The following is a 288,358-nucleotide window of genomic DNA, read 5'->3' as shown; positions in this document are numbered from 1 at the left end:
GTTCGCCCCGTTCGCCACATGGCGATGGCAAATTAAAACTCCTTCGCGTCGCCCACCATTTCATACGCACGCGCAATGAAGACGTTCCTTCTCGGCCGCCGTGGCCCGAGGAACGATGATTGACCGTCGTCGACTTCTCGTCCGAGGTGGGGGGGCCATAAAAAGAAAGTGATCCTTCCGCGGGCCCTTCGCTTAATGCCGTAACGGCGACGGCGACGACGGCGAGGATCGGCAGGATGTAACGGAGTCAAACGTCGTCGTGACTCGCGCGGTCGCGCCGTGCGGCATGCGGCGAAAGGGCCGACTGAAGAAAAACCGCCTCACTACCATCGGGAGAAGCATAAAACGGGGTGGTGGGCCCGAGATGGGTCAGAAGAAAAGCGCGCCTCGACGCGCAGAAAAAGTTGGCCATCGAACGCCGTGCCGGGTTGAAACGGTAAAATCCACTTTTACAATTCATAAAACAACTATTGGGCTCCGGTTCCGTTCCGGGCAGCGTAGGGTGCCGCTTGCCTGCCCCGGTGCGAATCACGCACCCGGGCCCGCCAGCCGGCCGCACTCGATCTGCAAGCGAACCCGGGCGCATTTCGAACCGGGCTGACCACCAACGCGCCCCCGCTCAAGGCCGGGAAGCCAGCACTAGGGATCGATATTATCGGTCTCCCCTCTCCCCGACGGCCCACAACCTTTCAGGAGGTCGCCGCTTTGGGTTCCGATTGTGCCAGATTTGAATGTTATTTTTAGCAAAACAATTCCATCGCCACCGGTTCCGTGGGAGGAAGCCGAGCCTGGGACCCGCGGTGTGCAAAGTGCACATCGGAGTGCATGATGCAGGTTTTTGTGGAATTTGTGCCACCGATTGGAGTGGCGGCTGCGGTGTGGGTGCTTCGATCCCACTCCGAACATGCCAAGGGTCTCCTACTGCGCTGGTTTCATCGATCGAAGATCGAATCCGATCGCTGCGCCGCGGGACGACGATAAGCCTGGTGGGCCGTCGGTCACCGAGAGATGAAAAACAAAAATGGAAAGGTACGATGCACTTTTCCGAAGCCGCCAAAGGACCACCGAACGACACCTTTCGAATCGTTTTCGCTTTTTATCGACGCAACAAAGCGTACGCACCGTTGAATTACCGGTTTCAGCGGGTTCCGACGGGTTCGACTGTCATTAGATTCTCCTCCGACCGCTTGATGGATTGTCGGTAATGTGGGTTTGTTTTTTACTCGACTGCGAACAAATTTCTCAACATCTCCTTTCAACACTGCCAGTTACCGTGGCTCGTCACCCTTTTTGGGGAGCAACCTTAAGCAAAGTGGTCCTTAGCAACCTTAGGCAAATTACCAACATCGAAGGGGAATTTCAATCACTGTAAAAATAATTGCTTTTAACGTATTCTTACAGAACACATTACATTTTATTCATTCATTTATTTGTTTGTTTGTTTTAGTACTTCTTGTTTTCTTCGAAACAACATCGAAATGCAAACTTTAATTTAAGTATCTTCTTTTTTATTGCATTTCCCAACAGCTCACTAACAAAACGAAGAACTCAAACTTGTTTACTCAATCCCTATTCCTATTTTAATCCAGTCCACTTATTACGTTTTATTTATTATCCTTCTTCACCTTTCATTAATTATGGCTTGAGGCAAATTTTGCGCAATTAAACATTAGAACTAACCGATAACAAATAGTGTACCGATTGGTCGTAATGATCTGTTCGACAGCAACGCATGAGCTGCGGCGAAAATCAAGAGCTTCTCGTGTGGTGTTCGCATGATAAAGCGCGTCGCATGTACGCGCCACATTAGCAACATCTGTGCGCTTGTGCCCCGAATGGGTTGGTCCGTAAAAACCGTAAACCCATCGGGAGGGTTCGTGCACCACGGGACAGCGTCGACCACCCGTCGATAGCATAAAAACGTACACACATTCACTCGGTGCAATATTTCCCATTAAATTTGCACCATTTTTCATCCTAATTACATTCATTACCGCGAGCGCACACAAGCATATGCTGCGGCGTCGGGGAAACCATCGATGCACCCGGATTGCGGATGGCCACATCGATCGATCGGTCGGTCGAGTATCGGCCGGGCCCTACTTCAATAAGGACGCCCACCAACTCCAGCGTGGATGTCGAGGCTGAGGGCGTGAGGGTTGAACCGAAATCGAGGCCACCTGCAGCGGGGCCAAGAGAAGAACCGTTGGGTTTGGGAAGGTGTTGTTTAAATTTATGACATCACACCCCACATTCCGCCCGCGGGTGGTGGCTTCCGGTGGCAGGTAAACATATGCTCTACAAAAATGCGTTATGCGATCCTCATGTTTGATGCACACGCCCTGCACGCCGCGCGGCCACGGTGCTTCGTAATTATGCGCTGCGGGTGCAAGTGGGACAAAACCGCCACCACGGAACGGGGTGGCCCGTTGGCGCTGGGAAAACGTGCCAGCATAAACATGATCGCCGGGGTATCGCATATGCCGGTTTTGGCATGCGACCGTCGGCTCGTGTCATCGGGCGTATGTTGGGGGGCCGCAAACGCATCCATCAGCCGCCAACACACAGCAAGACCTTGGCTGAGGGGGACAGACAGATGCAATCCATCCATTAGCCCACCACCTGACGAGTTCCATTTAATGGTAAAACAATCTTAATCTTGCCGCTGCTCGTGAAGAACAATGTTTTCCCAGCGTTGTTTGCCTAATTCTTGGCCTGGTTCTTCGCCAACAACCTCCTTCCGGTAATGTCGATACGGTTTGTGTGTTTTGCTCTACATCCACTTTTACGGTCGAAGAATGCATTTTGTGTATTTGTTAATCGACTTTTTGAAATATTCTATGTATGCGATGTTTTCGATGTATTTGATCGATGAACGGTTTGACGTATAATTTTGAAAATTTAGCAAATCTTAAATTCAACGAAATAGCAAGTGTTTTAAAACTTTATTCTTAAAGATCGAAGGGCGCAAGGGCGTCACCGGACAGGATTTGACGCTCCCATTCACCCCGGCCGGTTGGGCGTAAACAGGAGATTAGCTCACGGATCGAAATGTAACGGCCGGCGGTCGCAGGAAGCGCACGAGAATATGGCGCACCCTGGCAAACAGTGTGTAATTGAAAAATAAATCTTTTATGGACAACTTAATGAAGCACATTATCGGCGTAATAGATAACAGTGGGCCAGGTTCATGTATGTTTGTTTTTTTTGCGAAGTAGGAGCCTCCACGGCAAAAGTAATTATTGGACGATTTCCTTCATAAAAGTGGCACTTCCTGCCAGTCCGTGCCCTTTAATGGCACACTTCAAACCGATCTAATTAACGTTTATGCGGGGTGCGTACATTTAATGCTCGCACAGTGCTGGCCGATCTTTTTTCGCTGGCTCTGCCGTGCATCATTTGCGGATGGTATTGACTATCATTAGTCATTGATGGGTGTCGTGTACTTCCGTGAATGTAACTTCGACCTGAAACTCAGCTAATGATCGCTCTGTCACTTCCTGTTTCCTTTGCAGCACACCCTAACCGGACACAGCGGAAAGGTGCTGGCGGCTAAGTTTCTCGGTTCCACCTTCCTCGTTACCGGCAGCCACGATAGGACGCTAAAAATTTGGGACCTCAAAAATCGATCTTGTAAGTAGTAGCTCCGGCCCCCTCAGTGATAACATGTTCTAAGTACCTTCTTTCGGTTTGCAGGCACCGAAACCAAGTTTGCCGGCTCGAGTTGCAACGACCTAGTCACGACGGACAGTCTCTCCTTCATCAGCGGTCACGTCGACAAGAAGATACGCTTCTGGGACGTCCGGACGGCGGACTGTACGGCCAACGAGATTCCACTGCCGGGCAAAATTACCTCACTCGATCTGTCGAAAGACGGCAAGTTCCTGCTGTGCTGTGTGCGGGACGACACGATCAATCTGCTCGATCTACGCCAGAACCGCATCGTCCGGTTATTCCGGTGAGTGGGCGTTTGAGCAGACCCAGGAGCAGGAGAGCACTCCTTTAACACTGTGACTCCGTATCGTCCGTTTCAGACATGACAACTTCAAAGTGGGATGCGATTGGTCCCGCGTGGCGCTCAGTCCGTCCGGCACCCGGATTGCGGCCGGTTCGGCTGATGGATCCGTCTACATCTGGAACATCAACGGTCCACTCGAAACGGTGCTGAAGGATCCAAAGTAAGCATTCTTTCGCTAGTTCAATGCCGCCCGTTCCTTCTTTCGTTTGTAGTTTATGCTGTCTTCCGTCCGGATCCGTTTCATGTTCCTGCTCCATGTTCCGCATGCTCCTCATGCTTTCTTTTAATTTCATCCCATTCATGATACCACCCCTATCACGCACACGCACCGCGAGGACTGACCGGAATTGGTTTTTTCACAGTGGAAGCGCTGCCGCTGTGACCGCCGTCAGCTGGCACCCGTTCAGCTCCACCCTGGCGTCGGTGGATCGGGCCAAAAAGTGTACGATTTGGTCGAACGCTTAGCCCGGCCGCCGACCCTGCGATGTCTGGTCGCCGCCACGACTTCCGCCGTCACCCGGACCACCATTACCATCACCACGGCCAACGCCACCAGTCACCATCCTCATCTCTCGTGCGCCGTTGTTGCGGAGACTGCTGTTAATGTTTGTGTCACTCGCTGCGTAGCGAAGTGGTATCCCCGTCGTGGAAGGACTTTTTCGGGGCCATTTGCGGCCCCAGCGCTCGGGTTACGTCGCGAAGTGTTGTTTCTTTACGGCTTAAGTCTTTTTTTTACTCATTCAAATATGTAAGCACAATGGCCTTTTTGCCGATTGCGGATCGTGCTGGCGGCTACCGACGCGGCCGCCACCGCCGGACACACCGGTCCGTGGTGTTGTCCTTTTCGTGGAGACATTTTTGCATTAATAAAAACAAGTTCAAATTGAAGGGATGTGGTAATTGAATGCTTTTTTAAATTTTTATCATTTGCTTTTACATGCTTATAACATTTCTTTCAAAAATAGGTTAACAACGGTATTCGCTCTCTGAGCGTGTAAAGTCTTCCTGTTCCAACTTTGCGTTTAGTGATACCCTGGGATTGGCAGCAGTTCGACATTATTCGTTCACAGTTTAGCCAGCTCCGTGTCCACCGATGGTTCACGAACCAAATGGCGAACCTTATCGAAGGCCGGGTGCTGCTTATCGCGCATTAGCTTAAAGATAATGTTTTCGCTTGTCGACACGAAGCATCCGTACTGCTGCAGACGCTCGAGGGCCAGCTTGCGGTCGTCCTGCGTACGCGACAGTGAACAGTCGGCCGCCACGTGCACCGCGTATCCCTGGTTCAACAAATCCATGGCCGTTTGCTCGAGACATATGTGCGATTCTAGGCCGAACAGTACCACGGTTTCGGGACCATCGCGACCATACAGCTCTTCTATACGGCGCTGAACATCGGGAATCATCATACTGAAGAGCGTCTTCGGGAATACACCTTTGGCGTGCGAAATGTCGAGTTCCTTCACAATGCGGCCCAGCTTCTCCGGGTAGTGTTCCGTCACGATCAGTGGCACATCGAGGATTTTACCGGCTTGCAACTGAAAAGAACGATCCGCTCATTTGGTGATACCGTCCCCAGCATGCTACTCACCAATTTGCTCGTGTTCTTGACCACAGAATCAAACATCTTCATCCCCGGGCGGAATTTGTCCTGTAGATCACACAGCATAAACAACGTTTTCTTTACGTCCAGATAGCCAAGTTTCGTCAGCTGGCGTGCCATTTTGCGGTCCTTAATATTGTTAAAACTAATAAATGCAACAATCCTTTGAAACGATGAACCAAACCTCAGGTTGAACAGATAAAATAATCAAAACAACCCGTGCAAGAAATTTCGTTTGACAGCTGCGGTTTGGTCGTTTTTTTTGTAGCCATCGCTTCCCGACAATATTATTATTCGCCCGTGCCAGTCAGCTGGTGCCGCCTGTTTTCGCCCGCCGATATCCTCGAAGCGCAGCGGAGCTAGAACGCCTGCAAAAAGCAAGGAACAGATTAGTGGTACATTACCGTTACAATTGCATCACTTCGCGATGCATAATTTGGTGGATAAAGCATTTAAATTTTGAATTTGTACCAATGTTGTGCCGATGATTGTGGAGCTTTCGGGCGAAAGCTCACCCTGTTTGACAGCTAACGATTCCGTCGGTGTGCCATCGACTTTGCCGTTCGACCGCGATGTCGACAAAGCGTAGCCATTTTAGAGAGAAAGCAGAGGGAAGGAAAAAAAGAGACTGCCGTTTGACAGTCCTGCCACATACAACCACAAAGCATCTCGTCGTCGAGAGCGATAAATAAATACGAAAATTCCCTGTGCTATCGTGCGGCCCGCGAGCCAAAACTGTGTTCCGTGTGTGGCGGACGGTGCGGACAATGCGTGACGTGTGGAGTGACCCCGTTCGATGCGGCGGAAGTGCGTGAAAAATGCAGTGGAAATGTGCGGAAAATGCGCCCTGGTATTGAGCGCCATCAGAAGCAGTGCCAGTAGAAGAAGAGGCACTGGTTCTTTCCCTTCGGTCGGTGGCACCATCGCTACCACTACCACTGCCGTCGGCACAATAATCACCACTACCACCACCTGCTACTGCTGCTGCTACTACTAAGCCCACTATTGGCCGTTCGTTCCGTCGCCTATGTTGCCGTTGTCTTCTTCTTGTTCCTCGTGCTGCTGGCTGGCGCTACCTGTCAACAGTGTTTCACCGAGTCCTGTGCTCGTCGTCACTGTGGCAACCGTGAATTTTGAGCCTGAAAACTGAGCCGCCCGATCCCGTCCCGGTTGTCACGCGGGTGCTAAACAATTCCTGTGGGATAACGGCACACCAGCGCGATCTCCGGTGTCTCAGCTCACGCAGCGTGCGAGAAAGAATCGGCGGTGAAAGAGGATAGTGAGCAGGTGAGCTCGTTCGGAGCCGCCTTGGCGCACCGTGTGCTAGATGAGGCCGTGTTGCCGCGGCCGCGTCGCGTGTCGCGTGTTTTCGTGTGCCCTGTGATTACGTGTTCCCGTGTGCCCGTGTGTGTTTTTTCTATTGTTGTGTCCCGAGTGTCGCTCTCCGCACGCGCGCGCCACCAACGGGGTCGCCACCAACGCCAATGAATCGTCGGCAATCATTGGACAAGCCAGGTGAGCAGCAAGGTGAAAATCTTTTAAGTTTTATATTTTGTTCTACTTCTCAACCCCTTCCTTCCCTGTCCCATCTCTTGCGTCGTATTTTAATTGCATCGGGCTTCCTGGAGAGAGTGGAGAGTATGAGTGCGCGTGTGTGTGCGTGTTTTGATAAAAACGGTGGTTCTTGAATGGTGAATCGGTTCCTGCCGCTTCCGTGAATCGCGGTTCGAAAAGTGCAGTGCCTCGTGTATACGTGTGCGCGTGTGTTGGCAGTCGGTACGTGATTCCTAATGTCGCGCACTCATTGTTGCGAATCGGCGTGAGCAGCGAGGTGAGAAAGTGAACAGTGAAACCGTGAGACGCGTGTCTGGCGAGCGTGCTCACTCGCCGCCGCAGCTGTGCCGTAAAATCGGCGACTCACGCGTGAGACACGCATATAAGTGTCAACGCAACCAATTCCATTCCTAGCGAGATGATTTTTCGGTACAAAAAAGGTTTCCGTAACAGAAAGAACCCTTCCGCGGTCATTGTTTGTGCCGAGTGATGCCGCTAAAACGGTGGGTTCATTGCAGTTCAGTAAGTAGCAAACCCTTCACGTTTTGTAGGTGGGCTTTCTCACGCAGCCAGCAAAGGAAAACAGTAGCGCAAGTGGTCACTGCTCTAATCGCGACGCCAGCGCAAGAAAAACGCAGCTCACAGGCTCTCGCTGCATAGCTTTGCGAGTGTGTGCGTGAGTGCAGAAGATTCTCAGCGAACCACCGCCAGCGGGATGGATATGGGCCGATGCGAAAGTGTTGCCCGATGAAAGAGCGTGTAGAGCGAATCAGCGTTTTGGCCGATATGCGCGCGTGTGCGTGGTTTCGTGTATGTTGCTGCGTGGTTCAGATTGCTTGACTACCGCGCTCCACCGTCCCGTTGCCCCGTTTTCCTCCTTCTTAAGTTCTTCGTCACTCGTGTTGATGTTTCGCACCATGCTTTGGCGGTGAGAATGAGAAAACAGACAATCTTCGGTGAGCCGTTTGGGGGCAGCGCATGCTGCGATTTGATGACAAAAGCCCCAACCACACGCAAGATGAGCCCTTGTTTGCTGGGCCTAAGACAAGTTGGACGACCGCAACATGAAGCTTCCACGATGGTGTGCGTGACGGCGGCTCCGCCAGGAAAACAAAATCAATCAGGCCCTAAACTATGCTCTTCTTCTAACTTCACGCACACACAAAGCAACCCGCGGCCAAGGCGCCCGAAGCATGGTTATGCTGCTGTGTGCGACCTGTACGGCATGCGAATACAGGAGCAAAACGAAACTCCGACAAACCTGTGGTGTGGCCCGGCGCGGTCGACTGTTGCCCAGTGAGCAGAGGAAATCCCTTGCGACGTTGACGTTGATCATGTTTTGTCTCGTAAGGGTCGTGGGAAAATGGTTTTTGTTTCGTTTCGCGCTGCGGCCCGCCGCCGTAGCGTATACGCTTTGTGAATGTGTGTGCGCGCGCCTGGAAGCCGTCGTTATGCTTTTGGTTTCATTTCACTACCGTCCGTATTTCCGGTTGTCGTAAGTGGGCTTGTTGTTTTATGTCCCCTACGTCCGTCGCTTTATCGTGGCAATTTATCAGACCCGCGCCCCCTGATGGCCACAGGGGGGCTTTTCTGGGCATACGCATCCCCGTTGGCACAGCAGCTGAAAAGGGGCACGTTTTGTTTCTCTTCAACCCGATCGGAGGTAGTCGAAATGAAACGAAGTGAGCCGCGCCGGACCCTCTCTCACGTCTCACGCCTGTGCGGGGCGCCATCGCTCACCAAAAACCACCACCAAAGAACGTCCCGTTTCCAGGACGAAATACCGAAAAATCACTCCATGGTAGTGGTGATGCAATCAGCGCACATGCAGCGCCAACCAGTCGAATCCTTTACGCACTCACACACGCGAAGGGGTGCGCGCGAAAAGGATACGCGCGCTCGGTGGCCGTTGCGTGAGCACCGTTTTTGCTCGCCCATCATTCTGCTCACTTTCTCGCTTCTCGCGCGCACACGTGCACAATCGCGTCGCCGAAAAGCGATCGATTGTTGTAACAATGAAGTGCCGCGAGACGAACGAATGCATCGTCTAGAAAAAAAAAGACCTGTTGTTTTGCACACGCCTGACGAGCGATTGACTTTTTACTAGCGTTTCAGGGTTGCCACTACGAAAATCCTGTGCCCGTCCTGCGTCTATGGCCGCCGGTGGTCGCGGCGGCGTGCTCGCTCACGCGCCCGTTTCGATAGGTTATAGTGACGTCAATCATGTCGCGAAAAAGAAACCTACCGGCCACAGGTCATCCCACGCGGAATGCAGTTCGGGTGGGTTTTCTTTTTTCTCGACCACCCGACTCCGATGGCCGCTAAATGCGGTACGTGCGCGCGCGCGCCATATTACGAAATGTCGAAGAAATTGAAGCGAAAAGAATAAAGAAAAATGAAAAACACGCACGAAATTAGAATTTGTCACTTTTCACCTCTCTCATCGGTCATCGTCGCCGTGATCGCCGCCGCGGGCGCGTGGAGGAGGCGATGGTGCTGTTTCGGGGTCACGCTTCGTTGTGTGTGTCCCGCGAATGTTGGCCCGCCGCCGTATGATGGGAAAAATCAAGCCACACACAATTCACGAACGCCACGCCGCGGTTCTGTGGCAAGGAAAAAGGTGGCCACACTTCTTGTTGGCGAGTGGTTTCAAACGATTGACCGCCCCAGAGCCAGCCAGAGATTCGACAGTGGCCACCGTGCGATAATCCTGCGATATTGTCCGCCGCCAGGCGCAGGGAATTTGTTACATTTTTTGAAAATGCTAAAAATATGCTTGTCGCCAAACGTCGTGTGCCGTCTCGACCATTGATGCAAAATGTCGCGACAACTACCACGGGTGCATGTTGAAATCAGAAGCGTGCGATGTGCAAATTCCTATTCGTAAGACGATATTCGCGCAACCGTCACATGGTTGTTTCTTTCACTTTTCGACTGGCCGCCTCAAGTTCAATGGCTGCGAAGACGGATCATGCCAGCTGCGTATGCGTTTATGTCCGTGTGCGTGGAAGTCACACTTCGGAACCGAGTTTTTCCCTTTTTCCAAGAAACAGCTGCAAAGCTAAATATTTAGATATCATTTTACATTGCCCATAAACAACGCCGCGGTTCGGCGAATCGCGTATGCGCCGGCCAGTTGGTGGACTGTTATTGCAACGAAATTGGTCTCTGCTTAATCTCCCGATCGAAACAATTCAACGTCTTATTTATACTCACCAATTGTATTTATGTATAACAGAGAAATAATAACAGTTTGTTTTCATCAATATCGTGTTATCGGTTAAAAGATCTGTCCACGCACTCAATCGAGGTCAGGTTGTGGGTAGTGTACAGCGCCAATTTCTATTTCTGACACAAAAATAATGAACAAAAGGATCAGACATGAACTTATTTTAAACAAAAAAACGATTTAGTTCGGACGGAGATGGTTAGAGCGTGCGAAAGGAGCAAATTCGCCACAAAAAATATGACGGAAAAACATCGGAACTGATGACCGCAGCCATACCGGTCGAGGCCATTCGAAGTCAGGAACGTTGCGTGTAGCGGTCTTTTTATCAACGAATCAACTTCCGATTGCTGTAAGGGGTTGTAAAAACTGTTGTGGGGTGCTTGTAAACATAATTCACCCGCCAAAAGGTGCGGTAGACCTTTTTTGGCATCATTACACTCGATATGCCGGTCGATGCAGACGGTGGGAAGACCCTTCGCAGACGCAAACCGGAGCGTCCGGTTGCCGGCACCGAACAGCTGTTTTTCGCGTGTTTCTGACAACACTCGGAGAGGGACTCGGACCGAGCGGAATCCCCACTCGAGGTGAACTCACCGGGTACGAGAAGTTATAGCTCGAATCTCCACCGAACCAGCAGCAAGTGGCCGCTGGTAGCATTTAGATGAATGTCCAGGGAACTTTGGAATGAATTATTGAAGCCTGTTTCGTAGAGAGATCTGGATGTTATCCCGCAATCTTACTGGCAAAGGGGCGATTGAAGGGACCTGTGGTTCGTGACCCAACACTGACACTGAGGGGACACTTAACGGCACGGCGAGCACGCAATCGTACGAAGACGTCACGTGACTAGCTGTAATCCCACTCGCGGTACATTAACCTTTTTCCGGGAAGTCACATCCTAATGGTGACGGCACCGGGTCTGCAGCCAGACCCAGACCCGTAACCCCAGATAACGGTGGGCCCATCACGGACCGTGAGTGGAGGCGCGAACACAGGAGGAAACCTTCGCTAAGCCGTGATAATGAAAATTTCCGGAAACTCTGTCTCTCTCTGGCTCCCCTTCGGTCCGCCAGCGGAACCCCTGAGTTGGCCGGCGGCGGCTTGTCAGTCGTTGTAACCTTGAGTGGCCCCGTGGGCAGAAGGGAAGAAACTGTGCGGACGTAAGAAAGTCAGGACGAAGAAGTTGCAAAAGTGATAAAAATCTCTGACCTACATACCTACCTGCCCGCCGGCGGCTTTTGAGCGCACCGCGTGTGCTGCTCCTGGATCCTGCGCCGGCGGCCGCTGGTTCCTGGCGGGCGTGCCACCGTGTGCCGTACCTCTTCGTGGTGTTCGTGTCCGTGGCCCATATAGTACTCCGTTGTTCGCCGTTTACGGCGATGATGACGTGCTGTGGGCCGCCGATGATCGCGCTTCATTCATGATTTCTCGCCTGACTGAACCAAGCGTCGGCTCGCACACGGGGGCCCGTCTGTACTCCAGTCCGTTTTTGCTGCCGGCCCAGCATTGGGGCGTTATCGGCCGACAGGGAAGCAGGCAGAAAAAATAGGCCGCTTGACATAAGAATTCGCGTTCGTCCTTTTTAGTCCGCGCCCCGTGGGTTCCTTTTATCTTCCCCGTCGTGGTTGGTGGAAAGCTTCCTCGTTCCCGGTACGGCTCCGGGATACTTCATTCCTCCGTAAGAGCGTCCCACTGTTCAGGCCAGGTGCGTCGAGAGTAGCGGCGCCTCTAACATTTATTTCCCAACTTCAGGAACAAAGTTCCGTGCGGGATAAACCGCCGCGCGTGGAGTGTCTTATCCGCTGTCTGCGGAGCGTTCGAGTCGATACTTTAAAATAGACTTGACGTTCAAAGACGGCCACCATTAGTTTTATCGAGCCGCCATTAACCACCGACCATCGGGCGTGTTCTGACTCACGCTTCGGTTTGTCCGGTTTTCTCACTGGTTGCTGGCTTTCTACCAGCTGCCCGCCGTGGGGGGTTACTACATTTCGATGCTACGGGTCGCCCCGAAAAAACGAAAGCGCTGTCTGGCGCTGGTGGCCGACCGACCGCGCGCAGCATTCCGGTTTTTGCACGCTAAACGTCCAACATAAACATAGACCCACCGCCGTCGTCGTCGTCGTTGGTTGTGGCCACTTGTTGTTGGGGATTCCAGAGAGCCGCCAGTCAGTAGTGACTGCGACCGTAGCATGTGTGCGTGGTTGATATATTTATAGTTCCGGAACGCGAGTCAGCGGGCGAATCGGTTGCAAACTACTTTCACTCGGAAATCAGAGACATTAGTGAGGTGTTTATTTTTTGTTGCTGCTGAGTTGAGTATCTTTATCTATCTCTCTCGCTTAACGCCAGCCATTGGCCGCGCCATGCTGCGAAAAGGTTTCACGAAGGAAGGATGGCGGCTTTACATCACGCCTTCTCCGGTGATCACGATCGGAGGCGAAAAGGAAAGTTTGATTTGGTTTTTTGGCGGTCGGTGACGGTGATGATGTAGCCGACCGGTTATACATTTATTTTTTAATCTTCCCGACGACGACGACGACGACAACGACAACTTGTTTGTGATCGCAACGCAAAGCTGCACGGGAAACGTCCATTAACAAACCCAACTTCGCCACCGATTTCGAAGAGTTGTAAGTTGATGATAATGACAAAAATCCCACCAGAGGCCGCCGGGGTGCGAATAATTGCGTAAACTAATTACCCGCAGAATCGCATTCGGCACACATCGTCGAGTGATCATCTCCATCGCCGGTTGCAGGCGTGCGCGCCAAGGGGTCGTTCCGATTTAACAATCCGTGAAATGGTCACATAATTCACCCAATTTGGCCGCTCATTTGCCGTCCGGGTGGTGGTACCGGAAGCGCGCGCAGCGGGCTCTAGGGTCGCGGGTGTCCTGGGCCACGGGGTGGCAAGGCGTGACAATTTAATTATGTACGGTGTTATCGAAACTAAACGCTTCACTTCTCTCGCGACGTGATTTTAGTGCGTTAATGGTTTGTTATCATCCCGTTCGAGTGGTTTTGAAAGTTTAATGATGATGATGATGCTGCCGCTGCTGCTCGGGCCACGGCCCGCACCACTTTCGCTGATAATTGATTATCCATATGTCGGTTTCCGGCGGGCCAACACAACCAAAGCGCCATGAATGGGAACTTTCGAACGCAAACTTCATTAGAGATAACTAAGAACGACAACGAGTAGGGTAAGTTCCGCACCTGCTCTGACGTGTTTACGGTTAAGTAAATCCCAGTCCCAGGAAGAGGAACTTGCTTTACACTTTCCGTGCTTCTAGGACGATGCTGGCGACCTGTTGCACTCACGCACCTGCGACCAGAAGTTGATCAGCAAAAACGGAATTAGTTCGAGAATCGATGGCCAGCCACCCAGCACGAGCCGATAATTTAATAAACTATCTTACATATCGTGCCGGGAACGGCATCGCAAAAGTGAAGATGTTCCGAGTTGACTGGTTGCCGTACGAGACCGGTTCGTGTATAAGATGTGGTTATCGATAAGAAGATGCTCATCGTCTTCCATCCTCCAACAGGCTTCTTACGACAGGCGAGGCAGACGAGTCTACAGAGGCCCACCCGTCCGATTTATGACAGTTGAGCTTCGATCAACTTTAATGCCAGTGGTACGTGATTTTATGATGTTTCCATGTTGTGCACATTACGTTCGCTCCGTTCGAATCGAATCTGATGATACGGTGGCACCGGCAAGGTGCGAGTGTAACGTATCTCCAACGAGCGAAGGCTTCCTGGCGTATCCGTTTTATCGCTCCGTGCGCTACTACCAATCACGGGCTAATGTGTGTCGGCCGCACCTCGGACGTAGTTCGGTTGACTAAAAACGGGCCGATTTTACTGACCGACGGTGGCGGTGGCACCGGCTCTTCGATTGATGGTGTTGGAAAATTAGATTTAAATTGATTGCTGGCACACCGAGAAGAGGCCAAGGTGGTTGGCACCCATTGCCGATTCGACCGACCGTTGGTGGCGCCCGGTTAAAGGCGAACTATGATGTGCCTGTGAAATTCTTCACGAGGTCGACGACGACGACGACGACGTCAACGAGATGGCCACTGGTGGCACGTGATTTGTAGAAATTGAATTATTAGCATGAAATGATTGGATTGGCGTGTGCGTATGTTTAAACCTTGTGTGGGCTGGCGGCTCGGTCCTTGTGTTCTTGACAGTGTTCCGGCCCAGCGTACATTTCATCAAACCAATCTGCGGCGACGTAATCGCTCGGGGGGATCGTCTCTCGTACGATGCACAGCTCCGCCCCGTCTTGTGTGTGAAAAGTTGATGGTCCTCACAACAAGCGCCCTAATATCGCCATCGATAATGGGATGTGCAGCATAAGCCCGGAGTATGTTGTTTTGCCGTCGTCGATGATCGGAGATAAATCGTGCACGATAAGGGAGAGGACAGCAGGAGTAGGAAGGCTCCAAACCGGGCCACCACCATCTTCTAACAGGAGCTCGGCGGGAGATCGCTGACAATCCATCGCCATCGGAAGCGACCCACCGGAGTGTAAACATCGCACTGATGTTCCTGGTGTTGCTTGGTGCTCCTTTGTCTCGAAGGTTCCGGCCGTGATGGCCGCCGACGGGTCCGAGGCTGGAAATCATTAATTGCGCATGTATGCCATGTAGTGTGTCGATTTCATGTTGGACGGCAACCAAGGCAACCACCGATAGCGCCACCCGGGCAGTCCTGTTTGCTGGCCGCTTACCCGGGGCTGGTCGGCTTCCGGGAAGGGATAGAAATTTCCATTACAAATACATCGTCCATCGCCGGTCCATCCACCGGTACGACATCGGCATGGCAATCGGTAGCTCGGTCCCCGGATTGCGCGGATGCAAAATGCAACCTTCTTTCGTGTTTCTCGAGCCGATTCGCCGGCGAGCGCCCGCGTCGTGTACCTTGCATCAATAATAATTTCTAGCCCACAGCTCCTTGCCCAGCGCCCAGGAACCGGAAGGAGAAGGATACGAATATACGTTGAACGAGCGGTGAGATTTCGCCGCACGAAAAAGGACCATTGAACCTGGCCAGTGCAGTGCGTCCTGCCAAGCAAAATATCGCGCATTTTTCCCATAAATTATCGTGCAACGAGCTTTTAATTAATGTCGAATGTAAATAAGAAGTGTTCTGCTCTGTGTGGCCTTTAATCGACGAAATGTCTGAACTCATTTCATAACGAAACCACACAACGGACGAGCGAGGATTGCGGTCGCATTGATTGGGTGGTCCGGAATCGGAAGTGCAATTAAACAGGGAAACAGGGTTCTATTCCGTGCCAAAAGAGATAGGTCCCCCACCGAACCCGGTACGGTCGAAATGAGCGGAATTCGATGCGATTGATTATGAATCGGATGTTTACTTGCCGGCGATGGACGGTTTTTTTTCGGTTCGCCTCTTCCCCGAGCCGCAATGACACAGCGCAAATGACTCTTGCGCGCATGCATAATGCTAGTAATTATCAATTATTGAGTGTTGCGGCATTGGGCCGCGGTGGCACACCCAGCGACTGAATATGTATATGAATTACGTTCGCCAAACATGATTTATTATTACGACCTCTTTTGCCCGGGACAGTCCCGGGACTGGTTGCTGCCGTGCCACGCCAGAAGGTTAAAAAGTTTGATGGTCTGTGAATTTTTGGTGCCCGTTTTTGTCCCTCGAAACCACTTGCCCCACCTACCTACCTACCTGCCTTATGGCCCCAAAGTAAAATTGATGCACACGATCGATAATTGCATAATGTGTGCATTCCGTGGTACGGATTTGCTGGGGGCCGCTGACTGGTGGCCCCAGCGGCACACCGAATATTTATGGGTGCTTTTTTAAATAATGCAAAGTTATGCTCCTTTTTTCTCCCTGGCCTTGCTGCAGATCGGACCACAGGCCGCTGCTCATCCTTTGGCTTGGCCTGTCTTGTGTGTAATATGATTGTCAAATTAATAAACGATGATAAGTCCTTCATAATAAAATAACACCGGGACGCACAGGTAATGGCGTGAAGAGTGAACCCCGGATCGGAACCCCTTCAACGGGGAAAGTGCGCGCGAATTCGCGTAAACTTTCCCCACGTGTGCTTCGCGAAAATGCCAGCACTACTCCCAAAGGGCCGTTGGGTCGTCCCCTCACTGTACCACCCGATCGGGAACCGACCATTTTTCGGAATTAAAATTAATAACCCTCTTTTTCGGTTGGCGGTTGGTTGTGGTGTTTTACACACCGCACCACCGCCCGGCGGGGATCGTCTCGGATGGCGCCCGAACCGGGCGGGCGGCGTTTATTGAATATTTTCTCGCTTTATTTTTCTGCCAGGCCGATGAAACCCGAGCAACTCGCGGGCACTTCCGGCGGAGGAATATTAATCGCCCGCCGTCGCGCTGGCTTGACGGCGGCGGCGATGGCAGACGTTACCGTTGTCCGTTACACGCGAAACACGACCCGTGGCCGGCGAAAATGTCTCTGTGTGTTTCTGGATGCGCTCCATTATGCATGTGTGTGCAGCCAGGAGCCAGAAGCACGGGAGGATTATGGTACGCGACCGAGCGACCACTTCATCATTGGGTGTCATTTCATGGCTTTCATCGGCGCTCTCCATTTCGGTGTCCTTTCGAGGGGGCCGGTGCAAAATCCCAACAAAATGTAAAGCAAAATCGCTGTCCGCCCGGACGGGTCACATCGGTGGCGCTCATCGATTATTTTCCCGAAAACCATCATCAACCAGGCGCCTCCATCACACGGACGGGCATCTGACATCTGAGTTTACGACTCACGGTCGAGGCAATGGGCCGTGCCAAACGCGTTTGTGTCTGGAACGCGGGCTTCGGTGACGTGTTCGCTGGTGTGGAAAACATGCACACCCCACCCGCGACGTTGTCCGGCGGTGGCGGCAATTGGCTCGAAAATAATTATCATCGATGGCAACATTGCAGATCAAAGCGAATGACCGACCGACCCGGCCCTGATGGTCCGTTGTGACCGTAGGCTAAGGTGTGATATAGAGTAAACGGTGGTTCGGGATAGTTCAACCCTTAAAACAACTTACGGCAAATCGGGAAGCCAAATGGAGCTTACGAAAGCCCTCGGAGATATACCATTTGGATCCGGAATGGAATTATGCTTCGGTTGCACCATCGCCCATTTTAATGTGCTTTTCATAGAAGAAATCAGAAATGACGTGATGGGAAAAGCAAACGAGACATGTCTAGCGATTAAAAAAAGGGTGCACAAAAAGGACGATTTCTCAGTTATTTGCAGTAGCTTCGGACGCCCCGGACTGCGCCGTGGAAGGTAACCAACCAACACATAATAAATCCCGCCGTCCGTATCTGGCTTTTATCGAGCCCTTTCAGGGCGCTGCACAGATTCCGTGTGTCCGCCACCATCGTCATCATCGCCATCATCATCATCGTCATCGTCACACTCTGGCGTGCGAGGTGGCTGCGAGTCTATCAAACGCAAACACTCTCCAGATCGAGATTAGAGGTTTGTTATTGCTGTGCCGGCCAGGGCCTGGGCCGGGTCCTGTAACCGAAAACCACCGTCCCAGATGAAACCGTCGTCCTCGCCGACGACGACGACGACTACGACATTCTGTGTAGCGTTTCTGGCTGTTTTGCATATCTCCTCAATCACGGCGCTGGCTGGCCGCCGTTATTTCGTATCCTTGCCCACCACGAAACGACCTGAAGAGACGCATATCTTGGCAGGACCATCGGAAATAGCCGCCCGCCTGCGCCCCCGTTGATGGCAAAATAACTGATGGGTGCGCAAATCCTATTACCACCTCGACTGTGCGCGTCAGGACGAGTCTACACGACGTCAAAAAAAAATCACAATTGTGAATTTCGTCTGGCGACGGAAAGAAGATCAGAAAAAAGAGGCAGAATGTTGTTCTCCTCGTGCCAGCACCGGTGCCATCAGACGCGCTGGACAGAAAAGTTAACCCAGAGGAAACAGGACCCAACCAGAAGGAGCCTCCGTTGCTGAGAGTGGAGAAAAGCCTTTGGATTTTACAGAAAATTCCCAAACCGACGGATCCATGGCGGTAGGTGGCGTGTATGGCGTGGGTTTGTTTATGCTATGCCGAGACGCCGAGGTGAGCCTTTGACGCGCTGCCATCTTGTTGCCGTTCCGGCGGTCCGTGTTTTGCTCCACAACTCCATGAGGCCACCATGGTGACCTCTTCCGAGCGCTTTTGGGTCGCTCATTTGTTTGTTCCACAAAAGTCTGGTGCAAGCCAAAGGACTCGAATCCATCTCGAAGCAAGGAACGTCCGGGTTAAGGGCTTGTAGAGGAAATTTTCCCTATACACCGACTCTAGCGAAGACAGCAACACCAGCATCTCAATTTTCGGTCACCGGTCATCGGCTGTCCATGCAGCGATAAATCTGCCGCAAGGATGATGCGTCTGTTGAGACTGAAGGTGAACAGAGAGAGAAATAGAGAGAGCGATAGAGAAAGTGGGTGCGTTAACAGCGTAGCCGTTCCGAGATAGTAACCCAACGAATAATGGAGTCATAGGTCCTGGAGGGTGCTTAAAAAACAAATGGAGATTCTAGGATAAACCCTGCAAAATTCCGAGATAGAAAGTGAGAGACAGAGAGAGAATTTAGAAAAAGAGAAAGAGAGAGTCAGGGGTGAGAACTGACTTTTCTGACACTTTCAAATACCGTCACGGGCGTACTCTAGAGCGGGAGAGCTTCCTGTTCCGGAATGACTTTCCCGAGCGGCGAGGGTCCTAGCCTCGCTCGCTTCGCTGTTTGTCTACGTGGTTCCGGTGGATGGGTGGCGGTGAATTGATTTAGCTTGACTCGGCTCGGGTGTTCGTTCTCAGCCCACCGAAAGAACGATGCCTGGTGAACGTTGGCCGTTGTTTGGCGTATAAGTTGCTCAAGTTGCCTTCCCACCGGTAGCCTGCATACGTTTACATTGGCGCGGGGGACAGGGTTTTCGGCCAGCGGAGCACGTTCGATTGGTCGGCGAAGCAGAAGCTTTTCGGTGTGCATGTGTGAAGATTTTTCATCCGTTTTGTTTTTCCGATTTCCCCCCCGAAAAATCCAGCCAAGGTTAGAGGTTACCTTTGGTGGTAAAAGAACCGCTTTTACACGGTCCCGGGGTCGGTATCTTCTCGGGGCCGCGTGTCAGTCGCCTCGGGCACCGGTCTTCAATCGTCAGATCTTCGACCGTCAGAATCTGTTTTTGTGGCCAACCGTCCGGGGGAGGGTTTGATGCTCCCGGGCGATCCTATCGCCAGATGTGTGTGCATCGTTTATGTTGTTCGTCAGGTGGAGGTACGGTCATAGGTCGACGGTACTCCGCCAGGACTCGGACAGCACAAGATGGCGCTACTGTGCTGGGCTGCCGTTAGTGTTATTCTACCGCGACCGGAGGTTGCTGTTAGTTACGCCAGGCCCATGATCAATAGAAAAGCGTGCACACCACCCCCCCGAGGGAGGAGCCCTCAGGTGGGGCAAACAATAGGTGAAAATCGTATTTTCTACCACCGACTAGAGACAACAATCGTGACCGACAATTTGCATACGGATGGCTGCGAACCGCGCTGTGGAGTGTGAAGCTCTCCGAAATGGAGACCGTTGGCGCGGGCTCTTGAGACGCGAAATCAGTGACAAAAGACACACCAGCGTTCTCCAAACACGACGCCCCGCGGCGGTGTGATTTACCCTGCCCAAAAAGGAAATTCCCATGCATCGCCGCTCTCTCTGGGAGGCGCCGGAGATCGGTTGGATTGATAGTAAATCGGCTGACAATACCCATCAATCGAGTGTTTAAGGCGCGCACCGTTCGATGGTGTTCCGCTCTTTGTCGGCCGCGGCCGCTTATATCCTTTCGCGTTGAATCCTGTACCGCCTGTGGCGCTGCATTTTGGATGCTTTTTCTGCGGCAGGCCGAGGTCGTCGTGTAGCGGACCTCGAGGACCTCGTCACGCCTCCCGGGAGTCCCTGATAGACGGGAAAAAATAGGCAAGGACCACCACTACAAAACCCAGCCGGAAAACATTCGAGACCCATGTTTTGTGTTCCGTCGATTTGTTCCGGACTCCGCTCCTGCTCCTTCCCTGCCCGTGTCCGTCTTCGGTGTGCAACTATTTGCGCCCAATCGCTGCGGCTGCTGACGATTGAAGGCTGACGACACGTCATCGAGAAGCGCGCGTGATGTGGAATAAAATTTTGATTGATTTTCCCGTGGCGGCGGTGGCAGCAATTGCTTTTATTTCCCAACTCTCGTTTTCCCGTTTCGTGCCAAATTTGGTGCTCCTGCTTGTGCCGCGAGTGCCGGTTCCGGTTTCCGGCTGTGTCGACGACAGGGCGACGACCTCACGGAACCGGGCTCCGAACTTAGCCAGTAACGAAATGCGCCACCGTGCCGCGGGATCTGTTTCGCGAATGGCGTTTTTTTTTGTGCCATTTTGGTCACTTTTGGTGCTCGCGAGGAATATTTCGAGCCGATTATGGCCACCGATGAAGGTGGGGTTCCTATCGCCGTGGCGCAACGATCGGTTGAACCGAACCTTGTAAATACGATGGGTTTTAATAACGGAATTGCGTTGTTGTGAGCTTAATTTTCAATTTAATAAAATCGTTCATGCATTTCGAAATAGTAACGCAGCAAAACCCACCAAATGATGATGAGATGAAGATGAAAAATTATGTCTTAATTTTTCAACATTCAAGTGCCAATTTTCGACTAATGTCGAATGTCCGATGTTCGTCGTACGTTGATTGTTGATGCGTCTAACATGTTGATGCTAACGAACAGATTGGTTTTATTATTTAAGCTCATTGTTGGTCGGAATGAAGTTTGCAGATTGCAGGCTGGCCACTCGTAATTTTGATTAGCATTAATCTGTTCATGGTTTTAGTGCCAGCAATAAAAGTGCAAACAACAGCTCACAAACAGATACACATGTTTCACGGCGCAAGTATCTCATTCACGGCCAGCAATTACTTCAGAACCGGCTCATGGTGCCATTTTTGTGAATCATAAAACGGTGACATCTGTCCCTCGGTGGACACCACTTACCGTTCGTTGGGGGTATCCTTTCACACCACGGTTGGAGTGCAGTGTTTACAGGTTCGAATCAATCCACTCCGAGCCACTAGTTTCATCCTTGACCTTCGGCACCCGAGCGGAGCTGTGTAATTTGGTTGTTGATTTGTGTTTGGTGCATTGTAGCGCCACAGCATAAAAAAGAATCCATTTAAATCCGTACCACTCATTAAATGGTAATTATAGTAAAACAGAGAGGGCACGCACCTAGAGACAAGGACGGAGGCCGGGCGCTACAAAAATCGCACCATTAAATCCCTGTGTCTCTCTGTATCACATCGATCCGTGCCAGTGGCTGGCGTTCGTGTCCCATGTTTCGGCGCAGAGCTTAACCTCATCACAATTATCGGCCGGGGGCCGTCTCTCGTCGTCGTCGCCGTTGTCGGCTGTCCTGTGGCCGGTCTGCGGACGCCAATGTGTGTACTTACGAGTGCGTTCTCGCAGTAAAATTATATCCCTTCCGGTGGTGGGACGGGGTGACTGCCCCTCTCTGGTGGTGCCGCGGTGCGTGCACGGAATGGGATCACATTAATCGTGCCGACGCTCAAGAGGGAAAGCCCCACCCTGGTCGGGTGAGCTTAGAATGCAACACCCGGCGGCACGACAACGGCAGACAGCAACTTCTTGGGCGTGCGCCGTTAATTAGCAAACGAGTCGACGAATGTCATGCGTTGATTGTCATTAGCGGGGCCGCAAAAGCCGGGTCCTGGCGGGTTCCGGCGGGTTCCGGTGGGTTTCTACAGCAACGGAGAGAATACAAACATTGCCTGGTTCGAAAGAGTTTCCAAAAATGCCTACATCGTTCGCCCGGTTTGTGTGCAACAATGCCAGATGCCAGAGAGGACAAATAAGTGCATTCCACTGACTGATGGCCACTTCCGGCCACCGTCCGACAGCTTCATTTATTCCGAGCCAAGCCACTCCGACGGCCGGCGGGAGCCTAACTTTACGCAACTCGAAATGGGCTATCAAATGGGCTTACGTGGTGTCCTTAGTCCCTAATCGCACCGGACCCGCAAGATAAGCCGACACCGTGCAGTGCATCAGCTCCGCAGATTATCACCTAAACACCCCGTCACACACGGCCTTGTGACGATGATGATTGGAGTACTTTTTCCTGTCGATTGAGAGAGAGAGAGCGAAAGAGAGAGTGGCCACCTAAATCAGGAGGTGGCCACACCGAAACTACCTGCCAGATCACAGGGCCGGCCCGTCGGCAGAGAACCGGCGCGATCCGATGGGCCAGGGCCAGTCAAGTGAATTGATTGCTGTAGTAGCGATTAAAATAACAATTACTCTTGCCGGGGAGACTCGACGGAGCCCCGGCCCAGCAGTGCAGTCCGGCGCCGGTCGAAACAGAGTCCACCCGGAATGACACCACCGTCACCGGCATTTCGCGCACGGCGTATATTGTTCGAAACCCGCCGCCACACACGGTGGCCATTGTTTATGGACAGTTAATTTCGTTTACTTTAACGCGTCGCCCAGTGCGCCAGGACCTCCGCAGGGCCAACGGAACGCATAATTGATTGATCAAATGTACCGAAACAACAGAGCCAAAGAGCCGGCCGGCATCTGGGGACCACCGAACACAGTCCTTTCGCTGCCGTCCGCGTTCGATTACGTCGATTAGGATACGGGCCGACGTGTGCCCCCTGTGTTTGGGGATAGACGTTAATCCGGAGCATTGCTGTGGCGATTTAATCATGTTTTCTTATGCAATCACAATGGGGCCGGCTCGCTCCAGGGTGTCCTTTCGGAGCCACCCCCCCCCGTTGGCGGACACCATTAACTGGGAACCTTTCGGCTCCACCACAATCACCGTGGCGCGCGAAAGCTTTCTGAAGGAGCCGCTTCCTGAGCGAAGAGGGATCCCTGTTTAAGTCAGGTTAGTTGCCGCAGACAATGGACGACATCAAATCATCCTCCCAGAACTCCTGGCTACTGGCGTGCACACGCGGTTCACCGGATTTATGATGGTGGGAAGTAAGGGCAAAGTTCAAAGACGTTGCCGGTCGCGTTCTTCGCCGCGCCAACATGAGGGAATCAATTTGTGGAAAGTAGTTTTCCGCCTGACTGGGTCGCACAAAGTTCTTCTATTGGCTCGCTGCAAATATGTGCAGCCCCACGCTTATGGGTGCATGCTACTGGCGCGCGCAGTTTCATTGTGTTTTGCCCGTCGAGCTGAGATGATAAAAAATGAGTTTGTCTTTGTTGATTACATTTGTTTCCCGTTTGGTGGTGGTGTTGGTGGGCCCTCTCCCAACTGAGGATGATGTTTTTTCTCTCCTCTTGTCACAATTAACACGCAGCGGTAGCGTTCCCGGCATACGCTGGTTACCACACGACGCTAGGTCCTGAATTTCATTACACATAATCCCGTTTTTTTTTTTTGGCCAGCCCGCTGCAAGTTTGCCCATAACATTACGCTTTCCATCCCAGCCCGACGATCCCAACGATTTCGGGCGGGAGCTTTATTCCCGGGCTCCCCGGGAGCTGTGTGTGTTTGCTGTATTTAATGAAAGTTGAATCTTTCTCTCTTTTAACAGTCATTATATTCCATCAGGCGGCTGCCCCCTTTTTTGCAGGTAGCTGGCCTCCAAATCCTGGCCTGGCTCACGATCGGTGGAAAAACTCTTTTCCATCACGACACCCGTCCCACACAGTTGGGGGCTATTCATTAGGTTTTACTTTTTCCGGCGCTTTTTCCCATGCGCCACATTTGTCGCCATGTCGCCCCCGTCCCGCGGAACTCCCGCTCGCTCGCTCGCTAGCCGCGCTCTATTCACTGCCACCGATGACAAAGGTCGCGGAAAGTGCTTTCGCGCGCTCTATTGATTTATAATATCAAAGGACAGGTTTTTATTCTCGCTCTCATGGTGGTGGGTACGGATTTCGACGGTTGTTCCGCCGCCGATTAGCAGCGACGCAGCGAAATCCTGTGCGCAGCGAAAGGACACCGCGCGAAAGGAATATAATTAAAATATTTCAAAACACAACGCTTTTTGTGTTTGGGGAAAAGGAAAAAAACTCGGGAAAACAGCGCACACATTTTTCACAACACAAAATTGCTGAAACGAACGACACCCGGATCCGGTGCAATTGCGCCACGCCGCCCAATATCGGCTGGAAAAGGCTGGGAGAGAGACGTACCTCATCAAAAGCGCGTAAAACGCTAACATCGAGTAAGCGCGAGCGACAGAGACGGAAAAGGTGGAAAATGAAACAGAGAGAGAGAGAGAGAGAGAGAGAACGGGGTGATAGCTTATCGATTTTGTTAATTTCAAGCGGTGGGCCGCAGTGGCCAGCACGTCGCGCCCCACCACCACGACATGCTGACTAGTTTCCGGGGCCACCGCGCGCAAAACGGCGCACTAATGAAGGCTCACAGAGAGCGAGCGAGAGAGAGAGAGAGAGAGAGAGGGTCGTCCGGCACAGGACATACACAGCACTACACCACCAACACACCAACACTAATCGGGCTTGGCGCTTGGGAGGACACACTCAGAACCGCGGACTTCCGGTCCACTCCGGGTGCTTAGCTAGCTGGTGGGGTGCGCCCAGTGTGTCGTGCTTGCCTCTCGCTCGCACACTGGGCGCACTCCGCCCAGCTTGACTGCGAAGGACTTGTCGAGTCCGACAGCAGCAGCAGGTCCTTACCGCCGCCGTGGTGTCAGAGAGCGATGAGAATGTAAATAGCGTGGCAACAGTGATTTGTTTCCACCGTGTGCGGGTGGCCTCCGCTACTCCCACTGGCCTCATTCTGTCACCACCGTCCTTCCGCGTGGCCCCGTTCCCCGTGGCCACCGGTGTGCCTTCGAGTGTGAGCAACAGCGCCGCGCGTAGTTGGACCACTTTCTTGGTTCTCGTCTGCCGCGCAGGGGTGCCACCGTTTGTTACTTTTTCCTGTCTTTGGTCGTGCCATTTTTGCGCCCCAAAATCAATGCTCTGGTGGTGCTGCGACGAAGTAGTTGTTTGGTAGTAAAACTCCTCGTCGACTGTTTCTTGTTTGCGTCGGATTGGGGAATCCGACGAGGCGCCACGACAGAGACCGAGCGCCATTGCAGTTGCATAAATTATACTATCAAACGATCGGTCGCGGTGGTTGGTGGCCTCTGCGCTAATGCTCTGGCCGAGAGGCCAGGATGCTCGATGCCTTTTTCCGCCCGACCCGACGGATAAATGGCGTTGGACGCAGCGTCGTCGTCACCGCGCTCCACATTGCGCGGTGCATCGTAATCAATCTTACTTTACCAAACATCACGTACAGACCGGACGGAACCGAGATTTCTCCGCGTCTTTTGCGCGTTTGGAACGCGCGGAGCACGATTTGGTTATTTTTGCCTTGTTTTGTGCTTGCAACAATATTTTTGCTCCCTTTTCAGATGCACCCGGTTTTCCGGGAATTTTCCCGGAACCCCCCACCCCAGCGGAGAAAGGAGTAAAAAATCAATTTTCCGCCGTCGGTGGTCGGTGTTGTGATCAAAGCAGCATTCAGCGCCATCCCATTGACCATCCCGATCCCCGTGGGTGGGTTGGTGGAAAATCGTTTATTGGATTGGAATCGAGGCGGGGACGAAAAACAAACGCAACAAATTGAGAACCAAAAGGATATCGGGGACAATATGTGTGTGCGCTGGCCTAGCCGGTCAACAACTCGGGCCCCGGTCGGGTGGGGCCGCCACAAGGACAATTAAATTTCCTTCACTCGATCCGAAACGATATCGATTCGCCCCCAAAAAAGACCGCTCCGCGCGGCTCCGTCCGGTATGTGTGTGGCTGTGTCTGTGTGGTTTATTCTTTGATTTTCGTGCTCCGCAACAAAAAAAAAAGGGAAGCAGATCGACAAACTCTGAGCCAACAACGAGAGAAAACGGAGAGAACGGAGGGCGACTTCTCGGGCGAAAAAAAAAAACGGTGAGCGGTGCTGTGTGTGATGGAATGAAACCCAGTAATGAATCCTTTCACTACATCCATCCTCTTTTTTTTTGTAGGACGAGAAAATGACGCAAACTCCTCCACGGCCACAGAGCAGAAGAGATGCTCACTCGGCGCTGTGCTGATCGACTAAATTGGATTGAAGAGAGAGAGAGAGAGAGAGAGCGCTCTGTTGGTGCCGAACTATCGGGTGCATGATTTACAGGACAAAGATATCGGATCCCTTTCCTTGGCGTGGCGTGGAAATCGATTCCTTCCGAAACTCAACAAGAGTCTCGTTTCGTTCTCATCGCACGAACACAAAAATAATGCCTGCAGCCTGAACACACGCGATACGGCGGCCACTGCCGTCGCCACCGCGAAGGATACGAGATCCTTTCGAGCCATCACACATACTCACGCACACACGTGCGCGCGGGATAGAGTCGAATCTCCTGCGGAATCATTGGCGGCCGACGATACAAAGGAGAGCAACACCACCAAGTGCACACGCTCCTCGAAGGACATGTTGTCTTCACCGTGCCTCATGCACTCGGAAGAAGGAGAAAGAGAGAGGGAGAGAGCACAAAGGACGCTAGTTCGTCCCGTTCCGTGCCACGGATGGCGCATATGGTGTCACGGGCGCGAGAGAGATTGTTTGGCGTTGCTGCTGCGCGCACACGGAACAGAGACAACGATTTCCCGGACAACAGGCCGCACCGCGGAATGGAAGGCAAGGCACAGAGCGCGCACATGTTACCACAGGATGTTGTCCTCGCCGTACCGCCGTCACCCGCTCACACTCGCGCTCTCCTCTCCCGCCCGTGGCGGCCCTCGGACAGGTTTAAATTAGAATCGGCATCGATACTCGGAGGAAACGCGCAAAGGAGCAGCTTCTGTTGCTGTAATTTGGCCGTGTGCGTGTTTTCCATTTTGGGCGCGTGTGCGTAATGCTCTCGGTCGCTGTGTGTGCGTTGGATGCTGCAAAGGAAATGGGGCTGCTGCGTGGTGCTCTCTCTCGCCGTGGTGCCATCGTGGAAGACAAGCATATCGCGAACGAGACACGGTACTCGAAGTCGCAGTTTTCGGGGAATCACAATCGCGCGCGCTTGCTGCTGTCCCTTTTTTGGTGGAGGGTCCTAGAAAAGTAGTGAAATAGTTAAACCGTGGAATCCGATGGTGGAAAATTAGTAATAGTGCGTTATCGGAAAACTTCAGAAGTCGATTTTCTTGAAACGGCTGAAACGGTCCTCCGAAGAAAGCTAATCTCGGATACCACGTGCGCGAATGCTGACGGCGAAATTGTGAGGCAAACGTTTGTGGAAAGGAAAGCACTTTTGGATATCACAATTGGCAGAGAAAATGCGTAGGATTTGTTTTCCAACGAAATTCGTGTATTGCCCCAAGTCCCAAGATATTGCGCGACAAAAGAGATTAGTCGCTTCCTTGAGTCGCTTCCGAGTGCAAATTAAGAAGAGAATGAGAGGACACCTGTGTATCGGTGTGTGTGCAAGAAAGAGAGAGAGAGAGAGAGAGAGTTCGGGAGAGAACTCATTAATCAATGAGAATGGGAATTTGTGAAAATTTAAATAAAATATGCGCCGAACGCCACCGTGTGCCGTCTGCCGAAGGGCGGTCCAGCTTTTGTCCGTGCGAATCGCGTGCCATATTATCAAAACAAACAATTTGCCCGTTTTGTTGCGCAATTGCCTACGACTGGGTTCTGGTGCTAAATTCTTGATACCCTCGCGGCCCACCTCGTCCTCGTCCTGCGGTTGTTTCATGCTTAGAGATTGATCCTTTCGTTGTTTAGTGAAAAAAAAGGAGAGAGCGAGTGAGAGAGAGAGAGAGAGAAAAAGAGAGAGCGAGAGCAAAGTTAATGTAAAAGTTGGGGCGGCGTCAACGCCTGCTGCTGTTGCTGCTGCTGCTGCATAAGGCGGAAGTGCAGGTTGTGATCCGCCGACGCCGGAAACAATACGCACACGCGGCCTGGGCCGGATGGCAGCGCCCACGTTTCGTGCATATTTATCGGGATGCCATTTTTTCAATGTTGCTCCGTGCTCCTGTGGTGAGCGATAGACGCTGCGTTGTACGCCAGCCGATGTTATGGCATCCAGGAGGAAAAGTGTGTGGGACGCTTTTGTAACCGAACGGCACCGCGAACCGGGCGAGAAAGAGAGCGAGCAGGAGTGAGTGAACGCGATGGTCGGCCGATGATGCTTTTGGATTTGGTTCCCGAATACAGAAGTCGCACCCGGCGGAGGCATCCGGAGAGCAGCAGACGGCGGCGCACTTCACAACAGCATCCCGGAACAGAATCCGACACCGGAAGCGGAGCGGGGCAATGGGGTGGTGGCGTGGTGTGTGATGTAAAGATCGCGTGCGTGACAAAGGGCCCAACGGAAATTTGAGCGTGTTAGGGTGAAAATTCTCTTACTCTCTGTACGAGAGGACACCCACCCGAGACCGAGCGGGAGAGCGAACAGAGAGGTCCTGCCGCGTGGGGGGGCCGCACGGTCACAACAACAACACACGGCGGGGACGCGCGTGGAATGCGCATTCGAATGTTTTGCTTCCGGTGAGAGTGTTTTCTACTTCTTTTACGCCGCAGCCTTACCGAGCGGCCGGCCACCATCGGTTGTAATTATCCTTTTTATCACTCTCCTCTCACTTTTGCCGACTTTGGCGAGCGAAGCGAAACGAGAGATAAGCGGTGAGAGCATTTTCCGTGACTTTTCCTATCCGGTCCACGGTGACGACGCTCTTGTAACGCCACTACACCGGATTTACCTTCGCTCGACGGCGACGGGCTCGGGACTTCGTTCTCGATGCTGAACCCGTCAAGACGCGCGCGTTCTGCCGTCCGTCGTCGTGTCCGTTTGCAGGCTGTTGAGTTTAGATTTTTCGTTCCTCAATCCTTCGCCTCAATCGCGGTACGGTACACTTGACTGTCGGATATGGTGCCGCCTGCTATGGCCCCGGTCAGCACCGAGCGATACCTGCGCCACCGGGACACGGACGGGTTCACGCGGTTTCAAACGATAAAGCGATGTCGTGTCGCTCTCGAGTGGCCTAAATGCCCACTTTTTTGTGTCCACGATTTCAACCACAAAGTAGTGCCGCCGCCGCTTGGCCGGGGAGATATGGCTTGCATTTTTTGTGTTCTAAAAATAAAATAGACGGTTTATGCTGATAATAAGAAGTGTGAGCTCTCGGAGGAGTGAGTGGGTTGCCGCCAATGGACCAAGTGAGTGCAAAAAAGGGGGCCGTGTCACCACAACGTTCGAAACGAAACAATCGTCCAACGGCCCCTGGCCGACCAGTGACTGTGCTATTTATTGCAAAATAAGACAAAAACCGAACCGAAAAAGACCATTGCGATGCGTCACACTGCGTGTCTCACGCTAGACGACCTGTGTGTGTGGCATGGTGAGGCAGCAACAGTGATAGCCGTCAATTAGGCGCAAAACGGTTCAATTGGCCTACCGCAAAGACTGTGCAAAATGTGGCCAAATCGCGTGAGCGCGTGGTCAACTGTCACCGTATCCACTGGCGTCGTGCGATATGTGGGCCAGAACGTTACTAGCGTGAGAGCGGATGGCGCTGCAAACAAAGGATTTTTTTAGCCCTTCCTGAGGTCCCGGAAAAACGGATCTTTTTTTTCTCTTGTTTTTCTTCTCCGCCATTCACGTTTCGTGCGCGACACCGAAGAGCGCGTGACTCTCTCTCACGCCCAGGCACGAAGGCGCGCGCTCTCCTTGCAGGGAGCAATTCTCGCTGGCTTTTGGCCAGTGTTAACAATAATGAACCAAACGGTCACAATCGCAAGATGATACGGTGATAGCGCGGCCCCACACCGGAACAGCATTTCAAAAACGGATATGCTCTTGATTAGCCGAAGGGCGAACGAGCGAGAAGCGATTGCTTCATCTCTAGAAGGCGCTGCTAGTGGCTGACAACTCACTCCTCCGTCCAACGGGTTCTCTCGCTTTCGCTTATATTGTTGCTGTTGCTTGTGAAGTGCATTGGATGTTGAGTCCGATATTTTTCTTCTTACCGCTGTCACGGCTTACTACTCTCCCGGCGCTTTGCTGTCGAAAGGTGCATTTGAAGCAGTTGCCACAACTACAGGTGAAGTGCTGTGCGCACCAAAAAGTTGCATACACTCAACGGCACCTCGACAGCAACAGTTCTTGGGGATGTGCTTCTTTTCTGTTCAAACCATTTTCCTGTTATTTGTGTCGCCCCGAGTACCTCTCGTATGTCCTTGCTACCGGGCGACACACCGGACACTTGTCTACTCGACTCTCGAGCTCACTGTGATTGGCTTCTGATGTCGTGAAACGCGCTTTCTTGCTTCCGCTTTCCAGTGCCAATGTGATGCTGACGTGTGTTGATAAAAAGTGTTCAGTTGTCCTCAGTTAGTGTTAATGCTAGTGTGATGCATATTATTAGTGTTGCGAGTGATCAGACGTGCGTGTTTTTGCAATGAATCAGAGGCAGTGCGAATTATCACCGACGTTTGGTGGCGGCACGCAGCCGATGGTGGTGCACCACCTGGTAATGCACAACAGCGAGTGGCACGTCTCGTGAGCTCTCTCGGAAAAGCAAGTGGTGCAAACAGTCACAGTGAGCAAAATGTGAGTGAGTGAGTGAGTCGCATGTGCTTTCGTACGAAGAAAATAGTAGAACTGCCTTTCGGTGCGCATCTTTCCTTCGCGGTGTGGTGAGGTGTTTGTTCCTGGAAGCCGTCTTTCGATCGCAATGAAAAGATGATATTCGGTAAAGCTCGCCGTTGCCCTTCGATCCGTCAATTCGATCCCTAATGGCTCGTGGGATCGTAATCCCTGTTTTTCCCTCACTCGTCCTTCGTCCTTTTCGTACCATACGTTCGTTCAGATGAACCAATACCGATCCGTTTGCTAACCGGTTTCTGCATTTCTGTACGGCACGCAGGTATTTTGTCTCCTCCGGGTCCATTTCTAACACCGAGCCCATCGCCGTCGATTCCAGCGAGCCCTCGGCTGCAACCGTCACCATCACAGTCACCGTTCTCGCAACAGGACATTCTGTTGGTGACTAACAGCACCATCGGTAATGTGACTCAGGAGCAAGTGAGTATCCAAAGTTTTTGGCCGGTTTTGGGCGGCGAGCACGCGTAACTAAATGCGCATCTTTTACGCCCCAGGATCGCAAGACGGGTATAGTGGGACGACGCCAGTCATTCAGCCAACAGCAGTCAAGCGCCACCCTCCAGCAACAGCATCAAGTGTTGAGCAACAGCGCCAGCCCCAATGCCGGAACCGTGGTGTACCGTCCAAGTCCGACGCAGTCCCCTGCCGGTGCCACGACGTTCAGCATCTCCACCACGCCTGGCAATGAGTTCAACACGACACTAGTCGGTTCGAATAACATTTCGCTCAATAAGGTAAGTTACGGGACCGTCCAGGCCGTGCGCTTTTGTGGTATTCGGGGGTAACTTTGTGCCGTTTTCGCATCCCCAACAGAAGGGCCGTAAATCGTCCACGGTCAGTGGGATCCAACAGCAACAGAACCACCTTCACCATCAGTCACATGCAGGCCATGGACATGGAACATTGCCCGCCGCCAGTAGCCCGAAAGCGGCGAAAAAAGGAATGCAACAGTCGTCGCAGCATCAGCACCATCACCACCAGCACCACACGTCGTTCGTTGGCAGTCCCATTGCAAGCCCGAGTCCGATCGCGAGCCCGAACGGTCCGATACTGGTCGCGACCGGCAGTACCGTTGGCGGCGGCAACGGTGTCGGCGGTGGTGGCGCTGGCACCATCATCGTGGGAAGTGCGAGCAATCCCGGTGCTAACAATCCCGGTGCTCCGGCCCAACTGAGGCCACCGACACCGCAGCCTATCATACAGCAGGTAAATGAAGATGAGGATCACCACCGAAGAGTGCCAACTGATGATCGTCCACTAACTTCTTTCCTTTCTGCTCTCTGTGCTTCGTTTCTATGCTCCCTGATCGGCACCGCCACTAGTATCCTGTCATGAGCACCGGAAACCAGATAGTGCAAATATTTCAAGGTTCTCAGTTCATTACACAATCGCAACCTACGACCACGGTACAGCAGCTTGCAGTACATCAGCAACAGCATCAACAGCACCAACAACATCTGCAACAGCAACAAAGTGGTGGTCGACAGACGGCAACGATCGTGTCCCAGGCAAATGCTCAACAACAGCAGCACCTGAGCCAAACGACCGCTCAACAACAGCATATCCCGCTGCAAACGCTCCAGGCGCAACAGCTGCAAACGCTTCAGCAGCACCAACCTCACTCGCAGCAACAGTTTGTGCAGCACCAAATCATCACGGCCGTCCCCTCGGTCGCCCAAAGTGTTTTACCATCGTCGACGGCGACCGTCACTTCCAGCGGATTGGTGATTAGTTCCGCCGGCATTGCTTCGAATGCTCTCCAAACGTCACCCGGTGGCACACCGACGAGCGCTTCTGGAGGCGGCCTCAAGCTTCACGGCAAAGGGCCACAGCAAATCCTGCCTAAACCGCTCACATCGTCCGTTTCGCCAACGACGTTTCACGCGGCTCCCCAGCAAGTATTTGTCTCGAGCTACAGCACCGCACCAGTTCATTCGCTGGGTGGCGCTGGTATCGTGACGAAAGCGATCGTCTCGCAACCCAAAACCGCCACATCCGTCTCGCTCCCGACGGTCGTATCGCACATCGCCGGGCAGCAGATATCGCAAGCGCCGGGAGCAACTTTCACGACCACCGCCCAACCACAGCAGGTGGTGAGCGCCGTTGGGCAAGGTACGGCCGGTGGGCAGCCGACGGGCCAGATGGTGACCACAGCGACACCGCCATCCACGGGCCAGCCGGGTGGAGCGGCGCAGGCAACGGCAGCGGCGGCTCAGAATGGTTCCATCATCCTGCCAACGGGTAACCTAAACGCACAACCATTGCTCCTCAACCAGATGCCGGTGTTGGTGCAGCAAAACACCCCGCAGGGGGTCCAACTAATCCTGCGACCTCCCACGCCCCAACTGGCCACCCCAAGCCTCGTGATTCATAACACACGGCCCCAGCAGCTGCAGCAGCCGCAACCGCAGCAAGTGCTCCGGATACTGAATACGAACGGCACGATGCAATTGGCAACTGCACCGACGTTTATCGTGTCGTCACAGGGTAATCTGGTGCCACAGAATTTGTCCGGTCTGAAGACGAACGGAGGCGTTGCGGGACTTACGGCTGCTCAGTTACAGCAGCTACAGAGTCAACCCCGTCAGCCGCAACAACTGACGGCCATCAACCAGCACCTGCTGAGTCAGGGTGTGGCGCAACTGCACGGTAACCTACAGCTGAACGGCAACCTCGCCCAGATCCAAATGTCCAACGGATTGAACGGACAGCTGCTGACAACCGCCTCCCTGCCGGCGCCGTTCCAACAGGCGCAGGTCGGTGGGTTCAGTTTGCCGAATCAAAACATCAACCTTAACCAGCTGGGCGGCGTTAACCTGCAATTGGCGACGGGCCCGGGTGGTACCACGTTTGTCTCGACATCACCGAGCAACGCGGGTGCCGCAAGTGGTCAGAATTCCAGCACAACCGGTGATTTAGTCGTAAGCGGACAAAGCATTCAATTCACCGGGTCCGGCCCGGGGAACACCATCACTGTGAATGCCCAGGGTCAGCCTCAACAGCAGCCAACGGCGGGTCAGCAAATATTGACCGCACCCACCACGCTCGATGGACACTCGATGCAGACGACACAGTTGATACCGACGGCCGATGCACTGAGGGGCACCTCCATCCTCACTACCGCTTCCGGTCAGCAGGTGATCATGACGGATAGCGGAACAAAGAGTCAACAGCAGCACCAGCCGTTGGCGCAAGCGCCCCATCTGTACAACCCTGTCTCATCCAACACCCTCCAGCAGCCCACGGTGTCTCCCGTATCCGTTCAACAGCCCCAGCAACCGTCCTTGGGTGTCACGCGAATCGAGGTGGAGAAACCGAAAAAGGAACGGCGCAATAAAAAGAAGCTGAAACCAGTTCAACAGCAACAACAGCCCCCCGTAGCGACAGCGACACCAATGATCGTGCAACAAACTGTGCCAATCACCAGCCAAGCTGCGATCGTCAGCAGTACGTCCGGATCCACGATTGCAACTTCCGGGGACCAGCGTCTTGCTTCGCCAGTCTCGCCACCACGGTCGTCCACTTCGCCGTACGCTAACACGCACACCTCGACGGGGAAACTGGATCTGGCGAATCTGATGAAGATCTCCGGCATCGGCATCGAGGATGACGATTTTATGGACACCGACGAACCACCGCCGTTGGTGGCACCGGCTCCTACCAGCATCATGCCCGGTGCCGGCGACTATTCTGCCTCGAACATTGTGATACAACATGCCAGCGATACGACCAGTGCTACGAACGTTAGGAAGGATCTGATGTCTCCGCCGCCAGCACCATCACTACCGCCACCGGCACCGGTGGTTGCGGCGCAGATCCACGTTCAACCGCAAACCGCAGGACCGCAAACTCAAAACAATTCCGACATTATGATCACAATTCCGAGCGGAATCGGGAGCGCAGGTGCTGGCGCGGCGGGGAACATGGAATTTCCTTACACCATTTCCATTCCCGGCCTGGAGGGAACGCTGAATGCAACGCGAGCACAGAAAACTTCTTCTTTGACAGCCACCGGCAACAGTTCCACCTCCGACCAGCCTTCGTTCATGATCACGATCGATCCTTCGAACGATCCCAGCTCCGGTCAAGCGTCGTACACCGTGTCGCTGCCGCGTTTTGGCGCGGGCTCGAGCGAGGAGTCGAAGATTGTCAACGTGGCCACCGTTGCACCGACTGCTAGCGTGCAAACTTCGAGTGCCTCCGCCGTTTCAACATTGGCCGCCCAATCGCACAACAATACGATCTGTGTAAACAGCTTAATGAACAATGTGCTCAACAACACGCAGGTAACGCCGACGCTGCAGAGTCAAATCAACGAAATCCAAAATCAGTTGATTGCCGAAACACAGCCACATCTTGTCAGTGGCGCGACGACAGCGTCACACGGTGTCGCATCCAATGTAGCAGTAACAGGCGGCTCCGTGCATACCGCTTCGCTAACGGCAACGACTGTTGCACCGCCGGCGTCTATTGTGATTTCACCGACCAGCGGGAATAAGCTCTCGGTTGTCTCGTCGAAAAAGAAGTCGAACACCGGCGGTGGAACAGGTGTGGTGAGTGTGAACGCCGGAAAGAAAAATGGCAAAAAGTTGGAGAAAACGTTTGAAACGATCGGCACAACCGGGGCCGTTCCGACGCAGATTGGTAATATACAAATATCGCAGATCGATGCCACCGCAAGCAGCAAGCCGACCAAAGGTGGAACCATCAATAACCAAATACAGATCACGCCCATCATCGACAGTAAAGTGGTGGCATCGCAAGGCAACGTCGGCAACTCCAATCCTCAGCTCATCAGCAGCACAGTAGGTGGCCAGTACACGCAATCGGCCCCACCGCTGCAGCCAACGATCACAATTCAGAGCAGCCCATTGCAACCGGCACAGCCGCAGCACAAAAACATGATGGCCCCTATGGGCGGCAATGGTGGAAACCATCTTCAACAACAATCCATTCCAACATCTTCGGTCCAATCGTCATCGGCGATGGGCGGTGGGGTTAATAGTGTCGTATTCACGACCCAGCAACAGCCAACGGTAGTCGTGCCTTCGACGCCAACCGTGCAACTCCATCAGCCTTCCATCACGGCAACACCGACAGGGGCCACCCTGGTGGCAGCGCCCCAACCTCCCCAGGTGCAGGCCACATCAGCCCAGGGCATACTTTCGCAGTTGACGGGAGCCCTGAGCCTGTCGCTGGCGGAGAATGGCCATCTAATACTGAAGCACGATGTCAATCAGCCACAAACGACGGAGTCGCAAATGATCCTGCAGGCGATACTGTCCGGTGCGCTCGGAAACATTACACTCGTGAATGAACCTTCCAAACCTCCGGCCAGCGCTAATGCGGCCACAATCGCTCCGATCCAACCGGTCCAACACCAACAGGCACACGCTTCGGTTGTTCAGCCACAATCATCGGTTGCAACGCAGCAAAGTGGACATCAGCTTGTTCTAACGGCGCCAGTCCCACCATCATCCCACGGCAAAACAGTGGCCACCGTCAGTGGACAACAGCAGAAGCCACCAGCAGCAACGACGACCACCGTAACCGTTCAAGCCACGCACCAACAACAGTTGCAACATCAGCAACAACTTCAGCTACAACAGCAGCAACAACAGCAACAGTTACAACAACAACAACAACAGCAGCAACAGCAGCATTTGCAACAACTTCATCAACAGCAACAGTTACAGCAACAACAGCAGCTGCAGCAACAACAACAGTTTATACAACAACATAGTAATGCTACAATGCTCCCAGTATACACGTCGCAGTCTCAAATAACAACAGCTGGGCAGCAGACGATGGTGCAGTCATCGGGGGGTCAAGCGAATGTGGTCTCATCGCATCCAGCGACAGCGCAGCATCAACCGATGGCACAAGCACTGAAAGAGGTACGCAAAACTGAAACGGTACTCGCACCGTCGCTCGTAAGTCAACAGCAAATTACACAACCACCACCGTCTCATTCCCTTCAGCAATCGGGTCCAGTGCAGCAACAACCAGTACCAACGACAGTGGTGGTGAATCCGAATACACCGAAGCTTGTGGAGCTGCCGAAAGTTGGGGCGAACCAGCAGCTGTTTTCGATGAACACGCTCACGAATCAAATAACGCAGCTTAGCCCTGGCCAAACCACGGCAGCCCTTGGTCCAATGGAGCGCGTGCTTATCGTTCCGACCGGCATCAACGCTCAACAGTTGGCCCAGTGTTTGATGCAAGGACAGATTCACTTCAACAACATTGGCCAAGTGACGCAGTCCAGCGAACCCAGACCAACCCCGACGCTGTCCCAATCGCAACCACCAGCACTGTTAACGTCATCGGCATCATCGGCGGCCACGAAAGGAGCTTCCGCAACGATGCAACACCAAGTTCAGTCCGTCAAGAATCACCAGCAGCTTATCAACCCCACCGGAGCGATAGCCGGCCCGAAAGTGATGGTTCACAATAGCGTTAGCATTACGGCGACCAACAATAGCACGACGACTGCATCGGTTGTGAAAGAAAAACCGAAGAGAAATCGCTCAAAAAAGCAGGATAAAGTTCTACCGACGTCTGTAGTGACAGCTCCGAAGGCCGCCGTCGTAAAGGTGAACTCGGTTTCAAGTGGGCTTCCACCGAGCGTCGTGCTGCAGCCGGGTCAACACGCGCAGCCAATCCTGGCGGAGGATGGCACGAAGATTGGCACTAAAATTGTGGGCACCGTGAACCCGAACAACTTCGTTACGAACCATCAGCAACATTCGACTCAACATCATCTCCCCGCAATAAACACGACCACAAGCTCGACACCCTCGCAGCCACTCGTTGCCCAGGTGCACCCTCAGCAGCACCAGATCAACAAAAAACCTGTCCTAACTCCCACGATCACGAAAGGATCAACAACGGTGACGGCAATCAGTGGAACGCCAGGTGGCGCCGGTGGGGTAGGAGGCATCATGAACAACGTGAGTGCTTCAGCGACACTGAAGAAGGTACGCACCAACACGCACCTGCAACACAGCCATCAGACGTCGATATCCTCACAGCAGCAGCAGCCGATGCCGCCACTGGTGAGCGTTAATTCAGCCATTCCGAGCACACCGTCGACCGTGACCGGAACGCCGACCGTAGTGCCGCGTGTTCAAACCATTCAACTGACACCCCAGAAACAGCAACATCTGAAAAACGTTCAGCAGCAAATTCAGCAGCTGTCGACAAAGTTGCAGAACAAAAATTTGCTCTCGTCCCTCATGATACCGGCCGAGTTCGATCCATCGAATCCGATCCATAGTAAGCCACTTCCGACGATCAAAAACATCCAGACAATGACGGACAGTGAAATCTACCAGGCGCTTCACCGACTGTTTATGGAGCAGCAGAAGATTCTGTCAAGCGGAAAGATCATCCCCACGTTGCCGGCTAGTCACGCGTTTGCCTCCTCGCAGCCTCCACCTCCACCAACACCAATCGTGGAGCTAAAGCAGCCGCAGCAGGCCATCATATCGCCCATCACAGTGACACCGACCAATGCTCCTCATACACCGACGGTAGTGGGAAAGCAGCATCATGAGCTGCTGTTGCCGATCTCATCGTCCGCTGCTCAGCATTCGTCGATGTCGATCACGATCACAACCAGCACCGTGCCGATCCAGGCCGTAGGTGGGAGTAAGATCGCCGGAGGTGTCGGTACAGGTGCAGTGCACGCTGCTAGTAAACAAACAACTACGATCATTCCGATCACCTCGAGCAATCTGCAACCTCCACCACCACCTGTTTCAATCCATCAGCAGTTGCAGACGGGAAAACCACCTCTCGCTACGCTCAGCAGCACCCCCGTCATTAACAACAACACCAACATACCTAACCTGAAGCTTCATTCCACGGCCGGTAACACGATCGTTCAGCAGCAGCAACATCAACACCATCTGGTTGTGAATAGTAAGAGCATTGCACTTCCGTCTGCGGGAGCTACTGCAGCCTCAGGTCAACCGCAACCGACCACAACCGTCGTTATGCCACCATTGCACACGCTGGTTCCGCAAACCCCAGCTTCGCACACGGGCACCGTACCGATGATGAGCGTCAACAAATTGGACCCTAGCGGCACGGGATCTGCGGCGCTAGTGAACCATCCACAGCTCGTACATCAGCTTCCTCCGACGCCTCCTCCAACTGCCACATCACTCCTTTCGGCACACAATCGCTCAAACACACCCGTTCCTCCGCCACTCGTAGCTACGGCACTGCCTGCGGGAAGTCAGCTGAAGACGCTTACCAGCGGCTCCACAGGCGGCGCAACGGGTTCATCGATCGTGATCGTTGGAGGATCGCATGCCATTCTAAGCGGATCGACGCAAATGTTGGCGCAAACAGCGGTGAGACTGCAGCAACAGCAACAACAACAACTTCAGCAACAACAACAAAATATTAGTGGCCTGGTGCTGTCCTCGTCAGCGGTCACTGCGTCGTGTCCTTTAACGGCGACCAATGCTTCGATCACCGTCACCACTACAGCCTCGTCCTCTTCGTCTGTGATACCACCGCCACCGCTTGTAACGACCACCAACAACTACGCCAACAGCAATAGTAACAGTCATCCTATGTCGCTAACTCCATCTTTGGTGCCGACTGTTGTTGTTACTGCAGGAGTTGTTGCTCCAGCAACGCCCGTTGCAACCACGACGACAACAACGGTTGCAGCTACGGTCCCGACAACGACAACCACCGCCAATGCTCTCTCATCGGCGGTTGTTGCAGCTTCCGCTCTCTGCAACTCCTCGAACGGACCACCGGCGGTAATTATTGCAGCACCGGCGGGAACGTCACCGTCCACACCGATGACCTACATCACAACCAACGTTCCGAACAGTCCCGCCGTCAAAGTACCCCGTGCAAGTTTGTGAGTGTGATATTCCTTTTTTGCTTTCGCTCTTTTCGGCATCACGTTTCATCCCAGATCGTGCTCGTAACGGGTCACGAGGGACGACGAAGGCAGATGGCGTTAAGCGAGAGCCTCTTACTAACATCTTGTCCTTTCTTGTTCGTGTTGCCGATGTTGTATAGATTCGAGATACAGATACAGAAGGATCAGGATGCTTGCACCAAGCCGGATACCAACACACCGTTCGGCAGCAAGCAGGATGCGATCAAGCGGCTTATCCGATACCATTGCATGTACGAGGAGAAGTGCGAGGAAAATGAGGAGGAAGAGCTACAGTTCGAGACGACGGCCGAATGGTTTCCGGAAGCCTATCGCACCATGATGAACCGCTACCGACGGTTGATGATCAACGAATCGATGGTTAGCGGACACCGTTCACTGTCTGTTCAGCACGGTATAAACTAATGTGGTTGCCCTTTTTCCATTTGCAGCGCGAAGTGCGTACATCAGAACTGATGCTGGTGAACAAATTGTTCAAGGCTGACATTACCCAGGAGATTGAAGAGATTCAGGACCAGCTGCGTGACAACGACGAATCAACAACCAACGCGGACGATGTGATTTTTGTTTCATCGTCTGATGAAGATAAACCGAAACAGGATGCCGAAAGTCCGGCGCCGCTCATGCCGCTCACGTTGCAGGATGTGGCCGATGACGGTGGTGTAGCGCAGAACAAGGAACTGCCCACGACGGTTGTTGCCGGTCATTTCGCCCATTCGGCGGGAAGCTCAGTGATCACAAGCTTGGAATCGTCTCGGAAGATCAAGACAAAAGAAGAAGGTGCCAACGAAACGGTAGTATCGGTAGTTAAAGGCCAATCGATGACGATGTTCGGTAGCCAGTCTGCGATCACCGGGAGCGAACTGTTCCAAAGCGCATACGAACACTCGGTTAACAACTGCTCTTCGATGCTTCAGTCCGTTCAATCGAACATCGTTAAGACACAAGCAGTTACGATGCTGCGTGGCGTGACATCGTGTGAAAACTTCAGGAAAGACCCTCCGCCCATACTGGACAGCTTCGATGATATCGAAAGTGAAATCAAACCGAGCTTCATAATGAAAAAATGTGACTCTGGCAGTGGTGAAGGAGAACTTGCCGACGACAGAAAAGGTGACATAGTGGGTTCATATCACCACGACCAGGTCGTTCTCTCCGCTACACCACCAACGTTGCGTTATTTCAATCAAATGCAGTCCAATTCCGCGCCCAAAGAACCCCACGGCATGATGATAGTTTCCAAAGAAACGAAACAGATGTCTGGAAATTTGCCAGCAACGTCGTCGTCTGTCGTCGTTCCTCCACTAACATCGGTCGCGACAACGCACGCCTCAGCCGGGTTGCGCACGAGCGTGGTGTCCACTGTGGAACATCATGACGCATCAGCGTACGACGACTGGATGTGCTTCCCGAAAGATCTCAATTACTTCACCACAGCGGACGGTGATGGAAAGAAAACGCCCGAAGAAGAGATACACGAAATGTTCAATTCGACCGACTCAAAGCTGGACCAACTGTTCAGCAGCAGCGTGGACGATAAGCAACAATCGACTGGTTCCTCACGTCTCGACTCACCTTTGGCCGATTTCTTCAGCGTCCACCACCAACAGCAACAGTCAATGCAGAGGCAGTTGGCGACGGACGGATCAGGCGGTGGTAGCTGTGTGGTTTCTTCGAAAGTATCCGAAAGCCGTCTCGATACTCTGTTCAACTGTGGACCATCGTTGAATCGGACCGGTGATAACTCTTCCGAGAGCGGTGGGGGTCCGATCGGAAAAGCGGATGAATTGATGGACCGCCACTGGACTTCGTCCGTGTTTCGTACAGCAGAAGATTCATCTACCACGCCGCTCGGCGATGGTGGTGGTGCCAACTTTCTGCATAAAACGACCAACAGTTTCGACCTGTTACACCACCAACAGCCAGCCAGCATCGGTAGTAGTGCGAATGTGACCCACAAACGCCATTGGTCGGCCACGACCAGCAGCAGCAGCACGTCGTCTAGTTTGCTGTTTGCGACGCACCCCGAAAATGACGGGCTTACGGGAGCTGATCAGACCAAACGACCGTGTCTCTCCGGTAGCCGTGCTGAAGAGCAGCAGCTCCATAGCAACGCCGGCGGCGTTGCAGTAACTGTTCCCGGCGATGGTGACAAGCACGTCGATCATCGATGGTTGATGGAGTGTTCGGGAAGTAACGACAGTAACTCGGAAATAGTGCCCCCGAATCGCCACCATCATGCGACAGTTGCCGGCTCGAACAGTTCCTCCACGACGACGACGACGTCAGGTAACGATCATATTCTTCTTAACAACAATCGTAGTAACCCCGGTGCTGGTAGAGGCATTGATGGTGTTGGTGATCTAGATAGCGTTCGCTGTGGCGCTACACGGGGAATGCCTGCTGATGGAAGAGCTACCAATGCCGGCGCGGTCATTATCGGCGACGGTGGTGATGGTGGTTCCGCGGATCCGAACAATCGTTGCCTCGGCACTGGACGGCACCCGAATGAAATTTCGACTAACATCAACACGCTCCGTAGCTCGAATAACAATAACTGTAGTAATAACAACAGCAACACCCATAGCAACCATAGCCACCACCACCAGCAGCAGCATCATCATCACGGGCCAGTGTCGAAGCGCACTTCCTGGAACGGCGACATTTTGCTGGCGTCGACAACGGAGGATGTTGAGCATCATCATCGACACGTGCTCGATATGCTCGATACTAATCTTAGCCTAAGCCTAAACAACCTTAACAGTATCTGTAACGACACGAGCCTGCTCGACAACAGTGGCGATCCGACGGACGTGCAACATCATCACGACCAACAGCAGCATCTACAGCAACAGCAGCTATTGCTTCATCACCAAACGGAACAGCATCAGGAAGAAGGTCATCTTCTTCACAGCCAGCTACACAATCACGACCATCATCACCACCACCAACACCACCACCACCATCAGCATGCTCATCAGCTCCATCATAATCACAATCATCACATGCCTGGATTGGTAGGAAAGACCAAAAGTTGTTACGGACATGCGGCTGATTTGATGACGGACGGTGGTGGTGCTGCTGCTATCGGTGGCGGTACTGATCCGACAACGGGCAGCGTCGACACGGCAAAACTAATCCTTGGCGGTGGTTGTAGTAGCGTTAGTGGTGAAGTAATTAGAATTGGTGCTAGCGTTGATTGCGCACAGCAACAACAACAACAACAACATCAGCAACACGACAACAACGGCCATGCCAAAATCAACTATCTCGATCGTGAACTTCTAGGCTTGGATTCGGTATCAGATGATGCGTCTGGCCGTGCACCAGTCATCAACGTACATCATGGAAGCATGCTCAAAGATGGCGACGGAATTTCCGAAACATTCCCCGATCACCGTCAGCAACAAGAGCAGCAGCAACATCATCACCAGCAGCAGCACCAACAAACGCTGGTCGATCTGCAACATCTGAACCATCAGCTGGCGTTCGACGCGCTGGGTGGAGCCAACTTCGATGAGGACATCAACCGCCAGGTGCAGAACGCAATCGACAGCATACTGAACCTGCAGAGCAACGAAACGGATGCCGCCGCCCTACACTACTCGCTCGATCACTCCTTCCTGCCCGACAGTCCGCTCAACAGTCTAACGTCCACCAGTTCCATGGCCAGCGGTTGCCCACCCACGTCCGGGATGGGTGGAAACATTCACACACTGCCGGAGGAGCTGCAGGGTCACCATCAGGTGATGCAAAATCAGCACCACCGCCAGCAGTCGTCGATAGCGGCCGTCCAGCAGGTAGGTCTCGGTAAGCGCAAGTATCCAAACGATTGCCCCTCGCCGATGATCGGTATTTCGCCGGACGATGGCAGTCCGATGGGTCCCGGCAGTAGTGGAAGCAGCAACAGCAGCAACAGCACCATCAGTAGCTTGAGCAGTGTTAACAGTGCCAGCGTTAGCAGCAGTACCAGTAGCACCAGTGGAACGAGCCTTCTCGGGAACGCCATGGTAAACCATCACTTTGGCGCACCGGACGTGGATCCGATGAAGGCGATCATCAAATCATGACAACTTTCCCTCGGAATTGGTGGTGGTCCGATGATGGAAGGAGATAGCAGAAGCGTAGCACTACCTGTAGTCTTGTTGTCGCCGGCTGCTGGGGCGATGGGAGCTACGTCTCACACCGTAGTGTCCATGCCGGGCACGGCGACCAAAGTGTAAAACGAAACACGACACGATTGTGAGCATAACTGGTGGAGTTATTCCACTCACGATAATACTTATTATTATTTCGATATTTTAGTGCTCGAAAAAAACCGAAGAAAAGGAAGATTTTATTTATATCTGTTGTCGCCTCTTTTGTTACTTATAAAACATTTGACCAGAGAGCAAAAATGTATGATGTAGGAGCACTTTTGCTTCTTGTGATTTTAGCTCAAACATTTTCCTACGATTTTAATTGTAAAAGTTAAAAAACAAATTTCAATGGCGCAGCGTTTTTTGTCGTCCACCGCGACTCCATTGTCCTTTCAATTGCTCTTACTTGTTGCAATGTAATATGCGTAGCACTGTATCGCATCAGTCCGTTCTTCACAAGGAGGAAACATCGTTTGGCTTGTTTGGCTAGTTAGCCTTTAAACGAATTATGTGACAATAACAAACCTCTCTTCAGCGTGAGCTAAACTAGAGTGTACTCGTTTCCTCCTTTATTTTTGTAATTCGTTTTTGGAATAGGAAGTTTATTTGAAGGAAAGGCACATAAAAACACGCACAAAATAAAACTATATGTTTCAATACGGTGGACACATTTAAACGAGGCCAGACGCCACTTATTTAGAATGCTTCCGTGGTGAAAGCAGCCCTTGTACTCGATCAAATATCGTTCAACGCATAAGAACTTTTTCTTATTTGAGCTTTTAGTTTATCGGCTTGGCTCCTCGTTTACAGTATGATAGGTTTTAACATTTTCCCGCTACCTGGTTTTTGTTGTACCAATCATTTTCATTTTTCGACATTACCCTGTTCGACGATCTCATAAAATGTTTATCGTGGAGTAAAGCAGAGACACTAGACTTTTCACGGTGAAAGGGCAACGGCAGTGATTGATTGGTTGTTCCACTGCAACGTACGTTCGGATTTTTCGCATGCAAATGGAAATGGCGTGCAAACGATTCGGAGATGAGCTACCGGCATGAAGATTAATGACCGATAATAAATCGGTACAACACGCGCGAGAAGATGCGGCACAAGAAAAGCGCTAGAGTGCATAAACGAATGTAGTACTTGTGGCGATGGTAGCGACTTAAGGAGGTAAGCTAATTTAGCTAAGACAAAACAAAGCAAAAAAGAATAACAATTGTGTAGAGAGAATTAGGTGTAAGTTTAGTCGTACGCGGTAGTATATACGGAATCTATTGTACATATGGTCACGCAGTTGGAGGCAGTGAGCCGAAACAAGGATAATAGGACACACTATTCTTATATGGTTGCGTAAGGCAGAGTGCGCGTAGCAATTGGCACCAATCCTTACCAAGAAGCGCGTCCTGGCGTGAGTGAGAACGAGCGAAGCTGTGTCGGCAATTGGTCGGCCACGCTTCGATACCGCAATTCGGGGAAGTTGGAGAGCGCCAAATTCCCTCCCAAAAAAAAACAAATAATCATAATAAACTAACGCAAGCCGTATCAGTGTACCAGTGTGACGAAAACGATTATCAACGATGAGATAAAAAGAAAGATGGTGTCCGTTGTTGAGACCGTTTTATCAAACCAGTAAAGTTTCAGTGGTAGTAACGCGGGAAGCAAATGGTAACAACTGCGAAAGGACAACGCATCCACAAACCACATTTTTAACAATGGTAAAATTTTTAAGGCTCACGAAGACAAGTGTCTCGTCGGCATTGCAAAGCTACAAAGGGAATATGTTTTTAATGCGAGACTTAACGTGAAGTTGATTTGAATGTGCTACCAGTACGATATAAGAATGCAGCAACACACACCTATATGTAACACGAACAGCAAGCGAAACTTTAAGTGACAAAGCCAAAACAATAATCAAAATCAGTGAAAGCAAACCACGGACCATTACCATTTGCTGCTGCGCACTCAAGGTTCCGAAACAATGATGAATTTACAGGCAGATATAACACAGATTTAGCCACGGAGAAGCCACGGGGACTGGAAGAGATTAATAAAAACATATACATATTATACTGAAAGGAATATCCGTTTGTGTGGGGTCCGAGAAGCATACTTTTCATTATCGAAAAGTGTTCACATAAAAATGCCACTTTCGCATGAAGAAAGTAGCGCGCGCTCATTTGGATTGCAGGCGATGGTTTTAATGACACGCGTCACCGGACCACAGGAAGAGCAAGCCTCTCCAAAGCGTCGTGTGTGGAGAGACCCGTAATTTGGAATCTTTTAAAGAAAAACGAAACCACGTTGTCGAGTCCAAAACGTATTAGTTATTTTCCGTTTGCCTTAGTTTGTTTTGGTAGACACCATTTTGGAAACATAGGTAAAAATGACGCCGTGCATAACAAGTGGCAAAAGACCGAAAAGTGTTGGACATTTATAGACCTAAACCGCCAGGCTACAGAGTAGACACCGAGTGTCGGGATTTGATAGAAAATAATTTGCCCATTTATTCTACCCGACCAAACGACCCGTCTTGAATTGAAACGAAACACAAAAATCAAACAAATGCGAATAATAAATATTCATAATGTCACAGAATCGGCCAGCGTGCGAAAAAAGAAAGAGCCCGATGAATATTTGGCTTGTCTTTTCTTTGTTATCCTTCTCAGGCACGGACCTTTTCGAAGGTCCACCCCGCGACCTTCTGTCGGCAAACCGAGTAACGGGCCCGGAGCGAAGAAACTGCAGTTCATTGCGATTTTGTTTTCTACTGTTGCGTGTTCGATAAAAGGTGAATTAGACGATTAGAGAAATAATGTGCGAATGTATGTAATGGTTATTAATGTAAAATTAAACACGGAGTACGAGAAGCAAGCCCCCTTTAAGGGTTGTCGCGCAGGAAGAATGGCCGCATTGAAAGTGCGCGGGATTTTGCACGACATGAAGTTAGCACACCCACACACAAATGAGTTATTCATAAGTAGGTAATTGGTTTTTCTACTTTTCTGTTTCATGTATTTCTATTTTTATTTCTTTGAATTAATTAAATTAATATTTATAAACCACGTGAAAAACAGCACACAGGAGAAAATGCTCATTTGCGAGAAAAAGGCTGGGGAGAACAGAAGAAGGATTTTATTGAAGTGAAGACGACATGCAAACATTAGATAATGAGGGGGCGCATAGTAGTGCTGCACCATGCCTCCAGCCTCACTGTTGCTCGCGGTTGAAGCCGTAGCCGTGTTCACGTGCTCAAAACGACTAGGGGGATTGGCAAGCCACAAAGGTGCGAATGCGCGGCTGTGTTTAGCTCTCATCGGTTGTGGATGGCAGTGATGGGCGCACACTCTCCTCGTCAGTTTGAGCGACTTTCGTTGGCGAAAATGTAAGCAGCGCGTGTTCGCCAGGGGATAAAGATTTGGAGCATATTGGCAAAGATGATAGCGCTAAACTACATCGAAATCTATCTCCCGCCGACGGGAAAATTTGAAGCGCAAACTCTTTGGGCTGGCTGCAATTTCAAACACGATAACTCATTCCCCGTCGCTTCGCGTTTCGTTATCTCCGCACGATGCACGATGGACAATAAAATATCGTAAATCTTGCGGCGGAATATTGCGCCGATCCTTTTTTGTCCCAATATAAGGCATAATATCGACCGAGTTGTGTTTTGATTCGTCGTAACGTAACTCAATTTGCATCGCGGCAAATCAGAGCAATATCAGATCATGGCGGAAGCGGTCGGAGATGACCGATCAATTGTACAGAAAACATTACCCGCGGGAGAAGTGCGGAAGCCGTCGAGCGAGAGCACGTTGCTAACATAATAACGGCGAGAACATTTCACACGTGTACAGAAGAGCATAAGTGAGACCGACACATGCGCGATGCTGCTGGGGCACGGATGAAGCAATGTTTAAAGAGAAATTGACGAAAAAAGTAATCTATCAAAATACAATAAAAAACAGATGATTTTTATTGAATACAGTAGCGCAAGACTTGAAAAATCCGCCGTTTTTCTTACTTCTAAACACGGAAACCGAAAGAAACGCTAAAGTTAACGTTGGGCGCACCTCGGGCACGCCAATTGCAAGAGAGGGGCCCCCAATTCATGAAACCGACAGCGATGCGATGTGAGCGGTAATAGAATGATGGACTGATCACCTAGTGATCGGTTAAACATAAAAATGTCTCAATGTTCATTACATAAACGATCCCCGAAAATTTCTTTCTGGGATTGGGTTCGATTTTTGTGTTTGACTACCATTTCAGTATTATTGCTGGCTGCGGCCCGTTAAAAGTTGGTACATTCCACGACAGCCATTGCAAGACAGTCTTCGTTGCCAGGGCTTACGTAATGTTTACCGAGCTGTGGGTCATTCTATCGGCACTATTAAAAGCTAAAAGGACCGCCCGTCTCCCTTCCATCTTCGGCTTAACCCCGTCGTAGGCCACAAATTAACGAGCCTTGGCGCTGAACGGTACCGAACAGCTCCGGTTATGTTGCGCCGTCCGTCGGCTACGACTAATTGACCACGTGCGAGGTAACGTCGCGAAACGCCACCGGCGGCATTCACTGGGTCACTGGGGTCTCTCGCGTTTTCACTCTCCTTTTCCACCGCCTTCTGTCGGTCCGGACTTCCATATTTCGTTCACGGTGGGAGCAGTGACCGCCATCTTGCCCCGGCGCGAGTTCCGTTCGGAAATGCGAGTCATTAAACGCCAGCGCGTCGTGCGGCGGAGACTGTGGGACACACTCGATTCAGGGTCAAGATCGAGCCACGGCCGAGTGTGAGTTCGATACAATTCACTCCCGATGCTGGGGAATCGGGCTCTATCGATCTATCGATAAACCGGTTGATATTGAACGCTCGCCCGATCGTGACGGCAACGACGGCGCTGATGATGATGACAGCCGGCAACAATGCGCAAACAGTAATGCTGCCGGATGCTGCTGGCCGTGGCCGTGAAGCAAGGAGAAGTAACCGGGCGCCAACCACGACTACCACCACCATGACTACGGTTTCTGAGTGGTGCACTCGGTGACTTCGGCGCCCGAAACGACGATCGCAGTGTCAGTTTCCTTTCGAACGTTCGCCCGCGTAGATCGTGCCGCGATCGTGACCCGCGGCGCCGCGGTTCTTCCGGTTGTAGCGGCAGTGAGTAGTGATCTGTTTTTTTTTTTTTTGTGGAACCTATATCAAGAAACGGAGGGAACTCAGTGCAAGATGGGCGAGACGAAGCTCGCGCAGTCCAACTCACTGCCGAAGCTGGCCATCAGTAAGCCGCAGCCGGATGGTGGCGAAACCCCGACCGGAACCACTGTCGCCAATGCCAGCGCAGAGGATCACTACGATCCCTCCGTCCGGATCCTGCACATTCCTCGGCAAAACGATGGCTCATGCGGTTTCCACCTGACGCGCAGTAAATGGGATCCGTACCCTTGGGTAGGTCGGCCAACTGGGGGCCATTTGAACGAAGCGGTTTATCGACTCCAGTGCCTCCGGGAGAACATCTTGCTTCCAAGGTCACCCGAACTGGCTTTTTAGCGAAGACGTGAGAATTATGTGCCGCAGCGGCAGATGGACTTTACTTTGGCCAACGGCAGACAATCAAAAGCTAATGGCAAACAAAAGACCCCCTCAGCAACGGCTCCCAGAAATACTGGATTGATACGGATACACCCCAAACCTTGGGCCAGACCTTGGGCCGATACGAAGAGAAAGCCACGTCACATCTACAATTCGCATCGACTTATATTTGGCACTTTTTGCGGCACGCGAACGTCACGGTTCGTTACGTTTTTGGAATGTTTCTTGCGGCAGCTCGTGAACTTTGCTCAACACACTCCGGTGCCATTTGGAAATTTAGCCCACTTAACGCAGCGCAAAAGTGGACTTAGCTACCTCAACAAGCAGTCACATTGTAGCTCCGGAACACTTTTTTCTGTCCCAGTCCCAGGCGATTTCTAACCTCATCTCCGGTGGGATGTTTTAAAACAATCCACCCTTAAATCGGCATCCTGTACCGTGTGGTGCGACAAAGTTTCACTTCCTGCGCTGATTACCTACGTCTTCGCCCCAGCGCCATCGTCGTCGCACTCGCTGACCTTCACCTTCTCTCGTGCGGCGCCGCAACGAAAACGAACCGTTCGATCTGCGGATCCGGGCCCTCAAGGAGAGCCTCTTTCGATCGCCTACAGCGCACCGTCTGAGCTGATTGTTGTTTTTGCTTTTCGTTCCATTTTTTTTTTCGCCTGCCCGACGGTAGGTCAGCGGTGTTGATGCAGACTCTCCGGCCGAGGTCACCGGGTTGAAGGTTGGCGACTGCGTGTTGGAGGTAAGCCTGTTCCGGCCCAGGTCCGGACCCGGGAGCTTTCGCTAATTTGCTCCCAACTGTCGGTAGGTCAACAACGAGGATGTCCTGGGAATGCGCATTGCCGAGGTGGCCGCGCTGGTGCGGGCCAAGGCTGACATCGTGACGCTGTTGCTGTGGAGCACCGGCATGGAACCGGCCTGCAACCCGGAGTCACTCTGCTGCGGCCCGATGCCGATCAACCTGGAGCGGCTCACCGCCAGCATGCAGACGATCGTGGCCGCCCTGGAGTGCCCGGTGTGCTTCGACACGATCCCGCCGCCCGTGTTCCAGTGTCAGAACGGGCACCTGGTGTGCTCGCGGTGCCGGGTCCGTGCCGATCGATGCGCCATCTGTCGGGAGCGCTACACCCTCGGCCGTTCGCTGCTCGCCGAGCAGGTTTTCCAGTCGATCACCGAGGCGTTCAACCTGAGCGAAGGTTCCGATGGCCGTCTCAGGGAGCGGCTCTTCGGGGCCCGCTGTTCCCGCCGTGCGCCACCTCCAGCGGGGACGAAGAGAAGCCCCTTCAACAGTGACGGCCAGCTGACGGCCGTCAGTGGCCGACCGATCCACTCGCACACGCACAAGTTTCTGGCCCGCATCATGGGCAAGGCGAGCTCGGTGGACAACCTGACGAAGCCGCAGCCACCGCCCCCGGACGTGGTGGGCGACCTGCAGACAGCGAAGGGCAAGTCCTTATCGCTCTCGTCGAGCGATATCTTCAAGTGAGTGAAACTTGCCGTCAGGAGGGGAATCACGATGGCCGTCTGAACTAACTTGTGATCCGGTTTTACAGGCGCGACAATTCCGTGTCGGTCCTTCGGTGCCCCTCGGCCAACCGGCTGGCTCCGGAACTGTCCGCGTCCTACAACAGCCTCACCGTGCGCCGTCCAACGTCGTCGATGTCCTGCAACGCTTCGGCCGAAAGTCTCAGCAGCATTCCGGAGCACGGCATACAGTTGACTGTCCCCGCCACGCTGCCATCGGCCGGCTCGGACACCCCCGAAGCCCCGTACCACTGCCCGTGCGGCGAGTACTGCAGCGACTTAATCACCGGTAAGCTCATTACGCGTGCCTAAGTTATTGGCCGACCTCCCGACCGACGATTTCGTCCTCCCTTTCTAGCCCTTGAGCTACACGAGCACGTCACGGTGCACCACCGGACACCGGTCATATCCTTTGGGACGGCCTCGGCCGAGATATCGCTGCCTCCGAGGACGCCGGTCGACAACGCGTGCCTGCTGCTCGTGCTCGATGGCCATAAATTTTGGTTGAAATTAATCTCCGACACTAGGTAGGGGCGGGTTCCTGGGTCCCGGGGGCTAGTGGGCTGTGTTAATACTCCACACTCCCCTCTCCGCAGCACGGTCGGTGACATCTTCCTGTCGGCGCTGCTCGAGGGCGGACCGGAGCAGGCGAAGAACTACGCCCTGGAGGTTATCATCCGGAAGGAGGGATTCGACCAGATCCTCGGCAAGGAGCTCATCTCCCGCTCCGAGGTGCACTCGATGGTGGACAAGTCGTGGAACGACCTGATCAACACGAAGGCCGGCGTCTTTTATACGGGCGTTTGCATACGGGCCACCTTCAGCCCGGACACGGAAATCCTGCTGAAGGTGTCCGTCAAGCGGTTGGCTGACTTGTGAGCGGCCGCTGCAAGCTGCCGGTTTATGTTGGTATAATTAACCGACAATTGTGTGACCTTCCGAGAGCTTCTCGATGATGCCATCCGAGTCGAGCGATTCGGCCTTCGTTGGTAAGTGGGGAGCTAAAGGAGCAGACTGCTCCCAGTGTCTGACACGTGACTGTAAAATGAATTGTATTGTTAAAGAGTGTTGCGCAATAAAGTATATTATTCATCGTTAGTAGGTTGAGTGCACTGTGCGGAGCCTGCTATTCTTATTCTTCTTCTTCTTGGCCTGCACCAGAGACATTGTTAAAATCCCTGGTGCTATCCGTAACAGTTTTTTTTTTTACGGGCGAGGTTCTTAGAGCCCCATGCCAACCCGCCGGTATCGGGAATCGAAACCATGGCCGGTTGAGTCGCAACCGGTTCCGGAATTCGAACCCTGGCCAGTTGCGTGGACAGCGACGAACGTTACCGACTGCTCTATCAGCGGGGGCCATTCTTATTACACTTGTAATTGATGCAAGCTACGTTTAGACTACCACACCATTTTCGAATTTCGGGAAATTATTTAAATCGACGTTAGGACAACGGAGAACGAATTTGCGTTCGCGGGGGTAATATTCCGAAGGTAATACTTTCATGGCCAATGGGAAAATGAAATTAAGAAATGGCTTGTACAGCTCATTTTGTTTGATAACGGATTACATTCATTTTTACCTAAAATTAGATTGAACTTGCGAAACCTTGACTTTATTCGCTTGCTTAATCAACCGTTGCAAGCCATTCAAAAAAGGCTTTTCGCATGAAAAAAGCCTCAAGTGGAAACATTTCGTTTCGCATCAGCACATTTCACAGGGAACTGAAATATTTCACTCGATATGAAACGGAAAATATTTCCCCCATTGCGCACGCGATTCAAATTTAAATTTTTCGGTTTAAACCCTTGATTTTATTGGAAATCGAAATGTTTGCACATTCTCTGCCGAAGCGTACGTAAACCACACGTATCGGGTCCAAGTTGTGTGCGTAGATTATTGAAAGCTTCAACGACGTTTTCAAGAAATATTAAAACAATGTTTTTTTTAATATGCTGTTTTCGAACAAGATAACTGATACGTTCAAGCAATATATTCCATCTGACACGCTCATTGCGTTGCATTTTTTATGTTTTCTGAACGCACTTTGTTCAACGAACGTAAAGAGAAAGTGACCATTGTGATGCGGCTGTTTCCATTTACTTCGCTGCCGTTGTTCCATCGCACAACAACGGGGCGGTTTCTTTCCGAGTGAATGATTTGCGAACGACCCGGTGAAAGAGCCTTCCTTTGGCGGCTTCTGCCCTCAGAGGTCGAAAAGCACATGTTTTCGTACGTGTCAAACGCAAGTCTTGCAGTTTTATTCCATCTGCTTAGATTGTGTCTAGATTGAATCACAGGCTGGCTGCTCGGCGCAGTGTCGTCGGAAGACACTAAACGATGCTAAATGGTATCGAAGGCCGCGCTCGGGAAACATCGAGTTTTCCCAATTTTCTCCGCTAAGGGTGGCTTTATCAGTCTTTGCGCGAAGGGCCGCAAGCCGCACACGGTGCATTCTTCATTATGCTGTGCCCTCGACGATCCGCACGCGGATCTGGCGCCGGTCAGCCTTCGTGCGGACGTACTGTTTGCTGCGCAACACCTCCGGACGGCTCCGCTCGAGCGAAACGGGGCGTCCACACCAGGGGGTGGCCACATCCTCCTGCGGTCCCCCGGTGGCGGTGGCGGCCAACTGCACCTGCCAGTGTCCCGCTGACTCCTGCCCCAGGTACCACAGCCACCACAGGGACTCGGCCGGTCGCTCGGGGCACCGGAACTTCGTTACGAAGAACACCTGGCCGAGGGTGGACTTCTGAGCGGTTGTCCGCGGGATCACCACGACGCAGGCCAGCAGCGAGCCGCTCGGTCCGTCGTCGTCGGCGAGCGTGACGTCCACCGTGTCACCGGCGGTCACGTAGTGCTGCACGACGCCGGTTTGGTGGGACTTTTGCAAGTGAATCAGAATGTCATGTTGATTTTCCATACGCGCGCACGGCTGACCGGTCGGGCAGTGGTAGCGAGCCTCGGATAATGATGCTGCCAATGCTGCTGCTTCGGGGTTCCCCGTTGCCGTCGTAGGCTCGGTCCCATTAGGCCCGATGTTTGCTTTCAATTTGAATGCGTGTTTATGCGTGTGATGAGATTGATGCTGCTGCTGCTGCTGCTGCTGTTGCTGGTGGCGCCGTTGATGCTCTCGCAGCATTAGCGGCAGTCGCCGTGCCTGAGACTCTTTCTGCTGCTGTGCATCGGTCGTTCGGTCCGTCGGTGCATGGTCAGCTGACGGGACGCAGTAATGGATTAATAGAAGGAAAAAGAATCTAATTAATTATCTCAAAATGAATGAACAAAACAGGTAAAAACAGGTGCAGATCCTGGAACCCTGGTGCAATGATGGCGCGCCTTCTCCTTCTGGCCTCTCAAGCTGGAGGAAAATGAATGAAAAGCCCACCTTCGGGGACAGAATTTAAAATGGGACGATTTTCTTTTACAGTTTCTCCATGTGATGTAATTAAAATATCGATCGACAAGCGGCGGGGTCCTGTTACTGCATGAGAAACAATGCACCTGAGTTCTGGTGTCGCTCCCTGGCACCGGCTGCACGTTATTTATGTTTAAAACTTGTTTTCAGTGCCAACTGCTGAGAAATATTCATGACCGACGATGGATCATCAGCAATGAATATGGAGTGTAAATCAGCCGTGAATGAATCGAGGGGCTGAATTTAATTAGCTAATGTATTTTTAGGGACAATGCCCGGTTCTGATACTTGAAAATGGTTATCGGAAGCGAACTATTAACGCATCACTACACAATTCTTAAAATCGTTTACACACATTCGTAATATGCTTTTTACTTTACAGAGACCTGCAGATTTACTGCCAGCTTGAAGAAAAGAATTCAATCCACGTTTGTTTTTAAACATACTTTTTCAATAATTCAACATGCCTTTAATTACCTGTAAAATAACTCATTTTTTATTCATAAATCATATGATTAGCATTATGGCTCCCAATTACAAAAGCGTCATCCTCACATGTAATTGAAATATGTTTACACTTATAATCATTGCAAAATGCAAAAATGTCAAATTTGATAATCTTAACTCAGTCGACTTCGCACTCGAAGTGAAACTCGTTACATACCTTCATGGCCGAGGGTTTGCACCAGATAGTGGAACAGCTTGTCGGCCACGATGCACCGGGAACGGCCAAGCACTTCGCGACAGATCGGGCACTTGCCGGTCTTGGCCCGGCACGCCGTACAGATCAGATGCCCGTGGGTGCACTGCCACGACGGTGGCCGGATGATTTCCAGACACACCGGACACTCCAAAAGCCCAGCTATCCCCTGCAGGCAGTTAGCGAACCGTGACAACGATTGCGGATTAAGGTTCTGGATTGGATGGACGATAGATAGAGGTTCGTCAGTTGATCAGGTTGGTTGGCCCCGATGGTTGGCGATCACTTACGTTCTTCTCGAAGCCCGAGTTCCACAACAACAAACCGACACCGGCCGGACTCGACCGGCTGGCCCGTCGGCTGCGCACACGTTTCGCGATGTCGATCACTTTCAGACCGAGAAGATCCTCACCGTTCGCCTCCAGGACACAGTCACCGATCCGGACACCGGCCAGGGCCGCACACGATCCCTCGACCACGCCGCTCACCCACGGGTACGGATCCCAGGGCGTGCGGCTCAGATGCAGTCCCAGACAGCCGGCCTCGTCTGCCGGCACGAAGCAGTGCCTCAGTTGGTCGTCCGAAGCCGTACCATCGTTGCTGGACCGCCGTGCCCCCGCCGACTCCTTGGCCGGATGATCTTCTTCAACGATCTTGCTCAGCGCACGGGATGGCCCTTTGCTCAGTGCCGTTGACATGGCCCGGCTGGCATGTAGCGATCACTGGGCTCAGGGGATCACTTTTCACGCTCGCTCGAAGGTGGCTTTCCTCGCTCGGTTCACAATGAAAGCTCATCGACGCAGAACTATGCCACGCCGCCACCACAGAGAGAGAGAGGGGGAGAGAGTGAGCGATGGGAAAGTGAAGGAAAGTCAGCGCATAATGAGTGTAAATAAAGCGAAGCGAGCGAAGGACCGCCCATTTACGTCACCCCCGTCAGAGCGGTGTGGGAATTATGCTTTTTGCTGGATTACTGGGTGGCAAGTGGGTGGAAAACGATGGAAAACCCTGGTCTAGCCCGAACCGAAGCGGTTCCCAGCGAAATCGGCAACGAGAAGCAACCCCATTCGAAGCTGTTGACCGTGGCAATGGGGACAGTCTTGCTTCTTCTTCTTCGTTATTTCTCGCCACTCAAATTATGCTATCATTTGGTGGAAAGGTGAAAATTCGTCGTCCTCGTCTTCATTCGAAGGCGCACCGAGGGCTCGATAAATTACCGACGGAGTGCGGATCGGGGACCGTCGCGCCACCGCATTACCGTTACTTGGCCCAATTAGTTACTCTGTGGAGTGTGTGATTTACGATGGAGTTGTGCCGGATGTTATCAGAACCGAAACCTCCATTAGGGGAACGGTGGAACCTCCTCCACGCAGTGTGGGTGCGTTGTGTTTGCACCAAATTTGAAGTTGATAATCCCCGGAGCTAATAAAAATTGAGTTGTTCGCTTATTCTTTTCGTTTTACTAAAATTGACCTTTTCGCATCTTTTAAATAGCCCGATTTTAATCAATTTTATCAGTTCGTTCGTAGACGGGAATGCAGTCGATCAAATGTTTTCTTTTCAACCTAGCTTTGGATATCTTCACAATATCAATATTTTACTTGTGAATTGGCAAAATGTTGGGGATGGATTATCAAGTAAGGATTAACCAAGTGTGAGGAACTGTTTAACGTAACTGTAGAGCAACTCATTGCAAGATTCCTACGAAAATTTGACCAGTTTTGGTCAAACAAACATTTAAAGCTTCCAGAATTTTCAGCCTACCCACGTTTGGTTAAATCATAGCCATATTGACAAAAAGCGGAACGACTTTCCATCCGACCCCATGCTTTGTTTGAAATGAGATCGCTTGAGTTTCTCGGCATGAATGTGGGTTTTTTTTTTCTCTAGATAATCTAAACAGATAATCACAACATTTGAAGTGAAGCCAGTGTCGGGTTCCGCAGTGGCTTTGGAGTACGTTGGGAAAAAGTGTCGTGTACTTTCCCTCGAGTGGTGCCTGCCGTGGCTCGCCCATCAATCACCAGACCACTTGCTTCACGTTTTATGCTCCGATTGCACCACACTCCCGGGCCATTACATCAGCCCACAACAACAAGTGGCCACCAGTCCACGACAAGAAAATCACATTTCACGCTGCGCTCTTCAAACGTAAACTATTAATAGATAGGCGGAAACGTGCACCTTCAAGATGTTACCATCTCTTTGTTGTCCACTTGCTACACTAATGACCACTAAGCCAAACAATGGCCTCCCGTTGCTCCGGACCAAGGTCGTCCGATCGGTCGGCCTGCGGTGCGGGTGGGGTCGAGTGGGCGTTCGAAATAACAAAATCAAAACCAATAGTCACCAGTCACCGCCCCGTATCGTTTGTAAACACCGCCGGGGAAGGGACTGGAGCGGACCTCAGGACAAACCTCGGACAAACCTGACCGACTTCAATTAAACAGTGCCGGCGGCTCTGGCAGGAAGTGCCTTTTAATTGCCAACGCGGGACAAGGTGGACTCATCCTTATCGGACGACCGGTTCCCGTTGTGATTGACGACGGGCCAGAAACAATGTCAACGTGCGATTGTGCCGTCAACATTCCACAGTTGTTAAAGCACCTGTTCCTGCTGCCGTGCGCCGGGATCCAGGCGAACCGGTTAATGGAAACACAAAAACCGTTAAATCGGATCCAGACTACGTGCGGTCCCGTGGCGGTGGCGTTTCGAGCGCTTTCCACCGCGTGGGGTCTTTTTGGGTGCCAACACGGGGCGAGGGTGAAAAATAATTATCTAACCACCCATTAGTCGCGTTACAAGCGCTCATTACGCTCAACTCGATTGTATCGCGGGCAGCAGTCGACAGGTCTGGCGCAATCGGTCTGGTGGTCCATCCGATGTGTATTTGCCATCATCCATCGCGGGTCCCGATCCCCACGTGGCCACCGTGCATGTCGCTGCGAGATTCATTAATTTATACCATCCACGCCACGCCACGCCACGCCACGTTCCGCGTAGTTTCGCGCGGAATTGATTCTGCTTCGTCGAGCTGCGAGCGCCAATGTCCAAAGCGGGCAAGATTTGTCGATGCGGAGTGGACCGAGGCGGGCGAAGAAGAGAAAGTGTGGAATTATGATGCAACGCCCGGGGGGACCCGTTCGAATTGAACCCGACCACCGAACCGGGCAGAAGTATGACACGACACGGCCACTGGAGAGCGCACTCCTGCCGAAGTTTTAATTAGCGTTCGTCTTCATTTATCAAACGCCCGGCACGAAAACACTACAAATCTGGTGCGCCCGATGTCTTGGGCACCGTTACACCACCGATCACTCCATTACCTCCGTTCGATCGCCGCGTCGTCGACCAGGAACCGTTACCTAACAGACACTCTCTTTCCCCAGAAACGGCACCCGGTGCGTCCGCGGTCTTCGACGTTCGCGCAGCAACTGCAGCCGTGCGGAGTGGTGGCGTTTAATCGGCGCCCGAGTGACTTACGGCTTACGGGCTGGGCTGAGTTCGATGACGAACGGCGCCATATAGGCGGCCCCGCTAGTGACACTGGCCGCAGTGGCCAGATAGCGGGAAGTTAGGGAAATAAACCTGGATCATCTCACGAACTGGTTCTGAGCGTTCGTGGTTTTCTTTTTGTTGTTGTCAGGGAGCCCGGCCAAATGTTTCGACGGGGATTCCAGTTCCCCGGCGATGACGTAGGTCGGTCGACGACCATCAGACTGACGGAGGCGCGAACGGTTCCCAAGGCGTCTGGAGTGGGTTTTCTGCTGAGCTAGCATCGTTCCACTGTCAACCCGCGGCCCCGGGGGAAGGCCAACGAACGGTTGAACGGGCGCGACTGTTTTTCGTCGCCCGTGAGTGGCGCGAAAAAATAGTACGACAACACAAATGACCTCCGGAAGCTGGTTTCGAACGATAGAACAACGTTTCTGTGACGTGGTGATTAAATTTAACTGCCGTTTGAGCCGCGGTTATTGTTGTTATCGTGTTGATGGAACGGGTTTTTTACTTTTGTCGCAGGAAATGTAACAATACGAAATGTGTACGTTCTAAAAAGAGTTTTTGCTTGACCGTGCCGGGGTTTGGCAAAGCACTTAGCCAGTAGATTGTGTTTGCTTGGACCGAAAACAGAATAATTTTCCATCCCTTGGCGCAACAAATGCAGGATTGAGGAAGTAAGGTGGTCGTAATGCAACATGTTGTTTGAATAAATCAACGTTGTTGTAATGGAATGCCTTAGTTTGTGCCCGTTCGTCGGAAATCGAAGCCCAATTAGCCTGTAAACGTTGCGTGGTTGTTCGCCCAACGAATTCGCCCAGCCTACATGTATGCAATCAGCAGCGCAGAACACGTTACCCAGGAAATTGAAAACGTACTCCGAGGAAATCCGTCGTTTTTTCATTACAGGGAATATTTTGTTGTGTGATTCACAACATTCTAACATTATTCAGCTTTATTATCGGAAAACGAATCCAATTTTAAAGTAACGAAGACGTCCGTTATCTTCAAACGTACGCACTTCCCGGATCTGCTGATCACACTGATTCAGTTAGCAGAATGTCAACATGTACCGTTTGATAGCCGAATATTCAGTTTCCCCAGAAGCAGTAAAATGGCAGCATCGTATCATAAGGAGGAACATAGTTTTGCCAAATAAATTTACCACGAATAATGCTTCGGTACCGGGTTTTACTTACAGGTATCGATCGGTTTATCGGCAAAAGAAGTTTCGATATGGTGTATTCAACAATTGCGAGGAGAAAGTCTCAATGAATAGTGCGTGACATTTAGGTTTAGAATGGAAAAAGTTCGATTTGCACCAAGAATTAGATAAAAAAGTATAACAACAACTGTGTTTAAAAGGAATGTGAAATTGTTCGAACAGAAGTACCCAAACTGAATTTGGATAGCTGCTCAAAAGTAAGCAAAACACACTGAAGCACGTAACGTTTTTTAACGCACGATAAGGTCTGAAAATTTCATTTAACACAATCCTAAATGATGAATGATTGAATATTGATCGACCGATCGAGTAAATTGCAACGCCAGATCAAACCATCAACATTGGCACAAGCGGCACAACATTTATCTGTTGACTTTGAACGTGAATTGTCGCAAGTTTTTGCTTAGTGAATATCCGTAAGGTAACAGTGAAACGACCCTCAGCGACGCCGGAACCGAGAAACGATCGCACCTCCAGACGACCGGGACCCTCGGCGACGCCGGATGCGATACCGAGAACCGCTCCAGACGGTACGCCACCGGTAACAATGGATTCCCGGAATCTATCTACCATGGGCAGATGGTCGAACTATCGACAGGACGTCAAGGACGGCAACGGTGGCACGCGGAAGAGAGAGGTGAAGGACACGAATGAAGAATCTGAATTGTAATAAAGCAGACCTGAACCGACACTTACGGAGCAAACACGCATTCGTCCGATATAGATTTTTTCAGGTCAGGTGACAACGGTTCAGCATCGCAAATTTTTGCCAAGGAAAACCAACACAGTTCTAACAGGGCTAACCTTTCTAATGGTTCTTCGTCATTAATGCTTCATTTAGCGATTCAAATTACTAATTCAAGCTCAATGAAATTGAGAATTAGATCTTACGCCGATGGTTTGTTTACATAACGGATCACGGTTGTGGTACGAACTGTCAAACCTACAACGTCAAAAATAAGTCATATTCAGCAATTCAGCAACCATGGAGATGGCCCCGCTTATTTGTCGATCATCGTTGCCGTTTATTTAATTTCTGAGTTTGAAATAATTTTTTGCCAAACTCCTATACATTACTTTGAATCAAGGTTTAGGTCAATAAAACCGACGTAACAGGTTTACAAAATCGATGCACTACATTTTATATACTTATTTAAAAATTCAATCTTACATTCTGTCAAATAAGTACGGGGAATTTGTTATTTGAAAGAAAATGCTTTATTCGATTTTCAATTATCTTCGATTTGATGTCAGTAGCTTATTGTGCAAATTGAAGCTATTTTTAATGCTCAGTTAGTTTTTTACAGCTGTTTTGCTTGAACGTGTTTTGTCTCATCGGCGATTTCTGTCTTCTCCTAAATTATTTGACCACAAAACGGTAATTTGAGTTTTGGAAACAAGAAAAAGGCAAAGGGGGCCAGATTTGGGCAATACGGTTGCCTTTGCATCATTAGTTTGTAGGTGTTGGTCAAAAATTCGCACACAAGCAACGATTTTAAACTTCGTATGTACGTGGTCTGTTCAAAAATTTTCACGACTTTTGGGTTTGGTTTTTGGATTTTGCATTTGTGGCGGATTGCTTCGCGCAAATTGCACATAACTTGCAAGTAATATTCGTTATGGACCGTTCTATCTATCGGCAGCAACTGTGGCACCACGATCCTGTAATTGAAGAAAATTGTAAACGAAACTGTTCACATTCGACCAAACTTTGCTTTTCGACGTTTTCATCTTCTCGGACCTCTGAAAAAAAAATTTGAACCACCAATAAGCGCTGCTTTTGGTCTTAGAAGCTGCATCATAAGCCATAGTCAACATTTTGATTGCATCCGAGCTCTTAATTTCGTTTTCTACACAAAATTTGATAAAGATTGCTTGCCATCCATTTTTTGGAAGAAAAAAAATCGCCGATGGGCCAAGAGACGCGCACAGTAAAACAGCTTTCAAAAATTGGCTGATTACTCAAAATGATCGAACTTTTCACCATAAGTTACTGACATGTGTAGCAATCTAACGCCATCAAATAATTGAAAATCGATTACAGTATTTTTATTCAAATCACAAATTCCCGGATACTTTATTGTCACAATGTATATAGCACCTGTCGGCGTTTTTTTTCGGCCCTTACGCTTGCGGTTCTCAATACTCTAGATATAAGTTTACCCGGTTAAGCGTTATATTAGCTTAAGACCGTTTTTTTTATTTAAAAACTCGCACCTTACGTTGTTTCCCCGGTCTGATAGGATGTAAACGCGTGTGGCTAGACGATAAAACGCTGATAAGTATCGTCTGAGCACTATTAGCACCATAAAGAGCGATAAAGTGTAAGCAAACATCGGAACGGCACGGTATTGCCGCTATGACCGACTTACCCCAAAAACCTTCTTTGATCTCACCCGCAAACCGGATTTCATTAAAGAGTAACTGTTTACACCACAAGACACCGCTGAACAATCGCGGTACGCCGCCAGCGGCTTCCGTTCCCGGCACCGTGGCCGAGGAGATAATCACGATAATCAGATAATTGGTGCCACGCGGAAGGCGGCCAGTTTAGTGGCTCTCACGCGTATCAAAGATTCATCAAACGGCCATCAACTAGAACGGAGCACAGGAGCGCGTTGCAACACTTGCACTTCAAACGGTGGCCGAGGGCAGACCACAAGAAGAAACAAACCTGACAAACAGCGGATCCTGATCCTCGTCCTGGGCCGCCGCCCGGGGACCCAGTGTTCGTAAAACCGACAAATAATTGCACGTTATGTGGCGGCAACCTGGAGGTGATAAATTTATGGTCGGAATATGAATGCAGTTTTGGCGCGGAACCAGCTGCTACCGGTGGGCCCCCCTCTTAGGGCCCAGCGGCCGTGCCTGACGTCAGGAAGCACAACAGTAAACAGAAGGATTTTACTTTCTTCCCGCTTACGGAAGGGGCCAACTGCACACTGCGAAAGTTCGCACGCTGCTGCCCGGGCAGCCTGGCCGTGCAGTGGATTTTACGTAGCAGGATATCACTGTCAGAATTATGCCACCGACCACACGGACCGGCTACCATAATAGGTGGGGTTTTGCTTCGACCGAGCCGCACCTGCTGCCTCCCATCGGAGGAAGACGCCCGGCCGGGAATGGGGACCGGAAGCCTCCGGCTCCGGGGAATCTATTTCTAAATCTTACTACAGATGTTACCCCCGCACTGGTGCTCGTCTTCCCTCGGGGCACTATCAGCGGCCGACCCGTCCGGGGGAGCCCGTCTTTCGCGTGACGGTCTGCTACGGGGGCCATAAATTTTGGTTTAACATTACCGCACGGGCGTGCGCTTCTTGGCACCGGTTGGTGTCAGGTGAAAAATCGCGAAATCGCAAACGGGAATCCCGGGAAAAAGCCACGCATCTCGCCGCGAAACCCCGGGTACGGGTGATTCGGAAGATTCGGTGACACTCCCGGAAGACGACGAATGGGCGCACTGTTACCGGCGTCCCTGATCGGCGGGCACGGCGAGTGACACCCGATTTATGGTCGGTGTCACACGTCGGCTGATGTCCCAGGACGACGGGTGATGGGTTAAGTAATGTTTCAATTCAAAAACAGATGCATCTGCACCTTCGGCCCGCGGCCAAGGAATCACGTTCTCCGTTGGAGATGGTTTTTCACTGAAACCGCTCGGGGTGCTCTGCTGCTTGTGCATTTTTCCGAATTCCCGTAGAAATTTGATTGGCTCTACGAGTTTTACTTATATGCTTTTTTGTTGATAAAAATTAACAAGTTCTCAGAAGAGATAGTCCCCTAAGATAGGGGTCTCTTGGGCAATCATTCCATATCGAATATCCCTTCATGATGCTTCAAAGGTAACTCAAAGCTGAAAGTGTCCAAGGTTTTGTTTTAACAAACAAGGACATTTTATTAGCAATTTGAGCGCCACTTTAAATTGGTCTAATTGTTACAGTGAAACTTTTTTTGTTTTTTCGTTGCTCACACCTGTCTCGGTGCACCTGAGAAGATCCTATAACTGTGTGACTAACGACCGAGTTTTGGTGACCTCTTTCCTCACTCATTAAAGAAAAGTGGAACGGTTAAATTAAATGAAGAAACGACACTTAAAACGTTTTATTTGCCAGCAATCAAAACGACGGACCTTTGATGTAATCGCAATGTTTAATGACGTCCATCCTGACTCCTTGACTGTTCCGGGGGTACGCACTGTGGTTACAATGATCCACTCTCCTATAAAAAAAAACAATCTATCAACAAACATAAAGATCCCCAATAAAAAAAAAGAACTGCGGTCCAGGTTTGTAATGGCTTTCCCATTACCGGAGGATGCCGAAAACCCCCGTTCCGGATCCGGATCACCGGGTGGCGGGTGGTGCATCCGACGCGCCTCGCAGTGTTGCCATTTGCCCAAATGGCCAATTGTTTCGCGTATCGGATCCTACCGCACCATTTAATTGCGGGCCGCTCCAAGGAAGGGGCGATTCGGGGAATTGGCTAACCTTTCTGCTCTGATCTCCGAGTGTCCGACCCATCGCCACCGGTGGCTTCCGGTTTGCCCCGACGACCGCTCGATTGACTCCGGCGGTCGAGTGCGGCCGTGCGCGAAAGAAAGTGTCCTGGCCGGGACCTGCGGGACGATGCACTGCGGCGACACGTTCGTTGCGGATTATATTTTACTTTTATTCCCTCACTTAATTAATAATGATTGTCATCTTTGGTGGGGTAATTAAGGAAACGGTACTGCCCGGACGGGGGACCGAAGCACAGCGACCGAAGGACAACCGGATAACGGTCGGCTGAGTGGACCGAGTCGATGGCCCCCGGGGACATTAAGATGTCCGATGTCCGGAGTGCTTCAGCACTCCGCCAGCTCCGGGCCCCATTGGGCTCGCCGAAGGACTTGGAGCTGGGCTAGGAAATGTCTTTAGTTTGCTTAGCTTCCTTCCACTCGGCGGCGGGCCCACCGTTGGGAGGTTTCCACTCGAGTGTCAGTCAAACTTTCGGGTCCCTAGGCACGGCCAGCTACCAATCTTCCATCAAAGGCCTGGAAAGTTGAGTTGGATGTTTTTATCTGGCCCCGGTTCCATCTCCCATTCCGGCGTCGGCGGTCGGCGTGTCCAGCAAGCGAAACTGATGAGCTACCGGAATCCGGGACAGTAAAGGTGAGATGGGCCTCAGCCCAACCAACCATCGGATCATCGCTCGCTCCAATCTCCCTTTCTCTCTCTCTTGTAGGTTGTGGTCACCTGGTAGGTGGAGAACTTTTTGAGGCAACTAAAGTTTGAGCCCTGCGCGACCAAATCGGATCCTGGGCTGGCCGGGCGCACATGATAGATGACACGGCAGTAAATGATATCTCGCCGACCGACCGGCGGTTTCTTGAGCAGAGTGCCCCGCGGCCATTCAGCAGGCTGGACGACCTTCCGGACGATCTATTTTAATCTTCGGTTTGTCACGGCTTTCTGTGGGCTTCGCCAGGGACAGCGGGACGACACTCTGTTTCCCACCATCCACTCTGTCACTCAAGCAGAGGCCCTCAAGGACCTTTCTTTTAGGCGGCAACTTACTCTTCATTACACCAGACCATTTTCTTGAGGACCGTGTAGGGCTGAAAAATGGACCACTTTCACCCGGGGAAGTGGGGCCACGGTGTGGCAAGAGTTTATGAAGCTTGGTGGGCCACCCCATCCCCCTTCCCCCCCCAGGCCGTTTTAATGTATCTTCGCGCCAGGTGTGGCAGGTGTTACATGGCCGGCGCGGCCACCGAAAGGTGCCAATGGGTGAAGCATAATTTCCGGTTCCGGGTTTACGATGGGGACGTAAAATTTTACCAACATCCGTTCCGTCGTGTGAGTGAGTCTGATCGGATCCGGCTTACGGGTCGGGCTGATGGGCTGATGTTCTTTGTTCCTCGGCTCGGTTTATGATGAATGCAGTGGCCATGTTTTACTAGCCATCCTTCCGGGCACACCGAACTGACGCAGTGAAAATGAATTTAGCCGGGCACGCTTGCCTGCTAGAGCCCACATGCCGGAGACACACGCTCTCCGGGAGGTGTCACGTTCCGGACGACCATTTCGCCCGGTGCCGGGGGATGGTCATCTCATTCGGCGCCCTTCGCGCCTCAATCCTTCGATAGTCGGCGCGCACATACGCTGCGCTGTCCCTAATAACCGTAATCCCGTTTATGGGGTTCGCTCGCTTGCCACCTTCTCGCCGCGGAGAGTGTCGGGAACGTGCTCGCCGTCTCGGGAGCACACAATCATGCGGAATTAACGTCATAAACGTTTATTGACCAATACTGCTGCGGGATAGCCGAGACGGGGCCGTTAACACCACTTCAGGCCGGAGTTCCTTAGCCACCCCCCGGCCAGGTGATCGATAAGAAGGAAAGGTTAAGTGGCGGTGTAACGATCGTAAGTCAATGGCTTTCCTCCCGCGGGGGTCCGCGAGCCTGTTAATTAATATTGTTCACCGGGTGTCAGGCAGCTCGAAGCTACATGCACGAGTGTCACGGGGGCAACGATTTATGGGAGCTTCGATTTTTATTCCTATTCCACACGCGCGCCCGTTGCTCTCGAGAGCTGGGAACTGAAGTCAAAAGGAGACAGTTCCAACCGCGGTGCGAAGGCTCCGGCGCACGGTGCTGGTCTGGTCCTGGTCCAACACGAACCGAGCGAGTGGAGTTTTTAGTGTAAATTTATCACTTTTAATGTGACACCGGCACCCGACTTGGTGGTGATACTTTACCGAGCCGTTGGCACTTTAGCTCGGTCGCTGGGCCCGTGGGGTCCGTGCGAATGGGACGAAAGTGGGAAGATCCCTTTCCGAAGCCCGTTGCCGAGAGTCTCTCGTGCGAAGCGCATTGTCCTCCCGTTGCAACACCGAAACCGAACCGAGTGCCGAGAAGTTTTCCCCAATGTGTGGCCCCATCGCCCGCTGGCCTGGCCGCCGTGGTCCTTCGACGGTGGTCCGGACGGAAGCGCATAAAAATGTTGCTCCAAACGACGACGACATTCGTTGTGATAATTAAAATTAATTTTATGGAATGTCCTACATCCTTTCGCTGGTTCTTTCCTCCGCGTCCGTCCGCTCGCCTCCTTTCGGCCGGAGTGGCCGGACCGGGGTGCCTATCCTTCGCCGGTGCCGGTGTTCGAAACGGTGCTCGCACCTTCAATTCATTAGCTCTGCTGGTTGGCCCCGAACCGCCGGAAACCGCGCCAATTGACCGGAGCACCTTCCGCTCGGTCCGCGGTCTAAATGTGTCTGGCCGTTCCGTTGATGTGTTACTCCGCTGCTCCGATCGTGCACTATGATCGAGAATAATAGCAGCGATTGTCAGCGAATGTCTTTTCTTGGTTGCTTATGGTCCCTTGTTATTTCTGGTGCTTTGTAAAAAGTTTGTATTTATTGTGCTGTTCGATAGGCTGAAGTCAATATTAAAGAACGTTCGAGGTCAGTAGCTCCAGTGCCAGAAAGTGCATTACCGAACCGAGTCCAGAAGGGTGTAGTCTATTATGAGCAACTACGAGCTGATGTAATGTTTAATCCTGATTAAAATCGCTTAGGCACTTTTGTTTTTTTGTTTTTCATGTATTATAGAGATTTTTAGCTTAAGCCAATTCGTCTCTAGTGTAATATAGTTGGGTATTATAATATGATAGTAAGATATAGAGAATATGATAAGGTATGATATAGTAATACTTATAATAGTGTTGTATGACTAGGTTTTCCGTTCCAATCCAACGAAGTCGAAAATTCTTTTTTTCCAAATTGTACTCTTCGTTTTCCTTGCTCGGTCGTTCTCTGGTAAATTTCTGGGCATTTTTCCCAGGTCCCCTTGAAGATTATAACCGGCAAAGAAATCGAAATGTCCTATTACTATTTCGTAGTTTTGAAATGATACCCTATGATTGGATAAATTTTTAACATTTTTTGAGTTGGATTGAAGCCGAGGAAACTGAAATGTAGTTTATACTAATTAATTATAGTAAAATAAAATTCCGATATATGTCGATATAGTGTAATGTGTTGTAGTATAATGTAGTATGAGTAGATATGATAGTATGATGATACGATATAGAATATGGTATGATAGCGCTTAGGCACTGACGATGCTCGCTGCCAAGGCTTGTTCCGTCGGTTGTTTATTACGATACGGTGAAGAATGGTTCACAACACACTCACTTCCGTCACTCACCCCGGCGGCACAGGCAAATTAGTCCGACTTTGAAAGGTTCTACAATACTTCGATTGGTCAACTTTTGGGAACCGAATACGATTGGCGAAGTTCTATGCAGCCGCTTTTTTTTGGCCAGCCTCCAACCCTGCAGTGCGACCTGCAGAGCTGGACGGCCGGCCGGCCGAAATAGTGGCCGGAGGTGCACCGTCGACTTTGGTCCCTCCGAAACTTTGCCACGTAAGCCGACGGCTGGCGCTCTGATAGCGGCACACCGGCGCGTGGACTAACTTTGGCGGGGATATTGTAAAAGTTACAGCCATCGCCACGGTGACATCGCTGCGTGGGCCGCGTGGGCGGCTGCGATGAACTTGTCAGCCCGGAAGACCCAGCCAGTAATTTCTTGGCCCGCATGAATAAACACGTCCCGGAGCGCCATAATTGAAATCCAATCAATCCTGCAATTTTAATGGTTCCTTCTCTTTGAGGTCCTTCGATTGGCGGGTCCGGGAATCGGTTGGAGCACACACGACTTCTCGAGAGTCAAATGGACTGTATGCATTTCCTGCGTCATAAATATGGTAAAATCAGACCGGTGGTGGTGGGGATGGCTGTTATCTGTTCCGTAATGGTCATCGGCCCCGGCAGGGTGAAGTGCCCGGGGTTGTTGCTTTCATGTTGCTCACGTCCGCTCCGCTCAGTCCAGTGTCTCGCAGGACGTAGCGGGACGTAGCGGCAAAAGTTTTCTCCCAAACATCCGCCATCCGCTCGATGGCCGATGCGAAGCTATCGATCTGTATCCCCTTCCGGAACCACAAACCGACCGGCCGCCCGCCCGCCCGTTCCTGGGTTCCGGTTCGACCATAAGTATTTCCATTCATACAAATTTAATAAGAACCGGATCAAAGCTTCCCATATTTTGTGTTGAAACGGCGCACATACAAAGACATGGGGGAAAATTCGGGAATGGCCGGCGGACGAATTTTATGCATCGGTTCGGCACGTGAGGATGGAAATGCACAACCCCCCACCGCCGAACCCGCGACCTGCAAGATAGGACAACCGCAGAGAGCAGGACTCTGGCGTAGTCCGGAGATCGAGAGAGAGAGCCCGGCAAAAGTGTATCTAGAGTTTCCCACAACACAAACTACAAGCCCCGGAACTCCATCTGGCTGAGGTGAGCCAGTTGCTAACACCGTGCTCCCCGTCCGCGTGCCCTCCCGGTGCATCCGGCGAAGGAGGCTTTCCTGGCCGAGTACCACGTTTGCATAAATGCAGACGCCCGGACTCCTCGCCCGGACATTAAGCATAAGGGAGCTGGGCCAAGGTAGGACCAAACTCCTGACCTAACTTTATCTCCACTCCGGCTCCTTGGGTCAGGTGTTCGTCGGGTTCACCCCCCAAAAGGGTTCCATTCATTTATGCACATTCACATTTAGCCGTGGCGTGGTTCCGGGGTTCCTGAACAGAACCGCACCCCGTTTGGGGCCGGTTGACCACGGGGCTGGCGGCCCCCCCCCTCAAGGTGTCTTACGGTTGCGTCGATTATTTTGGCCACCGTGCTTCGCCTTCGAAGGTCTGCCCTGCTGCTGCTGCTGCTGCTGTTGTTGTGTCCAACATTATCAAATTCCATAAGACGATTAGAAAGTAGACCGATGGCCGGCCGGGCGGATGTTCCCGGTTTGCAGGAAGCACACTGCAGGCAAATTAGCCTCCGTCGTTCGGAATGGGCTGGGTAAGCTGAGTGATCACGGCCGGCCATAGAAGAGGGAGGCTTTCCCCCCTATTACAGAACTCATAAACATTGATTGAACATTGATGAACACAACAATTGATAAATTCAAAGACATCCTAACAGAGCTGCTCTTTCCGTAGCAAAATGTTGACGGAAATCCGTTTGTCAAATTTGAGTACGAGTACGAGTTTCATGATGCCAAAAATACTCGATAACCGAGAAATAGTTCATCCAGTGGAAAGCTCCCGCCACGGGAAGTTCATCCTTTCCGTACGGAAAGTTGATAGCAAAATGAACTCTCGATGAACTTTCGACTGAATTCCGTAAACGAGTTTGAGAATTGTAATTGGGCCCTTTGTCTACCGACAGGTACTACAGGACCTGGGAGTTCCTGGGAAACATCCTTCACCGCCCGTTGGGCAGTTTACTCAACCGCTTCGGTCTTCCTCTCGATGGTTTTAAATATTACGTATGTCCCGATGGACTCCAGCATCGGAATCCGCTTATCTGGTGGCCCGGCCGTCTCTCGTTGGGTGATAAAGCTCCCCACACTAACTTCGGGTTTTTTCTTCTTCCAGTTTGGGGCCAAGAAGAACCGCTAGCATCGCTAGCCGAGCGCAAACACGCCGGAATCGAGATAAGACTAATTAGGTGTTGCGCCAGCTGGGACCGAACCGGAACCTATAAATACCGGTCCGGTCCGGTCACTTACGGCGGGTGGTGCGAGTAGGATTATGTGCCGAGCGTGAGCGTGAGCGTGTTCCAGATCCACGGGCTGCCGTTTGAAGATCCGATCGACCGATCTGTCGCGGGCCACACTTCGATGCATGCTGCCCGGACGCCACCGAGAAGTAAGTGTCGGTGTTTGTGGGGCGACGGACGCGACAATGAAGCTGTCGCCTTCGGAATTAATCGTTCATAATTGATAACGTCTACAACGTGTGGCAGTTGACGCTTCAGTACGACCGATGTGCGGCCAGCGTGAGGCCGCACGTGTCCGCCGTGAGTTTTTGTTTGTGGAACGGCGGGTTGAAGAAAATGAAACGAAAATGTAAAGTTTGTAAACTCAGCTTCGATGTAAAAAAATGGTTGACTAAAGTGCCGAGTGCCTGCGTGTGAATCGCGCCAAACTCAAACTCCGAACTCCGTAATCTCGGTTCTCGCCTTTCTCGTTCTCGCCGCAGTTTACATAACATCCGTCGAGGAAGGTTCCGTAGACGGACCGTCGACCAACGACGGGCAGCCGTCGACTGAAATAGACGAACGCGACGGACGGTCGCGACCGATCCCGTCGATCGATTTGGCCATGGCGTTGGCCGGAAAGCATTCACAGTCCGCCCGGGACGGCGCCGGGACTATCCCGCTCACCGACGGCGTGCTCCGGACGACTAACCACGGTGGAATGGCGGTCACTCCGTCAACGACACCCAGCAAGTATATCTGGTGGGGCTATGGGCCCGGTTTGCTTACTTCTAGCCGGTGGGCAGCAGATAACGATCATGTGTTTGCGGTATTTTTAGAATGTTTTCACTTCAGTCAGAAAGTCCCAGACGATGAGAAGATCATCTTACATTGGCTATAGATTCTGATACAGATAGACCGGGAATTACTTACCAAGTAAAGGGAATAGCAAATTGTTACAAAGAACCAGTTGCTTGCTTCAGTCGCACTCAGCAATTTGCAGCTTTCCAGTGCAGATCATGAAAACCATTTTTGCTGTAGCCGCAGGGCTTATTGACCGACGTACCGTATTTTTCCGTGTATAACGCGCACCCATATTTTAGGAGAAAAAAAAATGGATAAAAGTTTTTTAATATACATTTTTCAGATATGTGATATCCAACAAATACCCAATGATAATGATGTACGAGGGACGTTCAAAAAGTTCTGACAATTTTGTATTTACGCGGGCTACGTATATCCGATTTCCGGTGATAAGTTCGGCCATTCTGAGTAATCGGTCAATTTTTGACAACCGTTTTGCTTGGACAAGATTTTTCTCATCGGTGATGTCGTCTTTATCACCCAAAACGTATCGTAGCGTCGTATCGTAAATACAAAATTGTCAGAACTTTTTGAACGCACCTCGTATTATTCTAAATATTCTAAAGTAGACTAAAGATAAAATGCTTATTAATTGCAAAAGACATACTAGTATTTTATATTTCGTAATAATCTTCAAACTCAGATTCACTGCTGTCTGGTAAATTGATGTTCTCTAATTGCTGTTCAATGTACTCCTCATTGTCACTCTCTGAAAAGTCCTCAAAAATGGCTACATCTTCAGATCCATCCATAGCGTTGCTGATGCCACATTTTTTGAATGATTTCACAACATCTGTTTTAACTCCCTGCCATGACTTAATGATGATATTGTATGGATAATTATATTCCTAACAAATAAGTGCATTTCATAATTTATTCAATGATACCATAAAATATGTACCTAAAAGGGCATATTTGTAAGTTTATAGGAGACAACATTTTTACTCCCCTTGTATAACGCGCACCCAGATTTTAGAGCTCAAAAAATTGGGGAAAAGGTGCGCGTTATACACGGAAAAATACGGTAATTCACAGATGGACCAATTGCGGAAAGGTTGTTGTTAAGGAAAACAAAAAAAGAGAAGATTTCTCCCTTCCCATACCGGGAATCGAACCCGGGCCTTCCGGGTGAGAGCCGGATATCCTAACCACTAGACAATATGGGACCGCCAAGGTAACGTCGATCGGCAACGAACACAACATGCTCTCGATCAGCAGCTGCGTAACCAAGAAACCTTGTTTTCCGTTCGGCGCCGTCGCCTTTCCCGGCTGCCGTCGGTTGCTATGATAATAGACCAATTGTTTGTGGTGTTCTTCATGCTACTCGATATGCCCCGCTCCGGAGTGTTCGAACGGGGCGGAAGGATTTTGTTTTCGGTTCCGGTGGGATGCTTCGAATATTCAATAATTTACCATTTCCACACTCACGCCACACTTTTAGGTGGGAGTTAGCTTTGCGAAATGCCACCGCTCACCGTTCCCGGTAGTTGCTCCATTAACACGCCGGGAGCAAAATATCGAATGAGCATTTTCGGGGGAATAATTGGAATTTTTCGTTGCAGCGCCGTGAAAGTATAAAATTATATTATTTCGCTAAAATGTACCCTGCGAAATTGTTGGCCATTTCGGCAGAACTGTAACCGGGTTTTTCGGTGGTTGTGGCTCCGATTTCTCCGAACGTACTTTGAGTTGAAATATGGTTTTCCGGTAGCCAGGCCAACATGTTCCGTATACACTCGGTTCCTGTTCGATTCGGCATTCGGCTCCGATTCGTGGGAATTAGATTTAGCATTTCAGGAACGGTGTCAGTGCCACGCAACTCTACAAATCTCGGTGCCGCTTCTCCATCGCAGATGCCCCACGGTTCAGCGAAGCTGGCCGGTCACCTCGCAGCCAGTGGCCCTGTTGGTCGTTTTCGGATTCCTGTGGGCCATCGCATGGTCCATCCTGCCGGCTGGCCTCTCCGATCCCACCGGTGGCCTCATGCGGCTCGCCTTCCTGTTCGTGGGCGCCCAAACGTGCGGTGAGCTCGTCGCGATGGCCGGACTCCCGGACATGCTCGGCATGCTGGGCTGGGGCGTCCTGTACGCCAACGTGGGCTGGGCGGACTTCCGTGGCTACGAGCGGCTCGAGGTGTTCCTGCGCGAGATGGCGCTCGTCAACATTATGCTGCTGGCCGGTCTCGGCCTCGACTACGCCGCCCTGCGGTCCCTCTTCCGCTTCATCCTGCTGCTAACGGTGGTACCGAGCGGGGCCGAGGTTGCCGCCACGGCCGTACTCTCACACTACCTCCTCGAGCTACCCTGGCTCTGGGGCATCCTTCTGGGGTGAGTAGAGACCCGGACCGACCCGGCGATAATGCTATAATTTGGTTGTAAACGCGCTCTACGAAGGATTCCGGGAGGTGGAAGACAAAAAAAAAAAATTAAACAACGGGCGAATTGAAAGAATCGCAACCGGCCCCGCTAATGGATGCTGCTGAGAGTGTACCGAAAGCCACATAAAAGCGTCGCTCGCAATGGTCGCACATTTTTCCACCTTCATCCGGTGGCCGCCGTAAGGATGCCGTTTTTTGCTTTGTGCGCCAAGCTCCAATCCCGACCGGAAGCGCTCGGCATCAGCAAAAGAAACTACGGCGAGTAGGATCCGCGCGGGTGAATTTCAGGAGGGCCCGCTAAAGAGTTTTTAACTCCCGCGCGGAAGGATGCCTCACCGTGCCTCCCCCCGTGGCCACCGGAAGAGGCGAACGGAACGGGGTTCCGGATCATTATTGTACCGACCGCCGACTCGCGGCCCCTAAATGGATTGCTGCCCGATGGAGGCACGTGTCCTGTAGGAGCCTCCGGAATCTGTGGCGTGGCGGAATCAATTTCCCTCCACTCGATGGAAAGCGTCAGATGCAGCGGGCTCAACCGTTTCGGCTCTCTCCCGCTCGCCCGCGGTTTTATGATAATCTTCCTGGATCCTGTGGGGGGGGTGGGAGTGGGTTGTACCACACCAACACCTCACCTTTTCGGGGGGCGCAATGTGTCGATGCCCGACCGGGCCCGAATCGGAAGGGAAGCTGCTCTGCTCCGCTCCGCTTCCCGTCCTGTTCGACCTCCTAAGGGCCCGTCGTCCTTGTTCATATCCCCGCAGGCTGGTGGTGACGGCCATCTCGCCGAACGTCGTCGTGACGGTGCTGCTGCGGCTGAGGGAGGAGCGGCTCGGTCTGGGCAAAGGCATCCACACATTAATCATCGCCGTGACAAGCTGTAATGATGTGCTGGCAATTTTCCTGTTCGGTGTCATCCTGGGCCTGATCTTCGTCCCCGGTAAGTGGGTCGGTCGGCGACGGTGCCGGTGGCGTGCCGTTCGTTCCGCTTCGGCTAACGCTTCTCCCGCGCTCGCTTCTTCCTCCGCAGGCAACCTCACCGGGCAGATCGCGCAGGGTCCGATCGGTATCGTGATTGGGCTCGGTTATGGGTCCGCGTGCGGTCTCGTCCTTCCGCACCTGCCATCGTACCACGCGGTATGCCATCCCGTTCGGAGCGGACTTTTGGGTGAAATTTTAATTACGTTCGCTTCCGCAGAGGTACAGCGCCGGGCTGCGGTTCACGATGACGGTCCTGGCCGGCACGCTGTCCGTCGTTGGCAGCAAGGCGATCGGCTACCCGACGGCCGGAGCCCTCGGGTGCATCGTGACTGCGTTCGTGGCCGGCACCGGCTGGCGCAAGCGGCCCGGGGCCGGTGCTGAAGCGGTGAGCGTGTACCTCGATCTCCTGTGGAAGTTTCTGAAGCCCGTGTCCTTCTCGCTGATCGGCAAGGAAGTCAACTTCTCCGCCTTGGCCGGCGAAACGGTCCTGTACGGGATGGTAACGCTCGTCGTCGCCGTGCTGGTAAGCGTCCGCAGGTCCCGCTCCAAGGACCGCGACAATTAATTAGCTCCGATTTTGGCGGTGGCTTCCCTTTTCTCAGGCTCGACTGGCGTTCTCGTACTGCTCCACGCTCGGGAGTGAGCTGAACGGGAAGGAACGGGCGTACGTTACGCTGTCCGGCTTCCCGAAGGCCACCGTCCAGGCGGCCCTCGGTCCGGCGGCACTCGATCTTGCCCGGGCACTCGACGCACCGGCGGAGGAGTACGCAGACAGGGCGCAGACCGTGCTGATTGTGACGGTTTTGGCCATCATCTTCACGGCCCCGCTCGGTGCGCTGCTGATGGTGAAGCTGGCACCCCGGTGGCTGAAACGATCGGCGGACGACGATCGGTACCAGTGACGGGCGGAAGCGCAGGATCTCGCGAGACGCACCATGTACTTACTTAATCCCCGGACATGGGGGTTCATCGCAGCAATGGGTTCAAACGGCAGCGTATCCTCGTTAGACTTACACCGAGATACTTATACTAACGTTTTGAAATGGACAATAGTTGCGTAACAGACCAGATTTGTGGTCTACTTCTTAATAGAACTTGTCGGACCGTTTCGATAATTGCAACCAATGTAGATGTATTGCGTAGAGCACGGATTATTGTTGAGATAAATGAGATAAATTAATAAATTAAGAAGAATAACAAATATGCGTGTTTAGACCGAGCATTTTAAGGCGATTGAAAAACATTTTTGTAAAAACTAAGTGCTAAAGACCAATGGGAATGGGATCCTCCCGTTGCACCTTACGGGGGTTGTAAATTTGAATGCGATTTTTGTGCAATTCGCAATAACCGAAATACTTTTCTGCGGAACTTACCACAAAAGAACCACGCGTCACTTTGCGTAACGTCTTGGGACGGACTCGGTTGAGTGAAGGTCGGTGGCGGGCAAAATCTTCGAAAACTATGCCACACAGTTCGGGTTCGACCACCGACCGGCTTCTCCCCGGCTTCTCCAGGCCCCCCCCCCCCCCCCGGGAGCTTCCTTTTCATCGTTAAAACTTTGCGCCCAAAATGACGTTTCAAAGTGGGCACGGGCCCCCGACCGAAAAGACTGGCCACGGTGGACCTGCCGCAGAGGAAATGATTTGAAATTTTTGGTGCAACTATAAAACTATAAATCAGACAAAAATTTCCCAATGACCTGGGCAAGTTTTGGTCGGAACGCGGCCGGCCTTTGGAGCGGTAAGTTTCGTGTCGTCGAACGTCGGTTGCGTTTATGCGGTTGGCCAGAGCCGGTGGCCAGTTTGCGCCATCACCGCCGCCGGCAAGGCAAATGAGCACGGGTTACGCGATCCTCCCGCGGACCGGCGTGGTGCGGAGTTTCTTGCAGTTTTCGAGCGAAACTTTTGCATCAAATTTTTATACACCCTTTTTTCCGGTGCTGCGCCGTTCACGTCGGTGACGGAACTTCCAGCACCGGAAGCGGAACGCATTTCTTCGAATGCACAGTCCTTGCTGCCATTCCTCTGCGCCGCAGCATCAACCATCCGCATCCAGACACGTCCGGCCAGCCGGTCGGCTGAGATCCATCGGGTTTTTTTTGTTGGTCAGCATCCCCTCAGACGGTCACCAAATTGAGTTGAGTTTTGCAATCCCCGATCTTGTGTTCGATGTTCAGGGGCCCGAATGAAAATAGTACGTTTCGGGGGTCGAAATGAAAAATAGGATAATGGGAAGGAAGTGTTCACGGAATGAACGGAAACTTTTCGAAACACGGCCAATCGTTAAATGCACTGGCGGAACTTCTCACCTCGTGGCACTTGAATGGTTAGAGGCTCTGCGCGAGTTTGGTTGTTTGGTTGATGGAAAAGAACCCCCAAATGGTCGATCCTTACAAGGTTCTTATTGTATGCCAATTCGTGAACGTCGGCGGGAATCGTTAGATAATTGTGTTTGAAATAAAAATACCGAGGCAATTCAAGAACTTTCTTTCATTCGGCGTTGCAAATATGGCTAGTAATTTTAGAGTATGCAATACTTTTCATCTGATTCGTCATTCACCGCGGCCGTCTTCAGACGCACTGGAAATGTCCACAAACGTTAGTATTCAGCGATGGTCGAGGTCCTGGAGATCATTTTTCACCACGGCGTGGTGTAATGTAATTTAATGTACTTAATGTAGCCTATTTGTGGAAAGGCATTGGCGAGATCGTAGCTAAGCTCCTAAAAGATTGTATTAGAGAACAAGCTACATCAAATCATAGCTGGGGTATGTGAGAGCAAATCGATACCTGTTGAATGGCCTTTCGGCCTCATCTATACAAAAAAAGGAAGACAGGCATCCAATGGAACAACGACTAACTAGGTATTTATTGATATTTCTGCGGCGGCTGCGGTGGACTTGTACCAGCGGTGGATTCGAGCGGCTACACCGGCACCGTGCGGGGTGGATCGCTGACGCTGAGCCTTCCGTCGATGGAACGATCCTGATGCGCCGCTAGTTCAGCTTCCCCGCCAACCTGCACTCCACTTCACTGGTTTCCCGGAGATCGGTGGCGCTGGCTGCTTAGCGTACGTAGCAGCACCTTGTTCCTGTCATCCAATGGGTGTGTCATTTACCGTCCTTTCGCTTTTTATTCCAACCAGGTGGCGCAGAAGGAGATCACCTTCACGGGGGCCGCTGCTTGGTAAAGGCCAGCTGTGTGATGTGTGGTTGTTCTTTGTAATGCTCTTCCGTAAGACACTTGGCCTGTAATAAATTCCAAACATTTTCTCTTAAAACCGCTAAAGATGTCTTTAGAATTTGCTTCATTTCCAAATCGAAAGAAATGGGGAAGGAAAGTAAGGTAAGACTCGCAACAATGCACAAAAGAAAATCAGGTTCCGTCGGAAGGTTCAGGGAAAACATTTGAGAAAACACCACTCGCGCTTTTCCCCTCGGCCTGGTGCAGAGGTTTTCGCATGTTGCGCCACTTCTTGGCCATTCCAGTGTTTTGGGCGTTTTCCTCAACACCATTTGGCCATTTTTTAAAATAGGAAATATCGGCCCCAAAAATTTCTGGTTTGGTCTGGAAATGTTTTTCGGCCAGACGACCCGAAAACCCATTTCTCCTTCCCAAAAACTTCCAACTGCAGAATTTGGATCGAAAACAACCCGAATTGTGAAGGATTTTTTTTTACGTTTGTATAGGAGCCCTCCTCCCCGGAGGTGTGCGGGGGTCGAATTGTCCTTCACTCACTGTCCGGTGTCACAAAACTGGCCAGTGCAAAATTTCACGCGGATTGGTTCAGTAGTTCTGGAGAAAAATCGATATCGAAAAAAAAAGTTCCATGCAATATTGTATGCAATGTTGCATACAAGTTTTGGAAAGCAAATGTTGCCCAGACGATTGAGAGTGGTTCTAGTGGCATGGATCAGTTAAAGGGTGGCTTTAAGCTACTTGGTTTAAAATTGGTTGCAATTTTTACATGGGTGCTATGCGGACCATTTATACATCCTATTTCAACGCGTCTCAACGGGTAAAGTGGCTTTCGGATAGCTAGGACAATTGGACAATCGGCGCAATGGATGATCAATTGTAACCTACAAATGAAAAGCACCGGCAGAGCAACAAAAACCAACCAATTCCCCTTTGGCTTACGAACCGACGTTGACGATGAATTGATCCCTCAATTGTCATTTAGCGCATTCAATGTAACACCACAGTAATCAAATGCCGGTTTTTGCTCAATTTTCGTAACAATCGTTAGCGTGTTCCGCCACCAGTAGCAGATAAATAATAATAAATTATTAGCATAATAAATGCTTTTGTACCATAAGAGCCGTCGAATTAGATTAATTATGCGAACGTTCCCCATTCAGTCAGTGTAATTGGATGCCGTAAATTAGTGTCCCGCATTAGAGAGTGCGCCTCGGCGACACAAGCATTTTTTTTTCCTGACCACATAATTATGCCACAGAACAATCGCAGCGCATCGACATACGTGTGAACATTAGCGGAATTATTAGTTGTCGTTTGTTTGTGAACATTGGCAAACAACAATTCGCTGCGGAGAACGAGTGACAGTGTTCGACCGGTACTGAACGGGTGGTTCCGATTCGAAACTCAATAACCGAACCACATCATGCGGGGTATAAACCGCCCCGCAATTTAGAACGCAACCCTCTGAGGTGGTGGTGGAATTGTTCAAAAATTCGATTTAAATTTGAACACGTGTTGCGGACAAGGATAAGCGAATGAATTGCGGCTCTAACTCCTTTCATCGGCGGCGGATAAACGCGTCATAAAATATTCACAATGATCTCAATTGTAAACCGTTTACCGAAAGTGTGTTGAGGAGCGATTCGGTCGATCCTGGCTCCGATCGGTTTCCGGGCGCATAAGATGGTGTGAAAGAACAGAGTGAGAGAGAGAGAGATCGGACAGAACGGCTTCCGCTGGGTGGCCGAAAAAAGGTGGCCCGGAGAAGATGATAAATAACACTAGTTTATTTGGTGTGCCCCGCTGCGCAACGATGATACCTGGCCGAGGGCGACTGTGGCACGTTGCAGCAGCGGCAAGGATAACAACGAACGGGAAACTTTGCCGTCTCATTCCCACCCCGCGCGTGGCTATCCGTGGTCCAGTTTGGCGTGGTCCGAAACCGGAGAGACAAATCCCAGACACATAAACTTTTGAACCAAATCCAATTTGCGGATGTGCCAGAACAAGTTTTCCCCATGCCCCGGACGCCCGAGGACCGAGCGGCGCGTGTTTATGCGCAACGATCGAAGCCGCCGCCCGGAACGCCAACAGCCCATCGCCGGGCTTTCGGTTGTAGCGGAGCATATGGGACCAGACCGCAGGACACAGCAGCAGGACCAGTGCTACCTTCGCCCTCTAGAGGCGAAGTTCTCCCTTCGGTACGCCGATAGTGATCGAGAAGAGTATGCATAACGATGTCAGCAGGTTCTTAACGTGGGCCAAAGAATGGAAGATGTCGGTCTGCCGAGGGCTTAAGTAAGATCTCCCACTTCTTGCGTTGCGAGAGAGAGAGAGAGAGAGAGAGAGAGAGAGGGGGGGGAGGGGAGCGTTTCTGAAACCGAGCGGACCCACGATGATCCTTGCAATGGTCAGCCGGCCATGGTTCGCCCAAGCAATGCACATTGGAAGCCAGCTGTTTGGGACAAACATTGCCGTCCGCCCTCCGCCGATGGTCGCGGACGTGACTCCAATCGGAATCGAGCTGCGCACCCGATAAATGAATTGATGCCCCAGCTCCGGTGACCGAAATGGATAAAGTTTGTGCCCTTCCCGCTGCCCGCTTCGTGGCGGATTTGGAAGGTAATGAATTAAAACTCAACGTATTATTGAAATGTCAACGATGGGGATCGTGGTGCCGTAACTTTCTCTTTACTGTAGCCAAATATGGATGTGCGAAGGCGAAAGGAACAGATTGTACGGAATTTTGTGGTGTTTACTTAATTCAGCTGTTTAACGAATATCATTTTATATTTGATGTGTGTTTTATGAAACGTGAGTCTTTATATTTGAATTTTTATTGAGACACTTATGATGAATCAGGATAAAGTAGCGTAATAGTGGCACCTTAAAGGGCCTAAGGGGGGCTGGTTCATCATCATCGGTTTGATAAAAAATCCGTTTATCTTTTCTGCGCATTTTTTTCCGTGCTCAGTCCGTGGTCCGACGAAGCCCGAGGAATCAACAAAGATCTGCGTCAGGTCACGAAATTAAAGAACGAATTTACCAAATATCCGATGTACAATTTGATCGGTGGCTTTGGGTTGACCTTCAACGAAAGCCGCTCTTTGACACCACCTTTGGGATGTCATATATTTTGGTGAGACTCCTCTTGCTTGCTATGTGTCCATTTTTTGCTATGTAAGTGTTTAAAAAGAACTTTAAGTCCCGCAGGATCCATTGATTACAGAAACAATAACGGAATAAATTTAGTGGGAAATTTAAAGGCCCCAGATCGAGCCCCGCCGCGTAACGATTGCAGTTTGCGTGATGGAAAGTCAATTGCCTCCGGTGTTCTGGCGCAGAAGGGTGTTGAGCGCCGACGGGGTAATGCTTCATCAGCATATTATGATGAGGGCATAATTAAATTTCTCTCATTCTTTTACGTTGTTAACCTCAAAAGCCAAACATTCGCCGGCAAATGAGAAGGGAATCAGGGTTGTGGTTTAAAATCGTGCAAGTTTAACCTGAATAATAAAGTTTGTTAGCTAAAAAGCAAATCTTATTATTGTTTGTTAACTTGGATATAAATTACATAGTTAGTAAAATAAATTTAGCTGCCGACCAGAATCTGCTTACGTTCCTTTCTTGATTGAACGTCCATTTCATATCTATCCATTTATCTAATAACCTAAAATAAACAAAATGTAATGGGCCTACGGTGGGCTAAGAAATATCTCTCTCACTCGGCGTACGGGAAATAGCAAAGGGTGACCGCAAACGGTGTAATGTATCAACTGCATCGGACGCTTTCAGTTGATCGGTTCCTTTTCCCACAATCATCCACCTATCTGTGCCAATTTTCTCGGTTTAGGGTTTTTCAATCGTAATTTACGACGTTACGAGGTCCCCACATTCAGGTTTACGATTCTGGTTGCTCCGGCCGGGGCCACAGTCTCAGGGGTCGCAGATCATCTCATCAAAACTAAACCTTCCCGCGCCCCCCGTTGGACGGTCTACTTTGGGGAGTTTTGGGCCATTCCTGACCAGGGCAGCGGTCAGGGGAATAATGATGATGGGAAAAGTTTCGGAGTATTCCCTGTGGAACCTCAGCCGCCTGGGGGGGGAGAATGTCAGGATGATAAGCCCAAGAAAGGCATGGATTAGGAAGACGGGTATGTTACGAAAGTGTGCGAAACTCCGATAGCTCCTTTTGTGGTGTGCTGTTGAAAAACTGTACAATAAACTAAAAGTGCTCCAATATTGAACTTTGATGACATTATACCGTAGGTTGTCAATAAAATAACATCCTACACGTTGATGCAATGAATTAAAAGTGCATCGCAAGAATGGGGGTACATAAGTGGATAAATGGGTTGGCCCAGAAAACCGGCGTTAAATTATTGAACTTCAATCAAACTCGCCCCCTAACATCGTAACGCTTTTCCAGATCGTGGATATTCCGACCTAGCGCTGGTCATTGAGACTGTGCCCTTCACGAGAGCTACACATCCAAGGTGTGGTAAATTTATTTTCGGCTGAGGATCCGGCTGGCAGATTAGTTGTGGGGTGTTTCGGGCTGTCCATCAGTTCTAAGTGGCGACCGTGGCGCAACGCCTGTAATTGCATTTGCGCAACCCCCTCGGTGGGCCCGGAACGGGAGACAGCGATTCCCGGAACCCGGCGGCACCTCCCGGCACACCCGTCACTCGGGCTGAACGGCTCGTGGTAGAATTGAAGTGAAGAACTCTGCGGCATGAGTTGAGTGTTTGGTTCAATCAGAAAACTTTCGCCAAGTACCACCACCGTTCACGGTCACGATGGGGCTCCGGGCGATTGGGCTCCTGGTGGGGCCCGGGCTCACTTTCCCACGGGGGCTCAGACTTAGTTGGGTTAAACTTCCGCTTTCTCGGGTCCGGAACCACAGCGGTTGGGGACGGCGATGGTGAGCGAAAGATTTTCCAGAGGCCATGACATCGATAATGGCATTATAGCGCTTCACCCCAACGAGCCTAAGCGCGGCCACACCAACACACAAACACCATGGGCAGCAAATTGGACGTGTAATCTAGCGGATTTACGACGGACAAATCTCGCGTTGTGGCTGGCCGGGAGGCGGCCAAATTTCGATTCGAAAAGGGAAAAGTATGATTTAATTGGAAGGAGAAGGTGTCCTGTGGCACGTGGCCACGCGAGTGTTACTTTTATTGATAGTTACGGATGTCTTGCCATTACGCCAAAGTTTTCACCACCGGAAACGGCACCTATCTCGGGAACGCACTTTCCGCCCGATAGAGAGAGAGAGAGCGCGCGGCCGAAGGAAAAAAAGGGAAAACTTTATGTGACCCGCGGGACTCGGCACACCCGAAACACGGGATGGAGCCGACGGTGGGAATCTTCCTTTCCGCGTTGGCGGTCCATCCGCTTTGACTACTCCCCACTGACTGGCCACAACAGATGGGTAATGAAAATAAATTCACCGCCTTGGCTAGGCGGGCTCCGTGGAACCGCGCGATATGAGGCCATCAACCTCCGCCACTGGCAGGCTCGGCGGGCGCTATCTCCTGCCGGCCAGCCATTCCATTAGCCGCGGAGTTTGGCCACTGAAATATGTCCCGGGCAATGTTTTTCACTTAGGAAAAGTTTTGTCATTCCAATGAGTAATATTGCGCATGATAATGGCCACACAGCCGGCCGTCGTCTTGGAGAGGATCTTGTTTGTCCTTTTGTGCGCCCGAAACGCTCCCCAAAAGATGGCCCAAGTCTTCACTTTGCTGGTGGTGGTCCGCGGCCTCAAAGAAGGACAGCTCGTTGCTCGTTGATGAAGTTGTGTGATGTGTGTGAATCGAACGAAGGAATCGAAAGCCGAATTAACCCTGGCCGACCGGAACTGGAAAGCGAAGCTCGCCAGAATTATCCGGCACCGTTTAGTAATGGTGCCGATTTATAATTCGCGCCCCGAATCGTCTTGTTGTTGGTCCCGTAAAAAGCCTTTAAATTTATCTATTGTTTTTTCGGTCCATCCACCGTCAGGATCGACGTGGGTAAGGAAATTAATAGGGCACCGGGAAGCCGTCGCAGAGCAGATGGGGTTCGCAAAGCGGCGGCGTTCGGCGGGCATCGATAAATCAAAGATAAGGCTCGATCAATCAAAGCCGGGTTTGGGCGGTGTTTGGCAGGATCTTTGATGGATCCCTTCGTCACTTCGGGCGACGGGTGCCGGTATGACAGGGCCAGGGAGGACGGGAAACACGCTTCCACGAGGCCAGGGTGCTCGCTCACCTGGGGATTTCCCGGGAGCCTTTATTTTCGGGAGCGAAATTTATTGTCCTTCCGATAGGGCTCACCGGTGGAGTGCGCAAATTAAGCAAAACCCCGCCAATGGCTTCGTAATCGGGTCGTCTGTCTAATCCACCCGCGGAACGGTCTTGCTGGTGAGGATGTCTTCACTTCGCGATTCGATAAATCGTCAGCCAAGATCGACCGACCGTGCCGGGAGGGTTACCATTTTTCACACCATTTAACGATGCTGCGAGCCCAGCAGCTCTCAGGCGGAAGGATTATCGAAATGGCTGTTGTTCCCGGTCCGTTGCGCTTTTTTTACCAATTACCAATGGCTTTCGGTGCTCTTCAAACAACTACCATTCCATTGTTTCGAGTGCGCAGAATCGACTTTGATTCTTTAAACTTGGTGTCGTTATTATGGCGCTTTTAATCATGTCTTTCGAATGTGTTACAGGAGCGTCATTTTGGTCGCCTGTTAATGCATGTGCGACAAAACGAGCACAAATTGTAATATTATTTAGAATCGTTACGTAAATTTTCTAAATAGTGTCTTCAATCGTATTATTCTCTTCAACCAACATCCTTACAGTGAAATTTTCATCGTTCTACCATCTTACAGTGGCCTTTCATCGTCTTCCAAGTCCTTATGAGTTGCTTGAGATAAACGAACCCCACAAAAACTCTTTCTCTACTCTTACTTTCTTCACCAAAAACATGTAAAAATTATAGATCACAGTACAGGTTTTATCAAGTTTAAAACAAAATTCAATATTGGCGCTTTGTTCCATGATCCAATTTCCACTGCATTTCCACTTTCGATGCATTTGAAAGAGGAAGAACGAACCTTTCAAACTGTTACTAATCGTCACTGGTGGTGTTTAAGTTTATTAAAATGAATTCTAGTTATTTATCCAACATACTGTGTTTTTGTTTTTGTTTTATTCCAATTTAATTCATAACAAAGTGTACAAAAAATAAACAGTGGATCATTGTTCAGTTTAATTTGGCATTACCATTTACGGTTACAAATGGAATGTTTAGTGTACACAATTAAAAATGAACCAGCAAGGCCTGTAAAGAAGGCTCGTTAACAAACGTAGAAAACAATTCATCATAAGCACGTTCGCTGTGTAAATTGAAAATGACGCCAACCCAAACGGCACGATCGTTAGAAAGAAGGGACATCGCTGAACGGTTGCAATCGTGGTTCTGTTCTTCGAGCAGTGCCCGAAATTCAATCATTGTGGTTCCCTTTTTCACTCCGTGGGATTTCCGGGGGGATCAGTTCCAAAGCGCTCGTTACGCTGCCGGTGGAAGCTGTCCGACTCGATCATCGCGGTGTGTGGCGTGATATTTGACCAATTTGTTCTCAAACTCCCCGTTGTGCGATTGTTGCAAGCCGGAAGAGGTTTCCACCGGTCGTCGTCCGCAGAGGTGTGCAGGAATGTGTTATTCCATCCAGTTCGATTACATTCCTGAAAATTATATCCCCCAACCCGGTCCGGTTGGTGTGTGCCCGGGGAGCCACTAGCGCCGTGTGTCGTATTGCTACCGGCGAAAGAATGGAATCGCCCGGAAGAAATCGAGACGCTCTCCACATGAGGCCAAACAGATTGGATGTTCCCGATGTATCAAATTACCAGGTGGCCTCGCCCGGATATCCTTTTACACACACACACACACACACGAGCACGGGCACTCCGTCACCGCAGGAAGGACATTTTTCATCACTCCACAGCCCGGGAGCCGGAGCGCTCGAAAGTTTCCTGCCCGAAAGCACGAGCGGAAACCGGGACCGGGAAGAAATTCAATAAATCTTTCACCTGAAACACACCTCGGTTCGACACCCGAGGGTTGCGTCTCCTGCGTCCCGGGTTGATGGGAATTCTGTCGCACGAAGGAAGTTTTCTTCGTCCACCAGTCCCGATTGCACTGCGGCGCGGATTGCAGCGCACTCGGGGCTGAAATGGCAACGGACGGGCGGACGGCATAAATCCCACGCCAGAGGACCGATCGGAAGTGTCGATGCGCAAAGATCGTGCCGAGTCAAGTGCGTATTCGCTGCGCTCGCTTGACGTCGGAAAGGCTCCGGGAGCGATGCGTTGCCTCGCTTGGCGACCCACGCGGAAGACATCGACTCTCGGATGTCGGATCGTGACTTCCCGCGGGACTGCACACTCCGCGGCAGGGGAAATAAATGGCGAAAGCTATTTGTAACATTTTCCGTGAAATTATTTCTCCAGAAATTTACTTCTTCGGTTTCGTTGTCGTTCCGGGTGCCCGTAACTCACTGCCAGGCCCGGATTGTTGGCCCGTCTGCAGGACACGGAAATGTTGATTCCTGGGCCAAAGTTTTCGGAGGAGGGAGTTGTGTATAGGTTTGGGGCGCTCACTCGGTAGCTGGTGGCAAAACATTATACCGAAATCCCGGTGAACCCATTTTGATCGAGCGTTGCGTAAGAATGAGTCTTTTACGGGCTCGTTAGCTTCAAGCTGGTATCTATGCTTCGCCCCTATGTCAACCTTAAGCCTCGAAATCAGCAAAGACAAATGACAAATGTAACAGAAGAGTATGCCCACTTGTTATCTGCGGATTGCCTACATCGAGGCGCATATGCAAATTGGTGATCGAACCGATTCAAAATGCAGCTCGGAGGAATTCCTTCTGAAACGTTTCAACCGGTCAACAAGATGTCGGCGCCAGTAGTCATATTTTAGTCAACCAATCAAGCGGAGAAGTGAAAATTACATCTGCCCTTTGAATTAATCTGTTACGGTTAATGAAATTTGATCGCTTGCAGCCGAATGTACTAGCGCCAGTTTCTGTGCACAGAATTTTAAATAACTTCACGAATGGCGTGAAAATTTCATCAATCCACAGACCGAGCCGTGCCAATGTTATTGGACCGGCGGGTGCCGCTAAAAGGCCGCGTTCCGCGACCGCGACTGCCGACGACGGTGTAATGGAGGGCAATTCGAATTGTAAATTTTCATTTCAATTACACGGGCCCGGCCATTATCAGTGGTGGGCGATGTCGGGCCGGGCCGGGCGACCAATTTCAAACGTCATTAAACTTGATGTAATTTTGAACGGAGCGGCTTCCGCGGTCGGCTGCTCCGATTGGTTCCCGCGAAAGTGGGAGCGATACCTAGTCCCGGTTCCGGGTTCGCAGGCGCCGCAGTTAATGTGTGGTTATGCGTTTTTGATTACCATCCTCCCGGTTGCAGATGGTTGAATGGCCCGATCTCAAGGCACGGAGAAAAATGTGTGAGGCCAGCCACTCGCACCGGCTGGCAATGCACCGGTTATTCGGTGCGGTTGAGCGCATTCCCTGCATGTGAACGGGCCTTCGGCTCAAATCCCGCTTGGCTGCTTGTGGTTTCGCCATTTGAACTTTTCCCTTTAAAACTAATCCGAAGCTCACCACGTAGCACGTAACCTACGCCTGGAGCTCACGAAGACGGAAATGAGAAATGGAACGCACACATATACATCTGTGGCCAGGAACAGGCACGGGCCGTAGACCTCAATCAGGCACCCAAGGGCCTCGATGGTGGGACGCTTCGATGGGCGAGCAAAATGCAATTTATTCTGCTTCCAGATCGTGTTATAGATTAATTAAAGTTGTGTAAACACACTGAACGATCGTAATCTCGGCCGAACCGAAACTAACCTCAACCTCCGCCGCCTGGCCGCCTGGGAAGGAAAGCTCCCGCCGGAGCGCCTCACGCGTCAATTCGCTTACTTCCGACGCGAAAGTGCATGCCGAGTGGTTGCAGGACCACTCACTGCAAGAGGCAGGTAAGCCACCAGACCTCCGGGGAGGCCCGGGAAAATAGGGAAAAGAAAAATACGAGCGACCCCCACCCGGGTTTTGCGGTGCAGGTATAAAGCAGGAGGTCCTCCCGGGGGCCTGCAGAGTGCACTCAGAGCCGGAAATTTATCCACAGCAATAAATTAAAAGTCAATATAAATTATTTGGATTCTTTTTTGCTCTCCTCCTATCCTGTTCCCGGCGGTTCATCCCGGCAGCCAGGGCCAGCCGGGGAACGTGTGCGGCGCACGTACAAACGGTCGTGCCGTGTACACGTTGCACACAGGTTGCGGTCGTGCAGTGCACACCCCACACCAGAGGCCCAAGGGTCCCGATGACTTTATGCTCTAAAAAATTGTAATAAAACTGGCAGAAAGAGTACTTAGTGCCGGTTGTGTTGTAGGTTCGAGGGGATTTAGCGAGTCGATGAACTTATTTGGCGTGTCGGGCGTGGAAGAAATCGATGCCGATAAGGTGGATAAGGTAATGTTTGAGAAGTGCGATTTCAATCAAGTAATTTACTGTTGCTACAAAGTGGTGCATCAAAATTCAATTAAAGCAATAAATCGTAATTTATTGTAGAAAAAAGTGCCATTTCAATTTGAAATTGTTTTCCACAAAAGACTGAGCAACTCAAAAGTAGACATAAGTAACAGGATCATCATGTGCAGGCGAAGGCATCTGTGCCGTGTCTACGTTGCTATTTTTTGGCTCAATTCCGAGTACTCTGTGAAATATTTCATTACGGTCTTAAATTTTTTATGCAGATACCGTTGTTTCTGGGGTCGCATTTCATTATGCGCTTCTGTTATGTTACGCATTAAGGCAAGACTAAAAAGGACCGGGAAGGTATGAATTTTCAACTAAGCTCATTTAAAGAGCCGATAGCTATACTTGCATTCGGTGTAAAATCGGCCGCGTGTGCGAGATTGGCTTTCAAACATTCCTCAACAAGCGCAAAACTTCGGAGATAACCCAAACCCCGACACCCGTAAGTACGGCTATTTGAGCACGTTAAATGTTTTTAAGTGGCCCGCAAATGGTAAATGCTATCGGTGAGTTCTTCTGTCCTTCCATTAGTGAGGTTAGAAAAACATCCCCAATCAAAGTGAACGCTATGAACGCCCGGTTCGGAATTTACTTATCGGGTTTACTTACGATGTGTGTCTTCGGGCCGATTGCAAAATCGACCGATCAACCGTTGGGCGTTGAATTTAAATTCTATTTGCCATCCTCTTGAGCCGGCGACCTACCGGAGCTGGAGCACGGCTGGAAAAACGGCAGCCGACGTCGTGGCTCGTTTCGGTTCGATTTTCCGATGTCAGACGCCTGCGTAAGGTGGCCGCGGTCGGACGAAGAAATCAACGCTTCAGAGGATACAAATTAATTAACTTTTAGGTGAGTGGTTTGTCGTCCACACCGTTCGGTGTCCCGGTGTCTCCGTGTGACTTCTGACGAGGAAGTGTCCGAGGTTGCCCTGTCTTGACCCGAACTCCAGATCTGGGTGCCATTAACTATGCCGCTATCAAACGCTGATTTCGATGGTATTTCCACGACCGTTCAACAGTCTAGCGACTGGTTGCGTCACTCATCTTTCGCCTTTTCGAGTCCGGAACGACCCAGAGCCCAGAGGATGACCGTGGCACTTGCGAAGTGATTCCTTCAAGCTGAGAAAGTATAGTCAACCGAGTACTAAAGATAAAGTGCTGCTACTGCTTCGTGGGGCAGCGCCAGATTAGCGTTGGGTTGGGCTGATTGGACCAGACAAATGGTGCAATGTAATTGCAAGTTTCACTGTTTATCTACCGCTTCTCTAATGCCAACCCTCGAGTGAAGTGCACCAATTGCGGCACGTTAATGGTCCATCAAACGGACGGATAAGGCACTCGGAACGGATCGGGTCCTAGCCACGGAGGACGATTGAAAAGGATCGATCTTTGATTTTTTTTCGTATTAATTTCGTTTTATTTTCCGAATTGTTGTTGACTGGTACAATAATTCATACAGGATTTGCTTCACGCTCTCATTGTTAAATCAACGCACACGCGGCTTGGCGCGTTGCGTTTGCTTCGGTTTGCTGCGTGTGGCGCCTGTGTATGTGACGGTCCCAGCTCGGTCCTCGGTTTATCTACTCTTCGGTTGTTGTTTTTTTTTTTCTGGGGGAAATATTGTTCTGTTTGTTGTGTGCCGTGTCCGGCGTGTTGGGGCTTTTATCTGTGTTTTAATGCTTCTTTTGCTTAACTTACGTTTATCCATTACCTTAGAGTACTTTCTTACTGTAAAGTGGGGCTTCTTGCCTGTTGCTTTACGCGTTAGAGTCAATATTTAATCCACCGCCAGCCGCTGGCTGACTTGCTGGGCGGCGCCCGCGACGTCACTATTAATATTTCCGCTTTTCCAATTAGGGTCGCGGCGCATTTTACCTACCTCGGAACGCCCCGGGATTCTGCCCGGGGAAGGAGAAGGTTGTCTGCGAAGGAGTGGGATGTTTGTTTGGTTGTTTTTTTGCTTGTTTCGCTTGTTGTAATGTTACCTTTGCTAACGCTAAATACTTTACTTCACTGCTTAAACGGTACATATTTTATACGGCTTTATCTACGGGTTTTCTTGCGACGGATCACCGGCCACCGATCCGACGGTGAGTTGTTGAGTTGGGTTGTTCTTTCTCGCTCTCTCTCCCTCTCTCTCCTTAGCTGAATGCTGCCCGTTGCGATTAGACATGCTGTGTGTATGAGTTTCTAGAGGGCGATGCTCTCCCTTTTTTTTCTGCCTCTTATCTCTTATCCATGGCTTAACGTTATACATGCTCGAAGGTACATCCATTAGTTATATATTAAAAGTCTTCATTCATTCGTTTGCCCTTCCCTATCTCTCTCTCTCTCTCGCTTTCTGTTCCTTGCTTAGGTTCGTTTAAAAAGAAGAGGATGGCGGACAACGACAGAGATCGACGAAGGGGCGCGGGGAGGATATTAATGCTTATCGCTAGTGCGTTGATGCTGCTGATGTGTGACCGTTACCTAAGGTGTCTTAAGTCAGTGCGCTGAGCTGTCGGGAGGTCTAGGCTAGTCTAAAGCTATGTACAGAGTGATTGTTAATCGTTTAGTCAAACTTCACCTATCGATAACCGAGCGCTCGACGTGTATCTATGTTCTGTGGTGACTCTCCAAATGTACACAATGCATTAGGATTGGCCTGCCCCAGGGATGTCGATGCATTTTCTTCACGCGGAATTTCGGGACCCGGGATCTGTGATCTTCGGCTTTAAGTTCTGCCAAAAGTCATGCTCACCAGACGTGTCGTCAGACGACAAACCATCGAAGAAATCGCTCGATAGGCCGACGGCGGACGCCGAACGCTTTTAAAGACCTCCAACGGAGGAGAGAGACCCAGCAAGGGTGACCACGAAGCTGGTGTAGTGGCTGGTGATGTTGGTGTCCACTTTTTCTTCCCCTGAAAAAGGACGACCGCCATTCATCATGATGGTCTGGAGCTTATTTACGCTTGAGTGCATGGCAAGTGTCGCGAGTTTTTCTTTCGTTCTTCAACCTCAGTTCTGGAGCTTTTTTGGCACCCTCTCGCTCTCTCGCTCTCTCGCTCTCTCTCTCTCTCCCTGTCACTGGGACATTGTTCAGGGAAGTTTTTCCTGAAGCTTCCCTGCTCGTTGCGCGCTCCGGCTGCTTTACATTCTCACTTGTGGTCCACGCGTCTCCGCGTCCGTAGCTGTCACGGAGGCCCTTTGTACTCGAATCGTTTTCTTCACGAGACGGGCAAAAAAGGAGTACGAAAATCGGGTCGGAAAACCGGAAGATACTTCCGCCTGCGCCAGCCTGCGCAGAGAGCCTGCGTGCACTGTGGGCAAGAAAAGATAATATCGAAGCGGAAGTTTATAGACCAACCCGAAAACTTTTAATACCACAGACACATTGACGGGTGTCGGGTCGGGGCCGGGGGTGGATGCTGGGATTGGTCAGGGGCCGCAAAACCTCATCCTGGCCGGCCGGCCGGCAGCATCAAAGGAAGTGAAAAGAGTTCTGGTCCCGTTTTTTTTCCCGCAACATTTTATTTTCCTTTTGCAACCGGAAAAAAAAACCCGGGAAAGGGCGCACAAAAATTTTGTTCCATCGAAACATGGGATCCTAAACGAGTTTCGAGTGGACAAAGGCCCACCGTGGCCCGGGGCCCCGGGACTGAAGATTGAAGAGAAGGCCGCCCTCGTACACGCGAGAGACAAGTTGCGGAAGCAATCTTCACTAATCTCATTCGGGGACTCATTCGGTGGGACCCTTTTGCGTCCTCCAAGACGCCACGCCACACGCACGACGCAGACTTTCGGAGATTCGGACACAACGAAGCGAAGTGGTCCGGAAGATGGGCCGGGTTGCCGGGTTGTGGTTTGCTAATTTTCGGTCACTTTCACTTTAAACAACGGACCCTATTATAAGTGCGCCACCGGACCACTGGACCTTAATAAACAGTTCCGTTCGGCGACACTTACCAAGCGGTGGAGCTACAATGGAAAACGGGCCCAAAAGGACCCCCCCCCCCCCGCAGGGGGATCAAGATGGTGGATCGGGTGGAAAACAATAACAAAAACCGAGCCCCGGCCCGGAGTGGATGAGAGAGTGTCCAAAAGTTTTCCATTTTCCCCTTTGGACGCCGGCACAAAAACAAGGTCCGAAAGTCCCGGAAAATTTCGATTAGTTTTTGACGGTCCGGGCCGGCAACACTTTAATTTACTTTCGCCCGGGTCCACATTAATTGATTCCGTTTTCCGATCCAATCCGGCAAATGGCCCCCAAAACTCCATTACCGACGGGCAGCGACGAGTCGAACGTTCGCAAAAGTTTCCCAGGCACGTGAGACACGTGAGTCCGTGAGACGGGGATTCCAATAACTTTATCAAACTCCGCATCATCGATCATCGGCTACCTATGAGCTGAGCGTATGTGAGCTACCTATGTTCGAGGGCCGATAAGAGAACAACGCCATGCTAGGACCATGCTCCCGAGGCTCGCACAAGTAGCGCTACAAGTTGACTTTCTGCTAATCAAAACAATGGTTAAAATTTATTTACAAAAGACTTCTCCCGCCTGCTTCCTGCTGCCGGCTTGGTTTGCTGGCTGCCGTCATGTGCCAGAGTTCACAGACCGAAAGGGCAACGTTGGGGTCTCCCGGGCAGGGTGACAGCAGTGACAGAGTGACGCGTTTGCGCCGGAGAAAAGGAGCGTCCTCCTGAGGCCCGGCTCAACCCGACGGCGACGCTCACGACGTTTTGTCGACTGCTGACTGGAATTGATTTTAATTTGCTTAAGACTTTATCTAAATATTAGCGCACACAACTGACGCCCGCCGTTGGGTCGGGGACACGCCCCGACGTTGGGCGATAAATTTAGCTCCGGTTCGTTGTTGAATTAGTAATGATGCCCGGCCACCCAGCGCCCAGTTCCTTGGCCGTACCATCCGCAACTTTGCGACGTTCGCGTTGGGCTGGGCCGCGGTGAGTGACAATTACACGGCGAACGACACCGAACCCTGACATCTACAGCTGTTTGCGTCACGACACAAGAATCGGATTTTATAACGCTTAATGCTCGCGCTCGTGTTCTTTTCGTGTCACGGCTGGGGACAAATCGCCTGCGGTTAGGCTGCCGGGCTGGTATGTACACAATCCGAGCGTCACGAGGACGACCGGTGGAAACGAGAAGCTGCGGAAGCTGCTAAGGACTCTGGCGGTCCTCTGGTGGGGGCCTGGCGAAGCAATACACATATCGCGTTTCTCTCTCGACAATCACACATATACACCTATACAAGAGGATTGCGCCGCATCAACCGCTCCATCATCGTCATCATCATCATCGGCAGCAACAGCGGTGCAGTTACTGTCACCCCCTTTAGCATGGTTGATTCTTTCTTTGGCATTTAGTTTATGTACCGAATTCGAACGAACGCCTAGCCTTACCCGCCGTCGTGTTCGAGGCGTTAACTCTCTTCAGAGGTACGGAAAGTCGGCATCTCCGATTCTGCGTACCCTCCGATTCGTGGGACTTGGGATTGTGAAGGACCCTCTCAATGCTGAAAGATGCTTAGAACAACAACAAAAACACACACACAGGCACACACACACACCTATTGCAAATAATACTGCGCCACGGGGTTAGTGGGACCTGAGGATTTGATTCCTCAACCGAGGGTCTACTGAGGGATTGGTGCGGTAAACTGTCTGGGGAACGGTGCTAACGGTAAGTCTTTGCCCTCAAGTCTATTGATATAACGGACTCCCCGGGGTAAGGTAAGGTATCTGGAACTCAAAATGGTGGATGCGTTCGCGGTTCTACTATCACCACTATTTCACAGAACGTTGCCACACGTCGGTCGGAGGGCGGTCGACGGGCGCTGGTGAAGCAGCCGGAGGGACACGGTGACCTTAGATGAGCAGCGCCGACCGATCGAGGATCGGGCCCCTGTCGGCGAGCCGTGCCGTGCCCACGGTGAACGATGCCAGCAGCCACGGAACCAGACACAGCACGGCCCAGATCGGTGACCGCGGTGCGGTGGTCCGGTGCAGGGTGGTCGCTCCACTCCGCGATGTGGAACTGGCGACCTGCATTTCCTCCGAGTGCGTGTCGGACGATATTCGCTGGGTGTAGAACTGGAAGATGTCGCTAACCTATGTTTTTTTGTCAACGGATGGCCAAGAACAAGCAGACCCCAAGAAACCGATTAGTCGCTTTCTTTGAAGACTTTGGCACCGACGTGCGGCCTTACCTCGTTCCAGCCGTACCGATTCTTAGCCTGCACGATCGCCTCGTACACGGAGCTGTGCTGTAGTCCCCGCAACGTAAACGCCATCACGTGGGTCAGTGGTTCCGATGGGGGTCGCGGAGCGGGCGTGAGGATTACGTCGTGCCACCGGCCCGGCTGCTGGAACGTTTCATTCATCTACCGGGGAGAAGAGGGGCAGAGTGGCCGTTAGGAGAGCGAGCGGGGATCTCTCCGGAGAGGAGAAAGGAGTCGGCCTTACCATCAGCTTTCGGTAGAGCAGTCGGACCTCCTGCAGCGGTGGATAGGATTCGACTTTCCAGGTCAGATTAAAGCTGTCGGTCGAGCGGCTCCACGGTGGCGACAGGAAATCGGCCGGTCCCGGTCGTCCCGATACCTCCATGTACTTCTTCGACCGTCCGAGCGAGTTGTCCGCCACGCAGCTGTGTACCGGACAGGGAAAGGGATCACGAAAAGTCGTATGTAAATGGAGTGGTAACTCGGAGACCGCCGCGCGTTTTCATAAATAACTCAAGATCGACCCAAAGCGGGGCTGGGGTTCTTTTCCTGGCGAATCTTCCAGGCAGTTCGGTAAACAAACGATGGCGGAACGGTTCAAAAAAAACACGCTCCGGTCTGACCCGGTTTTGGGGACTTCAAACTGCCGAAGGCATCCGATATTAACGTTCTGCCGTATTCATGGGCTGCTGCATCGTAGATGAGTCCCTGTGCCACAGTGCGGCCACAGTGCAAAGTTCACAAGGGCCCGATACTAACCTGTAGTTGCCAAAGTCCTCCTGCTGCACGTGGCGGATGGTGAGCGTGTGCCGATTGCCTCTGGACGACATCGTGCGCCGGTCGGTTGGCTGCAGCGGAAATGAGTTCTGATTCCACGAGACCTGCAACGAGCCAGGACGGAGAAAGAGAGAGAGGCGTTAGTGGGGTTAGTATGGAGTGTCAAAAAAATAGGGCAGAGCCACGGATGGCTGACATGTGAAAATGGAACACAGTCGGATTAAAAAAAGTGCAATCAGAATCAGCAAAAAAAGACAGAACATTCTTTCGTGCAGTGTTCCGGTTTTTGGCCCACTCCCGGTTTTGGGGTTTGCTTTAATGTCCGGCATTCCAGGGTTCCAATATTCTGGGGTCCCCTCCAAGTTGTTTAGCGCCCGTTCGAACCGATAGGCCATAGTAGGTAGACGGGTGGACCCGCAAACTACACTTCCTGGGAACTGATTGGTGGACCGAGCCGCTTGAAGTGGTTTCCAGGGCAGTGAAGTTCTGGACCCAAGTCACATCACATCGGACGGCTTGAGGTTCGCCATTATTGCACTCTCCTTCCGTGTCTTCGGCAGAAGGTCTCCTATGGCAATTGACAATTGAATCGAGTCCGGCGAGTGCTAGAACGGAGAGATAGGGGACAATCCAGGATGTGGCAAACAGGAAGCAGCGCGGATGGGCAGCGCCAGAAGTTTGCGGTCCACCAATTGGTACATTATACGGAACGGCGCCAACACAGTGCCACGTGACAGCAGTAAAAGGAACTCTGCCATAGCGCGCCCTCTGCCGGGGCAATAACAGTGAAATTTTATAACTTCGTATAACTCAATTTATTTTGTTTAATTGATTGTAAAGGAAATATGTCTGCTCGGAGACGCTTGTGAAGCGAGCCCAAATTGGATTCCTTGCTGGCGTTGCCATTGGCGTCAGTATTTCTTGGTGTGGTTCTTTCTGTGACCGGCCGGTACGGCAACGTTTCTTTCTCTGCTCAGAATTCTGCTCGAATGGTTAACCAGGTTGCCCCGGGCTCTTTTCGGCAGGGTCAAATATTACAATTTTTACACTGGTCCTTAGGATGGAGAAGTTGTTTCGTTCAAGCTACAGAATTCCACTGCGGACATTGGTACAGTTTGTTCGTTTAATTAATCTTGCTCGCCGATACGTTTATTACAAAGTGGACAGTGCAAGCTACAAAACAATCCAGTAACTGGTACGTATGGTCCGACCGGAGAAAGAGTCGGAAATCTATTGGTCATCTGGCATGTCCAGCTACCGGAACGGTGCTCGGTGCCATTCCACGTTCCCCGGAACGTGTGCAAACAGATTAAACGAATTAATTTGCTTTACATGTCCCGAACGTGTCCAAGGGCTCCAACGATAGTTAATAGCGACAGCAAACGGGGACACTATTTGCCGTCCCGGTGTAACTCCGATCACGTCTCGCGGCGCTTCGGTAAAAATCCTACCGCCGAGGATCACGTGCAATTCTTACCACCAGATAAGCGATCGATTTAAGTTGCCCTCTCAGGAAGGTCAATGCACGAGCGCAATCGTGGTCAACGAGAAGCTCAGTTTTGTCACCGGAAGCACGCATCTGCATTATCGATCGGCGGGTTAGGGATAGGGTTCGGTGGGACATAAATACTTTTAGTGTCTGTGGCCAGTGCCCAGGGGGCGAGATAGGGCGAGTGACGGGGTGGACCACTTCTGCAATTTCCCCCGTCACATCCGGTCAGCGGCTTGCTTTATCATTTATTTAGGGTGCCGCCGCCGGGTTTTGCACCGGCCGTTGTTCCCGTTCGATGGCACAAAATCATCAATTGTGGCCAACCTCAATTCGCTTGTTTTTTCTCTCTCTTTTCGTGCGGTTTTTGGTCCAAAGTTGTGGAAAAATTCACCGACCCTGCGGACGTAAATAACAATATATGGGGTGGTGGGTGGCATGTTTTGTTATGCTTTCTACTCCACAACCATTACTAGGCCTCGTGGAGATTTATGTTGTTAAATTTTTGCCGTTTTTTACCCTGTTTTCGGATCACAACGATTGGCTGGAGGCAGCATTCCGCCTGCACCCAGCTGACGGGATTCAAAGTAAAACGTGCGGTGGGTAAAACAAGAATTGCAAACGAAGCTGAACTATTTGAAAACGCGTTGTTCGAAACTATTTCTAGGCTTTTCCAAACCAAACGAAAATTGAATTTTCGAATTTTGAATTTTTCATCACCAGGGTAAGTGTGCCCAAAATCGAAAATGATCAATCGATTTTTCTTTCATGTAATAATGTTGTTGCGTGTTCAAGAAAAATTTTCGCATCTCAAGGGAAATGTTTTTGAGCATACTTTCCGAAATAGAAACAAACTTACCCGAATCTCTTCGCTCTATATGCAACTGCTGTAGCAACATGATTAAAAAGAAATTACCCTTATCTTTCCGGCCTATTCGGGACTGCGGTAACCACAGGAATACAAAACACCTACCTACTCTTGCCCTTCTTTCTTCCGAACTAATTAGTTTCTTTACGGGGTAATTAGCTACCGCATGAATGAAAAAAAAACCCATCAGTATCCTTTCGGCCCACCTTGCTATCGCTGCGGAGCATAAACAATACAAACTAATTGATAAAATCAAAGACATCCTAACAGAGCTGCTCTTTCCGTAGCAAAATGTTGACCGAAGCCGGATTGTCGAATACGACAATTCGTTCGAGTTTCATAATGCGGCGACGTTCGAGTCGATCGTTCGACAAAAGAAGTTCATCCAGTTGAAAGCTCCCGCTACGGAAAGTTCATCCTTCCCGTAACTGAAACTCGATCGACTGCCACGATAGCAAAATGAACTCAGATGAACTTTTGAATGAATTCCTTAAACGAGTTTGAAAATCATAATTGGGGCCCCCTATTTAGACGAATGAAGTAATTCGTTCCACAATGAAATGCTCGTAATGGTTTGTTCGTTTCAAGCGCTCATCTGTGTAACGTTAATCGAATTACTTTCAACAATTTTAGACCGGAACAGTCGCATCGGTAATCCCGTTGATACGACGGTGGCCACAGTTTATGGTTGATTGCTTCGCGAAGTGCGCCCCTAATTAGCTCCTGGGCTCCTGTCGTAGGTCATACTTTTGCGCCCGATGCCGATGGCCCCGTGGTGAAACAAATCGTTTGATTGTGACGAGAAATTGGTGGAAAAATGTAAGAGCCCCCGCCACACGAGTCCCGGCAACGAGCTTCTGGGCGGCCGAGGCCGAGTTGCCCGCAGTCCGAACCGTGGCCGGAAATGTGTGCAAAACCACAAAGTCCCAATTTCAACAAGTTGTCCAAACAAACGAGGAGAGCGAGCGACCTCGGTGTGTGTTTGGCCGGGTGTTTGGTTAGAAAACACACTGCCACTTACCCTCCGGAATGACGTCCTAGCCCCCTAGTTGGCTGAAGCTGGAGACCTCTGCTCAGTTGGCCCGATTGGCGGATGACAATATTTTAGGACCATTCCGGGGAACACTTCACGCCACCGGTGTGCCTCGGAGTGACGGGACGTAATGGCCGTCCCTGCACACCGGTGCAACCAATTAACAGAAAGTTAATACCCAGCGCAGCGCAGCGCCCGAGGAGCCGCAACAACACGGGAGGGCCACGTATTGATTGGGATTGGCACCGGAACACGGACGATGAGCACGATTGTGGTCAGCGTGTTGACGAAGGCCCTGGCTGTCCTGTACGTCACGGTGTGCCCTTCGTGAGGCCTGCTGTGCTACGAGGACGGGGCACCAACCACAGCATGACCCGTTTGGCAGGGGCTCTACTTTAATGCAAAATAGGTCACCGGTGGGTCGGTTGGCGAATCGGAAAACAATCACAATCGAGAACAGTTGTCGTTACGTTCCGATTGCGTTGCGGCCAGTGACGTGGGTAATCTGCTTACTCGAACCCATCCCGATAACCCGCAAAGGGGTTTTCTGTGGTCCGAGAGTGTTTAAAACTTTGCGCTCGGATTGTGTAGCAGAATCGGCCAAAAGAAGCATTCGATTCGAGTAATTGGATGCTCCTAACGTCCCTCGCGAATTCGTCGAGTAAATTTTAAGCTTTAACTCTATCCAACCGGCAATCAAATGGTCACCAAAAAAGCCGTTGTTAAAACCAGCTATTGACAAACAATGGGGAGTGATAAAAGTCCGACCCCTAATCGTTACAGAATGTGCTAAGCCGGGCCGGCGGCCGGTCGAAAGTGAATAAAAATGTACATTTAACCCTGCGAGCTAAGCCTTTAATCGGTGTGTTTGAAATGTTAAACGGTTCGCCGCCCAATCGAATTGGCCGGGGTCACTTCAGGTACAACCAGCATCAGCTCGATGGGCGTAACAATAAGCCAAACTAGAAACATTTCAAACGTGCGATGGGCCGTGTTCCGGGCAAGCTTTATTTCCTGCCACTTCCGGTACATGCTAGCCCGGGTTGGCGGGTTATATGTTAACAGCGCGCTCCGAGCTCCGCCAGAGAACGCACGGCAGCCCGAAGGTCCTAATCCTGCAAACCAAACAAATTGGAATTTACGCGTTACGTGCACAGCACTTTATGTTCGTCTGTTTGGGGTCTCTCTCTCTCGCGCGCGCTTTCTCACGGTGTTTTTGGTTCGTCCTGCATGACCCGGACCGTTGGAATTTTATCGCCGAGTTTTGGCGAACAAAAATTTCACCACTGGCGGCGGGCTTTTGGGTCCGTTGAAGGTGAACGAATTCGATGTTTGTGCCGGAAGCCCCCCCCCTGTTTGATGGAGAGCGGCTCAATGGAGCTATTTGCGTCCAGATCTCCAGAGGTTTGGTGGCGAACGCCGGAACACTGGAACAGGGAAGCTTCTATCCGAGAGCCTCGAATTGATTTTCATAATCCTTTACTTCACTTGCCGACGGGCTGACTCGGGCCGCCGGACGCAGCTCGGGAGCGAGCTTGCGGGAAACCCATTAAACGGAGCCCTCGTTGGTCCTAACAGTCGGCAATTACCGGTGTTTGTGTGTTTGTGACCTCATAGAGCGGATTCTTGGATTAATTGATGTAACGGATTATGCGAGCGCCACAAACGCCGGCCGGCGGTTTGGGACGGATTAGGGCGAGTTACTCTCTCATTTCTTTCCGCCTACTCTCGGCAAAAAGCATGTCCCCGGGTCCGGAGCGCCATCCTTCTAGCTGGGTTTCTCTCGATTTGGCTCGACCGCTATCATCGCCATCGCCACCCAGCTGGCTTCTTGTTTAAGGCCACCGGACGGTCCCGCCGCCACGACGCGCCGTTGAGTGCAAAGGATTCCGCAACCGCAAAACTGCCCGACAACAATGGAAGGCGATTATACGATTGCGGTCCCCCAGTGGCTAAACCGATGTCCATCGCCAGGATTCGGCGATTCGGCGACTGTCCCAACCCAGCGTCCGGTTTGATGGCCCAAACAGGATTATCCCTTTTGCTGGTGCTCGGGACCCACCGCTCGGACATCACCGCTTCCGGGACCCTTCGGTCGGACGAGACAAAAAAAAAACGTTTAAGGGCTCAGAGATTTACATTCCCTCAGTTCTTCCAGGGATGCTCCAGGGACGCTCCAGGGACGCTTTTTATTGCCCTTCCCAAGATTGCCACCCAAGGGGTTTGTGGGGAGAAGGATCAAAGCCAGCCCGGGAGATGGGGTTTTAAAAGACTTTTCGTGCAAAAAACCCGAACTTCCCGCCACACACATACAAACACACTGATGAATGTGACAATGTATTTTCGTTTGGCACCGTTCGGCACGGATTTCGGACGGCTTTCGGCCGACCAGCCGACCAAAGAGGATTACGGTGCGGGAAGCCAGTGTTCCGGGAAGGGTTCGCCGGTTCCCTTCCCGGTCCGTTCGGCCCGCGGCCCTCTGATGCAGTCCTTAATTAGTGAATATTTATGCGATTGTTTCTTCGGCGTGCCTAGCAAATTCGTTTACATTTTACGAGCTTTCTTTTACGCTTCGGTGCGGAGCTCTCGGTTGACGCAACGATTTGGAAAGGAAACCCGGAAAATTACAGTCCGTTTCGCTATCCGGTTCCGGGCGGCACGCTTAAGCGGTCGCGCGGTTCCCTGTTTTCGGTTGGCTTTTTATGCTTTGTAATCACTGCTTTATGCGCCCCGGCCGGGTGGTGGAAACAATAATTTTCTAATGCTGACTGGCCGCACGACCACCATTACCTTGTGCCGGGGTTTTCCCGATTTTCCACCCAATCGCGCCATCATCGTAATCGTTTGGTGGTTTTTCCTGGGGTCGGTTATTAGTTTGCAGCGGCCAGTGCGTAGGGCCATTTGTTCATTTGTTGTCGCACAGCACCTTGGAGCATAAAGTTTAATGCTCACTTCGGCTCCGTCCCAGCGGGTGTCCGCCGGCGGTGGCCCGGTGGGCGGACAGGCGTTAAGGTAAGTGAGTAAGCACCGTGTTGTTGGTGTCGGTTCGCGAAGACACCGTTATTGGTGGTGGTGTTCTGTTTTCGTTCGAACATAGATTCGTTTGACAATTTTATGTGCAACACCCACCCAGGTGGGAGGAGAAAAGAAAGCTCTCGGTGCCGAAGGGCCGAAAGAGCGGGGCATCAACGCGGCACGGTTCGCTCCGTTGACACATTGATTGATCATAAACCAAACGAAAATAACCTTTCACACCCGGAACCATCGGGCGGCGCTCGGTAGTGTGGCAATAAACGTTAAACTTGATGCCCCACCGAGCGATGTCGAGCGGTAATAAACACAAGCCACGAAATGGTGATGATGGCGCGCGGCGACGGCGAATGAAGTGTGTTGTGCTTCGAAAGTTCCAGCAGCAAAAACGAAGGCTCCTGACGGTTTCGGCGGGAGTTTTCGTGGAAATCGAGAAAAATGGCCCCCAACGGAATGTTGGCAACGAACCACGACCGACCGACGCGGGCTGCCTGCCTGGCTCGCTGTGTTTATTGTAAATTATTGTTTATTGAAAACACAAACACATACGCACGCTCAACGGAACCCACAACGGTTGTGAGTAGCGACCGCAAATTTATGAAACTTAATGGTAAATACCTTGTTTAAAGTAATTTCATGTTTAAAGTTAAACGAAAATGCCGAAACAGGATGTTGAGAGAGAGAGAGAGGGAGGAACAGAGTGAAAGAGATAGCGAGAGAGGGAGAGAGAGGGACAAGGATGCTCAATTGAGAAACAATGGAGGAGCAAAAGATGGGAAAGTCGGAAGAGAAAAGCCTGAACAAGGTTCAAAACAGATTGTGTCAATGCTGACGACCGAAGCTTTCTACCTTCAAAACTCAAAAGTGTCCCAATTCTAACTACACACACACACACACACACACCCTCGTGTCCTCTAAGGTGTATGTGTGTGTAATCCGACCACGTGCAACCGGAATGTGGTTTCATGAATATAAACGACATTCCCATGCTACTTTTTTCGACGGAATGTCCTCGCCCCGGGACCCGCTTGGTTTCGCGTAACCCCTGGCGTGAGAAGGTGTTGAGGGCGATGGTAATTCATACAAGTGCGGCATAAAGCTTAGTGGGATTGGGTCTGCCAGTTTTTCGGCAACCCTACCGGGCGCTGCTCGATGGCGCCCGGTGCGCCGGTTCCCCGAATGGACATTTACACTTCGGCAGCCCCCGGTGGGGGGAGCCCCCCTACGCCCTTACATACGGTTATGAGGGCCACTTTGCTGCCTTCTTCGTAGCGACTGTCCCCGTAGTAGTCAATCCTACCGGCCGGGCCCCGGACACCAGAGGGCGGCTGAAGGAGCAAATTTCTCGAGTAGTTTATAAATAGTTGATGAAGCGATTGCCGGTGATTACCGTTGTTAGGTGCCAATGTGATTATCCGTCCGCACACCGTCGGCGAGGCCGAGGCCTGGCTCTCTGCGTTGTGTCGGTGTTGCGGAGGACGCATCGCTTCCTAACGAGTTCATTCCGAGTAAACTGCGGCCCAAGGAGTGGGCGCAGTGGCCGGGACGACGGTGGCGGCGGCAGCGGCAGCGGTGTGCAATGAATCTTTAAACAGGTGTCGGTGCTTTCAACTAGCGACTTGAACCCGGGGGCGAGCGCGCGAGGAATATGAAAATTGGGTGAGAAAATTGTTTACGATCCTTACGGTCGGGTGGCCGGGAAATCACGGACGGGGCTGAACCTCGGGCGAGCTTCGGTTCAGTAGTAGTTGAGAGTTGCTTATCACGTTAGTGGCATTTGATTTGCGTTCATAGGATGCCGACACAAACTAATCGCACCGTCGGGTTTGTTAAAGTAAGATCACAAACTTACTTCGTTTTGACGTACCTTCGGCGTACGGGAGCCACAATGAAAGATTTTCATGAGAAACATCCCGTCAGGTATAAAATTAGTGGGTAATTGTCACCATGGTGGTGACACTTCAATTACCGTACTCTGATTTAATCACATCATGCCTGTCACGTAGATCAACTGAGGAGGATGCTCAGTATGCAAGAACTAACCCCGCTCTCCTGATCTGATATATTTTTAATTCCTCAAAAGAGCAACTACAGTTGAACTTTGAGTCCCGAATGGGCTGAAGCTTTACGTTCTGTCAAATTTTCTTTTTAATTTTCATCAGCTGCGCTACGATTGGCGTTGGGAGTAGAGTCCTTTCTAAAACCCACATTAGATCCATGCGGCTTACTATTCCAAGGAAAACAAACTTAAACTTTGGTAACAATATTTGGTAGTAGTACTATAGTAATTATGGAAAGCAATAGAAGACTAACATTGCTGGCTAGCATTAGCTAATAAACGGTTATCACACGAAGAAGTGAACCAATAAAAGTGTTCTTAGGGATGCGAATTTTAAACCCGATCAGCCATCCCACAATCGGAAGTGGATCATAAAATGTCCGGATCGGAACCTGGATGCGGTGCGATTTAAAGATTTTCAATTAACTTTAAATTTTCTTTTGAGTGATTGTTGGATTAAAATATAAATATTTATCGATGCAACATACATTTTGAGATTCAATATTTTATGGAGTGAAAATTAAAGTTGTATCTAAACATTCCTGTTTGCCCTTAACACACATATTTTTCAACCAGTTTGGTTGAAGGGTGATTTTTAAAATATTATACCCGTCCAAACTGAAACTATAAATTGCCAACAGCACGAGACGAACGAGTCGTTGGCGAAGGTCTACAAATGGGCGCTAAGCTTTTGAAGCTTAAAGCTTAAGCGCGATCGTTCGCAACATCGGCCACCGCTTCGGTGTTGCAATCTGTTGATGCATCACGGACCGCGTGGATTGATTTAAAATTGAGATTACACCTCACACGTTCGAATGAATTATTTCTCCACCCTCGGGTGGCCGATCCGATGATGTACGGGGTCCTCCTCGACCAATCGAACTGAATCTGGAGCTAGCATATGAATTATTTATCACACCATCCGGCAGTACCACTGTGTGCCACTTGCCACGCCAACCACCTTTAAGTCGATGTTGCCACTTTCTAAGATTAGATTTCACACAACGGCACCTTCACCGTCTATCACCTCAGCCTTCCGATGCCCCGCCGCCGGGGGCTCTCATTTCATTTGGCGATTGGATCCCGGTTGGAGCTGGGCCCAGGGTCCATAAATTTTCAGCTTCGTGGAATTCCCGTGGACGATGCACAGTAAATCTTCGGGTCGCGGCGTCGGTCAAACGGAATGTCTGCGGGTTGGTGGTGCCGAGCGAACGGTTGTAAAATGGTTGCGCTCGCGCTCGCGTGTAGCATGTGGCCCTCCTGCCGTGCATGGCCTCGCCTCGGGTTCGGTTGGAATTTTCGTGAAAATATAATATTAGCTTTTAGCGACCGGTCAAACTCGCGGTTTCACGCTCACCGCCGAACGGGTTATGCTTTGGCGTGTCCGGTCCGAGCATGTCGCCTTTTCGTTATGCTTTTCCGAACGGCAACAATTCTAGCAACAGGCGCGGCTCCCGGGCTATGAGTGCTCTGGCTTCGTCCGTGTTTTTTTTTCGGTGTCGGTCCATTACCTGAGCTGGCTGGAAGGGTCAACGCCGGCGCCTCTGCGGTGCGGATGGTAAAGTTTATTAAAATGGAAGGATAATTTGCTATGTCGTCATGGGCCCGCGTTCTTCCCCGGTCGCTTTTCGCGGTTTCTGGAGCGGAAGGTGCAACGCTGAAACAATAGGCCAACGCTCAGCGGCCACCGTCAGGATATTCGATCTCCGTTAGGCGTGGCTTTATTAAAATTTCGCTCCACTCCCCGGAGGATTATTGTTCCTGGAGATGCTGACGGTGGACCAATATTTTGTTTCAGCCCCGTACCGTATGGTCCGAACACGGCCGAAGAAGGTTGTTTCTCGCTCGTTGTATGGAAATGGAAAAGTTGAAATTATAAAGTATGCAACCTTCACCATTGTGAGCATGGAACGTGGTGCCGGTGCTTCTTTCGCTTTATCCCAATGCACCGACCGCTTAAACCACGAGAAAACAAAGTTGGAGACACCGGTTTTCTTTTTCGCTCCCAACCGAAAAGCGAGAGCTATCGCACGCGGACGGGCGCAATAAACCAAAAATAACATCACAATTCAATGAGTGAGAAAATTGAATTTTTCTTTCGGTTTTGTGGAACCACAAAAAAGCTAGGCGAGAACTCCATCCACCCGCTGACCCGGCGGTAGCTCATCTTTGGATGGCTGCGTGTGTGCCGAATGTCCTTTCAGCACCCCAGCGTTCGAAACTAATTCCTTAATATTTCCTACGTGCCCGGAGTGCAGTAATAAGCTTCATCTTTTGGCCTTCCATTCCGTTCGGGAGTTTCGCGCCTGTCCTTTTCCTGTTTGCATGATCGTTTGTTGAACTTTTCCTCGTTTTTTTTGTCTGGTTTGGGAGTACGCACAAAAAACGTTCCGACGTGGCTTCCCGGTGGCTTCCGGTCCTGCGACAAACGCCTTTTTTATTACTATTGATTTGAAGTTTTATCACTTTTCCGGAAGCGTGAGTTTCCCGGGGACGCCGTGTCCTTGTCGCTGTCCCCCGTGTTTTTGTCAGTATGCTTTCTCCCCTCGCTTTTTATATCTTCGACAATTTTCCTCCTCGGTCGAGTCGCTGTCACCTCCCCAGTCGGTCGGGTGTTTGGCCCGGGCCCCTTCGGTATGCGGCGGCCACCGTACGCCTCTATTATCGTAATTTTTGTTCGATTGAATTTAGTGTTTCATTCTTCTTCCCGTCTCGCAACATAATCATCGCCATCGTCGGCGCCCCTCGGAGATGCCAATCGTCCGGTTCACCGAAGGCGAAGAATTGAGAAATGTCGCCGACGATTGCGATAGAAGCGTGATAACATGGCGTGGCGTGGCGTGGTGCGATGGCGATGCGGTAAATTTTACGACGGCGTGTTCCGGCAACCGACAACATACTTTCCGCCTCGCACAGGACCGTTGCGGGCGCGCGCGTTTGGGCGACAAGGTGATAAGCTTCGCTCGGAAGCATCACGCACGGTCGTAAAGGAGCGGGCCGAAGTGGCCGTGGGGCGTCACCGAGAGGCATCGATTAAACGTTCGGTTTCAGCCGGGGCAACACAGGTCATAATGCGTCAAAGTGGGGCATAAAAAGTTACACAGATCAGAGGCTGACGCGAATCTCGAGACACACGCATCTCATGGAATTGAAAACTTAGGAAGAAATTGTATTAAAATGAACAAAAAAAATAATCAAAAGGATTGCTAAAAATTGACTTTGAATTGATTGATTTTTCAATTGACGAATCGAAAAATTGAAATTGTAGCCCGATCGACATTTTGAGGGATTAATTCAGAACTAATTGCAATCGCGATTGACGAAACGAAAACAGAAACATCTAACCAGTGAAGGAACTGATACATGAATAAAACAGTTACTGTGGAGACACTAAAGAAACAAACATTACGACACTAGTTAAGGGATATATTAAAGTCAATAGACAAAGAAGTGACAAAGTGACGAAGAATTGCCATATGCACTAAAAAGGGTAAATCAAGGATCACATAAACAGGCAAAATCAACTAAAGATTGTCAGCATAAAATAAATAACACTCAAAAAGAAGCCAAAGAGTCAGATTATTTATGGACAGCAAAAACAACAACGGATTGAAATTGCAATCTTAGGGAACGCTGAAGACCTTTGAGAACACAGAAGATATGGTCTGATTTGCCCTAACACGAACGCCACGGTGGGATAGGTAAGATTTGTCCTGTCTTGAGGTCATTATTATATTGATTTAAATAGAATTATCATAAAGTTAAGCACGGAAGAAGCTTGCCAACAAATCTTTTGATTGTTTGGGTTTAATTTTTATGTGCTAGTATGATCTTCTTGTCGCTGTTACTCGTAACAGTGGAGTGATCCCAGAGGGAACACTTTCAACACTTAGCCCTCAAGTGGATGGTTCAAGTTAGCTGCTCGTCTCCGCTTACGGCTTAGTGCTGAAACACATGTACTAGATGAAGCCTTCAACTCCTTCGCCACACGTCATTATCAGTAACCCATCAGCTGTAACAGCAAACATTGTCGGCTTCGGTAGCCATCAACAGTACCATCAAGCGACACGCACACGAAGGAGTGTAATGAAGTCAGCTGAGATTAGACCCTTCACATGCTACCTCGCAGCGCTGTCCTGACGCTAACGGACAGCCGGGCGGATGGTCGAAAACGCCGAAGGCCCAATCAGGCCGTGGTGAATTATTTCTGGTAAGAGCGTTCAGCATTGCATTGGGCTTCGCTGACTCCGGATCACTGGAACACGGAACTTCAATCAAAGGATTATGAAATTAATTTATCATAACAACGACCAATCTTTCTCAGGCCCACTCAGCTTGAGGCCCAGTGTCACAGTGTCAGAACCCCACGATTGGTCACGTGGTTAAAATCAGTGGTATATCGATCGTCGAAGGTCCGGATTGGACGCAAAATAGATAGCAGCAAATGGCAACGAGGCCGGGCCACGGCTGTTCGTTACGAACCCCCGAGAGGCTAAAGTAGCATCAATATTACGCTATTATGAATTTTAATTACACTTCACTGCTCCGTGCAGGCGGCGGGCGAAGGAAGTTGTTCACTTTTTCGACCACCGCTCTCGCAGCTACCGGACGCCCGGGCCGCGCGGGACACTCGAAAAAAGCGGCGGAGAAGCCACAAGGACCGACCGGTCGTTGCCGGTTGCGTTGTTGAGATTGAAGTGGGCCTATGATTACATGCTCGACGGGAGCCTCCTGTTGCATGCCCGGCATGACTGCTTGCCGTTTATGCTGTTGAACCACACGAGCGCCCGGAGTGCCACACACAAATACACCTCCTCGGCACTTTGAACAGTACAGCCCGTTAGAGGGACTTGTGCACTCTCCACTGGTGAAGAGTGAAACTGATGACAGGAACCCCGGTGAACGCAAAGTGGAACAACCAATTAGAAAATTGAACTCACTCAGCAAAAATCGTCCATCGCCCGTCAGCCTTTTCTAGGTCAGGGCGTGCGCCAGTGACTCGCCACCGGTTCTGCCATCTTTTGCACTAATCAATTCGATGCTGAGGTGCCCGGCCGTGGAACAAAGTTTTCCGAAAGCGATGCGTCGGCCAGAGAAAACGCAAGAGAAACATCGTAGCGCAGCCGGAAAATTTATTAAATTTCTCCGAAAAGCGTTGTCTGCCGTTGTCGGCCGGGCGAATGACGACCCTCGAGAGCACTCCTGGTGCTGGTGCTCTGGTGGATGCATCCCACTCCCGCTCTGTGATCGATGTGCACACGTCAGCCAGGCGTCCAAAGTTCCGAACTCTGTTGGGGCGTGATATTTCAAACCCCAAATCATCAGATCCTCAGCATCCCACGAGAGACCAGCACGCGTATGTTGGAGTGTGTTAGCTGTTCTGCTTAGTTTTTATGCAATCCTGCAACATTCTTCTCGAGGTTAGCAAAGTGGAAACGCTTCAGTTTGTTTTTCGCCATCATCGTTCATAAATTGAGTAGCACTTGCAATCGGCCACATTAGAATGATGAACCCGAAGTATAGATCTCATCGGTTGGCTGAAGCACTTGCAATTGGTGCACTGTTTTATGTAAGTTTTACACAAATTTCCCTTTGAAAACAATAGGATTGATTGTTTTTCAATTATAGTAAGAGAATGTATATCGATTCGGCGGAATATCTTCCTTGTTTTAATCTTCTTGGTGTTTGGGTGAGGGCTCAAGCTGTGATTGAACCATTTTCGCTCGGGCAGTACTTTCCACGAATTGGCTCAATCAGCGCACCCGGCATCGACATATGCATGCCACCGGCGGTGCCGTTATAGTTGGTTCTAAATTAAAATTCAATTTTAAATAGCAGCTAGTAGTTAGTTGGAGTTGGGCTCGCCGAGTTCGAAGTTGCACCGCTGGATTGGGTAAGGCAATCATTCAAATCTGCCTGTAAAAGTTGTTGACCGCGTGCGAACCAAACTGAACGGTGTTTGGAGCTCGTTCGCAGCATTCCGTTTTCAGCGGTTGATGAACTTGTCCGCCAGTTTGCGTCCGACTCGAGTCGAGCAGGAAAAAAAACGCCGAATAAGAACCGAAAGCCAGGAAGCAGTTTGCAGCAAAGATCGCCCCATCAAATTGAATTACTTGGAAAAGTTTTCCACCACTGCCGGCGCGGCGCTTGTGTTGATGTTGCCTTTCTGCGGCCACCGGCTCCCTGAGTGCGAGTCCTTTCGCTCCGGGTCGTCGGGATGGGGGGTGACGATATAGATTGGCCACCAGCCTTTTTTTAGTCGAGTGTTTCCGGTGTTCGTTGCAGGCAGCACCGAGGACCGTAGCCGTGCCACGATGGGAGTCAATTTTCACACCAGGCGAAACCCATTTTCATGCTCACCGACTGTCCCTTCCCGGTGCGGCCACTCGGCCACCGGCACCATTTGCTGCGGCCAATTGATCCGCCTCAAGAGGTGCCCCGTAGTTTGATTACACCTTGCCACCCGGGCGGACCACCACTCGGTGTGATTGGTGTGCTGCGTTCTCCGAACCGGCACCGAGCTGTCCAGGTGGGCCGGGTGAGTGTTTTTATTATGCTTCCAGCGCACGGTCCGCTCACTCGTTGGCCCCGGAGCACACCGTGACCGAACTACCAAAATTGCCTATCCGTTACGCACCGACCGGAGCGGAGCAACACTCGGGGCCCCCCACCGTAAAGTGGGGCCATTCTCTCAGCAGCATCGTTTCCGTGTGAGGGCCGACCGGTGGTGCGGTTTCCGGGTTTCATCATTCAAAGATGATGTTGGGCCAATGATCTCGTCTGGGGCGGCGATGAAAACATCGCCTGGCGCGCACCTGGCGGGTGGCATCAGTCCGGACACCTCGCCGTGTGCGTGAGATTTTCGCAACGCAACCGTTCGGTCCGCCGATGGAAAGAAGTACTTTCCGTTTCGGGTGAAGGCTTAAAAAGTGAGTGGACGACCAGGCGCCTCCACGGGTGGCTGAGCGTCTCCATTCCGCAAATGGAGGCGAACGGTTTAAGAAGCGAGCAAACTAAACGTTCTTCAAGAGGCGGTGGGCAGCACCGATGGATCGGTAATCGAAATGAAAGCCCGGGAAGTCCACCCCCTGTGGCCGATGGGAGATGAATTTCAATGAATCATGTTGACGGGGCCCGAAAATTCCGCCCGTTGGACCTTCGCCGATGGTTAAGGGTGGCCACCACTCACCAATCAAAGACTTCGGTTGGTGGCGAGAGTGCCGCCCGACAGAGAGAGAGAGAGAGAGCATGAATTTAAATTCACTTGTTGCCCTCAATCACCCTCGACTGCCGAGTGCGGTGCCGGGTCCTGCCTCCCCGGTCCTAATTCTAATTTGATAAATGCTACGTGACTTATTTCATTAAACCAGAACGTCCCGATCGACACGTCTTCGGAGGGCAGAAGGAGCAAAGTAAGTACCCAAGGCGACTCGAGAAAGGCACTCGGCAGTACATGCGGCAGGAAACCTGAAGCCGCCTGAATTGCGCCAGTCCGGGAGTGTAATTTTGCGAATGGCCGGTGGCAGAACTTACCGTTGGTTGCGGATCGGCGTGCACGATACACTCCAGCTGCGCCTCGAAGCCTTCGCCCGAGTGGATCCATGACTTTTCCACGCTGATGTCGGGAGGATCTGGAATGAAAATTGAACGAGAAAATCGCCCGGTCAGTCACTTGCTCTACGAGGTGGGGCCAGGGAGAGTAGCAGAAGGAAGCCGGCCGCATTGAAATCAATCAATCAGCTTTCAACATCGCTGGGCACAGAGAGACCGGAGAACGGTTGTTGCTGGCCAATGAAAACACCGGTTTTAATCAAGAGCCAGCCCAATGATGGAGCGGCAGCAAGGTTCGAGCCTCGCCCGGGGAAACCCTTACACCTGGCGCAATCCCCAGTTCGCTGCGTTGTGCTCGATGAATCATATTTTATGCAGTGCATCATTATGCTTTTCACTAAATACCACACTCGAATACTCGCCACAGCGCCATGAAACGGTTGAGGGTGCCAGCAGATTAACTCGATTTAAAAATCCCACGTAACGCTAGGTCACCGAACTGAGCTGAACGGTGCGGTGAGAGCCGACCCACCAAACCTCGTGGTGGCGGTCGGGTTGAGTTTTGATTTAAAACCCCGTTTCAGTGTCCCCGAAATGCCGTATGCAAAGCTTGTCGGATATCGATGAAATGGATTTTATTTATACAACATCCTTTGAAGCCGGGCCCGGAAATGGGACAGTTGCCGGGGTCGGATCCGGGCGACGTCATCCATTGAGTAATGCGTACGGAGTGAAGCGATCCGGGGTCCGATTCCCTGTAACATCATTCATTAAATATTGAATTCTAGCGGCATTGGCCGCTGTTCGGTCTATGGTTGAAATTGGCAGTAACACTTTAAGCCTAGCACCGGTCATCGGAAATCCATTTTGGTTGAATCGAGCCTCACCAAATGGTGATCGGAAAATCATATCCAACCGTGCTGAGGGTTGCGTTATCGGTGGTCCGTGATTGTTGAGTGGCTCCATCAGCCCCTTATATTAGTTAATTGTTATTTTAATTTATCGAACCTATCGGACGCTAATTGTGTAATTTGGATTTCAATAAACTCGTGCCGGCGAACGATTGCAACAGTGCACCGGACCACTCTCTGCCGTTGGGCTGTCCGGTTCACTCGGCTTCCAAGATCGGATTTGGGGTCGGAAAAACGGGAAAAGCGTTCCTTGGGGTCCAATTTGTTCACCCGACGCAGCGGCACGGCGATGGAAGCAGATTATTCCGCTCCGGTGCCAGCATAAGAGCCGCGGAGGGCGCTGTTTACGTGGGAGTGCCGCCTTCGGCAGTGCGTTCAATCATCGAAGCTATCGGCTTCGGGCTCGCCACGGCCACCGCGGAATCACGGGGACCTGCAGCTGAATAAATGATAAGCATCCGCCTGGAATCGGGCCTATCAACGGGGGCTACCGGAAGCTGCCAGTCGGTGGGATGGGATCCGGTCCCCGGTGCGACGGGCCTTCGGGAATTGATAAAAAATTCAATCTCACGCCAACGCTGCCGTGTGTGCCGTGGTGCCCACAGGCACTTGCCCGTGACGCGGAACAATGAAGGAATTTGTGGGGATGTTGAACATTTAACTTCGACCGCGGATTGGGAGGCTGTCTGTTCAATAGGCTGCGCCGCGTGCATCTGAAATATTTGGGTCTAATCCGATCAAACCAAGCTGGCTCCGGAACTCCGGAATCACATCGTGGTAGTAAATTTAATTAGCCCCACCGTGGCTTCAAACCGTGACTTGCAGTAGGGCGACTGCTTTGGCAGCCGTTTGAATTGTTTGACTCGGTACGGCTCTTACCACGTCAGGCGCACAGCATAAAGTGCGATGCGTTGGTCACAAATATGCACCGAGAGAGAGAGAGAGAGAAAGGCGGAGCACGGATCTTGGGGTCCACTTGATAGCGCGGGCCAACGGGGAAATGAAGTGCAGCTCGAAAGCGGTTCGGTCGGTGCGTTGGTTACGCGTCAATCATCGAACCGGAGGCGAGTCTGGACTTCCAATTAGCCCGGGACCGGGGCTTAAAAGGTCCCGACTGCAATCGCTGGCAAACGCCACCTACCGGAAGGTTGTTCGATAATGAGGCCATCAGAAGGGTTTGAAAGTCCGGTGGCCAACAAAGTCTGCCTCATTATTTGTTTTAATTTCCAAACGCTTGAAATGGGAGCTCACGTGTGATTACGTTGGACGCTAGCAACGGTATGCCATTTTTGAACGTTTTCCAAAACTTCGGTATCGGGCGATTCACTTCGATCGGTTATTGGTGATGAGGTATTACACGGGCCGCCGATCGAGCATTAGGCCGATCTGAATGGAATTATTCGGAACTTATTATTCGGAATTGCTCGGTTCAACACTCTTAAGTTGTATTATTTGAAACTAACAAAATCATATAAAGTTTTGGGAAGGCGATGTCTGGCCAATAAAATCATATACTGTTATTGGGTCTTATGCGTGGAGGCTTAAGACACTATTCCCCAAAGCAATTCATGTGTTGTTAAATGCTGCGCGTTTCGCGATGATTTGTGGCTTTTCCTTTCGCTCAGCACCACTCAGTTCAAAACAAAGTAGAGCCCCATGACCCCTGCCAATTGCTGCGTAGAAAAGTGATGCCAAGCCTAGCCAACTCGTTCTTCGAACGATGGTTAAATTTTTAGAAAACCGCTCGCTGGTGAAGAAAAAAAGTCCGTCCATAAGATGGCCGCCCGTACTGCACCGAAGTCGAACAAAAACTTCTCCATTATGGAGCGGGTTTATTATTTTCACCATTTTACGTTTCGTAATCCATTTGCACCGAATCGCTGCCATTAATGGGAAGCCTGTAAGTAACTTATGAAACCCGCTTTGCCACGACCAGAAAGCATTAGCCCCGGTGCGCGGACGGAAGAAAAAAAAACTGAGATCGCGTGGAAGGAAGTTTATCGTAGATGAGCCATTTTTTCCGTCGTACTCACGAAAGTGAGTACGGCCAAAGGAAGCACGAGAGAGGGAGCGAGGGAGCGAAAAAAAAATTACTTCCGGTTCGTAGTGCCGCACGAAAGAGTTTGAATTTCCGCCGAGCGTGCAGTGTACACGGTGTAAGAAGCTGCACAGCATAAAAGCAATGTGCATCGGCAACGGGCACGCTCCGTACATCCAATTATGCTCCGATCGTAGCGCTGTCGTCGCCCCGTTGGCCGGCCCCAGCCACCAGCCACGGGGCAGCAGGAAGTGGGCGACAGAGGAAAGCAGCACAAAAAAATAATATATTTTAATGTATACGCTCCCATTTCCGGCCACATTCCGTTCCGATGGACGCTGCTTCAACATTGTGGCCGCTGGATGTCTGCAGCACGTTAACGTGCCGTAAAAAAAAAAAACGGAACGAAACATAAAAAGGCAGTCGGCAAAGCACGCTTCCCACGATCTTTTCCGGGTCCCGGGTCGCGGTCCCGGTAGCGCCAAAAATGCCAAAATAATAATGTGATACTTTATTTCAGCTTAAGATGGTTATTAAACTTGCTTCCGGGCCAGTCCGGGCGTCTCGGACTCTTGGCCCTCGGTCTCTCTCTCTCGGACTTCTGGGGGCTGATTTATAACGACGCCCGACGAGAGGACGAGAGGCGACCGGGGGGTTTCAAAGCGACGCCATTAAGGTCATATAATTTCAAATTATGCCTTCACGGGAGGCCTCCGCGACCACCAGATGCTATACTTACACAGCACGTCCAGCCGCATGTCGACGGTGACCGGGTCTCCGACGCTGTTGTCCGCGGTGCACTGATACACGCCCGCCTGCTGCCGCTCGACGCGCTCCAGCGACAGGACGGGGCCCTCGCCGATCTTGGACGCCGACTTGCCTGCGCCGCTCTGTGTGGTTGTGGGCCGAGAAAATGTCAGGTTAGGTCCGGTCCGGGACAGCCGGGCTGCGGGAACACTTACGCGCTTGGTCCAGTAGATGGATGGGACCGGATTACCGGACGCTTTGCATTCGAGCGTTACGGCGCCTCCTTTGCGGGCCGTCACTTGCCCGGTCGGTGGGATGGCCCGGACGCTTGGTGGCACTACAATGAAGAGGAAACTCCACGGTTACGAGAGTGACAGCTGAAGGATCGACACAAAACAAATCGAGATTCGGAGATAAATATTAAGCTGAATAACTACGCTGCGGGTCTCACACGGAGGGACACCCGAAGGTGACCGGTGTAGTGACAAACCATCACTCATTTGTTATTCGGGTTCGGGACAACCGTTTACGTCCGCCCGGGTGTGGCGACTAATCCGGACCCACCTGAGCACGCCGGGTCCGGGCTCCATAATCCGTTTCCTATAAATACGGTTAAAAGCTTTCTGTGCTTATCCTAAATTTTAGTACCTCCCGGACCCGAACCCTGGTGGCTTCCCCGGTGGCGGCCAGTGGACCTATCAATCTGCTAAACTCTCGAGTCCTTCGAAATGGACACATCATCATCGTAAAGCCCGAGTGCGGGCCGATGGAACGGGTTCCGTCTCTAAATTGAGATGAATAGTTAATGTGACCCGAACTCCGAACCACCCGACCGGGGTTGCCCAGAGTCTCTAGAATGTCCCACCCTCCCGACAGAGGCGAAAGGGCCTAAGGCCTAAAGACTCTTAAAACTTTAAAAAACAAAACAAACAAAACCCGACCGGGGGACTGCGCCGGGCTACAGCCATGGCTTGCGCCGGGGACGACAAAGGACCTGTCAGAAATCCATTAAACTAATTTACGTCGATAATGCCGGATCGGACGCACGGCCGGCTGCAGCCGGGTGGGCCGTTGTCACGGTCATTAATTTACAACCCGCAGCTCCACGCAGCGCCCTGCATGCACTGCTCCACAGAGAGTGAGAGAGAGAGAATGAGAGAAAGCCTCAATTGTTTTGCGATGACACCGGGGGTCCCTCCGAGGAGTGAGCGCCTCAAACGATTAACCCAACTAAATCAACTTCCGGCCGGGAAAGGTGTTTCGGCGGCGGCGGCGGCGGCGGCGGATTGATTCGGTTGAGAAATGAGTTAAATTGTCGCCCATTAGGAAAAACCCACCCCGTCCATGAAGGCTGAGTTTTCCTCCGTTTTTCGGGCCGGTGAATAATTCCGGTGAACGGCCCCGCCGCTCGGCAATTTATTACCGCGTGCGCGTGCCACTGTGGAGGATATGTTTTTATTATTTCATGATAAAAAATCGCCCTCATCCATCGCCCTCAGGTAGCCGAGGCTGAGGAGCCCCATCCTACCCCCCCGGTCCGGGTTCCCTTTGGTGGCCGTGTCCTTGAACCGTGAGTTGGCCCCCATACCGGTGGCTTTCAGCTTCGGCGTCGGAATGAGAGGTTGATTTATTCAGAACACGTGTTTTCCTTCCAATGACCGGTTCCCGGTTCGGGGTGGCACGAGGGGCTAAGGTCCTCCCGATGAATCCGGTTAACATCCCGGGTCTGACTGCGCCTTGACGGTGGGGCCGCAGTGAATCAAACACTTTTGACCGACCGAGAACCGTACGTGAGGACAAGCTCACCGGGACAAGGCTGGCGTAGCGTAGCCGAGACAGTGAAACGAAGAATTGTTTCCTCCTCCCGCGCTCTTGACACTCGCCCACTTCCACCCACTTCGCACCCATTCGAAAGATGTGCTGTGCAAAAAAAAAGGTCAACGATTTTCGCGCAACAGAAAGCAAAAGTCAATCCTCTTCAACACGGCAGCGCCGACAGCCTTCCCAAAAGTGTTTCGGGCGGGTTGTGGTGGCCGGACCGGAAGACCGGGCATAAGCGGCTTGACGATTGTCCGTAATCTAGATTTGTGCGCCGTACGTGTCGTGGACGTCAATATTTTCGGTAAAAAGGCCGTGTCCCGCGGCACGTGCAGTCACCGTTGGGAGTCGTTCGAGTTGTCACTTCTTCTGCGTTTGCCCCCCCGGGCTTTAAGGATTCTGGGTTTTGATTTTTCCTACGAAATTAATCATCGAATTCGGGCGAACCAGAAACGGGCACGAAAGCTCACCAACTCGAAATGGTGACGAAATGGTGTTGATGGGTGTACAAGAATGGGCCATTTCCAGGTATTGGTCATTCTGAAACTTTGTTTGAAAGCGTTTAAATTACTGTCCATCATCCGCGACTGTTTGTTGGAAAAATTGGCGAATTAATCGGAGTTGTGAGTTGTGATGGTGTCATTCGGCTACATCAGGTTTCCTGCCACATTGGGAGCTTTTGAAGCTTTAACGTGGTCGGTGACGTTCAGCTGAGTGAATTGGAGTAAAAAATGTTTGAGACGTTGTTATGGGGTTTGGGGTGAAGAACTGAACTTTGGCTTCTCTGCACATCACCGACGAAAGATGGAAATTGTTCTTTTTTCAAATTGCTATTGAAGATCATTGAAAGTCGTTGGGTTTATAGACTAACTCTAAGTACGAAATGAACTAGGAAATACAGGCAACTAACATAAAGTTAAGCCAAGTAAGTGACGAGAATTAGTTTTATTTTTTCTTGTAATTAGCATAAAGCCTTGTCTATGATTTAGTCGAATAGAAGATTTTCAAATCCAATAGAAGATTTTCATTCTAATTAAAACAGAAATGATTTAATACCCTACCAAAGGTGGTCCAACACCAATGCCACGGGATTTTGCTACCTCTGCACCGTTGATGAACACGACACGGCACCGAAACGTTTTCTCCTTTGCATGAGCATTATGATTTACGGTTCCGTGTAGCAAACGGAGAGCGTAGAATTCACACGGGTTTCTTTATTGTAAGTTATGCGCTTCACACATGACCACAGCAGTGTGAACAATGTTGCGCCATGAAACACAATTCCATTGCCATCGGTTAAACAACAAGTTATTTTTTATTGTTTCCACAGTTCACAGCAGCGCTCCCGCCGCTCGACAGTTGCATCGTAAAGAATGCAGAAAAGATGGTGCACTAACATGATGTATTGCGCTGGGCTACGTCAGATGCACCGTGGGCCCTGCTTACATCGTAAATAATCGATCGTTGGCAATCGTTGCGACACTCTCGTCAACCCCCGGTTGCGTTCATAAATATTGCTACATTCGTCCTTCGGGATGTTCGCTTACCGGTTGCGGCAACGGGAGATCGCACATTTCGTGCAGGGAAAAGAGTCATCCCAGTGACAGGGCCCACTTCGGAGGAGATGAACACGCGCCGAATGCTGCCGAATCCGGGGGTCGTAAAATAAACGGCGAAACAATTCATAAAAACCGGCGCAACTGTGCGTGAGTGGCGCATAAACGAACCGGCACGCGGCTGGCGGTGATCATAAAACGGGACGGCGAAGAAACAACGCCTTCGGTTCGGAACATCTTGGTGACACCATCGACGACAGCGATAATAATAGTGACGATGCTGACAATGTTCGTGATGCTTGCGATTGCGGTGGGCGTTCTTCCACTACAAGCGCCAGGATACTTCGGCCTAGCGAGGGGAGTGCCGCCCCGAGTCCGCCACCTATTTGCAACTTAGCGATGACCGCACGAGCTTATCCCCGACCAGCAACCAGCGAGCTAGGTACGTTTTTCGGGGTGTTGCCGTGTTTATGGTGCAACAGCACCACGCGCTCCGGACAATAAAAGCCATCGTAATTATATGACCAACACAGCGACAGAAGGGCCATCGCAGAACCGACCTACGCCAAACGGATGAGAAGTGGGCTGCAGGGGTAAGCGAAATTAAGGCTCATGAATGCTCCTCCCTTTTGTGGTACGCTCCCCGTTGGGCCGTTGTGCCGCGTTGTCCTAGGACGACTGGGCCAATGTGGGCGCATGTGGGGCTGTAGCGACCAGGATACGAATGGGCGCGACACAAGAGCATAATAAGGCTTTTATTAGCAGCACTGCGCAAGGACTTCTCGTGAGGCCCTAGAAAACACGAACACGCTTGTCTTCCTACTTTGTTGCAATTCCCGGACCCGGACCGACGGGGCTGCTGGTTGCCAAGAAATAGTGATCCTTCAAAAGATGTCGTGCTTTTAATTTATAACGACGACTTTCCGCCCTGGATTCGAACTCACGCTTCACGAAACAACCACTCGGTGGCGATTCCTAGTCCCAAGCCGGATCCCAAGCTCATGGAAAAACACTCTATTGTATCCGAAATAATATTTTGGAATTATTTTTGTGCTCTCGTAATGAATTCCATAACCCAGGAAAACCGAGAAACGCAACTAAAAATCCACTCTGCCATTCCTCTGTGTACTTGTGATTTAAACGATCTCCCAAACCCAAATAGCCGACCCATTCGTTTGGATTAAGCGCCGCTTCTGGGGGCCCAGCGCCCTGCACTGCAATGACCTGCTTTCGCTCATTTGTTATGCGAGTGGCAGTATATTATGTATTTAAGAAGAAAACGAAGCATTATCCAAACGCACACGAACACACACAAGGCGTTCTTGTGCTCTGGCCAAAGTCGTCTCCACGCGCATCCTGTCGTAAACCGGACCACTCGAATCAGGGCGAACCCATCGATCGAGGGGTGCGAGGGACGCGGGGCACAGGAAGCTAGGTGCGAGGTGACGAGAAGCTTTGCAATAGAAATCGAATGAAATATACATGACACAAAGGAAGGTCGTCGGTCGCTCCGGCGCGACTAGGTCCTGGTGGCTAGTCCGGCGGGCAGGACGCCAATGGTGGTGGTGGTGGGTTGGTGGTAGCGAACCAACAGCTGGCATACACGCAGAGCGCACCGAGTGCTGGAGAGTTGTGACCCGAAGCGCCCGACGATAGTGATAATGGCAGTAATAAACAGTCGCACTCACAATGTTTTATGCTTTTTATTGCTGTCTCCGGCTGGTGGCCCGGCACTGGTGGCCGTGAGGTGAAACAGGCGGCCAGGCCACCAACTGATGCGACGAAATGAATCGTTGCCAAACCCACGCCAAAAGACGGGCAGACGGGAGAGGGACAGGATAAGAGTGCCATCAAATTATATGGAGCAGCACCACTCGAAGCGTTAACGGTACGGGGCGAAGGCTGGCGGGTGGAGCCCCGGGGAGCGTTACACTTACACTCACTACCTCACCGAGCAACGGGGTTGGAGCGACCCAACAATGCGACCGAAAATCTCGAGCCCTGCTAGAGATGCCTGGCGGTTATGTTCGGCTTATTGGGAGGCTGGCGATATGATTGCCTCCCAGAGTTGGGCGAGCCGGCGAAAGGCTCCAAGGAAGAATCCTATCGTCGTCGATCTACACGAACGCGGCCGCGTCCTTCGAATGCTTCTCCGTAGCCCTCGGTGAAGCATTTCGGCAAATGGCTGCGCCAAATAAGCGCCATCGTTGTGGTGTTGGTGTGTGGCACCGAAAATGCATTCAAACACAACATCAACAACCTGCCAAGGGAGGCCACCGAGTGCGGGAACGAACCGAACCACAATTAATGGAGAGAGTTTTCCAGCACCGTGCGCATTTACGGCTCACCACCAGGACGATTTGAAAAACTCCATAAACTGGGGCTTTCGACGGTTCCTGCGGGGTTCCCACGCCCGACGCGGACAATTCTATGGCTCGGCAGCAGCTGCACTGCATTTTCCGAATGCATTGTGCAGTGCGAAAATGCACAGCAAATGCATTAGGGGAGGGCAAATAAATAAGTGCACAATCTTCGCACTGTTAATTACGCTAATGTCGAAATCGGGGCCACGAAGAAGTCCATTGATGGGACCTCGGGGAAGGCAAGTTTGTTGTCCGTCGAAGCCGCAACAGCCAACGCCACGAATGGCATGCAGAGCGAGAGGGAAAACGGCGGGAAAACCTATTTCCCCCTGGCGGGCATGGCATAATCTTAATGAAAGAAAATATTTTCACTACTAAAAGCAATTAACGTAGTAAGCGAGCGGCGAAGCCGGAGATTGCGTCACGTGCCGCGAGTTATTGACGTGCAAATAATCCTTTTCGCGTACCCAGCGGACCAAGGCAGGCGCTGAAAAATCAATGCTTGAGGTTCCATTACAAGCACTTTCTTCGCCGGTCGTTAACTCGCCGTTCAGCGCATTGGGATTCGCAGTGGCCCGAAGTGAGTCTGCCAAAGTGGCATTCCCGGTATTACTAGCCCCAGCGTTGTCACACACATCCCGAGCGACACCCTGAGAAGGGTTTTCCGGAGAACGGCTCCCCAGAGAGAGGGAGACAGAGACAGAGAGGAGGTCGAGCTCTTCCGTTGTCAAAACCAGGGAAACTTCGACTCCGGCTTCGAGAAGAACTTTTAAAACTTCCACCGGAACCGCCCCCCCCGGTGCGCACCGGAAGGACTTGCGATCGAGTGTCTCCAGGTGATAACGATTGTCAACTGATTGCTGGCTGGCTGGCGGGTGGTGCCCCCCCCCCCCAACGGAGATGGAAAACAAAAAAATAATGACGTCATAAAAGATTCAAACAAACCGACACCGACACAAGGCATTCGGTTCGATACCCGGGGGGAGATGCTCCGTTCATAACCTCAGGCCGAGCTGCCTTCGCCACAACACAGCTTAAGCGATCTGCGTTGGGTGTTGGGACGGAACGAGAATGTCTCTAGAGGCACATCCGGGGAGGGCATACCTGTTCCGACTCGGTGTGCGGCGAACCGAAAGTGCCCGAGAAGTGATAATAGTTTAATGACTGCTTGCCATAAAATCAAAACACGGAAGGATTACGGGGATCATAATCCCGGGTTTCGGGCCCCTCGGGAGTGTTTCTCCATGGGGAAAATCGGAGGTGTTGGCTCGTTAGTTCGGCATACCGAAAAGCAAATCAGATCCTGCCGGTGGATGCCACTCGTTGTGCTCGGATGTGGGTCTTTTTTTACTGCCTCTCTCTCTCTCTCTCTCTCTCTCTCTCTTTCGCTCGTTCCACTCGGTATCAGATGAAGAGTGGATCGGATAAGCCGCTGCGCTTACGAGGGGTTTTTAGTTTCAGATCGGATTCGGATGTGCTTAAGGGTGGCGTTGTTGTGTGGGCGATTTGATGCGACCATCTAGGGACTTGGGGATCTTCGGATCATCCGCCCGGTACCACGGGTAGAAGGCTAATGTAAGTTTAAACATTTATCTCGTTTGGAACTATTCTCTCGTGTTTAAGATAAGAACTGGAAGCAACAGATACGTGCGTAGTAGCTACTCACTAATCACACTCTGCGCTCTCAGTTTGTGAGTTCTTAATGGCTTGCTTTACTTCGAATCTAACGCTCGGTATTTTTTTATCATCCATTAGCATATTTATTGCTTATTTTATGTCATCTGAGCTCATCGCTGTTTGCACTGTATTGTAATTGTTTTCGTGTGGATAGTTTTGCTACGTTTTTGAACTAATTTAAATAATTTGTAACGGAAAGAAAATGCCTGCATTTTTGGTTTTTGTTTGCATTGCGTTTCAAGCTACGCAAGATTGTTAGAAACAGTTACATTCAGATGATACCATTTGCATCGATTCCTCTGCAACTAAACAAGTACATTTAAAAAAATGCAGTTAACAGTAAACACAGCTTTATCAGTGTGAGCCGATATAAAATATCAAAATATTTGAAACTAGAGTCCTTAAGGAATCTTATTAGGAGCTAATGAACCAACGAGTGGTCCTTTCAAATTGTTTATGAGAAAAGGAGCATTCCCTTTGTATGCTGAATGGATTTTTAAGATTTTAGTAAACTTCAAACATAGCTTCGTCATAGCTTTGTTGTAACTTTGTGTTTATTGAGTAAGTGAGCATTAATTTAGTAGATTGACGCTTATTGTTTCTTTATACCCGCCGAATTGACTGCCTCGTGGTTTGCACGCTTCACTGATGGAATGACCTCTGCCACAACCACTAAACAGCGTTAGACGACCAAGGTTCATATATGACAAGCTTATTTCTTTAACAACAACCTCTATAAAAGTGTCTCAAACATTCATCATAGCCGTACTTTTAAGCGGAAAGGAATAAGAAACCGTTGGAAAATGCACCATAATTTATCATCCCTAGGACGAGAAGCCCAAAAATAAACTTCTTCCATTTCCCGTGCGGCGGAGTAATGCCGTTCCGTCCGTCCTATCGGCGCCGGATCTTCCGCGAAGCGAGCTGTCATACTCCCGGGATCTATTGCCACTTAATTGCTTCCCATAAAAGGCTGGCGAGCTTATTTAAGCTGACATGTGGAAAATTTATACGCCGCTTCCTTGCTGCACCTTTGCTCGCCCGCTTCGGCCCGCAAGCTCTGGGTCCTTCCGGTGCAATCGCGAAGGTGGAACACAGTCAAATCTAGTTCCAATTCATTTTGCCATTTTGCCGGAGCACCATCTCTGGGACAGGCGTCCCGCGCTCGCCACGCTTGGTCCGGGAATGATGCCATAAAGCAATTTAGAAATTATTAGTTGCCCACAGCCGTGCAGTGGCGGCCGGCCAGGAGACTCCTTCTTTCCGGCACTGTCGCTGTCACCGTCGTGGCGGGCGACGACTTGCACCATCCGGCACGCCAGGGATACCGCCACAAAACCCGCATTTTGTAGGTCCCACTTTTTTGCTGGGCCCCTTGGCGCGAGCTTCTTACGAAGTGTGGTACTGGCGCAGGAGCTCGCGCGCGAAAACTATCATACGAGTATCGTTCCGCCGATGAAGACAATGGGCCCATCAGCCCTTTGGTAGCGGAGCAGTAATTTTTGGGACGACGGAGCAGGGCGACAGACCAAAATACCCGGGCCGAGAGTGGAAAGTTTGCGCGTGGAAAATTGCTTTTGGCATCGGGGAGCGGGACTGCGGCAGGGTGGAGCTATCATTTACTCGTTATAGGCAAAGTACACACTCAACCAAGTGTTCCAGCAAACGGTGGAAAGCACTTCAAAATGCCACGTAAAACCCACGCCCCACAATCTCCGGATCGCCCGGCCCGGGACCGCGGCCGAGGATGGGGCATAAATTTAGCAGAAATATTTGCATAAAATTTTATTAAAACTAATATGATAGCTATTATAATGGCTTCTGCTCTTTTTGCGTAGCGCCACCGTCGTGGTGCCGTCGTGGGTGGCATTTCCCGAGCGCCGAGGTCGTTGCCATTGTCTATTCACTCGCGATGATAAGGCTCGATCGAAGCGAGCAGTTCCAGTGGAGATAAACACTAAGCGTCGGTTGATTACAATTATGACTTTGATCATATTCAGAGGGTAGAGCTTAGAATCCTTGTTTATGAAAACCGTTTTTTGGGTACGGAGAGAATAATGTTTCAATGTATGACAGAGTGAGAAACTAAGAAACCTAAACTAATGATGAGATTACCAAAGACACGTTAATTAATCACCTGTGTTTATAGATTATTCGTCGGTACTGCGCCGATTCATTGGTTTCTGCGGTTTATAAACAATTCACTCAAAGTACAATATCGATAAAACGAACGCTTCCACTAGACAAACAACGGCCCTTTTTGACAATTTTTCATTAAATTTGACAACATTTCGATCTTTTCAACGTAATAGCAGCAATTTTCGCTGTGTTGTGATGATAGCTTTCAGTTCTTCAATGGTCTTCGGTTGGCTGGCATAAACCTTACCCTTCAAATAGCCCCACAGAAAGAAGTCAGAAGAACTTCAGCATTAATAAGCACGCACAGTTTTGACAGTTTGCACTGTTGAACGATTATGTTCAATGCGCTATACAATTTCAGCATGCTTTTTTGGCGTAAATTGATTCATAACAAACTAAACAGCCCGACTAAAACAACATAGACTAATGTTTCAAAATATAGCTGATTTGTACAAAATTAACAGAAAAATGGCGAAGTTTTTTAACATTTAAATAGTATGGGTCGTGATGGAACAACCTGTACGCAATATGGATCCGTTTAAACGAAAAAATGAGTTTCTGTCTCGAAAGAGGTAATACACATTCAGAGCTTAAAAAATTGTAGCACACAAGAAGATTGTTAAGAGAACGGTGCATACTGTCCAGCGGACTTCAATTCTCCCGCTACATTATTAATTACTCAAGCAAACGTAGCTTTTCCAATCAAAAAGGACTAAACTTGCGTCCTGCTTTTTTGCAATGAAACAACATTTGGTTCTGGAATGCTCCAAAATCGGACCATTTGCACCAAAGTCATGAGTCTTTTTTTGTTATTAAAAGTTACGCCCGTTCCAACACCAAATTATGCTCACGCTCCGTCGAACCGATGTATAAACTAGTTACGAACAAACTCATCCCGCAGCACCCGCGTTTCAACCCCTCCCCCGGCCGGGGTGCCTTTCCGCTCCCGGCCGGATGATGTGTTATGCAGAAAAGGGCAAAGTTTTCGTCGACCAATCTTTCAAATCTCTTCCCTTGGCCGTTCCGCCCGTTCACATCCGGAACCGGCTTGCGGGGGGTTGCGGTGGGGCGGAAATGCACTTTGCTTGCCCCAGACTGCAGTCGAAAGTTTGCAATAATCACCTCGCCCGCCTCGCCGCCCTCACCACCACCTTCGCTGACGGGCCAATCAGAAAAAGCTTATTAATAAACTTCCGCTTCATTTACCGGGAAGTCCTCCCGGGAAGGGTGTGTTTTCCTGCCACGCCCCGGGCACCTGGCTTACAGCGGGAGTGATTTGTGGCCACAAAGGTAAGCGGAGCACCTCGCCCACCCGCGCTACATCCCCACTTCCGGAAGAGTCCTTTTCCTGTAGACCGCAACACACATGCAACGCGTCGTCCTTGCGTTGGCTTGCCAGCCTCGTCGTGGAGTGAAGTGACCAACCATCAGCAACACCAGCGAAGGGTCCTTGGAATGCTGCCAACGACGTCCCCCCCCCTCGGTGGCCCACCCGTCGGCAGGTTCCGGTTCCCGTTTTCGGATTCGGCCACAAAACAACATTCAATTTAAAGCATCATCTCCCAGCGCAACCACCAACTGTCCTTCGGGCGGTTTGGTCCTTGGCCACTATTTATATGTACCGCGCGTTTACGTGGCACGGTTCAGTTCTTGGCCAAAAACAGGACGACTCGATCTCATCTCGTCTTGGCGGCACCGAGATTAGTCCATCCACGTTTTGTGGGCCGCGGAAGGCAAACCAGCCCACGCCCCGGGACGATGCTGCAATTCTGAATTATGAACTATGTACCGCACACACCCACAGCGCGCGTTTGGAACACGTGTACACTTTTCATTTTCGCCCTCACCCCCTAATGGCCACCACGTCCAGGGTGTGGTCAGCCGTGGGCCAAAACTTTTCCCTCATTCTGTGCGGATGTGTGTTTGTGCCAGTTCTTTCCGCACGTGCTGTAAGTTGAACGTTGCGGCAACGTCATTACCTCTCCATCTGGTGCCTTGTGGTTTCACCCGGCCCAGCCCAGCCCGGCGAGGGCTTCGGAAGGACATTCGGGCGAGAAGTTTAAACTTCGTTTCGGTCGCTCCGTCCTGGCTCGAAACACACGAAAGCCGGGCCGAGAGTTCTATTTGTTTGTGCCACAATTTGTACGCCAGTGGGCCATTGTTTGTGGTTCGCCCGGTCTCGGACATCCTTGCCGTACTGGAGGCTGAGCGCCTTTGTGACAGGCCAGCTTTGGCGAGGTCACGGCAAGCCAACAAGAAAGAAAATCTCTGTATCGTCCATCCAATATCCAATAACGAATCGAAGCCTCTTTGAAGTGAGGCGGACCAGGCGCCGGCAGCGATCACCCAGTGTCAATAGTCCCGCATTTCGGGGACTGTGGCCAGCGAGGCAGCCAAGCACCGTTTTCTCTGCAGGCTGGGAAACTTTTTCGTGATTCACTGTCTGGTTCTTGGTGACATCTTCGATCTGGTCTCAAAAATGGCCGACGGGAGGCTTCTCGAACCGGAACCCGGAAACCATCTGGCGATCCGGCCGATGACGATGTTTATCCTGGGCTGGGGCTGGCGGAAGTTTATAAATTATTAAACACTTCAAACCCGTCGGTCGGTGCGCGGGATCGATCGGCAGCTGGGGTTAGTGTCAAGCCGGATGACGTTTGACGTCATCCCGGTGCCGGCTAAGGGTTCCGGATGTGGGACGCGTCATGAAAACGGGCCCAACCACGACCGGCTGGCAAGATCCGAGTTGAAGTTGTCCCGGCCCCGAAAAGGGTATTGTCCCGGACGAAGAACAATTTTCTCGTTTCGGGACAAAATGAGCGTCGTGCCGTGCCGTGTGCCAGCCTCGATCGGTGGAAAGTGTATCAAACTTTGCCTTGGCGTTGTTGCACAGGCAAACTATTCGTGGCAGCACACGTGGGGTCGGCACCGTCATGCTGTGGGACATTGTTGCACACGCCTGCTGCTGTGTGGTCGCTCCAGCACGAGAAGCCGCCACAAGCGCCCCGACCGACGATGGGTTGGGATCCTTGGGGCGACGTTCAATTTCTTTCATTTTCTCCGGGTGTAAATAGCACCAAACATTTAATATCCCACCCGAGCCCCCCTGGGGGCCACCAGAAAACGGGAGCGAAGGAGTTCTTTTTACACCGAACGGCCGAACGTGGTCGTCTCGCACGTGTGAACGTCGTTCCCGGCCACCGATGGAGGCGCATGGTGGCGCTTGAACTCTCCAAGGAATGCGGGCTGGCCGTGTCCTGCACGGTGGCGTGTTTGGACCTCGGGGTGGACACACACCAATTTGTGGGACAACAGAAAAAGGATTAGCTTCACATCTAATTCCGTGCCGTTTCTGGTTTGTGTGGCCTCCGGGGGCGACTTTCCGTTTGCTTTTTTCATTCCATTTGGAACGTTTCCTTTGTGTGCTGCGCAAGGTTACTGATTGTGTGCCGGTGTGTATAGGTCTGATTTCCCGGAGCACGGTTTAAGGATCTTCGGCTTCGGTGCCAAACAAACGGTTCAGACGATTAACGGCTTCGTGGTGCGCTTACTTGGTGGGTTGCTTGGGCCGCATAAATCATCGTCCCGCCGAATCACGCTCAGCGCACGGGTTTTGGGACACTAATTAAGCAGCGTCACTCGATTGAGGGGAAGAAGTTTTCTTCGCGGTTTTTTTTCTTCTCGTGGTACCGCGAGATGCGATTGCCGGGAAAAGTGTGGCCTTCCGGTGCGCAACATAGTTTATGTTGAAAATATTGTTGCACTCCTTTCGCCGTTCCACCATCGGCACTATAATTAAATGGAAAAATAACTCATCAACCGGGACAATAGGCATCGGCACCATGCCCAGGGGGAAGGCAGGCGGGCTGGCCGGCCGGCGGTGAGAGTGCAAACACCGTCGTTTATTAAATTTTACGCATGTTAATTAAAAATTAATAAATAACGCTTGCTCATCAGCGGATGATTGCATTCGGAAAATGCAAACACAATTTTCCATCGCGCGCGCCCCGTCTCTCTTCCTCCCTGTTTCGCTCTCACTCGTTTGCTCTTTTCATTGAGTGATTTTATTGTGCAAAAAAAAGGGACAGACCCCGAACTTTGGGAGAATATTTTTCCCGCCCAGCGAATCCAAAGCGTTGACGAGTGTTCACCTTTAGGGTGGCTACAAGGGTGCATTTTCCGTACTGCAACTCCACTCCGGGGGGTGCGTTTTCGAGCCAGAAGCTGGTGGTGGCAGCCGACGAAAGCATAATAAATCAATTGAAACTTTTTTAATCCCAAATCCCAAGAAGTCGCGCACTTCCACGGACGCCCCTTTCGGGGATGCTCCGAGTGTTGGTTTTGTTCGTTTCATGAGGATGGAATGGTTTCGTCTTTCTTCTCCGAAACCAGGTCGTGCCGTGTGTAGTGGCGAGAATTGGACGAACCATCAAAGGGCTGCAGTGATATGCTTTCGGACTAACAGGCCTACCGGACTGGCACGGCAGCCAGCGTACTCCACAAACTTCAATCGAGTCTGGGCAGTGCCGTGTCCAACCTGCTGCCCACGGAAAGAATCACCCGTTCCGGCACGGCACATTCAAATCAACTCGGCGGCGTCCTGCTGGGTGGCGATGAATGTGTGTTTACGCTCAGTTTAATAAATAGAAATGCATTCCTCGGTCGTTGGGATTCGAAAAGAATGCACGGCCCACGGCGCGAGCGGAACAGCCCGGCCGGGGCTGTACGGAATGCACCTGCAATGCCTGGAATGCAATGATTGCGAGCTATTTCAATATACGGCGTTTCGAATGGGAGCCCCGGCGAATGTGGAACGGGGAAAACTTGGCCGGTCGGTTGGGCTTCATTGAAAGCCCTATTTGCTGAGTCGCACACGCACGCGGCACCCATCCGAGGACGTCGACGGAAAGTCCTGGGCACGCGTTTTCGGTGTGCGCTGAGGCCTGAGGACGACGCTTTCAATAGCCGGCCTCTGCACGGCGTGTAGCCAACCAACAGGCGGCTAGCGACCGAGTGGAGCACGGCAAAACGCGAGCTAACCCCCGGCGGGCACCCAATCCGAGGCCCGACCGGAGCCCAAGAATTATATTTTATCCGGAAACGGGCTCGCAGGAACGTCGCAGACGCTCCCAGTCGGTTCGCGGTGGTTTTTGATTTCAATGAACTTTGCAAATATGAGTTCGCGGTGACGCTAAGCTGCCATTTTTCTGCGACTGACGACTGGTGCCTGCGTTTGAGGCCGACTACGGCGGTGGGAGTTCCGCGTCAGCGTGAGCGAAGGCAGATGAAAAAGTCATTTCATGACGCTCCAGAGCCCCAGTCGGGCGTGTGGCAGGCGGAAACGGAACCGAGGACGAAGTGGAATTTTCTTCGCCGGGAGTTTTCGTGCTGAACCTCCGTGACAGCCCGTGCGACGTCTTGGGACGGATGTTGGCCGGGCCGCTTGCTGCTAGTGATCAGCAGCCAGGTTAATGGTTTATCTCTCTCCCTCTCTCCCTCTCTCTCTCGCACTTTTTCTGTGTCGGTGCTGGATCATTTCGTGTGGCTTAGTGCCTTCGATTTCTTTTCATGCATGTTTACTCAACGAAACGGTTCTCTGCAGGGGCCGGAATTTGATGCGCACGGTGCTTCGGTTTCGGGCCCGGGCAAGGTGTTGGGCCCGGCCGGGTGCCAGTTGCTTCATCTCATCATCATTACAGATGAAAGGAAGCGGTGATAGTGGGCGCAGGGCGCGGGCGGTTCAGACGCGCCTAGACCAAAAAGAGGACGAAATAATGCCGCGCGCCAGTGAAGCGAAGAAATGAAATGAGACTTGCCGCTGTCGGTGAGTAAATATGTTACACCGTTTCGCCGTCGACGACATCCACTGGGCATTAGCTTGGGGGGCTTGGGCTTTTTTTTCTGTCCCAATGTATTACTCGGATCCCCGCACGGATGGCGCTTCGCAGACGCAGACGCTGCCGGCTTCCTTATGCTGCAGGTGGAAGGTTTAACGAACCGTAGAAGGTGAGCGTTTTTAACGAGAGTGACGCCTAGGTCGGGGCTGCAGTCGCGACTTTTGCACCTGCCAGGCAATCCCCGGATGTGGTGGTGAATTTGTTGAAATCTTCCCGAAGCAAATACGCAAAAGAGAGTGAATTTGAAGAAACATATTGAGATGTAACGATGGGCCCCAGTTCTCGGCTTTAGATTGTTTTATCTATCCTAGTGACACAACGTATTGGGACAACTTAAAAGTAGTTACGCCCGCTGGGTACTTATTTATTCTGATAGAACGCTGCTTTGGAGCGCCCCCGATTGATTTTTGCAAATGTTTTGCCGAAAGAGTTTGTTGGGATGATAAACCATCGATTTTCCGAGCGACACGGACGAGGCATCTTAAATTTCGGACCAAATAAGGACATTTAAAACTAAAGCATACAACATCGCTGGAATAAAGTTCAGTGGCCTGTGTGAGCCACGGAATCGGCATCTGATAATAAGAAAGGAAATAGGAAAGAGAAATAAAAATCGGGGAGGATTTGATTTGAGAAGGATTGTTAAGACGAACGTCGAAGAATAAAGATCTTTTATTTTCGAGGTTCCAAAGTCCGCCTGGAGCAACATCAGCTGCAGGCGGGATTTTAAAGGCTCGGATCAAATCATCGAGTGTCACGGTGTCAACGTCTTATTGTGTTCAACTTGTAAACGTTCCTACCTAAGGCCCTAAGTTGGGGCTTTTCACTCAATCGACGAGCAAATAAAATGATTCGCAACGACTTTCAGTTTTCAACTGTGCAAATTGTGTGTATTATATGTTAGCACATCATGCTAACGTTGACCTTGATAGTTTGACATTTTAGCTTTAACTAACATGCCTTCGAATCGCGGGGTTATTTACCTTTGAACAGTTGGTTAAGCATCGGGATCATTTTTTAAACAAATTCACCAAACCCTCAAATTATAAATAGGGAATGAATTTAACTAACGCAATATAAGTTAGAGAACCAAACTTTGTATTCTAAATGTAGCGCTTAATTTGTGCAGATTTTGAAGATCGCGAATTTGAAAAGTATCCCGAAAAAACAGTCAAACGGCAAAATGTATCAGAATTGCTTTACAAAGTTGGAAGCAAACTGCTGGCCTCGACGAGTTGAGTAATCGATGCGCCAACTTATGCAGCGTATCCACATTGTGGTAATTATGATAGTAGCGGCCACTTGGCCCATTGGCACAGGTTTGTTTCAACAACAGTCATCCACTTGAACACACTTCCTTCGCCTTCGCTTCCGTTGGTGAACTCATTAGGAGTAGGCCCTACTGTTGCATAACGAGAACTACTTCCATCCGTTTAACTGCACTTTGAGCACTTTGCGGCTAACGCAGACGCTAGCCGGTACAGGCGTCAATTAGCGCTAACCGTGAAACTCCGGCAAACGGTTCCTGGAACTCTTGGCAAGCAGTGGCCGTCTTCCGGAAGCCGCCTGCTAGCGAGTTAATAAGCTTTCTTTTGTGTTCTTACAAAACCACCGGCAGCGACGGACGACGGCCAACTGGCCGGGTTCGGGGTGGCCCTGACGCACTAAGTGAAAACCAACAACATATTAAACAGTTCCTCTCGGGTTCCTTCGCGATTCCTCGCGAGCAGTCGCTGAAATTCAATCAAGCGAGTGAACTTTGGAGCACCGTAAACGATACAACTTTTTGCCCTCGTCGACGTCCGGGACGAGCGTCAAGGAGCTTGCGTTGCGTCGAAACGCCTAACAAGCGCGTCAAAATCCCGCCACCATCGTCATGGTCATGGTACGGCCTAACAGTATACGGTGGCCTAGTATGGGGCGGACAACCCATCGGACTCCAATTACATTTTGCGCGTTATTTTCTGGTCTTTAGCTCTCTCTGTCGACTGCCGGGGACTATAAATAACGGGGGGTTGCGTGCGTGCGTGAGGGCTTGTCAAAACTTACCGAGTATTTCGACGGTGTGCACCTGGTCCTTGTTGACCTTGTCGCTGATCTGACAGACGTAGTCGCCGGCGTCCTGCGGTTCCAGCTCGGAGATTTCCAGATTGTACCCGTTGACAAGCCGTATCCGCTCGTCGCGCGTCACCATCAGCTGCGAGGCGGTGAGCACATTCGAGCCTCGCCGCCACAGGAGCACCAGAGTCCCTGCGAAGAACACGGAAACCGGGAAGGGCGTGTGAAACAGGTGCGATAATTAATAAGATTTATGTTGCGCTGGGCAAACGACTTGACACGCGGCCACACATTGCGGGGTGTCGTTACCGTTCGCGCCCGCAATTGGTATTCCATCCGAGTCCGCGCGTGTGGCTAGGCGCACATGTCTACGTCATGCCGGCGGCATCGCAGCTTTAAAAGCCGCTACGATTCAGACTTTAACGCTTTTTTAATGGCCACCCCGTCCCGTCATAACGGCACTGAGCGATGTGGTAATGTTTCCGCTTCCGTTGTGGCCTTCATTGAATCCCACCAGCTCGCGCGAGATCGTAAGAAAAATGACGAACGTTTAATTTCGGCTCCATTGCCGTGGCCGTAACCGTGAACCGGAGCAACTTTCGCCATATGTCTGCCTGTCAATGTAATGGCATGTCATTCCTGTTCCCGGCGAGTTCGCGGCAGCTGCGACACTGAAAGTGAAAAGTTTGCCAACTCTCGACACCCGAGACGCAGTCGACGCGTCTCGAGAGTGAGATAAATTTTGAGAATCGTAATTAGATTTCGGGTTGTGTGCGCAATAAATTATGCGTTCTCCTCGGCACTCGCGCCCGAACTTTCTGGCGCTTCCCACAGGACGGCAGTGCGTGTCATGGCGGTCGATTCTTCTACCATCCGGTTGATGTAATGGGCACGACAATATCCTTAAATGTGGTGAGTTATTGACGGTCGTCTAACACTAACCAGCTCTGGATCGACAAAGCATTATAATGAAACTGGAACTCAATGTTTCTAATGTTTCTTGTTTGATGTTCTCCTTTTGTTTTCCTATGACTTTGAAGAGGCTCGAATAAATGTGTAGCCGACATTGCGGCCAAAAAAGGAGCAAAGGTAACATTGGGGACTCGAAAAGTAGTTCTTAGTTTCGAAAAGTAGAGTTTCGAGTAGTTCTGATAGCATAAATTTAGGCGTGTTTTTATGTATTATTGACATCAGCATTCAATGCCTCAAATTAGGCGCACCAACAAATGCCAATACCCATTTGCCAACTAGATGTGCATAATAATAGTTCTACGTCAGTGGATTCCTCCATTTTCGTGAAAAGGGGCCAGCTCCGGAAGTTGATTTAAAAAGACTTTCGTGGACTGCTAGTTCTAGATTACACTCTAGAGAAGATTCTGACAGCTCTCCACGCTACCAGTAAGCGAAGAGTTTCGTTAAAAGTGTGACAATTGTGTAAAATGACCAATGAACGAGGAAAGAAAAAAGGAAAACTCATCCATACACGTGCGGCGGTTGGCATCCACAAACAAGGATTATTAAGTTGGGACCAATAGATTGCCTCAAGCTTTGTTCCCGCAATTCTACGGTCAGATAGAAGGAAAGCCAAAAAAAAGAACAAAAAAATCCCGGACCCCTGCGAACTCGGCACCTTCGTCCTTTCATAGTTCAGGCGCCCGGCGCCCGCCCTAGGGTGACCGTCACGGGGCCCTCGGTTTTGGAGCGATGGAAGAGGAATGCATTTCCATTTCCAATTCCTGCTCGCTGCCGAAAGTCTCGTTGCTCCGGCACCGATCGAAAGGCAATGCAGAAGAAAATGTGGACCATAGGGTTGGTGGACCACGGACCAGCTGTCCTGCCGCCCGAAATCCGCCCGGGTGCCCACCGGCAGATTGCCATTCGTGGTTTTGTGTTCGGCTTTTTGTGGTTTCCAGTGGGGCGAGGTGACACTCGGTACCATTTGTCGTCGTCGTCGTCGTCGTTGTTGAAGTTACCGGGTCCCTGGCTTTCTTTTTTGTGGTCCGTGTCCTTTCTGCCCCGCACCGACGATCCAAGGGGCCCACGTACGTATCGGGGGCTGAACTCAAATCACGCTGCACTAATTCCTCTTATCCTTAAAGCATTGCCTGGCTTTTGATTGCGGCTTCGAGGCGGACGACGGGTTCGTGGCGAAGCGTTTGCGTGCTCCTCCGGCTCGTCTGTGTCCTCTCGCCTGGCAGATGCACCCACAGATAGGGAGCATCCTTGTAGCGAAGGAGGCGTGCGCAATCGGTGGCGCTGGAAACAGTTTTCCCGAACCGGAACTTTTCGACCAAATTACTGGAAAATTATGATTCGACAGAAAATTGGAAAAGTTTCCAGTTTTCAAAATAAAGCTATCCGGTGGGTCCGGACGGGGCACCCGGTGGAAGCGGCAGCATCGGTGAGCGGAGGGGCAAAAGATAATAATAAAATGGCGCGTGGGGCGGGACGGGCAGAAAAACCAGAAATCCAGTGGCTGACTTGCCAATTTTGCACAAAAGCAACTTTCCTTGCCTTCCTTCAAATGCGCTGCCCAGCAACGGCCGGGCTGGTCCGGGACCCTTTCTGTTCTCCCATCGAGCACGTGATCGGGACCGGAGCAATCGAAAAGCTGCTTTTGTTGTCAAAATAATCTTCGCGTTCCTCGTTTCCGGGCTTCTTTATCTGTAGTTACCGCACTTTCTTTTCCGGCCCGTGCTCCGCCGAGCATTTCGCGAAACATGTTTGATCTGTTTATGCATTCTTCATTTTATGCTAAGAAAGTAAGTCATTGTTGCCAGCTGCAAGCACGCTGCGTTACAAGTCCCCGGCGGATACGGAAGAACTCGGACCGGCGTTTCACTGCCGCAAATAAGTTGAACGAAGTATTTGGTGTTTTGCTCCACATTCTTGGCACGCCCGAAACGGGCGTAAAATCCGTGGAACAGCGACTCTTTTGAAAGCATCCGTGGCCTGCACCTGCTCGGCTTCACCTAACGGGCACACTTTGAGCCAGCCGGCAACATCCGACGCCGGTAACTCCAAACTGTACACCACAACACCAAAACACACCATAATTTAGGCCGGTTCCGGTTGTAAAGTCTTGAGACGGATGTTACGCGGATCGCCACCGCCGAAAGCGAAGCTAAGCACCGGAACATTACAAGAACAACAGTCGAAACAATTTAATTGCTCTTCAAACAACTTCAAACCGCTGCCGGAGTGGCGCTTCCCAAAAACCCCAACCGGATCCACATCATCTCGGTGTGAGAGGGGAAAATAAAACTTTCGCCCGAACCAACGAATGTGAGCGGCCGATGATGATCATCGTCCATAGAGCCCGGTAACGCTCGGTGAAGCTGGCCGCAAATGATGACCGCTGCCCTCAGAAAAGTTTTATGCCTTCGGTTTTTCTGGCCTCCCAACACTCGTTTGTTAGGTCCTTTACGGTGGTGCCGCTCCCAACCAGCGATGACCGTTCGGCCGAGCTTTGAGGACTTGTTTCCTGTCCAGAAGAGATACTGATCCAGTTTAGGGCGACCTTGGGACTTGGGTAGTGGAACGAGCAACTTGCACAAAATTAAATGTCCTCGTGGTAAACGATTGCTGGAGATGCTCACCCTATAGCAGTGATAGTAGCCCCGGAGCTAATGATCAAACAATACACATCCATCCACCGGCCATTAACCATTTCTGGTAGCGATTAGAGCGTTTGTCAAGTCACTCTGCTTTCACCGCTTGACGCTCGATTGAGTTCCGCAACCAGCGCACTCGGAGCGCCCAACTTTTGCGTGGCTCCCGGTGTCCTTCAGCCTGACCGCAGATATTTGCCCAGTTTGTTTGATTGAATCGAATGGGTCCACGGAGAACGGTGGCTCGGCGGACGTGTGTAGGGCAAACTTTTATCCTTCCCAATCTTCGGACTTCCGCGGTCCAGCTGACCAGAACGTCGGAACGTAGATCGGACGCATTCATCACGCATCCGAGAATTTCATTCCCGCCCGATGACGAAGCACCCTGTTATTGTGGACGAAAATTAGGCTTTCGGAGGGGGGTTCGAGACGGTCGGACACCGGGGGTCTTTGACAGTCATTTCCCATGATCAGGACCGGACCAGCAGGTTCGCTCCGGTTTCGTGGTGTACTCGTAAATCTTTCACGGGTATCGACACGCATTGATCCGCATCTGAAAAGCAAGGCTTTTCATGCTCGATTGATGGCCATATTTATGGAGGCCTTGCCTTGCCTTGCACACATTTCAGCCACACGGAGCCCAGGGACACTAATCGGATGCCGTCCGGCTCTGAGCCGAGAATGTACGGCGAGAGACAGAGAGAGAGTCCGACCGTTGATTAGAGTCTGATCAAACAGACATTCCTGCGACGACTCTCGGCTCTCGGCGGTCGGTGGAATTCTTCGGCCGGGCGGCTGATGGGAAAGTTCCGGCTCCGGTTAGTCCAACATTATGCAAGACGTCCAGCGGGCTGCGAAAATTTATCTACAACACAAACCCGACTCGACGACGAAATCGAAGCCGTTGTCGTAGCCGTGTTTCTGGGAAGGATTCCTGGATTGCGCCAGGGAGCTGCTAATCCTCGCTCGGAGCCTAAGACGTAATAGGATGGCCGCTCTCTGTGTGAGACGGCCGCACACTCACACATTGACTGTAGATCCCGGAGTCATTCGACTTCTTCCTGCGCTCGGTGTTGATAAGCACTGCGGGAAGCTCCACTCCGCGTCCGCCCAATCGACATCCCGTTCTAACAGCATGTGGTGGAAACAAAAGCCAACACATTCTCCGCAATCTTTGAAACACCATGGCTTCGGCCGGGCCGCTCGTTGCGTAAACTGGAACAAGACCCAGGGTATTATCCACTTCCACCCGGGAGTGACAAGAAAGTGCTTACGAGCGTGCCGGTGGTTAATGGTTAGAAATAACTTTGAATCTCAACCAACCGTGCCGGGGCCGGGATCCGAACTTTGGCGCTTACGTAACTTTCCGACCCAGGTACTAGGCCCAGGGGTTTGCATTTCAACTTACTTCTAATAATTAATCAGTTTAGGCGTATCAGAAACCCTGAGCGAAACCAAAAATATGTTGCTGACAGCCAGTCAATAGGCAGCATGCAAACGGACCTGCTTACCTGAGATACAACAATGAGGTGTAGGAAACTTGTGTTGGCCAGCAACTTCTTTAATTAGATTGCATGTTGAAGTTGTACATACCGCTGGTCAACGTCTCGGTCTGCGTTCTTCCGGGACCTCCGAAGGCGAAGGCCGAAGGGGCCGAATGATTAGTTGGCAAAGGCAACGCAGGCTTGGTGCTGGCTGCGGACAGCGGTTGTGCGGAGAATGTCTTACAACACCGACCTCTTCCGAGAAATTGCATTCCTTGATTGCCGAGTGGCTCTCGTGGGGCCCGCTTAACACTGGCATGTGACAGTGTGGCATTCTGTTTCCGGAGAAAAACGGGCGCATCGGGTGGAGCATGTTTGCAAATTCCTGAGTAATGGCGAAAACAAATATAACGACAACAAAAGCCATGCCGGGGGAGAAGGCAACCTCCGAGACCCTTCGGGGGAGGGTTAAAATATTTACCCGTTCATATAATCCATTCCTTTTGATTTGTTGGGCGTGTGTTCTGAGTTGCGTATTGCATTATTTGATAAATTATTTATCCCAGTTATTCACGATCCATTAGGCGTCCATAATTTCCATTTCCACAAAAGTAAGCAACAATTAAGTATTGTGATAAAAGATTTTAATTTACCATTTCTTTTGCACCAATCGAACGCTTCCGGTCTAACAGTGCCCTGAATATCTATTAATTTGTCCTGGTACGGGCCCATCGACGCCCGGTGGGAGTTTTACGTACTCGGCTAACAAATTTATCTGGTTTGCAGCCGAACAAGTAGATAAATTCTACGCCTAAAACAAGCTCAGTGGCAATGGGGGTTATGCAATGATTTATGTACGACACCTTATCTTCGTTAAGGTTCCCGGGCCCGGACCCGGAGGGGATCAGGAACACGTTAAAGGTAACCAAGGGGACGATAAAAAAGTACTCCGATCCGATGCAGGATTGTTGTGGAAACCTTCTTCCGATCGGGAGCCAACCCTTTGGGCCGATGGTACGAAGCGTGCGAGAGAAGGTGCTACGAATCCAGTACAGCTGCGGAGAAAACTCAAATGGTCAATATTTATAGTTTATTGGGGTTAGTAATCCAATCCTTTGCATGGGTCGGACCCTTCACGAGCCAGCAGGGCACGGGTTGGGCCCATGTGACCCCTACTCGGTATCAGCAGTCCCTTCGGCTCGCATGGGCCCCTTTTTTGCCGGGCACGTTAAGGGCCCGGCAGACATTATGATTGGTCATGATTTATTGGCTGTGAAATGGTCCACAGCAACACAGATGGGTGTTCGGGCGCAGGCACACGACTGTTCTGTTTCCGCATTTCCATGGCCTTTTCTTGATGTTGGTTCCTTGGAAAGAAATTAAATTGCGCACCGATGACCGACCTTTAAAATTGCGAACGTGGCGACAACTTTCATCTCCAGTCCGGCTCTCGGGCCATCCGTTTGCCCATTAATGCCGGAGACTTATCTTTAATTCTTTTTCTCGCGATTACGGGGAGCAAGAAGTGTCTGCTGCCTCAGGGGGAGCAAATTAAGAAGCGATTGAGTTATCACGGCCAGAGTCGGTCTCCCGGCTACGTAACTTCTCGCGTGAAACCTTCAACGGTGATGCACGGCGTAAGAACAGGTATGAGGCGCTCCACTGCGAAAGGGTTTATGCATCGTAAAGCACCTAACGTCCCCCCGGCGACAAGAGAAAAAGTGGTAAAATTTCCTCTCGGAAAACCCGTGGCCCACGGTTTGCATGCGCCGATGCAGTAAATCTCTCTCTCGTCCGTTTTCTAAGTCGCTATCGTAATTGACTCCGATTTCTTACACCCTTTCCCGGTCCTGCCGCTTGGCACTCGTCCGTCCGTTCCATCTTGGCCAGCGATCTTCCTGGAAAAGGCGCGAAGGCCGGCGAAAAACCGGGCGAACAAGAAAAACATCGCCCACTGTCTCGGTGGGGGGTTTGCTTTCCACTTTCCAGCAGCGCACGGGGGGTTGCGTGGCATGCGGCAAGGTTCTGCTTTACCCAGCCGACAACACTTTAGACGCTTTAAGCGCTCAGTTCGCCGCTCCTTTTATGCTACGGTCGCGCCTTGCTAAATATCGCTTTGAAGTAATTCATTTTTAATCGCCCACCCATTTGTGCCGCGCGAAAATGGAGCATAAATTTGTTTTAATGTGCATGCACGCTAAATGCCGGGGAACGCCAGAACCGGCGGTGAGGGATTCGCTTCGCCCGAGAGCCTTCGCGTTTCTCTGGGGGTTCGGAGTTCTTTTGGTTCCCTTGGGTGCGTAACTAATGCACGTACCCGGCGGCGACAATCACACATGGTGGAATCGTAAAGTTTGATTAAAAACGTCACTCGTCGCCAGTCGACACACCAGTCGAGATCCTGGCGCCAGTACCTGACGTATGGACGACAAATTGTGATTGTTTGTGGCGAAGATTTACAGCGCAGCAGCGAGCGATTGAAGACTACATTGCGGCTTCTTGTGCCACATCGGCTCATAAGTAGTTAAGGTGGACTTTGAAAAAAACTAAACTGACTTTTGCTCACTCATGCGGCAAGTCGTATATGTTTCTCGTGATAGTTCAGATACAACAATGCTTACAACAGTTTCCTGAGTAAGAAAAAGTTGGAATGGTTTTCATTTTCATTACCAGGGTCAGTCAGATATGCGAAGTAAACTTATTTTGTGAATTTGGTTTGAAATTGTCGAACTTTCTGCGAAATGCAGATAGCGTTTGACGGAAACTGTTACAGAATCGCGTCAAAAGTATGTCGAAGGTTACGGTGGGCATGTTTTTGATCAATCGCAGTGTTTTAAGTAGTTCCAAAATTTTAAAACGGATACTTTAGAGCGAGCGACACTGAAGTGCAAAAATTTTTGGGTAAAGATGACACCCAAACGGTGCAACAACTAGCGTTTCAGTTGAATGCGACAGAAGAAGCCAGCACCCTTCGAAATCCTGTGAAGATCCTGAAGATCGGAAAATAGGTTCCACGTGAACTGAGCGAGAGGCCCAAGGAAACACGAAAGGAAATTAGTTCTCCAGCGTGGTATGACTAGTGATGAAAAGTGAATGGATTTTTAGAATCCTAACCCGGGGGTCACACTATGAGAAACTTGGAAAAAATGTATGGCAGGCCAAGAAACTATGAATCTTTTGCTAGAGTTCCGTGAGTTACTTTGAGTTGCTTTTGAGCGCCTTTTGTTTACGGGATATTTTCTCGTTTCGGGGGTATTTTTTTCAATTTGACAGTTTACGGCAAATTACGGCAAATTTTTATTGCTTTCCAAAAATATGGCTAGTTTTTCGACAGCGAAACAAATTTTGACAAAAATGGCCATAAAAGGAGAAGGAAAGGAAACTGAAAAAACAAAGCATAAACAAACGAACTGTCATTTCACTCACTGGAGCTCACGGAATATCTCGCGCAAAAACTTCAAGTGTGAATGCTAGCTTATCAAAAAACCTGTAGAGAAAACTCATAGTGTGGTCGAGGCGTAAGAGGGAAAAATCTTGGATAAGTTCATGGGAACCATCAGCATTGGTTGTACGGTCAAATTGCTATGGAAAGTAAACACTGCTATGTACTTGGTGGGATCGGAAGGGTTCGATCTACTTTGAGTAGGTTTGTAACTCCTCCCAACTACTGCATTTTTACATTCAAATTCAATTTCAAATTCACATTCACGTTTCAATTCCTACGAGAATGTAAATGCTCTAACCGTGTAAATGCTGATCTCTTATCTATTTTGTATCGTCTGTTCTATGCTAGATTCTGTTTTGAAGTTAATGGATCATTAAAATGAGAAGAAAAAAACTTTGGAACAATATTATGCGCATTTTGAAGAAAGATCGGACAAAGTCACTCACTCACGAGTGCATAATTGAGTCGCCAAATCACGAACGCTGCCGAAGCTCGCTTTTAAAATTTAAATGAACAAAAACAAATCACAAGCGCGCAAAATATGCGCAAAGCGCCGTTGAAGGGACGGGACATCGCAAAACAATATGCTCGTGGTGGTGCCCTCCGCTGCTGGCATCTCCGCCGGTACATAGTTCGCTAGGTGCGAACACACGGAGACGGCCAGAATCGGTTTAAACTTATCCGCTCGACACCTTCTGCCGGCGAGCGCGGGCGATATTGTTATAAGTTCTTGGACCGTGGTATTTGCGTTAAAAGAAAAGCACCGCAAAGTGAAGAAAAAACGCCTCACGCAATACATAAAGTGGCAGCCGACGAAGGCCTGGGCTCCGGGAAGACGACCGTAACGCTGCCCTGGCTGAAAGGATGGCTGAGAAAATCAAGAAACAAAAACGGGGAAAACTAATTTTACGCCTGATGAACACGGGAACATGTGTCTCGCGGGTTCTAGCGCTTCATTTCCCGCGCCCGGGGTCCGGGCCTGTGTAACGCGGTGCTTTTCTCCGCTCCGCACTCCGGTCTCGGAAATAAAGAATAGTAAAGCCACCTCACGCAGCGTTCGGAGGTGCTGCGTCACTTCCTGCATTCGCTTCCCGCACCAAATAAAAAAGGAACCCACGGGGATAAGTCGACAGTTAAAGACTGAGCGAAGAACTGGTGCAAAGATCTGGGCAGCGAGGCACCGATCGGAAAGGATTGCCACCAGGGCCAAAGGACACCCAACGGCGGTGTCCTCCGTCCGGTGCTGCGGAACCCCTTTCAAACGGGGGTCCCACGGGGGTAACGAGCAAGTTGTGGCATCGTAACAAGTTCCGCGTCCTTGCTTCGCACAGACACACACTCACTTAAGCCCATCTGCCAAGAGGGTTCCGGATGGGTCCTTGCAAGAGTAACTTTTTGTGTGCAAGCTGCTCCCCCGGCGGGTGTCCTTCGGCGAGGGCGCGCAACACGCCCACGGTGCCCAGAATTTATTTTATCGTTGCTTTTTTGTGTTTGCGTCGAGCCCCATGTTTACCCCTCGGCCAGCTTCTCGTCTCGCAAGGACTCGCTCAGTGGCCCTTCCCGGGGCATTGGTAATTACCGCGACGTGTGTCGATGTTTCTTATTTGGGGTCTTTTTGGGTCCGCGCGCTAGATATAAATTCAAACATAATGAGTTTTTACTTCCCACCACCTGGCCAGGTGTTTTTTTATGTATTCAGTTAGGATATGAGAGAGAGAGATAGAGGAAGCGCACTTGGAAGAAGAGAGAGGAAATTGAGAAACAAACTTCGTCCGAGAAATCACAGTCTGGACCTCTGCTGATAGTCACGCTTCATTGGGCGAGCTGATTTAAGTGCATCCCGCAAATTGGCTGCAAATGGATGAAGGAATCGGAGAATTTTCCGCGACTTTCCCACGAGCCCACTCACGGGTCGAGAATACGAAGCGGGAAAGACATCCGGAACAGCAAAACCGTGAATACATTTCTCTCCGCTTTTGCCTCAAACTCCGGCTCTCTGGGGCTTTAACTTTCTTAAACAACTTAGCCCACGGCCCAGGGGAGCCCGCGTCGCGAAAGCCGTGCCGGAAGTCGTCGGCCGCTTCCGGTTTCATTAAAAATAGCTTTGGATAAACGTCTTCTTAAGCCGCTTAGCCGGTCGGTGGCAGGCCGGCCGACGGGCGTAAACAAACTTTGCCGACGTGCCGATGGGCCAGCCTACCCGGTCCCCGGATCACGCCTGCCTGCATCCCGGCAAGGGCTGACCAAACGACCTGTGAACTCTTCTTTCGCCGCCACCACGAACACCTTCCCCGACACGATTCGATTCTTCTTCCCGGCCGTTCGGTGCCGTTCTCTGGCGATGGCATTTGGTGAAAAGTTTTGTTCCCGGGCTTACCCGGGGCTGCCAGCAAAGGGGAATCGCGGCCGCAAGGACAAGGGTTTGCACCAGTTAATAAGGTGCGAGCAATACTTCCGCTCAGCTCGACTATCGAACCCGGAAGGGTGCTTGGTTTATGAGGTGCGTCGTGGGTTGCTTTCGGGCGAATCGGGATTGAAGAATTTGCCGCAGTGCCCGAGGACATTGTTTTGGGCGAGTTTACTCGTTTCGATTGCGCTCCGCGGAAGGAAAATATAAATAAAACGCTTGGCACGGGATCTGCATTATCCTTATGTCCATGGTACACGAAAGCAGTGGGCAAAATGTTAATTTTCAGAAACCCAGAAAAAATGGCAAACAAACCTGTTTGATGATGTTGATTTTTCGCACACCAAACCGGACTTGACCAAAGCGCCGATCGGTTCGAGCTGCTTCCGGCACCGAAGTACGATCATTAATGCTCACCCATCGGCGCTTACCCGTCCTTGACCGGAATGATGAAGAACACCCGGTCCGGTGTTTCCCGGAGAGGAAATTAATTACCGTATTTTTCCGTGTATAACGCGCACCCGTGTATAACGCGCACCCATATTGTACGAGAACAAAATTGGAAAACAAATTTTTTACTTTACATTTTTCAGATATGTGATATCCAACAAATATCAAATGATAATAATGTATTACTCTAAATACTCTATAAATATTCAAAAGTAGACTAAAGATAAAATGCGTATACATTGCAAAAGAAATACTAGTATTTTATATTTCGGAATAATCTTCAAACTCAGATTCACTGCTGTCTGACAAATTGATATTCTCCAATTGCTGTTCAATGTACTCCTCATTGTCACTCTCTGAAGAGTCCTCATAAATTGCGACATCTTCAGATCCATGCTGATGCCACATTTTTTAAATGATTTCACAACAACTTCTGTTTTAACTCCCTGCCATGACTTAAAAACGATATTGTATGGATAATTATATTCCTAACAAGTGTTTCATTTTATAATTTATTCAATAATACTATAGAATATGTACCTAGAAAGGCACATTTGTATGCTTGGAGGAGACAAAATGTTTACTACCCTTGTATAACGCGCACCCAGATTTTAGAGCTAAAAAAATTGGGAAAAAAGTGCGCGTTATACACGGAAAAATACGATACTTTGGCTCATTCCAGCAGCGGCTGAGTCAGACTTGGAACTTGGCTTTTTGTTCTTCTGAGGCGCAACCATAACCGGGCGCACCTTTCGCAACCGTGACACTACCCGCCTCGTGCCCGCCATTACCGAGTGACAGTAAATGCAAGAAATCAATCTGGCATCGCTTTGCCGTTTGCCCGTCGCGCAAGGACTCGGAAACAATTAAACCCCGTTTTGCGCCCGGTGTAATGGCAGCAAATTGAAATCCGTCTGTATCCGTTTCGCTTCCGTCCGCGCCATTTTGTCGAACCTCACTTCCGGCTGACCTGCGCCACCAAGCGTTCCACGTTCGTGTGTATGTGTGTGTCTTTTTCGCGTTTCGTTAAATTGATTTCGAAGAGAAATGGATTCCACACACAAACACACGCACACCTGCCATTACATTTCCGGTCTTCCCCGGGGCGACACTTTGTGGGGGCTTCCAGCACGAGCGCGAGAGAGAGAGAGGGAAATAAATGAAACTGTAATTATTTCGTGATTAAACTGTCATTAATTTTGCCACGTGTCTCCTCTTTTGCGGTCGGTGTCTTAGTGTCCTGGAGGCATTTTTTTGCGGATGCTCTGCCCTCAGACTCACCAAAGTCCGGCACAGGGATACGGATGCTACGTATCCGAACCAGGCCGAAAATCCATTAGGCGCGCTCGTTTGGCGTGGCGTAGAAAGGATGGATCGAAAAAAAAAACACGGGAATCGATCCGAAGTACCGGTAGATGTGACAAATTTCGTGAAACTACTACCTGTGGTCTTCCCGGTGCGGGACAAAAAGCAACCGACGCAGGCACACCGCGGGGACCCGATTGTGGCCAACGCGCTCTCGTCCTGTGGCCCATCACTTTTCACTCATGATGCCTGGGTGCCGGGGGGAATATGGAACGGCTACTGAAAGCTGTCACCAGCACTACTGTCCGGTTGCGGATTGATGATCCTCGGGGACCCAGGAGTGCGAGCCTTCGGTAATGCTGCCTCTGTAAACAGTTTTCCGTAAGGATGTGGCAAAAAAAGTATCCGAGTGCCAAGACACACGACGAGAGGATATCGTTGCCAGTCCGGTCCGGTGTGTTTTTTTCAGAAGGCAACAAAAAACGCACCAAAATCGTATTTTGATTGAGTTTGTCTTGTCTAGACCAACCGATTTCTTGAGTACAGATTCATTCGTCACTGTGCTAACATGCGCGTCTGGCTGTCAGTGAATTTTTTTTAGATAAAATCAACAAGTTCCCAGGTTCGGAACAGGGAATAGTTTTGCTACGGAGGTCCATTTCACCTAATAAGAGGATCTTTGTTTGGTCCGTTCAGTAATACTCAATTTGAGACGTGTTTGGGAGCATTCGAAAAAGCTCTGCTATTCAGGACCCTGCTTAAGATTGGCAAGGAAGTCTTACCTTAGTCTTATCTTTAGATTGTTCCCAAACAAGTTTGTAAGATTTTTTTCCATAACTTAAGGTCCAATTTTTTATAAATCTTGTTTAACTTTCACACATTTTCTGAGACTTTTGGCGTTTTGCTTGGTATTCAATGCCTTCGACTTGTCTACGTCATACACGCTTCGCTATGTTCAAGCTTCAGTATGGTTAAAATCTCCTAGTCGCACAGGTCTGTGGCCGCTTCTCCTGTTTCGCATCTGCGACTTCACGGTGGTGATGTGGTCAGTCGGTAGTCGGAAACATCTGCCGGTCAGCTTTGAGGTCCTACTTCACGTGGCTCAACGGAAAAGCAATTACTGGATCGTTCGGAGGCAGCGAGACGCGTCCTCGTTCGTCGCAGGATGATGGGCGACTCTTCTCGGGTTAGACGCGGACAAGCCATACACCACTCGGCGTACGTTTGTGGAAATGTGCTAAATGAACGGAGTTCGCTCGCTGTCCGATCGATCGATGCACGCATAAGCAGTGGCCCCCGGTCCACTGACCCCGGAAGACGCCAGACCCCACCGTAACGGCATCGCTCAGCCTGTGTCGTTACCTGCGACATCCATCCTCGGCGACAGCTGCCGTAAATGGTGGCCTCGCGCAAGTAATCGTTCGCAGGCGAGCTGGAGACATAAAACACGCTCTCACCGTCGCTTCTCAGTTGAGGCCACCTTCCGAGCCCCGAGCCTTTGTGGCCCATGTAGTGGTGAATAATAAATTAAAAGAAATATATTTTAAATACACGCCATTTGCGTGCCGTTGCGCTTTCTGCGATGTTATCGCAGTCGCTGGGCCCAAATGAAAAAAAAAAAACCAACGAAAGTAAGACGAACCCAACCGTTTCTGGCCGGCACGAAGTAATCCTAATTTGTTGGATTGTGTGAAAAAATATGTTTCGCTCCGTTTTGGCCACCGAAATACGTTGCCAGCCACACAAAGAGCCGAAGTCACATAAAATACTACGCCGAATGGCCGACGTGTAGATTATCATCCAGAACTCATCGCCTCCTGCCACCACAAACCCCTGTATGGCCGAGTGCGGCTTCGTGGAAAGCGGAAATGGAAAAAAGCCAAGGTGCGTGACAGGAATATTAGTCAACCGCCGCGCTGCTGGGCGGCCTTTATTTGGATTACGATTTGGCTTTGGTTTCGTTTCCATGTCATTTCCTAATGATAAAAGAAATGACCACCGGCCTGCTTCCGGTGACTGCCGCCGCCGCCGCCGGGGTGATACCTTTCCATTCCCACGTGGCCACGTGGACAATAAAATCAGCCACCGTATCGTGCTATCGCCAATCTGACAGCCAAACCGGGAACCACGGAGTCCCGGGGCGCCCTCTGGGCAACAAACTAGAAACTTGTCGTTCTTTGTGCGTTGCGTGTGCGCCAAACCGCAACCGCCGCACAACAATCACATCAAACGAACCGAGCTCCCGAGAGACGGAGAGAGAGAGAGAGAGAGAGAGAGAGAGAGCGACCTTACTTTCGACTTCATCATTTCGGCGGGTGGCGGCCTCTGCTGACTCTGACGACATTCGACGGCCACCGGCAACACCTTGCCCGGCGGCGCAAGACGTCCGGCGTCTCGATTTGGCCCTCATTAACCGTGACGGAGCGACGCCGGGGGTCAGGAAAAAATAAAACGAATACCATTTCCGCTGCCGCCACTGCCGGCCAAAGTGGCGCCCTCTGGTGGGCCAGGGCGGTAAAGCGAAACTTTACAATTTCGGTTCATAAATCATCGGAAAAACATTACCGTCGCGATAGCCCTACCGTCCTGTCCGTGGGCCTGTCGCCCTGTCGATTGGGCCAGGCCGTAAGGACACACGGTGAAACTACCGAAAAAAAAAACACGGACGAACCAGTGGCGAAAGGTACTCTCGGGCAGGACTCTTGGGCCGTGAGCAGGAGTAATATGCCAAAAATCCTAATACCAGTGCCGGCAGCGGGGCGATGGCCTCCGGTGGGTTGGGGGTGTATGTATGTGTGTGTGGGTGGGGGGAAACACACTCCCCTGCACGCGGTGGGCTGAAAACTCTCGTCGTTTATCATCATTATTTATATATTAAGTTCGCGAGATTCCGGCGAACTTGCGAGTGCGTCGACGAGAACTGCTTGGGAATTCCGGTGGTACGGACCCGGACGGATGTGCGCGTGCCATCCATGCGTGTGTGCGTGTGTGTGTTTTGGGTGGAAGCGCAAGCAAACACACACACCGGGCCACGTATTACATCGAATCGGCTGGCGGCCGGGGCCGGCACGATAGACGGATGGATGGATGAGCGATCGCTCTTCTTGCGTAATTTTTCCACACTAATATCCTTGTACGCGTGCATATTGGCCACCGGCACACCCTTCCGCCACCATCCGCCACATAAATCTTGCTGCTTCGCGGAATCTTTACCGACGCCAAACCCTTCCGAAGGCGTCGCCGTTGGTTGGTTGTTGCGTTTCATTTGCCTTCTAAACGGCCGGCTCGTTGGACCATCCCACGGACGACCTGGGCTGCCGGCATTAATTTCCGACTTCCTTCCGCCCCCCCCCCCCCACCCAAGGAGCCCAAGCGTTGGGTCTGGACGGACCGGTCCGTGGAACGCTCGCCATCAGTTCGCCATGTGGCAAGCGTCTCTTCGGTATCAAGTGGGGATGTTTATGATTTTTTGGCGTGTGTATCGTGTGCTTGTCTACCCGTAAACGGGTCCCGAAGTGGTCCAAAAACCCGAAACGACACTCGCAGGTTCTGATGATAAATGGTAAACGATTAAAATCACACTTATGGCCCGGGCGACGAGGATGGTTTCGTGGGTTCCGCGAATCGGCGAGCCGATTTTCCCGAGAACCCGTCGAGGATAGTCGCGTCTGGAGTGGAGCGAGCCAGCTGCTCGTGTTCTCTCTCCGCTATGTTTGGAGCAAGGTTCTAGGTTCTTGTGCCAAACACCCCAGTATTGACTCTGTGACCTTCGAAGAGGCAAGAGCTTATAATTTTTGTGCAGCCGGAAAGTCGTATGACATGTTCGAAAACATACTTGACACGAGTGCCACGAAATCGGGGACAGAGGTTCCGGAAAGATTGGGAAAATATCTATTTCCTGCATTTCCATTATTTGGGAGTTTTCTGTTTGAAAAAAAAACAGATTTTAATTCACTCAAGGCGGTTCGAAGCTTCATATTTTGAAATTTTATGACTTGAATTGATTCTGTGACGGGTGTGAACTATTTTTTCGTGTTTAAACACTAAAAGGCTTTAAAAGGTAAGAACGGCAGTACTTTCGCAATGGGGCCACAGAACCATTTGCATATAATTGATTCTCATATAATTGTAATCGGTTTGGGCTCCCAAAAAGCAATGGTGAAAGTCTTCCATCAAAGCACTGGAACAACGGGCTGTAATTCTTCTTCACATGTCAACCGGATCATGACGGCGATGACGGTGCGACCAAGGTAAGCAATGACCAAGGCACGCCAAGCGTTTAGCTGGTCACCACTTTCGTGACGATACGTTGAACAGCGTTTAACTTTTTCACCGTTTGCACCGTGCCCGTGCGTCGCTCGTACGACAACCGCGAGCAGTTTCGGTCTCACTGGGCTCGCAACGATGGTGGTGGCTCCATAAAACGAGGCCACCGACGACCACGGCTCCACGGTTAATGCCCGCCTCGGCCCGCCGGAAGGATGGATTATGGCCGGTCGGCCGAGGCCGGTCCTTTCGGATTTGCGTTCCGGTGTGATACCTGTTGTTTCAGTAATGACGCCCCGGCAAATCGTGCCGGCGTCGTGGTCGCCATCCAGGAGCCTCTCATGGACAGGACGACACTTCCGCAGACACACAGCACAGAACACACTGATGGACAGTGCGTTCGGGGCTCTTTTTTCTCTCTCGGCCCAATAATGGGGCCCAGTGTCCAGCGTGAGAATGATGCGGACAAATGTGCTGACTTTGCACACACGCAAAAAGCGTCGAAGTGATCGGAGTGTGCTTTCGGCCACCGTTTCTGCTGACGGTGCGGTTCCACCGCCACTTGCCACGCTTCCGGCTATGCTCCGGATCTCTGCGGGTGTCTTTCCACACCCCGGCCACGGGCTCGGGCAGTTGTCGAATCGAACGGCGGTATTTAACGGCGGTTCATGTAAATCCCTTTTTGTCTCCGCACTCGGACGTGAGCTGGATGGCCAATAAGGATCGTGAGCATCGATGGAGCTTGACGATTGACACCACAACCAAGTCCCGGCAGAAACCCGGCAGCCGTACATAATTCGTTTCCGGATCGTTTGACGCTATTAAGTGCTTGGGCAGGCTTTGGTCGGAGGCGCTCATCGAGCGACTTAAGTGTCGACCCTCGACCCGGACCAACACATTCTGCTGTGGTTAGTAGCCTCGAACCATCGAACCAAATCCCACATCTTCGACACCTTTCACTTTCCCGTTACTACTGCACGGCTTAACTGTGGGCAAGTTTTGCCATGCGAACGTTAATTTTTGATACAACATTAGTTGGGTTTCCCGCTTAAAGGTTCGATGGAAGGTAAAAATGGGTAGTTTCGAGCATACAAAATTATACTATTCTCAGGCAAATTAATCAATCAACGCACGAAACTACCCAAGTGCACGAATTATAACCGGCTCGCTCGCTTATGCACTTTCCGGTAGTATTTCCGGCTTTAAATAACAATGCACCAAAGCGCACACTTCAGTGAAAAAATAGTTAATTTAATAGAAATAAACGAATCACCTGGAAAATGAAGCAATCCGCTCCGAACGAAAGCAAACCTTCAAATCAAATCACAAAAAGTCCCAATTTGGCCACCTTGTTCGCGCCGATTTGTGTTTCATAATCGTGAAAATAGTGTCCGACGCCAACAAAAAAGAGGCACTAGATGGCAGGAAAATGTGCGGCCACCGGTCCCAAAAAGAGAACACAACAATCGGCACTCATTCCGGCATAACGGCGAAACGAAACGCGTGAATGGTTCGCTAACGAAATTTGTTAAACTGTTCCAAAGCGCCACTAAACTGAAACCGCACCAAACGGGCCGCCACCGTTTTTATTACCGAAGAAGCACAAAAACGGGTTTTCACTTTAGCTACCCTCGGGTGGCCGCAACTGCGATGGGCAAAAGAAGACGAAAGATAAAAGCTTTTTCCCACGCAGACAACCGCGCAGATTCACGCGCGAGGGTGGAATGCACAAATTGCAAAAAATTACATTTACTGCACAGCGAGCGCGTCGGAAGCGGGCAACATAAAATCCCGCTTTATCCTTGGCCATCGCCCGGTGTCGTGCCGTCGTCGGTGGGCTGCTTTCGGAGCGTTTACTTTCCCGGCCACAAAATGGCTCCCTAGCTCCACGGCGCACGCTTCAATCCAGTGCGCCATCCAGTTTCATGCTCTGTCGATGCAAATGAGTCGCCCGGAAAAACCACACACTGCCAAATCGCAGTAAAACGAATTAATGGCGTGGAATTTGGTCGCGTGTGCAGCGCCTTTGATGTATTGCACTCCGAAGGGCGGCTCTACAGCAGCAGTTCGTGTTGTCCTTTCGCCGGCACAATCGGAGCGCAGAAAATCGATCGTCTGCGAAAAGCTTGGGCCTGCGACACTCGGAAACCTAGCTTTTTCCCATTGTTGGCCGGTGGCTCAAAAAGGGTAAAAATACAGGATTCTGGTCGTAGAAAATACTGCTCGAGTGGAATCGTCCTTTTGGCCTCGAGCTGACTTTCGGTTGCACTGCACTATTCATGCGGAGCGTGCGAGAGTCCGGCAAAGTTAATCAACTTAAAAATGTCCCTGCGAAAGGGCACCGTCACGTGGCGGTATTAGTTATTCATGGTGCATTCTACCGATTGCACCGGTAACCTCGCATTGTTCGGGCACACATCATACACATTTCATTGTAAAACTCGAGCCCATCCGGTCGGGGCTCGGCGCTTCGAAGTCATCTTTCATCGCTCCAGGTGCTCAGGGTTTTCCCCGGCAACCACGTGCTGTCGTTTAATCCTCGCGCGAGCCAGCGTATTTAATTACAGCGGCGCCCGCGAGTGTCCTTTGCACTGGTCCTGCTACCATTCAACGGTCTTCCCGGCCAACCCGAAACAATAGAGCGACGAAAGTCGTCCAAAGGATAATTAATCATTACGTTGCTCCACTAATTACGCGCCCGACGTCCCCCCGGACCCGCTTGATTACGGTGGCCAATCGCCGAACCCGATCCTCTCTGAACTCTGTATCCTGCTTTTAATGTATTTTTAGTGCTTTTGTGGCTTCCATTTGGCGTGCGTGCGGAACGTGGACACCGGAACGCCGAAAAGAAAGGAACCGAAAAATTATCGCCACTCGTAATTAGTAACAGATCCTGCGTGTGTTGGCAATTGAATTTTAATACCCGCCGGTAAACAGAGGTGGCTGTGACGATGCAGGGAGAAAGAGAGAGGGAGAGAGAGGGAGAGAGGGACGGTGGAACGAGGGGATGATATGATGAAGTGTGATTTCATTGATTACTACGATTGTTGCAATTCGAGGTTTTGATGTGATTTTCACGATTTAATGACACCACCGGTGACGCTGTTTGCGTGGCGCATTTTCAATTGATCGTGTAACGATACGTGTTTTTTCATTGCTTCACACCGACTTCCGGCCACTTCCAGTGCTTGAGTTTATGGCAGAATCACCAGCAAGAGAATGATGGGCGCCTTCTCGTTTAATGTAGCCGGTTAATGGAAATGTGAAGCGTTTCGCTGAACCTACTTCTAAATGCGATTACTTTCAACTTTTGTCAGAAGATGAAAGTAACTACGCGGGGTCGTAACAGCAAAGTGTCGGTTCCCCTGTTTTGTTTTGTTCTCAAACATAAACAGGCGGAAACAGCGTGAAGTTATGCTCACATTTGAATGATGATGAATGGGAGCCGAGTGTATGATGATTTGCTTCCGCTTAAGCCAACACGGGTCCTGCGTTTACGGTCCGCGTCACGCACGGTTCCATAAAGTGTCCGTAAGCCATTAAAGGTTTCGAGGACCTTCCCGAGGACACCATTTGTCACTGAGCTGTGCGCACAAACATGACCCCCGAGAGCGCTCGGAGACCCGAAACCTCCAACGACGACGACGACGACGACGATTGCAGCTAGAGCTCATGATTTAAAAACAAACCATCCACCGTCACCGGGGACACATCGAGAATAAATCAGAATCGAGTGTAAACAGATTAGCCGCATCCGGTTCCGGGACGAATACTGCCCCGTCAAAAAAAAGGATCTTCAATGATGGTTTTTATTTTATACTTTTTGGGGACACTCCGGTCGTTAGTGTTTACGGTTGCTCCGATGCTCGGAACCCGTGTCACGTCGGTTCCGACGAGGGCAGCGTCAAACGTTGCTCGCCTTTTTTTTCTTGTTCTTCGTCCAGCGCCGACCTTACCGAAGCCTACGGGCCTACGGAAAGCCGTCAATATTTATGGTGGAACAAGCGAGATAATGCCGACGGGGACTATCAATTTGCCGTATTTTTTTTTGTTGCCCGGAAAAGCGAAGATGTACGACTGTGTCGGAGAGGCACACACATAAACGCACGGCGGCCTTCGTGGATGGGTGTCCTTTGCGGGGCACAAAAGATTGGAAAATCCGGGCCAAAGGAATCATCGCCACCGTTCAAAGTTTGCTCAATATTAATCAGAAACAAATCAAGCACTTGGCCCTTTTTCTGTTCACTTTTCGGGCCTTTTCGTTTCACTTTCTTGAATCTAAAAACACTGCGCTATGGTCAAAGGTTTTCTGCTTGCGTGCTCTTTGGTGGGCATTTTACGAAAAACGAAAACAAAAGTTCTATTTCGGCGTGACAGGATAGGCATTTTATCATGCCAACACGATACACGGCTCCGGTGGGGTCAACTCTTTTTGCGTTCCGCTCTGCTCACGCAGCCAGCAGCGACACGAACTGTGTCTAGACGGGTTCACAGGTAGCACAAGCTGATAAAAAAGGACAATTTCATTTAACATTTATTCCAAAAGATGCCACACGGTCTGTGCCAACGTGGGCCAATTTCCCAGATCGCATCGTGATAACGAGACAGGTTGGCAACCGCCGAAGCAAAAACGGGGGCACCTAGAGCTGTCGTCACGTCAATTTGGCAGCAAATGGTGTTGTCGAACAAAAACGAAAATCCAAAGGATCCACAGGAATCATTCTTTCTGTCTCATCAGGCGGCCTCAGAAACCCTCCGGATGCACTTTTTGTCGACGACGCATGCCACAGGCACGTTGCTGCCCCGGCGCTTATGCAAATCTCTAAGGGTTGATCCCTGTCGGAAAATGACCACGATTTCCACCCCATCGGTTAAGGACGTTGTTTTGTGGGGCCAGTGGCAGTTTGGATGTCACGTGGCGTCGCGTACAAAACGAGACATTAATAAGAAATTTGCCGGATAATTCAGCACATTCCATTAATCAAATCAAAGTTTGGCCCAGAAGTCAGGTCCCTTAATTGACGCTAGCTTAGACCGATGCGAGATACCCCGCTCCGACAGAGATAGAGAGTGAGAGAGAGCGAGAGAAAGAGAGCCGTTGGTCCGCAATTAATCGTGACCCTGTGGTAATTTATCGTGATTTAGCCGCGCAAAAACTGGGGGCTTATCGAAAGGATTTTCCCAAGCAGCAGCAGCCACCGTGAGCGAAAGGGCACGCTCCGGTTCGCCGGCCAAGACCCGGGCTCCTTGGTGATCCTTGTTGATGGCTGGCTTCCGAGCACGGGGCGGATTGGCGTAAGCCGTCCACCGACAGTTGTAATAACTCGTTGACAATGGTGGTAATTTATTCAACGATTCTTTGAAGTTTACGGCCGAGCGATACCTAATTTGGGTTCTGTATGTCGCCGTGGAAGCCCTGCTAGGCGTGTGGTGCGAACCCCCCTTTTGGCTCGGTTCGCATCACAATCATGCCTTTTTCGTGTTTTTCCGTGAATTACAAATCGGTTAAATAATGAAATGTGCGGGTTCAGGTTCTTCCTGGGTGTGGTGGTTTGTTTTTCCGACGTGAATTCCGGCGACAATTATTGATTATCCTACGGTTGTTATGCACTTTATGACCAACGCATGCTGTCGTGTAGTGGTTGTTGTGATTGAACGACACTTTTCATCTTCATAACTATGCATTCGTTCGCATATGGCACACAAAGAAACACGACGATCACCCACTGAGCGAGCCTTGTATTAAAAAATCTGCGGATACCAGAAGCCGAAGCACAAAAAATTGGCCCCACACACTCGTACCAATACATTCATCCGTCGTCCACTCGACCGCACGCTGATCCGCAAAATCGTCCGCGTTGATGATTTTATTATATTTCGCCAACGTCGGAGTTAACGGGTGTAGCTGGCTTCATGCCAGTGGACCGATTTTGCATCGAATTTTATGCTCACAGACGATCCTGCCAGGCTTCGGCCCATGGTCGTGGTGTGCGTGCCTATTTATTTGGCCGCACGTTAAACTCGGTCCCCTCGGCTCGGTTGCTGCTCGCCTCGGGCTTGCGGACTTTTGCGAATGGTCCGGTCCGGGAAGGTACGTTTCAGGTGCCGTTTTCACTGCGTTTTTCACCATTCTTTTAATTATGCTTCCGCGTGCCATAACGGGCAGCCTGGCTGACCTTCCGGTCGGAAGTTGTCCAGCGTCCCCGTTTGTTTTCCTGTTTTTTGTTAATCCTTTTTGTTTTCAGAGGGAGAACTTGGCCCCCATTCACCCGGAGCAATGCAGAGATTACTACTTGTTTCCTACTCGTCCGATCTGGATTTTCCCGGACGGCCGTTATGATTTTATTCATCCATTCAACATGCATCACATAAATTTTGCGGCGATACTACATCACTCCGTTGCGTACACGCTAACGCTGCCCGTGCGTATGTGTTCACAGGAACATACACTCGCATTGCACCGGTAGTATCTTAACCCTCGGGCGGCGCGCGGACATTTATTTGATCATAACGACTCGCAGACCGCTAGCCGTGGAGTTTTCCGACCCAATGGCACTGAAAGGCGCAAGATGAAAGCGTGGACTGGAAGTGCGGAGTGAACTCAGCTTCACGACCGAACAAGGTGCTCTGATGGGTGCTCCGGCAAAAGAGTAGGAAAACTGGAAAGCGTAATGAAAACGAAATTAAAGCAACACGACGCACGAGATCTGCGCGGTCCGCCTTTTGACTGTACGTCGCCGGTTAACCGACCGTGCGTGGCCACGGGTGGCTGGCAGAAGTGAATGAATGTCGAATGCGTTTTGGCTGTATTGCTCCTCATTTCTGTATCCCCATTTTGGATTTGACTTCAACATTTATTTATTTAGTAAGAGGATCATAAGAACTAGGTTTGAGTCTAGCCACGTTAGAGAATTTTCATAAACTTTACGCTGGAATCAAAATCATTCGAACAAAAATTATCGAATGCTGTTACTTAATCGATAATTCAACACGTCACAGGTTGTACATTTTATAATAACAAGAAAAAATGCATTCATCATTTACCAATTCCTTTAAATTTAGCACCATCCGCACCGTTATTTAAAATTCAAATGAAGTAAAACGGGCCATTTTTCACGTCCTTCCGGTTCTATGGACTCCATATAAGCAATACAACAATAAATAATCTCGAGGAGGCACTTTCTACGCTAAAGAATATGTTGAACCAGGAGAAATTGTATTTAGAATAAGTCAGTTTCTAAGTTTCAACTTTCTAAGAGAAAAACAGTTCTACTTCTAGGTTACAGCTGGAGATAGGGAAATTCTCGCCACACTGTCTATCTTCTGCTTCGAGTCGGCTACGACCACTGAGTAATCTCGCAACACGATCGGTTTAAATCGTTTGAATGATCGTTTTACTGTTCAGCATAAAATCCTCGGAAGCTAAGTTGGGAGTTCTCAGGACCTCTTCATAGCTTTTTGAGTTCCGGAATGCTATCGCCACGCCTGTGACGCATTCGGTTGGTGCCTGCATTGCAATCGTTGTCATGCTCGAAGTTAATAACCGTTCAGTTCATTATGACACTAAGTACAAGCAAAAAATCCCCAATGTCACCGGCAGTGCTGGAGTCCTTGGCTGTCATGAAGTCCCATCAAAAACTTAATTTAAAAATCGATAACACGTGACACGTATACACACACACATACACACATGTGTTTGTTGCTGCTCGCGCCATGCCCTCAAACATGTTGTGCTTCGCAGAAGGAAAGAATAATAGCAACACTCACCCAAGTTTTCGACTTCGCACGGCAGGACGAGCGTATCGCCGACGACCGCCCGGTAGGTGTGTCCTCGCGAGATAAACCGGGGCACTAGTCCGTTGTTTGGCGCGGAGCTGCCCTTACTACTGCTGCTTCCTGTGGGGTACGGAAAAAGAGCACGAAACGAAACTTTGTCAAATAATTGTGCTATGTTGTGAGTTTATATTTTGACGCGATCGTGTAGGGGTAAAATTGGGCCTCCAAAAAAAAGCGGGGGGGGTCGACGAAACTTTTCCACTCATTTTCCTCGCGCCAGAGGGGTGATGCACGAAGACAAACTCACAAAAAATTGCTCGTTGAATGATGAACTCACGGAGAAAGTTGCCCTTTCGGTCGCGATAAACTTCCCCGTTAGACTGTCTGCCCGGGGTACAACGTGAACGCGGGAAGTCCCGGAAATGGTAACCGGAGAAAAACATAGTATAAAATTTCAACTAACCAACGTAAGGGAAGTAAGGGAAGAGCGCGCCTAATTGCTACCCTTAGGATCGGTACTCCGATCGGTTCATCTTCATCGATTCTTTCAAAAGGGAGTCCGCTGGAGAAAATTGGGTTTCTGTCCTATTGCACGTACGACTCATACTGTTGTTATATTTTTGCTGCTACAAAAATGTGCGCCAATTTTATCCACCAAAGATTGTGCGTGCTTTCCGGCACTATTGACGTCACCGTCGTCAGTGCTGCTCCCATTTGACTGTACTTTATCACCTCGCCACAGTTGCCACGTCCTCGGCGAAGGTCTCGACCATTAATAATTTCATTCCCCACTGATTACACCGGCCAGCACCGCGACGCACGGCGCCCACTTTCGGCCCCAGAACTGTGTTCGGCAAGCTAATTAAATCACCGAAAATGGTGTACGGCCCTCACGTTTTGTTTTAACGACGGTTAATTTCCCATTTCCCCGGGAAAAGATTGCTGCCCGGCAGTTAGGCTGTGGCCCTGACGGCCCCGAGATTGCCACCGCTGGTTGGTTCGTGGAAAATTAAATCAATTACCGAATCCGCCAACGGCCGTGGCGGCGGCGGCGAAAGGAAGCCGCAAAGTTGGACGTGGCGTGAGCGAACCACTAGCGTGCGAGCGTGCGTATCGGCCACAATACAGAAGCCAGACCAGCACCGGCACCGGCACCGGATTGGTGCGAACGTGAAAACAAGTGCTAGCGCCCACGGATCGCCACGGACTAATCGAATCAAACGCACTTGTCAGACGAAATCTTCGGTAATAAAACACTGGCCGTGGGGTTACTCCGGCTGACACATTGATCAATGTTGCGCGCGCCTTACGCGCCACCAGGTTGCGTGTGGTTCGATCGGCATCGATTAGTCGACGGTGAAGATTCGCCTTCGGCCGGCTACGAAGCCCCCGACTCCGGCGTGCCGATGACGTGTTAATCAAAGTGATAAAAATGGATTCGAACGCAACTTCTAGCGCCGGGAGCGATGAAAGAAAGTTTAGCAACTAATCGCTGCTGAGTGAGTGAGTTTTCGGTGGTGTTCCGTGGGCCGTGAGCATGCTTCGAAGAATTGCGAATTCGAGGACTTTCCGGGAAATGGCGGCGGGCAATTTTGCTGCCGGTGGCACTTTGATTGAGCGTGAACTGAAGTTTTATTTGTTTGGCAAAAATGGCGGTGCGAATCGAATCTTGTTTGGGAGTGTTGTTCACTGTTCACACTTCCGATTGTTTTCTTTTCCGATGGTATACGAGAATCTTTTTGTTTCACTAGCAAACGGATGGGCTGGTTGCATATAAAATGACTATATGGTTTGTGAATGCTTGTAAGTTTGTTTCCTTGGCAAGGGGCTTTCATTCATTCGGCTTTGGTAATCTGGCTTCTACGTTAAAATGTGCGAATCTTTACGTATTCCCAATTAGCCAAGCCTAATACAATGATAAAGGCTTATCATACGATTCGAGAGCTTGACTGGGATGTTCTTATGAATTCTACCTATTTTCCTGATCTGGCCAAAAGAGGAGTACCAGGAATGGAATAGAACCTTGCCTCAGGCAGAATGTCATTTGTAATCGCTAAGCCAACTACTAAAGGTTAGTTTATAGAATAAGAGTTGTCTACTCTTAAAGTAGAAATATTTTCATTAGGCATTAAAACAATGATCACTTCTAATCTTCATAATCGTGGGAACCGATCATTCCAATTGATGTTCCTACATATTCTAATAATCGCTACAACCATGCATTAACCTCATTGACAAAAAACGCTTCTTCGATGAAGGTGTCACGGATTTTAAAGTGCAACCTGAGCACCCTCGCCAATACCCTTAATGAGGCTCCACTGCACGACGCTTTCGGCGTCCAGCCAGTGCCCCAGTTGCAACTGAATTACATGATAATTATTCCCGGGCGGAAAAGATTTTCCGGCATTTTTAATACATTTTCCCTGGGCAAAGGGACATTGGTTCTTTTTTGTGCCATTTTTTTCTCTCTCGTTTGCCCTACAATATGGTCGCTTTTTACTTCACTTTTGTAATTAATAATGCACATTTTTTACTATTTCCCGAGTGTCCCAAACGATTTTTTTTCTCGCCGCGAACGCTATAAAAACTAGCCCCCCACAGCAGTCAAGATTGCGACTGGAGGATGTTAACTGTAATTGTCCACCAGGAAATAGCAGCACAGGCTGGTGTATTGTGAGGGCTCGTCTGGCTGGAGGATGCAATTTGAAGTGAAACTAACGCGACGAGGTGGCAGCCTAACAAAAATTCAAATGCTAATTTACGCGTCACTTTTTTTGGTCGTCTTCTGTCGTTTCGTAAAAAGGACGTCCTTTTGCATATTCTGCAAGTGAAGTTTGCCGTGCCTGAGTGAGACTCGTTCGTCTCGCTCAAAGGTATTCTCGCATTCGTCAAATTAGGCGCGAATGAAGCACTCGACTGTGAGTGAGTCCGTATTTAAGCGATGAACCTCTCAGTTTAATGAATGTGCAATTTAATGATCGCCATCGCGAGCGAACCATGTCCACTTGGAACCATGTTCACACATCGAAAAGGAGTATAAATTCGGTAACAGTTTCCACATTCCACGTCCATCGACTTGCGTTGCGATCTACAAAATCCTCTTTAAGCTCACATGATTGAATCGAAAAATGAAGTAACGAGTCATGCAAATAAAGTTAAAACAAGTCGAATGAAATGGACAAGAACACGTAATCAACAGTCCAAAATAATACAAATCTACCAACAGAAGAGCTGAGCTTTTTAAAGATTAGGTCTCCGCGTAATGTTTTCAATCGCGCTCTGTTGGTTGCGCTTCCTTAACTGCTAATCCTGCCCGGACCAATCTCACTTCCATCGATACTTCACATCACTGATGACAGTAACGCGTACGGTACGCTCCGTGGAAGTACCGAGGTCGGTACTTCCTTGTTTTTCGTTTTTTGGTGAAAACTTTCTTTCTTAATCCAGTTTCCATTTCGGGTGCTTGAGAAAAGCGGCGAAAGAATAACGCGATCGGGAGCGTTTTACAGATGCGACCCTTGGGAAAATATCGCTTCGCAGCATTTTTCACGTAACTCAACGCCTTGAAAAGGAAAGAGATAGGGAGAGCGTTCAACACAAAAGCCCATAATCACAGTTCAAATAACGCTGCGTCCATTTACTTCAAAGACGAAGCAGAGGAAAAATTAAGTCCACGTAAATCCAAAAGAAAGAGACCAACGAAGGAGCGGTGTCTGCGTGCGACACTTCCGGTGGGGGGCTTTATGATATTTCCTACTCGATTCTTACACTTCCTTTTATGCTCATGCTATTTGTTTAGCAAGTTCGGTACGGGGCGGGTGTATGAGAAATACTACCAAATACGCCGCGAACCTTGGAGTGGTGCGTGGAAAAATCGAAAAGTTTATTTTCGCGCTTACGAACACCATTGTGGGGCTCGTCCTTGGCGCGCGTCTCGAGAACAATGATCACCGTTCCCGGTGGTCCCGGCGTTCCCGGCGTTCATTCGGTCGCTCGGCTGTAACGGCGATGATGCAGACGGCGGGACCGAGGCTGATGATGATGAAGTGGCACTGGGTCCGGGTCTCGCCAGGCTGCCCCCCGGGGTTTGGTTGGAATGGAAAGTTTAATCACCATGTAATGTTTCGATAATATGGTCGGAGCGGTGGAAAAGAAGTGGCTTAATGAGATTTTCTGATTGTCTTTCCTGTGCGTGGGGGTGAGATCCGGCGGGAGCGCCAGTGGGAAGCGTGGGAAAGTTGCAAAATGTTTAATGGTAAAGAAAATTTTCCACACCTCCCGCACACACGGCCGCGTGGCCGGAAGTCAGCTTTTTCGTTCGTTCGGTCTGTTTGCTTAATGCTCGAGCATTAAGCACCAAATAGGGTGGCCGTTTGTGAGGGGGTTTCGTGCGGAACAAATTTTGCCACCAATTGAACGGGTATTCGACAGAAGAGTGTAATATTTTACAGTTTACAGTTTAACGTGATTTAATTTATTTCGCAAAAGTTCAACTTTTTTATCACAAAATGGGTTGTTAGGCAACGGTCAGCATAGGGGCTTTAATTTGAAGTACCATCGTACTTTGTTACCAGTTACCCGTTTTCATGCCCGAAGACGCGTAATGATGACTTCTGGCGCATAATCAAGTAATGCTAATTCCACACCGACACGTTGAACGAGTGCTCCGGTGCATGCAATCTGCACTTTCGTGCGTTCTTTCACACTCTCCGAGCAATCGACCACTTCGCATGTGTTCCTGTGCACTATGTTCACCTGTGACTTGTTGCAGAAATACAAAAAAAAACGGAAACACCATAAAACAGGTGCTAAGGCACAGGCGAACGGGGCATCGAAAAGGAGTCGCCGTCGCCGACCGAAGTCTACGCCGAAAATCCTGGCCTGGTGCTCCTGGGGAAGCCAATTCGTGTCGGGCGGGCTTAATCACACGTTGTAGATAATTAAAATTTATGAGCAAATTAATCGCCATCGAACCTGCGAACCCGGAACAGCTTTCGACAACCGAGGGGCCGATGTTTATTTATCACGATATGCAAAATGTTTGACGCCAGCCGGACCGTGTCGCTGGAACGGAGCGAAACATGCCTCCCAGCGGGGCATGTCGCGAGCCCTGATGGCTTCATTAGCCAAATAGTTTTACCTCGCTTGTAGGATAGTGTTGGATAAAAACAATGGGACGGTCTCTCGGTAATTGCTAACTTTAGCTAAGTTAAAATATGTATATTACTTTCCGCGTTTCCGTGTGTCTATGCATTTCAATTCGCCGAATGCATCGCTTTTAGTGCATCGTGAATAATCGATGCAAATGCATCGTAATCGTATGAAATATTTAAAACTAAATGGAATTGTAACAATAGATGGTCGGAAATCGTTAGTTAAGATCCACACAATACGGAGCAACGCGAACCTGTTTTTGCTGAAATATTTTCACGGTTCGCTAGGAGTGGCCAAACGAACCGCCTGTGGCTGTCGAGCAGCCGTCTCGTCAGTAGCAGCATCGTTTGCGGGGCAGGAAACTATCGGATGACAGTGAGTGACTTGATGAACGGAACCAAAGGGCTGCTTTTGGTACCAGCAGTCAGCGTCAGCGATCATCAGTCAGCCGGAGCACGCTCGAAGAGATGAACCTTAGGAGCGACGACAGGCCCGTAGAAGAAGCTGCTCATCCTTGGTCCCGTGGTCGCGTACCCTACCTACCGGCACTTTTTGGCTATTCAACCGAACGCAATACGCCACCTGACGACCAGAAGTCGTGCAGAAGCACTGGACTCCTCTTCGGGGGCCGGTCCAGGATGAAGTTGACGCGCACAACAGGCAGCTTGCCAGTGGCACCCCAAATTCTGTGGACTGTACAGCAACAACAACACGCTGCCCGTCGTCGTTGGACGAGAGCAGTGCCAGATAGATAGATACTTCGATGCGTTACCGGACCGGATCGAGTACCTTGTGCAGAGTATGCTCCGCTACACGAACGACGACCTCCGGCGCGGTCGACGAAAAGGACGAAATATCCCAAACCACGACCCGAACCGAGGCGCGTTGACGGCCCGTACTGGCGCAGCAGCGAGCCGGAAACGGAGTCAACGGATGACGATGAAAAATTGAAATTGAATTTCTCATTTGCAAGCGTATCAATCATGAATTGGTTCGCTTTTCCGACCACTCCCCGTGCGTGGTCTACCCGCTACCCGTCCACATGCGATATGTCGGGTGACACGGTGTAATAGCGTTGTTACCGAAATGATGGCTACCGGCCGATGTCACAGCACTCATCATGGGGAGCTTTTCATCAAACCAACGGCCGCCAGTGGGAGAAGAAGTTGTCGTGCGGCAGACACCGACCGGATGGTATCTTTTCCGGGGTAGCAAATATTGATCACTCTAATTGACGGAGCCAGTACGGAGCGGAGACTGGAGAGAGCCAGCGATCCTGGTTACGTTCGCTACAAAGCAAGATATTGCCACCCGAGCAAATGTGCCGGTGTGCCACTAGGCAGTGGCCTTGGTAATAAGCTTTACAGTGTTACTTTTGGTCCTCCCGGAATGAGTATTTCAATGGATCATGCTGAAGCGCAACATTAATTGGCAATAAAGGCACTCTTCACTGGTCATGTGGAGCTCCAAAGCAACGGTGAACAACAACTCGAGAAAAGATATCGTCACGACAACCTGATCAACATGTAATCAGCGTAAACTCATACCGCATCTGTCACAGGTTGTTTATCGACTACGAAAATAATCGTATAATTAATCCGATTACGTTGTTCGATTAAACATTGTGTAACCGAATAATAGCCGAAAATGCTATTTTTCATTGGAAACATTGTTTTACTTGTAATAATATGACACTGTTCAAAAACAACCATAATCGGGCTAAATGAATAGAGTTGGACGAATAGTTGCTGCTTCCAAAACGTACGCGGTCTTGATTACATCCTTTCATCAAAACTGCCCGATTGCATCGGGGAAGAGTTTCCGGCCCGGTGGGGCCAAAGTTTTTCCACAAACCATGGTCGTCCGACTATTGTTTCGACACGGAAAAAACATGATTTATTCGCTGTTCGGAGAGAGTGCAGAGCGAATAGAAAGGGTGGGAAAAAATGCTCTTAAATCCTGCTCATTTGTGCAGCAGTACAAAGTGATAACTTTCGATCGTCCGTTCGCTGCGCGGGAATGGGAATAGTTTCACGCCCGGGGACCATTGTCAACTTTCACAGCAACACAACCGAGCGCGAGTGGAGCCCCAAGGATTGCCGCCGCCAAGTGCTCTGCCCTAACAGTACGACCGAGCATCAAATGATTGTACCGTCGACAGTTGCAGTTTGACAAAGTTTCCTGCCTTATCCCGGACGCCGGAAAGCAAGTGTTGATCCTTGCAGAAAAGTTTGGCAAACTTTTATTTACTGACCGCCTGCTTTCGGTTCGGCCCGCAGCACGGAACTCCCGGCGTGCAGACGCTGCACGATCGTGTTTGCCCCGAAGAGCGTGCGGTTGTGAATGGGGCAAACTTTCTTCACGAATGGATCCCGTGGTACGCTTCCTGTCTTTATTTTATTTCATTTCTTTGCCCTGATTTGATCGATCGCTGTCCTGGTGGACCCGCTGGAGCCGCACGTTCGTGAGCATTCGCCCCAAACAACCTGACGCTTCGGGTGACGGCTTAAAGCTGTGGGTCAGTTTTTGCAGTTTACAGCACAGTTGGTTGCCTCCATTCTCGGGGTGTCACATGGATCCGGTATGTTCTGGGTTCTGGTTGCCAGTTCGAGAAGCTTCCGGGAAGGATGTGCCCGAGGTTCCGCTTTTTTTTCTTTCTTGTTGATTCATATTAAACTTGACGACCGTTGCTGTTCGTCCTTTCCGTCCCGTCTTGTTGAAAGTGTTCTATTTCGGAGCCCTGTCCGAGTGGTTTGTCGAAAAATGTTGGGCAAAACTTTTCACTCCCTGCGGATGCTCACGAGACGTGTGGGCGAGAATTTCTTACGCATTCGACAGTGACTTCTGGAGGTTGAAGTAACGACGATGCCGGGTTGGAAAAAGCAACACAAATTCCACGACCAATGGCCACCGGTATCGATAACTTCGCTGAAACTGCTTTCGGACCGGCTCAGTTTTGGGGCCCTCACAAGCAAGTGGATACATGCAGCTTCGCAGTCGGATGGCTGAAGGACAGCAAAACTTCAACCTGAACGGACCATCCAGCTGCCCGGGACATCCCGTCTCGGTGTGTGTGGAGGAAAAAGTTTTCCACCGACGCTGAAAACTTTGTCCGCCCAAAACTGGCATGCCACAGAAGCCGGAAGCTTTTCTTTTTGTGGCTGAGATGGGACTTTCCAGCGCGCCCCGATGTCCACGTGGTGTGTGGGTTTGTGCGGCCATGGATACGGCCACTCTCTTATTCGGATTTTAATTGGACCGCCAGTTGGCCACCGTGGGCAGCCGGAAAGCCCGGCCGGTCCAGAGAAGATATCCGATCGCTCGTAATGATCCACTTCCTGGGAGAACCGGGTGTTTCTTGAGGATCCGGTGGATTTAAACATTCGCCGGATCCTTGTCCAGGATCAATTTACACACACGCGAAGCCTTCCGAAAGGTCAAGAAGGATGCGAGTAGTTATCTGTTGTTGCTTTCGAATGAATGATTGAGCTTTAATTAACCAGCCCGATGGAAACTTGAGCCGGCAAGCGTGTGGTGACCCAGGGAGCGGATGCAATTAAAACGGATATCTTACGAAACGTCATCCGAAACACGGCGGCTACGAAAGCTTCCGGCATAATTTACCGTCCCAAGCAGAGAGGCACGAAAAACCCGGCTGGCTGTGCAGACTTCTGCCGGTACACCTGGTGTTGGTTGGCACATTAAAAACAGGAAAATTCCGCAGAAATAACATTTTCCCGAAAATGGTTAGCGTTTGCCCGCGGCTTGAGAAGGATGCGGAACCCCCCGCGAAAGGAGACCCTTGGGCGAGCCAAATAAAATACTCTTCCATAATCGCCCGGCCGGGGAACGCAATGCTTGACGGACCCGGTTGGGCTGGCAGGACCTCTTCCGCTGGCCGGCGAAAGTTCGTGAACACCGAAAGCAAATAATTATTTCATTAGCACCGAGCACCAGCCAGCCAGCTGCTGACGGTGGTGGTGGTGGTGCTGCTGGTGAGAAAAGTAAATTAAAATAAAATTAGTTCCAACCGTGCTCTCTGTGTGCGTGTTTAAAGTAACGGTGGGACACTGGGAACGCGCCGCTCGCCCGAAATGCCCGCTGTTGGTATGTGACCGGTGATGTCTTTGATTAAAAATTAATTAAGACCTTGGCGCGCTGTAACCTGGCCGAATGGTGGTCCCAGCCGAGACATCTCGATCTCGAGCCGCAACGCACCGCTCCCAAGTGATGCACACAAATGCACAGATTAGCCTTTTCCCGCATAAATAGGCGTCTCAGATGGGCTGTGGTTTCGGATATGATAAGTTTCTCGAACCGTCAGGGTGTTGACAGCGCTGCGCAGGTGATGAGGGTAATGCAGGCTGACCGACACTGACCGCAACAGCGAGATGGTGCAGCCATACACGTGTGCGACTGCTCCAGGACCGCTCAGGATTCGAGGTTCTCATTCGCGCGCGCTGGCAATGGTTTAACTGTGGCCGTGGATTAACGTTAAGCCCGCCGGGTCGGGTCGGGATCGGCCCGGAGGTGAGCTCGGCGACCAAGCGACACGTTCTGGCCGTCGTTGGTGCGAAAGGACTGCAGGTTTGCGGTTTGACTTGCGGGAGGGTGTGGTCACATTATTTTCGGCACTTGGAACGAGGCTTGCGGGCCGGACTAGTAGGAGCTTATTTTCGGATGAACGGACGATTGCAAATGTGGCTTGTTGATTGAAAAAGTTCCACTTGACATCCCTTCGGGCAGCCGCCCTGGCCCCGGCCCGGTGCTGTCTGCTCATGATGGCTTCCCGCCTGAGGTGGGGCAGCCTTTTTTCTGTCTCCGTGCGGATTAGTTTGGTACACAACGGACGGTACACGGCCGGTGCGCCCTGGTTAAGGAACAACTATCAAGTTCCCGTCCGCCGCACGTGATGCAATAATGATGCGAGTGGCAAAATTCTCCGAAACGCTTCTGGCTCACCGTGGTCACCGTTTGAAATTGCTCGGGAAACTAAACTAGCACAGCTATGCTAACGGACGCCACATTACGTTACACGCCAGACACGGGTGGGCCGCTGGGAAATGGTTTGTTATCGAAAACTAATTTTCCGAAAGTGAAACATAGTACGTGATTATAATTGCATCATCAAAATGACTTTCGGTTTGTTGGCTTTGTTCGCTTGCGGTGAATGTCCTCGGGGTCCAAGATTGTTACACTTTTACACACAGTTGTTGCACTTTGTTCGTTGCAGTTGTGTTGTAGTTTTCAATTTGGGAACTTCTTTCTCTCGTGCCTCATTTTTCTTCTTTTATTGATAAATTATTTGCTTTTGCTGTTTAACTTGTCTACTTTCCGTTTTCGTATACTTATTGGACTTGGCGTAGGTTTGTTTGAGTTCTCCGCTTGTTGGTGGGGGCCGATCAACAAATATTTTGAATGTCTGCCCAACGACATTCATTGAACAACGTTGATTCAAACCAGCCAGCGTTGGTTTCAAAGCTTCCGAGAAGCGGACCAGCCTAAATCAATAGCTTCAGCTACTTTTCGGAGCTACGGTCTCACCGTAAAGTTACTAGTTTTCGTCCTCGCCGCTTACCTTTTCCATGGCACGAAGGTTGCTCGAATGAAGCAAAAAAACAACAAGCTTCGCAATCAGTGCCTCTTTCCAAAAGTCACTGACGGCCCGGCGTAAGGTTCCCCGGTGGTCCTTTCGATGAGCGAAATTTAATTAAAACCCAAGCGCTCGTCGCAAAAACGCACATTCCCCGATCGATCCAACCAACTTTCGCCCGGTGGCTGAAAAAGAGATATAACGTTCGAAACATTTGCATGTGTGTGCCTCCGGAAGCGGTGCCCGAGACGTGAGCCGGCAGGGTCGGCGGGATCCTTCGACTAGGAGCGAAGCGAGTAGCGCTCAAGAAGCACAGCACGCAGCAAAGATAAGAAGCCAGTCAAGCGCAATAGGGCTAGTGGAGCACTTCTGGACGGTCACCGTCACGGCGTTGGGAAGGGAATTTCAGGAATCTTGCCTCAATCGGTGACACTTTCGGGCACTGTGTCCCTTTTTCTCGCTTCGCTGAACCGATTTTCGATACCATCGTCAGCGTCACACCGTTTTTTATGCAGGAAATATAAAACCTCCTGGGGGCGAGTGAGCTTTACAATGAAAACTATCAACCATAAACTGTTGTAACATTTGGCAAAAAGCGTTCAAATTTCAAAAGGATCATTACTTTGGAACGTATCAACAGCGCAATAATTAGCATCATTGGATGATATCTGCAGTGATGACGGGTCGGATCAATTGAGATCATTTCAATCTTTAAACTAAAATATGATTTATGTTGCTAAATTTGAACAACACGATCATCGAGATCACGCTCTCCATCTTTGGACTATGCAGTCGGTGACTGAACCGGTTCAACTACTCGAATCGGTTATTGAATCGAAGGAGATGCTGGTAAGAATTCCGACAAAACATAATGTCAGTGTAATTTAAATTTATTGGCATTGAAAATCGGACTATTTTTGTGAGTATTATACAGCATTTGGGAATGTATGTGATCAGTACTGGGCCGTCAACGAAATCAATTAAATAAAAGCGTAAATAAAAGGAGTTAATTGTTCAATAATTTATTTTTACACGCGTTGATTGGTTTTCCTTGGAAGCAATCGTACGTTTGTGGGTGTTTTGAGTACGCGGATGTGGTAATGCCTGAAAGCCAACTAACAGTACAACGCTCATCTCGTAATGCGATAGGTACTTGGTAACGGTTCCCAGGAAAATCCACCGCCAGCAGCATTGAGATTTGTTCGCAAACGAACGACCGGGATTGTGATGAATACCGTAACGAGAGGTTTTACTGGAATTCGGAGAACTGTAACAAGGGACATCAGATTCCAATTCGACACACGCATCACGCGTTGATGTTAAAGCTCCAGCAACGCAGCCATGAATTGAAAATCGATCATCCGCGTGCCGATTCAAACCAAACTTTTTTCATTCCCAATTTAATCCATTGTACCTAAGACGCTTCGTGGCAAATAATATCCTGCGGTGTTCAATGCGATGTTCTCGCGAATGGAGTCCTTGTGCCGCCCGTCAATTTGCTCAAAAGTTAGAGAAGTGCCAGAAAAGAAGCATTCCCCGTTGCACGTTGGTGACAACTCCGTGACGGAACGTGAACGAGCACAGCGTCAGAACGACTCTGCCGCACTTTGGGTAACTGCATCGCAACACTTGCCTCTCTCACCGAGTGGTTCCAGCAATCGTTTTAATTTTCTTAATGGAAAAAAGTCATCCGGGGCCAGAGTTGCAGGCCGTCGAAAGGGGAAGAAACTCCTCACGATGGATGATGGTTTTTTTGTTTTATGATTTCCCGATCGCTGCCACGTCGCGGGACAGCAGACGGTGGATCCTCGCCGTCACTGGCAAAGACTACCTGAAGAGTGTCGTCTTATTCTTCGCCACTTTACTGTCAAGAGGCCCGAAGAGTCGAAGAATGCTCCATTTTACAATCAATGGTTGAATATCGATTGGTTTTGAGACGGGAAGACAATCTTCGGTTGCAATGCTTGCGGGCCCAGCATGACGTCAGAAATTGTTGATCAAAATATTTTTCTTGCCAGCCCCGAGATGACGCGTAAAAACGACACTGTATCGGTGGCAGTTCCACTTTGCGAATCGAACCATCCGTTCAACGTACGATCAGAGATCCCGAGTACTGGGGTCTCGGAAGAAATGCCGATTTTGTAAAAAAAACCAGAGGCGCACCAGAAGTGAAGCAGTACTCAAATCACGCGCCAGCAGCGCAAGTGACGTACAAGTTTCGGTGTACGGTCTCCCGTTTCAAGTATCAAGCTACCGATTCATGGTGCAATGACTGCCGGGAACAAACATGCCATCGGAGCACAAACAAACAAAGTAAGAAGTGACAGGCTTCCTTTTTTCCTGTCCCCACGTGCCCAAAATCCTGGGTAGCCGGGGCACATATTTTCTTCTGTTTTCGGCACAAGGATTTCCACTCAACATGATAGAGCAATTGCTTTCTTTTCCCGGAAACCAAAAACACTCGGCCCCGGTGGTTGCAACGGACTGCACAAAATGAATCGAGTGCTAATGGAACCACACATGCAGTCCCCGCTACCGGGTTCTTCATTTTGTTAAAGAATGCCGTCATATTTTCCGACCCCAAAACCTGAGTTATGATTGTTTCCGGTTTTTTGCCGGCTTACGATTGCTATTAATCCTGGCAGCGGCGCTTAATCTGAACCGAAATCGACAACAAAAACCATCGATGATGTCACGCTTCGTACGCCGCAGGCGACTGCATTTAGTGACTTTCGTTGCTGTTGGCGTTAAAAACGCTACAAAAATATCCGAGCGACAATCAACAGTCGAACGCGGGTAGTCGTAGTCCCGTCGTTGCGGGGACCGAAAGAACGTAACGGTCGTTCGTAAAGCCATAGCTAGATCCTTGGACTCGCGGCCTCGACCGTTCGCTCCGGCGTGTGTCAAAATATAAAACGTCAAACGGGCCACGAGATGATGATTGTTTACGATGTGCGACCGACATTTTTTGTCCCTCGGTTACGCGCGCAATTTATCGTAACGGATCTGACGGCACTTTTGGGAGCTACAAATCTGCACACACAACATAATTGCCAGCGGTTTTATTTCCGGGTTTTGGCGGTGTCGACACGGCACGGTTGTCAGCAAGCTCCTTCGGCGGCGATGTGTGGTTTTATCTCAATCAAAATCCAATTGCACACGACACACGGTTCTTGGGTGAGGGAGGTTGGTCGGACCGGTGGAGCCAAAACAGGAGCAACACAAACACACACTCCCCGAGTTTACGAGCTGTTGGCACCATTTTCTAGCGTTCCGCACACGCTTGGAACGGATCTGCGGCTCTTATCGTCATCCCCTCGTCAGCAGGAGGGTCAGGAGCGCGGAGGACGATGATTATTGTTGCCAATTTCATTTACCACACCACACTCATTTACCGTTTACCGAGAAGAATACGATCCGAATGCGATTGTGATGACGGATGAATGTGGGTGATTGTGGGGGGTGGTCGGGGTTCTGTAAACGTTTTCGGGACGTTTGTCCTTTTCGTCACATTTTTACCGTTTATCAAAGCGCGACAACGGAAGCTGACAATTGACGTGGCGAACACCGGAAGACTGTTTTTGCTCTTCTCATTTGTTCCTTCGTTCGAGCGGAAGTGGGTGCGAAGTGCAAAAGAAACCAATCACACGCTGGATTGGCACAAGCAGTCAAGAGGGAACAGGATCTTGGCTCTTGGAACGCGCTTATAAGATTAGTAAATAATTATGAATTATTGTGGATTGCTGAGAGCTTTAAAAACTAAATAACAACATGAGTAAAACTGTTTACAAAATGCATTAAAATTACATGAACTCAAGAACAACTGAGCCGATCGTAGTTAAGAATTGGCATTTGTTAGCACTTGTTTTGCCCTTTAAATGGTGTTTTAATTGTTTATGTTTTAGCGACACGGACAAAACTTGAACGTATGTAAACATAAATATTCAAACATCGGATTATGGAATGATCGATCTTCTTCCAAATGTACATTAACGAATCTTATGCAATTGGAAAGACCGCTTAGAGGAATGTAATTTTGTATTATTCGGACACTGTCATAATTATAAAACCTTGTTTAGTTAGGACTGAAAGTCATAATTATAATCTGGGAGGGGATGTACCTCACCCGGTTTTGGTTTGTCTCATTGCTCTCTCATAGGAAGGCAACGGATATTACATTAATTCTTGAAAGGGGTGGAAAGCTCTTCCCATAACAGATGAAAGAAGCGTTAAATGATATTACAACGCAACAAGTGATAATTATGTCTGGCTCACAATAAAGAAATGCTGTTTCGAGTAAGACCACGCGCTGTACACACCTCACGGAGGAATACTCAACCCTTTTAAACAGAGAGAACGGGTTTTTGATCTGACAGAGATTGAAAGAATGTCACTCTCGTTTTGGGCCTCTCTTTAAATACCAGTTCTTAAATAAAAACAAGGCCAAATTACAGCATAACTGGCCAGTGCGCAATAAACATGATTTGGATTCCTTAATTTGCAAACAAGACGCACCATTTTTCATTCTATTTCAATAACGCTCCCCAAATGGTCGCCACAATCGTTGATAAATCACTCGTTCACGACACACATACACGCGCGCGCACTCAAGGACCCTGCCGTCGCCAGAGTACCGTATAGCCCGCTATCCTGTTAGAGAACCATGGCAGAAGGCCGGTAGAAGCCAGACTTGGCTTGTGCCATGGCAGTGAGATAAAAGGTGGTTGTTGTGCAGCAACGCTGTAAGGTAAGTGGGAAGAAGCAACACAACATGATTTTATGACCCTCCTCTCGATTGTGTTCGCTCAGACCATTGTGAGCGCGCGTGCGGTCGCCTCCGATGGCCGGCGATGTGTGATTGCAAATTCTTTCACCGTCGCCGGTCGCCGATGTGGAGGGCAAATTTTATTACTAACCTTTCGCCTTTTCTCTCCATCAGGACACCCTGATCCCGGGAAGTGTCCTTTCCGAACCGGTGACGTCGACCTTCGTCGATGCCTTCTCGAGTGAGTTCAAACACCGTGCGGTGGGCGAGTATCGAGGAAGCATAAAAAGGATCTGGCCTACTCCGGGTGCCGGTCGACCTGGAGACTGCCGCCCACGTTCGGCCGGTCCGTTCGTCCGTTCTATTCATTCGATACGCAGGATGTTCCATTGGGCTTCTCAGTTCATGAAGCCCTAACCAAGCAACCCACCATACGACCAACTGGCCAGCCGGTCACCGGAGTCAACGTATCTGCCTGTTTGCGCAAAGCCTCGCCGAAAGTTCGCTTATCATGCACCCAGCATCATCATCATTCGGAACTACATCGACGTGGTGGTGGAGGTCCCCATCCCCGGCTGCCCGGATCCCCACCTGAACGACCACGGCACGACGGACCCACGGCCCGATCCGTAGGAAGCCCTCGTAAAGGTTCATATTTCATACGGCTAAAACATGTGCCGAAGCGGGCATAAAGCTCACCTTTCTGGGTGTGCTCGGCCCGTCCGCTTGTTGGTTTGCGGGCATGTTTTCGATATACGGTGCAAGGGCGCGCTCGCCATTCGCAAAAAAGCGCCCCAAATGGAAAATGGTAATGTACTTATGAAAAATGAGCCCGAAATTTTCAGTTGATTGTTTTCGCTCGTTACACCGCCAGCGCGAGAGAGCGAAGAGTTGTGGTTATGCGTTTTAGGTGCGTTTGTTTTTTATGCTTTCGGTTGTGGATTGAAGTGGCATCCGTTGTTGGTGATGCTACGCTCTCGTTGTATTTTTTTCCACGTCCACGGCACTTGTGGAGCTCTATTTCAACCCGGAACGGACCGGGATATGCAAAAACATACGTTTTCCTAATGTTTTATCATTTTCCATGTGCGAAGTGAAAAAAAGGTAGCTTGCACGACGCAAGGAAATAAATGTTCGTTATGGCCCAGCATAACCATGCTGGAATGGCAAGGATAACGGCCGGGCGTTACAGTGCTGTGTGACACAAATGGCAAAATACAGCTGACGCGTTGTCGAGTTCCTGGTAAGCTAATTGAGCAGAGACTATCAAGGTTCGAGTCGTTTAAGGTCTGCATAACTACAGTAAACACTGTGTCCTTCTTCTTTCACGGTACCTTGAGACGAGAGTTTTAGGAATGAATAGTCGCCCATAATCAGTTATTGTTAAGATGTTGTAATCTACTTTTACTTTTAAACTAAAAGCACTCCATTTAAAGTACTGTCAGTGTTCGATTGAGAGCTTTCGTTTAGAAACCGATTGATCAGTAGTAGTAGAAGAAAAGCAAAAAATTTGAACCTTACGGCTCAAATTTTATTGAATAGATCCTCCATTCCAAGGCTAGACTAGCTTTTGTAGTTTGCTTACAAACAAATATTTAATTGTTACTTTTATAGGAAACTTAACTTTTCATTCTTTATGTAAGAAGAAACCTAGAACTATCCTCGTAGTAAGAGTGCAAATAAATAAATAAACAAATATTCAAAATAAGGTATAAATAGAGAAATTCTTTCATAGACACAATACAAATTATGAATTGATATCAAGATGTAATTGAATTATGTCTAAAAACACAACTACAAGACCAGCAAACAAGCCAAGCAAGCCAGTCCCCTGTTCACATCGGCCGCCGTACCGATTGCAACAGGAATTCAACAAATCTTCCACTTCCACGACAGTAATGGAGAATCGGACATAAGACATGGGGAGCGGCAAGAGCGGCATTCGGGGCAGAAACCGGGGGCACAGAATAATAAAGATACCACGTTATGCATCATTCGTGCAATGTTACTTTGTCACGGAACGTAATAAGGTAGCGGTGGCAATAAAAATCATTTACCGTTAGCACCGACTGCCAACTGATGACACACACGTGCACGGAAACGTAAGGACGACTTCCGCTTCTTTTGTGTTGCCCACGAGCGTCAACCGAAATTCCGGATGTCCTTTTTTTCTTCTCTGCCAAAGGGAAGAGGGGCTCACGCAGTGGCGCGTACCGAACCATACGTAGCGCATGTCCTTCGGCGGCGCCGCCTTCGAACGGTGCCTTCTGCCTACGCGAGGAGCAAGGAGCAATTATTCATTTGTAAAAGATCTACACCTCAAATTCCGCCAGCCACGCCATACCCGGGGGTTCCCTGGACGGAGACGTGTCACGAATTGAAAGAATGGATACCTGCGCGCAGGTCCTCACTTGGCTGTCCTTGCGGGTGCCCGTACGGCGGGCCATGGGGGTGGTGGTGTCTCATTCGTCACATCAACCTACTAACCTGACCGCCTCCTTGCGCCGTACGTCGAGACGATGACGACAACAACACTGACAATGGACGGTGCTTTTGCCACGGGACGCGTGTGGTGGTGTGCGGAGCTCTCGTAAGGGGGGGATGCCGTGTACAAATGGACGTACAAGACAAATAGACATTTCTTCGCTCGTTTAACCCATTCATCGTACCTGATTTCGTGCCTTCCTCTGCGCACATCCGGATTCTCGTGCTCGTTGCTTTCTCGGTCGTCGGGAATTCACCCCGAGGAGCACAAGGCGTATTACACGAGTTCCACGGTGGTCCACGTAAGTCAAACGGCATGAGCAGTCCTGTTAGATACGACCCATTAACGTTTCCAACACCGTCATGGGAAGCTGCTGCACCGGGTTCCGGACGGCTGCTGTAGCTCTGCTGCAGTGTTTGCACTCGTCAATTAACTCGCTGACACTGTGGAAACCCACTCAGGAGATTGAAATTGATTTGGCCTTCGGGAAGGATTCGATACGGAACCGGTTCATTATCTAATGGCCCATAATGGAATGCAGTGTGATGCGTGCAGTGGCAAAAGAGTGCCGTCAGTTTACGCCACGTTGGTGGACAGATTTTACTAGTGTTTGATGGCTACGCAGCAATTTCAAATAGGAACTATAGAATATTGATCAGTTGAAGCATTTTATTTGATAATTTCAAACATCAAGCTTCGTCACTCTGATCGCTCAGAGTCTTAGTAATGGAATGAAAGTCAGAGTCGGACTAGCCACAAAGGTTGAATTGTTGAGTAGAAGAGTTGAAAAGAAGATCAAGTTAATGACTGTTTAGTTCAGGTTTGACTAACCAACAAGGCAGCAGTTTTCAGTGCAGTACTGACGCTGTTCTCACGTTTGGCGAGTCCAAGCGAGCTGCACGTTATGCACGACGCGCGCAATGCCTGATCCACTTGCGCCAGGGAGAGTCCTACAAACCGTGAAGTGCCGCACGCACAAAGGTGCAACAACCGCGGGCGGACCCTTGTTTCATGAGAAAAACTCTGGAGCATGTTTTATTCATTCACTTCATTTTCTGCACGCCGGAAAGGGGCCTCGCAACAACAAAAAAAAACCGAAGTACCGGACCTTTCGCTCGAGAGGGCATCACATTAAAAATCCTGCTAGTTACGCGCCGTGTCAATGCCTCTTGAACCCGGGCGCCCAGAGAAGTGGGAACCGTGGGGAAAAGGACGTAAAGGCCGCACACACACAAACACACACCTCGGCCTAGTCGGCCTCGTGAAAGTTGCCCCGACTCATTGCGTCATTTCACGCCAAGTCGGAGCCGTGTAAGCCCTTCCCATCGACGTCTAGGGCTGGGCTCCGGGTGGGGTCAATTACCCGGGCGGTGTCGGCGGGGTACGGTGGGGCCATGTACCGACCGATGTTGCTGGGCGAGAGGGGTTTGCGAATAAAAGCGCACGGCGCAAGTTGTGACCCGTCGGTCTCGGTGAATGTTCATGTTTATTTAAATTTCAGCTCTTCCCACGAAGGCTGCAACGAGGCTGCCCGGGGCTCACGTGCCCGTTAGTCATATTCAAAATAGTGGTGCGGCTACACGCAACCGAAATGTGCGGCTCGGGCCCTCCGTGGAACCGTACCGAAGGGAGGCGAACCCTGTCCGTCCGCCGTTTCGTCAAACATCTTTCCAGCCCATTGGGCAGGTGGGCTGGTGTGACACAATGGCGAGCCCGAAAACGTATTACTGCCGATGATGCCACTGATGCCGATGATGCCGATGATGGTGACGGTGGTGACGCTGATGATGGATGGAGCACCGTGAAGTCTCGTGAACTTTGCCACGTTTGCGCGTTTGTCCGCTTTGGGTTTTTGGGGCCTCCCATCGCGCCGTGCATGTCACAAACTGTGCCGAAGCGCGAAATTTTTATGACTTGGTCGTGCGTTGCTTTGATTAGAATGGCCCATAATCCGTTGGGTCAATACGGGTTCACGGAATCCATTCGCTTTTTTTGCGTCTAAGAATATCTCAGCCCCGTGAGTGTTGTTGCCCGATACGGTGAACGTTTGACAGAAGCAGTCAAATTATAAAAACACCAAGCGATGAATTTCTCATAATCTCAAAAGACACTAAAATTTTGGGTACGATCGAAAATAAATTAGAAAATAGTTTAATATAATACAAATAGAAATAATAAGCAAGAAATCAGTAAAAACGTATATGATGATGATAAGTCCCACCTCTTACCCCTGCATAGGTTTGAGAAGGACGGATTTATCTATCGATAGTTACATATAACAATAAGCGAGAGGGGGCGTGGGAGCAATCTCTCCAGAACCATGGCATCTAGCTTTACTCCTTTCGTACAACGGTCGCCATCCCTTAAAGTGTTGGACCATGATAATGCATGACATCCTCCACTGAAGGGAGGGTCCACTCTCCGGAGCGCCGCAGGTTTCTCTTGCTCTGTTTGTAGTGCACACCTCCAGTTACCATTGATTGATAATGTGGTGCCACCCCTGATCATCACAGCCTGATCATCTGCTTTTAGCTAATTGACACCAATGATTCTATTCGTACAGAATGCCCACCACTTCCTCATTTGCGCGCGCGTGTCTCAAACCTATCTAGACTCTTTCATTCTATTTATTATTAAAAATTTTCATATTCAATTTCTCAATATTTTTTATTCTTATCATCACCATAATCAAAGCGTATGATGACAAGCACAGTTTCGACAGATTGCTCCACAAGATCCAAGATTTGACAGATACTACAAATACAACAAAATACAACATGTAACATATAACGTAACTACTGGTTTGTTGAAGTTAGACACAAGTTATACGACCTCTCTTATGTATGCGGAGCACAAGCGCTTGAATTCCCCCAGATCTGCGGCTTGGGTGATGCGTCTCGGCATCCTATTGTACCACTGTACCCCCTTGAAGAACAAGGAATTACAGGCGTTTACTGACAAATAGTTTGGTAATCTCGGATCCCCCGCTCTGCGAGTACGGTAGCAGTGAACGTTTGACCCAACAACTATCTGTTCTCCCAAGTACGATGGCACAATCCCTTTCAAAATTTTATACAAAAAAATTGCCGTTTGGTACGCGATTCTCTGCCTAACTGACATCCATTGTAAAATATCTAGCATAATAGTAGATGAAGTATACCTACTACAACCCAAAATTAGCCTCATAATTCTGTTCTGCAGCCTCTGCAACCTTTGAATCTGTTTTTGGTTTCCAAGGAATAAAATGGAGGCACAAAAATCAAAGTGGGGTGACACTATTGACTTGTACAATTGAATTTTCGCAAAGAAATTCAGATTGCTGTTCAACCTACAGATCACTCCACACTTCTTTGCCACCTTTGAGGTAATGTAATCCAAGTGTGGTCCAAACTTCATTCCATCATCCAACACTACTCCCAGATATTTCATCTCTGATTTTCATCTCTCATCTATAGAGAACACCGCGCTCCAATACGCCCTCAAACCAATGAAGTTAGTTGCAGTACTAGTCTGGGCCAAAAATATTGAGACCTTGACCGTAACTCGAACACTCTTTCTAAGACGGGTTCCAATTGCTTCGGCTAATCGACTTGCATCTCTTCTATAGAGTAAGTACTTTGTATACTTTAAAACAAACTATGTCCACTTTAAATCTTATGTCAGAACAGAGGTCTGCGCGTAAGTCGCCTGTCTTCCGACAAAATCGCTGTTTTATGCGTATAAACTCTGTCATAAAACCGCCCAGAGTGAAAGAAAAGGATCAACCGGAAGATGTTTATAGGGTTTAATTTATAGGATCCGAAGTCCTCCTGGAGCAACATCTGCTCCAGGTGGAAATTCAAAGCGACAGTTAAAAGCCATTTCGGTCGAAGACCACGAATTTGAGCGAGTTCGGCACGCTTCACGGTATCCACGTCTCGTCATTATTTTATTTACATTGGACCCTTTTACACCGGGACGGGATTCGTGCGTCAACCAAATGCAGATTAAATGCAAAGGTTCCGTTGATTTTGGGCCGCGACTTATTTCATTGCAGCCGATAGGAACTACGGAACCAAGCGGAAGCGGAAGTAACAAAATAGGAGTGGTGCTTTATGGTGGAATCATTTGTAACTATAGTTATTGTTACCACCTTGAAAACGATGCTCACCGCTGCCATCATAATTAGCCTCTTCGATTGAAGGACATCCCAGGATTGTCGGCCATCAGTACCTAAGAGAACGCGCACTAAGCTCTTCGTTGTTGAAGAAATGCATCTTGAAGTGGGTGCCAGTAACATGTCGATTTCTCGTTCTATCTTGCTCACTACACACGTGCCGCGTCTTAAGGGGCTAATTAATCCGCCAGCCACCGTTGCGTCACATCACACTGCGAGCCCAGCCTCCCGCTGGCACACTGATAGATGAACTAGTGTAAGTGTCGAAACAATTTCGTGTCTCATGTTTCTCGGTGAGTGGTAGTGAAAAGTTTCCGTTCCGCTGCTGCAGCCGTACTACGGCCAAGGATACGGCTGCCATGGTTGGGTGCCTCGGCGTTTGGCGCTTGGTTAGTTAGTTAGCCGGTTGAGTGGGCCGCTGGTGGGTGCTCTTGAAATTACGTAACCAGCAGCAGCCACCAGACCAAACCAGCAGCATGGGCAGCAGCCAACGCCATGCAGGACACGCAATTGCACCACAACGAGGCTGTGCGCTCTGCTTGCCCTCCTGCGGAACCCCTTTTCCCGGCGCTTAAAGTTTTCCAGACCAGCTTGTTTATTTTCCAGTTCGTTTGCGGGCTAATAATTTAAATTTATGCTTCTTTTCTCGCACCTTCACTAGCGGCCCCTCGGTCGGGTCCTTCGCCACCCTGGTTTTCTTTTTATTCGCTCACAATAAACGGGTCTCCGATAAGCGGCAGCAGCAACAACAGCGCTAGCAGTAATGAGAATTGCTGCCTGCGCCGAAAACGCTTCGCTGCTCGCTGCATCCGTAATTTGCCATCGGTTTCCGTGGAAACGGTACAAAATGGCGGACGTCAAGGCGGTGCTCTCGGCCCCTACCCCAAGCAAACCGATAGACGAGCAGATTCGTGCACGAAATGTAAACGATCGTCAGTCCGATGGTGAGAAAGCTAATTTCACAAAATGGCTCCCGAAAACATCTTTCAATCATTCGCCGCCATTCGCCATAAAAAGGTCACCGGCGGTCGGTCGGCGTTCGGTTCCAGTAAACGTTGAATGCATTCTCTGTGTATGTGTGCCGCATTTTTGTGGGCGTTTTGCGGCAGAAGAAGGCGGCTGCGGTGGCGTAAACCGTAATAAAACGCTTCTCCAAACGAACAATCAACTTACAATGATATAATTTATCGGCTCCACTTATGAACGAAGCGGTGCGGTGAAAACCTGAGGGTCCTTGGAGCGTTCTTGGAAACCACCGCCAACGACTGCACCGCGCGGAGACAGTTCCCCACATAGTGGTGGTGTAATAAAATTTACCACCCTGGCCAATAAATTACGAATCGTGCGGTTATCGGTTTCACGGTACCGACCGGCTAATGCCCGGCCCCTCGACGCGATCCCGGCCATAAGCTAATGAAATCTTGGACGGTCTGGGACGGTCACCGGGGCCGCTGTGCCGGATTTCCGTCCCGCCTTCGGCCAGGACCATCTGTCCTGTGGGGTGCCTTCGATCTGCCGCTTTTTCCTCTGGCGCTCGTGCGCCACTCACGTAGCACGCGGTGAGAGATCGGAAAATTTTATTTCATTAGTTCCATACGAATGCGCATCGGAATGCGGATCGTGGTACTGATTGGGGTGGACGGGTGAACGGATGCATCGATGCCGTTAGCCGGCGACCCGATGCGAGCCAGTCTGTCCACCGAAACCGTCCGGTCGGGTGGTGGAACTCGAAAAAGCTCATTTGCATCGAACAGCAATTGGATGAGCTCGCCGGCGAGTGGGGACTCAGTAATTCCGAACTTTCGCCTTGTTTCATCCCACCCATCACTCGGCGGCCGATAACGGTAACATGTGAAATAAATGTAGCCCCTCGCCCCTTGGTCATGCTCGCTCTTGTCTCTTCTGTTGGTTTTTTGTTGCCTTCTGCATCTCAATCTTTTCATTTGATTTCTCTTTCGGGTTCCGCTTTTTTTTCACTCTATACCCCGTGCTCCCGGTTAGGGTCCTTGGACCCAGGACCTGCGACGGATCACACGATTCGACCATTCGAATTTCATCGTCCTTTGTTCGATGACCACCGGAAACATGCGGACCTAGACCACAGATACGAGCGGTGGGGGCGTAGAGGGCACGGCGCATAAGCTTAGCGGCATCATCGGACGGCGACGGAAGGACCGGCGTCCGTGCGGGGAACCCGTTCGTGGTCCGTGGTTCGTGGTTCGAGATTCTCGTAATCGACGACGTCGCCACCGTGGCCGCCGGCAATCGCCGTTATCAGGATCGGGAGGGCACAGGACATTCGAGCGACTGCTTCTAGTCGAGGGTTTTATCATTATTTTATAGAAAGACATGATTTACATTGCAAATTGACCTCTTCACGGAACCGTCGTTTTTTTCTTCTACTTTGGTGCCATGATCTCAAGCGGGGCGCGATGGAGAATCGACAATTTTGGTTCTCTCTCTCTCTCTTGCTCCGGCTCTTGTCCGCGTCTTTCCGTTCACTCGCTTCACTCCTTTGCCAGCGCAGCTTTTGACTGTTGGTTGCAAATTTCGAGAAGTCTGATTGCTCCTGGAAAGGATATCCGAGCTGACACGGGTGCTCCTCCTTCGGTGGAGCCACCCACAGCGCTGTGCCACCCACGGAATGTGGATGGCTGTGCTTTGAATAATTTAATTTGAAAAAGGTACATTCCAGCGTTGCGGCATGATTTATTCAAGAAATTGTTGGGAAAGATGTTTTCAATCAGGCGGAGTTTGCGGGTTAAAGCCAGTCAACGGCGGCAAGTGGTTTGCATTTGCATGCCTCGCCATTTATGGGCCCTCTATTGATTTTATCACCCTCTCTTTATCTCTCTGTCGCACACACATACACACGAACACTGCAAGTTGCACTTTTGCCACAAATTCGAAGGGGAACCGTTGGTACCTGCATATCGTTAGGCTCGAGAAGTGGTGTACTCGGCAGACGGCACGATTAGTGGTATAAGCTTGCACTGATGATCTTCGTTCAAGTCATCGATCGGTAATTTGCAGGAATCGCAAACATCATAAAATATGAAACTATCTCTACAGGGCTATAAACCATTGGGAAGTGTTTAAAGTGTAGCCTTTCAACGCATAGTTAACTTAGCCTAATTGAAGTTTGAGAGAATTGATTTTTTATTTTTATTTTTTCGAATGTATAGAGCCGTACAACCATCAATTTAATGTTTTATTTTCAAACTGATACCGGGTTCAAAAATCGATGAAGTGTTGTCGAATGATCTGAGAACTTTTAAAATAAAAATCGTATAGACTTTCATAATGAAAAAGTAAATAAAACACACAATTAATTGCATTCATGTGCAAAGGACACGTTCCCCGAAGGACTCTGTATCCTTGCAATATTTCCCGAAGTGGAAAATACTTACTTCAATCACCTACGATCAAAGCGGACTGACGAACCTGAACTCGAACAAAGATCTTACACGTCGAAGGTTCAGTTTAACAATCAAGTCGCTAGCGGCGTGCCGCTTTCTTTATTTATATATAAAACTTATGATAATTTCTGTCGCCTTCAGTACACGCGTACGTTATTACCTCTATCCTGCTCTCCCGTCTTGATTACGAATCGCCCTAGACCGTTTCCTCTGGTTCGTTAAAAATGCCGTCATTATGGTTTTTTTCCCCAGTAGATTTGCGGGTTACCGGTGGTCAGTGTGCGTTCTCACTCGGGTGCCACCGTCTCGGTGACCTACTTATTTCGTCCGCCGTTGTTTTTCCTGGCCAGAGTTCGTTGCGCCGAACGCCGTCGTCGCGGTTGCGCAATCCTCCATACCGTCGCGGTGACCTAATTCCTTAGGTCCGTAGCCCCTCTCCTCGCCGTCCATCGTGTTCTTGGTCGGCCGATCGGTGAGTCGCTGTTTACCGCTGATACTGCAATATGATCCATGCGTCTCGTTCCTCGGGTTCTTGGGGCCGACGCGTCGCGATCGGCGCGCCTGGGTCGGCGTACTTGCTTGGTGGTGACGAAGATGCTGACGATGCATACTGTCGTATATGTCCGTCTCGCGTCCCAGCGAGCTCGCTCGGCCTAACAGCTGTGGACCCCTGGCTTCGAGTCATCGGAAAGGTAGCGGTGTCGTCAGGTTGACGTCATCGTGGGCCTAGCGGCTTAAGTCGGTTGTGGCGTCATTTTGCCGACCAGGGATCAACGACTTGCTCTGCTACAGTTTTAGTCCCGCGGGTTGCAGTTTTCGCAACTGCCGGCGTCGCGCCATTCGGTGATCGCCATTCGCAATGAATTTGGTGCTTAGCGGGAAGCGTTGACCCGAGTCGTCGTGGCTGTCACGTGGCCTGCCGGGGTTGTCGCAATTTCGGTCTCCGGGGTGCCTAAAGTGCTGACCTGTGTGGTTAACCTCTTGGGCAATATGTCTCGCCGGCCGGGGTTAGTTCAGGGCGATTGGAGTTCCATGAAGCCTCTGCGTTCTTGTCGCTCTAGCGGTTCTCTGCGCTGACGCGGCTGATTCGGCAGGTTCTAGCGTTCGCTAGGGTTAGCGACCGTGGCTGCCTTATCTCTGAATGTTTTGCTGCTACGGGATTGAACTCTGGATCGCGTGGGCTCGGCTCTTCACATGGTCTAAGCTTTTAGATTTTCATAATATTGATTGCACCGAATTTATGGTATAATATACTGTTACGGGTTTTGTAGCACTTCATATTGGCATAACAAAACTTAGAAGATGTTGGAAGGTTTGGGTTCCACATGGCACAGAATGTGTATCATATCGGTGCCTTCATCCGATTGGGAACCGCACTTTCATCATCGTCTCAGCCAACGCTGTCCTCCGAGCGCGCAACTACTATTTCAGCACAATTCGTGGCCCATGATAAATTGTAGAATAAATTGCGGATAAACTTCCACACCAACACACGACCGTTTATCTTCTGCTGCTGCTGCTGCGGTGGTGTGCAGATTGTCGCAATGGACCGGAACCAAACCCTCAGCATCCTCCATGACGGAAGGACGGAAGTAAATAAGGTGCCTCGTAACTCGGTTCGGGCTAGCATCGACCATCGGACCGGACCATCGGATCAGAATTAGCCGTGCGTTCGGCAGTGGAGGTGGTGGTTGTCTTAAGGCGCAGTAAGCAGACTTTCGACTAATAATCGCAATTTGCCCGTTGAAACGTCCGAACGGAGCCTCGAGCTTGATCGAACGTTGCCGTTCAGCTCGAAACGATCGCCCATTTATCAGCTGCTGGCCACCGGGCGACCGTTCCTGCTCCGAAGTAAACAACCACAACACGACTGACCTTGCCCGATGGACCAACTGCACATGTGTGTGGAAAGAGGACTCTCGGGGGTCTCAAAGCGCCCTAGCAAGGCGAACAGCACGAAGCACACGGCTTTTATTAATTTCCGCCCTCCGTAACCGAAGAGCTTCGTGACTTTCAAGCTAGCCTCTTTCGTGTTAGCCACCGGGTCGCTCCGGAGGTCTGGTCAGTGCCACTGCGACGAATGAAAAATAACGTGATTTATCGATGATTGGATCAACTGACGTGCATCTCGATTGAGCAGTTTATTTACTGTGGGGAACGTCCTAATGAAGCGTTCCCCGATAATGAAGCGAAGGACACGCGCAATCCGCAGCACGTGGGAAAACAAAATCGGAAGCGAAAACAGGTTTGAAGCAGGAAAGTGTATATCCTTTCGCCCCAAACGTTTCGAAAGGATAATAACATCACCACTAACTAACGACCACCAGCAGCAAGCGGCAGCAACAAGCGTAATGGCACGGAACGAAATGAATTGCAAGGATTCAAGCCACTTGGCTTCCGCTGGACGTGGTGAAACCAACGGAAAGCCCCGGCATGGAAGTGCAATCATTTACTGCATGCAACACTTATTAGTAAACGGGATCACGGAGCGAACCGGGCAGAGACTTCCCCTTTCGCCGAGAGATGTACGTTTGCAGTAAACAAGCGATGCCAGGGTGTGGTCATAGGAAATTTTCTGAAGCTTACCCAAAACTGTACACAAAAGCTGCGAAGCGATTCATATCCTTTTAATAATAAATGTAAACTCCAACTACTGAAGCGTCATGTAATTTGCTTTAGGATAATCGCTTCGGTGGCGGTTTACATTCTCTAATCCACTAGGATTGGCAAACCGTTAAGGAATTTGATTAAGCACGGTGCTAAAAAGAGTCCGGATCTGGTTGATAATAACGATCGCTTCAACCTAGACCATGGCGAGAGTTGTAGACCAGGTGTTGGTTCCATCAAATCACTTGTTTCTCTCTATGTAAATTTATGCACTGCCTTAACGAAGGCTTCAATTCGTTCCATATGCCTTGCATTGTCTAGCAAATATTAACTTGGCCTTTTCTGCCTAATTAATGCGTAAACTTAACGGGCGAAACGAAAACTGGAATTGAAAATGAACCCCGAAAATATAAATATTGCAAAGATTGCCAACAATTCCGCACAAAAGACGTGCAAAAAGGGCATCTTCCGGACGTGGGGGGATAATTATATGCCAATAAATAAAACACTCCCAGTGTGCGGTCGGCGGCAGGAAGCGGCCAAACTTACCGCACAACGGCACGCACACCTCGGGCGACGGGCCGGCCAATCGGAAAATATGAACAATTTTCGAAGCAAAGCCTTCCCGTCTTCCAGCTCCCTCGCTCACCGCTGGCGGCAACAAATCAGTCTAATTTGTAGCAATTTTTCAACATTCTCAATCCACCCGAGCCCGGGGGTTCCGGGAGCCCGCCGGCACCCACAGGAACCGGAAGCCGGCCGCCAGCTTGTGCGGCGAGGAATTTATCAAACGGAATTTAAGTGCCTCGCATTCCGGTAATAGACCTACTTTCCTGCTCGGTTTTCGGGCGAACAAATTGCAGTGGACCACCTTGCCATCGCCCTTGCCACACCGAAAACCCCTCCCCTCCACCCCTTCCGACGGGTCGCTCTCAGGGTCCCAGGTGAGGGTGGCCTTATTAAAAACCCAATCGTTCTCATTTAGGGCCCCTCGCGCCCTGGAACCTGGACATTCGCCCATGAACTTGCCTCGCCGGCCGCTCGATTCTGGAAGGGCTGGCTTGGGCTTGGCCTGGAGCATTCGAATGGGAGTTTTCCACCCTTCGTTTTTACATCGTTCCGGCACACACGTAAGTTCTACATTTTTTTGGTCGGATGGCGCACGACTGCTTAGCACACTCGGGGTTTAATTGCACATAAATTATCGCTGCCACCGCTGCGCCGCCTCGTATGGTTCTCGGGTTTCTTCCTCCCACCTGCATCCATCCTTGGGGTCGCCTGCTCTGCAGAATTGGCACACAACGCAACGCACTCGCACAGCTCAGAAGCCAACGTCTTCATGCCGACGAGGACGATGTGTAGCTGTGAAGGCCACACGTGCTCACGCGATTCACGCGAATCAGGCTGCCGGTCCAGGTTGCAGCGTGCGGGGCGACTTCACGCCGCCCTCTGCCATTAATTTTTGCCTTCCCCCGGGTTGGCGCCCTGAGACGCGCGCCCGAGTTAACGCGTTGCTACGCCGAGCGCGATGGATCCCGTTGGCAACGGGCTGGGCCTTCCCCATTAGGGCGTCACGTTGGCTGCCGGTGTAAGTGGCAGTCTCGCTCGCCGTGCCCGATTTAGTGCCGACGTGGCAACTGCACCGAAAAGGTGACAATGACTCTAGCCCGAGCCCGACCGTGTGTGCAGTGATGCATAAATCAATCTTCTGCTGCTGCTGCTGCTGCCCGGTCGGTCGGTCGGTTGTCCCGGTTGCAGACTCAGCAAACTTCGGTGCTGGGGATCTGCGGATTGGTGGCGACCGAAGGGGTCCTGACGCCCACCGAGCGCGCGGGCACCGATGATACGCTGCTGTGGCGCGCACATAATTTATGATCACATTCGCTCACCCACTTACCGACTTGGGACTTGCTTAATAAGATGCTGGGCCAAGGTATCGCCCACGGCTGGCGTGCCCTCACCTCGACCGAACTTACCTAGAAAGAGACGGAAATAGAATGGACCGAGCATTAGCACATCTGCGCAGGATGATCGAGACCGGCGGAGGCCGTAAAATGGAATGACCACCGCGGGCATCGTGCAATGCCCGCGAAACCCCCTTTCCCGGCACCATTGGTCACTGTCAATTAAAGCTCACAGTAAAGTGGCAAATAAAAGAATTTTCCTTCTCTCGGTCTGCCTTCCCAGCTGTCCCTGGGCAGGGCGGAGCTACCGGTTTGTGGGACGGAGTGTCGTTCGCCATAATGATTCTACGGAGAATTTTTCATTAACTTTTTAATCAACAGCTCAATCGGGTGACGAGCCACGGACCGTAGCCGCTGTTGAATGTACACTTCAGTGGCACACAGGGTTTGCCACAGATTGTTCCGGTTTAAAAAAATTGCGCCCAAGCGATGCGTTGCAGTAACGAATGTTTGATAGCAATCGATGCTCTTTCGGTGCGTTCGACCCATTTTATGTGCGTGTTATGAGCTCGTGGGAAATTCGTGAGAATGATTGACGAATGTTTGAGACAATCCAGGAATTTTGAGTAATGTTAAACTATTAACACTTTGAAAGGGTTTCAATTTGTTCATTATTCGCTAACAGAAAGTAAAGGAAAGGGATCTTCCCAACAAGGTTTGGTTACGTTTTTATTCGAGCAACCTATTAGCGGGAACATTTGTCACTAAGCATCACCGTCACTGTGCGAGGAACGCGCCCCTTCGGGCGACCAGAACCAGCAAACGAAAGCAACTCAAACCTAACACTTTCAGTCCACAGGTTTCCCTGTGGAGATGAAATCAAAGAAAAAGGTGGACCGGCACCGGCAGGCAGTCCTCAAGTTGGCTGCAATGAAGTGGTTCAACTACGTGTAGAGTTTCAAGTTTCAAGTTTCAAGGTGAATAGTAGCGGCACTTATGACTTCCCATGAATTGGTGGTGGTGGTGGTGGTGGTGGTGGTGTGTATGTGGGATCCATTCGACTTCCAATCCTCTGCTCGACACTCGACCTAAGAGCACCGTGAAGCATGGATTTACTATTACCTGCGGGTTCACTTTCTTGGCCTTCGCCGAATCGACAGCCACCAGGCGTCTCCATTGCAAACCCCACTCAGCATCCTCCACGGGGATCCCCAATCGCTTCCCACCGCTTACAACGGCTCGGGGAAGGGCAAAAGAACGAACAAAAATCCGCGCCCGCACCAAGTGTCTAAGTACAACGTGAGCATATGGAGCTAAAGTATAAAGCTATTAAAATAATGCCAGCAGCCATTACGTGCTTGGACTGTAGTACCTTTGTTTGAGGCCCGGGGCAACCCGGGGGCCACTTGCAACCACTGTTTGATGGCAGCGCAGGTTGACAATAAGCGCCTTGGCGGAAACTTTCTTCCGGAGGGTAGCAAAGGGGAGCAAAGTTCCGCCACTTCCTCGCTGCCTTCGGGCAGACTCTTTTTTGGAGGGTAGGCAGAAGTTAGGACAAAGGTTCAACGAGGCGTTTTAAACTCTTTACCGTTCGGCGTATGTGTGTGAGTGTTAATCAGCCGGGCTGGCAGCAGATACACCTCTCTACCTCGCAGCCACAGCCTCCGCTGAAGCGCCTTCCCATTCGGGAATTGTACGTAATGGTACAAAGAGCACTTTCAAGCACTTTGCACCGCGTAGCCTCAAGCGAGTTTAAATGTATGCCGTTCAGTAATCTCTGGTAATGCAATGATGCACCAAATATCCGTTAGATTTTTGTGATAATATAACTAGTTTTTCCTACCAATAAAAAAGAGTCACAAGTCGATCCTTTTGTAGAAAGATAAAGGAAAGTAGAATTCTGGAAACGATAGATGCTGGGTGGTGATGGTTCTGTAGATGTATGTAGATAAATGCCAAAGAATATTTAAGTGATCCGCGTTTGATCTGTTTTGAGACACACCAAATACCAGTTAGGTAGTTTGTGATTAATTGTTTCCCATCAAAACGCTAAAGCATTAGCAGTGAATAGAGTCGTAAATCCATTGCTATTATTAGTACTAGTAATAGTAGTATTGTCATAATTATTCTTTATTACTCTCAAGATATCAGCTTACCAAAAAGGATTTTTCTTGCGACTGATTTCCAGTAAAATTTTTCAACTAATCTAGATATTGACAGAAAGGTTATCATAAGGATATAATATTAACGGCGATAATATTAGGAGATTGTGATGGATACGCACATCACATTAAGTTAAGAACATTAAATACATTAAGAACATTAAGAACACATGATATGAAGTAAGGTCTTCATGTGAATCCTCTCGTGATCCGAAATGCAACCCGTTAAAGCTAGCATAAGAATAACGAAGCAAGGAATAGAGAACAACGCGTCTACCAATGCTTCGGAAGGCGCATCTGAACTCCTCTAGATTGCACTTACACCTAGAGCCAACATAATAAAACGTTTCGAAGTTCGATAATACCCCAAAACAAACAACAGAACCCAAAACAGAACAACACCAAACTTAACTCGGAACCACTTGAGTGCAGCTTGTGTCATAAAAATTAAACTGTAACCTCACGAACCTGCTATCGAACCTGCTTGATATACATATCGGAAGCGAAAGAACGGAAGGAAGAAATTAGAAAAACTCAACGGAACAGTAAAGACCACTTGAAACTTGAGATAGGAACATGGGATCAAAATTGTAGAACGAACTTGTAAACAATAGAGTAAAGCCAGAACAGGCAACAAATTTGATAAGGGATCTCATACGATATATAAGCAATGCATATGCATGGGAACTAACAGAAAAGGACAATGATATGATAGAAAGGAAGGAAGGAACAAGAACAGGAAGGTTCTTTAGCTACGGAACCCTCTGGTCTTGAGTATTTTACTCTTAGCCTGTTTGATCCCACTAATTGAGATCTCTCCGGATGTCGACTGCCTACATTGTGTTTGCACCACCCGGAGAGTTTGCACATAGTTCATGGCACGTATCACAACGCAAATACAGATATATCACGCCAACACAAATCATTTCCAATATTAAATTAGTCGTATTTTCGGAACCTGTACCAAATTGATTGATTGACCGAGTTATAACCATCCGCTTCCAAATTTATGTCAATCAAGAGAGATAAAGATAGAGCGGGTCAATTCGCGATGCATATCGCAAGCGGCCAAATATTTGTCAAACCGTAAGCCAAAATCAGAACACATAAAGTAATGCGTCAAGCCAATTGCGGGACTTCATCAGTCGGTCCTCAAACACACGGATTAACCGTTTGAGTGTGTACAAAAATAGCCGACACATATTGGCACATATAGGTCGTAGTGGCCCCTAACCTGCTGCCCACCGTAGAATTCCCTTTATTTATGTTTAATTATTCGACTGCGTCTGCCGAAAATCAATTACAGCGTCAAACGGCTCGACGCGGCGTGTGACATAGGACATGCCCCAGTTTGGACCTCAGTTTTTTATGCTGAACCCAGTTCGGTCGCCGCACCCGGGACAAACCAGGGAACACTCCGCGTCACCACAGCCCGCACTGGAGGTTGAGATCCAATCGAATGTCATTTGACATCACATTAGCAAACTGCAGGCCACCGGAATCGTGAGACCTCAACTCGGTGGTTCGATTAACGACTGCGCGTGGACTATGATAAACTATCTCATTCAATTCGTTTCCACATGCCAGCTGGCCGGCTAGTGCGGGCAGATAATTTTATGCTCTAATGCTCACTTTTCCGGTATCGTTTCGTGGCGACGGCCCCCGGCAGCTCTCCGGATCACCGCATCTCCGGTTACCGGCACACAACACAGTATCGGTGTTTAATCGGATAGATTAAAATTGAAATCGGGTCAACTGCTCTTTGTCGACGTTTGATGTGCAGGCGGGCGCCACACTAAATTCATTCCGAAAATTATGAAACAAATATCAAGTTATTTGCCGGAAAAATTATCAATAATTTCGGAGCCTCGCGCTCGGTTGGTGCATCATAATGATTCACCACAAAATGGACGGGACGGTGGCACCCGTCACCCACCACCAACCTCTCATCCGAAGTGTTACGTTTCCCGTCATCATCGCCGCCCGGCACGGAATGTGTCGTGTGCGAAAATGGTGAATGTTTGCGCCGGAAATTGGTTACCCGGCCACGAGCCGGTGATCGGATGGAGGGTCCTAGCAACCGGACCGACACAGGCCACTGGATTGGAAATTCCTCCGGGTTTTGAGATTGAACCCAAGCGGTCATGCAGCGGGACGGTCACCACACCGGCACGTCCGATCGCACGCACACACACTCGTACATAGTAACGGGAAATGAAACTCAACAACACAGAAGCCGACCTTTGACGCCCGGCGATCGATGGGTTGGAAAGGAGAGCGGACCGCAACGTGTTGCTTGCAGAGTCCACCGTTGCACCTACGATTGCGCGCGAGTAAATTACGAACCCTAGCACCGTGTCAGATTGGTGGTTTTTACGAGTGCAGCCTCGCCGCCGTGTGCTGCGCTGCGAAGGATGCTCCTAAACCATCCCGATCCGACCGGCAGGGTTGCGTATCCGTGTACAGCGTTTTCGATTAGCACTCCACTCTCTCACTCCAGGCGCACCCCAGTCGCACGCCCGGGGCCCGGCCAACCGATTTATGACTTTTGGTCTGGGATCAGCACCTGAGCGATGGGCTTCCGGCGAGACCGAAGTGCCGAACTCATTCGCGTAATTACTGGCCGGGCAACAGTCATTCCGCCGAGAGGATGAATACAGAGGGTGGAACCGCGCAGAGGGGGGCCGGAAAAATTAACTCCCCAGCGGTGAACGATGGAAAATAATAACCGAAACAACGCGTGCTCGACGGTGTGTGTTCGACGATGAGTTTTCGGGCAGCAAAAATTAGGAACTAAAATTGTTTGGCGCTTTGCGGTGGTACTTTGCGCTTTGTACCGTAGCCCAACCGACGATGTTTGAGGATTAGGCGAACCCGAGGGATCCAGTTCGCTACTCCTACGTTTGTTGCTCGCGGGTAATCAGAGAATTTATTACAACTCCCCGACGGCGGGTGCAGTGAATTCAGTGAATGCAGCACGACTGCAGTCATAAGTTGCACCGCGGTAGTGGCATTGGTCATAATTTAAACTTAGAGGTCAAATATTTCCAGTTTTCGTTCATTCATAAATTATTGTAAAAATACATAAGTTAGCATCTGAACTAGAAGTGTGCTTTTTAATAGGGTCCTAATTAAACATTTTACTGTAAAGACGCAAACTTCGATGCCTTGTACGTAGATTACATCTGTCTAGCGGTTGCAGTAACTTGACCCAAATACATTTCAAAATGGGATTAACTTTCTTATAGATCATCCGTCTGCGCTGCACCGATCAATCAGTTTCTGTGCAAAAGACGTCAGTTCGAACTCTGACGTTGTATCAACTTATGTGAACATTTTTATGGTGAAGTCCGTTGTAATAATAATAGAAATAGGATGACCCCTTTCATGCAAATCTAACGTTCGTACGTATGCCTATGATAAATGGCAGTTGTCCGATGGCTTCAGCCCTCTGTCTGTCACAAATAGATCGGCCGGTGTATCGGCATACCCAACTGTGCACGACTTCATTTCACGTCTCCCTAAACCAGACCAGTTCCGTCTGGTACATTAATTGATCGCCAGGCTGCGAGCCAAGGTTAAGCGATAGTCGGTTCAACCTAGCCTCGGACCTTACCGTCGTCGCATCTTCGGCTACCCGTGAGGACCCGTAATTGAATCCCCGGTGCCACCGTTCAACCGGAAGCACCTCGGTTTGCGTCGGCACAGGCAACCCAAGTGGGCCGCCCCTTCACGACCAGCACTTTTCTTTTGCCGCCCAACTCAGCGGACGAACGATGGACGGCGAAGCGATATGCCCCACCGAAAACTAATGACCGCAATTAAACCGAACAAATGATGTTCATCTCCGCACTAATTGTCGCTCTATTTCTGCACGGCGCATTGGGAGGCAGTGGCCCAGGCCAGGATGCTGCCCAGCACCACAGTCCAGGGTATCCGTTCGGACGTTCGATGATGATTCGGTTTTTATTTTCCATTCCATGGCGCTCTCTCTCTTCGGAGCGACCATTAACCGGAAGGTAGTTTCGCGATGCGCGATGTCGCTTATCTTTATCGGCGGCGATTTTCCCTCCAGCTTCCGGGCTGTGTGGCTGTGTGTGTATGTGTCACCGAAGCGGAAGTGTCCGTTACTTTGTTTTCACAAGCACCGCAACGGGTGAAAAACCGGAAGGAGACGCTTGTTGACAAAACCAAGAAAAGTGCACCAACAAAAAAGTAATAGACGACCGACTCAACGGCCGACATTTTCGGCGACGGAAGTGTGTCCCGAAAGGGGGAAAAATGTAAATTTTTAACCGTTCACTTTTTACGACAATAATTATGAATATATTCCGGAGCCCGAAGCCCGTAAAAACAGTGAACGGCCGCTGCGTTCCCAGAAGGCCCTTACCTTTCTGCCGTTGATAAGCCCTGGGACGGCAACAGCGTCCGGCTTCTTTAAATTAAAACATTAAAGTCCTACCTTCCTCACTCTCCCTTTCTCCCTCCCGCTCTGTGTCGCCCTATCAGTGGCTCCATTAGGATCCCAAGAAATCACCCCGGTTTCATGGTTCAATCATTTTTCCGCATCATTGGCCACCGGAGCAAAGAACGGTGAGCTGAGCAACCGGCGGACTTGAGGGCATCCGGAAGAAATCTGCTCCCACTTCCGGTGCAAGCCCCGTCTCGCCCGCCCACCGCTTGTTTGCTTGGTGGCGTTGGAAAGTCGCTCGTTCAGGGACGGAACGGAAATGGAAAAATCCTCAGTATCGGCCAAGCGCTGCTCTGATGAAGACAATGATTACACCCGGTCCCGGTGGCGTGAGGGGTGAGCGGGATGGATTGGGGGGGGGGGGACTCGTCCTAGACACAACTCGCTCCGGGACACAATTTTGAGCGAAAATCCTCACCCGACCCGGAGGACGCCGGAACGGTAAGCAGTAACGATGGACTGTATAAATACCCCGCAACATGAAACATCCTTTCGGGACCTCCCAGTGGGTGGTTTTGGGGGTGCTGGCTGGGTGGGGCGGGGATGACGACGACCAGGACGATCGAGTGCTCCACCGGTTCGGATGGTTTCCATGACCATGAAACGGATATTTACCGATGAACTTCTAATATCCTCTTTGTTTAGGATCTTCTTAAAACGAACTTCCGCTCCGGGGGGGCGTTCAAGGCGAGGGGTCCCGTCGCTACCCTTCTAATATTTCGTCCTCGTTTGTGGGACCGGAGGTGGAGAAAAGAGCATAAACCTCAACCCTTACGCCCTCGGCGCCATCGGCGAGAGCGCGCGGTATGTCGGTGGTGCCGTAAAACAAAGTTCTATTTGTTTTTGAAACTGCATTTCGAAGCCGAATGTGCGTCTATCGCTCTTTGGGCGATAGACACGAATCCCACCGGTACGTGTCGGTGCTGGGGCACCAAGCATCTTGGCATTTCGGATTCCACAGCCCCGGGGAGTCCAACCGAGAGAAGGTTATGTGGTTTCCCTCGGAACGGGTTAATTGCTGGAAGGGATTTACCTCTCGCTCGGCGAAGATTCCACTTCCGGTTGATAGTGGATGCATGCTGTAAGATAAAACATCCCGCCACACAGAAAAGTGTCGTTACTCCGGAGGTTGTGGAGCACGTTTCCGGGTACCAAACTTTGGGGTCTCGTATTTTTCGCATCAAAATCGAATATCTGATCAAAGGCGTACCAGCGTTAGGTTTTTTTGTAATATCCAAAACATATAAAAGGACGGCGAAAACATTCGAAACACCGACCGACGGTTGTTTCGGGTGAACCCATTCACATCTTGAACCAACAAGGAGTATTTAAGTTTCAAAATGTTCGCTCTAAACAAGCTCCAAAGCCGTTCGTGCTTGTAAAGATGGCCTGTTTTCGATAAGAATTGCTGTCAAATAAGAGTGTTTGGGCGAAGAAATGGTTCATTTAATTAACCTATCTTAATTGAAGTCTTTCGGCCTTAAGTTTGCCATCCTCTGCCGCCGAACGACCGGTAGGTACACATTAGTTTTCCCTTTCCGTTGCAAAGTAAGGGACGACCTCAGCGAACTGTCACCTTGCAATGTTAGCATTCGCACAAGTTTTACGGCTTGCCGTTCATTCCTGCTCATTGCGCGGCTCATTTGTTTCCGGGTTTCGCTCGCTGCTGGTTGCATTCTCCTTGCGGCCAGGAGGGAGCAGTGCATTCGCGTGCCCCGGACCCGTAAGGCCACCTCATTTACTTCGAATTATCTTCGATAGACTTGTTACTTTTTTTTGTCCATCCGCGCCGGCCGACTGTGGCGTGGAAATGATTTTGTTTATAGTGCAATTACAAAAGTTCCCTTAATTAAGATAATTCTATCGCAATTATAGCGTTCTTTATGGTACCCATGCCTTTCTCGTGTTGTTCATTTTCTAGCTTCCTTTTCGGGCGTACGACAGAACGGGCCACGGCCTTCCAACTCCTGGTGGAATTCACTTTTAACTAGTTTTCGATCGAAATGGTTTTCCGGTACCGGACGCCTATTCGGGAGAACAGTATTTGTGTCTGTTTTTATTGGCCCAAAAACAAACTTGAGTTTAATGCACTTTGGTTGAAAATTTAATAGCAACGACCGTCCAACTCGAACCGTGAAGAAGGCCTTGAAGGCTCGATTACTCGATTCCTCCCAGATGCCAAAGTGGAATGCTGTGGTTTCATCATCCGTGGGACGGGAAACCTCAAAACCACTGCAATCCGACGCCTAATGCGCTCGACGAGACGACGTTTCGTGCGGTTCGCGGCGAGCAGTAATGTTACTGACGTCTTGTTAATGGTTTCGCCTTCGACTTATCCACCGGGCATCTTGCTCCGAGGACCGACTGTTTGATGGTGCTTCAGTGCCACAAACCAGCAACCAGCATTCCGTTAATAACTCGGTCGGATTTGGGTTTCTAGTGATGGTTGCAAGTGTAGGAGTTGCTCGAGTGACGTTGACGAGCACATCGGGCACGTCACCCACAAACTGATACAGTAAATTACAGGTCCCGACACATGAAGGAAGCTTGCCATTCGATAGGGAAACGAACACATCACCCATTCTCCGGTCAGGCGAAGGCGTGAAAAATGCTTCCGGATGTGTAGAATAATCGATGAAGCTGCGCCAGGTATTCAGCCTTCAAGCATACTCAACACACAGATTTTGTTCACGCCGCCAACATCAGGCTATGCATATATTGTAATTGTTTCTCCAGTGATTTATCGAAACTAATTCGATAATAAATTAGCGCCAAATTATTGGCCACCCTTGAACTCTCTGGGTGCGGTGGCTTCTCCGGAAGCGAGTTATCTAACGTGGGATTAGTCGCCTCAGACTGAGAATGTCCGCCAAAGTCCTCAGTTCCCACAGTGCCCTAATTGAAATCGTAAATTACACGTATGTAGCCATTTGGATGAAATTAGCCGAAAGCTAATAGACTTGCCCGTGTCTATGCTGTGTGCGGTCGAGTGACCGAGAAGTGATTTATTTGCTACGTAAAAATATGCAAATGAACTTATGATTGAAAATTTTAATTACTTCAAATGTATTGGCGAACGCTGTCCATAGTTTCAGTTCAGCTACAATTACATCGATCGTCGCTTGGTTAGTGGATTGTTCTTGTTTTGTAATACTGAATGCAATTGAAATTGCACACAAATTTGCAGTGCTAAACATAGATTTAATATTTTTAAACGCAATTAGTCACCAAATCAGTATTTGGAACGCGTTGGAATAAAATGAGATCCGTCAGAAGACTGAGTATGATGCTGGGCTTCCTTCTGTTGTAATACAGCTGTGATAGCTTTGGAAGTAGTTTTGGAAATAGAGACGAATCGAGTGCAATTTGCGACCTTAGACCGTTAACGGTCATCTTGAATTCCAATAGTTTATTTAAAAAAGATGCTGTGCGAACGTGCTCCACATTACATTGCTATTCGCATTGAGTGCGTATGGCTGTGTGCGTGTTGCTTTGAAACGAGTGTACGTTAAACATAATCTGCTCTTGCAGAGCGAGACAAGAAACTACCGTGCACATAAGAGAGAAGGAGAACATAGATAGAACGTGTAACGTCTCAGATTGCTACGCACAAACGAATTGAGAAAAATCATTTGTGCTTAGAAGCCGTTTGTGGTGACCGCTGCGTTTGCGTGAAGTTGAAACTTATTTGTGTGGCAACTCTTTTTTGGTAATAATCTTCTGCTAGCCTTATCATTTACCGCATATTACCGCCGGACCGTAACTTTTTCTCCAGCTAGGAACGATGCCGGTTACATGGCTCGGACTGACTTACAACGTAGAGCATATCAATGGGCAATGCATAATCGGTCCGCCGCCCCAGCTCGATCCGCCGGATTTCAACGAGGAAATACATTTTTCCGGCATCCCGAAACAGTATGGGCCGGACGAGCTGGTGCCCTTGCTGTCGAGTGCCGGGCGCATTTACCAAATACGCATGTACCTGAAATTCGATGGCACCAGTCGAGGCTTCTGCTTCGTGCACTACTGCTCGCCGGAAGCGTTCATGAAAGCAGGGACTCTCACAAGGCGCGGTCTCTTGGGCGGTCTCCATTGTTTGAAAGTCCACCCAAGTAAGGACATTAGTTGGGTTAATTTGTTTCGAGTGGATGCCACCATGAGCCAACAGATGATCGAAGCAAAAGTTCACGGTGTCACGAGATTGAAGGGCGTAAGTATGGCGGTGAACTTAACCTTTCGCGCTTTGGCTTCAGTGGTCTGATTATGCCTTGTTTCGTTGTTTCCTCAGTTCTCGGTGGAGATTCTAAAGAAAGCACGCCAGCTGGACGCGAAGATCAAATTTGCTTCCCACGATGACGCCATCAAGGCGCTGCGGGTTCTTGGCAGTTACAAATTCCTTTTCGGTGCTGATTGTGTGATAAAACTTTGTAATACTCAGGATGTTTCTTGAAAGACTGTATAACTTATCGGACGTGGTTTGAACGATCTTTCAGTCCATGATTCAGTTCCATGATTTTTAAATTGTTTAAGCTTCTTTTTAGTTTGCCATCAGAACGGACAGGGCAGAGTTAAAGGGTTCCTTACAATTTATTATTTCCCATTTTACGTCCAACTTAGCCTCCTAATTCGCTTTACTATTTAAAATAAAAAATTTTGAATTTTGATCACTTTCAACGGCAATAAAGTAAAAAATTGTTCCATTCAATTGCTTGGTGGTATTAGAATTATTAAAACAATTCGCAATGTAATGACAGACGTACGATTACTAATTCTAAGCACGGCTACTAGTCATATCCTAATGGGAAAGTAGTTCATCAATGGCCTTTTCATGTCTTATGAGCTTAAATTTGTAGGTATTCTAGAGGTGTGCTGTGAGTAGCGTCATGTTAATTTCTTGAACCTGTCGGTACGTTTTTTTCCCATTCTGCCCAAAATGTATTGCCCCCTACTTAGTTTCAATCAAGTTCAAGCCTAATGTGCCGCCTCCAAAACGCTGTTCTTTGGCGACTCCCAAAGCATTTCAGACAATTGGTTCCATTAACGCGTAACAATTAACAACCAAGCGACTGGCCCTGGCTAATTTCTCAGCGCTTTCGCACAGCAACCACTGCCCCGGAGGCTCAAAACAAATACCTAAAAACGGAACGATAAATAAATCTTGACCCTAATTTATGACGAAACATTAACAACAGACCTTAGCTCCCATTAGTTCCCATCATTATTCAGGATCCGAGGCTTGTTTTGTGTGTACGTGTGTTTGCTTTCTCTAGGCACACCGCCTTAGGCTCTAAGCTACACGGACCTCAACATTCTTGGTTTTTGCCATTTAAAATTTGGGGTGTGTGTGTTTGAACGTGTTTTGTTTGTTTTGTTTTTCGGCCACTTCGGTCGGGTTTTTATCACTGGTCCGTTAAGCGCCACGCCAACGCTCTGCCGGACCGAAATCGGAAGCAATTAGTTTAGCGCCCGTTTCGATAATTGAGCCCTTTTCTTGGCAGGGTGTCTCGCTGGTGTCTAAATTAGTCAGCATTGCGCTTGCATGAAGTTGTCTAAGCCGTAAACGCTCGTTAGTGTCGTAAACGGAAGCCGACCTTCTTGTAAGATACTGCCGAACCTTTCCTACTTGGGTTGGTCGTATAGTGCCTCTGATTGAGGGTATAAGGATTACTTAAAATGGAACTTCAGTTGTTAACTGTATCATGTAAGCTACATTTGGATCGTCTTCGGCCGCAATTTAAGACCCCCTTTTTTATTTCATCCTCAGTTTCATATCCCGTGGAGCCTGCTTCTTAGCCAGTTTAATACGTTTTGAGTAAATGAACTTGTCGCTTGCATCCTTGAAGCAGCTCGCATTGCAAGCGATGGCCTCCAGGGAAATGACTGATTTAGTCCAATCTCCAGAATAATTAACCCACAAACATAGCTCATCATCGTCCGGCCAGCGGCGTTTCTCGTTGCGTTGCTTGAGCAGGAAGTGAAACGCCCGACGTCATACGACGACAGGACGATAAGGACCGCGGAAGCTCTCCGTCAAAACGCGTGTGACACAATGTATCGTGCTCCGGCCCAGTTCGATATCGATTCAATGTGAATGAATACTGTTTGCTCATCATCAAGGGCTGCGATGTTTGAAGACAAACAGACACCCAGCGGAAGCACCAGTCTCGCGAGCAGGCGCAGGATGATCGGGAAGAAAGCATGGTACCGTGCGTCTCCATGGTTTGTCTTCGGGCTCTTGACTTCTCCAATATGCCAGCCAGCCACTCGTGAAAGCTTCACTTGACATGACAATTTGAAAAATATGATTTTATTTATCTGCAATCACTTTCACTCGTCTGTCGGGCTCACGGGAACCCTGTCCTCCTCGTGCCCATGTCCACGATGCGGGTGACATGTGGGCTTTCGAGCTTTGTTCCCGGATTTATTATGCGGGAAATTTTTGATTTGTGTCCGCAACTCCCAGCCTGCCGGTTCGTTTGCTCACCGGAACAGGTTTATGTTCCGACCGAGAAGCGTTTGGTTCTCTGCCTTGCTGCAGTTCGAACAATGGGCCTTTGCAGATGGTCAAAATCTGTTTGAATGAAATTGGAATTCTAACAACGAAATAGCATAAAAATACAAATAATATAAACTTCCCAAGTAGCGCCCTTATCTGAAACAGCCTTCAATCACCTGAATTAATTCCGGTGTTTACTACATGGATAAGTAACTGCGAATTTGGCCTTTACACTAAGCCACTCGGCAAAACGTGTCACACACGGTCACCTTTGACACCTCGATCCCGGAATCTGGCCCTGTTTTTGGCCAATCGATTGCCACCGTTTCAAGTTATTGTAAAATCATGCCACTTGACTTCGGGATTCCGTTACCGGAAATCAACCGCCAGCACCGGTGCCGGTTCTTCGCGTTCTGCCCAAGTGGAAAAACGGTTCCCAAGTGGAACAGAGGCCACGGCGTGTAATTCGTATGCAAACAGTACGTGATACAATTTACTACACGCCTCGTCGGGAGCTGAAGCGCTCGTCGCGCTCCTCCGACAGCGCCGGCACGTGACTGTCTCGCGAGTCCAGGGGCGTGATATCTTTACGACCATCGAGGAGCCGGGCAGAAAATCTGATCGAATCAGATGTAACCGGGACGACGAGCCCGAGGCTGGCGTCGATTTCGGTCGACGGTATTTTATTTGATTTTTCTCTCCACTCCGCGACCGAAGTTTGGGACAGGGGAACTACGCGGCGCTGCGGATCTCGTGGCCGTACCGACAGATTTGTTTGCCGTGTTCATAAGAGCAGCTAATGTCTTGTTTGATATCTGCTCGTCCCTATCGCTGCCTAGGACACGGGACACGGCAAGGTATAGCGGCCGGGCCAAAACGAGGCAAAGGGTTTCCCATTGGTTCGTCCTGTGTTTTCTTCTGCTGGGACTGGGATGGCATTAGCATAAAAATCGAACGTTCACCACAAGATCAGAGTTCCCAGAAAGTGATCGGGCTCAACGCAGAAAATGTCCCCGGTCCGAGGCGGACTGAATAAAATCTCGTAATTTATGCACCGTCGCTAAATTATTCAATGAGCCAAAGGCTTGGCGCTTAGCCACCACGAGGCTCTTGACTCTTGAGCCGGATGGCCCGATGGCCCGGTACCGTGGCGCGCTCTGCAAAATTTACGTTCGCACACCGCCTCTTCATGCCGTTTTACAGGGCCCGGGCGAGCCTTAAAGTGACGGAGCACTCGCCATTGAACAGATTTGACGGTTGTTTCACCTTTTATTTCTTCGTTTTCCCGTGGCCATTCCACGAAAGGATGACGTCTTCGGGCGCTGATTTATGGTAAACAAAATTATCAAACCATTCAGTTCGCTTCGGCGGCAGCTCCTCGAAGTGATGGTAGGCTTCCGTCGTCGTCGCCGTCGTCGTCGGGCGTGATGTTGGTTTTTGAACCGAAACCGAGAGGTTGTTGCGAGTGAAAGCAAAAATTATGCAAATGTTGCCACGCGAGCAGTTGTCAAGATGATTTTAATTTCGTGCCGTCAACTTTCGTCAACCCGCCACCGCACCGGGGAGTCGTTATCATTCTGTCCCCGTCGAGGCGCGAAGTGGTCTTTGTAGTGATGGACTAGGACGCGAGCGGACGGGTGTGCCGGTTGGCTGAATGGTTGGCGGAGGTGGACATCAAAAAACCGTCAAACATCAATAATGCATTACGCGGGAGCCATTACCACGGGCAGCGAAAACCGCAACCCGCTGCGCAACATCCGCGTCATCAACCCATCAGCCCGCGCGCGTCATCATTATCGTCTTCGGCGTGAAACTTGTAATGAGCGGTACACTCCACTTGCTCGTCGGGTGCTTTCCGGAGCATCGGCCGCCCGATGCTGGATTCCGCTGTCGAGGGCCACCGAGGGAGCGGCCCTCGGAGAACAAAGAAGCCTCCTCCCGGCCGGAGGTTTTCCGGGTGACGATAACGGTCGGTTAATTGATACCGGTGCGTAAATTTCCCAGGCCCAGGTAAATCGCGCCACCTGAAGGACGACGGAGATGAGCTGCACCCGATTACGTTCGCTACACCAAGGAGGGCCACGGAAACTTTTCCAGCACCGCCCTGGCTTGGATGGGATGGATGGCATTAAACTTTCCACTCTTCCACTAAAAGCATCGAGGCTGGCGTGACATTGGCGTGAATTTTGATGTGCAAATGGGGCCGGTCTAAGGTATCCCATTAAGGGAGATTCATTGCGTACCCTTCTGGCAAGAAGGAAGTATCTTCAAAGCGATAATTTTCCCTCGTTCTTCTTTTTCGTGACCATCAACTGTTCTACACTATTTCACGCGCTGCGTTTGATCGTTGGAATTAATTCACAAGAAATATTGGAGTGATCTTCACTGAAATGGAATCGAACCAAGTTTTCATATTTAATTTTTATGTTACTTAATTTTTCAAGAACGGACTTCAATATCTCATCGGTAACTTATCAAAAACTAACTTGTTTTAAATTATAAATCAATTCATAAAAGAAATATCAAATCTTGAAGTGAGATCTACCATTATCTATCTGATAATTATGGTATGTGATTATCATGTGATAATTATGAAAAGCCAACGGAGTGAGAGTACTCTTGTACTGCTCCAGGAGAAGAACAAACTTAATGCTCCAGGAGAAGAACAAACTTTACTTAATAAATGGCAATTGATTTGACTTGACAATTGTCTTGACAAAGATATTCAAAGAAATCCGGATAGTAAGTTGACGATAGCAGCGACTGTATAGAAAACAAGCAGTTCCTGCCAATTGGCGCTAAGGGATTGGAGCATTATTTTAAGAGAGATATATTTGACAACGCAAACTGAATGTCTAAACATTTCTCACTCCAATCATTCTAACAATCGTATAACTTAACACAAACTACCCAAAACTTTCACAACTGAACCCGATCGCATAGGATCACGATTGCACAACATTCGAATCCAGTTTGGTCATAATTTTGTCATTAGCGTACTTTAGCTACCGTGACAGTGACACAAATGCCATTTTGCGCCCAATTCATTGTCGTGCACCTACAACCCGCAATGCACTCTTCATGGGGCGGCACACAGTCCATTGTCACTCCATTGCATCAATGTGCTAATGCTGTGCGTCGTACACCAGGGCACAGCGGTGGGACACCATGTGCTAAAAATCATTTATTGGATGCCGTTTGCATCGGAAAATCTAAACACGGCGCCGCCCAAGCGCTGACAGGATTCGGCGCAGCTCTGCTCTGCTGGTCTGCTGCTGATTATTATGCACCGACTCCGGTCGCTAATGTTAATTAAATTGTGCTCCGGCGGCACGGCGGCATCCGTTGGCGGTGCAGTTGCAGTCGGTGTTGCAGTCAACGGGCAACGCTTGTACGTTTTGCGCCTTGATGTACAGGATATGGGGCCAGCAAAAACCGGCACCACAATTTTCTCCCATTGGGCAAACACAAAACCAATGCTGTGGCCCCCCGATTTCCCGTGGTTCATGCGAGGTTCTCCCGCAAGGATTTATGCTCTAAGCAGAACGCAAACACAATCTGCCAATGCGACCGAAGCGAGCGAAAAATGGGTTACGCGGTGACCGGTGGCTGTGCTGCCGCAGTTGGCCAAAATATTTGCTTTCCTGATACCCGGTGGTATCAGCGGGGCACATAAAGCACATTTTAATCAATAATTTAAACGGCCCAACCAAACACACATCAAGTGTGCCAGTTAATTTCGAATGACCCCGTACAAGCGCCGGGAGGAAATGCTCGCTGCGGCAATCCTGTTCCGTGGGGCCAGCTCATTAAAGTGTAGAGATGGTACGACGCTGGACGCAATGCACAGTAGAGCTGAGCATCGGCCACACTCACCCTTGGCCAGAAGGCTAATCCATGGCATGAGTCGCCCGGTGCAATTGCACGCTTTACGATGGCGATGGTGCATCAGTGCTGCTGATGCTAGTGAAGAACTCATTCGACATCAGCATTGACTGGGGGCAGTTAAGGGATGTATCAGATTCAGTTGCACGGTTGACGGATCCAAACTCGCCCACAACGATGCACATGGAAAGGGATGATCCGGTCTAATCAGAAGATTCAACTAACCGAACAATTCCCGAGCTAGTTTATCGTTTTTGCTCTAATCAGAACCGAACCGCTCTTGGCGAAAAGGAATCTTCATTCAACATGTTTGACAGTTTGAAAGAAATTAAACAAAATCACCAAAAAAGTAAAGAATTTTGGGCACCACTTGTTCCATCCTGCGCTGCATCAAAACTAAATGTTCAGCAATTAATGTATCTTTTGCAAATGTCTGCAGAATTATTTTTAGTTTTAAGTCAGTTAATTTTTAAATCTTTGCTAAAGCTATCAATGTTTTTGAAAGATTCAATTTGGATTTTTTAGAAAGTGCTCCTGTAAAATACGCCATTTCTTAGCTTTGACTCGTTGAAATAAAAGAAAAATTTCCACTTTGAATTGTTTAAATGTATGCCTTTCTATCGTGGTGCCTTCCTCGACTTAAACAACACGATCGCTACAAATATAAAGGCATTATCATGTTTAAAAATATGCCATCATTCAGTGCGTCAGCCATGCTGTCGCTTCAAAGTTAACGTTTTATTAATTTTCAAACACCGCACCAAATTTTGATTACCAACCGAGTACCACTCCTGCTGGGCTGGACTGATAATGAGATATCATACGAACGGGAGGACACGAGAAAACTTTTTTCTGCCACAGTTCCAGAGCCAACCCCCGGGCGTGACTCCAACAGGGGGCTAGCCCCAAACCAAACATAAGCTTCAAGAGAAAAATAAAACAACAACATAACAAACAACGATCCACAGTTAAATTTCAATTACATTGCGTCGCCACGGGCCCCACCGGCACCGGACAGCGGCCAACGGAAGTGCAGACCGTGCCGGGGCCTCGCGGTGAAAATTCGCGAAAATTCGGGGTGCCCAAATGCAAAAAAAAGAGCAGAAATAAATCCCACCATGGCCGCCCACCAGGTCGGGAAGCCGGCCAATTTGGAAAATTAAAAATTCAACTGCGAACCATATTCATCCATTTAATGCCTTCGCCGCCGCACGGAGCATGGCCTCTCGGCAACATAAGGACACACTGTCCCCCCCGGTGGGAATGAACCGTAAAATATCTTCACCAGGGCACGTGCGCCTAACTCAGGTCGGTCAGGACTCGCAGAACGGCAGAAAAAAGGGTGCATGGGCCCGAACACGGTGGCCATCGAGAGGCCTCTCGAGGAGCGAAACAATAAAGAAAATAAAACAACAGCAACAAAACAAAACAACAGGGGTCAAAACATAGGCTCAACACATAAACAACAACGTAGCTGAACATGGTTTTAACAAAAAACGGGAAATCCGTTGTCGCACAGTGCGCCCTGGCACAATTAGTGCCCCGGTCCTATTGTTCCGACCATTTGGCAAGGTCTAGGGCAAGGAAATTTAGGGGGCTATTCGCCGGGAAAACTCATTTCGGGGGGGGCGGAGACTCCGAGCTTCGATGTGGATCATCTCGGGTGACTTTACATCATGGCATTCGTCCTCGGAAGAGTAACGTGTAAACATGGCTTTTGCTGATTTTGCTTTCCTCTGAGACGACCCACAAAGCGCGTCCGATGCGCCCTTCCGTTATATTTCATTTTGTGCTCTTTTCCTTTGGGAAAGACAGAGATGCAGAGTGCAAAATAAACAAAACCTGTCTGAATGATAATAAAAAAGTCCCTCAGCGCCGCCGAAGACCGAGTTTTAGTCGGAAGCTTTTGACCAATCCCACTTTGAATGTTGGATAACGTCATCAATTTGCTTTCAGATTACAATTTTATATTGTGGATTTTCTACAATCTCTGTTGGTGATTTGAATTTGTTGTTTGCTTTACCATAGTTTTAAAAACAATTAAATGGATCGAGAAAGCACGCACGGGATTGTTGTGACTCGCGCATAGCATAAAGCAAGGCCGGCACATTAGGCACGTTTCCTGCCGCAGTCGACTATTGTTTCGCGCTCGAAAACTTTTCTAAATTATATTTAATAACATATTAAACGACACCCGGTGGCAACAAGCACGTTCGTTTCGAAGTTCGAACAGGGCCCGACCACGAACCGTACGACGGAATGCCCGGGGTGACCATTCGAGTGTGGTGGCAATCGAAAAATGATTGTGATTATGGGCAGGTTTGGAGTTTTGGCGCTCGTGTTTCACATGCCCACCTATGTCGGGTGCAAGGCCCCACAACTTGTTCACACCGACGTGTGCAAAAGAACGATGATATCGAACGTGAATTATAATGAAATCAGGAGATGGTATTGTCCGGCCCAGCCTTCCGGCCGCGACTATTGTTTGCTGCACTTTGGTCGCCTGTAATTTGCATATAAATATTTTCCCCCCGGCGCGCCCCGTGACCGTTGGCTGCCATTCCCCTCTTCCGGTTGTTCGGCTGTGTTCGGGGGAGCACGCACAGCATATCCTACGCCATTAAGGATCAGCTGTGAAATGTGTCCGCGCCCTTGGTCCCTAGCCTGGTGCCTGGTTTCTGCTCTACCGCGATGATCACTTTTGGCAAGCAGTTTTGTGCTTCGAAATAGTATTTGCCAATAGATTTACATAAATTGCTGATTGCAACGGAATATTATCAATTGTAGTTGATGTACTTTTCATATAAATTCTATTACGTTTCAAATGTGTTGTTTAAATAATGTACGGTACGGTTTTGTTAATAGATCCTGTAAAATGATTCGATGTTTTTAATCTCAACAAATCGCCAATTTTGACGTTGAAGGCCGAGTGTTTCGGTGAGCATTTGACCGTCTTGTCGATCAGAATGCGAATAAAATTGTTCTCTTTCCTTCTCTTCATTTCTTCATTTAGTGTTAGGTGTAAGAAGTTTCCATTTTGTTTTGTCCTAAGTCGTAGCAATATTCTAACTTAAGTTTCAACAATCGCGTTACGACCACCCATAACACAAAGAACATGAAATGGCCCAAGCACCATCTGTATGCTTCCTACAGTAGTTTTCAAGTCGTGTAGTGGGTCCAAAAGCTTTCATGCTTTTGCCAACTTTCTTTTACGACCTGCAGTGGTGTCTTATTGATTAAGCAACCAAGAATGGCAGCAGTACAGAGACCATAAAATTTAATTGCCCTTCTTATAGCGCTGCCGACGGATGGAAGGCGTCGTAAAAAATGCGCTCGCTTTAAAAGCATTTAAACTCCTAGTTTCGGCCCCATTAAAGGCTACCCAAGACGAGAAGGGACGGCCAAGAGGGCACACACATCAAACAGGAGCAAGAGAGCTATCAGGCCCGTTGGCGGCCGTAACAGCTGCTTCACACGCTTTAAATGCCCGGACCGATCGTCGGCCAGATATTGGGGCGTTTTTGGGGTCGAAACGGTAGACCTGCCAACTACTATAAACCCAATTCCCGTTGTGACACTGTTCCGATAAAAGTCTCCTGGGTTGGGCCCGCCATGGCCAGTGCCTTATCAGTCACCGTATGACCTCGCGCCGTCTTGGTTTTACGACGCTCTGGCAAGGCAATGATTCAAAGCTGCCGAAATCGCCACGGCCCGACGCCACGGGGTGGGAACCAGACTGGGGCCGAAAATGATAAATTGGTTGGGCCCGAACGCGCTCGAGCATATTTTTCTGGCGGTCCGATTCTTTCTTATGCTGGGTTGGAACAAAGAAAAAGGAAAACCGGCACGGTGAGGCACAGTTCCGTCGCATCCCAATTTTCTTTTCAGCCTCCCCGGTTTAGAGCCCATAAGAAACGATTGTTTCGCCGGATGCAAATGGTGTGGCCCGGGCCACGGGTGTGAAATGGGGCCACGGAGCGCATTTTTATTCTATTTGAACTTTTATTGCACCGAGCGGCGGGAGTTCCGGGTTTCCCGGGGAACGCTACAAAGTAATGGAATGAAAAAATATATCTCGCACGACCCAATCAGACGACGGGCGAGAATCTGCTCGTGAGCCGAGCGCAGACAGGCCATTTTCATTACTATATCCGGAAGGGGTTCCACGCTCCCGTTCCGCGGCTCGGGAAACAAGCAAGGCGAAATTACGACTGAGACCGGGGAGCACAGGGGCAGCCTCGGGGTCCCAGGCCGCTGGCGGGACGACGGACCCGAATCGCGAGCACCGAAGGACACCGAAACCCGGGAATACCCTAGGCGGGAATAAAACGTGCCCCCTTCCGCCACAATGGACAAGGAACCGAAAAGGAATGTTTATCGCTCAGCGCGCGTTGTTTGTTGTTGTTATTGTTGAGGCAGCTCAGTCGTGGCGGGCGCTTTTCTTCTATCATAAGTCGTCGCCAGCCACCCGTTGGCTGGGCTGATGCTGCCGCTTTCGTCGGCGCATATAATACGTTTTATTTTTCTGTTGGCCTTCGCATATCGCACTGCACAGCTTCCGCCGAGGCCGCATCGGAAGCGATGCTGTAACCGACCTCGCGTTGCGCATCGCCTCGCGGAAGTGCGAGGAAAGGGCCGTCCCCGAAGGGCAGCCGCATACAGGGTTTTCATTCTTTTTGATTTCTTTGGAGAATTCCCTCCAATATTTGCTGTACGCTTCTCTGCTCTTGTGGGCAGCATTTTGTTTGTGTTTACTCCGCTCTTGAGTTATCTTTCTATTATTTCTCGGATTTTTCTTTAAATGTTCCAGTTTATAGATTCTTGGTGTTAGTTTTCCTTGTTTGAATCTTTACTCGTCTTAAAACAGCATATTTCATGAAATGAAATATTTTAATTTATTTACTTTTTCTTTCGTTTACCTTTTTTGTCATAGGTTCCCTCAAATCATTTTTTAAATAAAAACTAAATAATTATTGAGCAACTTCAACATTTTACCCAGAACCTTACGCTTCAATGAAAATCCTTTCAAGCCCTTTCCGTTCATAAAGCTCCCCGGGCCGAATCAGCCGAACGAGGACGAATTGAGGGCGAGCGAAAAGCAAGTTTTGTACAATGACACTTTTCACCGGACAAAATGGCGGAGAAAATTACTTGTCCTGCAAATGGATTTCAAATTGGCTGCTTCGTAGCTTCGAAACCAATCAGCGCGCGCGCGCGCGCGCTGAGGTCCGGGCACGATCAGCATGAGATCTGGGAAGACGGAGGACTCGTAGTGCCGATTCAGGGATGTGCATATTGCGCGAAGCAAAGCCCTCGCATCGTTCGAAAGTGCGTTTGCGTTCCCCGACGCTAAGCAGCTTTATGGACCGAGCCAGTCCGAGTGCGGCAAATCCAATCAACCGACAGATAAACCCACATCGGAGAGCACCCATCTGGCCACTGACTCGGCCCCGGAGCCGTCTGTCACCGTCTCAGGCTGCGCGATGACACGGACAAGCGAACGGTAAGCGGGCTGGCTGCAAGATGCATAAATAAGCTTAAGCTTCTGCTTTCGATTGCTTTCTAAGACCGCCGTTCTGCCACCGAGTCGGGCGGGCGCACTGGCAGCACTTTTGGAACGACTTTTCTGTTCCGGACGCGATGGGACGAATTGTTATGATTATTACATTCACTGTCACCGTGGAATAGTCCAGTCCAGTCCTTCGCTTCCATCACTTCCACGCCACTTTCTCCGGGGTTCGATTTTTCGATTCTTCGCCAGTCCTGTCCCTGATCGTACCGATATTGGGTTCGATTAAAGTGACGCTAACGATTGCACTGCTGTTATCATTTCCAGTCCGTTCGAACCGGTCTTTCAATGGTGTGCTGTGTGTTTGCTTGACAGCCAAATTGCGTAGAAAATTCAATAACGAGAAACTATTTCGTGCCACTTGTGCAAGAATCTACTACACTCCGGGCCCCGTGGTGTAGGTTGCCGCTGAGTCGATGGTCGGTGGGTTCAACTTCCGTTGCCATCGCGAAGGAAAATGGAAGTTCAAATCTATTGCACAACCCATCCAGAAGGTTCAAGTAGTCTAGACAAGTTATAAAAAAGTGGAATATCTGGTGACATTAGTTGTCGCATCAACTCCGCAGTGTAACCACTGCAACTGCGCTCCAGCTGTGCTGTGATAAAATTATGCACAATTTACTAATGTACGTCCCAAATCGGAAGATTATTCCCACATCTCTATCCAGCAACTTTGCATACACAAGTTGTTATGCGTCAAACTGAAACTTATAGTAAATGGAGGAGGAAAAGGATTTAATAAAATAGATGATTCGAGTTCATGCTTCGGAAAGCAAACAAAGCTGACGCCGCTGATGCCCCATAACAGGCACAAAGAAAGAACACACACATCGTCGCACGAACTCAAACATCGCCCTTTGCCCTTCGTCCTCAATTCCCAAATGCAACGCATCGAGCCCCGACACAGAGTGCATCGAGGCCGAGGGAGAGAGAGAGAGAGAGTTGGAACGCAAATCGTAAGTGATTGGATGGCTGGGTGGCACAGTGACGTTCAAACTTAAGCACATCCTTGCAGCGTGGAACACTGGATGATGCGCTGGTACCAGTTCACGATGGTGAGGGACATTTTTATGGGTTTGAACCGTTAGGATTCGGTGCTGTGCAGTCTACATTTGTTTTTTGGTGGCATCCTTTTGGCTGAACATTTTTAGGAAACGATCTTCGGATTCCGGAACCATTACCAGAGCGATTGCATCGCTGGCCAGGGACCGTACCGACGGAGCGATGACGACAACGGAACCGGTCGTCCGGGACCATGCATGTGTCAGCAGTCTTCCTCTGCAGAGTTCAATATTCAAAGCAACCTCACGCCACGGCCATTCGGACCGATGCTCGGCTGGGCGGCACCACCGCCCGGGTGAAGCTGCTCAGCAGTTCGATGAATGGTTTCGGAAGATTTTCGACTGTCCACATTTTAGTGTTCGTTTCAGTGTGCGGCGCTCAGAACTTTGCTCGGGGTCCGTTGATGATCCTTGCCGATTCGTCCGATATTCGCTGCCGGCCGAACGCAACTTCCGGCAAACACCCGGTCACCGCAACGCGCTGGCGCTGGGGCCCTCGGAACGACATCGGCGACATCGATCGGACGAAGTTTATGTTACGAGCCACCGGAGCAGACAACGGTTGACTGGTTCTTTTTTCTGGCGCTCGTCGGATTTTGATGAAATATGAACATCTTTTGTGGTTCCGGTTCCATCACGACCGACCGAGCGACAGCCCTCGACTCACTGGACGTCTCTGTTTGTTTCGCCTCGGACGAGGACGGACGAGACTTCAAATGAAAACTGGGTCACAGCTAGACGGCCGGCGAACACCACGCCAATACCGGCCCGACCGGAAAGACTCGCTTTCAGCCAGGCCCGGACTCCGACTCTGTTTGATTTGACCATTCTTGTGCCAATTTCTTTCCATGATTGGCTTGATCGGCAGTTCCGTTTTGGGTGTAGCGTTTCGGGTCTCCCCAAAAGGGACACGTCCGCAAAGCCTAACGTTTTTTGTTCTCTCGAAAGAATATCAGCCCTGTACATCTCGCACTGGCAAGGTTTATTTGTGCAACTTCGGTTGCACTGCACTGTGTCATGTGATAAGGAACTCAGTATTTTCGTTTGTCGGAATCAGGCACTGTTCATGAAGCAAATCATCGGATGTCCCTGCTGACCAGGGAACTGTTTGTTTTGGGAATGCATTTTAAAATTAGGAATAATCTGGATAAATCATGTAGCATGGCCAATGGTTAGTTTTTCCAATCTGAAGCATCTCAAGCATGGCAAACGCTTAACTTTTCATACAATTTAATCAATCGTTTTATTGAGTGACCTGTCGTAGCACACATTTCCTGTTCGACATTCGAACAATGGAAAGCTAAAAACTTTGTCACAAACATCAACCGGAGAAGGGACAAAAAGGGAGAAATAGAAAAATAGAACACGAATGGATTAGAGCAATAAATAATGTTTTCATTGCCGTTCGCTACATTTTAACGATATAAACATGGGCAATGGCGATGACGTCCGGGAAACTCCTCGTCAGTCGGAAGGAAAAACTGTCAATCTCAGCTGACATCGACTGTCATTTCCGGTTTCGCCGGGCGTGAGGGATGCTCCTCCCCTAAATGGACAGTCGGTCCATTTCCGGTTTTAAGTCCGCGCGAAGAGCAACGGCCAAAAAAGCCATACACCAGCGAGCGAAGTAAGGAACACACCAAATGGCAGCAAAACTAATACCATCGAACAGCTGGCATGATTAACTGCATATTTAAATTCCGACGTGAAGGAACCCCAAACAGCTTACCTCTCTGTCTCGGGTGAAACGTATTTTTGTCAGCAAGTAGCCTCAACATCTTGGCCCTCACTGCTGTGAGTGCTGAGAACATAAGATTAGTGCCCATCTGCAATGTGATACACTCGTGACATATCTCTGTTTTATTCAGTCGCGAGCTTTCGGCACCAGGACGGAAGGTGCTGGCATGGGCCAAGAAATGGACTGACGATGGGAATCATTTTTCATCAAAACAGCAACGGAAGCACCGTTCCGTGCGGAACCGGCTGGAGCACCACGGATCCTCCACGGTGCCGCGGAGACAGTGCACCCAAGCGACGCCACAATGCGCCGTATGCTATCGAAGGTGCCGACAAGATGGACAGGTTTTTCTTGGAGGTGAGCACCAGCGGAACCATTGTCAACTATCTGGCTACCCGTGCCAGGATGATGTTGCTGAAAATCGCGAGCTAGAGATGGGTTTTTGTCCCAATTCTCGACGGCCAACCAGCACGGACCAGCACGGACGGTGGTGGCCATTTTTCTTCCGACAACCTTCTCAGGAAAATCATTCATCTCACCGCACCGGGCCTTCGCGGCCGAAGAAGGTAAACCCAAGGAGGGGCATCAAAATCCTTCCCCGAAAACCGGGCGCCGCATGTCAATGTTTTCCCAGCGCGGCCCCCTCCAGCTCCATTGTTTCTTCGCGGCTTTCTATTCCGTTATCGTTACGCGGCCTCACCAGCAGGCGAGGGCCGCTTGAAGAAGCTCGGAGCTCGTCCGTCGCGGACTCTGTCTCCGCAAAAGCGCAAGATTGATGAGATGCTATCGGAATGAAATTGAATAAAAGTGAACCATCCCGTACCCGGGTTGGGGCACGGGATGAACACCGGCAGCAACTAGCAAAACTGTCGTCGCCGGTGTCGGTGACGAGCAGCATAAGCTTCACCAACAAACGCGTTCCAATCGATCTCCGGCTGCGAAGGTAGCAGTCACTTAAATATGCTGCTAAGCGTACCAAAGGAGGAACACTTTAGGGTGAACTTTGAAGTCGTGAAGAGCTTATAACTATTATGACAAGTTAGCATTCTTCGATCACTAGTTTGATCCAGAATCACTATAAACCAAGACTATACAGGACCAAAAACAATTAGTTTACCAAAAAATCACCCATCTCGACCATTAGAAGAAAGCATAGCACATTTTTGGACATTTTTTTCATTTCCCGGATGAAGTTGGAACTCGAAAACCAAACATACTGATTTAGTATGGAATCTATTGGGACCCTTTTTTCGCCCAAACCACTCGGGTGCTCTTTCTTTATTTCTGTAATAAATTGTAATGGAAGGCAGATTATTTATTTTACCCTTTATGATGACCATTGCTCATAATTAAGGATTTCCAATTGCAGCCTGCAAAGCCAGAAAAATACTCATAAATTAGTTTCTGCACTAAAATTGAAGCACCATAACGGTGTTTCACCTCAACAGGTGCTCCGCGATGCCCGTGACTTATGAAACGCAAAATAGGGGTTCGACGTTTCGATGCTTCGCGGGTACGAAAAAGATCAACAACATCAATGGAATGCATGCATTTCAGAAAGTTCTCAAACAGAGCGACTTGTGCTGCAAAATCGATGATAAAAACCGTTAATGCTGTTGACTCTCTCTCTCTCTCTCTCCGACCGTCTGGCACTAAATTCCGAGCTCTTTCCAAATAGATCTCTAGTCGCAGGTCTAGTACCAGTGAAGAGCCCCAACTTGGGGATTCTATTTTTACCTAAATAAAACTCGTATAAAAATGAAACACGTTGACACGCTTCAATCCGTGGTATCAAAATGCTCTCACTATTTTATTCGTGCCAATACTCGAAGATTCGACTTCGGTAATTATCTGTCACCAGTCAGAAATGGCTTCCACTGTGTTACGAGTCTTAACCGATTCTTTAAAGTCCCGCCTGGAGCTGATGTCGCTCCAGGCGGACTGCGGTTCCTCTAACCGACTGACTGAACTGCTTGACTGACTCTGACTGACTGTAATCGTCTCTCAACTGACTGTAATCGTCTGACAACTGACTGCCATCGTCTCTCAACTGACTGACTGTAATCGTCTCTCAACTGACTGTAATCGTCTGACACCCCTGGCTGTCTGACTACTTCCTTATTTATAGTCAGATGCCGATTCCGCGGCTCTCACATACCAACGAACTCTATTCCAGCGATAACGTATGCTTTAGCTTTAATTGCCCTTATTTGGCCCGAAATTCGAGATGCCTCGGCCGCATCGCCGGCATGCTGTCAATCAAAACATTATCACCCGAACAAACTCTTTCGGCCGTTCAATTTGAGCAGCTGCATTAGTTGAGTGCGTTGCATTTTATCGACTGTACCCTTTGGCTCTATGCGCGCTGAGGCAAACTCGGTAGCTGATAACATGTTTCGAGAGCAAGACGTTCTTATTTTATTGCTCGCGACCCTGTCTCTCGCGCTTATATTTGCTTAGGACGCGTTATGACTGCGTCTTCGAAATTCCGTTTCGTGGGAGATGTAAACAAGGCAACTCGTCCTACGCTCGTTCCGATTACGAGTTTCCTGGTGGGAGGTCTGTTGCCACATACATTGCATTATGCAAACATTGTTTCCTCTTTCTGGTTTGAGTCGCATATCGATAACGGGTCCGCTTTTTCATGACTGGATAGAATTCGTGGCTTGCGCTGGCCTTGGTCTCTGCACCAGCATCGCGAGTGTTAAACAAATAGTCGTACTGAGCAGCGGCACAAACATGAAATCGGATGCCACCTTTGGCGAGCGGCTGTCGCTATCAATTAATAAATAATTCGGCCATTTGTCTGCCAGCAATTATTTGATATTAATCACACTCGCATCCACGCCACCAAATCCTAGGCGGGCCGGACTTAGATAGTTTGCGCAGCCAAAAGTGCGTGAAGGCTGAGCGAGACCTAGAGGCGCAACCGATTTTATGGCTTTTCGGTTCACGGCGCCGGGAACGCGAACAAATTTGCAAGCATCCACCGGCATCGAAAAGCGGGGGCCCATTGGGACCAACTGTGCCAAACGAAATCGTCGAGTGGTATCGCGTGGAAAAAGGGAACATTCCAACCCTGCAGAACGTGCACCTTCGCGCACGGGTGACGTTAAATCACGTTGCGATCCCCAGTACCGCTGGCCCTTTGCTCTATCTAGTACGATTGTTGGCTTCCAATCGGTCCTTAAAATGTTGGCCAAATATGCAACGAGATAATGGGACCGGCACAAGTGCACTCCACAGTCCCACAGGCGGCGTCGCGGTTTTCGGTAGGGAGTTCGGCCAAAAATTAGCCCAACCCGCAAATGGCTTTGATTGTGTTTATCAGTTTCGAAAACTTCGGGTCCGGTGCGTTAATTAGGTTGCCGGCACGAGACTTGCGTGACACTTACGGAGACCACAAAATCGAAAACAACACACCCCGGGCTTTGATTATCGAGGGAGGCAGCATTTTCAGGACCACAGAAGTGGTTATCTGGTGGTGATAATTAATAAACTTAGGGGGCCATGGTAAAAGCATAATCGGACAGGTCCACAAAAACACAGAGAGAAAACATTGCAAGGATGATAAAAGACACAGCCAATTAAAGTGACTAAACCATACGCATGGGAAACAATAGGGCGACAAATTAGATGAAACCGTCGGGAAATGGAACTGCAAAAATCGGCTGCAGGTTATGCTGGTTACCGGTGGGTGGGTAAAAAACGGCAAACAATCGCCCGTCGGGTTGGGCGGAAAGCTCATTACAAAACAGCGGAAGGTCGGGTCCGGCACGTCACCCGGTCGGCGGCGCCGGAAGGTCGATTATAGTTTATCATTTTTCAATTTCAATTAAAATTGCAGCTAATTATTTGCGGCTTAATTATTTACCATTGACCATTGGCTGGCCGCCCAGCTTGGTGGCAAGAGGTCGTGTCGATCACTTTTGCACCCATACACCGGACTTTCTATCATTATGTTGCGCCCCGAAACCAGTAAACGGCCCATATTAAAATGCCCATCCGGAACTAGACCCCTATCTGTCGTTGCATAATAGAAGCCCGAACCGCGGCTGAAGGGGCAGCGAGAGAGAGAGAGAGAGAGAGACGGGTGGAGAACCCTCGGTGCTGGGCGACGTAACCTCACCGATATTTAATATTAATTTGATCGGATAGCGATCACGGAGGTTGGCATATCGAAAATAAAAGATTAATGAAACTGATTCCATGCCACCCCAAAGGGCGCGCCAAACGCCCACCATTGGCACCATTGGATGCATAATGCAGGCCACAATTGCGTTGCAGTTCGCGGAACCGCGGATGTCGATTTCAAACCCAACAATATGCTCTATTTGCTAACGGTTTTCGGTTTTCATAATTGCGGGGCTAGAGCGCCGGCGTGTGCTGCGGCCGTGTGCGGTTACACGTAACGCGTTTGTGCGTTTGATGGATGGCTATTTTGCCGGAACCGACGATACGGAGCTGACCGAGCCGACCACAAACTGCATGACTTTTTTGTTTGAGGCTTTGTGGCCTGAAACGTCGACTTTTTTTCGCTCAAGCAACGATTTATTATCCCTCTATTTAATACTTTTCCATTTGTAAGCCAAGTTTGTTAGCAAAACCTTTCTTTCTAGTTTTAAACTTATATCCCTACTGGGGCCGCCTTTATGGATTACAGGAATTTGAAAGGCTTCGAAATGTCAGTTTATTCGCTTTGAAAAATTGTCGTTATCGTTACACAGAAGAATCGATGAAGCTACTCGATAAACAATTCTAAACAAAGTTAGGCTGTCTGTTTGATAATTTGTTTCCAAGTTTCCATGTTTATTTATGACTGATATAGCAACACACATTTGTTAACTTTTTTACCAGTAACTGACCACATTTAGAAGAGGTCGGTTGTAAAAACCAAATCTTTTAGAAGCATAGTTAAGATTCGAATGATGGCCCCAAGTACGACCGTTTGAATCGAACAAACGAACTACAATTTTAGTTATCTACGAAATTGGTTTTTAATGTTTTGCCATCACAAAAAGGTAATACATTTAGTTGTATTTCGGTAGCTTGTCCATAAAGATTGGCGAAAAGACTGGGAAGACTTCAAATTTTCTTTAAGCTGTTTTCGAGTTATTTCTAGCTGTTTTCAAGTAGTTTGTTGCTAGCAGAGTCAAGTATTGAAAACTTTATTACCGGGCACCCCGAGAAAGAGTGTTTAACGGTTGAGTTTCAACCTCTTGGCATCGACACCGATGATTGACTTTGGCGAACTTTCAGTTAACGTTAGCAACGGCATGGTTGGTGCCACAATCGTCTGTATCATCTATCTCTTCCATCGAGCTGCTGAACCATTTCGGAGAGTAAAACCTGAGAACAGGCCGACGATTTTCCCGAAATGCCTTTCGCAGACTCGCAAAATTATAGACCCAGGTTGGAATTTACTGTTGAAGAGGTCCGGCGCAGCGCTATGGAGCTAAAGTAATCCGAGGCTCCGCTTGTGGATGGGGCGTTTAACTTAAAACCCATGTTTAAGCACTGTAACACCCTCAACCATCGCAAGGCACACCTCCGGTGCCCGGAGAGCACCCGACCAACCAGCATGATAATGATGGTTATTATAGCAAGTGGCACCAATGGGGTATCCCTTTATTTATGTTTTGCCCCTTTTCGAGGGTGCATTTCCGGTGCCCGCAGTGACTCTCGCGCAAGACGGATGGAAGAGTGCCAAAAATTGTGGCGCTTTCTGTTTCGGCCCTCGAGGGCACTGGCGCGGCCCGGCCAGGCCGCCCGCACAGCACGGCCGGAAGGACGCACTCGGCGTGGCGCACCGCCGTCTGCACCGGAAGTAGTAATCACATTACGAAGTGGGTCGCGAGCCGCGAAACGAGCAAGGGTTGCTCGCCAGCCGGTCGCGGCTCGAAAGGCTCGAATGAGTCGCGGCTCGAATGGAAGCTCGGAAGCCGAAACCGTGGCACTCGGCTAGGCAAAGGAGGACCAAATTCAATTATGGATTCTTTTCCCTTGGCTCGGGTTTTTTCTGTATTCTACGAGCCCCGGATGCCCACCACCCACGAGAATGGTGTGTCTTCTCGGGAACCGAGCGATGCGCCGTGGCTCTCCTTCCGGCGAACCCGAATCGAACTGTGTGTTTGCTTTTGGCCACACGTTTCGACCGCAGACACGCGGAATGGGAAACGAAAATCCCACTCCCACATTTCGCTCTCTCGCTCTTTCAGTTTTTCGCGCCCCAACCGGATGTCATTTTCGATCAGCTCACGGACCGCCGGGGGAAGATTTTTTTCCGAGTTCCGAGCCACGCCGGCAACTACGGGCCGGGTACGCTGCGCCGGGACCGGAAATACATTTTTCATAGCCCCAAGGGTTCACCAGTGTTCGAGGCCAGGATCCACTGAGCTTTGGGTCCAATAGGAAATACCCATTCGATTGTGCGGCACTTTCCCGACACCTTCTTGGCCAATCCCGGCGAAACCCGGCCCGGTGCAATCCTTTAATGTTGCACACATTTTTCCCAAAGTGTTGCCCGACCGTGTACTTTCGGTCGGTTCTCGTCCTTCCGGGAGCCAGTCTGGGAAAAATTGGAGGAACAGCCACGAATCATTCATTGCTTGGCGACTGCCACCAAGCTTGACAGTCGTTTTTTGGTTGCATCCTTAAATAACCCAACTCACCTCGGAGCAGAACGCCTGGTCGGGTTTGGGGCGCCTACAAACACGATTTCAATACGAACGAATTGCAGCGGGAGCCGAAAAAAATGGACTCCGCCTTGCAATTCGAATGTCCGGTGGTCCAGCGCACATCGCGCGCAGATCAAACGTGCAACGACAATTGGTCACCGACACAGTTGTGTTGGCGAACGAAATCAAAGGCCGCATCGAAAAGCTCTTGAGCGTCGAACGGAAGAAATGAACAGTGCGCCGTGATCCGATCAACACCGGGTGCCCGTTGAGTAGTACACTTCACTCGATGGGTTTTACCGCTGTTTTAAACATTGATAAAGAACCATGGCCCGTAACCAACCGGCAGGCTTGCCCGCTGTGGCGTCGCCCTTTTACTATCATCCCCCACGAGGCCGATGCGATTGCAATCGGCCATATTTTTTTTGCAGCAGTGCCGTAGCGTGAAAAGATTATTTTATGCTGCCCGCTGTCACTAGGCAGCGTGTTGTGGGTCTAGGATTTCACATAGAAATATTCATTTATTTACGCCCAACCGATCCCGTGAATGTGAACGTGAAAAACATTCGAGAGCTGCAGAATTGGCAATCGAAGCCGGAGGAAGTAGTAGTTGCCGGCGCACCGATGCAAACGCCATCCTTGCGGGACGGCTTTTCCCCTGTTTCGCTCCACTCAATTTTCATGATTCGCGCTGCGGCTGTGAACCGGAAAATAGAGAAGTGAAATGGAAAATCATTTTCACAAAACTGGAAGCGGGAGGGTTTTCGCTTAGTGCACTTCGCAATGCTCGAGGTGGTGCTCAAGACTTCATCCATCCGCGGGACCGCTCATAGTCTCGCTATCTGCGTACTATCAAAAAGCAGAATCCTGACAAATGCACCGAGGCCTCTAATCGAGCGGAAGCGGAATCTCTACCGGTGCCGTCCGGTGGCGCAAGAGAGTGAAAATGTGGTAAAACTGAATTCCGAATGTCTTGGTGAATCGGCTGAGGATTGGATTTTCTCGAAACCACTCTGGCGGAAGTGGATCTCGAAGCGAACGGAAGGGCCGTGCATCCGAAGGCCAAACGAAAACGAACTACGCAAAATCCTTAAAAATGTCGTCCGCGAGTACTGACGAAACTAAAACAATCTTCTCGGGCCTCAGTTCCCTCTCAGTTTCAAGGTTCGCTTCGCATGGAGGAACTGGAGACAGAAGACATCCGGAGACATCGAGACTCTGATGCACAAGTCGTACTGAATTATTGTAGGAATTTGAGTTTTTATTAGCGTACACAATTGGGTTTTGGGCTGCAGTCCCGGGAGCGCAGCATCTTCTACAAAAGGACATGCCAGGAGCAGAAGATTCTTCAACCGCTTCGATAGCAAGGATTGTAGATCGCGGGAAGTTGCATTTGGCGCGGGAAGAAGAGTTATTCAATTTGCTTCCCTGGTGCATATCTCCAACGCTGACGCTAAGTGTGGTGAATCCCGACATGATAGACGTACATCAACTCTTCCGGCCGGACCTCCCACACCCACCAGTTGCGAAGTTGATCGAGGACATCCTCGAGACGGTGTGCTCTGCAATTCCACATGCAGCCGCCCGACAGGCGTATGCTCGACGTGCGGAGGGCACAAGAATTTATTGACAATCACGGATCACAGAAGCTTAGTGTTTGACAGTTCCTCCGGGCAGCCTGATACAGAAACCCGCTCCCGCCACCATGCCGTAGCACTTGGCGCGATGGAACCACTTTTGATTGCATCGTTTTCTTCGCCATCGATCGACGGACGCGGTCGTAAAGCATTGTGTACGCTCTGGCGGCACTCTTTCCGAGGGATTGCAGCACTTTGGACGGAGGCGTTTTTTGCCACCCGCCGCGGGGCCGCGATTGCCGGTTCCCGGGCTTCGTCGATACTGTGCACACACCAATCACGGTACGACAGCCACGATGTGATTGCATGTTCACTGCCACGAACACTGCATCCTGTGCGCCCTTGCTGGGGCCACAGGCCGGTCTGCGCTGTGGTCCGTTTGCGCCCTGCTCTGGAACGGCGGAATCATCCATCCTTCTCGGCTACATTCGGAGCGTGCCAGGAAAGAGCGGCACTCGCCACGGCAAACAATATCAACAGCGTTTGAACTTTGGCCGCTTCCGACTTCGGAAAACGAAGAACAACACTCTGCTCGAAGGACTCGCCGGGTCGTTTGTTCGACATAAACAGACAGCCAACTGTCTTTCGCTCGACAGAGAGAGAGAGAGAGAGAGCCTGTGTTCGCCTCCAGAGGCGGCGGTGTCGATGTAAGTGCTTCGCCTACGGTACGGTGACTAATTGTCCTCCTGACATGCTGATGGTAAAGTGAAACAGTTAGCACTTAGCCAAGCGCCACCGATGGACGATCTCGTTCCGGGTTAGCCTGATGGTACTGCTGGTTCCTGCCGTCCTTGGTGGTGGCTGTTAACGCACCACTCGCTCAACAAGTGTTGCCGGAAGTGGCCCTCGACTTCCAGACTCTGTTGGCACCATTGGCTGCGGAGCCAAGTCGGAGAAGACTGCAGAAGGACCGCTACCAAAATATATGCAGCCACGAGGCGAAGTGGCACACCTTTCCCTTGAGGTCTTCGTTTAACACCTCAAAACACACACACCGGCACGCACATTCTGGACTTGTCTGGTTAGCGGACACGTGTCGATCAATGCCAGCCCGTTGAAACGGGTTCCGATCGATGCTCGGCTGCCAACGGGTCGAGAGCTGTGAAGTAAAACAAAAACCAACGACCTGGCCGAAGTGTAACAATTCCATGGCATACATACAGACACACGTGTCAACCACAACGCCGACAGTAGACGCCCCTCGCGGCCACCGCCCCCCAAGTGCTTCAAACGATAATGTTTATAAATAAAACATCAAAACAGTAAACGAGGTGCCAGAAAAATCTAATCATATCGAACAGCGGCCCCCACAGTGGGCTGGGCTGACGGGTGGCTGGTTACGAGGAAACGAGGAAATTGAATGAACCATAATAACAATACAGCGCTGGGCTGGTCGCGACACCAGAAACTTCCTTTTCGGGGCTCGAGTGGCAGCGGCAAGGACTCGTTGGCCAAACAGGGCCCTCGTTGGAGGCAACGAAGGCAATTGCGAAAAAAGGGGTTTACGTACGGGGGTCGCGGGTGGAGCCGGGGACGTCGAAGAAGCCGTCAGGAGGAAAATAACAATCAATCGACACCTACATTCAATTTCGCCCCACCACTCCTCAACACCCACCGGCCGCACCTACCGGGATGTTACGGTTTCGTGGAAAGGATTCGATCCTTCGTGGAAAGCGGAAAAGAAAACATGGAAAAGAAAGAGACAACGTCGTAGCCAAGTGAACCAACAACACCTTTTATCGGCCGTCAACAGCTTCGGTGGCCTTATGTGGCGTTCTCCATCACCAAACTGAGGCGATTTTCGATGCCATCCGCGGCCAGGACAGCGAGTGAAGCAGGGAAAATGTTTGCAAAGTGACACACACCAACACGCGCAGAATGGTTGGGCCACGATTGCGGTCTATCCCGCGGCAGCCACAGCCGGGCGCCTAAAGCACGGCCATTAACGCTGAGTTTGCATCTTATTATGCTCAAACTGCCGCGAAAACTGTGTTTCGTTGCGAGTTTTTCGTTATCGCTTTTCTTTGCGCGAGCTCGTCGGATTTTCCAATACGGCAATCAATCGCGGGGCGTACCGCAAACTTTACCCACTCATGCAGGGAAAGTGATGGAAAAGGCTGTTCATGCGGCAGTTTTGTGCGTCTATTTCACAGCCCGCAGCATTCCGGGATCGGCTATAAGGCCATCAACTTTATTGCTTTATTGCCAGCGCCCCCGGTTTCACCAGTGGTTTTCTTTGCACAGGAAAAAGGTACCGGACGGACCGCTGATGGGCGTTCGCGTGAAAAGAGTAAGTTAAAGTCGCGAAAAGTGTTTCAACTGGCAAGCATCATCTTTAAACGCCTAAAAGTATGCAACGGGCTGCCTTGCTTCGTTCTGTGTTGGTTTGGGGGCAACGAAATTGACTCGAATCATCACAGGTGGGGGGCGAGAGCATAAAAATAGCCCAGTTTTGGGTGCTTTCGTCATCAACAATGACGTCGGGCTATGTTGCAGCGCAAAACAGGCCAACGCCCTGTCGCGTATCCGGTCGAATGGGTCGGAAAAGGTACCAGAAATCGGATTCCCAACCTTCGCAGAATCCTGTGACACGTGCCCGGTTCACTTCGACTGTAACCATGGTAACTAACGAAAATTGATGGACATGTTGCGAATGTGTGTGTTGAGCAATGCAATTAAAGAGTTTGATCAAGTGCCATTGTAAGCTTTCCATCTGTCTTCATAAAAGTCGCCGTCACCGGAAAACGGAAGGATCCTTGGCCACGTCTCTACGCTGTGCACTCAGGTTTATTTTCAACTCAAGGGATTTTCGAACAACAAGGTGTGTCATTCATGTACCAAAAGTGTGCTCTTCTGGTAAATCGGCGAGTTTTTATGAAAACTTGAAGCATTCCCAATTGAATGGATAGAAATTGGGTTTTATTTCTTGACATCGCGACACGACTTTACTGGTCTTATGCAAATGTTTTTCCAACGCAACAGCTGAAGAAAGCCGACGAAAAGTCGGCCGTCTCCGACTTAGGCACTCAGTGACCCCCGACGGCTGTTTCGCCGGAAAAGAATGCCGGAAAAGCTTGAAAGCAAAACCAGATGCCCGCCGATGTGTTCATTCATGATTGAATGGCTTTCCGATGGCGCGGGGGGAAGGACTCCGGGAAAACACAAAAATCCTTTTCCGACCGAAGCGCCCATCATTTGCCATAAATTCGCACCACCCAAAAAGGGCGGAAAATCCGTGAGATGCCACGGTGAGGACGCACTCAATCACGGCACGGCACGGTACGGGCTGTTTGCCTAATCCTATAAGCCGACCCCGTCGACCGATCGCTGGACATGAAAAATCATTATCTCACCCTTCGAACGCACACACAGACAGAGACACTAACGAGCCGGCAAAGAGACACCTCCGCGGTACCGACGCTTCCGGCCAAACGGACGGACGAAGGACGGCATTTTTCGGATGACCCCACGATGCTACGCCACCCGTCGGATGCTTTAAACGGTTTGAAAAATGCTTTGCATGTTGTGCATGGGTGCCACGATGCCAAAGTGAAATATGTTGTTTAACGAGTTCCAATCCCTTGCCATCCCAAGCCGTCCGCACCCACGGTGAGAAAGATGTCAACAAATGGAATGGCCCTAGTTCGGCGTCATCCGGAGTGGCGATACTCCGACAGTTGCTTCGGACTGCGGTCACCATGGGAGCCTGAAGCCAAATCGGCAGCTGTCGGTGGCACCCGGATTCGCAAGGGATCCTCACCGCTCTCCGGTTCCGATGGAATTCCGATTTTTCGTAGGCAAAAGTTTGAAAATACCGACACCATCTCGAGGTGCAACCGGAAAGGACTGTAGTCCGTTCGATGGTGTGCTATTTTAAAAAAAGAACGAATCGGGGCCGTTGTTGATTTGCTGCGATGATTGTGAGGCCATTCCGGTGCACCGGAGGCACTAAATCTGCTTGCCCGATTGCCAACAACATTCCGGGAACGCTTTCGCCGCACGCAACCCCGGCTAACAAGAGGTCCTTACGGCAGGAGGCTCTTCTGGTAAGTTTTGTACGTACCTGTAACGAAAGAGGGAAAAGCGAAAGGTAAGGATTAGTGTCAGAGCCCATTTTCGCACCTAGCATTCGAAACGAATAACTTTGATCTTCACAAATTAGGATCCTCTTCTCGGCAATGTGAAAGGCAATAGCGATTCTGCCAGCAGGTATCGGTTTTGTTCTTCCAGTAACATGGCTCTACTCCTGCTTGCCGTCGTAAGTGGACAGACTCTTGCCCGCAACCTTTCAGTTGGCCCACGCTCGACGTAAACGTCGGTTCACTTCCATTCGCTTCCATTTCAGAAGGTGTTTGCGGCGAAAACCAATACATCTGCCCGAGCACGACCGACGCCAGGCGAAAGGCTTACACCGCCTGGGGTTGGAAGCAACAGCGGGTGTGCCGAACAAACCTCCCAAAACTGCCTCCTTGCGCACAGTTGATTTGAAAGCTTGTTTCAATTAGCATTTTCAAACGCTTGAGCATCAACGGGCGCCTCTGACCTTGGTGCTTCCCAGTGGGGCCACCTCCAATCAACCGTGCGCTCCACATGGGAAATCGGCTCAAGGCACGGCACGGCACGGCATCCGGCGCCAGCATCCTTGCGTGTGTGGGACGTTCAAAGCCAACGGCGTCCGGGCGACCGGGCGTTTTTGGGTACAATTTAGTGAAGACGGTTTGACGTGCCCTAAAACACGGACTTGTGGGTCCTTTTCGCGGAAGAAGTACGGAGTGGGGTTTCTTAGGTCCCGTATTGGGTGCACTTAAAAGTAATGGCATGTTTTGGAGCAGTTCCTCGCGTATTCGTTATTAAAAGGGTTTTACCATAATTTTCAGTGTTTCGTTTAATTTCGTTGCGACTATACTCTATTGTAAACAAAAAGATCAATGATGTTAATTGTATTTCTTTTTATTTTAAAACAAAATAAATAATGAAAGAAAGCGAAGGGATAAAGTTATAAAAAGCTTCATCTTCTCTCATAAAGGTTCGATCGTGGAACAAGATTTTGTTTCTATCTAAACATGCTCAAAAACTAGCTAAAACACCCAAAAGCAAGATTACAATAAAGAGAAAGCCGACGTCACTGTCGAGGTGACCCAATAAAATATGTCAATTTCAAAATCGAGGCCACCACGAGAAAGGGTTTTCCAACATTTAGGTCTTCCGAAACGCTTACGGGGCCCGATGCCACCCGAACCGAAAGTGAACAAATAATTCAAACCTTCAAGCGAACCTCGTACCGGGAAATGTGGGCCGCAATTATACGGCCATCTTCCTCTTGGCCATTTCTTACCAAAATGAGATACCAGCGTTACAGGTAAAGGTGTACTTGTTCGTGAATAAAATCAATAAACACGTTGTTTAAGGCATACCGCCGTTTACGGCGGGTGTCGATTGTGGCTGGCATCGAGCACAAAAAAGGACCAAGAATTACTTCAGTAAATCATACACCCACACACACGAGAAATCGTAAGGCGCGAGGCGTTTTGCTCGCCATTTTCGCGGAACCGAGTCCGAGGAATAAATTTCTCAATTTCCAACCACGAAAAGTATGCCTCCAGTGTGGGGGCCAAAGTGTGTGATTCCGTGCGATATTCATCAAATTAAACTTCGAACAGGGCGTGTAATGGCGTCCCACCACTACGGCCCTGGTTGGTTCGCTGAAACCATTTATCATATGCCATGTAGCACGGAACCAAGCCTGGAACCGTTTAGAGGTGTTATTACAATAAATTCCTAATCATAACGTACCGTTCGTCCCCGACTGCACACTGTGCCAGGACACACCGTCTGGCATCCTTCGAACGGTTCGCGAAGCCCACCCGAAACGGGGGCTGGCCAACCTTGGAACGAAACGGGAAGCAAAGCACGGTGCCGTGGGGGACGCGTTGGGTGGCATCGAAAAATATGCAGCAGCAACTTCGAACAAGCGTTACTACATGTAGCAGACCGACCGCACCGACACCACTCGAGGGTCCCGCCTCGAGTAGTTTTGCAGCGTCGAGTAGCAGTGCTTCAGCGATGTACTACAAACTTCGGGCTAACAACCGGCCTCCGTATAAAGGCGGGCAGTGCTACCGGGGACGCGCACAATTCGTCCTGAGAAACCCATTCGCAGGAAACCAACCATTCAACAAGCTAACCACCGACCGACCGTCCCGGACTGGCTGCGCCCGGGGAAAATTATGCCACTATCACGCCGCTGGCACGCTCAAGGCGGCGCGAAGGAAGTGAGGGTTCGGAGAAAGAAACGGCAGCAGCGTGGAGAAACTCATACGAAATATGTATATGTTTCTAGTGAGCACACTAGTCGGCCTGCAATAAAGGGGAGTTGTCCCTGGAATATGCATACCGCAGCCGGACCCGGTAATCGATACGATGGAATCACTACCGTGGGCGCCGCAAATGGTCGGTTGGTTCAAATGGCAAGGAAGAATGAAGCTGCTGTTAAAATAACCACCAACCATCATTGCATAGAGCATTATGCTTTCCTGTTTTGTTGCACAATTTATTGCCGTGTACCGAACCAGCTTCATTGAAACGATATTCGTAACGGACCACAACGAAGATTTTTTTCAAGGACCTTCAGAAAACAAACTACAGGGACTAATTCAGCAATATAATAAAATATGCGACATAGTTCACTCGTTTTTACAAACCCCAAACTGCCATATGGCCAGCCAGCCTTTAGTGATCAGGACCGCAACATCAATCGCCAGTATCCTGGGGCAAACTGATTCGAAAACGATTTGTCACGCCGCACTACGGTCGAAGCACTGCGGGAAAGTGCTTACTGCTGCTGCTCGTCGAAAGGTGAAAACGATCCTGTGAGCAGCCATTCTGCCACTGGCTGGGCCACCGACGATGGACAATCGGCGACGCCCAGCTGGGTGGCGCCGGCGTTGAGAAAGGTCAGCAAAGTAGGATGAAGACGGTGGCAGCCAAAGTAAGGCGGCCACCCAGGTCCATCGATGGGCCTTCGTCGGGGTGGGCGTAATTTATTACCGAAGGGTGCAAGTCGACGCCAGACATCGTCGAGGTGTGCAATCAGCCGGTGAAAACCATGCTTTACCGTGTTCCAGCTACCTAATTGTCGAACTGGTGTAGCTGTGCCGTTGAAATTATGACCCACTTGTAGTTGCCTCTTGAAAAAGACGAGGAGAACAGCAGATGTGCCGAGAGTTCAGCAGCATTTTGCGATGCCTCGAAGGATGTGTTGTCCTCGAAGGATGTGTTTGAAGGCCACCAATCAGGTGTTACGGGTTCCATTCCTGTTGCACTGCTTCCGATCTGACCAGCCTTTCTGACTTTAGTGGAGAATATTTACCCTTGATAGTGACCAACACGGGAACCACTTCATAAAGATGGGATCGGTGTTATCGGTCTAGTAATCGCTCTAAATAAAGGAAACGGTTTGGGTTTTAAAGGATTTCGATAATTCAGTTTATCTCCGTTGGTTCGCTTTGGCCACACGTCAAAACCTTATCCTCGTAATCCTGTTAAATTGCAAAATAATCCAAAACGAGGTATAATCATATCGGGCTAGCAAAAAACCCTTTCAACGGAGCAAACAAACGTTTTAATTAATCTTTCATTACATTCCGTCATGCACGCGCGGTGCTGTCACATTTATAATCTAATTAGCCGGGCGTCGATGCCGTCGAAAGCAGTGAACGCCGCGGAGGCCAGAGGGAACCAGCAGCGAGTGAAGATTACAGAGAGAGAATCGTTTGAAAAAAGGACCCTCAAAGTCCGTGGTACGTAAACATTACAACGGCGGACTGTGTGCTTTTGACGTGCCCTAACCCGCAGCGCACATGACCTGCAGGGCTACGGGCCAGAGCTTCTAACGATGGCAGAGTCCCTTTTCGGATGAGGCCTTCAAAAGGAAAGGCCCCGTCTGCGCCCTGAGCTCGGCATCGTTTGCTTTCAGTGCTGCTGCAGCCGTCACATCCTCAGTTTTATCATCAACAGCATATCAGCCTCGTGGCCTCGACTCAGCTGACCGATGGACACAAAAGGGCCAACACTGGACTACCAGCATGTCCGGTGAACGCGAAGCAGTGGTGCGACAAGAGTAACACACCCGTTATCTCAAGCTTGCGTTATCAAATTCTCCTTTTTTCATTTCAAATTTTGTAACTTTTCTAGCTCGTTAATCGTGTGCTTTTCCAGGCATTTGTGGCAACTCAAAGGATCCATTATCCATCATTGGCCAAAAGGATCGCGCAATCGTCAAGGGGCACGCAAGGCAGTTTTCAGCCTGTTGCATCGTCCCCGTCCAGGGATTTTAAAGCAATTTTCTCGTTTTGACTGTTTTAAATCATGCTCCAATCCCGATTGGCACCGTCAACAGATTTTAATCCACGTCCCGGAACCCGTCCCAGGAACCCGTTGGGACACTGCGCTGGGCCGCCGTGAAAGCGTTGCAGAAACCCGTGTCCTTTTGGTGCTTCGCATCTCCATTGAGCCCTGTCAGTGGACGACAAGGGCGCAAAAATCAATGTAAATCTAATGGGGAAAAAGCGCACCAAAGGCGCAAAAAAGCGTAATTCAATTAAGGCGAAATTACATGCAGAATAAATTTCTGCCACCGGCGAGCGTCAACGGTGGACAGCGGGCACGTCAGTTTCTTCGTCCCCACTTTCCAGTTGCCAGCAGGAGAGAAAAATGTTAAACCGGCAGCCACTGGGCGTCTGGTTTTGCTCCGCTACTTTTCCGCCCCGCAAAAGGGATAAGCAATTTCCCGGATCTCGGATTTTTGCCGCCCCGTCCCGTGCGTCCCGCTATGCGTCGCGTGGTGTTGCAGGACCTCCGTTTCTAGCGCCCTACGACGGGTAGCTTTTTTCGCTTTAATTTCTGCTCCATGCTTTTCAATGCTGCACATTTTCTGATTCGCTCTTCGCATGGTTTTGTTTTTTCCTCACATTTCGGCCAAGCCGAGACAGGACTCCTGGCTGGTGTAAACAAAATATCATTTTTCTGTCCATTTTACCCGGGGGAAGGGCCACTGTTTTGTTATACTCTTTGGCTCTTTTTCACGGGAAAAACTTTAAGATGAGAAAATAAAAACACAAATAAACTCAATCACGGCTCCAGGTGCTGAACGCTGTCCTTTAAAGGTGGCGATTGCTGGGCGATTTCATTAACTTCCGCGATCTGAACCATTGGTTGTGAAGGGTCGATGCGCGTGTTTTAAGACACAACAGGGATCGACAATTGCTTCGTTGCTTTTGTTAGTCGTTTGGGACCAGCAAAACGAGTGAAGCAAACGAGTGAAAGTATAGCAGACCTCGTAAGCATGTTGCAGTTGCTTTACTAAACGGCAATCTGATTTGTAAAACATATGTTTGCATGAATTGAATGAATGATAATGAAAACATATAAAAAAAGGACAATGACGGTGCTAAACATTTCCCAGCGAACTAAAGTCAAAACTAAACCAAAACAAAAGAATATCAATAAACTAAAGTAGAATAACACTTGCAATCGAATTTTACCTCAAATTAAACGATCCGTTTGAAGCAATCAAACATAATGATATTGTGAATTTTATCTTTATACTGTAAATACGAATTTTAACAAGCATATTCCTTAATGCCATGCTTTCAAGCGATAACCTTAATCAATCCTATTTTGAAAATTATTCCAAAATATCTATAAATAAGCAAATTATTGATTCGTTCTTTACATGCTTAGTGTGTCATATACATGACCGACAAATTAATATCTCAACTTTAAAAATTGTTTCAAGAATGAAGTTGAGCTAAACATTCTATTACCTCAACAGAGCGTCCATCGAGTGTTGGCTAATTTTTACTTCTTTTAGATCCAATAAAATAATGTTCTCAGCAACATTTAAAAAGGTACGACTTTCTATGTATGTATCTTTCACACAGTACCCGTTGCGTTTGCCGTCGGTTACCTATCGAAACCCGCACGCAAGTCGCCGCAGTCGAGAGGTCCACGCTGCTATAAAGTAGACGGGCCACAGGTGGACCAAATCTTCGTTTGCCCAAATCGGCACCCGACCGATCCGTCGTCGACCTAAGTGCTTTCGGCCATTATCGTCAAAAATCGCAATCTACGACCGGCTTCCCGTTTTGGGGCAAGAAGAAAGACGAAAAGAAGCCATGTCGTGCCCAGTACGACCATGACCGGGAGTCCTTTCGCTGATCAAGTTAGAGAGGTTCGATTGTCCTTCCGCGCCGTCGGACAACGGAATGGAATCGTCGTCGTCGTTCCGCCTTCAATGACGACAGATTGCGGACGGGATGTTGGCTCGGGTCCGCCGGCCGTTATAAAGCTAATGATGATGAATGGCTTTAATGTACAACTCATGTGAGCATCGCCCGCTGTATCCTCTCGAGCAGCGTCTTTTCAATACACTTTTTTTTGTTTTACGCGCCAGCTAATGCCCTCCGTCGCTGTGCGCGCCGTTTGAAATGTGATATCTTTGCGAGCTGCTCCGCGCCAGCCCGTTTGGGCAAGGTATGTCGCCGAGTGTCTTTGCCGTTTCGTGGAACCAAACGACACTCCACGGTTTTTTGCATACCATTAACGAGTGCGTTTGCGAGGGGAATTAATTATTCATGCTTATGCTGGGCCCATAAAATGGCACTCAGGCCAGGCCGAAGAAGTCCGAAACTACGGTGCCTCATGCAGATTATGAGAAGATAATTTCGCGTCCCGCGAAGCAGCGCGTCCGTCCGTTTGGCTCGTTTCGCTTGTTTCGTGCTAAATTGATTCGAAACAAAAACAAAAATCGAGCCAACATTACACTCCATTTCGGACCTCGCTACAGTTCGTTCTAAGTAATGTTAATGACATTCGAAGAAAGCTTTGTGGCACTTCTTTTGCAAAAAATAAAGCGCCAGCAAAAATGTGACAAAATAGGCTCATTACGGTGCCTACATGAAATGCCGGCGCGAAGTCCAATCGAGTCTCGTGCAAACGATGCTGTCCCGTTCCGGACTTTGTGTTCCATTGGTGTGTTGTGGAAAAAAATAAGAGCTTTCGTGCACAGCGGTCGAAACGTTACCAACATCAACATGAACAGTTTGGCGTCAATTTTGTTAGGCGGTAAGCAGCCCGGCAGTAGAAAAATGTAACTTCCGAAAAAAATGTTACGAATCCAAAAGTGACAAAAACTGACCAAATATGTGAATAAGAAAACACACGCGAAACCCAACGCCAGATCATTCGCAGTAACTTTTGGCTCGCTTCTTAGTAGGGGCTACGGTCGAGTTTTTTTCCACCATTACAGCGTCTGGCTTTGGGTGGCCATTACCATTCACAGCAACAAAGTTCTCCAAGCATATGTTAATCTCCCCTCGTCGTCGTCGACGTTATGCTGATAATCTGGGGCAGTAAAATAATGACGACTCTCCCCGTGTTCCGATGGCTTGGTTGCAGCTCCTGCGGATGCTTTAATTTTGCCATCTGCCAAACATCGAATTCAATTACTACCATTTAAATCACCTCGTAATGTTGGATTTGTCTTTTGGAAACAGTGCCAAATAATGCAATCAAAAGCCCACGCGCGCCCGCGCGTGCGTAACGAATGTGCCGGAAAACTCGTGGAAAATGCGCTCGGTAAATGCGACAACGAAAAATAGATTGCAAAATTAATCAAACCCGAAACCCATACGCACACAGACGCGAGGCACAAATTTGGAATAAAATTTGATTCGATAGAGAAAAGTGTACTTGTGTCTGTATGTGTGTGTTTGGATGTGTGTGTGTGCTGTACTGCAACGACCCGAAGCAATGGTTCAACCCCCTACATGCCCACCGGACCACCCGCCTTCCGGTGACTTTTGATCCGTTTGGCTGCAATGGTTCGATTTGAAATTCAAATTCATTTCAACATTTTTCACTGGCTTCTCCCGCAGCCGGCTCAATCGCGTCCCGTGTCCCCAGGGGGAGCCACCGGTCCTGAATATCGAATAGGCTTCACTTGGTCGACCGTCACCCAACCAACATCCTGCCTGCCGTTTCCCACCAAAAATCAACAATGTTGAGAAGGCGAAGCGAAAACAGTGAAATACAACCACCGTCAGGGCTGGGAGCCCAAAATATAACACGAAAAGGCTTCGGAATATAATGGCCACAGCATCGATAATGAGCATAACGGAGGTTCTTCTCTCCCGGTCTCTGTCTCGCTCGTGCGAGAGCCGTCACAAAAGGTCGACCATTTCGATCAGAAATATATTGGAACCAATCAAAACAACCCACAGCCGGAAGCCGACAGCCTGAACCGGAATAAATGAATATCTTTAAGCCACTCCACCGAGACACAGAAAGAGAGAGAGAGCGGGAGAGCGACGGACAGGACGCACTTCTAACACAAATCCGGCCACTCTTCCGGGGTGCACACAAAACATCTGTCAGTCCGAATATCCACAAGCCCGAGTTGGTGCCGGGTGGTTCAAGCTGCCCAGAACCGGATCGAACCGGACCCCCTGACCGGGAGTGATCGGGAATTTCGTTGATTTTATTGAAAACTTTTCCGGTGCCTTCGATCATATTCGCGCCACCCGAAGGCTCCGTACGATGTCACGAATTTGTAGCAATCGCTCATCGGTTTTCTAATCCCACACCCCACTCTATGCCGGTCGCACAATGCTCGGAGCGCGTTCCAAGTCACGCCGCCGAAGATTACGGATTGTGCGCCATCATTCACCGAGCGCGATGCGCACAATGGATGGCACCGATGCAACACTGCAGCAGTGCACTTCTGCTGGCCAGCCGATGCCGGCCAGCGACAGGATGACCGATCGGAACTCCGGCCCCGATTCTGGGGAACCCGTGCACGGTGAAGCGCAATCAAATGGAGCGCTCGTGGTGTTGCGCTGTTTTCCACACAAAGGCAGCAACAATAGGAAGAAAGTGCGATTGGCCCCGGAAAAGCGGTTCACTACAAAATAAAACATTTTTCCGCGCCCCGGTGGCCGGCGGGTGGCACTAGAATTTTCATTTCGAATATTCGTTTCCCTGTCGGCCCATTGTGTGGCGTTCGAGTTGCGTTGACAGAGAGTGGAACAGAATAGAAAAATGGTGGATGCTTTTGATTGAGTCCAGGCGCTCGCTGCACAGAGCTGGGCCGCGAACAAGACAGGCTTCGCGGACGGCCCCGTTGAGCGAAGAATTTATCTCGAGATATTTACATATTGATAGTATAAATAACATTGCACATTGGCCACCGACATCCCAGCCGTACGCTCCTTCGATGTTCCCCGGGTGGTGTCATCCTCCGAACGGATTCACGTGCGACGGCTGATAAGAGCGCCGGATGAAGAGCCATAACAAACAGAGCGTGACATTTTCACCACCCGACCGGCCGGAACCGCGTCCTGCGTCCGCCAAAATGGACGCTTCGAACAGTTGTTTGCCGAATGCTGGGCTACAAAAAAATCTCACTCCAACGCTGCACCGCGGCATCGTCTACGGCCTCCATCCGACGAGCGTTCGATCAAAACTCCATGCCCCTCTTTCCAGCGACGGGGAGAAGAAGGTGGGGTGGGGAGGCCGTGGGTGGAGCGGAACAAAACAGCATTCCATGTGGCCTCCGTCACACGGTGCCGATTTGACTTCGACCGGATCACGACGTCCCGGCGAGATCTGATCACCATCCCAATAAAAGGATACGATTGTTGTGGAGCGACCCGCGAAAGCGGGGCCGGTGAGGGTGGGACCGGATACGGGGCCAATGTTGAGCGATGAAATGCGGCTTATCAATCGCCACGGACTAGCACAGCTTTCCCGGGCATCGGTCGGTTCAGGACCGCGACTCTAAACCGGATTCGGGGTGTTCCCTGACGGATCCGGCCCGAACGGATCGACAAGCAGAAGGACTTGCCGGGGTGCTTCGATACGTGGCACGGATTCTGAGGACCGACGAACGCTGACACTCGATACAACGGGAAGGTGATTAGATTTCCTATCGCGTGACAGCATGGCAGCGTTATCAGGTGGCGCACTTGTTTTGGGACTGGTTGTTGATTCATAAAATAGGTGTTTGGGGCTGATTACGAGCAAGAGCAGCCGCCAGACGGCATATTCCGAACATGTCGTCTGTGGGCTCCGACTGGCTATGGCGTGGAATTCGATATTTGCCGGTTCATTCGGTTGTTTCGTTCTAACCGCTGAATGGTTTCGATTATTATTTTCATCCGTTTTTCATTCGTTTCTGGAAATTTATGAGGAGCTTCTATATTTGGCCGGCTTCGTTAATTTGTAATTGATTGCTCGCCTGTAATATGGCGTAATATTGAGCCTACGAAAATAAACCCACAAACCCGCGAAATGCGAAATGTCACGGAAATTTTGTTAATTAATGTTCCAAGCGTCGGACGTGATCATGACGTTTAACGAAACCCTCGTAAACATCAAAACATTCTCAAGTTTTTTTTGTAAGTAAAAGGAAAGGAAGATCATTTCTTAACTTCTTATACAAAACGTTGAATTCTGAAGTTATTATAATTTCTTGTACCAAATCCTTTCAGTGGCTCACTACGCACAGTGTAATAGAGTAATAGAGCTTACAGAGTAGAGTAATACATTAAAAATACTTGCATGGCGAAATATAGTACAAAATAAATGTAAAGTAAACCAAAGAGAATTAGAAAAAAACTTGGTAAAAAAAAATTTCTGAATAAAAATGAATAATTAGCGAAAAGAGTATATGACTAGCAAACTATGAGGGTAGTTCTCTTAATCGTAAACTGGGAAGCTCAACTTTTGACGGATGACCAAAAAGGGTTAAAAATGTAAATTTTTTGAATACTTACACCTCTATTGCCTTTTACGCACTCTGTTAGCAGTTTATGAAACATTGAACAGGAACATTGCCCAATAAATGCCCTCAAAATAGTACAGTAAGCAGATCAGTTCTATCAATTTATGCACTTCGATTTGAAACTCGTGTCAGCTCGGCTTTGGAATTTCATCATTTAGTTAGATTAACTTAAACTTTTTCTTTTAATTTCACAGAAAACAATCAAAGTTCTGCTCTTTGCTAAGTACAAGCGACAACAATCAACGCACTGCCAATCGCATTAGTTGATTATCAGTTCCTGACTGACCTTTCCTTGGCTTGGTAAAGGATACATGGCGTGCTATAGGTACAACATTCAGCACGCCATCTTGTCCCCACTAGCAGATAGTTGAAGTTCCAGTAGAAGCCCGAGCTCGTGAAATATGATATCGTAGGCGGTACTCATTATGCAAAGACTTTAGGAATTTTTCCAATCTTCTCAAAATCAACAACAAGAAAATCGGTTTGAAATTACGCTTTTAGACGGCAGTGCTTTCCTGATTGGGAAAAGATCGCTTTGATGTCGCGACCAGCCTCGCCTAACGGAATGCCGGTCTCGGGATCACGAGCATCTATCATCCGTCTCGGGATCAGGACAAAATCCGAACGAGACACGCGCAGGAATGTCAAAGAGTTCTGGCCTTCGTTTCGTCCAAAATTAGCGCCGAGCCGACTTGGACGCCGTGATCTTGGCCATGGCCATTCGCTTTCAAAGTTGCGGTGAACCAGGCCACAAAGCTCCCCCGTTTGGTGGCAGGACGTTCGGAAGGCGGTCCAATTAAAAGTGTCCTCGTGAGGTCGCTCCGGATACAGCCGGGCTTTGGACGGTCCTTGCAGCTTGCGGCCCATCCGATTGTGTAAGATGCACGTCGATAACCAGACGGACCGTGTACGGAGATGGCGCGCGTAATTATGCTTCTCGATGACAGTTAAAAATGGTGATTCGGGAGTAATCTCCCTGCGTTGAAAGGGAATATCGGATATCGCTGGTGTGTTGGGTGCGCTCTATTCAACACCGCGCCAGCCCCCGGTGCTTGATGCTGATTTCAAACTTCAACGCTCAACGTCACATCTGCATAATCTCGTCGGTTCCGATGGAAGTCCAAACCCCCGAGAAAAGCTCCGCGGGAAAATAGAAAGAAAATGGGAAACCATTCTCCACGCTATCTGCCCAAACGGGCGGGCCCACCGGTGGCTGGTGGTTGGGTGGGCCCTCCAGAATAGAGCTATTTGGAAAATTGGTTGCAATAACGTAAAGTGGTTCGCCCCATTCGCGACTTTTCTTTTCAATTCGCCATCGCCACAATTGAAAACAGTAACGGAAAACCCACCACCACACTAGTGATGGCCTTTCGGCACGGGGCCGGCAACAATCGTCAGCCCGGGACACTCGAGAAAAAGGATTCCACCGAACGGGATGCCTGGTGGTGTGAATGTGTGTGTTCTGCGACACAACTGCGTCCTTCTCCAGTGAGGTGGCAAACGGAAAGGGACGAGTCACGGTTGGGTGGTTCAAGGGTCACGAAGAAAATTTTCGCTCCCAACATCCCTATCTCTCTCTCTCTCTCTCTGTCTGAGGCTCTCTCTTCCCGTTCCCGTTAATGTCCTCTAGTTTTCCAGATCCTGGCAGTCTTTAGGGTTTTTTTTTACTTTCACTGCTTTTGTTTCGGAAATTAATTGAATCAAATTAATTAGCTCCCGGGCAGTAAAACAACAGATAGCTATCAGAACCCGCTCCGCACCACGCCATCCAGCCACACCCGGAGTTCAGAGGTTCCCGAGAAGAAGCGGCACTGGGCCTTCTTGAGCGCCGTCGACGGATTCCTCCCTGGGTTCGGCAAACATTGGAACAAGAAATTCTTTCTGACGACCTTCACATTCACCGCCCGGGAAGAAGTGTCCTTCTTCGCCCGCAGACAACGCCCGCCGGGACATTTTAGAGAATCGCAAGAACCCGTGAAAGGTCTCATCGGACGCCGGAAGGACCACTGCGGAGAGCTGTGCGTTGCCGCGCTGTAAAGTAAATGCCCGCCATTTCACAACGGACCACAGTGTCCAAGAGGTGGTGGTGAGTAGCACTGGCCGCCGCTCCAACTTTTGGCTCCAAGAATTCGATCCGCCTCGCTTACGGAAAGTAACAGCAATGTGGTTTCAATAATTTGTTGGAAACATTTATTCGCACCGTGCGCCTCGGGGCGACCCCGGGCCACGAGCCTAAGTTGGTCCAGTGTAACCGAGGCACGGGCCACGCCGCTCAACGGATTGCGGAATAACAGGCCCAATAATATTTTGCAACATGATTTCGTCGTTCGATCGGAGCCTCTCGAGCGGTGGGCAAACTTTTGCCCTTAGACAAAGCTTGTGTCTGTGTGAGTTGGTGGCAAAAGTTTAGCATAATTGAACAGTTTTCATTGTTCGCAACAACTTTGGCTAAACAGGGTGCGCTGATGTATTTCAATTATCAGAAATTCTGCCATGAAAGCTCAGGTTCGGACGCGTTCTCCGTGTCGCCGACCCTGGCCACTGCAAAATCGCCGAAAAGATCGTTGTTTCGGGCTGCTCGGGGGTGGTCCGTCGGCCATTCTTGTGCTGATCATTTAAACATTGTTAAAGATGCAGAAGGACGATGTTCGGTGTCTTTGGATCGACCTGGGGGCCCCACTAAGTATGGTAAGTTAATTAAAAGAGTATCTGTTTCCCTTTGGTGGGTTTTATCTCTAGCGAAAAGAGATTGAGAATTCAAGTTACTCAATGAAGTGATAGAGCAATAGGATAAGTTTGGAGTGGTGATAGTACTATAGTAAATGTGCAGACATTACCAACAGTTTCATCTAACAAACTTTAATTAAATTTCAAATTAACTATTAAAATATACAAAAAGTTTTCAATGGACTCATTTTCTTAAATCTTAGGAGCTGAAATTTAAAGTTGTTATATTTTAACACTAATGTATTCACCAATTGTCATCATGAAACGAATGTAAGTTTATTTTACAAGCAACTTTGTTAAATTATTAAATAAACCCACAAAAGCAATCGCAGTAACCGGTATTTTGTCCACAAATGGTCCTTAAAACGGTTCCCGAGATTGATTATGTGCAACCTTTAAACAACCAACGATCGCTGCCCTTCGCTCGGTAAGTCTCGAAGTAATGCAATAATGACGGCAACAACACCGTTGTTTCCGTAGCATAAAACGTCAACTGTGGACCAATCATGCCGCGGTGCATCAAGAAAATTGTGCCCTGGCAGGCGGACGAGCCATCTCACTGCAGCCATTGCAGCGAAACCCGAGGACGGACCCAAGGTCTGTCCACAAAGTGCAATTTAAAACAACAGCAAAAACCATACTCCCAAGAGTGGGGCTGGCTCTGATAGCTTTCATCATAAAATGAGCCGAGCCCTTACGGTGGCCGGCAGCGGAAAGTAATAAACCATCAAATTGAGACCCAATTCCGCACCGAGCCTGGAGAAGAGTGACAACAAGGCGCCTCGGCGGGCGGGTAGGGAATTGAATTACGTTTCGTTTTGTTGGTGAACAGAAAATTACATCATCCCAGGAATTGAATAATAATCTATATCCGTCACCCATCCGCAAGGAAACCACAAACGCGGGCGATATCGTTGCTGCGAGCTTGCTTCCCTGTGCTCCGGAAGTGTTATGCGTCAGGCCAAACGGTTCTCGGTTCCTCTGTTAAACGGTTGACACCAGCAGTTGAGTAGGTCGTTCGACAAATCTGAGCCGCGGAGTTGCGTTCCACTAGAGACACTCACATGACGGAACACAATGAGAGCTCGGAAGAGAACGTGAGAATTCGAACTTCTTACATCGCTCGAAGACGTAGTTGAAATTCTCCGAAAGTGGATCAACAACATTCCTGCGAATTTCTTGCGAGCCTATCCGACGAAAAAGATCCCTACCAAAAATAACACTTCAGACAATAATGAAATTCTAGAATACTTTGTCTAGCCCTTAAAAAAAGCGCGGCCATAGTGGCGTAAAGTTGGAGCATGTCCGATTACAAGGGTCTGCTAGCCGACCCGAAGGGTCTCACCTACGTGCACGAGGACGCAAGAAAAAATAAAAACCTCGGTATGTGCACGGTATACACAAACTGACACTTGATCCCCAAGGGAAGCTTTGCCTTCGGTTCGGTTGAGTTGGGTAGAAAGTGATCATAAACTGTCGAAATTTATGCAAAAGGAAATTAACACCACGGCCACCGGCTCGGCCACGGTGCCCTGTGTGCCCCTATCTCTGAAAGTATGCTTCGATTCCGGCATCGAAGCCCCCCGCCCGGGTTTATGGTTCGGGTGCCGGTTTCTTCGGCAGATTTTATGCCAACTTCGCTGGTCTTTCGGGCATTACGTTTCGCTGGCGCGCGGGCTCGGGCGCGGAAAATGTTTCAATAAAGTGAACCGAATTCCGCGAAATCGCTTCGAACTTCGCGATTGCTACCGAAACCCCACGTGGACCGTCCGTTTTCGTGCTCTGATGTGCGTAATCATTGGGGCCCGGCCGCATCAACCTTACGCGCGCGACACTTACGCGAGTGCAGGCAAGTGGGAAGCAGTTTAGTACTTCTTCACTCGTAAAAAACCCCTCCTGGCGGCCGTGACACGACGAGCCGCAGCCTTCCGGGTGCATGAATATTTGAAACGGGCTTTTACGGGGCTACTTTGCGCACCGAAGTACTTCCGGAACGGAGGCCGAGCTTGCCGGGTCGCGTGGGACGGACACCAAAAAACCAATGCCCCGCACGATGATTGGGCAAATAAAAACCGATTATCGACATGCTGCCGATGGAGCGGTTTCGATCCGGCATCTCCGATAGATTGAAAAGGGTGGCCGGATTTTAGACTTTCTCATCTAGAAAACTTCCGCCGGTGGGCCGGCGGCCTGGCCTTCTTCTCGTCCATCGAGCAACAAAAAAACCTGAAATGCTTTTAGCATTATTCAACCAATCTCTCTGACGTAGGGCGGCTCTGTTGGCTTCGGCCATAGTCCATAGCAGCATGTAAAATGCGAGGGAGGGCTAGAGGAGCTGATGGGCACACACCCCCGCACAAAGGTACCATCCACTTCCGGGCGCGCCGATTTCGTTGGTCAGCTGCACAGCACCGGAACACAGAGGTGATGCCTCCCATTCACATGGAATCCAATTCAAGCACATTTCCATCTCGTTGTGGACTTCCGGTCCATCTCTTTTGCCAGCCCGCCATCTCCCAGGACGGTCATTAGGGTTGTGTGTGAAAAGGGAGAAAAAAGCGTGGCCTAAAACACATCCCATCCCCAAAACGGATCAATTTTGCATCGGTGCTCCGGAAAGAGGCGCCGCGGAAAAATATGTTTTACATCCCGACCGGTGACGGTGGCAGAAGTGAGCCAAAGTTCACAACAAGATTGAAGGCGACTCGCCGAGGGCCGGAAAACTGGGCGGCGAACAAGAAAAGCAACCGCTTTCGGGGAGAAGCGAAAGTCATGGCGTGCACATTACGGCCACGATGAATGATGAATGCAATTCTGGGGTTTTCCACCTTTCGCCATTTATATTTTGCCTATCTTAGCTGCGCGCATGAGTGTGTCTGGCGGTATGAAAAATAAATTACACAGCCAAATAAATCATTTCCGAATCCCGCTGACCGCAGGAACTTGCACCGGCGCAGCTTGCTTTGTTTTTGTTACAGTGAGCCCTGTAACCTTTGATGTTTGGCACACGGTTCGGATCGAATGTAGCTTTATGCCATCATTTGATCAAATGGCACAGCCAATCGCCAGCAGGTTTACATATCTCATCGCTCGAACTAGGTTAGGGTCTTTCAAAGCTGAACGGACAGTGATTATAGGTAGTGTGCCGCTTATCGGAAAGGCTTCGCATTTTAAGTGGGAATAGCATTTTTTGCCACCATCTTGAGGTGAACTGTGAAGGGTTTTATTGCTTTCGGAATTAGCAATAACGCTTTGATTTATTTTGCTCGCTCCCGGGAAATCGAAATAACCATTTTCCGATGTGAATAGGCTTTTTTCTGGTATGCTTTTATTCGATACCTATTGGGCAGCAGTTTGTGGGTCAATTGGAATGTTTCGATGGAAGGATGCTAATTTATCGGTATGCACCGGGATGGTCTTTGATAAGTTATGCGTTAAACAAACTGTGTCCACAGAGCTTTTATCACCATTTATCTACATATTACAAATGAGTGGCTAGCGAAACAAAGTTCATTTTAACAAAACAATAGAATTTGGAAAGCACGAGAATAAACAATTGATTTTAGGAAACTGAACATCAGTCAAACACATCGACTAAGTCATGTATATAGTATTTCTATTTTTTGTAGGGAATATTGATCGACATGGAAAATTTAAGCCACATTTAGCATCGCGTAGGTTCTTCTGACACAAAATATAGTTAATTTTTCAAAATGAATTCAGTTAGGCACAAGGTTCATCAACGTCATATCGCTTCGCCCATGCCTAAGTGCCATTAGAGTTCTGTTCAACTAAATCTTTTACATATAAAAATTGGTCAAAAAAGAGCTTGAAGCTGGGATAAGTTACCGACACGCTACTTCGAACGGGTAATTCGGCATCGTTCCTTATTGTAACGGATTATCTATCCGTAACGGCAAAATTAATAACGTTTACCCCTGAACAACATTTTCAACGCTGTTTGGAAACTTCCATTAACTAAAGCAACTATTTTGCGGTAGCAAACGGGAACCTCTTTTTCCATTTCCACTTCTGCGATAGCAGTTGATGTTTGAAAATGGAAAAGAAAATCGATATGCAATCCAATTTAATGGGCTTTTGGAAAAAGTTTGCATCCGTCTAATGCTCGGCACCGTCACCGGAACACATGAAGTGACCACACGCCGTTCATTCTTTTTCTTTCTCTCTATCTCTTCTTCTCTCTCGCCTTTCGTTCTCACGAGCAAGGCATCGCAGGATTGGTTCGTGCTCGGCGGAAATGTGAGCGGCTTAAAATTAGCTTTAAATCGATGTCCACCGCCGGACCTCAGCACGGAGCGATTGTGAATTCAGCGCGAATTTTTCCACCCGCCTCCGCCGCCGGAAGTGACGGAATTTTACGCCATAATTTTCCACCACGCCCACAGGCCACCGGAAGGAAATTCACAATCAAACGGGGATACGTGTTTCTGTTTCAATTCGGTTCCGTGTCTTCGATCCAATTTTGTTTCCGCGGCTTCTGCACGCGGCTTTAGCTGATGGGAAAGCTGCCGCTATGTCCGTGGCCTTGCGAGGTTGTTTCCACCCTGACCGCTCTCGACGGACGAGAATCCGCTTCGCTCGAGCCTGCGAGGTAATTGTTTCATTCGCTTTCGCTTCGTTTCAACTCGGCGGCGGCTTCGTTATTTTTGGAAATATCCTGGCTCGTTCCGTTGGTCAGGATTACCTTCCAGAGAGGGACTGCCTCTTGCAGCAAACCGTCCCGCAGAACGGAAACGAACAACGAAAACCACCCAGGAAAAAGCTCCATAAAAGGAACAGGTTCGAAAGGTAAGAAATTGGTAAAAGGGTATGCCTCGATACTTTCGCTTCCCACAATAGCGAGTTGTTGTGTTTCGGTTTTTGGTCGCCAGACGGCTATTTCCGGGTGAAACTTAATTCTTATTCGGTCAACCATGATCAGCGCCCGAAACGCATTTTGTCTCTTCGATCTGTTGTTTCCGTCCCGACCCCTCGAAGCCCTCAAACCAACGGTGATAGCCATAACATGCTAAGCCTCCCTACGGCTCCGGGTTTCCCCTTTTAATTGATCAGATTTGGGCTCGTTAGTCCCGAACTCAGACACGACCTGGCCCCGGGCCCCTGGAGAGTCTCCCAGGGTTGGCACCCTTTATTCTTTTCCCTCCTAAGACGTTCCACGCCCCTGCCCCGGCATTACGGAGATTTTGGACCGTCCTGATTTGACGGAGACTTTTTTGCCCGGAAGCGCACGGTTAGCTCAGGCCCGCGGCCGACACAACAGTGGACAAAATGAAAACGAAACCGGAAAGGCGAAAAGGCGGAACGAAAACACTACGCCGTGAACGCTGCGCACGGTTCGAAGGAGCCTCCAAGCGCCGAGAACCCAACGAGAAAGAAAGCCCCGTGATGTAAGATAAATGTTTTCACTGTGTACACACTCGGAAAGCGTCCTTTCACGTGCACTCACGCATTCAGTGCCAGAGCCGAGCAAACGGACGCGTCCCGAACAGCTCATGCGTCCGCCGCTTTAAAGCTCTTTATGTCGACGAACCGCAGCAGTCCAGTGCGTCCTCTGGCGGGGTCCTACATCATCCACCCGCCGATTGCTGCGGCACGCGTGAGGATAAAGGCCACGGAACGTTCGAAGAAAAATATTTTCCTCTCAAGCTGCTTAAGTGAAATTCTCTGTAAAAAACAAACCGGGACCTTTTCCACCCCGGCGGCGACGGTGACGACGTCAGACGATGGTTTTCCAATGGGACACCGCCATACGGGTAAGGAAGGAAAACCACTGTCTCAAGAAGGATTGAATTCCTTTCCCTTGTGCCGTGTATCGACGGACAAAGCATTCATGACCGGGTGCCCAGAGCTCAACACAAGAACCACGCAACGGTCGTTCATTCGTTCATTTCATTCATGTCACGTGTAATGAGAAATTATCGTTCGGAGAGGAATCACTCCCGAGCTAGTTGATGCGTACGTGTGTGTACGTGTGTACATGTGTGCCTGTGTGTGTATGTGTGTGCGGAAAAGGTGTTTTCAGTTATTTTGGCATGTTCAAGGACGAGAGAAAAGAAAGAAAGGTTCTCGTGAAAGTGGTCACGTGTTCGGTATTTTCAACAGAGTTGACACGGTGTAAGTCGATAGTGGTTTTACTAAGCTCAACTTAGCACACAACTTGTTATCATTGATATAATGGAAGCAAAGATAATAATTTTTCACATTAGAGCAAACATTCTACCTTCCTAATTAGTATGCTTTTCCGCGGAAAAAGCGTCGTAAAACAAATCGATTTCAAGCAAAATTGTAGAAGTTCATGACAGGCACGAAAGATAGATACGCCTATGACTTCTTACGCGAATCTCCGGATTGGTATTCTTAACGAGAAACGTAAGGTAAAGTAAAAGCAAAATACCAAAGTGATAAAGTCAAATATGGCTAAATAAACTATAAGCAAAACATAAACACTTAAATTGAAATTTTGGACAACTCAATTGAAATCAACTAACAGTCGAACACTAATTTGAACATGAAGCTAAGAAACGCTCATTATCATTATTTGTTTTCTATACTTTATTAGGTATGTGTTCAAACCTGCGTGAGACGAGCTATATCAAAAAATCGTCCTGTAGTTAATCAACTAAAATTAAATATGAAGGATAACATAAGCATAAAATTAACCCTAGTTGACTCAAAAATATATTTTTTAGCTCAATGAACAGTAAAAACTCACTACTGCCGTGGACCTTGAGTTCATAAATCCAGAGTTCATGAGTGCCAAACAGAGAAGAAAACAGAGAAGTAACGTTTCCAATCAGCCATGATGGGGTTTTGATTCAAAGTGGGGCTTTTTCAATGTTTCCTGAAACCACTATCGGCAGCATGACATCGAACTTCCCGGTTGTCGTTTGGAGAGCCAAAGAAAAACAACGGCAACAATATCGAAATAATGAGAATTAATTTCCATCGGGTTGTAAACTCGTTCCGGTGCATGATTCATCTCACAGCAAAAGTACAGCCCCCAATTATTCGATGACCGGGCCATCGGATCACAACGGCGACCAGGGCACGCCGCAGCGACACGCCAGAAGCCTGCTGGCCAGAATGTTGATGATGCTGCGGATGACGGGGACGATGTGCCCTCGAGAATGGCCATCTCATCCAGCTCGTTCGCATTCATCGGCCGTTGAATGAACCGGAAACCATTATCATCCATCAACCGGCCGAGAGCCAGCCTCTGGCCGGAATGAGCTCCATCGGGCGGCGTGGCCGAAAAAGTGCTCCATAAATCGTGGGATTTTTATTATTCCGCCCGACAGCTATCGACCTCCCCACATGGCCCCTCCCGACCGCTCTTACTCTTGCCTGCTTCTTCGTATTTCGCTGCCTCTTCACGGTCCGACTTTTTTCGGGCAACTTCCGGAACATTTGGGCCTTTCCGAGAAGCTTTTCTTGACCGATGATCCTCTTCGATCGCCATTACGGGAGGTGACGTACTTGGCCTCTCGTGTGACGCACATTATAAAGTAGTGGCGACAGAAGACAGAACCACACAATAGTCACGGGTTTTGTCTTGCCCCGCCTGTCTCTGGGTGCTGCGTCTCCTACTGGTTTTGCTACTGTCGGCCATCCGTGCTGATTTGTAATGCCGAAATCATTCGATTACCAAATTCAGCCACTAAAATTAGTCCTATACAATTTCACGAAACCACGAGATCGAAAGAGAGAGAAAGAGAGGAAAAGGAACATATTTTTCATCTGCGTCCTTTTTTTTGGTTTGTCAAATAACTTTCTTCCAGGCCATATTTCCATTCCACGATGGCCATACTGCTGGGAAGGCTCGCGGATGATTATAAAGAATGTTTCTATCACACCGTCCCGTGTACTGTTGGTGGCTGGCAATCCCTTAGAGTATGGCAAAGACCCATCCCTGTTTCGGTTTGTTTGAGCATTTTTTACAACCCCCAGGGTGATGTGAACTACTCTTGCTCGGTGGGATATAAAGTCGCAGAAAGGATGTTTCGTGACCACAGGACTTATCACGAAACCTCGCAGCGACCAACTGTCGGCCAAAATCAACCACAACCTTTGGCTATTGTTTTCGTGGCTCACAATGTCGCACACCCGCTGGCTTATCGGTGCGAAGTACCAACACTTGTCTGCTCGGCGCATTTCCTAGGACTCCTGCCGGAACCTGAACGGGCGAGTCCCTGCACTCGCCACCGTAATCGCTGGTTAAAAATACGGGTGAACACCAGCGAACTGCGCCCGGCCGAATGTAGTGAAGCGTTGAGCACCACGCAAAGAAGCGCCACTCTGCGGTGGAAAATGTAATTAGTAAACGTCATTCACGCTTATTGTCCTTGGTCGGGTGTTTTCGCCTTTTTGCTCCAAGTGGCTCTTATTCTGCGCCTCATCCATTCATTCTTTAATTTCGTTCCCTGCCCAACGGCTGCCACACTTCGCTGCGATCTGCCTAATAAAGGACCGTTTCGCCGTTTTTGTTCCGCGCCTCCTCCGTCTTCGTCAGTCGTCGTGAAGGCGTGTCTGTAGCAAACCCCGTGAGGCACCTGAAGTGCACCGCCAAAGTGGAAAAGGGCCAAAGCGCCACACTCACTCACCGCCATCGTCATTGTGGGCCGTTACGAGCCTCGCCAAGAGTCCGCGCAAAAGTGCGACGACCGAGGGTCATCCGCTACTAACAAGGACCGAGTGGAAAACACAGCGGAAAAACAAAATGGTGCAAATAAACGGGTGGTTTTCTGCAACATCAACCAAAGCGCCCTTAGTGTTAAGTAAAATAAAAGAGTTTGGGTATTTTTGGTCTAATTTACAGTGCAGTACCGGCGAAAGTAACTAAAATCGTTTCGAATATTCCCTGTACAACGTTTTGTTATTTTTGCTTAATTTAATACTTTTTATCCTTGAAAAATTTAAATCAGTTAGTTCTAGTGAACGAATATTTGTTTCGTTTGTGAGCTACTGTTTTTGGTGTACTATTCGTCACTTTTGCTCAATGTTCGAGAACAGTTTAAAAACACACATAATCAAACTTCCAATCTTTGAAATCTAACTTATTTATTCTTCGATGCATCCATCTTTTATCTTATTTTTGCATTTTTCAAGCACGTTCTCAGAGTGCAGCAAAAAAAGCACCCACTGAACCCCTGTTGGTTAGTGTATCTGCAACCTATCAGATTTCAAATAAGTAAACCCTTGCACTTGGGACTTGATAAACGCCATTGACACGAACAGAAACAGGCTTAACAATCGTGAACCCTCGACCTTCTCGCTGACCGAGTAGAGAGCCAACGATAAGACTGAGTCCGAGTCCAAGTGGGCGCTTTCGAGCACATAACAATGGGCGGATGTAGACCGGGTGCCAGGACATTCTTTAGCGCAACGCCGCCCCCAGGCGCTAATAAGTACTAGTAACAAGCACCTCTCTCTCTGGTGGCTCTTGTGGCGCGACGGTGGCGACAACGAGCGCTGATCTGGCGGCTTTTCCTTAACGAGCATTCTCTTTCCGAGAAGTTTCCACTTTTCCTCACCGTTTGGCGCGACGGTAACACGGTCTCTTGCACAGCCGAGCGGCAATCGTCGGATATGCTGTAAAAACATAGCCCACTTCCCACGGTCAGCGCCGTTCATCGAAAGAGGCTCGTCGACGGCGGGGCGTGTAAAACGAGAAGATATTACATTATTACGATCATCATACTCATAATGCGCTTATGTGTCGTCATAATTCGCTAGCAGGGGCATAATTTTTGTGCTGACCAAAAAAAAAAAAACTGAGAGCATCCTTCAGGAAGGCGATGGAAAAGCGAAATTGGAAGAAATATTACAGCAACCATCATCGGCAGCCCGAAAGCAACCGTTGGCGCCTAGGTCGCCGGGCTCAAGGCTTCAGTGTGCGAAAAAACACGAAAGAATAAAACAACAAAACTTTCGCTGGACCGTGGGGCCGTGAAGGTGGCAACTTGATCCGTCGGCCGCCTTCGCTGCCGATTGCGATGAAGTGGCAGATGTCTTTCCGTGCCGTGCGGCCACCGCACACTAACAGGGGCAGTATGTCTTGGGTCTTGCAAAAATCAACTACCAGCATCGGGATGTCTCATCAGCTCAAGTTGCTCGTTTAGGCGTGAAGAAGTTGTCATAAAATATCGATCATCAACAAGACGCTGGCCGATGGCTCGGGCCTGCTGAAGCTTGAAGCTTGAGACGAGGCACGCAGAATCGTTTGATTGGATTGAAGTAAGCAAATAAAATGATAAAAACCACCACAACAACAACGTGGCGCAGGATGAGCCACCGTTATCCCGGGCCATCGCTCGGTGCTATCTTTACTGACCAGCGAGCACCCCACAGCGAGTCACGTCCTTTTTTGTCGTCGTTTCTTCCGTAAGCTTTCCGAAATGTATGAACGTAAGAAAAATGGCACTAAATTGTTTATATTTCTCACGGAAGTGCGTACCAATCGTAAAACGGAGGATGACGCAATGTTCGAGCAACGTTCATTGCATTGATTTTCTGTAATAAGTGTGATTGAAAGAAAGGTTGTAACAATGACAAACGCTTCTATAACGCAAGATTTCATCGACCGATCGCAGTAAATTGTGTTGTATATTGTTTATTATTGTGATTAGATTGTGAATTGAATGTTGGGATGTTATATATGAGCAATCGAAATTTTATTCGACAACTTTTGTCTGTAGCAAAAAGAACAGCAGTGTTCTCATGCAGCAAATAATCTATGCCACAAATTAGAAGGAAGTTGTCTATGATAGAGTTAGCCAAAACAAAATGCTATTATCCAACCCAAACCAAATTGTTGTCGGAAAACCCTATAATAAAGTCTTAATAAGAATGAATGTATAGGCTTCGGAGCTTCCATCACTTCGGCACCGAAAGAATACCCTTGTCAGCTCTAATAGGCGTTCATGGGCAGAGAAAAATCGACAGGGAAAAATAAATACAAGATAACTAACAATCTTATCCCATCTCCATATCTTTGCTTCCTGGTTCCTTGGCTCAAACCGATCCATCCGTTCCAATCATTCTATCGTCATAAATCTCGGGCCGGACTCGGGTACTCGCCGCCTGGTGCTGAACCGGCCGGAGATGGCACCGATGCTGCCGCTGTAGCTGCTGGCGGTTTCGCTTCGGTGTACCTTGGACGGTCCCGGAACTGGCTTACTGTTCCTTGACGCGGCCCAAAAAGGGCCTTCGTTAACGCACCGCCCACCGTCGTACATTAAGCTATCAACCGCTCTTCAAATGAAACGAAAATGGGATTCCGCCCTCACTTCACATGTGATGGCGTGTAAGTGGGACCGGTAGTTGCGGATAAGTTTAATACGGAGACCCCGGGACGGGCCAGATAAATCCAACCTTTTAACCACCTTCCATCCAGAAAGCCTCTCTTTCTCTCTCTTTCTTTCCTTCTGTGAGATAAAACCAAAGCTCCGCTGACGAAGGGCCTGAAAGGCCCCAAGGACGGCGGGCTAAAACACAGAAACCCCTACTTCCCCCAAAAGGGTCCCCGAGGCGTAGGGTCTCTGCACCGTGTGCCTACAAAATGGCCGAAACGCACACAACCGCTTTCCGGGCACGATTCAACAGTCAAACATTCCGCAATTTTTTTCCACTGAGTTTTGGGCCACCCGAAAGAAAAGATGAGTTCGAGCCAAATTTCGTACGAAAGCCCCGGGAGGCACCGCAGGCCGCAGATCATAAATAATTCATTTGTCAAATATTGTGAGCGGGCACCGTTAGGCTTTCTTCGGTGGCTCTTTAACGGTTCGACGATCGTCTTAACAACCTACCAAGATCGTAACCCTCTTCCGTGGCCATCATAATGGTGATGAATGGGGAAACACTTTTCTTGTTAAATACGAGACCCCGAGACAGTTTGTGGAAACGCTGCACACGTTGTAGAAAAATTAGGCTGTGATTGCGAAACAGATGTAAACTACTATTTCATTGCTACTTGTTAACTTCGTATTGTAATACGCTGTAATACTGAAGCTGTAATACGCTGTACGCTACGCTACGCTGTAATATTGAAGTACAACGTCATCAGTTTTAGACGCATAATGCACTTTTAAATGTAATTGTATGACCATTTATCGTATATCGTTAAGTATTTGTATCGATATTCACGATTGCTTGCCAACGAATTTACGATTACAACAAAATATTAATATATTTTAAGTTTAAAACATAAAACAACATACAGGGTGTCCAAACAAGCGTTCTTGTTTACATTTGAAAAAACGGCTGAATATTTTGCGATGCTTATATATTTATTTGAAAGGTAGATTCTTAGAACTTATGTATAAAATACAATTTCGGTTGCCGAAAAATGGGAAATATGAAAAATTCATTTCCAAAGTGGTAGATCGTCAACTCATTCGTCAAAAGCAGATTTCATTGAACCTCATTTCCGCCTCGGTGGCTATGTTAATAAGCAGTATTGTGGTTCGGAAAACCCACACATCGTGCAAGAGAAGCCAATGCACCCACAACGAGTGACTGTTTGGTGCAGATTTTGGCTGATTGGTTTTTCGGGGAAATTAAAACTGAGAACTTGGACGGCATTTGGTTTTAACAGGACGGCGCTATGTGCCATACAGCGAGAGCCACAATCGATATTTATGTTATGTGAACATACCAGCAATTATTGACAACCTTAAGACCCAAATTGAATTTGTTATTGACGAAATAGGACCAGATACAATCGAAAATGTACTCAAATATAGGTCGACCGAATGAGCTACTGCCAAGGCAATCGTGGTAAAACTTGACCAAAATTGTTTTACATAAAAAAATATAAAACATAAAAAATTTAAGAATCAACCTTAAGTTCAAGCATCGAAAAATATGCAGCCGTTTCTGGTTTATAACCAAATGAAAAAAAAAACGCTTGTTTGGACACCTTATAAAATACAAAAGTAGACAAAACTGAACTTTTTTTATAAGTCATTTTAATATGAATTTTCGAAAGCATTTTTAAGGCATAAGTTGCCATTGATGTGGTTGGAAAATAATTTGAGAATTTTACATGTACAATTTACAAAATATAAAAATTGGTCATAATGTTTAATTATTTTTCTTTCAAAACCAAACTTATTATTGAGCTAAACTAAGAACACATAAAATGAAAGCTGGCCAAAGGTTGTTTTCATGTTTTCCAAACTGTTTCGAGTTTTACTAAATCCCGCTAAACTTACGTTAAATCCCGTTACGGCAACTTACGTTAAAAGGTTCTATAGCATCGTAATATCGGTAAACGGATAAACAGCAAAAGACCAATGTTCAGCCCTTTCTTTTCTTACAATACTCAAAGTTAACCAGAATCGAAGAGCTGCTTTCGGCTGCTTAAGTTCTAAATTAGTTATCGTGTGCAATGAAGCAGACAGTCAAACAGTACAACCCGCAGGCCCTGAGAGAACCCGGAAACGGGGCTACGAATAATAAAAAACCCATATAAATCCCATAACATCAATTAAGTTAATGGTAAAATGTAATAAATATTTCCTCTCGCCCAAACGGCTCGTCTCGGTCCAAGATCCTTTCATTTCAATGACCATTCAGTCCGGGCCACGAGTTCGCCACGCTCTGCCGGACGCACACAGCGACGGCGGGCCAAAAAGTGTCCTTTCAAACATTGCCCCTTTTCCGGGGACGGATGGCTTGGATGGTGCCCGAGGTGGGTAACGCGCGTCGTGGCGTGTCGTAAGTGATGTTCGGATTCCGAGCCTCTTTCGAGCTCGCCGGCCGACGACGGAAGACGGAAAACCGGGCCGAAAGCAACGACCAACGAATCCCACCACCCAATAGCACCATTCAAGGACGCCGAAGGAGTTAAGTTGTTTGCTTGTTGTTTGGCGGCGGAGGTGAAATTATTGAAATCGTTACCGATAAATTTTGTTCGATCGTTTCGGGCCGGCCGCCTGCCTGCTTTCGCTTTCACGGGCACTGCGCACGGCCGGAAGGAAACTCACAGGAACGGAGCCGAAGGAGTTTTCCGGCGCGTGGCACCATATCACGCTAATATGTGCGTTCAGGATGTGTGGCGTCTCAGCAAGGCAGAGAGTAAATTTATGGAAATGTCTTCAGACTTCCGCGATTGGGCCGGCGGCCTCTTTGGGGCGTGTTATCCGGTTTGAGTAAATCGATTGAAAAATTCCACGATTTATGCTGCCACTTGAGTCGTTTCACTTTCAGCGGGGTTGATGCGATCAGGAGAGTGGCCTTTCCAGGCAGATGTGACTCACGAAATGTGTTTTCAATGGACGGTGGGGTCAACAGACCTATTGGGCTAATGTTGTCGCTTTACGGCAATAGATGGCCGCTGCAGGATGACGACTGACCAAGAACGAGGTACTGTCTAGTGACCTGTAGTTTCTGTATTTTCCAACCTAGGCTTGGACAAATATGTAACAGAGAACTCGATGGAAAGAAAATTCAAATGTGGTTTTGTCTTTCTTGTAAGGTAAAATAACAAATACCATCTTAGCATCTCGGCCAATCTGTATATTGAAGAAAATTACAATAAATTGAGTTCCTGGAACTATGATTCAATCGGGACGTGACTCAATTTTTTAATTTCGTTTCTTCAGCTTCAGCCGATGACATTGAATGTCATCATTCCACTTTGAACCGTCACCATGCCGCACGTCCGCGAGAATGGACTAGGCTTTAAGCACAAATAAAGCTGCGGTCGGTGTGGTGCGAAAATTGATTTTCCTGTACTCAATTCCCAGTTGTCGTGGTCGACACGAGGTAAGGACGCGCTAGTCCCTCCTTCAAAGAACCGTAAAAGAGAGAGAGAGAGAAGGAGCGCAACATCGTGCTACAAAGACGAACATTATGCTAATCCACGCAAAACTGATAGCGTCACCAGGAGCCCTCCAGAAAAGCTCTCGAGCTCGTAAAAGAACGCGAACAGCGGTTCACTACATTTAGTACTACAAGCCGGCAGGTAGTGTAATGTGATACGCGCGAAACAACGGAACGAAGCACAAACTAAAGCTCGCACTACGCACCACACTCATTTATGCTGCGCGAACACGCACTTTGGCGTTGCTCGTTACGCCGTGGAAGGTGGAATAATTTTCCTGAGAACAATTCGGGGTTCCGTCGGGTTGTTGCTATCGGCAGCGGCAGCGGGACTTTTTCTAAATTTAGTGTTCCTTTTTCGCGTGGCACAAGAATTGGGCGTATGCGTAAGCACCGGGCGTGTCACAGGCCATCGAGAGAACAAAAGACGAAACGTGAGTCAACAACATCCTGACCACAATCCGCCAAGAACGGAAGCAGAAGCCGGGCACGCCATGCGCTACAATACCGGGATTTGTGGGTTTGGGAGCATAAAAAGGGGTTTTGCGATAGCCTTATCTGAGCCGGAGCAGAACGAAAAGTGCCCACTCCCGAGCCTCGAGCACTGCTCTTGAGGGACCACATCATAAATCTGAGGCAAAAGCATTGTACCGTGGCGATGACGCCGTCTCTAAACCCCTGGCCTCAGCACGTGTATCATTACTGATGGCCTAGCATACATTTTATTTAATACAGCCCGGAATAGAAACGTAATAATTAAAATGTGAAATCCTACCACGGGCATAGCCAGATATCATTAGGAAGGAAGATTTGGCCGCCTTTCAATTATGGCGAGGCGGGTGTGTAAAAAAATCTGCCCCAACGTGGCCCGGCCCGGTACTTCATTAACAAGATTTGCTCAATCCTTGGGCCGGTGGTGTGAAGGTGAAAAAAGCGCAATACAACGGACACATTCGCGTTGCTCATTATCGTTGCCCAACAGCTCTGGCCCAGCCGGTGCTAAAGTCGAGCATCATTGTGGAGAAAGAACGCGTGGATGGATCCCCTTGACTAGTGTCGGTTACAGGCGCGTACCGTTGTATAATGTAGCTGCTAAAGAACGTGCACATCATTACCGGCCGTGTAATGTTCCATCATCAACCGCGACCGCATAGCGTGCATGGCTGCTAGGACGCCCCGGCCCTTCCTGATTGTGTGGTGGTGTTTCAGGACACACACTGGCCAACACCAGTAATTAGCACCATTGCAGCACCCAAACACTGATCTAATGACGCGAGGGCACCACTTACCTGGAACGATAAAATTGACATGAAGAGTGTGAGAAATTTGAGAGATTTTGGGTTTAGGAAATTTACAATGCCCCTAGCTGGGGAGGCGGTTAAAGCTCGGATGTTATTCATCAAACGCGATTAAAAATTTGAACTAATACAATGGAAAAAACCAACAAAACTTTGACGAAGCATTAAAAGAAAAAGTTAAATTTATAACTTACCTAACCCTAACCTACCCCTACCCTAATAACTTTATAACTTTTCGAACAAAAACATACAAAAGTGTAAACTTGCATACGATAAAAATGTCTTCTAAACGAGTTAAAACGGGTGCAAAACTGCATCCAAACAGAAATGAAGAAAGAAAGAAAGAAAACAGAACGGAAAGCAAAATTAAAACAAGAAAGCATTCAACAAGAAGAAACTAATGCATTGAATAGAGTCCATTAGGTACAACAAATGCTCCGTGTCGTACAAAGTTGAATATCTATTTGCACTTCCGTCCTCGGTTGGCTGGATCGAAGCGTGTCTTCATCTAAAAGACCAGTCCTCCAGCAAGCGACGGAACCGACATTGTATTGCCAATGACAGAGATTGATCTCTCTAACAAACATGTGACTATTGTTCCGGGCGCAAGTGCAACACAATCAAGCGCACGACTTGAACAACTCCGTCTCGCAACTTTCACATCCGTTGCCAGCAACATCGAAAGCCACTCCGCCCTGGTGTGCCTTGGATCCCAGAGCTGTCCTATAGCGCCCCCGCAACATAAATGAACACCCCCAACACATACACAGGCACAGTGAGAAGAAATACAACAGACAACAATGACGGCGATGCGACAGGTGACAGGTAAACCCCGCGGCAGAGATTCGCCACTTCCGCTTCGTCCTCGAGAAGCGCCAGAGCGCTCATCCGGTCTCGGAACTAGGGACCTCCCACGGAAGCGAGGATCCATTTTTCCGCGTTGCTGCCGCTGTGGGTGTGTGCTTCGTAGCAAACATTCCGGGTGACAGGGAAAGTGCCATGTTTTCGTTTTGTGATTAGGTGTTACTATGCCGCGGGCCAGGGACTTTAACTACCGTCCTTGCTCGGCGCCATTGTTGCAGCGTTCTAAGCAACCGACCGGACCGGACTGGCTGCCTTTAGCGTCTTCTTATCTCTCACCGAGCACAGTGGCGCGCGGTGGTGTTCAGCTCTGGGCGTTTAATGTGCGACCGTAGCCGATGGAATGATGGCTTTAAACGCCAACCATCGGGCTGCGAAAAGTGACTCCTGCTTGAACCGAGTCCTGCTCTAAACGTGGGAACACGTGGGAAGCAAAAGCTTCAGGAATGTTGGAATGCTCCGAAAAAGGAAGCACAAAGGCACGCAACAAACGATCGCTGGGAAGACATCTTACGAACATCTGCAAGTGACCCTAAGGCCCACGCGGCAAGACTTCCACCCTGGCACGTCTTAATCCCGGCGACGCCCGGACCGAATAGTTACGACCTCCAAGAAATGGCGACCAGCATGTTCAGGCGTGCAATGGGTCGGAAAAGCGGTCCTCAGAGGTTGAGTTTGACTCTTTGCCATTGTCGACCGGACATTGAACGAAAGTCTCGAGAGTCCACCATTTTTAGGGTTAAAAAAAACCGTTTGAAAATTCCAGTTCGTTCGTGTTTCATTGCGAAATGGCGAGCATTGAAAGCTCCGTCCTGCAAACACCCCAGAAGTCAGTGTGATGCTTCGTGCGATAGACCAGACCCTGCCGGGCGTATCGCAAACTATTCCTAATGGCACGACGGCTCGCTTAATTAGATGTCGTTAGACGTTAAATGTTGGTGCTGCCTCCGAAGATGAAGAAAACCATTCGTATTCGATTCAAACAACTTTGGCGGGCTGCACAACGAACACCAACATTCCGAAAACCATTGTGCATCTGGTATTTTGTGAATGACAATTTCTTACTCGGAAAATTTCCAAATGTCCGGGCGTCATCAGACTAAAACGGAATGACACCGGAATCAATATTCATAAAACACAGACCATTTTCTGTACCATCTTTTGTACCAAAACCCATCACCAGTGTCATCAGTGCGGCTCGGAGTAGTTGCTCGTCAAAATACACACTGCCACTGATATTGATGGCCGACCGGCAAACCTACGAGAAGCCAACTCAATTAACAATTTTAATTTTCCCATTTTCTCCTACTGTGTCACGTTAGCGGAACGACGGCCTCGGTGCTTCGCGGTACAGGAACCACGTCATGGCATGCCTTCCAAGCAATAATCCGATTCCTTCCTGGCGATTCTGAGTCTTGGAAAATTTCAAGAGAAGAGCCTGAGTTTCGAAATAATCTTCAGCACAACAATCGGGGAAATCATTTTTTATGTTGGAAATGATGAAATTTTGAGATGTTTCTGAGCAATAAAATAGAAAACTTGAAAGCCGAGAAACGTTTGAATAAATTTCTGCATTTTAAGTTTTAAATTATGTTACACGCAGTACATCGAAGCCCAAGTTTTCTAAGAAGGAATTTACTGGCCAGTTTTGAATTTTTTTGTTATAAAAACTAAAATTAAAAAAACAATTAAACCTACCGTCTGATTTTGACTCAACGATTACCAATAGTAAACATCACATTTCGGGTTTTTTTTTACATCTATCTTGACATTGAACTATTGGGGCTTAAAATTTGTCAGCTGATTCCGTATAATGCTATTCTTCGAAGCATCCTCAACATCAATTCTAAACTTTAAAGATATAAGACCCGCCGGTACTCCATCGAGCAACTTTTCGACCTAGGGCGTGATCATGAGACTTATTTTTAGACCTTCCAATGCTTCCGAGAAAGCGTCTTCTCGCGGTAATCTGTCCGGCTTTTGCTTCATTTTCTGCAACTGTAACAAGATTTCCCGTCGCGTAATCAAGTAAGCAAATTTTTTCCCGCACGAACTCTAGCATCCCCATCGGCTCGTCCGTTCGGGCCTCATAATGTCGATCGATTTTGCGCTACTTTTGACCTACATACCCGTCCCCGGGCCGGGAAGCTCAGATGCTGAGCCGCCTAAATCCTTGCCTGCCTGCCTGCCCCATTGCAGAGATCGTTACTACCAACAACCTGTTATTACTTGGCCGTACGCATGATACCCCTGAAAAGCCCAACCTCAATTGCTGTCAAGAGTCGTTCGCAAGACTGGAGCAGTAACGAGGCGGCCATAGAACGTTCTTCAATTGCTTCTGTGCGACACATGTGTATGCGTGTAAAAAGGCGGCTGTGGTGGAGAGCCTCCCCTGCCAGCCTTGGCCGGCTCGTGCTTTTGCGGATGTGACATGAATGAAGAAAATCAAGCATCGGCTTGGCCTACAGTTCGGTTGCAGGCATCGATTTTCTTCCACTCATCGGAACCGCTTCCCAAGGATCGGGGCAAAAGTTTAGAAAACGGGAAATTATCGGAAAGTATCATGGAAATTACCATATTTGTGTTCGGTCCCTCCCCGTCGCTGTGTATGTGGAACTATAAGAGCCCTTCTCTGTGCAAAAGCTTCCCAAGGAGCGGCTAGGCAGTACCAGAATGCTTGGTTGATATTTTGATATGCAGGATATGTATTGTTGTGACTCATCATAGTCTGCACCATGCAGAGAGAATAACACTCCTGAAAATCTCTGCTGACGGTGAGGATTAAGTTTAGGGAATCAAAACCATCTTTTCCGGACGTTCTCTCGCCAGCAGTTTTACTTTTGCGACGGATGGTTGCACGATATGAGCCACCATTTTGCAAATGACATATTCCCATCCCCTGCAGGGAACTACAAATTGCATTGTGGAACAACTATGTGGTTGCGATGTGGTAAAAAAAACCTAAGCAAACTTGAGCAGTTTTCAAACTTAAATTTAACTTATCCAAGCTCATCAATCATTACTTTTTTTGGCAGCCATCAGCTCAAAATGTTAGTGTTATTATTAACGTCTGACAATTGTTTAACCCTTGAAATTGTAATGAGGACCAACATATGATGCAATTCCTGCATCACAGTTATTATCATACGATATGATAGAACTTTTCAACTTTCATATGAGCCGCTAGCTGTTGGCGAACAAACCTGAACTTGACGAGTAACACCAACAGGGCTGTGCTGAAGTATATCCGAAACATTACACTTTCAACATTCAGCGCTTGTGAAGTAAAGGATCCGTTTCCACGTCGAAAGCAGCAGATCATTTGCCAGCTCCCGTCAGAGACTTTCTGATATCGTTTTGCGTTTGGCCAAATAAAAAGTGAATGAAATAACACACAACCAACATTCCGAAGCTCGAGCAAGTTAAAAGTGCCATTCGTAGTCACAGTAGGGCCTTTAATTTGTAGCATCATCGTAGGCAGTCAAAACTTTCGCCACTTTCCGTGTTGGAGCGTGAATTTAAATGAACAGCTTCCGTTGCCTTTGAATGCGTCCTCTGGAGTGCCCGGGCAGCCATCGACAATGCGAAATGAAGCGCAATGGAAATAAGAAACCCAATCCCTCAGAGCCGGGCCGCGCAAGTAGCGGATCGGTGAGATGCCGCTCGGTGTTGGACAAACACGAGTCGAAAGCTCCGGAAATGGCCACCAGACCAGACCGTCACGGCCCTCCGTGGATTGGCTGGTACTATTTCGTCAAAATGAACTTATTTATATTCATACTTTTCATCCGGATCATCAACCGGCAAAGTGAATGAGAGAGACAGAGAGAGAGAGAGAGAGTTGACACAAATGGAAGCAGATCGCAGATAATATAACGACAAAACATCCATTCTTGTGCGCGTCAAGTGTCAGGCTGCGCCGGAAATGGAGTACGGTACAAGTTCGCGTTTAAATTCACTTTCCTGGGTGGCCAGAGTTGTCGTAAAGTTGTCCGATTGTCCCGGACCACTCCAAAGATGCCGAAATCCCTCAGCAACCCCGGGAACGGTCAACTCTCAGAGAGATCCAGGCTATGGCTGAATCAGAACTTCGAGTTTGGTGATCGGTTTGATTTGTACATTTTTTTCGTTAGTGCCCGAAAGCGTCATGGTCGGTAACCAGCACTGCGCATTTTTTACTCCATGCATCACCTTCTCTTGAACCTTCTTTCAAGGACTGTTTTACGCATCGTTCGTTTTTCCATTTGAAGAGAGCAGTGTTTGCTGACGCCGAAAGATGTGCCTTGGAGAATTAAGAATAAATAATCGTTTAAGTGGAAAATGGACTACGCTTGATACGAGAGGCCCCATTTAAGGACGGTACTCACACTGTACTTCTTGAGCAAGACCAAACGTAGCTTCCTGGCTCTCCAATGGACCCACATTCCGATGGGCTGGGAAGTTAATGACACATCAGGATCCGGATCTGGTTCAGGCTCTGGATGTAGAGTCCCCCGAACTTCACAACGCAAAGTTCCATGACATTAAGTTGTCAGTTGAGCCCCGCTTGGCCAGCCCAACCGCATCATATCTATCATAAGTTCCACAGTTTAGGGCAACTCGCAATCCCTGACTCACGTTTGTGCGAATTTGTGCGCCGAAATGGAAGCATCTCCCGAGGGCGAGGGATAACTTCAACAACTCCGCCAGAGAAGCGGTCACCGGGGCTTTTTCGTCGAGGCAAAAGGATCATTCGAAACAATTGCCTCGAATATATGGCCAACTACCCTCTTTGACTTTCGCTTTCGAATTCTATCAGAACCCGCACCGAGTGGCTGAAGGATCGGCAGTAGCCGAAGGATTTCGACCGGATTTCAAGATAAACAGATGCTGAAGAATTTATCCGTTTGTGGTTTCCCCGGCCACTTGCGTGGGCTATGGAAACGGAAGGGACCCTGGAATCGTATGAATAAAGAATCGAAATGGTGACCACTCGATTCGTGCCAGTCTCCGAAGCGAACATGCGGCTCTGCTGCTAGGTTCCTTGGCCAGCACGGCAAGTGGTGAATCGAACGGACCGGAAGCTCCACTAGGATAAAAGCACTCCGGTAAGGCCACAGGTAACAAGGCAAAGACATCCCAACGTCCTTCCACTTAAGGTAAATGCTCGCATTTCTTGTACGAGTCAACGAGACGTACACGTAAGCATCCCGGAACCGTACTCAATCGTGCAGAAGCGGAATATAGATGGTGGGGGTTCTGTTGGGTTTTAGCCGAGAAGAACCAACACCGAATTTTAAAGTATCGAAGCGGCCCATCAGCGCGTAATAGGGGCCCAACTTTTCGACTTTTGTGTTGGCTAACTCAATGCAGTACCTCTAGCTTCGGCTGGCCACTACCAGGGGCTGTTCCGATCGATAATGTCCATCTCGGTTTCCTGCCACAGTAATACTGGAAACTTTTGCAAGATATACAGAACAAAGTAGGGATACAAAGAGAAAGGAAGAGTGAGGGAGAGAGAAATAAGTTTTTACCGGGGAGTACCGTCGCTTTTGTCTTACAGGCGGGGTAACAGGCCGAACTGACCCTCTGCTTCCCTCAACCGGACGCACACGTTTTCAGTCGAAGGTCCGGACTGTAGCCGAGGATCCCGTATCCGGACGAATGGGAAGAGTTTGCCGGGTTGACTTTAGTAAGCTCTCGAAGAAATGTTTCTCTTTCTGGAGGGCTTTTATGGGTTTTATAGAGTGGATGGCGCCGGCAAATAGAGCCGAGGTTCACACACGCAAACACACGTTCGGGAAAACAATGGGGCTAACGCCGGTTATCCGGCCAGGGCCCACGGTACCAGAATTTGCCTGCCATTGTTGTGTTTCGACGAGACCAACATTTGTCTTGTGGCTCCCGGGGGCTTGTTTGTATTAATTTTCGCATGCCATACATTTTAATGAAACCTAATATTTTACATCAATTAAATTTGTAGCCTCCGGCGTCGTACGGCGTCCAGCTCCTGGCGCCCGGCGGCGCACTAGAAAAGGGGTGCATATTTTCCAACCGAGCGTTTGAGGAATTCCGTCAAAGGCTCGGTGTGTGGGTCAATGCAAAATTTGGAGATATGAAAAACAGGCACCCGTACAGTTCGTCGGCCATTGTGGTGGGATCCAAACACGCCAAACTTGCTTACGTGAAAATACGGTTATTAATGATGCGAAATAATGATAATTTTCCATCGACTATGGATTTCGCGTTTCATGTGGCATACGGTGCGATACGGAGAGAGAGAGAGAGAGAGAGAAGGAGGGACACCGTATGAAAGAACGGGAAGCAGACCGTCGATCGTATCCGGCCACATTTGAATGAGAAGCGGTGGTTAATGGATTCCGTATCTACTTTCACTCGGTTTCTAATTATGCTACGGGAGCCGCGTATTTTGTGAAGCCGCCGAACCGGTGGGGCCGCTCCACCAAACCAACACCCGTATCAAACGTCGAAAGTGGCCGTCGTCGTCGTCATCGAGGCCAATCGCAGGCGCAGGCCGTAACCGCACCCTAATGTCAATTGAAACTCGTACCGACCGCGGAGTGCTCGGCATATGCTCGCCACTGGCGATTTGCTAAATCGGTCCATTTTCCGGATCCAGACTGCGGTCCGGTGGCGGTGTCGGGTGATGGTGGACTTCCACCGAATGGGCCGTCGACGGTACTTTATAATACTGCTTTTAACCATATTATTTCCAGCGCAGCCCAATCAAGCTGGTCTTGCGCGGTCGCTGCAGTTACCGTTTAGAGCAATTTCCAATTCATATTGCATGAAATTTAATGTTTATGAGAATATAATTACTCGCCGCTGTGGATTATTTATTTCAAAACGTCGTACAGCGTGCCTATCGTTGGAAGGTCGTGAGTCAATAGATGAATTATAATGCATATTGCGAATAGGTTAGAGGCCATAGTTTTGTTCGCAAAAAGTGATAAACTGAGCGACAATTGATGAAAAACCATTTAGGTATACGGAATGTTTGAAAAAAAGTAATTATTTACGAATACTTAAAAGGGAACGTCATAAAAGAAGCTGCATGAATTAACTCAAAAAAATCTTTTAAAAACTAATTGCCGCACAACTGTATTTAGGTGTTCGTGGGAGCTAGCAAAGGCAAGCAGAACAGACAAACCTGTGTCCTAATTTATTGTTAACCCTAACGAAAACTTTATGTTTGAGTGATGCTTATAACTTCCCCTATGACTAAAAATATTACTCTTAAATAAAATTGACTTTTTTGTCATGTGTGTCTGTTCTAAATACGATCCTATAAGCATTGAAGACTTTTTTGCGCTAAACTTTCTAATGAAGTCGTTCATCCAGAGCCTTCAAATTTAATACTTTTAGGGACGTGTTCTGCATTTCTTTATTATAAAAATACAGAACGACATTTATTATCCGTATTTGAATCGATGTGTTAGTAAAAGAGCGGAAATGCTAAAAACCAGAACAATAAAAGTGAGAATCAAACTTCACATTCATATGTTGCAAATTGCTCTCATTGAATCAGCCAAAAGCTTCAGAATCAGCAAAACACGGCCCGTTCTCCATTTCATTGAACTTTGGTCTGTTGTTCGCGCTTTGGTCAGACTGCCGGTGCCAAGTGAAATTAAAATTTCAATTGTCCAACAATAATCTTCCCATTTCGGTTCATAGAAATGGCATAACTTTTATTGCAATCCATTTCGCGAAACACGCTTAAGATAAGTCCATCGGCCGAACCACCGGAGCAGGCAAATTGGTTTGCCAAACCAATCGGATGCTATCGCGTGGTGACTGTTATTGGTTTCTTAAATGGGCCAAACTTCAAGGTCTCGCTGGCATTGCTCCGCTGTTTGCTAGCCAACACGCAGGCGGGCCACTCACCACCGGCCACCAGGCGCCTCCGTTAGGCAAATTGCTTGTGAAACCATTTACACCAAGGACTCACTTCACCAATCCTTTCGGCCAATTCCGATCCATTCCGGGTCCGTCCCACCCGACATTCCGTCCTGGGTAACCCTGTGTTAGCATTTCCGAACGCGTTGCTCGGGAAGGTCAAATAAACTTTGGCAAACCCTGCCACAAGGAGGTGGGTTGGTGCTTTTTTTTTTGTTTCCGGTTCTTTTTGATTTGTTTCTATTGCGCCCACACCCGTACACAGAGAAACGCCAAAAAGGACGAACTCTTCGAATATTTGCTGAACAAATCGTTTTTCTTTTCTCTCTCGAAAAAAGGGGAAGCACCCAAAGAAGGCCACATCCGGCCGAAAAATGCGTGAGGCATATGTTTTGGGCAAGCATCGCACGCTGATGATGCTGTCACCGATAAGGCTTTGGCCTACGGCGCAAAAAGCATTCAAGATCTTCACCGCTCTCCAACGTGGCGCGTATGTGGCGTGAACTTCCATAAAGCGTGCGACAAGAAGGGTGATCCACAGAAGATTAAGACGCTCGGCGCGTCTTGGGTCTGACACACCCGCACAGCGCCACGCTTTCGAAGTTCGAAGGCTCTCGTTAGCGATAAAAACTTTATTTCACACCATCGGGCTTCAACTTGCTCGGAAGGTTCTGTCTGCCCGGGCAACACTGCAAAAGAATTCACCGAAGAATTCAGGGTCGGCTTGGACACAACAATTTTCCTCCACCCATTCGTAGGAAAGTTTGCCGAGTGTGACACCGCCAGCCCGCTCCGAGGGACCCGCTTCCGGCAAATTGTCGCAAAATTATAGCGACCGACGGACCCGGGGCGCACAATCGATATGCGCACAATCTTCCCCCTCGGATAGTGTCCGTAACACCACTTAACTACTTTGCAAATTCCAGATGTCTGCCATAAATCCCCACTCCGGGTCTGGTGCGGCCCCGAGCGTAGTGTTTTCAAGGACAGCATGCGACCCGCTCTAGTAGCATTATCCCTCACTCGTTAGGATGATTGGTTGGCCCAAGTATTTCATTTCGATCTCTCAGCCTCCAGGACTGTCTCGGTTACGGCGAGGTCGCCATTTTATTGCTTGTTGGCCGCTTGTTTAACGACCAACCGCACCAACTGCTGCTGCGGCCGCTGGTGGCAAACTGAAAACTGCGAAATGGGAACCTCTAACCCGCTTTAAAGCCACTGTGCCGGTGCCAGTGGTACTCTTTTTTCCCCGATTGATTCGCTGGGATTTTCGCAAAGTTGTATCAGACCAGACCCAAAACGAAAAGGATTTGGAGTTGTGCTGTGAGAAATGACTGCGAGTCTCCTCCGACCACGGTCCACACAAGTTCCGGTCGCAGAGGGCTCCAATTTCCAATCTGAAACGAGGCAGCGCGTGGTGGCCAAAATTTACATCTAACGAATTGGAACAAATTTTTATTGCAAGCTATTCATTATGATAACGGCTCGATGGAGGGGAAAAATAATGAACCACTGGAAACAGAGGGCCACGCCACCGGCAAGCGCCGAGCGAAAGGCCGGAAAGGCGCTCCTTGAAAAAGCGGTTTTTCGTCCCGAATTACAGTTTTTCAGTGGTCTAACTTTTTTGGTCTATATTTTGTTTTGCCTTCTTTTCTTCGCAGTTTTACGCAGAAATAGCTTTTTCGCCACCGAAGGCAAGAAAGCACCGAACATTGGTGCTGTCCGGCTCGAATGTGTCGATTCAAGAGTCTCAGGGCCCAGCGAAAAGCAATGTCGTAATTTTAAAACTTAAAATCTTTTATCGCTCTTATCCGGAGCACCATCTTTCGGGGTCAGCACCCAGATCATCTCGTGGCAAGAATCCGGACGGCTGGGCAGTGGAAAGATGGCCAAACTTCTGACGGGACAGTGTGAGAGGGTGAGGAGCGGGAAGGAAAAGGCAATGGCAAAGATCACGTAGCACCCCCGGGTGGGTTGAAAAAGTTTCCCAGCCCGGCGACCACGGCCACAATTGGTGAGAATGTTGTTTTTTGCTGCTACGTTTCTCCTGATAAAGTTGTCACCATATTTGTTTCAATTCCTTTGCTGCTAACGGGTGAGAAAGGGTCATACTTTGCCAAGGTTTGGTAAAGTTTTGCGAAGAAGTGGATGCGATTAACTTACGTCCAGAAGTTGTGCAAGCCAGAAATGAAACACCTACCACCCGCGGGGTCGGCAATTACGGTGGATACTCATGTACATGCTTCATTACTATTCAAAACTTTACGAACCAGAGTTGATGTATACAACAAATATTGTCAAAACTCAAAAAACAAAAGAACTTCCTTATTGGAAATATAACAGTATGTCAATGAGACATAATCTTGTGATATGAGACAAATGTATAAAAGTTTACCTGAAAAGTTAAATTCCAAGCAAAAGAAATAAACAATAATTAATGATAAATAAACAACAAATAATAATATGATAAACTACGTACAATACATAAAATAACAAAGGTTACTAACGGTGAACAGATTTCATTGAAACAGGTTTTTGATCGAGTACGAACGATGGAGTTATTTTACTTTCACATTGCTTGAACTTAAGAATCTCTTCAGTACAATGATAATATCCCTTGTGGACATCACATGGATGTTCGGACAACCCTTCTCCCATACTGAAGCCTCCAAAGCCTCGAGCCGTTGTCGAGCATTGGAACTTTGATCAAGATGAGATCGTGTTTTACGAATCAGCTACTAAAACCAGTGCCACAATCAGTACGACCTTTTCTTTTTTAATCTCATTCCAAACTATGTAAAAAAGTAGCTGTGAGGTACAACCGCGCAATTATAGATGTCCGAAAGTGGAGCCACTACCTTCAATTTCATTTGATAATTACTGATTTCACTATGTTAGGGGCGATCATGCACACAAAAAGATTGAAACATTATCCCAGTCATTTAGAACGTACCATAGGAGAGGCGACCCAGCTGCCGTTGCATGTTTTATGCTTTAAGCTCCCAGAACCGCCGGTGGTTTATGTCTGGTCGCTAAGGGATTTAGTTTGACCGGAATCTTCCATCTCGTGGGCTCTTTAGTGCATAGTTCTTGCTAGCCGGTCGTGGTCACTTCGAAGTCAGTATCGACGACTTGCAGGAAACTCAATACCATTAATTAAATAAGACTTGTTTGCTGCAATGAAACGATACGAGCGCAAGCGTGTGTGATGTGGTATGATTTTGCATGTAATTTTATGCATGCCCGGTGCGTGCGTCAGACGTGCCGAGGCGAGCGGCCCGTTGTTTTATGACGGTCGACAATGTCGAGTGTGGCCTTACGTGTGGCAGAGACACAAACGATTGTCTAACTCACCCATGCGGCGATAATAATCATGCAACTGACTACGACCAGAAACCGGAAAACGTACCCTTGGCGGGAGACTTCGTCCTTCGGCCTCGCTCGTTGTGGTTCGAAGGGTTTTTTCACTCTGCTTGTTGGGTTACTGATAAAGATACAGCAGCCCCAACGGAGAGTTGTGGCTTAGTTGCGACTACCTCGAACAGACAAGAGAGCGAGAGAGCGAACCAGAGAAAGAGGCAGAACGATTCCTTCGGCGTAGACTGAAAAGAGTACTTGCCTTTCCCCGTTTAACAGCATAATTTTCCACATTCCCAAGATCAAGTCCCATCATCCAAATGGGGGTCTCAAGTCCACTGACCACCGCACCCGGAGACTGCTGCTGCCGCTGGTGGTGACGTGGCCACTCGGTATGCCAGAGAGACGTGGTCGTCGGGTTTCGTTCCGGGCTTTCGTTACAACCAGCAGGAAAAATGCTGCGCTGCTGCTCCGGATTGAGTGTGCACGTCATTTGTGGTTTGCTCCCAGGATCCTGACAGTGGTTTTGGGTGAAGCAAATGGCGTCTGTTTTCATGGAAACTTAAAAAAAGGGACCGCACGTGCGGATCACTTTTGAGTCTTGACGATTTTCCACCGGGACTTATGGCTTACGCTGGGACTTGCGGAACTTACGCTGATGCCCTTAGCACTCTTCGAAATGAATTTTTCTTCGCATTTAAAGCGATATAACTCCTCTCAAGTTATTCGCTTCTAGTTATTCAACTTCTAGGAAAGCAGTATATGAATTAAATGACGACTATTTTTATATAGTTATTCAATGGTATTGATTTAATCTTGGACAAAGTAGTATTTCAAGCAAATTAAATACCTAGTAACATTTCAAAGTGTAGGATTAGTTCTCAAAAGCCGCCATATCAAGTGAGTCCCGTTGGATGGGGCCGTTTACTTTTATGTTGGCAAATATTTCCTTTCCAAAACATGAAAGTGGATAAAATCTCTTAATCTCGGCCAAAACTAGCAGACGGTAACCGCCAATGTGCCTGTTGGACATATTTTAAAACATCTTTACCTGTAGATTCATTAGCGTGCGACCTCGGCCTGCCCCAGCTCTTTCCCTAATTACTTTGCGCATCATATTTCGATGATTTGTCGCCATTGTCACCTCCGTAGCGCTCTAGCGTAGATCGGAAGTTATAATTGAGCAAAATCATTAACGATCATCGAGGGAACAGAACCGTAGCCCTGCGGCCCTTTATGCTACAGTGGCTCCCCCCACACTGATCGGTGCAAAATCAATAGACGCACAATCAACGCCCTGAAACCGGTGCGGCCCGACAGGTTCGGAGGCAGGAATACGGGTGTCGCTTCGGCACCGTTCCTCGCGAGACCTACGACACCCCGGTCTTCGGTGAGGAATTTAAATAAATGAATATTAAATTACATTCCAAAGTATCATAAATCTTCACGCTCATTTTCAGCAGGACACCGGAACGCCGGGCTGCTCATCAATCCAACGTAAAGTTGGAACGACGGTGTCGAATTTCCGAGATTTTTCAACCTCCACCCCACCGTCTGCGGTGCGTCCCTCGAACACGCGGTAAGGTTTGTTTTTGTTGAATAGCTGTTGAGCCGCTGTCGGGTGTCTTGTTCCAGTGCCTGCAGTACGGGAGTTCGCCCCGTCAGCACCTTTCCACGTCGTCATTTTTTCTTTAGTTTCGTGTTGTTTCTTGTTGGGCAACGCGTACGTGCCATGATTAATTACTATACCGCCATCCCGCCAGCGTGGAGAGTTGGTCTACCGACATCAGGCGGATCGTTCCTTCTTGGCGGGTTCCTCAATTTCTTCACAACTCAAACAAGATGTTCTACAGCTGCTCGAGAGCAGAAAAAGGGGAACCGACGAGCGGACTGTGCCAGGGGTTTGCGACACTTCACGAGGATGTGTTCCTCAAAGTGTGCACACGATGCGCACATGTTGCCGAACCCTCTCCGCATACGCTTGTGGCCACTGGAAGTGAACGGCCTCTAGCACGCACGACTCCGGAACCGAGAAATGGGCCAAAAGTGAATATCGTTTTCGATGATTAATTACCCACCATCGTTCATCGGAACAACCAGCAAGAGAGAAGGGCGAACCTCTTCTCGCCTGCCATTAAGCCCTTCTTAGACTTAAGACCTCAGCAGGGCTCCTGGGCAGAGGAATGCCTTCAAGTTGCTTCGATTTTTGGGGAGAACGAAAAACCGGAAATCCAAGCACCGACCGACTTTTCCGAGCCACTTTTCCCAGGACACTAGATTAGTGGCGACACACACACACATACACGAACAAAGAACGTGCTGAAAGAAAGTGTGACCGGTCGTCGTTGCCATAATGCCGACAATATCGGTAGCATGTGGGGCTCGTTTGGGAAAAGATAAAGTACCGGCATTCGTCCATCGCCAGCAAACTTGGAAGTAGAAGAAGAACCAGCAGCTGGTGCAGGGATCGGTTCCTTCGTGGTCCATTTCTTCAAATGCACTCCCTCGGTGAATCCTTCGGTGACCGACCGATGTAAGATTATGGCATCAAGCGACCAGAAAACGCCTGAAAGTATGCATTTCTCGCGGGACGTCTCAAAACGATGCAACCATCTGCTGCACTCCCGGAGTGCCGAAGAATAACTTTTGTCCTTGTAAGGCATGCACTGGTGCAAGGCTAGAGGAAAAAAGGACACTAAAATGAAGCAGGATATATTGTGCGCCCCAAAAAGTCCTCCCACAAACCCCTAACGAACCGCTGGGCGTTGGGCGCTCGCCCTGGAAAACTGTCAACCATGTGTTGGCGCTGATGAATAGTGTCTAATAAAGTTGATATTTCTTCCGGCAGTGCGGCTACTTCCGCTTCCGGGACCGGCGCAGCAAGAGGCTGGCGGGAGCTTACAGCACGCGCGCGCGCAAGCGTGGCTGACAGCGGAAACAAGTTAAATTGAAAGGAAAATAACTCAACCCCGTGGGCTACCGGTGGGCGATGGGGCGGCGAAGAAACGTACACGTTCCTTCCGGATGTCGTTTGGCCGATTGACGATTAGGGTTTGCACTGCGCCGGTGCTGTGCCTTCCCGAAAGCTTTCGATTTCCGGTCACTTTGGGCCGGCGACCATCCAGGCGACCAGGATGGCCTGCGGACGCTTTTATCTCATCCATCTCGTCCTCGGACCCCGGTTAATCATTCGGAAAAGTTCGGGAAAAGGATAATATTATTTGATGGCCGTGGCTGTGCTTGCCAAAGGGGTCCAAAGGGGCCCATAGGGGTCGACGACGATAAGCTGGACGGTGCATTGCGAACAGCGGCAAAGGCAACGCAAAAAACAATATTAAACGCTTACGAAGAAAACTTTCGTGCCGGCGTTCAATGCAATTTTTCATTTTCCACCACCATCGGCAGCAAGCAGGGCAGCGACCGGAAAAAGTGGCCCACGGTACACATTAAAGTTCATGAATTTCGCCAACCGATGCTGCACAAGTGGTTGAAGGATTATTTTCATTTATCATCACCCGGGCGATAGCTCGGGTAGGTGCCCCAGCACTTAGGACTCTAGGGCTGTGTGCGAGAGAGAACGAGAGAAAGAGAGGGAGAGAGAGAGAGAGAGCGGAAGGTGGGAAATTCGTTTCACTGCAAGATCCTGTCAAATGGACCACACCACGAAGGCCATTTTTCACACAATTTTAACGACCACTGGAAACGGTGCTGATGATCCGACAGGGATTGTTACGGAAGAATTGAGTTTTCCCGGAGGTTCCGTCTGTTTTTTTTGTCTCTCTCCACGCGGAAGTTTATAAGATCGAGGTAAATTGCCCGGTGCCATCGGCCGCAGATAGTTTTTGATGGGTTCCAAAATGAGGTGTCATGTTTAAGCACCTTTGGGGTATGTTGAGGCACCTCGTGCAAAGGGTTGTGTGGAATTCAATTGATCCAACATCCCGTAAACATTTATTTAGAATCATTAAGTATTTTGTTTTAGGCAAAACCAAATAGAAGGGATCGTTGCACATATCACTAGGTTCAAGAAAAATTGTACCTACCAAATAGAACCTGACGCATCGATGAATAATTCATTTTGAACTGACTTTGAAAATTTTTTTAAAAGAAATTCGATTTTTTTAATAAAAGTATGTATGAATGAAGAAAGCTGAAATTTAACTAATTAAATACGAACAGTCGTTTGTTAGTAAATTTGATATAAGCCTTGTTGGTTTGGTCCAACTTTGGCTTTGTCCAAAGGTTTGAACTCAAAAAAAACGAAAGAGTTCATATTTGAAGCCTCACCTTGAAAATAACATAGTCTTGATTGAAGGTGATGAAAATGGCTGCTTTTTGAAATCCAGCACGATGAAGGTTTGCTAAGGTATATTATCCGTATGTGCGAACATAGAAAATGCCATGTCAAGTAGAGTCGCCAAGTCGCAAGTTAGGTTGATACGAGGAATGCCAAAGCCGTTCATGGCTTTTAAAGTAGTGTGGTATCCTTTCCCTTACCATCTAGCACCATTTAGGCATCAAAAATAGTTCTCCATTCACTTGCAACACTTCACCCGATAGATTATGGAAGCGTTTCTGGGACGGTTGCCGCACACGGGTAACCGGATTTGCGCTTTAATTTTCGCTCCCACCTGACGGTGCAAAAATGATTAAAAATTCAAAGGCCCTACGTGTCTCGGTCAAACACAGCCCCCCCGTCGGCGATGTGCAGCTCCGGGCATTCTGCTACAGGCCTCTGCAAGAAACTCCTGCTCCAGCCCGAAGTGGAAGGAAGTGGCATAGGACAACGAACAAGAAGCCGACTCCATCCATCCATCCGAGGTCCATCTAATTTTGTACGGGGCACTTTGAAGGAGCCCAGCACTAGTGCAGTGACAACTCGCATCAGCCGCGGCGCAGGACGTTCTTCGTATATCCTTCACGGTTCCGTGCCAAGATTACAAGCCGAGTGCACCTGTCGACGGTCTTTTGTTTTTTTCCTTTTAACAGGAGCAACAGTGGAGTTACCCTAGCATGCTTTACGGGCAACCTCCTCACTCGGACCATAGCAAGATAGAGAGAGAGAAAGACGATGGTAATGTGTTCTGCATTTATTTAGCCCAGTCTCATCATGGAGTAATTTCGCCGGTCGCTGGAACGATGGAGGCAAATATTTCACAAGCGATGTGACTGTTGGCACCCTGGCCACGGACACCTCGTGCCGGGCAGGATAAGACACCCCTCCGCCAGTTCTCCTGCCTGCTTTCCAGCTCGACCGCGAGCGACCGGGGTCGCTCCTCGGGGGACCACAAACCCGACCCGGAACCCTGGCACGTTCTCATCGTTGTCCTAGTGGCCGAAAAAAGACCACCAACACCAAATGCCGTCGGGCGGCGCGTGGACGACGATATCTTCTTTCGCCAGGAGTATGTTGATGCGCTATCTTTGCCGAGCCCCGGGAAAGCTCGACGCCCAGCATCGTTTGCGTTTTTTGTCCCGTTTTTGGGACCCTCCTGCCGTTCGCAAGTCCGGCATGTTTCGCACTTCGTACGCTGATAACTGATTCCGTACGTGTCGCCGGCGCCAGCCCGGCACGAGAAAGAAAAGGATCCCCCCGGGGAGGTCCTGGCCAGCCGAGAGACACGTCGTTTGCTGACTCCCGAGGTCCGGGGGAAAATTATGACCAGCGAGCCACACGCGTACAACTGCGCGCGTGTGTCTGTGTGGGTGCGGGCGTCTGTCTCGAGAAGCAATTTATGGTGCCATGGTCAAAAGTTCACTTTAACACGCTGATGGGCACGCGAGAAAGAGAGCGTTGCCGGTTCTAATCTCAAGTTTCGCTCCGGTACGCCTCGAAAAACGGGCAGCGTCCGATGTCCTTGCGCCCGAGTTAACGAGCTAATCTTCGTCCCGGGCCGCTCGGACCTTCGCAATGACGACGCCAATCATAGCCACTTGAAGGTTGGGCGGTGTTCGCTCAGACACCACCGGTCTACTCATTATGATAAAACATGACAGCAACATACAGCTCGATGTCGTGTGTCACTCGGTGGAAGCAGATGAAGCCAAATTACGCGCTCAATCGCTCTTGGCGTCTTTATCAGCATACGAAGTGGGGCTATCGAATTATCGATGCATCCTTCACCTTTAAAGTGTGCCGGCCGCACTCGACCAAGAAGCTTCGCGGTCAGTGTAGCGTACAATGGTAAACAAATGGACCAAACACAACATCTATTTGGCGACGATGCGATTGCCGTTCTAAACGTGCAATGGCTCCTTATTGCCCGAGCCTTCGGTGGCTGAAACATAATTAAAAGCTAAGCAACACCAGCCAGCAGTCTAATGGGCGATAAGTGGTCCCGTCGTTTTCTTCCTTTCGTTTCGGATCGATGCCGGCCATCGTGTGCCGGTTTTGGGTCCGCGGGACGCTAATCAGCTTTCTGGCTTAATTTTTCCGACGTTTAGTCAGGCTTTCACACCGTTTTGATCGCGTGAGCCGGCCGGAAGGACAGATGCCGTCGAAAGTGAACACACGGAACACGCAGATAGGGGAAAGAGAAATCCAATCAACAAAATAAGCTCCCTTCAAACCGTTGACGCGGTTGCGTCTAACTGACGCCATCCGAACACCGAACTGGAGCGCTCCGTGCGGGTTGAAGCGAGAGAAAGTTTTCTTCGTCGGCATCTCCAAGAACCTTCCATCCGGCCGTATCGAGGCAATGGGTGAGGAATATACAATTCTTTCTAATTCAATAAACTACGACAATTCCACGGCAGAAGCTGCCGTCGTTCGCAATCGAAACGCTCTCTCTATCTCGCTCTCGCATTCGCTAACCAATGGCTATGTGTTCCATTTTGTCAGCTAAACACAACTTAACTTGCTGCTTCTCTAACTTCGATCGCCTTCGACCGGATCCGGCACCTTCTAAGAAAAGTGATCGAATCATTCATCTCATTAAACTGCTGCTGCTGAATGAACGACCGAGAGTCACTTCATTCCTTTATCTGTCCGCACCCAGAGCGTCTTTTCGGTGAACTAGTTCTACTTTAAGATAGAAGGAGGAAGGACACCGTTGAATAGCCGCGACGCCGGCCAAACCACTCAAAAGTTCGCTCTCCGACGGCGCCCAATTCTTTCGCTGGTGCCTCTGAACCACTGTTTAGGCACTTTATCTACTGCGGATTTGCTGAAAGTGGCCACGATTGATGTCGGGCCGCAGATTGTCGTCTGGCTAAGGGCCTCGTCGCCGCGACAATGCTCAGTCGGGTGAATCAATGACGATTGCGAAACCAAAGCAAACCTTCCCCTTAATCTGGTGCGCACCACATTGATCCGAAAATCTGTTTTCCATTTTCCTAGAATTAGCCGCGCGAACGACAAAGGGGCGAAGTCAGGAGGAATTGGCTCAGGAAAATATTAATAATACCCAGCCCATCGGTTGCAGATCCGGCGTTCCGGGCCTCGGAATCGACAGCCGCTCGGTGGTGGGCTGCTTATTTATACGCCAGCGCCCGTATCGCTCGGCCCGGTGCGCCAATCTTTTCTATTCTCTGTCTTCCGGCACAACACAATCTGTTTCCGGTTATGTGATTCACATCGTTCCTGCGTCGTCCTTTGTAGTCCGCTAACGGTGTGAAACGCTCGACCGGCCGCCACCGTCTTGCGGGATGGAGCAAAACCACGACAGGAGTTTCCGCTTTTTTCTCAAAACGTTCATCCACAACACCATATGCTGAGCCACTTCGCCTTTGACATACTTTTGGAGGTTTGGTCGGAACGGGGTTCGAACAGCGATGAAGAGGTGTTCATCTTTTCAACAGTTTGCCATCGGAACCGAGATTTGTTCCAAAGGTTCCACACAATAAGAAAATGCGTCTTTCCATCGGTTTCGCCTTCGGCCTCCAAGACTGGTTTCAGACGGAAGTTCTGGTATGCTTCTGAGTGTGTCCTTCTACACCGAGCACCATCCGGCCCAGTGATGGATGGTGCAAACGAGTAACATTTCCATTTGCTAATTGAGAGCTTGGCCCTGAAAAAGGGCCGTCCATCTGGAGCCCCATCTGGACACCGGTTTCTTGAGACACCCGTTCCGTTCCGGGGCGACTCTTCCAATTACAGGGTTGCCTCCTACGAAGTGTGGAATACTCACGGGAACAAAAGGATTAGATTGGGTTTATTCATGGCACCGAACTGGGAGCAGCAGCACCACCCAGGATACGTGCCAGAGTAGTGCCTGGCGGGGCCCCCAAAAATCTGGCCCCAAAAATTCAATCATAATCACTTTTCGCCGACACTCCTGAGCACAATGCCAATTTGGGGCGAGGACGACGGGCACCCGTAGCAACAACAAGCATCGACCACAGTGACATCTGTCGAACCGGAGTCGGCCGTCAATCAGCCAAAGTGTTTCAGGCTTATGCGCTCCAGCCCCCGCTGCAAAGGGATAATGCTAATTTTAATTAATTTCTCTCCGATTGCACCTTACCTTCGGTGGCCGGAAGCTACACCATCGGCGTTAGCCAGCAGCCACGGTGCCACGGTCTAATTAAAATCCCATACGTGCACAGGCTTCGGGTCAGGAATCGTTTCCGGCCGCCCGGTGGCCACGCACAGACACATCTTTGGGCTGGTTTGGTTTGGGGCCAACTTTTCGGTTTTCGCCGATTAGCCGAAACATACCAGACGTAGCATTCCGTCACACACCCGCCGTTTGACCGAGGTCCAAGCCTGACGTTTGGGTTGCATGCGAAATTTCGTGAACAATTTATTGGGTCCGCACACGGAATTCGCTGTAGTGTCTCGTCGAAGCGTCGTTCAAAAAGAATGAAAATGAAACTGGAAAAAGCGCATTAAAGCCACGTACATTGAACGCCATTTTCAACGCCAAATTGGTGTCTCTACACAACAGAACACGCCAACATCGTGGCACAAGAGGTGGACTTTTCACCGGAGTAAATTGCACCGAGAGGCCAATTACCGGTGCGCGGTGCTTGGGCAGCAAATTAGCATTAGCACAAATTATGTTCAATCATGCTGCAATTAGGTGTCGCTTCTCAGCCCCACAACCGCAATGCCGCTTGGGCCTCGAGTGTCCCCGAAGTAAGAGGGTCATTTTCCATTTGGCGGCAACTTGCGTACATTAGCCACTGCCGCTTACAACTAACGCCTGCGTCCCATCTTTGCGTGCGTCCCACGTGTTCAAACTCTAATTGATCGATGGAGGCACCCAGTCCTTCACGCGGCCCGCGGCATCCTCGAAACTCTATTCAGGGGTTTTACCAACGTCGTGGGACTATCCATTTCTACTGTGGTGGCCTCGTTTTACAACATAATCGTAACGAGGTTCGAAAAATTGATCAATTTACGAACCGACCAACCCGGTCCGATGATGTGGCGCCGAGGTGCGGCCCGTATCGGTATTCAATTGTGAAGTTTCGTGATGGAGCCACAGAGATAAGCACGTAGCACAGAAAGGACGAAATAATCGGAGCCTAATAAAATCATTTCTCCCTTGTTTCTTGTAAATACAATTCCATCGTCGTCGCCACCACCGCCGTCAACCGATCCATTACCACGGCACGGAAATGGGATTGAATAATGTTGCCTTTCCATTCGGTGCGTATAACAAAATCGCTTCGTTATATTGTTTTCCAATGTGGAGCACCATCAGCACCGGTGTCCGGTCCGGCCACCGTGGTTGAAAAACATCAAACCGGAAAACCCCGTAAAAAGCAGTTTCCAGCCAGCTGGTGGTGCGGAGCGTCGGAGGGCTACCTTCTGCGGGGCGAAAATTTTCCGCCCCAAAAAAAAAGAAACAACAACATTATTACCAACATCATCATCATCACGGGCGTCATCGGCGTGTCGAAGCCACGGTCGAACCGGATCGGGCCGTTAGGCCGCCGGCAGTGGGAACCAAAAAAGCGCCAGGCTGGCCGAAGCAGCCCTCGAAGCTTTTCGCACATTTGATTTTATTTCCGATCGTTTGATTTTATTTTATTTTTATAGGCTCAAGTGCGAATGAAATGAACATCGCATTTTATTTTGCAACTTTCTTTTTTGACCAACCACACTGGCTGGCAGGCACTGGCATTGGTGAGTGGCCCACAAGAAAGGCTTCCAACGCGGCCTGTAAATGGCGAGCTCGCCTTGCAGCCGGTGGCAGCGCAAAATGAAACATTTTGCTTCGGTGCGTCCCAAATCGACCATTCGGTGGCGTTGCTACAGCCGGTAGCCGAGCCGATTCGACGTCAACGGAGGAGGTGAGTCCTTGCTACCTTCCTTCTTTTGTTGGCAAATAAACTCGGCAGGCCCTTCGTTTGGGGTTCGCCGTTCGGCTGCGTTGCGTTCGATGGCTGTTGTTGGGTGATGTCTTTTTAATGTCGAAAATCCATCACAATCGCCGCACACGACTCGAAACGGGCACTCAAGAAGGCCGTGAATCAGAATCGAACCATTATGATGCAACACGATTACGGTGCTGAGCATGCTTCCTGTTTCTTCCAAGAGGCCAAGGCCTTACCATCAGTATAATGCACATAATTTAGCAATCACACTGAGCGGACTACGAATCAATGGGCCGTTGATGGTGAAGGCGATGATGGAAATAATGCTTCCGCGTGGAAAAGAACCCCCCAAAAATGCGCCCAAAATCACTACAATTTGCGTGTTTGTTTTGCTTCTTTTTGTATTGCTGAACCCCCATCAACAAAAAAACCAATCGTCAACAACAAGAAGTGCCCAGAATTGCTATACATTTGCTTTCCATTTCATACCGATCGATCGAACGACCGACCGGGATTGATGGCGGAAAGCAAAAATAATTTCAGCATAAATCAATACGTTCGATTTCATTGCCGAAATATTGATGTGTCTCCGTCGATTAGCGAGCGATGGTTTGCCTGGGTTGTAGGTTGACACACGCGAAGCACGCTGTTGGCTCCGGCTCCGGCTCATTTCACCGTGCCACGATTTACGTTACGGTTGACATGCAATTTTCGTTTTTTGAGGCGTTTCACGAAAAGGACTCACAGAATATTGGGTCAGTCCGAAGGTGGCGAAGTTAGTGCTTCGTCAAAGTTTACTTTTATTCGTTTTTGTCTCTGTGTTAGAGCGTTTCGATGTCAGCTTCTGGTAAACGTGGCTACGAGTTATTTCATTAGATGTTACTTTTGCTCTTCAAACAGTATCATTGAACTGACTTTTACCATAATTAAAGTAGACTAGTTTCACAGTAATCGAAATATTTGGTAAAGAAACATTTTGTACAGATTTGACGAACTCAGTGATTGAATCCGTTCACAGATTACATTGAACCTCGATCCCAAAAGCCCTTTTCAACAAGTATATTAAACGAAAATCAACTATAGATAATTATAAAATAATGAATGCAAAACAACAAATGACACGTCGCAAAACAACAGATTACATTTTTAAATTTCTTTTTTCAAATTCATCTTACAAAGTGTTATCGAACATCACAAGGGCCAATAGTGAATATTCTTTCACCAAAACTCGTTTGAAATTTGCGGCAAAAAATTACAGAAAGAGAAAAATTAGAGAGAAAGCGATCACCACTTGCGATAGACCCAAAATTTATGCTTTCTTTCGTCACCAATTCGCTTGTAACGTGTGGTTGGTGTCCTTGGGCATTTGGCCGTTTTCGACCACACACACACAGATACACACAGTCTGGTGAAGATTGAATAAATCACCGCGCAACATTTCTTCGCCACCGCCCACCAAGGTCGGTGCCACGCGCTTTCCTTTTTTTCCGGGAAGCCCCGAAATAACAGCGGACTCCGAAATCGAAACGGATTCGCACAGGAAGTAATTACTTCGAGACGATAAATATTTAGCATCTCCACGCCCAATTGCGCGCACACACGAGTGTAGTCCGCCTGCGAAAAGTGTTGGTGTCTGTTTGAGTTTCTCATCACGCGGCCCCTCCGGCGTGATGTGTGGAGCGCACCCTGGACATTTGGTATGGAAATTGTTCGCAAAAACGCACCATCCGGCCGGAGGAGGCACATCCTCCATCTGACGCCAGTGACGTGGCCGCTCCAAGGCACGTGAAATTAGAAGGAAAAGAACAGCACCCATCGTTCGGAACGCCACCAGGATTCGAGTGTTGTTCGGCCCTCGCCGTAATGCCGTATTCTTTCAATTTTTTATGATCCTCGCCCTTGCTTGTCGAACGCGCACGCGGCTGAGTCCTTATGAAAGATGTTGCGCAAACATGAAGAAGCGGCGTGCCACCCACGAGCACCCGCGCCTTCTTGCTCGCTTCTTGTGCTCTCCGCTCGGTAATTGCTTTCATCAACCGTCTCGCGGGGTCCAGAAGAAAGCGAGAAGCAAAAAGAACATAGGCGCGAGAAAAACCGAGTGCTTGCCGAGACCCCGTGGTGGTACATCATGCCTTATCAAGTGAAGTTCCCCGCGCTCCACTCTCAACAGGACACCCGATGCACGGCATTCGACGCTGTGTTTGGTTTGGCGCCATCGTTTGGCGTATGGAATTTGTGTGGAAATAATTTTCCTAAACAAACCAAATATTTACTTTGGCATCGCTACAATCTCGCTCGCCATCCGCTTCCCGGGACACCGATCCACAGACGGACCGGTTCCGAAGAAACGCTTCCCATCAAACAATTTTCCGGAACACGCACAAACATACACACACCCATGGCAGAACCAATCTAATGCGTCATCAAGCACCGGAAGCGACCAAAGGTTCACCCGGAAGTGGCAGTTGCCCCGGCGTTCGATAATGATATTAAACGCTTAAAACATTATCGTCCTGCTTCGGCCTCGGTTCGGTTCATTCATTATAAGCTCCCGAGAAGGATATGGATGAAGTCCTTTTCTCTGTGGCCACCGGGGGCACCGGTGACCATCTCGTCGCTAATAATAGGAGCTCCATTTTCGCAACAATCAATCGTCGAGCGGCTCGATCAATCGAAATGGACGCCAGGATAATAGGATGAGATACGGACAGTGTTTCGTGTGCCGCTCCTCTTCTCTCTCTCACTCGTTCCATCGTTCCTTTCAATGGCACCACCATCCGCGCGGCGTAGAGGAGGTCCTTATCTCGGGTGAGAACCTAACCTTTAATGGATTTACAGCCATTAGATCGATTTATGTCAGCATTTATTTGCTTGCTCTGGTTGGGGCCGACGGCGAAGCGGACCATCGTCGTCGTCGTCCTCCAGCCCTTGGCCATAACCGTAGGAGCAGTGGGGCCAACACTGGCAGAGACAGAGACGACACTCACTTGTCTCTTCATTTATTTTATGTAGTAAATGGCCGTCGTACGGCGAGCCGGAACGAGGGCCCGGGCGTTATCCTTTATCGGGTGTTTAATTTTTTTTCTCTCTTTATAGTTTCGATCCCATCCAATCTCTGTGGTGAGAGAGAAGAGTGACGGTCCGGGTTCCGGTTCTGAGTTGGTTTGGGCTTGGTGGTCGTTTAGTGGAAAACTGCGGAAAACTCTTTCGGGCCAAGGCGAAACGTTGGGCGAAAAACCCCGCAAACCACCCATCCACCCAGAAGGGATGAGACCGAAGAGAACTATGAAGAGAATATGTGTGAGTGTTTGTGTGTGTGAGAGAGAGAGAAGGAACTTGAACTTGGCTTCCAAGTTTCGGTTTTGAGGTTTCCAAGCTATTGGCCACTCTCCACTCGGAGAGCACAAGGAGCCACCGTCCTGCCAACGACATCGTTCCGGACGTTGAGGTAAACCGAGGGTCCCTCATGTACGACACACGATCGCCTACACACATACATAGGGTGGGTTCCAGATATTATTGCTGGGCCAACGACGAGCTCCTACCGCTCCAATTCTCCGCGTGTCTTCCGCTTGATTTATGGCCCAAAGTTTACAGCCTCCCCGGCAGCGCGCCCGCCATTTTGGGGTGGCGCTTTTTACAGCGCGATTGTGGCCTGGCCACCCAACCCAACCGGGGCGCGCCCCCAGGAAGGGGCGAAAGTTTTCAGCGGTGGATAAGAAAATGGATTTGTCTGGTGGCCGTATCACGATTCCGTTGATTGCATCGCATTGTGTGTTGTGTTTCGATTGTTTGTGTAGCGCTTTTTTCCCGCGTTCCCTCCGCTTTGTCATTCGTGTGGTTAAAGGAATGCACCCTGCCGCCGCAGCCACCACCCGCCGTATAGAGAGATAAACGCGATCCACGACCCGAAATACCCGGACAGCATCGTTTTGTGGGGTGCCCAGCATATCTTCCCACACGGACACACGGATGGATAGAGATGGATGGCTCTCTGGGTGGAAAGTCCATTAGGAAGTTTTCAATTGTTTAATGGGAGCGGGAAATTAGGCAACTGCGGACGTGTGACGGATGCAGGAGCTGCACCAGGAGCCCGAAAGCTCCACCCAAACCAGGAAGACGGACGACGGGACACGAGATAATTTGTTATTTATGGTAATTTAATGGCGTTTGATGTAAATCATCGTGTTCATCCTGTTTGGTAAGTTTGAATCGAACCGGACTTGCGGGTGCTTCCGCTTTTCCTGCTTTTAATTCTGACTCCAACTTTACAAGATTTACACACCCGCTGGGTCGAGTGTTTTCCAATCTGTGTAACTGACAGAGTTGGTATTCTCTGCCCAAAACACACGAAATCCGCAAGAAGCAAAGCCGGACGACCGAAACGCAACCGGGCGCGCGGTGTCAGTATAAATCATTTGCAGATAGGCGTCACAACCCAAGAAGGGCGAGCGAGAGAAAGAGTGTCGCAACGAAGACGTTTTCCAAAGCATCGGAAGGTCGCCGCCGTGAAGGGCCGGCCAACCAACGTCACCTTTTTTGGGCCTTCTCACCGGCACGAGATTTATGACTAAATAACCTTCCGAAAACTAGCTTCCTGAACTGCTGATCCGGGCGTTTGATTTCTGTTTGCTGACACGGTACACGGCACCGATTTGCCTGCAAGGATCGCCACAGCACAACAACAGGCAGGAGTCTGGCTTGTCCTGGCCCGAAGCAGCAGCGGCGAAGCACCGTGGAACCACCACGCAACGACGAAGGACACTCGAGGGAGCTTTTAAGCGTCGGCGATAATGCGGGTTCGTTTGGGACATTCGATGCCTTATCTGGCGTTTTACGATAGCTGGGCACAGCCCCCGGCTCCGGTTCGTGTTCGGAGTAGAGGTTTTTAGGTAGAAAAGTTTCAATTTCCCCAAAAGGGTTTCCATAGTTTATCATTATTCAATTAAAGCTCATTACACGACTACAACGCCCAGCGGCGTTGAGCGGTGAACAAGATAACGATGTGAAAACATACGTTTGAAACTAGTCTATTTAATTAATCGCAAACTAGAAATCAGATGTCCAAGGTTTAGTAAAATATTCGAGAAAGTTGATAAGTTCGTCATTATTTGAAAGCATATAGTTGATTTGTTCAAAGCTTTAGCTTGTTGTTTGGTTTGTTTGGCTAAACGTCTAGTTCTGCGCAACTTCTCCCGGTCGATAAAATCAGACAACATCGTGTTCGAAAGATTCTTACAATCAATCAACACTATTTCCTTACTTTGGAGAACGTGGAGGAAAACCTGAACAAATTTTCAGATACGAAACAGTAATCGATTTCTGACACCAAATCTGCTCTAAATTACTTAAAAAAGAGCAAAAACGTATTGATAAGTCGTTATGTGCATTGAATGTTGCTGTTCCTTGTAAACGACGTACGTCTGCTATCTGCTGGATTCATTTTAATTAAATAATAATGAAACCGTTGTCTAGTGAAGTGCAATCCAACTACAATGGAGTTACAGACCATCATCATGCAACTGATAACCTCTGATTTACTGCCTTCCTCAACTAGAGATGTCAGTCTCTTCCTTGAGGTTTGTTTAAGTATTCGCGATTCGAACTACAATCACCCCGCAATCGCCCTCATATCCTGAGGACAATCGATTAATTGTCTCATTTATTAATGTCACGTCAACGATAAAAACACAGACACATAGGAAACCGACCGGACATTGTCAAGAACATCTCCATTTGCTTCGACAAACCAACCGCCGTGTGCGTCTGTGTGCAAGTGGCGTGTAATAAAGCCGCGACCAGCGCCAGGGTCTAGGTCCTGAACATTGTTGGTCACGACGAGGAGGTAAGCCTCACTAAATGTTTCTCCGCCCCGCCTCGGGACAAGGTGAGTCATGAGTGCGCCATTGTAGGGACGCCCGACAAATACAGCAAGTAGGCAGTGGAAAGAAAAAAAGCCTCAAACAGTATCAGGAATGTTATTAACTCACCACGACTGGAGATGACCGCATCTGTCGTTGACACTAGCAGACTGCTGACGGCCAAAACCAGGAGCAGGGACGCGTTGCGAAGCAAAATAAATCGTAGAAAGCAATTAACTACGCCTCGTTGACTTCGATGGTGGCCACTGGTGGCGCTGCACTGATGGCCGCCCGCGATGGCTCTGAGGACGCTGGGTGATCCGCGGCGGCACCGGCGCTTAGAATCTGCCGGATCAGCACCGGCAGCGGCGGCAGCCTGGAGACCGACGCTGAAGCCTCTGGTGCTACTGTTGCTGCTACTATTGCTAGTGTTTTTCTGAGCGCCACAATTGCCACGGGCACCATCGCCTGCACTCACCACCATCGCCGTAGTCGTCGTCGTCGTAGCCGTCGCCATCATACTGCCGCTAATGGCCGCCACCGGATGTGCTTGATGTGGCCGCCGCCAGGCGGTACTTAGTGGAGCAGCAGTATTTGCTGCTGCCATTGCCACTCAACACCTAACTTTTCTCTCTGCCTTTTGCTTTTCACTCTCCCTTTCTTTCTCGTCAGTTGAATTGTACGTCTTGCCAGGAGCGAGGAAACCTCTACATTAAGCCTCTACAGCACAGTGGCTCTAATTTTTAATCTTTCTTAAACGCTTCCTTTAACCAGGTTCTCACCAGACCACAACGATACCTGTCGTACGCGGAGGACACCGTACACATTGAAACACTAGATTGCGGTGATCACTAGATTGCGGTGGTCACTAGATTGCTCACTCACTGTCGCGCGACACAAAAAAAAATCTAGGAGACTCTGTATCACCACGCTACCACCACCTATTTTGCCAGCTGTTTGGCCGCAAAAGGTGCTCCTTCATTATTCCCGGTCGCCCAATTAACCACCGTAAACGGTTGTCCACGTTGCAACAGCGCCCCTGTCACACCATTCCAGCAACCGATCACAGCAGGCTGTTTTCTTGTGGCAGCTTGGAAACCAATTAGAAAGATACCTCTTCTCACACTGCGCGCGCACTGGGGCCGATTTCTCCCGATGGGACTCTTCTCACCGTCCGAAGGATGGCCACCGAATTCCTGGAGGATACGCGCGATAAGTGGATCGCCTCTCAACTGCGGCGGCCACTGTTGCTCATTTGCCTCGGCTTCTCACCCGTTGCGTGTCTGCCTCAGTCCCGTGCTGGATGGATAATTAAAATGCAATTACCATCCAGTGCACAAAACACCCCGCGCGCCCTCGACTCGAGTGAGGTTGCTCACTTTTTCGTCTCGGTTCCGTTCCAGTCTCGAACTCCAGTGTGCTGCGTGACACCAGCACCGCTTCGAGATTTCTATCGCTTCTTGGGCGCTTTGGACTAGAAATCGAAAAACCAAACGCTGCGCCCACTGGGAGATACGATTGGGAGTTCAAAATGTGCGTTCGGTTTTTCCACAGTCTACTGCAATAGTCTGCTAAAAGTCTGAAAGAAAAAGGAAAAAAATGAAAATTAAACTTCAAACTTCAGGTTTGAATTAATTATATTTAAAGCTGCACAAGACAATATTGCTAAGACAACTGTTTTCTGTTACATTACTGGTGCAGATGTTCCCGTCACTGTCCGGTTCATTTCGCGCTGTCCTTTCGGATTCCGGTGATTGTTTTGTAAATGCAGAACCAGCAACAGAACGAGAATAAAAATCACTCGTCAACAAACTCAATCTACATCTTAATTGCATTCCTTTCAACTGCAGGTTCAACACGGAGTAAAGGGGGAAGCTTTCGCGCTACGAACAGTTAAATTGAAATACGAAGAAAACCATGCTTCCGTTTTACTCTTTCTTGACTTTTTTCACCCAATTCCACCGCCGACATATTTACTTAATTCAATTGCAAAACAGCTTTCCGGGCTCATTATCGCAAACAAACGCTCCGTCTGACTCAGCCTACCACGGCACAATTCGTGAGAGTGGTGTGAACTCCGTGACGTTACACCCCGGACCCGGAGAAGAGCATACAGCATCAACTTCTAGCTGTGTGTGAATGGGGGTGTAAGTAAATTCATTTTGTTGCCACTTTTTAATTAATGAATTTTCTAACGATGGCGAAGCCGTTGGAAATGTGCGAATTCGCTCTCTTCTTTCCAGGTTCCTTAGCGTGTGAGTGATGAAACAACAACCTAAGTTCGTTTGTTGGGTGTACCCCAAAAAAATCCCGCTCCCAAGGGACTCCCGTACACGGTCCACGGGTTCTTGGCGCAAGCCTTGCACTCGTTCCGTACGCGCCGGTAATTTGCATACATATGCATTCTGCACCGGTGCTACCGTGGCACTTATGATTCAATCTCATCCCGGCGATGAAACTTTCCTTCGACAACGTACGCGAGAGGCCGTCTTGCACCGCGTCTTCTCGTCTCGCCGGAACAAAGCGGCTTCGTCTTGAGGAACTGCACAGGGCAAAATACGAGACATGCACGAGTAGCTCTATCACTCGCTCTTTGCACGGGTCTCTCTCTCTGTCTCTCTTTCTCCCTCGGGAAATGGTTATGGTGTCGCTGGAAAATGTTGATTCTTCGCCATCTTCCCTGCTCTGCTCGTTAACGACACATCTTTTGGCCGTAATCTTGCCGTCGCCATCTCGTTCCGGGCGAACAGCCATCGTACAGCCTGTGCGAATCTTAAGTAGCGATTGCGGAAATTTCATCACCAACACGGCAGCAGCGGAGCAAAGAATGGTGTGTCTCTTAGGGATGCCAAAAATCTGAATTAATGCATGAATGCAGATCCTTCGTCACCGGCAGCCGCATCCTGCGGCGTGTGAAATTACTCATTGCGAATTTATGAAGACGTCAACGCAGCCTGTGCACCACGGGGAATGCACCGGAGCCGCCGTGAACCCAACACCTCATCAACTAAGAGCCGTTAAGAGCGAACGTGAGCTCCGGGAGCATCCTTTGCGAACCGGCTTCGTTATCTTCGTCCAAACAATCGAACTAATCACAACGATCGCACACATACGGCCCACCCCAACGATTTCCCAAATGAACGGCACGTGCCGCTGCTGTTGCTGCCGCTGGTGGTGGATTAAATGAGACTAGAATTAAATCAAATGAATCCGGAACAAAATGGCCCGCTGCTTGCAGGAGATTGCTGCTGAGCCACTCGGGAACCACCAGAAAAAAAAACAATCTTGAAACTGATTATGCATCCTCGACGACGAAGGAAGTTTTGCTGCACTCAAAGCTCCATCGGTTAAAAGACGGAAGAAAATAGGATCCCCTGGTGCGCTCGCTTTAAACCCCATCCGCTTCTTCCGGGACCGATTGAAGCCAAGAATGCAACGATGTTCGCTTTCGCGTTCCGATCGATTGTTCCGGAGGGTAATCGATCGCCACCCGGTGGAACCGCAACAGTCGGTGCACCCGAACCAATCTGTTCTGGCATTAGTCGAACGGTGCGAGAGCATCATTTCGTTTCTGTTTTCTTTTCTAGTCTCCCCCACAGGAATGGGACATACGAATGGCCGCGGAAATGGTGGCTTTCATTGAAGTGCACCAGCCAAAGAAGGGACGACAGCAAGGCAGCTTCGCCGTCTCGGTGTGTGCGCATTCGATTGGAAGCAATTTAAATGCACACTTCTTGAACTGCTCTGTGGTTTCTTCGGTGGGCTTAAGAGTCAAAGCGAGCAAGAAGCACAGGCAGCTGGGCCCCGGGCTTTTATGCGACACGGTCGGGAACGATTAATCGGAAAGAGGAAGCTAACGTCCGGGCACGGTTCGGGTTTGCAGCTCTTTATATAATTCCCCGAACGCGCGCCGACTGCCATTGAGTGCAGACAGCGGACCCACCGGTCCCCCACCGGGTTGCTTGCTGTGGGGCGAGTCTTTTCAATTCAGACGCCACTCATAAGCAGTCTTCTAAACCGTGAAAAAGAAATAACGGCACGGCACGGCACTCGCAGTGCGATCTGGAGAGGTGCTTTCCCGGGAAAACCCTCCTTCGGGGCGCAGTGGGAAATTTATCGCTCATTTCGCCGATCGCCGTGTTCGACCATCACTTCGCCTCGTCCCAAAGAAAATCGCTTGAAGAGAAAAGTGTTGCTGTTGCTGCTGCCATTTCGGTTCGAGTTTTTCTTTTTCAAATCACTGGCCCACTCAGGGCGGGTTTTCCTGGCATTTTCTTCCACTTTCCGCTTGGTTTTTTCGTATTTCATGTCCATCGCTCTCGATTGCTCGCACCGGCAGTGAGCCCCGGGTTTATTTTCCATTAACCAGATATTGCCTTTTCGTGGTAAATCATTGCGAGACGAACGCGAAGGGCGCTTAAGGAGGCGCTCCTGGGAGGCGCGCGGGAACGGGGAACGATCGAAGATATGAAAGCAACGAGGCCAAACGGCTTCATTGGACCCAGCGCAACGGACACAACGGACACCATCTAACCCGGTTCGAGGTGCTTTGCACGAGTGCTTTTCCGGTTTCCGGTTTCGTGCCCTGGACTCAGCACACACACCGACACAAACAGGGCCAGGGAAGGCATATGGGCTGACCGTATACCGACACTACAACGCTCCAATCCATCCTCCAGCGAGCGAGCGGAAATATAAACATAAAATTTTGTTATAATACAACTGTGATTCAGATTAGGCCCCAGTTCGGACTCTCTTTCCGGCCTGCCGCGCGGATCGGAGAAAGCATTGGGCATTCCTAGCGTTTTCTTCCTCTTCTTGGTAGCGAATGGTTCGCACCGAATCCCTTCATCCGCGGCCGCCCCGGTGCGG

At 49.6% G+C, this 288,358-nt stretch overlaps 7 protein-coding genes and 1 non-coding gene across 8 annotated transcripts in view; 4 read left to right on the top strand and 4 right to left on the bottom strand.

Annotated features, from left to right (window-relative positions):
- Positions 1–4,182, top strand: part of LOC131207175 (autophagy-related protein 16-1-like) — a 6,060-nt gene extending 1,878 nt beyond the window's left edge. Inside the window, exons 2-4 of the mRNA XM_058199787.1 lie at positions 3,516–3,633; positions 3,697–3,958; positions 4,035–4,182. Coding sequence (XP_058055770.1) covers positions 3,516–3,633; positions 3,697–3,958; positions 4,035–4,182 — 528 coding nt within the window. The remainder of the gene's footprint in view (positions 1–3,515; positions 3,634–3,696; positions 3,959–4,034) is intronic.
- A 730-nt stretch (positions 4,183–4,912) lies between these two features.
- LOC131210294 (isochorismatase domain-containing protein 1) lies at positions 4,913–5,849 on the bottom strand. Its single transcript, XM_058203520.1, has 2 exons — positions 5,610–5,849; positions 4,913–5,556 (listed from the first exon to the last, which is right to left on the bottom strand). Exons 1-2 carry the CDS (start codon positions 5,739–5,741, stop codon positions 5,083–5,085), a joined length of 606 nt encoding a protein of 201 aa, XP_058059503.1. The 5' UTR covers positions 5,742–5,849; the 3' UTR covers positions 4,913–5,082.
- Positions 5,850–31,192: 25,343 nt separating this feature from the next.
- Positions 31,193–44,113, top strand: LOC131207174 (mucin-2). The gene is made up of 9 exons (XM_058199786.1): positions 31,193–31,202; positions 31,377–31,534; positions 31,609–31,848; positions 31,928–32,320; positions 32,437–32,520; positions 32,551–36,501; positions 36,547–40,001; positions 40,166–40,403; positions 40,475–44,113. Exons 1-9 carry the CDS (start codon positions 31,193–31,195, stop codon positions 44,111–44,113), a joined length of 12,168 nt encoding a protein of 4,055 aa, XP_058055769.1.
- A 5,269-nt stretch (positions 44,114–49,382) lies between these two features.
- LOC131210625 (uncharacterized) lies at positions 49,383–52,254 on the top strand. Its single transcript, XM_058203900.1, has 6 exons — positions 49,383–49,629; positions 50,453–50,521; positions 50,588–51,261; positions 51,333–51,592; positions 51,662–51,830; positions 51,900–52,254. Exons 1-6 carry the CDS (start codon positions 49,411–49,413, stop codon positions 52,180–52,182), a joined length of 1,674 nt encoding a protein of 557 aa, XP_058059883.1. The 5' UTR covers positions 49,383–49,410; the 3' UTR covers positions 52,183–52,254.
- A 1,285-nt stretch (positions 52,255–53,539) lies between these two features.
- Positions 53,540–58,848, bottom strand: LOC131209397 (uncharacterized). Its single transcript, XM_058202457.1, has 4 exons — positions 58,746–58,848; positions 55,710–56,224; positions 55,384–55,633; positions 53,540–54,517 (listed from the first exon to the last, which is right to left on the bottom strand). Exons 2-4 carry the CDS (start codon positions 56,115–56,117, stop codon positions 53,763–53,765), a joined length of 1,413 nt encoding a protein of 470 aa, XP_058058440.1. The 5' UTR covers positions 56,118–56,224; positions 58,746–58,848; the 3' UTR covers positions 53,540–53,762.
- Positions 58,849–70,867: 12,019 nt separating this feature from the next.
- On the top strand, positions 70,868–75,846 carry LOC131207173 (sodium/hydrogen exchanger 9B2). The gene is made up of 7 exons (XM_058199784.1): positions 70,868–70,895; positions 71,229–71,504; positions 73,373–73,916; positions 74,728–74,903; positions 74,994–75,100; positions 75,162–75,467; positions 75,547–75,846. Exons 1-7 carry the CDS (start codon positions 70,868–70,870, stop codon positions 75,844–75,846), a joined length of 1,737 nt encoding a protein of 578 aa, XP_058055767.1.
- Trnae-cuc (transfer RNA glutamic acid (anticodon CUC)) lies at positions 72,684–72,755 on the bottom strand. Its single transcript has one exon. It is a non-coding gene; the product is annotated as a tRNA-Glu (tRNA).
- An 18,801-nt stretch (positions 75,847–94,647) lies between the features above and the next one.
- LOC131207172 (MAM domain-containing glycosylphosphatidylinositol anchor protein 1-like) lies at positions 94,648–284,093 on the bottom strand. Its single transcript, XM_058199783.1, has 10 exons — positions 283,616–284,093; positions 157,747–157,875; positions 133,003–133,203; positions 115,719–115,840; positions 115,496–115,646; positions 111,790–111,887; positions 95,760–95,881; positions 95,245–95,425; positions 94,989–95,162; positions 94,648–94,890 (listed from the first exon to the last, which is right to left on the bottom strand). Exons 1-10 carry the CDS (start codon positions 284,091–284,093, stop codon positions 94,648–94,650), a joined length of 1,899 nt encoding a protein of 632 aa, XP_058055766.1.
- Between the last annotated feature and the right edge of the window lie 4,265 nt (positions 284,094–288,358).

The sequence above is a fragment of the Anopheles bellator genome, chromosome 2 (genome assembly GCF_943735745.2).
Source record: "Anopheles bellator chromosome 2, idAnoBellAS_SP24_06.2, whole genome shotgun sequence".
NCBI lineage: Eukaryota > Metazoa > Arthropoda > Insecta > Diptera > Culicidae > Anopheles > Anopheles bellator.
The sequence above is the reverse complement of the archived record's forward strand: the minus strand, read 5'-3'. Positions and strand labels throughout refer to the sequence as shown.

Bases quoted from the DNA above. Each gene is read 5' to 3' on its own strand.
- LOC131210294 (XM_058203520.1), bottom strand. From the start codon at position 5,741: ATGGCACGCCAGCTGACGAAACTTGGCTATCTGGACGTAAAGAAAACG. The intron at 5,557-5,609 runs GTGAGTAGCATG...CGTTCTTTTCAG, and splicing joins TCAAGAACACGAGCAAATTG to TTGCAAGCCGGTAAAATCCT.
- LOC131207174 (XM_058199786.1), top strand. The intron at 31,535-31,608 runs GTGAGTATCCAA...TTTACGCCCCAG, and splicing joins GTAATGTGACTCAGGAGCAA to GATCGCAAGACGGGTATAGT. The intron at 40,404-40,474 runs GTTAGCGGACAC...TTCCATTTGCAG, and splicing joins TGATGATCAACGAATCGATG to CGCGAAGTGCGTACATCAGA.
- LOC131207173 (XM_058199784.1), top strand. From the start codon at position 70,868: ATGCATGCTGCCCGGACGCCACCGAGAA. The intron at 70,896-71,228 runs GTAAGTGTCGGT...TTCTCGCCGCAG, and splicing joins TGCCCGGACGCCACCGAGAA to TTTACATAACATCCGTCGAG. The intron at 75,101-75,161 runs GTATGCCATCCC...TCGCTTCCGCAG, and splicing joins ACCTGCCATCGTACCACGCG to AGGTACAGCGCCGGGCTGCG.
- LOC131210625 (XM_058203900.1), top strand. From the start codon at position 49,411: ATGGGCGAGACGAAGCTCGCGCAGTCCAACTCACTGCCGAAGCTGGCC. The intron at 49,630-50,452 runs GTAGGTCGGCCA...GCCCGACGGTAG, and splicing joins AATGGGATCCGTACCCTTGG to GTCAGCGGTGTTGATGCAGA. The intron at 50,522-50,587 runs GTAAGCCTGTTC...AACTGTCGGTAG, and splicing joins TTGGCGACTGCGTGTTGGAG to GTCAACAACGAGGATGTCCT.
- LOC131209397 (XM_058202457.1), bottom strand. From the start codon at position 56,117: ATGTCAACGGCACTGAGCAAAGGGCCATCCCGTGCGCTGAGCAAGATC. The intron at 55,634-55,709 runs GTAAGTGATCGC...CATCCAATCCAG, and splicing joins ACTCGGGCTTCGAGAAGAAC to AACCTTAATCCGCAATCGTT. The intron at 54,518-55,383 runs GTATGTAACGAG...GCGTCCCGTCAG, and splicing joins GCAAACCCTCGGCCATGAAG to CTGACCATGCACCGACGGAC.
- LOC131207172 (XM_058199783.1), bottom strand. From the start codon at position 284,093: ATGGCAGCAGCAAATACTGCTGCTCCACTAAGTACCGCCTGGCGGCGG. The intron at 157,876-283,615 runs GTGAGTTAATAA...CGTACCCCACAG, and splicing joins TGCGGTCATCTCCAGTCGTG to GAAGCAGCAGTAGTAAGGGC. The intron at 94,891-94,988 runs GTAAGGCCGCAC...AAAAAAACATAG, and splicing joins ATCGGTACGGCTGGAACGAG to GTTAGCGACATCTTCCAGTT.